The sequence below is a fragment of the Scatophagus argus genome, chromosome 6 (assembly GCF_020382885.2).
Source record: "Scatophagus argus isolate fScaArg1 chromosome 6, fScaArg1.pri, whole genome shotgun sequence".
Classification (NCBI taxonomy): domain Eukaryota; kingdom Metazoa; phylum Chordata; class Actinopteri; family Scatophagidae; genus Scatophagus; species Scatophagus argus.
The window spans coordinates 12,522,190-12,770,000 of NC_058498.1; the positions used below are offsets into that span (position 1 = coordinate 12,522,190).

At 41.9% G+C, this 247,811-nt stretch overlaps 14 protein-coding genes and 2 long non-coding RNA genes across 31 annotated transcripts in view; 8 read left to right on the forward strand and 8 right to left on the reverse strand.

Moving 5' to 3' along the window:
* The first annotated feature begins 606 nt into the window (after window positions 1-606).
* Window positions 607-7,366, forward strand: tmem47 (transmembrane protein 47). Its single transcript, XM_046391863.1, has 3 exons — window positions 607-1,066; window positions 5,294-5,434; window positions 5,706-7,366. Exons 1-3 carry the CDS (start codon window positions 841-843, stop codon window positions 5,882-5,884), a joined length of 546 nt encoding a protein of 181 aa, XP_046247819.1. The 5' UTR covers window positions 607-840; the 3' UTR covers window positions 5,885-7,366.
* Window positions 7,367-7,443: 77 nt separating this feature from the next.
* tab3 (TGF-beta activated kinase 1 (MAP3K7) binding protein 3) lies at window positions 7,444-14,062 on the reverse strand. Of its 2 annotated transcripts, none has more exons than XM_046391861.1 (7): window positions 13,857-14,062; window positions 12,972-13,141; window positions 11,469-12,729; window positions 11,051-11,211; window positions 9,790-9,883; window positions 8,773-8,856; window positions 7,444-8,330 (listed from the first exon to the last, which is right to left on the reverse strand). In XM_046391861.1, the coding sequence occupies exons 2-7, from the start codon at window positions 13,071-13,073 to the stop codon at window positions 8,185-8,187; spliced, it is 1,848 nt and encodes a 615-aa protein (XP_046247817.1). In that variant the 5' UTR covers window positions 13,074-13,141; window positions 13,857-14,062; the 3' UTR covers window positions 7,444-8,184. The 2 variants fall into 2 exon arrangements, with proteins under 2 accessions (XP_046247817.1, XP_046247818.1); XM_046391862.1 differs by having other exon boundaries at window positions 13,719-14,062.
* A 4,553-nt stretch (window positions 14,063-18,615) lies between these two features.
* On the forward strand, window positions 18,616-29,774 carry nexn (nexilin (F actin binding protein)). 3 transcript variants are annotated; one of them, XM_046392230.1, is made up of 15 exons: window positions 18,616-18,783; window positions 20,595-21,018; window positions 21,141-21,338; window positions 22,158-22,242; window positions 22,343-22,491; window positions 24,713-24,913; window positions 25,014-25,187; window positions 25,301-25,489; window positions 26,206-26,397; window positions 26,971-27,015; window positions 27,317-27,511; window positions 27,670-27,891; window positions 28,063-28,251; window positions 28,406-28,769; window positions 28,909-29,774. In XM_046392230.1, the coding sequence occupies exons 2-15, from the start codon at window positions 20,644-20,646 to the stop codon at window positions 28,920-28,922; spliced, it is 2,592 nt and encodes an 863-aa protein (XP_046248186.1). In that variant the 5' UTR covers window positions 18,616-18,783; window positions 20,595-20,643; the 3' UTR covers window positions 28,923-29,774. The 3 variants fall into 3 exon arrangements, with proteins under 3 accessions (XP_046248186.1, XP_046248185.1, XP_046248187.1); XM_046392229.1 differs by lacking the exon at window positions 28,909-29,774 and having other exon boundaries at window positions 28,406-28,789; XM_046392231.1 differs by lacking the exons at window positions 26,971-27,015; window positions 28,909-29,774 and having other exon boundaries at window positions 28,406-28,789.
* On the reverse strand, window positions 24,484-25,402 carry LOC124060868. Its single transcript, XR_006843643.1, has 2 exons — window positions 25,274-25,402; window positions 24,484-24,820 (listed from the first exon to the last, which is right to left on the reverse strand). It is a non-coding gene; the product is annotated as an uncharacterized LOC124060868 (long non-coding RNA).
* On the reverse strand, window positions 26,333-28,921 carry LOC124060867. Its single transcript, XR_006843642.1, has 3 exons — window positions 28,750-28,921; window positions 26,938-26,995; window positions 26,333-26,551 (listed from the first exon to the last, which is right to left on the reverse strand). It is a non-coding gene; the product is annotated as an uncharacterized LOC124060867 (long non-coding RNA).
* An 835-nt stretch (window positions 29,775-30,609) lies between the features above and the next one.
* On the forward strand, window positions 30,610-37,102 carry mindy4 (MINDY lysine 48 deubiquitinase 4). Its single transcript, XM_046392233.1, has 18 exons — window positions 30,610-30,990; window positions 31,258-31,377; window positions 31,456-31,670; window positions 31,758-32,031; window positions 32,151-32,404; window positions 32,517-32,575; window positions 32,653-32,765; window positions 32,864-32,980; window positions 33,087-33,178; window positions 33,341-33,442; window positions 33,739-33,802; window positions 34,268-34,333; window positions 34,421-34,488; window positions 34,587-34,650; window positions 34,826-34,987; window positions 36,243-36,423; window positions 36,675-36,753; window positions 36,949-37,102. Exons 1-18 carry the CDS (start codon window positions 30,931-30,933, stop codon window positions 36,995-36,997), a joined length of 2,139 nt encoding a protein of 712 aa, XP_046248189.1. The 5' UTR covers window positions 30,610-30,930; the 3' UTR covers window positions 36,998-37,102.
* A 4,006-nt stretch (window positions 37,103-41,108) lies between these two features.
* alkal1 (ALK and LTK ligand 1) lies at window positions 41,109-51,025 on the reverse strand. The gene is made up of 6 exons (XM_046392863.1): window positions 50,251-51,025; window positions 49,629-49,910; window positions 46,336-46,389; window positions 45,418-45,501; window positions 43,789-43,862; window positions 41,109-41,602 (listed from the first exon to the last, which is right to left on the reverse strand). Exons 2-5 carry the CDS (start codon window positions 49,897-49,899, stop codon window positions 43,798-43,800), a joined length of 474 nt encoding a protein of 157 aa, XP_046248819.1. The 5' UTR covers window positions 49,900-49,910; window positions 50,251-51,025; the 3' UTR covers window positions 41,109-41,602; window positions 43,789-43,797.
* A 615-nt stretch (window positions 51,026-51,640) lies between these two features.
* Window positions 51,641-58,510, forward strand: zgc:153738 (uncharacterized protein LOC558115 homolog). Of its 3 annotated transcripts, XM_046391400.1 has the most exons (20): window positions 51,641-51,669; window positions 52,150-52,477; window positions 52,622-52,741; window positions 52,949-53,131; window positions 53,209-53,280; window positions 53,599-53,804; window positions 53,903-53,987; window positions 54,082-54,192; window positions 54,392-54,467; window positions 54,625-54,731; window positions 54,930-55,016; window positions 55,105-55,166; window positions 55,297-55,379; window positions 55,670-55,777; window positions 55,863-55,931; window positions 56,007-56,062; window positions 56,401-56,487; window positions 56,591-56,768; window positions 56,859-57,097; window positions 57,249-58,510. In XM_046391400.1, the coding sequence occupies exons 1-20, from the start codon at window positions 51,659-51,661 to the stop codon at window positions 57,369-57,371; spliced, it is 2,391 nt and encodes a 796-aa protein (XP_046247356.1). In that variant the 5' UTR covers window positions 51,641-51,658; the 3' UTR covers window positions 57,372-58,510. The 3 variants fall into 3 exon arrangements, with proteins under 3 accessions (XP_046247356.1, XP_046247354.1, XP_046247355.1); XM_046391398.1 differs by having other exon boundaries at window positions 55,863-56,062; XM_046391399.1 differs by lacking the exon at window positions 51,641-51,669 and adding an exon at window positions 51,749-51,823 and having other exon boundaries at window positions 55,863-56,062.
* A 428-nt stretch (window positions 58,511-58,938) lies between these two features.
* Window positions 58,939-100,632, forward strand: obscna (obscurin, cytoskeletal calmodulin and titin-interacting RhoGEF a). The gene is made up of 83 exons (XM_046391951.1): window positions 58,939-59,704; window positions 60,185-60,331; window positions 60,673-60,791; window positions 60,891-61,157; window positions 61,846-62,007; window positions 62,198-62,302; window positions 62,415-62,681; window positions 62,880-63,149; window positions 63,446-63,712; window positions 63,864-64,127; window positions 64,240-64,506; window positions 64,652-64,921; window positions 65,066-65,332; window positions 65,520-65,786; window positions 66,415-66,687; window positions 66,778-67,041; window positions 67,221-67,487; window positions 67,732-67,998; window positions 68,105-68,374; window positions 68,857-69,123; window positions 69,272-69,547; window positions 69,902-70,168; window positions 70,287-70,313; window positions 70,980-71,246; window positions 71,829-72,095; window positions 72,200-72,466; window positions 72,647-72,913; window positions 73,009-73,275; window positions 73,506-73,772; window positions 74,003-74,272; window positions 74,463-74,759; window positions 74,836-75,093; window positions 75,231-75,497; window positions 75,752-76,018; window positions 76,236-76,502; window positions 76,734-77,000; window positions 77,266-77,532; window positions 77,702-77,968; window positions 78,189-78,455; window positions 78,646-78,912; window positions 79,190-79,456; window positions 79,717-79,983; window positions 80,118-82,379; window positions 82,488-82,560; window positions 82,808-82,902; window positions 83,017-83,129; window positions 83,285-83,485; window positions 83,667-83,749; window positions 84,013-84,186; window positions 84,278-84,437; window positions 84,575-84,676; window positions 84,933-85,097; window positions 87,409-87,567; window positions 87,697-87,874; window positions 88,161-88,274; window positions 88,462-88,629; window positions 89,092-89,194; window positions 89,278-89,407; window positions 89,513-89,731; window positions 91,301-91,467; window positions 91,632-91,765; window positions 91,843-91,955; window positions 92,232-92,400; window positions 92,604-92,691; window positions 92,782-92,982; window positions 93,091-93,151; window positions 93,247-93,324; window positions 93,407-93,579; window positions 93,784-93,810; window positions 93,927-94,079; window positions 94,298-94,343; window positions 94,439-94,516; window positions 94,612-96,346; window positions 96,509-96,637; window positions 96,741-96,863; window positions 97,243-97,410; window positions 97,678-97,783; window positions 98,003-98,242; window positions 98,927-99,150; window positions 99,264-99,278; window positions 99,554-99,650; window positions 99,845-99,994; window positions 100,149-100,632. Exons 3-83 carry the CDS (start codon window positions 60,752-60,754, stop codon window positions 100,327-100,329), a joined length of 19,143 nt encoding a protein of 6,380 aa, XP_046247907.1. The 5' UTR covers window positions 58,939-59,704; window positions 60,185-60,331; window positions 60,673-60,751; the 3' UTR covers window positions 100,330-100,632.
* An 871-nt stretch (window positions 100,633-101,503) lies between these two features.
* guk1b (guanylate kinase 1b) lies at window positions 101,504-105,173 on the reverse strand. The gene is made up of 8 exons (XM_046391401.1): window positions 105,062-105,173; window positions 104,757-104,798; window positions 104,325-104,450; window positions 102,964-103,060; window positions 102,157-102,295; window positions 101,870-101,954; window positions 101,704-101,789; window positions 101,504-101,536 (listed from the first exon to the last, which is right to left on the reverse strand). Exons 1-8 carry the CDS (start codon window positions 105,171-105,173, stop codon window positions 101,504-101,506), a joined length of 720 nt encoding a protein of 239 aa, XP_046247357.1.
* Window positions 105,174-107,296: 2,123 nt separating this feature from the next.
* rnf220b (ring finger protein 220b) lies at window positions 107,297-134,087 on the reverse strand. Of its 3 annotated transcripts, none has more exons than XM_046392896.1 (16): window positions 133,763-134,087; window positions 131,775-132,386; window positions 115,806-115,932; window positions 114,805-114,847; window positions 114,621-114,713; window positions 113,825-113,867; window positions 113,417-113,506; window positions 111,776-111,819; window positions 111,348-111,435; window positions 110,867-110,963; window positions 110,534-110,593; window positions 110,333-110,409; window positions 110,133-110,217; window positions 108,664-108,772; window positions 108,100-108,174; window positions 107,297-107,993 (listed from the first exon to the last, which is right to left on the reverse strand). In XM_046392896.1, exons 2-16 carry the CDS (start codon window positions 132,364-132,366, stop codon window positions 107,922-107,924), a joined length of 1,695 nt encoding a protein of 564 aa, XP_046248852.1. In that variant the 5' UTR covers window positions 132,367-132,386; window positions 133,763-134,087; the 3' UTR covers window positions 107,297-107,921. The 3 variants fall into 3 exon arrangements, with proteins under 3 accessions (XP_046248852.1, XP_046248851.1, XP_046248850.1); XM_046392895.1 differs by having other exon boundaries at window positions 110,333-110,415; XM_046392894.1 differs by having other exon boundaries at window positions 110,333-110,424.
* An 18,247-nt stretch (window positions 134,088-152,334) lies between these two features.
* On the reverse strand, window positions 152,335-158,035 carry dmap1 (DNA methyltransferase 1 associated protein 1). Its single transcript, XM_046392414.1, has 10 exons — window positions 157,682-158,035; window positions 157,354-157,445; window positions 156,941-157,136; window positions 156,613-156,771; window positions 156,275-156,442; window positions 155,860-156,045; window positions 155,491-155,562; window positions 154,728-154,800; window positions 153,984-154,336; window positions 152,335-153,142 (listed from the first exon to the last, which is right to left on the reverse strand). The coding sequence occupies exons 1-10, from the start codon at window positions 157,775-157,777 to the stop codon at window positions 153,083-153,085; spliced, it is 1,455 nt and encodes a 484-aa protein (XP_046248370.1). The 5' UTR covers window positions 157,778-158,035; the 3' UTR covers window positions 152,335-153,082.
* A 1,950-nt stretch (window positions 158,036-159,985) lies between these two features.
* hnrnpm (heterogeneous nuclear ribonucleoprotein M) lies at window positions 159,986-167,694 on the forward strand. Of its 7 annotated transcripts, none has more exons than XM_046391404.1 (16): window positions 159,986-160,286; window positions 161,160-161,341; window positions 162,985-163,037; window positions 163,747-163,754; window positions 163,959-164,052; window positions 164,140-164,379; window positions 164,645-164,798; window positions 164,912-164,961; window positions 165,073-165,130; window positions 165,409-165,516; window positions 165,606-165,674; window positions 166,029-166,097; window positions 166,199-166,300; window positions 166,430-167,013; window positions 167,111-167,162; window positions 167,265-167,693. In XM_046391404.1, exons 1-16 carry the CDS (start codon window positions 160,183-160,185, stop codon window positions 167,426-167,428), a joined length of 2,091 nt encoding a protein of 696 aa, XP_046247360.1. In that variant the 5' UTR covers window positions 159,986-160,182; the 3' UTR covers window positions 167,429-167,693. The 7 variants fall into 7 exon arrangements, with proteins under 7 accessions (XP_046247360.1, XP_046247361.1, XP_046247362.1 ...); XM_046391405.1 differs by having other exon boundaries at window positions 165,606-165,671; XM_046391406.1 differs by having other exon boundaries at window positions 165,606-165,662.
* Window positions 167,695-167,976: 282 nt separating this feature from the next.
* On the forward strand, window positions 167,977-176,285 carry timm44 (translocase of inner mitochondrial membrane 44 homolog (yeast)). The gene is made up of 13 exons (XM_046391411.1): window positions 167,977-168,122; window positions 168,601-168,705; window positions 169,283-169,486; window positions 169,579-169,659; window positions 169,796-169,945; window positions 170,366-170,502; window positions 171,019-171,104; window positions 172,275-172,367; window positions 172,612-172,736; window positions 172,984-173,034; window positions 173,210-173,299; window positions 174,536-174,646; window positions 175,438-176,285. Exons 1-13 carry the CDS (start codon window positions 167,994-167,996, stop codon window positions 175,555-175,557), a joined length of 1,482 nt encoding a protein of 493 aa, XP_046247367.1. The 5' UTR covers window positions 167,977-167,993; the 3' UTR covers window positions 175,558-176,285.
* A 20,788-nt stretch (window positions 176,286-197,073) lies between these two features.
* On the forward strand, window positions 197,074-210,902 carry LOC124061132 (cortexin-1-like). 2 transcript variants are annotated; one of them, XM_046392695.1, is made up of 3 exons: window positions 197,074-197,234; window positions 202,599-202,948; window positions 208,238-210,902. In XM_046392695.1, exon 3 carries the CDS (start codon window positions 209,367-209,369, stop codon window positions 209,745-209,747), a length of 381 nt encoding a protein of 126 aa, XP_046248651.1. In that variant the 5' UTR covers window positions 197,074-197,234; window positions 202,599-202,948; window positions 208,238-209,366; the 3' UTR covers window positions 209,748-210,902. The 2 variants fall into 2 exon arrangements, with proteins under 2 accessions (XP_046248651.1, XP_046248653.1); XM_046392697.1 differs by lacking the exon at window positions 202,599-202,948.
* A 73-nt stretch (window positions 210,903-210,975) lies between these two features.
* The window catches only part of fbn2b (fibrillin 2b), a 59,147-nt gene continuing 22,311 nt past the window's right edge, over window positions 210,976-247,811 (reverse strand). Inside the window, exons 6-64 of one of the 2 annotated variants that reach the window (XM_046391885.1) lie at window positions 245,615-245,812; window positions 242,533-242,658; window positions 238,523-238,648; window positions 234,489-234,641; window positions 233,270-233,500; window positions 232,968-233,111; window positions 232,609-232,728; window positions 232,037-232,162; window positions 231,824-231,946; window positions 230,891-231,166; window positions 230,749-230,802; window positions 230,535-230,660; window positions 229,998-230,123; window positions 229,638-229,757; window positions 228,621-228,758; window positions 228,155-228,205; window positions 227,843-227,968; window positions 227,502-227,729; window positions 226,971-227,096; window positions 226,730-226,858; window positions 226,439-226,564; window positions 226,059-226,184; window positions 225,790-225,912; window positions 225,482-225,607; window positions 225,109-225,234; window positions 224,680-224,802; window positions 224,395-224,517; window positions 224,172-224,297; window positions 223,928-224,050; window positions 223,498-223,620; window positions 222,761-222,922; window positions 222,555-222,623; window positions 222,322-222,447; window positions 222,066-222,191; window positions 221,745-221,894; window positions 221,562-221,633; window positions 221,347-221,472; window positions 220,537-220,662; window positions 220,029-220,154; window positions 219,759-219,875; window positions 219,282-219,410; window positions 219,038-219,157; window positions 218,752-218,877; window positions 218,414-218,566; window positions 218,260-218,325; window positions 218,034-218,159; window positions 217,558-217,677; window positions 217,341-217,463; window positions 217,037-217,168; window positions 216,804-216,929; window positions 216,481-216,687; window positions 216,116-216,241; window positions 215,847-215,969; window positions 215,458-215,574; window positions 215,218-215,346; window positions 214,943-215,062; window positions 214,347-214,578; window positions 214,098-214,251; window positions 210,976-213,946 (exon numbers count right to left, since the gene is read on the reverse strand). In XM_046391885.1, the coding sequence (XP_046247841.1) occupies window positions 213,569-213,946; window positions 214,098-214,251; window positions 214,347-214,578; window positions 214,943-215,062; window positions 215,218-215,346; window positions 215,458-215,574; window positions 215,847-215,969; window positions 216,116-216,241; window positions 216,481-216,687; window positions 216,804-216,929; window positions 217,037-217,168; window positions 217,341-217,463; window positions 217,558-217,677; window positions 218,034-218,159; window positions 218,260-218,325; window positions 218,414-218,566; window positions 218,752-218,877; window positions 219,038-219,157; window positions 219,282-219,410; window positions 219,759-219,875; window positions 220,029-220,154; window positions 220,537-220,662; window positions 221,347-221,472; window positions 221,562-221,633; window positions 221,745-221,894; window positions 222,066-222,191; window positions 222,322-222,447; window positions 222,555-222,623; window positions 222,761-222,922; window positions 223,498-223,620; window positions 223,928-224,050; window positions 224,172-224,297; window positions 224,395-224,517; window positions 224,680-224,802; window positions 225,109-225,234; window positions 225,482-225,607; window positions 225,790-225,912; window positions 226,059-226,184; window positions 226,439-226,564; window positions 226,730-226,858; window positions 226,971-227,096; window positions 227,502-227,729; window positions 227,843-227,968; window positions 228,155-228,205; window positions 228,621-228,758; window positions 229,638-229,757; window positions 229,998-230,123; window positions 230,535-230,660; window positions 230,749-230,802; window positions 230,891-231,166; window positions 231,824-231,946; window positions 232,037-232,162; window positions 232,609-232,728; window positions 232,968-233,111; window positions 233,270-233,500; window positions 234,489-234,641; window positions 238,523-238,648; window positions 242,533-242,658; window positions 245,615-245,812 (8,099 nt within the window). In that variant the 3' untranslated portion in view covers window positions 210,976-213,568. The remainder of the gene's footprint in view (window positions 213,947-214,097; window positions 214,252-214,346; window positions 214,579-214,942; window positions 215,063-215,217; window positions 215,347-215,457; window positions 215,575-215,846; window positions 215,970-216,115; window positions 216,242-216,480; window positions 216,688-216,803; window positions 216,930-217,036; window positions 217,169-217,340; window positions 217,464-217,557; window positions 217,678-218,033; window positions 218,160-218,259; window positions 218,326-218,413; window positions 218,567-218,751; window positions 218,878-219,037; window positions 219,158-219,281; window positions 219,411-219,758; window positions 219,876-220,028; window positions 220,155-220,536; window positions 220,663-221,346; window positions 221,473-221,561; window positions 221,634-221,744; window positions 221,895-222,065; window positions 222,192-222,321; window positions 222,448-222,554; window positions 222,624-222,760; window positions 222,923-223,497; window positions 223,621-223,927; window positions 224,051-224,171; window positions 224,298-224,394; window positions 224,518-224,679; window positions 224,803-225,108; window positions 225,235-225,481; window positions 225,608-225,789; window positions 225,913-226,058; window positions 226,185-226,438; window positions 226,565-226,729; window positions 226,859-226,970; window positions 227,097-227,501; window positions 227,730-227,842; window positions 227,969-228,154; window positions 228,206-228,620; window positions 228,759-229,637; window positions 229,758-229,997; window positions 230,124-230,534; window positions 230,661-230,748; window positions 230,803-230,890; window positions 231,167-231,823; window positions 231,947-232,036; window positions 232,163-232,608; window positions 232,729-232,967; window positions 233,112-233,269; window positions 233,501-234,488; window positions 234,642-238,522; window positions 238,649-242,532; window positions 242,659-245,614; window positions 245,813-247,811) is intronic. The other variant, XM_046391886.1, reaches the window with a different exon arrangement.

Sequence of the window (247,811 nt, forward strand, 5' to 3'; positions counted from 1 at the left end):
TCACTTCCATATTCATACATCTTTGGCCTTGTTGCTGACATTGCCAAGCCTGCAGATGAAAGAGAAAGGTTAAAGAGACTCAGTAGGATCATTTCCTGAGACAGAGCAGACGTTGTTGGCCTTTGCACTGCATCTCAGTGTCATTAATTAAAAATTCAGCTTGTCATTGGTGCCACAGCACTTGCACCTCTCCTCAGAGTCGATACTATCTGTCTCTTATCACTCTGTGAAGTTGTGGGTTGATGCCAAAAATCCGTATTTATGTCCTATAATATATAATATATATTTTTAAAAGGTAATTGTTGTGCTGTGAAATAAAAACTTCTTCTTACATAAACCCTACAAAGAAGTTGACTGCAAAACACTGATGTTATCCACTTCCACTGCAATGGCATCGTGCACATCTGTGAAGGAGCGTCATTGGACGACGCCAGCAGCCATCAGTGAACAGCCACATGTCTCACAGACTCATGTTTTACTTACTCTTTTTAATCTGGCGATACATACAGACAGGGAGAGGTGCTGTGTGAGTGTGGCCGAGCCTCGGCACTAGGACCCAGCAGGTGCAGCGCCATGTTATTTCAGTGATCTGCAGCACAGTCCCGTCCGCAGATCGCTGGGTGTACAGCAGCAGCGGCAGCGGCAGCAGCGTCCTCTCGGCTCAGGACGCGGAGTGAGCGGCGGCTCTCCATCCTGTCAACCCACAGCGCGGGCACGGAGCAGGAGGGGACAATCACAACTTAAACCTGACTCGTTTTGTGAGTTTTGAGAAGCCGCACCAGGAAAACACACATCTTCTTTTTGTAGTGTTTTTGTTTTAATGAGTGAGAGACTTCAGGCATGGCTTCATCCGTGAGCGGCACAGAGGAGGTCCGGGTGTCCGCGCTGACGCCCCTAAAGTTGGTGGGACTGGTGTGCGTCTTTCTCGCTCTGTGCCTGGACGCCGGGGCTCTGCTGAGCCCGGCGTGGGTCACGGCGGACGATCAGTACTACCTGTCCTTGTGGATGTCCTGCTGGAAGCCCGTCAGCTCCGTGGAGTGGTCCTGCACCAGCACGCTGTCCACCGGTGAGACAGACGCTCATGTGCCTTACACACTGTAGCTGATGTGGTGATGCGCCACCATGTTGTTTTGGAAGTTTTATACCAGTTGGGTGTTGTAGTTTAGGGATGTTTCACCCTTGAAATGACAGGATTTGTGGCGCAGACAGACAACCACACTTTTTTATTCAGATGAAAGTGGGATGCATAACGCTGAGGGGATAACAAAGGATCCCTGCAGACAGCGCGCTGCTGAACCAATCTGTTCTGTGGGTGAGAATTATTAAACACCACCCTGGAGAGTGCTAAATGTTAATTACTTTATAATTTGCTATTGCCTGGTTAATTTAAACTGCAGAACTTTTCTACATGAAATTAACGCGGTGAACAATTGGGCTGCACATCCAAGAGGGAAATAATCGACTGTAGAGAGGAAAAAAAGAGATTTATCCTTGAGCCTCAAAGCCAGATGAGCATGACACCTTCGGTCTTCTATCTAGATTAGTGAACTTTATTTCTGAAACTTTCGCCCAGTGCGCCACTGAATGATGTGGGAACTCTGCCTCGCCAGGAGCGGACCAGCTGGGGTTTCATTTGGCCTTTTGTTGCGCACTAAATGAGCCTTTGTGTGGGTTTCTTCACCGGCCAAGGAGCAAGGGCAACTCAGAGCAGAGAACTCCCCAGAGATCCAGATGCCTGGAGATTAGTAACCAGGGAAACAAGAGAAACACTCCAGAAACGCTGATTTTCTCTATTAAGAAACTTCTTTCTTGACATGGAGTCCCCATGAAGTATTTTTTTTACATTTTTATTTATTTATTTGGAAGCATTTCTTATTTCCATCATCAGTGATTAATGAAATCCTTGCTGTATAAAACCCTGCGTGTTGTAATTCAACAGCCCTGCACTTTGGGAAGCTTTTAGTGTGTGTGTGTGCATTTTTATTGAGACACTGACACATTTTTCGGCCACAGTTTGTGGTATTGTTACACTGGAGTATGAGGTGGATCAGATAAGAGAATCACCTCACAGTACTGACCAGTTCAGTACAAACACCACAGAGTAAAGCCTCAAAACTGACTAGGAAGCAAAAATCAAATTCAAGAATTTACTGCAGGACTTTTTATGGGGTCGTATTGTTTTTATGTAGGTGGTTCACTTTAGCTTCATGTACCTAACACTTTTGTGTTAATTTATGTCAGGGGGATTTTTATCAGCCTATGAATTGCTAAAAGTTTATTCTACTCTATTCTAAAATGTGGATAAATCTGATGTAGGTTTATCTCTGCACTCCTGACTTCATTGTGTGTGTGTGTGCTGTTGTATATTTATATATTTCACTTTCTGCTTCCTCTGACCTCCTCCAGTGTGCTGAGTGGTGAACTGTGTTTTTGTTAGTCCGACAAAATGTTTTCTTTCTGTCTGAGAGATGAGTAACTGTGGGTCACGCTGGCCCCGATCCTCCTCTGTCAGTGCAGACAAAGTGCACTTTGGTGCCATATAAAGACATGCAGTCTCCGTGTCAGCTCTCAGCACTCTGCAGCAGCATACCACAGTAAATGCACACAGCAAACTGCCCATTTCCTCAGGCTTCTGCTTGGCTGGACTTATTGATTTGAATCCCAGTAATCAGTCCCCCCCTTCCCTCCAGCCCCCCAATATTTCCTCAGTGTCATGCTCTGGGCATTAAATAAATCCTGTTAGTCTGAAACACCAGCTGGCCGCTCAGATGCTTTGAGCTTGTTCTGCAAGGCTGGCATGTGTGTGTGTGTGTGTCCAGGAAAGCACAATAATATGCAGTGTACATACATGCTAATAAAGTGATAATAAAGATACACAGACAGAAATGGTAGATTCTTCCTCTCTCATTCACACACACACACACAGTTTAACAGAGGATCAGAGGTCAAGTATAGGAGATGCAGACCTGACACAGCAGTAGGAATGTGGAACGGCCGTGAAAGAGCAGTGTGTTTGGATCTCAGGTTGGTGCAAGATGAAGGGACGAATGTGGAGCCAAAGTGTGAGCAAGTCCAGCTCAGTAAGAGACAAGGATGGCAAAGCTTATTAATAATGTAATAGCTTATTGATTCCATGTTTGGGTGGCTGTCGTCTCTTTTGCGGGGGGGTCAGCACAGTGTTGGATGCTGAGACCCTGTAAAGGTTCAGTGGCTTTCTCATAGACCCCGCAGTCTTGAGCCAAGCACCTCCGGCTGAAGATCCTCCTGCTTCTTAAACTTCTCCATCCTGCCGCCCTGAGAGAGTGAGACTGAGTGTGTGTGACAGCGAGAGACACTCGAGGCTCTTCTGTGACACAGATCTTGCACCATTGTCTCAGACAAAGAAACAAGAATTGGGGCCCTGGAGGATTTTTTTGATCTTCACTTCAGCAGCCCCTGTCGTGCACATGTGGGACCATAATTAATGCTCTGATTGGATCTTGTGTACTGTATCTCCTTTTCCATCTGTCATCATGCGGGGCTCAGATTAATAGTTTGGCACTTCCTGTTCATCAAAGCCTTTAAGCACTCCAGCTCTGGCTGTGTTTCTCTGAGTACAGGGTCTGTTCCAAATTTTAGATGACTCTCTGCATCCTGGTGTTTCATGGGTGCACTGATAAGGCTTTCAGCTGCATACTGGCTGAAGGCACCAAACTGACCTACAGAAGATATCTTACCAACGATGGGCTTTGACAACTACAGGTCAAGTTACTTGGGCCTTTTACTGAGGCAGCCAGCAAGGTGGCGACAGAGAAAGTCAAGGGGTCGGGTCTTTAAGGGGGGCTCATGTTGTTCAAACTGGAGGCCGGAGGGAGCTGGTGCTCTGCTTTTTGTGGGCTCTTTCCAACATCCTGTGGTGACAGGGCCCATTTTTAAACTCTAAATCCTGAACCATATTTGGTCAAAAGTAGTTGATGTTTGTTTATATTTGAGCTGCTTGGCCCCTGGAATAAAGTTTCCCTCCAACATGAGTGGGAACTGTATTTTAAGCAGCTTATGTTCTGTCACTTTCTCTCTGCTGGTGAATGTTATGATTTTTTTTCTCAATAGAGATGAAATATTCTTGGAGATGCTTAATCTTTTTTATTTCCTGGCTTCCATATTACATAATGCCATGCATGCTTAATTAAAAAAAACATATTCTAAACTAAAGTCTTTTGATGTGAACTTTTCCTCCCTCTGTAAAATTGAATCACTTATGCAGATCCTCCTTTATGCTTTGATGTTATTTATTTTTTTTCAGCCGGTGTGCTCTAAATTATTTCCTCCCATGTAATCAAATGCCTCAGCATAATATCCTCTGCCTGTTTACATATAGACCTCCTGTTTCCGCAAAGACACAGTAAAGCTAAATCCCTAAACAATAACATAATGTGTTTCAGTTCACGTCTCGTGACTAATTAAGTCTGTAAAAAATGTTTTTCTTAAACACATTCTTCTGCTGAAGTGATTTTTTTCCCCCCTCAAAACACACAAAAAAGTCTCCTAGAATGTTTTTCTCCTTTCTTGACAAACACAAAGGCTTCCCTTTTCATCTCCACTTTTCAGCAGGGACAGGGTTGTGTGATCGAGACGGTAGTTATTTCCAGTTGAGTGTTCTTGGAGTGAATCTAAATGAAATGCTGAGAATGCTGCTGAGCTAGCATTAGCCAAGAGGGAGAGTTACTCGTTATCACTTTGCCTTTCTGCTACATTAGGACTCATCACTGAAGAGCTGAAATTTGCAAGTATCCAGTGTGAGTGTGTGTGTGTGAGAGAGAGAGAGTTTGTTTGTTTCTTGTCAGCCAGAAACTGCTGCGCTAAGTTCGAGGGGTTATTCACCGCATGGCTCACATTCTTCTTCTTCTGCCACTGGCCACGGATCCCCCAGTGCTTCTTGTCAAAACATTACGAGCCATCGCTTCTCAGAATATGCATGAGGAGCCGTCTCAGCCTCCGGACCACAAATAGTTTGTGTTTACGCTGTGGTAATTCACCACAAACCTGAGTGGGAGGAATCATTTTTTTCTTGTGTGAGACGGGAATGTCAGTGTTACTGTGGCTCACCAGCATATGACCTGTGACCTGTTCTGCTGCCTCCATCTTCTTTACTCTGTCCCTCCTCCTCCGCCTGTGCACTCTCCAGCCTCCTGTCAGCAGCACAGACACGGCTCTCCAGAGTAACCCTGTTTTAGCTACCTATGCCACTCTCTATCTCAGTGTGATTTCATGCCCCCCCCTCCCCCTTCTGTTCCTGTGTGTGTGTTTGTCTCAGACTGGCAGATCGCCACGCTGGCCCTGCTGTTGGGTGGAGCGGCCCTCACCCTGCTCTCTTTCCTCATGGCGCTGATCTCCCTGTGCCTCAGCTCCAGGAGTCGTTGCTACAAACCCGTTGCTGTCATGTTGTTTTCTGCAGGTGAGCAGAGGCAGGCTGGTCCAAAAATACAGAAAAGTCACTGTTAAGCTTCCAAATAAATGTCAATAGTAGGTTGGTTGTCAGGAGAAAAATCCAAGGTGCTGAAATCTTATTTTCTTTCCTCCATTATTTGGACAACATTTTAGTGGCCACCACAGTGCCTTGCATCTCCCTCATTATTACAGTTCAGTTTTATTAAATCTTTGTAATTCTGTATGTATTCACCACATGTATTTTGAGTACTTTCTCTCCTTCCCATTTTCCTCTGCAGTGGTGCTTCAGATGTGCAGCTTGGTCCTGTTCCCCATCAAGTTCATAGAGACGGTCAGTCTGAGGGTGTACCACGAGTTTAACTGGGGCTACGGCCTGGCCTGGGGATCCACCATCTTCTCGTTTGGAGGAGCCATCCTTTATTGCCTCAACCCCAAGAACTATGAAGACTACTACTAAAATACACAAAGAAGATAAATTGAGACTCTCTGTGTTAACCAGTGTCCTTTCAGTATTAGGAACTTACTGTTTGTTACACAGTGCACAAACACAGATTAGAAAAATAGGAATTAACTATTTTTCTACTGTTAGTCCTGAAGCTAACAATGCTTCTTGTTAGTTTCAGGACTCGTAATGAGCTCTTCCATTTGTTAACTTATTATCTCAAAGACTACAGTATACTCACTGACTGAAGCCCTGCGCTGCGCTTTTTTGGCAAAAAATCCGGTTGTGAAAAAGAAATCCAAACCAGCCAGTTTAATTCAGAAAAGAAAGTCACCACTCAGATAAGTCTGCGTCTCCTTTAAGTGGAGCTCTAGTAGGTCTTAGATTTGGGCAGAAAATATGGAGGGAACAGATGGATTCACTGACCCCACACTGGGAAGAACTGGTGAACTAATTAACCAATCAGAGCAGAGAAGGCAAAGAATGATATACACTGAGGCCAGTCAGTGGAGTAACAGATCTTGGGAGAAAAATATCCAACTCAAGTGATATCCTGAGGATGACAAAGTGACGAGGACAGGGCACGCATAAGAAAATGTGACATTTCCCCAGAGACGCACTACATCTGGAACTTGACCTAGCGTTCTACCTCCAGTAGAGTTTAATAGCTTGGGGAAAGCATGTCATAGAGCTCCAAAGGACTGGCTTGATTTTCCTCTGACCTATTTGAGTCTATAAAAAGGCCCACAATAGTCATAATAAACAGCAGCTATGTAAGACAGTAAAAACATTCCACAGCCACCTTCTAAATGATATCATACTTGTGAGAGGAACATTTAGTGGGTTATGAATAGCACAGTCTGTCACAAGTAAACAGTCTGCAGACCTGAGGCTGCTATTGCAAACCTGCAACATAACCTAAGTTGTATCTTGCTTTTTGATAAAATTGTTGTATTATATTTAAGTATGTGCAGTAAGCATAATAAAGTAATATTCATTTTCAAGAAGACCAGTGGGAAGGAAGATGGCAAATGATCATGTCTGCTGAGTGTGTGTGCCTGCCCACATGCTCATACCACCCAGCATGTGCTCACACACCCCATGTGATGCTGCCTTATCTTCTCACCCTGTAGGAAATGGGAATGCTCTCAGTAGAGTGAAATACAGTGGTAGATTTTTCTGCTTCGGGTAGGAAGAGGCTGTAGCAGAAGCGTTTGGGAGAAAATAGTGAAATTAGTTTTTGCTCCTGTTTTAAGGTCCATGATAAAGTACTTATAGCAGATGCCAGAGTGCAACGTGCTGTGCATGAGTAGTGTTATGGTGACTCTGGGATCAATCAATAACAACATGAAAAGGGGCAGAAAACCTGCACTGATCTTCTCCTCTTACAACCTTAATAAAAGTGAGTGTGTGTGTGTGTACATGCCACCACGACAGATCGCTGCTTTGAGTCCCACTGGTATGATCGCTAACATAATAAAGATGTACTGGGGAAAACAAGAATGTTTGGTCCATTTGGAATAACAAATGAGCATTTGTGAATTATGACGAACTATGCAGACATGCCAGCTGTGTGTGGTCAAGTCACATAGAATCAGCTCCTTTATTAAGTACAGCAAGTTGAGGCATTTGCACAGGAAATCAACATTTGAACACATGATACAGGGTGGTATAATCTGCATAAAAGTACCAGGAATATACTCATATGCAAGTGTCTTTAGTGTTCTTTTTTTCAGTGAAATGGGCTCTAATACAGAGCCAGATACAGTGTACAGTCTACATTTCGCATTAGTCAGAACGTATATACCATTGCTTTCATGGTTCCACTGGCAGAGAGGAGTTTCAGGTCCTGGATTAAAGTGGAAGTGCCTCCATTTTGAGTTCAGGAATGGGCACAGTTTGTGTAAACAGGGCAGTCACTCATTCTGCGTGGAATGTTCTCTAGCTAAACCGTAGCTCCTCCTCCTCAATCCTCAGCTGCTATGACCTTCCCGAAGCCCCTGATCCACCCACTGCCATAGTCACAGTGTGTCACTCCCTCTTTTATACAACTGACGTGAGTCTCCAGCTGTCTTTATTATCGCCATCATCCACCAATGGGGAACAAGGGTCAAAGTGCACAGGAGTAGTAGACAGGAGCAGGACAAGTGGGCAGAAAAGGATAGTGGCTCTTCCTCAGCAGGTAAAGGGGGTTTAAATATTGATTGATACGGGAAGACCTCTAGATTCTGCAGATTTTGGAGGAATGGGGATTATACTATCCAAGGACTGGCAGGGGATGGGACAGGAGTGGACAATACAGTGCAGCTCTAAGCTCAGTTACAGCGCGGCATCTCGCACTGTTCACAGCGGTTGAGTGCAGGGTGGTTGAGGAAGGTGCAGCTTTCACAGCTCCAGTTGGCGCCTTCGAAGTCCTCGTCCCTCTGGGGCCCCGGCACTGGCTTGGAGCCCTGCTCCCCTTCTAACAAAAACAAGGAGAAGCACTGTATGAAAACAGCTGTTTGTTCATGAGATAAAAGGCATATCATAACAACAATTAAAGTGTCTTCAACTCAGAGATTGAATTAACCATGGGTGTCACTCAGCAGACCTGCATGAGGCGTCCATTCAACCATCAACCATTCAGTATAAATGCTGATGGACACAAGCATTCACCAAACAGCAAGGTTTCTCATTTAGTTTCCATGCCAACACATTTGTGGAGAACACAGACCAAAGTGAGTTAAGCTTTGGGTTTCAGAGGCCAAATAAAACTAAAACTATAATAGGAGTAATGATCTGAATGGTCTCGAAACTCAAATCTGTATCTTGGAAAAAATAATTAATGTACAATTTTTTTTTTCTTTTCTCTTCTTTACACAAACTTATGTCTCATGACTCTCATGACATTGGACAAATCTCACCTTTCTTCCCAGGTTTGGGTGGTACTACTGGACCAGGCTGAATGTTGTCATAAAAATTACTCATTGCTTTTGGGTCAAACTTCCCTGTGGAGTAAAGCAGAAAACATAAAAAGGTGTTTTTACAAGTGCCCATCCCAACCAGAAGTCCAATCTATCAAATCCTTTCAAGCCAAGCTCTTTGAGACTCTCGTCTTCAGACCAACAACAACAGCCTCCTGATTCACTGTGACACAGGACTCCAACAAAAACAGTGCAGGGAAAACAGACTAAACATTTTTTTGGAGCTATGTAATGTAAGATCACCTGGTAAGACCAGAGTTGCTATAAACCCTTTAGTGTTTTGGCATACAAAAAAAAGTAAATGAGATGGGACCAATACTCACACTGATCATACTGGTTTGCATTTAATCATCTCACTGGTGCCAAAACCAGCAACACACCAACCAACACAGCCCCTTGTGTTTTGTTAATGCTGAGCTTGATTTGTTCTGAGCAGCCACTCATGTAATAACTGATGCAATAAATAAGCCAATTCAAGCACTATTCCCTCATTTGCAGAAATGTGCCGGGAGACTGTGCTTTTCTTTTTCTGACATGTCCTCACTTGGACACAAGACACAATTTTTTATATTAAATGTAACATGAATAAGGAAGCGAACTCTTTCCTGAGTGTTTATATGGCTAATGGCTATTGATCAAATCACAACTGTCAACATGGGATTTTACGATCTGTTTGGAGTAGCTGATGCATAATTTTAATCAGCATTCAAAAGACATGTAGGTCCGTGTCTGACACGTCAACCACGGACCATCACAAGTCCATGTCAACCAGTCAGATTAGAAGGCTGCATCTGTACGCAGTGTGATGGAGCCTCATCCATTACTTTGGACCCAACTGTGTCTGCTTCTGGTCTTGGCTCTTTTAAGATCAATGCTTTCAAATTAGAGACACACTTCAAAGGTTTATGTGTAGGAATGTGTATTTATACATGTGTATCTGTGTGTGTGTATGTATACCTCTAGACTGCAATAGATCTATCTCCTTCAGGGTACAGTCGATATCAATCTGAAGCAGTCTGTTCTTACTCCGTAATCGGGTCATTTCTTCAGGCTGCAACCAGTGCAAACACACAACCCAGTTAAAAATAGACATCCAAACATCACCCACCACTTTTTTCAAACTTTTTGTTACAAGTAAGAAACTGTTTTAAACGTCATGTTGTATGATACATCGTTGTAATTTGTCTCTGCACTTCAGCTGTTACTGGACTACTAACTTAAGTTTGACTTGCTGAAAATTAATGCCATTCATTTTCTGCCTTTTAAACAGCACACATGACACATGTCATTTAGGGATGGAATGGTGTGAAAAAAAAAAAAAGAATTTTACAACTAGGTGTTGCGCATGATTTAGCCACTCCTAGGGGGAACATAAAGGGAGCACATGAATGATAGTGCAGCTGCACTACAATTCATCTGGATGGCCGTGACATATTGTGTTTTTGTTTGTCGCTACTACCATTCAACTTAACTTTTCTTCTTCGTGCATGTCCTTTGAATGGGGTAGTGGGTTGCCAGTTTACAGTGACGATGGGCTATACTATTATGCTTATCTCAATGTGATGGCCCATTGGCAGATGCAGTCATATGGTGATGCACACATTTACTGGGCAAATGGTTTGCATCACAAGCACATAACTAAGGCATCATCTTATCGACCTGTCACATCAGCAGAAATGTTCACCGAAGGCCAATATGATGTTTCATGTTTATCTGCCAATATGGGTGACATGCCCATATAATCATACATCACTAAGAACAAGAGTAGTACAGCAGCCCTGTGCACACAGCTCCCAACTACATCACAAGAAAACATAGGATTGTACCAGCCTGTGGCTGTGTGTTAATCGGCTATCCCAGGGCTCCAGCTAACAAGCCATATGCTGCTAGCACCACCTACATCTGACATAATGCCAGTTCAGCCTGTTCTCATAAGATCAAACCGGTTTAAGTTTATACACCAAATCAGACTGGCAAAACCAGAAACCTACCCAAGCCTAATGTCACAATGTAGCTGCTACAGTCTAATGAACCTACAAGATGATATGGGATGAAAATGAAAAGCCTTAAACATTATAAATCCAGAATTTGTAGAATAATAAATAATTTCGCAGGCTATGATTGCACATAAACATTTGTGAGCATGTGAAAAAGTATACAAACATTTGTGGTGAGTTAAAATTGTAAAGAGTAAACAATGTTTGTATTCTGTCCTTACTCTGGGTATAAGACTGGTGGAGTTGACTCGACGAAAGCGTCTCTGAAGGGCGTCATATTCCATATTGTTGACGTCAGTCTTCAGATGCTCTAGTTTTTGTTTCTCCAGCAACAGCTCCTTCAAAAGACGCTCCATCCTCGCCCGCTGATGGAGCAAGAGAGCTGGGCAGAACACATCAAACATGAAAAGCTTGAAATTCAACAATAAATATATAGGTTTATGTAAAATCTTGTTTTATTTTAGTGCTCTGCTACAATATACAGTCCCAGGACTGACATTAAGGTACATATCTGAAAACACTAAAAGTTCAATGTATTCTTGGTGACAGTTCCAAACACACATCCAATATCAACTCTAACTGGATATAGTCACAAATATGCAGTACAACAGAAAGAAAAACAAAACAAGAATCCCTTACCTTGTGTGTAGGCATAGTCATCAGAGCCTGAGCTTGAACGTCGGGGCATTTGCTGAAGCTGACTGGCAACATTCCCTGGTAGAGCCGAGATGGGCAGGATGGGTGCAGGGGCAGTGCTGTGCGCCCCTTGGTCTACAATGTTCAGAAGAGACTCCGCTTCGGCCACAGGAGGTGAACTAGGTGGCCTCTGGGCCTGGCCTCCTGGCGACACTTTGATTTTGAAGGTGTAGGCCGACTGGCCTGGTTGAGGAGAGGAGGCAGGGCGAGGCCTTGCAGGGCCCTGATGCTGCAGGTACATGCCTGGGTGGAAGGATGCCGGACCTGGAGTACCACTCATGGTGATGCCCCTTGAAGGGGAGCTGGGGGAGGGGCTGTTAGCCATGTAAAGCGCTCCTTGAGGATGGGGGGTATGCACAGGTGAGTTGCTGCGAGGTCGTGGACCCTCCATGGTAATCTCTATCTGGTTTTTGAGAGAGCTTTTTGTGTGATAGGGCCTATAAACTGCTGGCTGTTGCTGAGGTTGTTGCTGGTGATGGTAGGGCATGCTGGGAAGTGTTGGGGAGCTAATAGGGAGGAAGACATATTGCTGGTGCTGGGGTTGCGGCTGGGGCTGTGGCTGTGGTGGCTGTGCCTGATGCTGCGGGGAGCTGTAAGGCGAGCCATATGTGGGAGTACTGTAGGGGGAATGCTGAGGCTGATATACAGATGCACCTGAGGAGGACCAGGGTGCTGGCTGTGGGCTCTGGGAGGGTGAAGGTCGAATATACAGAGTGGTGTTAGTACTGTTAGGGTAGTGCCCAGGAGGGATTTGCAAAGCCTGTGGGACATTGGGTATACTTTGCGAAAGCGTGACTGTTATGGGGTTCATAGTGTAACGTGACACAGGGGGGTACGTGGGAGACATGCCCTGCATTGTGGGTGGAGGAGTGGGCGTGCTAGCCGATCGGCTCTGATCGTTCATAAAGAAAGGATTATAACCAGGGGAGGGGGCCACGGCAGCAGGGGCTGACAGTGGCTCAGGGTAGCTGGGCCGCTGAGGTTCAATATGACTGTCACTGGTGCTGTGCACTAGGGAGCGCCCTACTCCTGCTGCTCCTCCATTTGTCTTGTTTGCCTCAGAGCCAGGGTACCCCAGACTAATGTGCAGCATGTGGTTTCGGCTCAGTCGCCCCTCCTCTGGACTGTGATGGAAATCGCCATACAGGTATCTATTACTCTCCTGAGCCAGCAGGAGGCAGCAGAGATCCAGGTTATTGTTGTTCTGAGATGGCAAGAGAGAACAGTCTCAGTCATGCAGTCTGTGATGTTGAAATGTTCATCCTACTATTCATAATACATCTTAAGGGATAACACTAAGTAATCAGGGTAGTACAAACATGGGCAAGATATCCTACAATGAACCAACATTTTACTGTGAATATCACAGTGACTAAACTCCCAAGATTCACCAAGCAGCTTTTCTGAGCATATGCAGGAATAAGCGGTGCGTGTATATGTGTGTACCTGCAGAAGGCACTGTGATACTACCCCCTCTGGGATCTCCGGGAAACGCTGCTTGAGGTCCTGCAGGATGTGGTAGTCGAGCTGAGAGCCTCCCTGCGCCATGCTCAGCCAACATAGAGTCAACGAGCCCAGAGCTACAAACACTTGAACAACCAATGTCGTCTCATCCCCTGTAGATGCAGAGATAGACTTCAAAAACTGAAGATAAAACTCATGTGTCATGGAAATGCTCGCAACAATCCTATTAGCGCTGTTGCCAAATCGCTGTCACCCCCTCCCGTCACCCATGTATCAGCAGTAATTAAGTTACAGCGAACATATCAATTAAGTGGCCTTTGCAAGGCATGTCAATCTGAGGTTTAAAAAAACAGCACAAATTATCAACCGAGAGAGACGAAACTGCCAGAATGAAACACATGTACAAAACGGCAAGGCACCGGCGCTACTGGTATTCATACACAATAGCACGAGTGCTAGCAAAGGTGCCTGACAGTCTGTTGTTGTTTGTTTAGCCATACTGTTGCACCAAGCAACGACGACATACCGTTGCTAGCCAGAAGGCTAGCTATCAGCATCAGTTAGCCTCCGTGCATCACTGTAACAAACACACCGGTGTGCTGTGTGCCTACGACAGTAAACAACATTACCAGTCACATTTGCGATGTTAACCGTCACTAAATCAGCATCACAATCCCTTAAACAAGGCAACAGTTCAAGTAACATTAAATCAATTCGTCAACTGCTTACCAGCTAACTTTGCTAATGCTAACCATAGCTTGGTCCTGTTGGTTGGTCAGCTGTCACAAGCCTGGGTGTTGATGGATTAGCTAGCTAAACATGCTAAAGTCAGCGAGCGCTAGCCAATAATGGCGTTATAAAACTTACCATATGGTAAGAGTCTTGCTCATGTCTCAGACCATATTTGAGTCCCGAAGAGAGCTGTGATATTTCTGAAATGATACGCCGAGGTTTGTCAAATTCTTTGTTTTGGCAAAATAACTTGTAGTTTCACATTCCAACGTCAGGCCCCTGCCACTGAATTGCATACGAACAGGCTGTCTATCGCGATAATGTCAGATTTTCCCGGACCAGGAAGTTGTTCAAATTGGCAGGATCGACGCTCTCAATAGTGCGCATGTCTGTAAGCCGTGCCCCGCTGGTGATCATGTGGCAGAACTCCATTCATGCTTTTGTTCATTTCTACTCAATAGCCAGAAATTTCATCAAAAAATACACAGTGATTCAACATACTGAAGATCTTCTATTCTATCTAATCTATATACCATACCGATAAATATCTTTATGATTTAAGTAATAAATTATAGTTGTTTTTTTGCTTTTTTTAACTCAAAATTGAAATATTTGTCTGTACGATTGTATTCTACGTGTATGTAGGATGAGTGAGCTACAGGTTAATTTTACTTGTACAACTCTGTGTTGCAAATTTCCCCACTGTGGGACTTATCTTATCTTAAAATGACAGATACACCTTAATTCCTCGATTAATATCGGAACCAGCACACTACAAATCACATTAAACATCACAAATGAAAAACTGTTGTTCACTCCACACTTTCATCATTGCAATAATGTTTCTAATCTTTATTTATAGAGCACTCTCAAAACCCTGCTTACAAAGTTCTTGACAAAAGGCAGGAAATTAAGATCATCAAGTAATAAAATCGCTTGAATTGAATTTATTCGAATAGAATCAACTGACTTTTGTAAAATCATGATAAAGCTCTCCTATGTTTTAAGAAGAGATTAAGTCAGTTATTTTTTTACTAATTTACCACTGTTAGATACTAAGTGAACCAACAGTCTTCATTTTATCATGTACCGGTAAACTATTAACATTCATGTCATTGCTAGAGATCCCAAATAACATGAAAATATATTAGACACTACACATTGTGCACTGACATTGAGAATAAACAAGTTTCAAATGAGTTAAGAAAGCGCTAATTTGAACATTTTCAAGAAAAACCAAAAGGGCAGCATAAAAACACCATTAAACACAATAAACAAAATATTATTATTTGCTACTCCCTTCAAAACTGACTGGAATTCTGCAAAAGCAATCAGGTCTGAACCTTATTGTTTGCACACGATTCTCTGAGAAAGGAAATTAAGCATACATGTTAAGGCACTTAGATAGTGTTAAGTGTGCTAAAATGTTTGGATGAGGATGAACTCTTGGTGTCTTTACTCTAAAAGAAGGCTCATCCACCTCATGCTGTGTGTTTCTCTAGCAACATCATATGTCACATTTCACATGCTCGTATGAGTCTACAGACAGCATAAGCAACAGAAGAGCTCAGTCATCTGATCTAAAGTCATTTTGCATGACTTGATAACTGATTCTGGGGTGCTGACTTGAACTCATAATCCCAGTGTAAAACAAAACAGGTTTTGAATGATAGATGAAGCCAAGATGGTCTGCCTCTGTTTATCTTCTTATCGATTTCATTATTCAGTTTTCAGTCACGTTTGGGCTATGAACAGCCTTTGAAAACAATACAAAAGTAAAGTATATTGACTTAGGGCTACGGTGTAATAGATTTAGGCCGTTATCAAAGGGATTAATAGGACATGTAATTAAATACTGTAAGAGCAAAGTTAATATCTGTGTCAGAGGCATTTGTCTGTGTGTTTTCACTAGGGGGCAGTGAGAGCTGCATGAATTCAGCACCACAACTGCTCTGTGACAATAACAGGAAGAATCTTGAATGGTTTTCTCAAAGGAAAATGTTCGTTAATTGATTTCGCAGCTGAGGATGCAAAACACACGCAACCTCTTGCACGATTTCTGCCACAAGAACAGTAAAATTAAAGTGTGTATGTGATGACAGAGCATGTGAGCAACTTTTGATTGATGCACAATTATTGTATGTAGGAATCTTTGATAGTGCTGCAGATGGTGCTGTTATGGGACTGTGGTCAGTTATGGACAGCACCAATGCTCAGCAGTCACTGAGTGGTAGATCTGTCAACAAGCCAGTTATGTGACATTATGTCCCACCTTTGCTAATGACTGTTAGCTGATAGGGCTGACACTGGGTTTTGGAACTGCAACTAGGACAGGAAGGACAAAGTTAAGGTTTGTTTTAACCATTTCAGACCACATCCTACCTACAGACCTAATATTTTTTAATCACAGTATCATAATGTTTAAAATCATATTGATCAATTTTTGCAGTTTTCCCTATAATATTGATTTAAGTTATTTTTATTTTACTCTACCCTGCGTAATGGGCTCACTGTGACTTTACAGCCGCTTGATGAGTGTTGCCTGTTCTGTCTACAAAGGGCACCTGTTCTATGGCAGAGCTGCTTTTCCTCCATATAAGAGCTAAGCACTTTAGCAGTCACAGCTGACAAATTATGGTGTGTTTTTGACTGCCTGTGTAGGTCAGGAGAGAAACAACTGAAAAGCAAACCTCACAGAAAAGAATACTAATATATTTCAGTGTTAATTTGTTTGAAAGGAATGACTGTTATGACTCTTAAAAATACCTACACCTTGCATTTTGCTTGTTTTCATATATTTAACAGACGGTGTCATTTCAGCAGTACTAGTTTAACCTTAGTTAACCCCATATGACTGGGTAGCTGCAGGACAAAATATCATAGAGTGAGTTCATCAACTACAGATCTGCAGCAGAGCATTTGTGAGGTAAGACACTGTTGTTGGACCAAAAGGCCTGGCTCACAATCTCTGTTCCAGTTCATCCCAAAGGTGTTGGATGTATTGGTACGTATTATGAATTGAAATGGTGGCAGTAGAGGTGCGGGCAGCTGGCACTGGTGTGGTGTACATCCACCAGCACATGATACAGTTTGACCTGCTGAGCCATTCTACTGGAGCTTCAGCAGGGGGTGTGGACCGTACCACCACAAAAATATATACAGGGGTGCAAGGACTGAGCTGCAGCAGCTGAAGCTAAGGCCCAGTCTGACTCAGGTTAGCTGTCCTTGCAGTGTTGACAAGTTACCACAACTGTGGTGCTATTTAAAGAAGTCCCCTTGTTGTCCCTGATGCCCTGCGGGACTCAGAACAGAGAACAAATGGAGCCCCTTTGCCCTGAGAGTTCACAGAAGGGACCTTCAGCCAATTTATACCTTAATCTGGGCAGGAAGTGAATAAATGACATGGGTGAAAAGAGCTCCTCCAAAACAATGACATGTCTGCAAAGTGTTAATCGGTTGATCTTTTTCTTCCAGTGGTGCCCTGCATGGCTCTCAGATTTCACTTCTGAGTACAGTATTAGTTGGAGCTTTGGACCTCTTGTTGGGGGTTTCCCAAAGTTTCAACACTTGGAACTGAGCACAGTAATTGCTGAAATTATGTAACATTCACTGTTTATCCTGACATTCACCAATAACCTTTGAAAAAAGGGCTTTCACGTGATATTTTACAAGCGAATCCTTGCAAAAAATATAGTGTGCCAGATATGCTTTTCAGTCAAATGCAATGATTATTTATTCAGAGCTGGAAAATATCTGATGGCAAGATTAAAAATGGGCCTTCTGTGCCACCTCTCAAAAACATTCCTTGAATACTTGAATGGGGACTTTACTTGGTGGATTTTGTGCCCGGAGCCTGTTTGGTCAGTGAGTCAGCAGCTGTGCTTGGAGCCATTAGGGCAGACAAAATGTGTCTGCTGCATGGTTTCTATTTACATCCGCCAACAGAGAACCACTTTCTCATCTTAGATTTAAGGCTCACCCACTGGGAATTGTATCACAACTCTATGGTTTATGTTATACTGTATATTTTCTTAAATGTGTGACACACAGAAATGTATGGTTTCTAAGCAGATGTGAAAAACATTCTTGGCATGCTGAGATGAGTTTCAACAGTCATTGCATATCAGAATGACAGTAATGTCTAGGTTAGGCGGGAAAAAGAAAGGGCAAGCTAGTGATAAGTCGGGAATCCTGGCTCTAGTAGGCCAACGAGCAGATACTGATAATGTATGCATTTAGGCTGTCGGCCCCTCAAACAGACCTGACCAGAGGAGGGTCTAGTTTCTTTTGTACCAGACAATTCAGCTGTTCTTATTTTGGCTGTCCATCACTGGTGAAAATAAATGTGTAAGATAAGTGACCATGGATTATGTTATTATCATCATTAGTCAGGCACAATACAGCTGTACCAAGTACCAACAATACCAAGAATAAAAACAAAATGCATTAGATAGCCTATTTTAATGGCCCTGGCTTCCTCCCAAACTACCGCCCTTATTTACTTACACTTAAATAAATCCTCTAACGACTAAACAACAAACCCAGGAGTTTCACAGTAGGAAGTATTAGCTACAGCCATTAATCATAACTTAAATTTAACAACTGCACCATAATCGAGATATCAAAGTGACATCTCAGGTCATTTTAACCATCTGTGCAATAAATCCCGACAAATTAAAAGTTAAAAACTCAATAATAGGTCTTATTGATGATTTTTTAAAGACCATTACTAACAGTATTTGTGCAGCTGCGACTGCAAATGATCAGGATGAATCTGTGTGGGCGCATGCGTGTCTGCGTCCGCGCGCGCACGAGGTGACAGCTGAACCTGCGGCAGGCGCGTGCGGAATGCAGTAACCGGTAGAAAGTAACGGTACTTTTATGGAAACGACAACCAGCAGCCAGTCGAGTTGGTTCACCGAGTGGTCGCATCGTGGATTGTCCTGCTTGGCCTGCGTCTCACTTGTTCTGGTTAATATCGACCCTAAAGGAGTTCTTTTTTTAAAAGAAAAAAAAAAAACAACAACACACACAATCAGGAGGACGACAGCGCGCTAAAAAGGTAAACTCATATTTTAATAGATGATATGTGAGAGGAAGGTCTGTAAAACCATAAAATAGACAACATGCAACAAGGTCAAAGCCACGCGAGTTTAATCAAAAGTTAACTTAAACCGATCATACTTCTTAATTTTGGCATCAGGTGTCTTAAATTGTAATTATTAAAATTGTTTATTTTAACTGTGGTTATTTACAGCTACAGGTGCTTACAATTCCTGTTCACAAAAGCCTCTGTGATCAGATATACAGGACTGGAAACACATTATTTATGATAGGATGTAGTAAATTAATCTCTCTCACTATGCCTCAAACTCATTTTTTTCCTGACACAGGCTGTCATGATGTCTTGTGCCATGCTGAGTACTGAAATAGTAAACCCCATAATAAGTCGATTTTTTAGTTCAGTGTTGATTTACCAGATGGGAAATTATCATCTTAATCATTTTGCCCAGATTCAGCCAAAGGTTAGATCAGAACATTTACGAGAAAGGCAAGTGTTTTTTTGTTGCACTTTTTAATTTATTTATAAAACCTATTATAACAGAATCTGCAGTTTTATATTCTGAGTCAGAAAATTGTTTTGTTGCAGTTTCAAAATGGCAGGTGAGGATCTAAAGCAGTTGTAAGTTCAGCCTCTTGACATTCACCTCCACCCTATACAGTCTATGCTTGTTACTAAGATTGAGAATGAAAGATGAGGGGAATTAAAATGATCATAATCAAAAAGCAACCTTTCATGGTGAAAATTTGGCAAAACAGCAAGCAATATGCAATCAGAATTGTTTTCAGCAGCAGATGTACTGACCTACTTACTTTGGTCTTTTATTTTAACTCTACAAAAATAAATGTACACATTCTGTGTGTCTGCATGGATTGAAACATTATGTGGACTCTGAAATTGGAAAATACACCCGATTTATTTCCATCGCCAGTAAAATGTAAATTTTGTCTCAGTGAGTTGGATATTTTAATTCAACCACAAGCTGAAGCCCGGTGGTCACACAAGGTGGAGTAAGGATTGGTTATGAATCAAAAATCACTGTGGTATGGCTATACTTGGTGAAAACACCTTGGTATATAATTCTTCCTTTTCCATTGGATGCTGATCAACAGCATCTTGTGACACAATGATCTTCATACCTGAAAATGAAAGGTATTCGAGGACACTGATAAACAGCAGTTTTAGTGTTGGATGACTAACAGTCCAAACAGCTCTCATTCATCCAGTTGTCTAGCTCTTAGTCTGGCCATTTTGTCAAGGGTCTGTGGGGCGACATGTGGGTGCCAACTTGAGCTCTGTCCAACTGCCTATCACTCATCAGAAATAGCCATGATCACATGTCCTGGATCCACAAGTGAGCTATAAATAGAGGTCAGCAAGCTTCCTTCGCACTCTTTCTCAATATGCAGTGCAGTGGAACAGCTTTTTTTGCCCATAACTTTGTAGTCAAGAAGTGTTACAAATTAAATCATAAATTAATTGTGAAAAGTAGTACATCAATAGCCTTTCAAATGGCTGTAATATTTAAATACAAAAACCATTTTAAAAATCATAGAGTAAATCTAATTATACAAATTATCTGAACAAATAACATTTTAACAATTTAATAAATTGTGCAAAAAGAAGTGAAAGCACTAACAAACTCTTCTGACCACCAATGAATGAACACTCTGCAAGGGACATTGAGACTGTAATTTAAAAGAAATACACCTGATAATGTGAAGTGTGACGCAGAGCAGATTGGCATCAACCACTTGTGACTAATGCAACAAGACACTTAACCTTTGAACCATTCCCGCTTTGGTCGACAGGTAACATTTCAACAGAGCCTGTTTGTCAACTTGTCATTGTGCTACAAACATGACTGAGGTGGCGCAGGTTGCGGCCGTAGAGGCCCACGACATGGACGATGTGACAAATGAAGATGAGCACAGCATGAGTGATGCAGAAAACAAAGAAGATGATATAACACACAAGGAAGAAGATCTTGATAAAGACAACGCAGCTGAGGAGAAAAATAAGATGAGAGAAGATGAAAAGCCTTGCCACAAGAATGATGCGAAAAGTAATAAGACTGACGAGACACATATAAACGGTGTGGAAGACAAAGAGAGCAGCAAAGAGCAAAGATCAGAAGCTGTTAATGGAGTACCACAGGACACAGAGACAAACAAGGATGCACAATCTAACCCAAATGAAGACCAGAATATTTCTGATTTGGTACTCAAGAAAGAGGTGAGTCAGGAATTTAAGCTCATAAGTAGTGAGATTAGTTGAATATTGTCTTTCATAGAAACCATTAAGCTCTGCTGCACAAGGTATTTTAGCTTATCTTCCCTCCCACTGTCAAACCACAGAAACTCCTCCGGTCCAGAAAGCCGGTGTCCAGAAGCTACGTGCCAAAGCTGAACAAAGATAAGGGGGATGTGACGAGCAAGTTTGAGGCCATGCAGAAGGCCAGGGAGGAGCGCAGCAGGCAGAGGAACAACGAGGAGCAGCAGAAGAGGAAAGAGCAATTCATCAAGGAGAGAGAGTGGAATCGCAGGAAGCAGCAGGTCAAAGACAGATAACCCCACTAACCTCCGACTGTGACCTGCATGGCATGATGAGGCATGATGGGGTGACACGACTGCCAGTTTGAGTGAGAATTCACTATCTTCTATACACAACATGGTGTTTTACAAAATTAACATATTAATAATCATTCATTTAATTTGACGTTGAACTTTGGTTTGTACTTGATTTCAAAAGATGGAATATTTTTTAAGGATTGCAATTTTAACCCTATTAATGTGCACAACAAACACTGAAGGACTCAGCTCCACTAGACCTCAACACATTATGCAGCCAAGCACAGATTTGCAGGATAATGTATGTAAATTAGTGCTGAACAATTAGTAAATCAATCAAATACTCGATTGACAGAAAATTAAAGGGGGACTCCACTGATTTCACACTTCAAAATCTGTTTCTGGTTCCAGTTTCTCAGATGTGGTGATTTGCTGCTTTTCTCTGGTTCATAATGCTGCAAACTGCATACCTTTTGTTTCTGAACTGTTGATCAAACAAAACAAATGAAAACACAGTGATACGGTGTTACGTGAGTGGATTATCAGTGATACTCAGTGAGACAGAACGACATCCCCGTGTACAGCCGTCCCATAGCTGGCCAGGCTTGGACACCCACGCTCATCTCCTGTATGTGCAAGAGCACCACAGCCCAATCAGAGGTGCACCTGCAGGTCACATGATCCAGCTATTAGCAGGGATTAGGCCCTTGTTCTTGCTGGGACCAGCATGGCTCCTGAGTGGCAAAGGAGATGATCCCAGCTAAACCGTAACCTTACCACCACTCTCCATCTGATCCTCCACAGATAAAAGAACTACTAGCTTCCAGTGATGAGGAAGAAGACGTGAAGCCAGCAAAGGTAGAAAAATCCTACGTTCCCAAGATCACGGGTAAGACGCATAAAATGGCAGGAAAGATGCGTATTTAGTGAGAGATCTGCGAGGAGGAGGCTGAAGGCTTGTGCTGTGCTCTGTGAAATTTAAATCACAGGTAGTGTGAAAGGGAAGTTTGCTGAAATGGAAAAACAGAGACAAGAGGAAGAAAGGAAGAGGATGGAAGAAGAGAGGAAGAAGAGGGAAGCCCAGGACAACATGGAAAAAGCCAAGATAAAGAAGGAATTGGCTCAGAAAGCAGCAGAGGTAAGTAAAACATTTCACCTCTCACTGGGAAGTGGGACAGCATGTCTAGATGGTTCAGCGCTTCTCTGAAGAGAACGTGTATCTGTAATGATTCAGGTAATCCTCAGCTGCCACTTGGATGAGTTATTTTAAGTGGCATTTCAGATCCAAACAGTTGGCAGACGCTGGATAGAGGTCTGAAACCACCAGTAGCATTGTTGACGTGACCAGCATGTGAACTGATGGTGAATTGTTTGTCGCCTTCATTTCATCTTACTGTGTAAAACTTGTGGTAGTTTGGAAAATGATGTAATGTAAATGAAATGAATATTTCAAATCAGTGCAGTGCAGAAAGAAGGACTTGAATGGAATTTTGAGGCTTATTATACCTTCAGACAGTGCAATTCATCGGAATGATTACGTAAGTATTCTTGTGCCAGTAGATAATTACAGGCAATTACATGCTACTTCTTTGCCCTTGTTCTGCTCAGGTATAGTGAGAACACTTGTGAACAATGCTGTATATGTTCAACAGCGACATAAAGGGTTTTTATCAACATTGTGGGAGGTTAAACTTAGACATTAAGTAGCCTGGTTTTACAGATTTTATAAACAGTATTTTTCGCCAGAATTGTATTGCTGGTATGGGTTGAAGAAGGCTTTGAAAACCACACTTAGAGTATGTTATTAGTTCTCTTATAATGTCTTTAATAATATGGAGATACAGTTTTGGCACAGTTATTTAGTTCAGTTGGTTCTCTGGAAACTAGTAGCAATTACTGATTTTCAGAGTATTTTGCGCAAAAGAAATTCTTACTCTTTGCTGATAACACACAAAACATGTTTCAGGTAGAATTTTATCAGTATTGGAATAATGTGTCACAATTAAAATAATCCTGTTTAATTGTAAGGAAGTACTGACTTGATGACCTAGAAACAACTGGACTGCACTGCCAGGTGTAGACAGCATATGACTGGCCTCTGTTTCCCACACCTTCCAGCAACTAAATTAGCTCCAGACCTCCTTGCTGTGACTGAATTAGACTGCTATCTTAGACTGACACCCATACTCTGACCTACTGCAAATGGTGAGTGACATTAGGACAGTAGAGTTGCCCCCCTTGCCACCCACATGCTCTTATTCCCAGTCTGTGTGTGGGTATGCACTGAGACTGCTTTTCCCTCGACAGTACCATTGATTAGTGTGTCATGCTGTCTACAAGAGCTTAAGTCTGAGTATCTGAAAAAGTATTCAGATCCATTTTTTATGTCAAAGTAACCATATAATGTATATGGTTTTAAAGTATATAATGTAAATGTAGTATATAAAGTAGTATAATAAAGTACATACAGTAAGTATAAGTTTTATCAGAAAAATGTACTTTCCAAAGTAAAAGTTCACGTTCTGCAGTATAGTTTTTCTGACTTTTCCCCAAGTTTTGTGAAATATTGGATTCATCAACAAATCAAAATCAAACTGCTTCACCATGGGTTTGTAATGAACACAGGCAGCCAGAAAAATTCGTTGTCCTGGTTATTGTTTGTCACGGTTTATTTCCTCAGGAAAGAAACAAAAAGAACATTTAAAGAATTTCCCTTCAGGGATAAATAAAAGAATTCTGATTCTGATTCTGAAAGCAAATAAGTTGTCACTGTTCCTTCATGCCTCTCAAACTCTGGCAAAAAACCAAAGGCCCACCAAGTGCATCATGGTCCTGGCTTTTCATGTATGTAACTTAAGATGCTGCACTGTGTTAAACCAAAACAAAATAAAATACTAAATGCAAAAAACAAAATGTGCAAACCAGGAAAGTAATCAAACCAAACAAGATTAAATTGAGTAAAAAATGAGAATCAAACAATAACACTTAACACATAACAACTAACAAAAAATAAGTTGCTCCTATTTTTACTGTGAACAGTTAACTAAATGAATCCATATGAGGAGTTTAGAAGAGAAATCTCTTTCTGGTGGATTAGCTAACAACTCAAAAATATGTCAAGACATTGCTCTTTTGTACACTGTCACTAGGGAACTGCTGGTTTAATATTCAGTGATGCTCACCATTTTGTAAACTGATCTTATGCTTATTATGCACAATTTGAAATGAAGTGCTGTACAAGTACAAAGTAACATGTGCATTTTCATCGTGCATATAATTTAATGAATCTTTACTGTGTGACAATAGTTTTACCTTGTTGTAAAACCTTGAATAATCTTACGTTTTCAAACACATTTTAGGGAGAAGAAGACACAATCCTGGTACGGGTGGTTCCAGCAAAGTCATCACGACCTCCGGGCAAAATCATGATGAACTTTGAAGACATGGAAAAGAATCGCGAAGAGGAGCTGAGGAAGAAAGCAGAGGAAGAGAAAAAGAGACGATATGATGAAAACAGGCGCTCTTTCAGGGATGCCAAGCGACGCTCGGTTGTTCAACAGGTAGGAATATGAAGATGTGCATTTAACATCTTATTCTGGGCTTTTTGGAGCCACCTTAACAAACAAAGTAAACTGCATTCTCACACTCATTTGGATTTAGGATGAGGAAGAAAAACCTTCAGAGAAGGTGCAGGTGACTCCTGGAAAGCTGAAGCTGACATTTGAGGAGATGGAAAAGGAAAGGCAGGAGCAGAGAAAGAAGCAGGCTGAGGAAGAGGCCAAACGCCGCCTGCTTGAGGAGAAGAAAGCTTTTGAGGAGGCCAAGCTGGGAATGGTAAAAGGAACTTCAAAACATTCACAAACTTCAACACAAAATATTTATCTTAAGTTAACGCAGTACCTGTAATATATTTTACTTACTTCTTTCTCCTTGTGCTGTTGCATCAGGAAGAAGACGAAGAGGACGAGCAGCTGGCTCAGGAAGACAAGGAGGAGTTCCGACCTAGAAAACTGAGGTTGAGCTTTGAAGAGCTGGAAAGACAAAGGGTAGAAGAAGAGCGCAAAAAAGCAGAGGAGGAGGCCAAAAGACGAATGCTGGAGGAGAGAAGGGCTTTTGCTGAAGCCAGAAAGAGCATGGTCAGTATGCTTACCACAAACATATGCAAAACTCAACACAAGAAGTTGAATGAAAACTTAAATAGTAAGTAGCTCAGGTGACCAATGCCATCGTAACCAATATAATCTTGACTCTGATTATGTCCATGAATTAACAGACAGACATTTAGGGAAACATAATTATTTACTTTCTGGTGGAGAGTCAGGTGAGGATTCAGGTGACCTGTCTTTACTCCATGCATAAAAATATAGCATTCAGCCAGTTATCTTTGGAAACAGAGAGGAAACAGATAATCCTGCTAAATCCACCTACCAACACCTCAAAACCTCATTATCTATTGTGTCATTCAGTGGGCTTTCGAGGTACTTCAAGTGAATGTACTTGTAGTCCATTGTAGCCCTTTCTTGTCTTTGTGTTGAGCTAACTGCTTGCTGGCTGTAGCTTTATGTTTATAGGACAGATATGAGAATAGAATCTTCTCATTTAACTCTGCCAGAAAGCAAATAAGCGTATGTACCTAAAATACCACATTCCTTTTGCAAGTGAACTAACCACCTTTAAGATAAGATAATCCTTTATTAGTCCCATTACTGGGAAATTACAGAATTTGTCTTTAGCACAAACGTTGTCCAACAGGCAGCCTCAGGTGGAAAGGCTGTATGAAGATGCCAAAAAATGATAACATCATCAGCCACTACTTATCTATGAAAACTTACCTTGCTGTGTTCTTACTCAGCTTGTAGATGAGGATGATGAGGTGCTGATGGCCTTACTGAACCTGGAGGGCAGTAAGCCTGGGAAGATATGTGCCAGTTTTGAGGATCTGGAACGCCAGAGAAGAGAGGAAGAGCAGAAGAAGGCAGAGGAGGAAGCCAGGAAGAGACTGGAAGAGGAGAAGAGGCTCTTTGCTGAGGCCCGCAAGAGCATGGTAAGTTTCCATGCTACACTGATGAAAATTGTACACTGCATGTATTTTGCTAGTCATTAACCTGTCATAAAATGATAGCTATTAATGCTTAGGTTTTGACTTAACTTGCTGCTGCTGAGCTGCTCATCTTTACCTTGTCAAAGAACAGGGAAACCTGCATTATAACAAAATGATAAATGTCCAAACACACATAAGCAACTCATGCATACACTTCATTAATATTTTAACATTATCTAAGAATTTAGAACATCCATCCATCCATTTTCTATACCGCTTATCCGACAGGGCCGCGGGGGAGCTGGAGCCTATCCCAGCTAGAATTTAGAACATTTTATATTTGTAAAGAATTTATAAATCTAACAATAACAAAAAAAAAACATTAGTTATGACTAAAGCAATACTGTTTTACATCAAACTAACACCTAGTTTGATTGTTTTTCACTCTGACTGTCTAAATGTAATTCATAATTGGGTGCAGGGCGTATGAAGCTGATTATTTTTTGTCATCATATGTCACTCTGATGGGCTCAAATGGTATACCTGCATTGCTGTTGTCCAAATTATTTCTTTAAGAGCCCTGGACTGGATCAGGAAAGGTCTGCATATGGAGATGAAACAGTAAGATATTTTTCAGTCAATTTTAAATGCATATTTTTCACAAAAAATGGGAGGAAACAAAAGTCTATCACAAAGGCCTACAGATGATAATGGGTTTGTTATGCATGTTGTCTTGAAATGTGCAACAAAGTGCATGTTTTTTGCTAATTTTATGACATTATTCAGTGCTGGGCAAATACTTAGACTTTAACTGTTTGTTTGATTGTGAAGGTGGTATTGACTGTGATACAACATGGACATAATCCTTGATGCAGTCAGTTAGTTGACTCCTAAACTGAAATCTCTGCCTTTGTGTGTATAGGCACTAGATGAGGAAGAAGGGATGGTGAAGAGTGAGTCTCAGGAAGCACTGCACCCTAGAAAATTGGAGATCAACTTTGAAGAGCTACTGAAAGAGAAGGAGGAAGCTGAGAGGAGACGCAAGGCAGAGGAGCGAAAAAAGAAAATGGAGCAGGAGAAGCAAGAATTTGAACAACTCAGACAAGAGATGGGCGAGGTCAGTATGGAACAGATGCACATTTACATAGACCATGCCAAACACATACTGTATAACTTTCTCAGCCAACTATGTCTGGGAATACAGCACTGTTTCCAGCTTTTGAATTCCCGTAAGTTCACATATGGAAAATGTACCAAATAAACCTCTATCTTCAGGATGAAGTGAATGAAACCTCAGATGTTGTAAGCAAAGAGTATGAAGAACTGACCAAGCTCAAGAGGACCGGCTCCATCCAGGCCAAGAACCTCAAGTCCAAATTTGAGAGGATCAAGCAGCTGACTGAAGAGGAAATTCAGAAAAAGATTGAGATGGAAAGAGCACGTAGGAAGGCAGTTGATGATGAAATTAAAGAGCGAGAAGCTGAGAGGTTCCAAGAGGTAAGCGCATACACATGATAAACATGGACATGAGGAACATCAATGATTCAAGTTGCCCCCCCAAAAAATTTGCAAGTTTAATAAGTTAAAATTAGCAATTACCCAGTCTACTTTTTGATATCAATGGACAGTTATTTTTCAGTCACATACTATAACTGCCACATTTTCCAGGAGGATGAGGAAAGAGAAACAACTTCAGTGAGGGCTGAGGAGACACCATTCAGACAGAAGGTAGATATGCGTGCCCGATTTCAACAAATGGCCAAAGCCAGAGAAGATGAGGAGAAGAGGAGGATAGAGGAGCAGAAGCTGCAGAGAATGCAGTTTGAGCAGCAAGAGATTGATGCTGCCCTCCAAAAAGTAAATGTCATGTGTTTATATGTTTATAATCATATTTGCAAAATCATCCCTTATGCATGATGGCAAGAGTTTGGTTCAGGGTTGCTTTGACGCTGGTAACAGTTTTTTGATTCATTATTTTGTTTTGTTTTGTTTTTTTGTTATCTGTTTGCAGAAAAAAGAGGATGATGTTGAAGATGAGGGTAGCATTATCAATGGCTCTGCAGCCTACGAAGATGAGGAAGATCATGCCAGGTCAGGGGCGCCGTGGTTTAAAAAGCCCCTCAAAAATCAATCAGTGGTGGACTCAGAGCCAGTGCGGTTCACCGTTAAAATCAATGGGGAGCCCAAGCCAGAGGTGACCTGGTGGTTTGAGGGAGAGATGCTCCAGGACTGTGAGGACTATCAGTATATAGAGAGAGGAGAGACGTACTGCCTCTACCTGCCAGAGACCTTCCCAGAGGATGAAGGAGAGTACATGTGCAAGGCTGTGAACAGTAGAGGCACAGCAGCAAGTACCTGCATCCTCACAATAGAAAGTAAGACCACCCTGGTGTGATCATCATGCATGTCTGCATGACACCTTCTCTCTATGAAGTGGATCGCATGCTCCTCTTCCTTGTGAACTCAGGCTGAGTTGCAGATGTGGATAACCGCTCTTCTGTTTCTTTCTTGCAGCTTATGACTACTGATGCCCTTCCATGTTCTGGAAACTTTCCCTGTTGTCTCTCGTTCCTTTTGTAAAATTTCGTCCCTCATGGTATAGTCAAACAGCAGAGGGAAGGAAACAGCAGTATGCTTGGCATTCCTAAGGGAGGGATACACAACACGTGAAAAAATGCAAGATATTGTTTACGTATTGTTGAAATGTAAAGCTGCACTCTGTGTAGAGTAGCATGATACCTGTGCCAAAAATAGACACGATTCTTGTTTGTATTTGTTCAATACTAATTTTGCTGTAAGGCCCTTATGATAATAGTGATACCATCAAATTTCAAACGTCATGGTACTATCCTGTAAATATCACCCTTTATGGTCCATGCATGGCAAATATTACTCTTGAGACTTTGAGAAAAGTAAAAAGTAAGATGTCCTTGTCTGCTCATTCTAAAGAACAACATACAGACATATCAGTAAGACACGCTTTCTTGGGTATTCAGCAACTTTATCAGTATTAATCAGCTTGTCGTTTTCTGTACCCTTTGTCATATTAAATGGTATTGTAATACTTAGCTGGTAATATATTGAGGGTAACATTTTAGTTAGTCATCAAATTGAAATCCAGAGTAAATCCTAATTTACAATGAAATTCTTTAAATCCACATGAAGTCTTTATAAATTGCAGCATCTAATAAATGTTAATATGTTAATTTTCCATGTACCAACACCCCCTTTTTTGAGTTTAATTGTCTTGATACAGTTGTCATAAGTCAGTGGAGGACAGTAGGTAACTGTTTTATGGTTTGATAATGAAAAAATAGGTTAGCATTAATATTTGTCATATATTATAAATGAAAATGTTTTAATAAAATGAACACAAATAACAATTTGTCTGGTGTCTATTGTTGCATAGGAAGATTTGACTGCCACCCATGTATCCTTCATCATTGTATTGCCAAAAACCTGAATGTTGTTATTGTGGAACTACCTTAAACCTGCATTCTTTCTAATGGCCATCAGAGGGCGACTCAACTAGGTATCAAAAAGAAGTCAGATTGTATATAAACTTATGAGAAAATGATTCTTCTGTTCACCTGATTTATTACCTCAGTAAATAGTTTCCTAATGAGTTCATGGTCTCTATCATTAGTTTCAAGTATTTTCAAAACAATATGGTGTTCATTCTATAATTTATGGTTCCATAAAGAAAATAAAGCATGATATACTTCAGGAGATGAATATCATGTGATTAAAGCGACTACCACAACCTGTCCTTGGAATATCAGTCAGATTCAAACAAAACATCCTCTCCAGCTCCACCCTGTCATCCAAATATTTTCACTTCTGCTCAAAAAACCTAGATGATGATGATGTTGAAGGCTTCAAAATAGTAGTGGGTGGTGGCAAGGTGGGTTTACACTTAGCAAATACACAAAATTTGTGTAAAACCATAAGAAAAATCTATCAAATTTAAATAACCAGTCAAGTTAATATATTTGATTCACTCCCATGTGAGCCATAGAAAGTGTAGACTGGTTTCTAATTAAACAAAAATAATAATTTTTCGAGGTGAAATTCATTCACAATTCTTGTTAATCGTCTCGTGACGTTTTACATTTATGTTGTGACCCTTTTTAATAATCAGCCCGAGTCTTTTAACCTACTGCGCGTCTGTTGGGCAGGCATCAACATAAACTTTTTATTCAAAATAACAGGCCGCCATATTTGTGTCGCTCATTCACTCACTGTGTAGAGCAAACAGCATCTCCATGGAAACGCACGCTGCCGAATATCAAATGTGAAAGACGTGCAGTTTCAGTAATCTTTACCACTTAAGGACTATCTGCGCTCTTTGAAGAATCGACTGCCTGTTGTAGTAGTTTTAACTTATTGCACATTTGCGGCTTGTGCGGCGCAGCACATCCTAAAGCCTTGTTATGGTTCGCCAGACGGTTAGCTAAAGGCAGTCGTCAGACCTGCTCCTTGTTGATTATCTATGTTAACAAGAAGGCTAACAAAGCCAGAAACGTTTCCATCATCATGGCCGTTTCAGTAGAAGAGGTTTCCTCGTCACTTGTACGGGAATATCTGAGTCGAAAGGTAAGTTAGCTAGAACGCTTGGTGATGAACGGGCTTCTGAACAAACCGTTAAAGGAGGTAGCTAACTAGCGTTAGCATGTGGTTCAGCTAAGGTAAAGAATTACGTAACTTATTCAGGTGTTGCAATGAAAGCTGTCATTCGCCAGAGTTTGTGCCACTAATCGTTAAAAACATGTCCATGTTAAAATCTAACGCAGTGTCAGTATGGTTTCTAGTGACAGGCTGGTATAGGTCATAGAATACAGTACAAAACATGTTGTTGCGCAGGGACTCAAGAGGACGATTGCCTGTATGGATGAGGAACATCCACGCACAGAAACAAGCATAAACAACAGGTCACACTTGAGGCAGATACTCAACATCGAGGCCCTCTATAGAAAGAATAAGGTACGTTTTGTAGCTGGACTTTGGCTGCTGTGCACGTGGAAAAAAAACAGTCTGTAGCTGACTTTTCTGTCGTTGCAGGTTCAAAAGTCTCCCCTTAAAACATTACTGGAGATAATTGTAAAGCATCTCATCAAGGGACTTAAGAATGACAGCATCACTAGCGATGAACATGATTCTGTGCAGTCTGCTCCAACTGACAGCTCTGCTGCTAATTCTCCTGCAATAACACCAACCATGGTGAATGACACAGAGGATAGCACAGCAGCTTTTGTGAGCAAACACATCAAATTAAGGTATTTCGCAAGTGACGTTTTGCATGCTTTATTTTGTGCCTTTTGGGAAATTTGTTTCAACCTAAATGGGATGTATCTCTTTCACAGGTCTGGCATAGACGAAATCTGCTCTTCTCAGCCTACATATCCGTCATTAATATCTGAGACAAACAGAGTGTTCAGTCATAATCAAACAGGTTTCTGGGCTAATGACTCAGAAGATCAAAAAGGTCAGCCATTAGTGGCTTCCCTCCAGAAAGATGAGAGCTTCCTAAGAAGAGAATCAGAAAAAAAGACCTCCATCACTGAGAATACCCAAAAGAGCAGAACTAATCGAATTAGACGTGGCATGATGGCTGGACCAGTAGCTAGCACACTGCAGGTACTGTAGTAGGTTGTAGGTACTTCTGATGCACTTCTTAAAAACCTTCTTCCACCCATATTCATCTTATTGCTCATATTCATCATACTCTGTTCCATCACAAATGTTTTTCCTTTTAGGCATCAAACAAAAAAAGACAGAATCGAAGACTGGAAGTGCCTCTGCTCAGGAAAGAAGAAGAAGACGAAAACATGCAATTAAAGGATGGGGTTATAGTGCCTGACTTAACTCAGAAAAGCTTAGAAAGTGGCCTGACTGAAATCAGCTCATCTGCCTGTGTAGGAAGGCGACGTGTCTTGCGGAGTGCTCCAGAGAGAATGCAGAGGGAAAGTAGCTTTGAAAAAGTGGGACTGGACATACTAAAGACTAAAAAGTAAATAGCTATAAGTTCCTAATGGTAGCGTGCAGCTTTCACAGTTTTTTGCTGTTGAAACTATTTTCATGCTGACTTTTGTTCAGAAGTTTATGTACATTGTGTTTCTTAGAGTAAAGTCTCTGACCACGCGAAATGTGGCTGATCTGGATGTGTCTGAGATGGTTTTAGGTAAGTGCTGTGTAAATAGAAAAAGAGGCAACATTTTTTGAGTTGTCAAAGCTAATGGTGTGCTAATTAATTTCCAGATGACATTGATGACGATGATGACAATCTGCGGGAAGTTTCCCAAATGTCCTTCCAGAGAACCATAACAGAGCATAGCTATGCTGGCCACCCAATGGACCAACACACTGCCATGGTTGGTGGTTTATGCCAGTGATTCTTTAGAAATTCTGGGGATAATTTCTGTGGTTGCCTTTGATTTTCAGTTGGTTTTCTGTTTTTGTTTTTCTGCAGGAACTGAAAGCGGTTCTTCTTGGTTCCAGCCTAAATTGTTTCAGTGTTGAGTGGAGGAATCAGGGTTTCATATTCTCAGAAATGCATGACCTGAGATATGGAATTGTGCAGAAAAAGGTTGTCTTAATGGCGCCATTCTGCTAGAACTAATTAATTCAGACAACAAATATCCATATGATTTGTTAATTTGCAGGATTATGCACTCTCTGTATTTACTTTCTAGGGTGGTCCTTGTGGAGTTCTGGCATCCATCCAAGCCTTTATTTTAAAGAAGCTACTGTTTGAAAGCATCAGTATCAGTGACTCAGGCCTTCAGTATGTTATCATTCAATTTAGAGCTTTATAAAAATAATATTATTATTAACCACATCAAGGCATGCTTTGTAGCCACTGTTAAGTTTTGACCTTGGTATTGTATTAACTGTATTATTATCCCAAATAACAAAAAATTTCTCTCAAACGCAACATTGTTCTCAGGAGATTAAGACCTTCCAACATTACTAGAAGAAAATGTCTTGTTTTGGCTGCAGCTGAAATCCTGTGGAGGGCTGGCGAGGGAAAACAAGCCACAGTTGCAATGTAAGATCATACTTTCATCCTCTTAATCTTCTATGTCCAGACGTTTACCAATACACAAAACCTCATTACCAATATTTAACTAGGTCAAATGCATGTGGATTCGATGGTGAGGGGTGGCGTGTTTCTGTATGACAGTGTCACATAAGTCATACACACCACAGATGATTGGTCAGCATCTGCTCTCAACACCCATCAGACCGATTGATCTCAGAAATGAATAGTGGTTCCGATGTTTCAGGGACTGCATTAATTTAAACAGTTTGTGTGCTTGTTTTTACCTCTATCTTTTAACACAGAAATTCAGGGAGAAGTCATTTCACCCCAGCCAGAGCATACAGATCTGAAGGTGTGCTTGAAAAGGTACAGAGGTGCAGCTACATACACTCCTGCAGAAAACTGGGGAGTAAAGTTACACTCAAGTCAACCAGATGGAATTCAGTTGGATTTAGCTGCCTGTTGATGAGGGATTTCATATTGACAATTTCTTCAGTATTTTATAACTCTGAGGCAAACAGTCTTCAGTATTTTTTTAACGAACCTTTTTATTGGATTCAATTTTTAGAATATAACTATGTTTAAAATGTCATTGTAGGAGATCCATAGCCACAGTTGGAATTGGAAAAACAAATTTTTCTTTTTTTGCTCTAACATCGAATGAACTGAACAATGGTGTTCTAAAAAAGTTAAGCTGTTTCAGTACTATCAGTTTGCATCATGAACATTTACTTCAAACCTTCAAACTCATCAGTGCTGTTATACCTAATTTATGCCAAGGTTCCAGCTCCTGTACTCCAGCTGAAGTTTCAGAACCACTTTTTGTTTTAGGTTACATGTTTCACTGTGGATAACATTGAGGACCTGCAGCTCTTTCTGGAGCAGCATATCGAGCAGGTGAGAGACTCACATTAAACAGCTTCTGCCTGTTAAATGTACAAAAGATTGCCTGCTTTTTTGCCTTAATTTGTCTTTTGTCTGCAGTTTGAGACTGGCGAGTTGGGATGCATACTCCTGACCATATCTGCTATTCTCTCTCGATCTATTGAAAAGTATGTTGTCATTCGTCTTCTTGCTCTATTACTGACCAAGATGAGTAGTGTCAAAATCAGGTTTAGGGTGAGGGTTACTCTTTTTTTTCTTTCTTTAGAGTAAGAGAGGATATGGACATCCCTACCACCACACTCATCGGAGCCCATGGCTACTGCACACAGGTTTAGTACAAAACTTGAAATTTTTAAACTGTTTAAGAACTTGGCTTTGTGTTTGTCTATTATTTAGAGCTGCACACGATCATAAAGTTACAGGAATTGGTCTTAATTGCATCGGTTAAAAAAACATAACTTTCTCTACGTCCACTGAGTCACTAAGATTGTTTGTGTTCACCAGGAGCTGGTTAACCTGTTGCTCTGTGGAAGAGCGGTTCCAAATGTCTTTGACAATGACATGGAGTTGGACTCAGGCAATGGCAACATGACTCTCCTCAAAGGAATCAAAGGCCAATGTGATGTTGGTCTGCTGTCCTTGTTTGAACATTATAACATCTGTAAGGTGAGTGCTGACTCAAACGACACCGACAACAGACCTGGGGAGGGTGTACGCATGAGCTGGTTTGGAAAAAACTTAAAACCCCAGTCAGCTATAATGAGCACCACATGGTAGTCATCAACTTTCTGTTTTAACTCAGGCTCTCTGCTTTAGGCTCTGTACACATTCCCATAAAAGGTGGGTTTTGGTTTTATCAAATGAGACAAGATAAATAAGCAAGATTTATAGTTTCTAGATGCAAATATTGTCGATAATAAATACCAATATAATAATCAAATTTCTAATTGTTGTACTATTAACTATGATACCAGCCTTGTAAAATGGACTGGCCATCAAATCAGGACTTAGCATTAAAACACAGTGCAACGTGCTCTAGATTTAAAGTTAATATTACCTGAAATAAAAATTATTTTCTGCACCACTAAGTGAATGCTTGAAGGTTCTCGGGAAAAAAAACCAAAACAAAACACAACAAAATGCATACAGCGTGGGCTGTTGTGCTGTAATTACTCAGCTTTGTGTGGTTGCATTACTAATATATGAGAAGTTTGTGTATGCAGCGTGTCTTCTCACAAGAAATTTTGTATCACTCCATGGAGAATATTGTCAGGGGTAGAATTAGTGAAAGAATTCTCTAGTCATCTTGAACAGTAGTATTAATAACTTAAATTGATCAGGGAAAGTGAAATGTAACTAGCAGGTCAGTACTTACATCATGTGATGCCAAGGTTAGACTCTTCCTCCCAGGAAACGATGACTATTAAATTTTGCCCTGACATTTCTAATTACCGAGTCTTCAATTTTCATTCGATTGGAATGAAGTAAAAGGTCCAAGGACTGCAGTAAATCTTGCAGAGAGAAAACAGATGCTTGGTGGCGTCTACCAGAACCTGAAGTAAAAAGAAAGTAGTGCTATGAACAGGATGGTAGGTTGATAATATACTGAAGTTTTTCCCCTCCATTTTCATAGTGAAGTCTACAGATCTCTTGCAGGAAAGAAATGCAAATTCACTTTCACATTTTCAAGTTTTTCTGAACATCATTGTCATACATAGTAAATCCCAAGGTACAAAACAAAATATCCCTTTTATACCTTAGAAAACTGTGTGTGTAGTAGCTTAGTAACTGGGGTGTGTAATTGAACTATTACCATGACAGAGTTTTGATTTTAAACCTCCCACCCTGGTAACTGACAGTTAATGACAGAGCAAGGTTGTGTGTAACATTCGTTTCCTCTGTTGCACCCTTCCTATCTAAGGTAGGAGCTTACCTGAAGACTCCCCGTTACCCCATCTGGGTGGTGTGTAGTGAAAGCCACTTCAGCGTGCTTTTTGGCCTGCAGAGGGAGCTGTTGACCAATCAGGACACAAGTCTGGACTTTGACCTCTACTATTACGACGGACTGGCCAATCAGCAGGAGGAGATCCGTCTCACTGTCTGTATGTAGCATCATTAGTCCCATACATGCAGTTCACATGTCATCTCTTTTTTTTCATTTCCAGTTTTTTTATAATCCCCTCATGAATGACCAGTCAGGATGATGTTCATTAGGATGTGGTTCCAATGATTATGATGTGATCTTTTCTTTTTTTTTTTCTTTCTTTTTTAATCTGTATTTAGTGATTTTGCTTTGGTACTAATTGTACATGTCTCTAAACTGAAAATACTAAATAAGTGTTTGTATTTTTAGCTGTCAGGCAATTTGCCACGAGCTGTGAAGATGTCGACACTGACCTCATTCCTCCACTGGAACACTGTATCCGAACAAGGTAAGGATCTTGTGTCATTTCAGACACACAGGCTGTGATGCAGAATGTGTTGATGTTTACTGCCGATTATCAAAGAGTGTTCATATTTCTTGCACACATTAAAGACAGCTATATGCTGAACAGGATCAACAGGATCCTTTAGTGTGTACTTGGGTCAGCTGTAAATAAATATATACATATGTATTTTCTTGTTAGGTGGAAAGATGCAGCTGTCAATTGGAATGACACAGAGCCCATTCTCTGATGGATCACATTATTTTATGTTATGCAAATCATGACCAGTAACCATTAACTGACAATAAACACTTTATGTCAACAATATTTTTTTAAATAAATGTTGTTCATATTACATTACGCTTTCTTCTTATTTATCCATTCAGCAGTACCATTGTTTTCATGACATGATGGTCTCGCACAAAGACATGCCTGTCGTATCGACCAAAAAATAAAATGATATGACTGACAGAATGCAATAGTTTTTCTTTACAGTATTATATAGATATACTGACCACAGTGGCCTTATATGTGGCCTTATATTTTTAATATGTAATTTTCACACGTAGATGTAACACTATGATATCCATGATATCCCTACTTATTATAAATGAAACAAATATTTGATATTTTAATCAAGAAAGCCTGAAAAATGTCTAAAAGGTAAGGGAAATTAATTTAACATCATGTTTTGAAAGAGATTTTGATGTACTGTGTAAACTTGTATTACAGTTTGCTTTTGAATCAACAGACTGTCAAGCCCCCTGAGGTGTTGTGATTTGTGATTTTTAAGCCGTATAAATAAAACTACTTGACCTGACTTGAATCAAAATTGCCTTTTATTACATGTGCAGGGTTTAAAGCAGATATTCAGGTTTGTGTTAATGTGTTGTAAAGGTATTTGATTAAATAAATTATGTTTGTGCATGTGTGTTAAAGATAGTGAAGATTCTACTAAATTGCTTCTGATTGCCCATATGAATTTTCACTTTGGCAGACCTGTCATCTGGAACAGAAAGTAAGACCATACAGTACTTCACCTGTCTCAGTGCACTGATGGTTGTTTTATGATTGTTTTTTCATGAAGCTGACCAAATTGAAAATAAAAAATGCAAAACTGTTGTTATGTCACCTAAGAACAGTTTTACTTTTTGAAAAAAAGATTGCGAAGTTCTCTACAATAGAGCATCATCTGCAAAGGAATTTAACTTAGAGTCCTGTACAATTCACTGTCTTTATTTACCACTTTGAGGCATTGAATTTTAACCCATTTGATAAATGAACATTTATATAATTCTTACACATTTCTTTTTCCAAATAAAGAAAGCAAACACGAAGCTAATTTTGCATTAGCCCTCAACTATGTCACGTCAGGGTGAAAAAACAGATTCAGCTGAAAGATGCCTTGCAGTTAATCAGTGTTTCTAGTGTTAACCGTGGCAGGCGTCACAGTGTACGCAGTGTGGGGCATGCAGAGGGGGTGGCAGCGAGAGACCTGTGCCAACACCTCCAGCATATGAGATCAAAGACACTGCAGCTGGAGCACACACAGAGCTGCAGCAACTATGTACCCATCAAGCTGTCTTGTGCAACATGGACCACGGTCCATAGAGCATGTCAGAAGTGCGATTTGGAGGTCAAAACATATTCAAAACATATGACCAGTAAAGCATAATGGTACAATGAACGCCACTTTCTTTATTAAATATGTCAAAAGTAATCACATCCATGATATTTCTATTTTGGTGCAATAAAAACGCTGGAGAAGAGCTCACTGCGCTTATGACAATGCATTCATTTTTCAGCTGTCAAATTCATAATGGAGGCTGTATTATCTCAGTGTATGTTATTGGTGACTCTTGGGGATTTATGCATTCTACAAAAGACATAGGAAGAGCAACGTACTAATCATGAGACATGGAGTGAATCAATGAGCCCTCTAATTTTACAGCCATCAAGGCTACCACGATCACTATAAATAAGGTGGTTTGCTTGAATGAGGCCTTGGGGTCCAAGAAATTGGATTAAAGTGTTTACTTTTACCACAAAATTCTTCTGCGGATGGAGGGAGTTTGATATACGTCATAAGGAGCCATGTTTAGGTTATATGTTAGTCATAATCTTCCCTGAATAGTTGATACAGGAAACATTTTATCCATCAGACTAACATGTGTGTCTTTAGACGGGATGTCCATTTACTTGGTGAACTGGTATCAACCCAGAAGTAGGAGGCGCCTAAAGGGTCCAAAATCTGCTGCAAGTCTGGTGTACATCCTTGTACAGAATAAAGGATAAAAAGTTAACATTTTCTTGTGGTTAAAACATGGTGGGTTTTTTTTTTCTCTTGGCTGCTAAGCTTTGGTGATGCAGGGTGCAGTCTGACAGGAGGGAAATGGCTTAGCTTTGGTCTCTATTTACTATTTATCGCGCCAGCATTTCTCAGAGGGGGGATTTAGTGCTTGTGTGTAATTGTGTTAGGGCCCTCCCACGTGCTGTCCCTGGTGCATCTTCTGTCTCCTCTCCTAATCTGTGCTGTTTGTCTCCAGATAAGTGATATCCTCCACAGATTAGGATCCGGTGTCCCTGCCCTGCCCAACTGGAGGGAAAGGGATCCCCTGTGCGTCCCCATGAGGTGCAAGCTGTATTTTTAGCCACCTAATCCTTTTATAGCCCAGGCAGAAAACATCACCCCTTTCCATTAATTGTCCAAGGTAATCGTGATACCATATTCCAGAGAGGAAGTACTTTTTCAATTTTTGTTTTTGATGGAGCATAAATTTCTAAGCTCTTCTGTTCCTCAGAAAGCTGTGATTTGTGGAGGAGAGGCAATCGTCCGTTTTATGGCCCTTCTGAACAAGACCACCTTATATCAAGTTGCAAAAATGTTGCACACTCACACCGGAAGGATCTGTACATCCAAAGAAAATACCTGCTTTCAATTCACTTTCAGCTCATAACCCTTTGAACTGAGAACTTCTGTTGGATGATTTTTTTAATGATCTCTGAACAAGCCAAACTTGTTGAATAATGCATGATCCAAAGTAACAAATGGTCCTGCAGGGTCTGTAGAGACATGCTGGCGTGAGAACTGAGCTGTTGTAATCTTTGGCTTAGCATATGTTTTCTTCAGAAACATGTCTATCAGTATCCCTATGTGTGCATGGCTCGATATTTATTTCACTACCCCAATAAAAACCGCAGACAATCACTGTAACTATTCCCAAGACACATGTCTCAGTACAAGATGACACAACATGACAAGAAGAAGAATGTTGGATCCTGTTTGTTTTGCCAGGTCTTTATAGTATTACTGTAAGGGTGGGTAATTTAAACTAAGATCAGGAAGACTTGCCTTAAACGGCTGCTCTGGTGCCTGTACATGCAATTGGAAACTCCCTCTGCGGAGCTGACAGCTTTGCTTGTTTTCTCATACATAATGTTTGCTGTTTTCCACTTATGAAACCTAAAATGTAAAAACAAGCAGCTTTTGAGAGAAAATAGATACTTTTCTTGTCTTGGCACGAAGAAAAGTCAAAATGGACATTATGTTCAGCGTGCAGCAAATTTCAGCCAGTGTACTCAAATGTGTAATGAATGGGCTGAGCCTCCAGGTCTGCAGTACTGCACACTTCGTTCATTTGATTATGATCATCTGGAAAAAGTTTGCTTAAAACAGTTGTGCTTCCTAAAGTGAATTCATTAGCTGTACAAGAAACCCTTGCCAAAGCAATTTGCCAATGCATCAGATGCCCTAGGATTATGCACTTACATTCAAATATAGCCATGCAATTTAAACAATCTCCATTTAAAATGCTTTGCACGTGTGATTACTTAAAAGAGTTTTGCTGGTCTTTTCCACAGTATAGTTGGTTCTGTTGAGTTTGAATTGCTCAACATCCTGTTGAGTCCAAAAGTTCAAGATTTCTGACAGCTGTGATTGAGTGTGTGATACAAACTCAAGAATCTGCCAGAAATTTTGCAACAACTCCTGTTAGAAGAGGGAATTCAGTCATGGTAACACCTGCACTGCAGAGACAGGGAAGCAGGGACAGGATAGACTGCATCGACGAGATCCGGAGAAGTGATGAACACAAACGTTCGAGCCAAAAAACAGAAGAAAAAAAGAATTCCTACTGGATCAACCCTATAATCAAATCCAGGTTCGTTCATGCATTTTTACAGAACAATACAGGGGTGAATGCTGTGTCGCCATCAAAAGACCTCACACATTTTTTCAGTAATAAGTAGTCCACTCCCTTGTACTCTGCTTGCAGTCGCACCCATCACGCCGTATGCCTCGACAAGGCTGATCCAACTCTTGTCTCCTCATTTCCTTCATCTCAAATAACAGCAAGACATGCTGTGCTTCAATATTCTTTATTGTTCAATACTGCAGTGCATTATCACCACTGTTGTCATTCCATATGTACTCTGTGTCAGCAATCACTCAAGTGCCAAATAAAATGTAATGAAGACAATGACAAATCTTTCAGACCAATAGTGGAAGAGGAATTCATATGTATGGAGAAGAAGAATAAAAAAGAAAAGCTTCCTCTCTATCAGTTAGTTATCTTTTTCTAGTCAAAATAATTGTGAAATTATTATATACATATCCTTTCAATAAATAGGTGTATTTAACATTAAATTAATGTGTCCTTACAAATATATGGTACAGGCAGGTAAATAAAAAGCAAATCCACTCAAAAACAAACAACAATGTCCATCAGCATTTTCAGTAATGACAACAAGAACAATAACAATGGAAACACTACAAACACAACAATGTTATGACTGCTGTGGATTTGAAGGCACTTCCTTGGCAACACGTTGATCCCTCTTCCATTTTTTTTGGGACCTGAGATGAATTAAGAAAAAAATGAGTTACACATCTTTAGTTTCTACTCTAAAGCTGTATTTTAGAGAAAAAAATATCTTCTGTCCAGTATTGGCAAAGATACATCCTGACGTCTCTGACTTTCTGTCGGAGTTGCGTTGCCAGCTTCTAAAGAGGGTCATTACTGGCCTGCCATTACTCGATGTTATGTCTAAGCTCATTCAGAAAGGATCAGGATGACTAAATAATGAATCACTTAATATGCTGTCAAAAGTCCCTCAATTGTGATATACATTTGTCAGATTTCTCAGAACAGTGCAGACAGGATTATCTTATCTTATTATCTGATTCACTAGAGGAACTGAATACCTGAGGATGTGTCAGCCTCCTCAATTTTATCATCACCCGAAGTCCTATACCACAAAAAACTCAAATTAACTGAAATGGCCACTTGTGTAGATGAACTTTCATAGCAATCACTCACCAGCTAGACCTAATGACTAATTCGCTGAAAGCACATGCTTTTACCCAAGTTGGATTTAGGACTAGACAGCAGTGGACGCATCAGACCTGCTGTCATCAAAGATCACCTTAACAAAGGGATGACTATGACTTCATCTGTACTCCACTGACGATAGTCTTAGTCCTGCCTTCGTCTTGAGGCTGGCCATATTTGGTTTTAGTGTGTTTAAGGTTAACATAAGAAACATGTAGTATGCAAGTGTTGCTGGCAATAACAACTGATTCCTAAGAAATAAACCATGTGAATCAGAATCAGAATTCCTTTATTAATCCCCGAAGGGAAATTCTTAAATTGAATTAAGAGAATTACTTCTTACTTTTTGTGTGCCTGTGTGATCATGCCAGGAATTCCTTTTTTGCCTTGTCTTGCCATGCCATGCCAGTTTTTTTGCCACAGTAAGAGTGTGCTTTTTTTGAGTTGTTTTTTGAAAATAAAGACTATTGATTGGACCTCTGCCCCGCCTGCCTGCCCTTTTTACACTCTGCGTCGGGCTTCAGCCTTTTTCTGCGTCCACGACGCTCAATTTTGTGACACTTGCATTGATTTATAAAAATATGAAGGAATGCTGCACTTAAAAAATATATTTTTATTTCGGTTGAGTACAAAGAAACTATTGACCATAAAATTTACATTTTAATCTGTGACAATTAAAGTGAGAAGTAATCCCATCTCGAAAATGTTGGCGTAACACTCATGCACAAGTGACTGTTTTACCAAGAGCTGACAGCTCAATATACAATTAATCAAAAGACCAAAAGACAAAAAGATAAATAAATAAATAAATAAATAAATAAAAAGGCATCAACAATTTTTAGTAACTGACTAAAATGAACGCCTTTGAGTTTGGATTTGTCGACCTGATAAAACAGGACATTTGAGGTTCTGAGACCATATCGTGAAAAATTATCAGTTTTTTAGAAATGTTACTGACAAAATGATTAATTGTAAAAATAATCCACATTCAAAATATTTTTTTGTTGCAGCCTCTATAGTTACTGTAGTTACATTTGCAGATACAGTCACAGAGCTGTTGGTCATCCCAGACAAGCTTTTGTCCAGAGGACATTTTTAATTTCAATTTTTAACTGAGCATACCAAATATTGCACAAAACATGCCAAACAAACAATGAAGAAAGAAAGAAATACTAGCACTAAAAATTATTTCCACATTCTTTTAAATGTATTTTTGTTGTTCTTGCAGCACAGTGCAGGAGACACTGAGTGAGGAGTTTCAAAGTTTGACTGCTATAACACAAATGATCCCACTTGTGATTAAATGAATTTGTCTGCAGTTTCAGCCAATCAGGACCAGCTTTAAATGACTGTTAATTAACTAAAGAATAAATAACTTAGGGCCTTTTTTTCTGAGAGGAAAGCATTACATCTTCCAAACCAAAAAATATTTTTTTAAAGCATCCAAATGTTGAACAGATGTACTAAAGATATGTTTCTGATTATATGAGCATCAGTTTCATGTCAAGCATATTAGAATAAATCTGACCGTGGGCGACAAAGAAATTTCTCCATGTCATGCTGAGAGGAAATTATTTAAAAGCGTATGCATAAAATAAATATATATATATGTAAATTAAGTATTAATTAAGCATTTTGACTCTGATACGTTAGAGCATCAGAGCATTCATATATGGATAAAAAAAAGAGAAAAACCACTTAGGTCACTTACTTGCAGTATCTACGATTGCATGCAGAGTGGACTCATTGCTAATCGTGTTAGCAATCTTGCACATCTTTTGTAATCTGAAACAAAAAACACATTTTACATAACATTTTATTATCCGCATAAGCCTCACAATATCATTTGCCTCTAAATGACTAGATTCTACAACACTGCTACCAGACGAGAAAAACACTTTTTAACTTTCACATTGTGGAGTAAATTATAATACAAGTCCGGTGATTTTACTGATGCATATGTTCCAGTGTTTTCAAAATAGTTGTGTACTCCCAGTCTTTCAACCACAATCCACTGGTACTCAGTACATAATAGTGTCAATCAAAATGAGAGGGAAAATGGAAAAAAAACACAAGAGCCAGTACTGTTGTCAGAGGTGTTGCAAAAGCTTCTGCTTCTGAAGCTGCAATGTTCCTTTAACGGTGCAGTTCTTCAATTAACGTACGCATTCACTCATATTTCCTTCTAACATCATCGATAAGATCAGCATGAACTATAAAAATGTTGCGGTGAAAAAAAAAGAACTGTAAAATGTTGCGGTGAACAACACACAATAAAACAACAGCATCAATACACTGTGTCACCCCAGTCCAAAACATGAATCCTGACAGTGAACCAGCCGTATTTTTCCACTGTGTCTCACTATATGCCTTAAACTAAACTACCTACTGTAGATCACATGTATTCATCTGACTTGATGAAGGCAAAGAGCAGGAAGTTTAGCGAAACAGATATCCATCCACGTCAAGGGAGCACTGTCTGCAGTCATTCTCCAATGTCTGCTTGACGTCATTTCTTTAATTCCCACATGTAACCATCCCGGAGAGAAGGACGGATCTGTCAGTTTGAAAACTGTTTATAGCTCTGGATGCTTCTACATCAGCAGCTCCCAGGGTTCATGAGCTGATTGAAGAAAGGAAATAAACATGTGCTGCCACACAAATTAAAAAGGTTTATTTTCAAATCTTTTCAAAGCTTTGCTTTTTAATTTTGCAATACTGGATAGTTTTACATCATCATGATTCTGAAAACTGTTAATTAGAGAAGTCAAATCACAGAAATATCAAATAGTTTTATTTTAAAAATTGCAAAAATGGTTGGGAACTGCTGCTTAAACATAATTTTGTCATGTGCAAGTAATTTTTAAGTATTTCTCTATACCCGCAAGTATTCATCACTACATGAATCAAAGTAAAAATTTGGAAAAGATTAGTCTCAGTCAATCTGCTTCGCCAGCGGTGTGTGGGTGTGATTTGATCAGACTTGATTGACACTGGCACACCAGCTGTCATCGGATTTTGAGTCAAATATTGCTAAATCCCGACTGCTGCATGCCAATATGTGAGATCAACTTTTTCCCCAATTAAGCCCCACCCACTTCAATCCAGTATGAAGAGCTCAAAGGAGAAGAAGAAGAAGAATCTCCATCACAAACTCTCTCTTGTTCCAACTGTGGCAAAAGTTTTGTTCATGGTGAAACAAACCTCTCACAATAAGATGCTGATTCATAGAGTAGATTCTCAGGACCTTAAAAGCATAACACTTGTGATGCTATAGTGATGGCACAACGGATATTGAGCACATTATTAAAACAGCGACAGAGGAAAAAGGAATACATACATGCTGGTCTTGAGCAGTCCCTTGTGTTGTGATAAAGTCTATGAAAGTGCGTTCTGCACTCCGACGAGAACTTGACTGGTCCTGCTTAATGGAAAAGGTTTTGTCAGGCAAAATGAAAAAAAGATTTCGAGGGTTTCATTATTTCCTCTTTATCCAGTCAGCTGTCTAACCATGCCAAAGCTCATAGTGAATTTGTCAGTAATAAAAAGAAAACAAAAACAAAGCAAAACAAAAAATAGACAATTCACAAAGTGAAAGTGAACAATGCTCTGTCACAGACTTGGTTAAGAAGTCAGGGTTCAATTGGACTTCATGAATTGGGTCCTCAAACAAAATCACCTCTAAGGGTTTCTGTACCAACATTTAAACTTCCAGATTTTCACATCAATAATGAAGTCTACTCATTGGTCCTAAAACAAATAATCAGCTTAACCTTGAACTGCCTTAGCCTTAATTCTGTCAGCTTCAGACCATGTGCTATTTCTCTGCACCACTGCCCTACAGCTAAGCCAGGCAACCCTCTCCTGACCCACAGCAGCACCAGTGCCCACAAAGCCTTCTATGACTTAAGCACACACTGTACGCTGGCCTCGCAGGATGTATGTACAGTATTGCCATACAGCTAAGCTAGGAAACCTTCTCCTGACCCAGAGCAGTGCCAGTGGTCACAAAGCTTTTCATTACCTAAGCATACTGTATGTTGGTTTGAGGGAATAAATATAATTTTCTTTAATGGGGAAAAACAAAAAATTTCCAAAGATTGCATGTGCCAATAGGTCTCTGGGAAAAGTGTTAACTATGCTCTAAACGATGTTTGCCAGACAAAATAGTTTTGCAATATCTGGGGAAGACAACAGAAAAATGCGCTCAAGGCTGAAACTGTGCACTCATGACGTTGTCTTTGTGGTCTCGTCTTACCTGTGAAATGCTGAATGAATCTGTCTTTCATGTTTACATCTCTAGGAACAATTTCTGGAAAAAAAAACAGCTGTTAGTTTGTCAACCAACTGTCATTTTACAAATTCCACAGCAATCATGATGATTATGACTGTCACTGCATCTATCATCGTGATCAAGGAAATGTCTCATATCACCACTTTAAGGTTAAAAATATAATTCATTTCAACATGAGGCAGCATGATTATTATTCATGATTGATCAGTAAAATAATTTTTACTGCAGTCATTACATCTTATGATATATGAATAATGAATCATGTTCATTATAAACCTGTTCATCAGTAGTGCAACAAATGTAGTATTTCTGTGAATGTATACCTTTGTATTATTTTCTATGGAGATCTGGTGTCATTAGGGTTACTTCAGAAGGTCTGGTAAGGGATAAGGGTATCAGTCCCCCCCCGTTCAACTCAGTGTCCACGCAGGCAACACATCCAAGTGTCTGGCAACATACTGGCCACTAACAGGCTAAAGAGATTATTGTATTGGAACTCAGTGCTCATCACAATAAGTCCATGTTAGCAGTTACTGGGCTAACATTAAATTAGCCCCCAGACACAGGATCATGTAATGCTGTAACTGCAGGAGGAGGCTGAAAGATAACAATTTAGTCGCTGTGAACGCCAGCACAGAATGTAATTTAAAAAACATTTCAAGTCCAGATGTACAGCATCCTATCCACAGTGATTGAAAGGATAAACACAGCTACATATCTTAGTATCTTAGGGTTATGTGCAAGTAAGAGTGCCAACAATTGAGATAAAAATGCATAATGTTCTCTTGATCATTGTCTGTTCGACTGCAATGAATATTACTAATCTTAACAGAACACCAGTATCCTCTTACAAATACCTTGTTTCCTGGCTTGATCACAAACTACGCTTCAAACAAACGAAAAAAACCCAAAAAACATATAAATAAACTGACTAAGTCCTTAAAAGCAAAATTGGCATTCTTTTGTAGAAATAAGGAATATATATCACCCAGAATGACAGGAAGCAATTCGGTCAGTAAACTTTTTATCCTTCGTGGGCTATGATGATATTGTTTATATGGATTCTCCTGTCATCATTCTAAAACATCTCAAAGCAGATCTCCAGTCATTCTTACCTTAGGGTCATATCTGGGGATGGATTTAGAACACATTGTTTATGGTATGAGAAAGTTGGGTGGCTGTCATGGGCAGTAAGAGGAGAACAGCATTGCACTTCTATTCATTTACAAGCACTTCTTTGCAAACTGTCTTGTATCTTACCTGCTACTTTAAGTATAGATCAAGTTCACACGGCACTAGATCGCAAGAATGGTTGTTTAAAATCAACATATTAATAGTGAGAGGGGAAACTGGCTTTTAAATATTATCTTCCACAAATCTGGGACAATTTGCAGAAACATGCATCTTTCGCGCCATGTGAGACACTTTGGTCTGATTTGGAGCAGTGTGAATGTATGTGTTTATGTGGTTTGTTGCATTGTATGTACTGTATATACATTTATTGTATTATATATCTGTATGTTATACACGTATTTTATTCAGGGCCACCATGAAAAAGAGATCTTGAAATCAGTGGTCCCTATCTGTTTAAATTAAAGTCTGAAGGAATAAACCAAACAAACACCCAAATGTGAAGGGTGAAAATGGCAGCCTGGATGTGTATTGTACTTCCTGGACATTAATTCCATTCAATTCAATTCAATATGTTTATATAGCGCCAAGTCACAACAACGGTCATCTCATGACACTCGTGTTCCCTTGTGTCTGTCTTGACCAGAACTGCCATTCTGGTGACACTGTCAGGGCTTTGGAGTCACACACAGAGACTGCTACTGTATGGTGAACACATCAGTGTGATTATAGTTACTTCAGCTTCCTCCTCATTGTGTTCAAAACATCTATCTTTGCGTGACCATGGATCTTTGGTAGTGTCACATGCACCAGTTGCTAATATGCAGCTTTTAATATCCTCAAAAGATAAATTCCATCCAGCCAGTGGTCTGAGAAAGGTACTTTTCCAATTGCATAAGCTGGAGCCGGGACTTTGAGCTTTACAACGCCTGTGCAATGTCTCTAAAACATGATCTGATTGATAGTGATGGTAGGGAAGAACCTCAAATTGCAGATAAACAACACACTGTGTTCTCTCTGCACTTTCTAAACTCCCACTGCACATACCAATGAGGCACAGTCCTAGATTGTAACTTTGCCTGTTACAGCAATAAAAACAGTTACATGCCATAAAAGGACTATCTAGGTACAGTTTCTTGTTATAGTTTGACTGGGACAAACCCTCTGTCTTGGATCTCAGATTACTGATTATTAAATTATGTATCAAAGATTTACTTAATCCCAGTCTGTACATAATGCTTTATTTAAGACAATAAAGGTTGAAACAAGAATAGGAGGTCTCACTCTTCACAGACCTCAGCTAAAGCTCAACATATGTTCATTTCAGGAGAAATGAACTTGGATCAGTTTTTGTGAGAATAAGATTGACGGTCAAAGCAGTTACATATGGCCTGGACTGTACAATGTACATAAATGACGTAAGTCTTCATAGTCTCCTCTTACAGGCTCAGTGTTTCATAATCAGTCAAAATGAGCGTTTGCAGCTTTGATGCATTGCTGTAAATTGCATTAATGTGACACAACAGAGCCAGTCTTTTTCTCTCCACTATGCGTGATACATCTTATGGAGAAGATTGAGATTGGACACGCTCTCTGGCACGTCATAGTGTGTGTGCGTGTGGCGTGCTCATGTATAAGAATGCACAATGAATCACAGTGAATGAATCATTCAGGAGTTTGGCATAATGATGCTCCTCCTACATTATTACATAGTACCTCTCTGCGTTTATGTCCATTAATCAATCAATGAATTCCGATGTCCAAGATGTGGGGTAAAGGCATATCTATTAGAAATAAGTGACATAAGCCTTTTGTCCCACACAGATGAATCAAACCTATTTTACATGCATTATGCAACCACTTTACATTGAGTTGGACTTTTGACAACAGAGATATGGATGCTGTATCCTGCCATTTAAGCACACATGGGCAGGTAAACCTAATTCCATTTCCATATAAAATATTAAATATTAAATACTAAATTATCATGTATACACCAAGTTCCATTCAGTAACAAAGTAAATAAGACATACAGCACAGACCAGACCAATGACAGCTGTCTCTCACGGTAAAATGGGGATTATGCTTTCATCATCAGGAACTAAAAATAAATCTTATCAGCTTACCTATGAGTCTACTGTTATCCAGCCTAGGAACATAGAAAGGCTTTTCACGGGAAGAGAACTTCATGTCTTGGGCTGAAGTGGACAGCCCACTGCTACAGCGTCTGGAGACAGCTCTGTCCCGTTGCTGGCTTTCTCTGATAACCTGTAAGATTAGATCCAACAGGGTCCTTCTCTCTTTCTGCTTGACATCCTTGCTGTCCATACACTGGCCCGAGGTGATGAGCAGAAAGAAGATTGTCAACAGTATGTGCCATTTCCTCTCCACCTGCATGACTTAACTGTCTGAAACATGAGTAAATAAGTTTGTTACACGGGGGTTATGAGGTTGCTACTGAGTCATTCAACTGATTTTGTAATTTTAACAGCCATGAACATAGCTGTACACTTGGCATCAGTGTTTAACCCCCACACATGTATTAGCGCAGAGATCCTTCACATCAACAAACACACACATACATATATAGATATATAAAAATCCGTGTCGGAGGTAATATGCATATCCTCCAAAAGTGGAATTAATCACCAGAAATGTTCTGGTACAGTCTACTTTAGGCAGTAGTCACATTTCTTCTTGTTTAATACAAAAGTAAAACAAATTTAGTCAGTCCAACTTTAGACTTACTGGTTTAGGAGTAAAAGACGCTTATGTCCCAGAAAGTGGACGCAGTTGTCTTCAGCAAATTCTTCCAGGCGTTGTCTGTGGTCCCAATAGGAGAGAGAGAGAGAGAGAGAGAACAGCCAGCAGACTGTGCTCACCACCGTCTTTCTTGAAATAATGCGTCCCTATTTATACGAGGAGCCACGTTCTTGAAGGTAATACAATCGATTTCGAGTGGGTGGTAAAGCAATGTTGACATCTTGCAATTTCTTCCAGTGACATTCGGCTCACTTTGGCATGCGCCCTTCCTTTACGCACAAAAACATCACTTGTTGTAATTTTACATCACCAGTTGTAGTTTTACAGGACTATTTATCTACAAATAAAAATGACAACATCCAAACAGAGTAATTGTTCAACACCTATAAAACAGCTCTATTCATATATTCACACACAAATAAACGACAAAGACTGTGGTGCTGCAGCGCGCATGAAAGTAGTTTTCCAAATGGACCAACTTGTTGGATGTTGGATGCAGAGAAGAGAAGAATCTCTGGCCTGTAGCTTCTAGCTGACCTGTCAGCGTGTCGTTTTTTTTTTTTTTTTTTTTTTTGTTCATCGATGTCCAAGTCTTGTGACCGCCTAAGCGCTGCAGAGAATGCGCCTCCAAGAGCAGCCATCCGCCTGTTTTCCTCCCTTCCTGAACAGAATTCTATGGTTCTGACAGAGGTTATAAAAGTTTTTAAAAAATCGAGGGTCCATAAATCACTCAAAAGAACATTTGAACAGGAGTCCAAATAGTTAGTGGTGTACATTACATATTATTACATATAAATGTTGATACCCTTAGAGACAAACAGCAGTCCAAGCAGAATGTAGGCGAGTGTAATAATTCATTAGTGCATGAAGTCTGCTGATTGTTTCATATTTTCATCTGTCATTTATGTTGTAAATTTATTAGGCAACTAATATTCCATTATATTGCTGGCACAGGCAGCTATCCCGCATTTGCACTTTCCATAACACAGCAGAACAAAAAAGCGCGAGCGTGAATCCTTAGGAAGCACGTCACCTAGTGGTGTCTCACTTGTTGCACAAGCAGTTAAAGGAAGTTCAAAGTAGATGACCTGAAACACTTGCTCTTTGCGCTGAAGTTTTCATTATGATTATCATTATTGTTGTTGTTCAGATCAAGTAGCCAAGGTATAGTAGGTGGTGTAAAAGACAGTTTCAGTTTCTTCCACGATTTGCGTTGATGAAAAGGTGTCTTCGAGTTACTTCCGGAGGGACCGTTACTATGGAAACGGGCCAAGCGTCGATGTCAACTTGCGAAAGCTAAGCCATCTTTGATACGCTGTAGCTCACGTTAGTTCAGCGTTACAGTTTGAAACTTGTTTTGTTGTTTTTGTTTTATTTTTCTGGAGGCAGAGATATGTCGCAAAGGTAAACCTACCAGCAACTACTGCTTTTTGCCGTACATATAGCATTTGTCATCATCATCAACATTAGCTTGTCAATGTAACTTTAGCTAACTTTAGCTAGCTGGTTTCACGCAAACATCCCTAGCTGTGTTAAAGTGAACGTGTACGGTCATGCTGTGAGTAAAACGTAAAAATATAATAAAACTTGTATTACTGAGTCTCGTAACTAAAAGTATATTTGGAAGTTAGCATTGATCAATACGACAGAAAGCAATACATGTTAACAAAAAACAAGTTAACCAAAAGCCTAGCTTATGGTGAAAGGGTGGTAGCAAAAACTTTACTGCTACTGATTGAATCACTAGTTACAGACATGTTCCATTGAATATATGAGCCATTGCATGCATATACTATGACATATTTCCTCTTGACTATCACCCACCAAACATCAAGTAATTTTGACAGCCTGGTTCTCAGCTCATCAATTTTTGTATTGTGACAGGACATACAACCAGCTGTGGGCAGATGCCCAGTTAGAGTTGAGTCATCTTCTGACTGAGGAACTGTCTGCTGAGCCCCCACGCCCAGAGAAGGACAGGGTAGTATTTTTCCAGCGTCTGGCCGTGTTTTATGTCCGCTACATTCAAATCTTCAGACAGCTAGAGAAGGTGTATGACCAGGTGGTCCATCCTCAGAAGAGACGAGTTATTCGGTCGATCCTTGATGGTGTGATGGGGAGGGTGTTAGAGCTGAAAAATGAAATGGTGGAAAAGGAGTTTTCAGAGTACCACTATGTGGATGATGTCCTTCACGACTTGAAGCTGACACCTGTGAGTTTCATTTTTCAGAGCAAGTTTGAGGAAATTACCCGAACAAAATTACTTATACTTATTTACAATTGGCATTGGATTTATCAGGCATGACCCTTAAATACTGACAAAACTCAGCAGCTGTTTTCTTTGTTGTCATTTTAGGCAGACCTTGAGATACCTATCCCCCGTTATTTCATCGGTGAGTGCAGCAAAGAACTCCAAGACCGAAAGACGATGCTGACAAATATCCTGAAAATAGTGGAGGCTACTGAAAGCCCAGAGGCAAGTTGTAAATTAGCCATGTCTTACTTAAAGCTTGTATGTGCAGCTCATTCGTTGTTAACTTAAGATTTCATTTTTTTGCATGCAAAAAGAGTTTAACACATATGGCCTTCAACTTTGTTGCTTGCTGCTGTTATTTAATGAACAAATGACGAGCTGAAAAAATATTTCAGTTATTTTGCCTACTTCTTTTTGTGGTCCTCACAGCTTCTAATGGCCAAGCACATGAGTCAGGAGGAGGCCATTAAGATCATTCAAGTGGCAGAGAGGGCTCGCCAAGGACGCCTGAGGGCAAAGTTGAATGAAGAGAGCAGGAATATGAACAGGATATATAGGATCAAGGACCCTGGAGCAGCTAGCACTGAGTGCGCTGCTGTCTGCATTCAGAAGGTCATCATCTTATATGTCTCTTTCTTTGGCTTGTGTCATCTTTTATGCTGAAACATTTAGTTGAATATGATTTGCAGGTGTGGAGGGGCTACATACAGAGGAGAAGGACAAATATTGCTCGGGATGAGGAAATGATTTTTCTGGGAATGGTGAGCAAAATGAGCCATCAATGTTGCTAATTGTCCTAAATTATAAAAAGACATCCGCAACTTTTTACGAACCACAGGTACTTCTAATGAAACCAACCTAAAAGCTGGATGATATGCATACTTTAAGACCTTATGTCATCCTCTGCAGGAAATTTTTCTATTAAAAAGGAGCGGCTGCATCATGAAAGCTGTATCACAATATTTCTAATTAATATATCATGTTGTTAAAATGTTTTTCCCCTAAATTTTTCCTGTCCTGAAGGAGGGCAGTATTTTAACAACAGTATTTTAAAGTATGCTTGGTCATCCCCTTGTTAGGCCATGGATCCAAAATACATGGTGCCACGCCCTGCAGAAATCACTGCTCACGCCAATGAAGCTTGCATGAGGATTAAACAAAAGGAGCACGATGACGACTATCAAAAGTCTGTCGAGGCTGTCACAAAACAGCTGCGAGATGTGGAGGGTCATGACATGAGCAAGACCATGAAAGCCCAAATTCGACAGTGGTTCATTGAATGCCGGTAAGGTGACATAGAGGAGCTTGTCATGATTTTGAAAAAATTCAGTGAAAAAGAATAACATAGTTGTTTTCTTTTCTGTTTGTTGTTTTATTAAACAGTGATGCTACAGGGTCATTCCCAGACTACCCAGATGTGGAGGAAGGAGGCTCAGCCCTCATTTTTGCTGAAAAAGACCCTCAGCAGGTCAAATACACCCTGAGAAAAAAGTATGATTTACTGCATATTTTACAGTAGTTTACTGAAGAACAGTGGTGTTTGGTGTGTGCACATTTTTCAGTTACTGGAAGAAATTGCTGCAAAGGAAGAGGAGGATTCCAACAACAAACCAAAAGGGAAGGAAGAGAAGAAGGAAAGGGGAAAAAAGGACAAAGGAAAGGAAGATGAGGAAGTAATAGCTTACAGCTGTATTAAGTACATTTTTATTGATTTTAATATAATATTCATTGAATGCTGGTGATATAAGCCTATTTAAAATTGATAAGAATATGGAATAAATGAATTCACTTATTCAAACCAGACCTTGTTAGCAGTATCACAAAAAATGCTGCACATTCAGTGAACTAAGGTAACTTTATTCTGAACCACAGGAAGAGGAGGCAGGACTGAAGATGCTGCCTTCGGCTTTTCTGTCAGAGTTGGAATTGGGAAACAAAACCTTTGTAGGTAAGTTTCAATTGAAAAAGATAAACATATTCAGTGGATGCGCACCACTTGTAAGTTCACATTCAGTTCAATACCTGTGTGTGTGGTTTTAAGATGGGACAATAGTGTAATAGTTACTCATTTACATAGAGTTGAAATGAATGTTTATCACCCTCAGATTTTTGGCAAACCCGCAATGAGTCCAAAAACTTCAACCAGAGACACGAAGTGGACCTGATTAAGGAAGAAAAAAGGAAAGTCATTGAGGCTGAGATTCGAGTACAGGTGGTGTTGACTAGAGAATACAAACATTGTAAAACTTCTCTAACATAATATTCTCTAATGAACATGTTAGGAATTTAAAAACCAAACTAACAGAGCATTAGGCATCAGTGCCATAATTTTACCAGTTTAGTCTCTCAGTCTCAGTTGTTTAAAACACATCCTTTAATTGCACTCATTGATCTGTTCTGCTTGTATCAGGTAGATGAGCAGATGCGACAAGAGCTGGCTGAATGGAAGCTAGCTGTGGATAAAGACAAGGGTGGTAAAACCAAAGGAAATGTCAAGGTAACAAGTGAAAGGCAAATAACACATTGTATTTGTCTTAGAGGTTTGGTCTCAGTTGATTTGTCCTGATATTTATTTCACCCTGTAGAAAAAGAAAGCATCTAAAAGTGGGAAGAAGAAAAAAAAGGAGAAAGACTTGACATCTGATAGGTGAGGTCACAAAGAGGATGTAATTATGAAGCATAAGATTGCCAATACAAAATTTAGTTGTATTAAATCAATCAATTAGTAAATGCAAATTCTGGAAAAAACAGTTGCATAATGTATTCACATCTACTAGGACTCTTGAGTCTCTGTGTCAGGAGCTGGTGGAACAGGGCTTGTTGAAACAAGCAAATAATGTTAGACTGCAGGATTACTTGGGTAAGACTTTGTATGTTGTTTGTCTTAACTGGTGTGCCATCTTTCAGAACTCTTTCTGTATTTTTATTTTCATGTGTAGACACAGTACAGAACTCATAACTGAACATTTTGTGGTGGTCAAGGTAAACAGATACTTGTGGTGGTGTGCTGCCCCCTTCTGGTTAGTCATTGCTAAAACATTATAATCACAATATTCTCTTATCAACGAAGGCCCTTCTTTCAGTTTTTCCATTGATTCACTTTGAAGGTTATTAGCATTTGGTCTTATAGTTGATCCCTCCTGTTCCTAGGTGACTATAGCTACCTTGGGACCACACTAAGACAAAATGATATTGAGCCCATGCCATCATTGTTGGACGTACGACAGGTCTTATCTTTGTATGCAGTTTTACCACTAGGTATTAAATTTTTCAAATCATATTGAAAATAAATAGAACAAAAAATGTTATTTGTGGTATATAATGAGATGTATATTGTCTGCAGGCTCTCAGGTGGTACATGAGAAGGCTCCTCTGATAAAGTCCATCCTACTGGCAGGGCCAGCAGGTGTAGGTAAGAAGATGTTGGTCCACGCAATCTGCCAGGAGACAGGCGCCAGCCTATTTGATCTGTCTCCTCTGAACACAGCAGGAAAGTACCCAGGCAAGAGTGGTCTCGCCATGATGCTTCATATGGTGTTAAAGGTAACATACTAATATTCAATAGAAACCAGTGCTGTTGCCAATTAAGCATGTAACGACCTTATTTTCTTTGTTAGTAAAACTTAATCTCATTAGTAACTTGTGACTGAATACTCAAAGTAAAACACTATAGTACTGTTGGTCTCCCTCAGAGAGTTGGGGTATGCAGGGCAGCATGCTGTCATGTTGTACCTGCTTTTGGTAAAGTTTAGTATGTCATGGTAAACTTGAAATTTCATGGTGGAACATAAGAAATTTTAAGACCTTGGCTCTCACAGGTATTTACATTTAGCCTTTTGGAGAAAGGAAAAATGTCGTTCTTCAATTTAATCTTCGCACAGGTTGCCAGATTGCTGCAACCTTCATTAATATGGATTGGAGACACAGAAAAAATCTTCTACAAGAAAGTTCCCAGGGAAGAAAAAGAGGTATTCCTGAGCGAGATGAAAGCTGAAAAGCATCATTATGTTCTTTAAAAGTCTCTGTCATTGATTTACCAAGCAATTGAAACCATTTTGTTTGTGTACACAGTTAGATCCCAAACGCTTGAAGAAAGACTTGCTTAAGTCTCTCAAGCTGATCAGAGGGGAGGACCGTGTTCTGATAGTCGGAACAACTAAAGACCCACTAAGTGCTGATATCAAGTCACTGTGTAAAATGTACAGCAAAATCATTCTCATCCCAAGACCTGACTATGGCTCAAGATACAGTAAGAATAGATACAATGTTAGTTCTTGATATTATTTTAATGATATCTTTGATTTCGGGTATGAAAAATGTCTTTTGATTCTACCTTCAGAGATGTGGAAGCAACTGATCAACAAACAGGGAGGTGAGGTGACCAAGGACCTGGACCTCAGCTCTCTTGCAAAGATTTCTGATGGCTACACGCCGGGCCACATGGTCCAGGTGATCAAGAGCGTGGTCACCAAGCGTCGCATCTTACAACAGGCAAACAAACCACTGACTGCTGCTGAGTTTGTTCCTCCATTAGCCAAGATTGATCCTGTGTTTCAGGAAGAAGAAGAGGCCCTTAAAGTACAGTGTCATACTTTGTTTTTTCTTGCATTTTCACATTTGTAACTGCTTTGCTGCAAATTCATTTTAATAATATCATCATATTTGTTTAGTTTGTACTTATATTGATTTATATTGATTTTGTGCTTTTTTTTTCATTGCGTATCATCAGAACTGGTATGCGAAAACTCCCCTGGGAAAGAAGAGGATTAAAGCTGCCACAGGAAAGGAAGAAGAAGAAGCACCAGTTAAAGGAAAAGAGGCCAAGAATAAAGAGAAGAAAAGGAAAAAATAAGTTTAAAAAAGAAATAAATTATGTTTACAACAGTCCTTTTGTTTTGCTTTTGGGACTGTCAAGTACGTATTTTAGGATAAAATATTGTGTTAAAAGAAAATATAATACAATGTCATGATAAAAGATTTTTGGACCTGTTACTGGAACTTGCTTAAAGGTGACAGAAAGCCACAGCTCTCACACTTCTAATAGGACTTTGTACAGTCTGTAAGAGAGGGAGGGATCATATCACAATCTCAGCATTGTATTCAGTTTCCATGTTTGCCTAATATTTACTTTAAATCTTGAAATATGACTCAATATGCAGCCAACTAAACACCATTTTCTGTAAGAATATGATCTGAAACACATACAGTGGCCTGGCTCCAGTGGACAGACTCCTATTGCTATACTTATCAGACCCAAGGCCATGCTGTAATTGGACATGCCAAGACTCTTATTTACTTTTGTCAAGGTCATCTAACGTTGTTCTACTGTATGCCTGTGGCTTCCTGACTATGGCACAGTTATAAATTCTACATTTGTGAAAATTACACACTAAGATAACACCTTAACAAAACGATGTTTAACATGACTGGGCTGATGATCAGTTAACGACTGTAGATTAAATATATACATTGAACATCCCTGTATTTCTCTGTTATGACTGCTGTCAGGTGTAGAGAGTCTGGACCAGAAGAAATGTGACACACAGGAGGGGGCAGTGTTTCCAAACAAGGATCCAGAGGCTTAGGTGGACTGTTCAGCTGTTTTGTCGAGTTCTAAATTCACTCCACACATCCTCACATTGCCTTGGTTGCTTTGACATTATTCTATTTTTATCTTGTGTGCACCATCGATAGGATGCTGCACATGTGAAGGCCCACATTTCAGGGTTGTTGGCCATCTTCACTGTGGCAATGTATAACTTGGCCTTGTCCTGCTTTAATCTTCAAAGGATTTAACATGCCAAATTTAAATCAATTAATTACCGGCACTGTTGGAGATGCATATGCAAAAGCTCTTTAAGTGTACCTAAACTGGCTATCCTCTCCCATTGAAATGTCCAAGAAAGCTGTTAAATGCATTTGAGATCTGTAAAATGAGACTGCTTAGTATCTGCAGGCCATCATTCCCATCCCAGTGACGACAAGTTGTTTTTTTGCACAGAGATTATCCTGTCGAGTTTCACTGGACCTATGAGTGCTCAGTGGCACATGGAGCTGTCTATCAAACTGAGGTAGTCCTGGCTTTGTTCTGTTCTGTTCTGTTTCTGTCAGATTTGCGCCTTCTTGTAATGCAAACAAAAATACCTTATCCCAACATACCTTGATGTAAGATCAGCTAGGGGTGGGTGCATAGGTATTTTCAGGCTATATATACTTAATATTGCATGGCTACTATGGTACTTTTAATGCTTTCTTCCCAATGTTGTCCTATAGTACTGAGAGGCTAGCCATCGTGGATAGCAAAGCACTTTCACTGACTCTGATGTCAGGAAAAGACCTCACAAGGGAATTTTGATCAGATGTTATTTAAGAGAGGAAATGTGTGGCTTAGTAATTTTTTGTGAACTGCAGCAGTGCTAGAAACTGATCTCTCCAAACCGAGATTTAGCACACTGCTAGATATGGGTCAGCATTGTGAAGAGGATGTTATTAAATGTCAACCTTATAACACTACAGCATGTATGCAGAATGCTGTATTCTGTCTTGGACCAGTCAGTTTTGTGGAGGAGAGCTTGGATTTCCGTGAAAGCAACCTGGTGGTGAATTTGATCACATGTGAAACAGCACAGTCATGAGCAGCTACATGATGGTAACTTACACTGTAAGATGCTTTCAGGTAATTTGCTCTTAGCTTGTCTGTCACTCATCCACTTACACTAGAAAACCATTAAAAACATTAAGCCTAATGTGTACATTTTGATCGTTTTGTTATAGTTCTACTGATGCTGGACATGAGTTTCCTCACACCATTAAAGCCGAAGCTATCTTTGCCCTCATACTGACAGAAAGCTATTTTGGAAGGTAGTGTGTGGGGAGAGATATGTCAGCTGTTCAGCACTACACTCCATCAAAGCTAGGAAAAAAGAGAAAGCACTATAGGCTGTCTGCTTTGTGGACTGGGACACAGCTTGTAAACTTGGACATGTTTTCTTCTGGCTAATCTTTTGTTGTTAATCTGAAAAGCTTTGTGAGAAACAAGGCAAGACCCGGAGAGATCTCCTGCCATAGTGGATCTTTTATCCATCTCTTTTTTCAGGTGAAGGTGTTTTGCTTTTTGCCATCAGTGCAACAAGAGACTGTGCAAGGATTTTATACTTTCTATGAAACATTTGTCTTGTGCTGAAGGTGGGTGCATCCCTGCATATGATCTGATATGTTCTTATGTCATTTTGGTGGTTTTTCTAGTCATTATTTCTTGGCATACTTTGATAGAATTGATATCATCACTGGTTATGTGTGGTGTTAATGGAAAATATATTTTAATGGTTGTACATTTCTTTCTTACCTGTTTTGAGTTTGCTCAACTTATTCCAAGTGAGTTTTTAATTACAATTCTATTACATGACATCCCACATGCCATCTCATAGAGGATCCTACTGGCAAATTCAGTGTTGTTTACTGTGTTGTGTGTTGTGTATTGTGTATGTGATTTTAGCTGGTAGTTAATGAGATAGAACGACCCTCCTCTTGGTGTACCTCCTCAGACAACCTTGTGTCATGATAGTGGGAGCAGCCAGCCATGACAAGTATTTCATGAGCTCAAGTATCATATTAATCAGTTTAGTAATCAGCAGTTCTAATTTGGCCTTGTTTGTTTTTTTTAAGCTTCAGTTCAGTGCTTGCAGCCTCAAAGAGATGACATTACGGCTGAGTCTATATTGGTGGTGCTGAGCTCACGCAAGTGAGGTGACAGAGATTATCCTGCTCTTCATGACTGAGGAAGACTCGTATGCCGTCGCAGGGATCAATCATGTGAGAGTGATACCATGTGTATCCACTTTGACCGTGCAGCCATTGTGGAATTGATGGCTTATGTCAATGTTAACCTGAGAGGAATTTGTCTGACGTGTGAAATCTATTTTTTTTTCCAAAACTAAAACACAGTGCATACAGTTCAGCAGGTTATTTACAAAACAATATGTCTGTAAATGAAAGTAGCTGAATGCCAGTATGTGTGAATGAGATGTGAATGAGCTGATAGAAGCTGGTGGTTTCATAGCTGAGCATCCTTGTAATAATGATTAAACAAATTATTAGTTATCTGAGCTGGACCATTACCCAATATATATGTTTTTTTTTTTATCACATTGTAGTTGTAGCCCTACTGTGATAACTCTGGTATAAAGTTATCAAACAATATTCTCCAGTCACACTGAGACAAGAACAGGAGACATGGGAGACAATATACCTGGAGGAATAGTAGCTGCTGCAAGTAAGTTCTCATACAACGTTGTAAACTTTAGAGTAGTTTATGCAATGAGATTCTGAATCACTAATTCTCTCTGTGTGTATGTGTGTGTTTGTGTGCCAGAGAACCGTTTGCAGGTGGTTAAGGGCTTGGAAGATGTGGAGGTGTCTGAGTGCGAGAGCTGCTCCTTTGAGGTGATTCTCAACCTGGCCTATATTGAGGGTGTGTGGACCAGAGATGGGATGCAGCTCAAGTCGAAGCCTAACTGTCGTATCAGTACGCATGTGAAAAAACACTCTCTGATATTGAAAAGGGTGACTCTGGGGGACGCAGGCCTGTTCTGTTTTCAGGCAAATGGCATTCAGACCTCAAGCAGACTCAGTGTTAAAGGTAAGGTAGTACAATAGACAGTGCTTCTTCCATGGCCACACTATTTAATTGTGTCCATGTGACCAAGACGTGTAAGGTCAACTCCAGGTCAATGCCAAGACCTGACCAAGGTCTCATGGGCCCTGGAGGATGAATTGTAATAGTTTTGATTCATTGATCATTCATCTAACAACACATTATCTAATACATTGATTTAGGAACCTGGACCCTGACCTCAGCCTCACCTCCCCTTAATATTAACTAGCAAACTAATACTTAACATGAAGATGGTAAACATACCTCCTAAACATAAACATATTAGTGCTATGATTGTATGTTAGCTTGTTGAGGTTAGTATTTTGTTTCACAGAGCTAACATGGCTGTAGACTCGTCATGTTTTCACACTTCTGAACAGCTACATCAGAGCTTTATCACATGGCTTTATGAATGAGCAAACTGCACTTAAACTCATCAGTCTTGGGATGATGCAGGGCAGAGTGGTTAGAATCAGAAGAATTAGAATCAGACTTTATGGTCTTTGCACAAAAAGATTACATTGAAAAAAAGAAAGTCAAAAAAATGATTATGAGGCTGTTGCAGATCAATTGTAAGAAGCAGATTCATAAAGTTCTAATTGGTTGCTTGAATTCAGTTGTGCTTTAACACAACATGTGCTTTAACAGTTATTGTTTTATTATCTTCTGCCAGCCAGAGACATCCAAATAGTGAAGGAGCTGGAGGATGTTGACACCATGGAGCGTCAAATCGTGAACTTCCTGTGTGAGGTCAATCAGGTGGATGTGGACGGCCGGTGGTACAGAGATGACTGCCGAATTCGACCAGGGGACAACATCAAGATAAGACACCAGGGTAAGAGACCCACATGGGTTTTTAAGGAAACTTAAAGCCTAAGGAATATACTCTCCAGTCAGGAAGATTTGTTTGAGTGGCCATTTTGGTTGTACTGGGCAGTTCCTGGGTATGAATGTACAAAAGAAAAAAAAAATATATAATGGAAAACTTGGTAAATACAGTGTATTTTGCTTTGATCTGATTGCAGGTAGAACTCACACCCTGTTCTTCAAGTCAGTCAGGCCAGAGCATGCTGGAGAGATCAGATTCACTGCAGAGCGGGTCTCATCCTATGCAACTCTCACAGTAAAAGGTGAGGCACCAGACTGTTTATGTCACTATTTAACAGATTTATGGAGAAATGATGTCTAACCCCATCTGGTTGGTCCCACTTAAGGCTGACAGTCTGTTTCTCCCTCTTTCAGAGCTCCCAGTCCAAATAGCACGTCCTCTGAGGGTCAAGATAGCCATGTATCACCACAGGGGTCTTCTGGAGTGCCAAGTGTCACGACCTAATGCTCAGGTCAGGTGGTACAAGAACAGGAAGGAGCTTCTACCAAGCAAGAAGTACCAACTAATCAGCCAAGATATCTACAGGCAGTTGATCATCGATGATGTCTGCTCGTCAGATGAAGACACCTACACCTGTGATGCAGAAGATGACAAAACCTCTTGTCAGCTTCTAGTGGAGGGTGAGATGCCTGCATGCTCTCACAATAATTGCATCAATCACAACAATGAGTTTATGGCCCACAGTATGTTTTGCGTTCTTCCAGCCACCAATATATATTATGATTAATGCTTATTTGCACACGTGTTTCTAATATGCACACTATAAAATTAAGAAGATGTGTCAGTAGTGTTAACGTGTATTGTGGCTGTACACTCAGAGCAAGCTATCAGCATAGTGCGGGGAATGAGCTCAGTAGAGGTGATGGAACCAGAGCCAGCGCTGTTCCAAGTGGAGACCAGCCTGAAATCAGGGAGACCCCCCCGATGGACCCTGAATGGTGAGGTGCTGGAGCACAGCGCGACAGTGAACATCGACAGGAAAGGAACCCTCCACAGTCTCTGTCTCACCTCCACAGAAAGCTCCATGTCGGGCCCTGTGGTCTTTGTGGCTGGCAAGAGTCGTTCTACTGCTCAGCTTACTGTCAATGGTGAGTTGTCTAAACCTCATCAGAGTGGACTGTGGATAAAGCAGAGTTATCTTAATCTTAATCTATCAAAAGGATTAAATTCCCCACTGAAATTAAATATCAATGTAGAATGTAGAAGGTGAAGTAGCAGTCGTAAAATAAGTACTGTTGTCATTGTGCACTGTCACAATGTAAATGTCAGTAAGAACCCCACTCACTGTAGTTTGGACAGCATTTCTGATTGATTCTGTGTTAAGTGCGTGGATTTTTAAACACTGTGTGTCACATTAAGCAGCTTTACATCTTTCCACTTCTAGAGCGACCCCTTCAGGTTTCCCACCACTTGGAGGATATTGAGGCGAAGGAAAACAGCTCTGTGACTTTGAGCTGTGGGTTTACTCCCTCTCCCAGGGTTGTGCGGTGGTTTAAAGGCCGTACGGCGCTGAAGATCTCTAACAAGCACAGCATGAAGAGGGAAGGAAAATGGGCAGCGCTTACCATTCATGGCTTGGTAGGGATGGATGCAGGACAGTACCGCTGCTTGGCAGGGGGTTCACAGAGCACAGCACATGTTAAGGTAGAAGGTAGGCTAAACATGGACTAGGAAAACTAAGGTGTGAGGAGAAGTTATAATACTTTATGTATATTCATTATTATATTCATCTTTATGACACTACCTTTTAATGCTACTTAAGTTGATGATCTGGCATAATTAATTTTCCCCTTTTGTTCTAGTTCGAACACTGAAGTTAGTTAAACACCTTGAAGCAGTGGAAATTGAGGAGGATGGCATTGCTACATTCTCATGTGAGCTCAACTATGTGGTCGCCAATGTGGAGTGGCTCTTGAACAATGTTCGCCTCTATTCCAACGCCATCAACAGGATCCAACACATGGGCACTATGCACAGCCTCGTCATCAAGAAGCTGCGACCACAGGAAAGCAGAGTCACCTTCAAAGCAGGTCTTCTGTCTGAGACAACCACCTTAAAGGTCAAAGGTCAGCTGGGAAGTTAATTGATTTATTTGAGTAGGAATTCTGCTGATACCTACATTTCTATTTGTTCATTTATGATAAATTTGCACATCATGAATGATGGTCTTTACTTCAGAGCGCCCAGCAGTGTTCCTTAGGTCTCTGGAGGATGCAGTAGGAGAAGAGCAAGGGGAAGTCTGCCTGCAATGTGAAATTTCCAAAGAGACAGTGACTCCTGTTTGGAGAAAGGATGGTATGGTCCTGACCATGGATGATAAATATGAGTTTCTCCAGTTTGGGAAGTCCATGGCATTGGTCATCCATTCCCTGAGCAAGGACGACGCTGGACTGTACACCTGTGACCTGGGTACCAGCCAGACCAAGGCTAAAGTTACTGTACATGGTGTGTAGTAGGAAAAAAGGTTCTTGGTTATTTTGGAAGAATGGTACACCTTGACAATCAAGTGTTCTGCTCATTAAGCTGACTTCCTTTTGACATTAGAAACATTTTTAAGATGAGTCTGGTTTATTATTCTATTTACGTGCAGACTTACACATCACTATTATTCAGCGTCTGAAGACAACATCTGTCCTGGAAGGTGAAAGCTGCACTTTTGATTGTCACCTCTCTCATGATTTTGATGATGAGCCTTCTTGGACCATCAATGGCCAGGTAGTGGTCTCTAATAGCCGTATCCAGGTTATCAAAAATGGCCGGAAGTATAAGATGACCATTAGAGATGCTATGCTGACTGACGCTGGAGACGTGATCTTCACAATTAAAGACCTAAGCTGTAGGACCATGCTCTTTGTTAAAGGTGAATACCTCTCAGATAAAATTAAAATGTATCAATGTTTGTGCATGTGAGACTCATGTCTGTATTTTATTTTAGAAGATGCCTTTTGGGTGACGCATTTATGCAAAAGTTGAAATATGAGTGAATGCATTTCCCCTCTTTTAGAGAAGCCAGTGCACATCTTCAGGGACCTGTTGAATGTGAAGGTGGTGCCGGGTGAGGATGCAGAGCTGAGCTGTGAAATCACCAAACCAGATGTTACCATTCGTTGGCTGAAAAATGGACATTTGATCAGGCAGAGCCCTAAATATGAGATGAGTGTAGAGAAGAACCTGGCAAAATTGGTGATCAAGAATACCACCATCAGAGACTCCGGAGATTACTGCTGTGAAGCCGAAGGTGTTGCCTCACGTGCCAAGCTGGAGATCAGAGGTAGGTGAGCACTTTCAAAATAAACATTAGATGTTGACTATTTACAACACATTATATTGTTCTTCATTGTGGTGTTGTGTCAATCTATGCTGATCTCCAGCATTACCAGTACATCCTGTTTTGCAATGTGGATCAGCAATTACAATACTACATGTGTCTAATGTCTAGACTTCATTATTCCTTTCAGAACTCCAGCACACATTTGCGAAGGAGTTAAGGGACACGCGAGGAGAGGAAAAGGGTAAAGTGACTCTAGAGTGTGAGACCAGGCGGCCTGCCAAGTGGGTGACCTGGTTGAAGGGCATGGTGGAGCTGAGATCCGGTAGGAAGTATGTCATCAGGCAGAAGGGTGTGGTGCTGTCCCTCACCATCAACTGTCTGGAGAAATCGGACACAGATATTTATATATGTGACGTCGGAACCATGCAGAGCCGGGCACAGCTGACTGTGCAGGGTGAGACCATAATGAAGGGAACACTGGACATTGAATTAGTGTGGTTCGGTTTTACATTATATTCAACTGGCATTGGGCTAAAGATGCTGTATGTGGGCCACATCAGGATAGATCTTTATCTCAACTGTAAAATCAGTTGTGGTAGAAATACTGGGACATGTTATTCCCTTTAACTGAATGATAAATGTTAAGACAGGACAGAGCTGAACTTTTAAGAATTAGACATATGATTAAAGTTACTGTAACTCTCATTTAGGATGCTGCAGCTAAGCTTCATTTTATTTTAATTATCTATTTTGACTGATGCTTCGGACATAATCATGTTAAATAAGGCTTCTCACTGTCCACCAAAGTCTTAATTTAAAGGGCCTCAATTATTCAACTGATATGCAATATATACCAGCACAATAGAAATATATTATGAAATAGATACATCATGTGAACAAATTAATATATCCTTACTGTGGATATGAATGCAAAGCTAAATCCTTTGACAAAAGAGCCCAGCTCATTATTGAGCATCGTATTCAGTAGAAAATAAAGCATTGTTTCTTAAGGCTTCTAGTACCTGCTGCCAATGATGTTAATGATAATTTTGACTTCTCCATCTTTCCCATGTTTCTCTCAGGCCAGAAGGTTTTGATCCTGGATGAATTAGAGGATGTTGAGTGTCTAGAGGGTGACACAGTCACATTCCAGTGTCGAATCTGTCCCAGTGACTACGTTGGGGTCAAGTGGTACCTGGATGAGACTCTGCTGTACACCAATGAGCTCAATGAGATCCAGATGTTGTCCGGAGGATACCACACCCTCACATTTAGGCAGCTTGCCCGCAAGGACACTGGCACTATCTCTTTTGCGGCAGGGGACAAAAGATCGTACGCCTCATTGTTGGTTAGGGGTGAGTCTTTTATCTGTCACAGAGTTCTGTTGTGCGATTTTAATCATATTTCATCTGGTCTGATTTGGCTTCCTCTGCCCATGTTAATAGAGAGGCGTCCCACAATCATTAAAGCACTGGAAGACTGTGAGGCTATTGAAGGAGGTGGTTTAGTTTTGTCTTGTGTGACCTCCAAGCCATGCCACATCCTGTGGTACAAAGATGGCTGCCAGATGTGGAGCTCCTCAAGATATTTTACCGTTCGTTCCGACTGTGAGGCGCGGCTAACAATTCGGGAGGTCTGCCGGAGCGATGCTGGAGTGTATGAGTGCAGTGCTGGATCTGTTATAACTAGGGCTGTTGTAACTGTCAAAGGTATGATAACGTTATTTTTTAACTGTTACACGACTGCTATTTCTTCCTATTGTCCATTCCATCATTAAATGCCAGGGGGAAGTTATTAATTATAGGAGATAATAAATATAAAATCTGTAACAACATTAACTTTTCTTCTTATTGCTGACAAATGTTTTCTGTTTTACTGTCTTTTTTAGCTATCCCAGCAGAGTTCACCCAACCTTTAAAGACTGTGGAGGTCAAAGAGGGGGAGACCGTGACCCTGACCTGTGAATACTCTCTCCCAGGGGTCCCGTTTCACTGGAGAAAAGGTTTTGAGATTATCAGGCCTGGAGACAAGCATGTGATAAAACAGAGGAAGACAATAATTTCCTTGACCATCAAAGCCCTGAAGCCTGATGACTCAGGAGAATATAGCTGTCAGTGCAGAGATCACCGCACTACAGCAAGCCTCAAAGTACATGGTATGTCATTAGCTTTTCCTTGCATTCGTGTGCATTTTACCATATCTAATTATACCAAAAATCTAGTGTTTTTGAGTCATTTTCTCCTTTTCTTCTTATTCTATGGCAAGTTGCTGACTAGCTGGCATATTATCAGTGTATTTATGTCCATGTAACCAATCTTTTCACCATTACTGTACACAGCTTCACCACTTTCACTTTGCTCCCAGCTTATTTTTTCTAAAAGTCTTACCTCATTTTCCAGCTATCCCCATTACATTCATACAGCAGTTAAAGAACATGCAGGCAGAAGAGGGAAGCAATGTCATATTGCGCTGTGAGCTGTCTAAACCTGGGGTTATAGCAGAATGGAGAAAGGGATATGAGCTGCTGAAGAATGGGGTTAAGTATCAGATAAAGAGAAGGGAGACCACCTTGGAGCTCCTGATATGGAAGCCTGTGCCTGAAGACAGTGGAGTCTACAGCTGTGTCTGTGCTGATCAGGTGACATCTGCCACAGTCAAAATCACTGGTAGGATACGATTTAACGATAGGATGGATTTTAGCAATAGGTTTTACGCCCAATATCAATAATTCATCATCATTAATAATTATTTATCTCACACACAACCCCTCAGCTCTCCCAGTCACCTTCAAGCAGAAGTTGAGGAACGTGCTGGTTGAGGAGGGTAACATTGCGGCTTTCCGCTGTGAGCTGTCGAAGGCTGGTCACAGTGTGGAGTGGAGGAAGGGAGGAAACGAACTCATCACGCATGGAGAGAAATATCACATGCGGCAGAGAGACACGCTGATTGAACTGAGGATCTCTGATGTAACACCTGAGGACAGCAATATCTACACGTGCATCTGTGGAAACATAGAAACCACTGCAACACTCACTGTTAATGGTAGTATTTCATTTATTTTGCTATTTATATTGTAGGAAGTCACATTAATAAGTGAATCAAGTGACAACATCAGTTAATGAAGTAACGTGTCTTGTACACTAACAAGATGGTTACTCACAAAAAGTACGTGACATTGAATAAAACAAAAAAGTAATACAAAATACTGAATTGTATTACCGTACATAGCCTCTACATAAAATACACACCTCATCCTCACCGACTGCAGACAAAATGAAAAGAAATATGTAGAATTTAAAAAATAAAGTTTCCTCAACATCTTTTGATAGGCAGCAAACAGAATAATAATAAAAAAATGTAATTCTGCTTGTACAGAGCTGAGCATTTAACAATTGAAAATATGGTGGTAGCTACTGTAACTCTCAATCATTTAGCAAGATGCTAAACTTTAGAAGATTGGCTTCTTGTTGTTTATTCAATTTATGATTTCTTTCTTGTGACCTAAATTTATCCTTGCCTTTTAGTACTTCCCATCTCTTTCAAACAAAAGCTGAAGAACCTCCAAGTGGAGGAGGGACACAACATCACGCTGTATTGTGAGGTATCTAAACCGGGTGTCCCAGTGGAGTGGAGGCTTGGAGGAGATCTGTTGGAGAACGGAGAGAAATACCAGATTAAGCAGAGGGACTCAGGCCTGGAGTTGATCATCAGAGACGCTGATCCAGAGGACAGCGGGGTCTACACCTGTGTGTGTAGAGAGCAGAAGACAAAGGCCACTGTTAAAGTTATCTGTATGTTCAATGTGTTAGATGTGTGTAGTGGAACTCTCTTCTTTGTTTATTTATTCTTTATTTGTATTGAGCTAATTGTAAAGCACTGCCTTATTGTTCTTGCCAGTGTCCTGCTTTACACATACAGTATCTGTGTTTGATTCAACAGCTGTTCCTGCCACATTTAAAGTGAGCCTGAAGAGCCAGGAGGCTTTAGAAGGGAACAGTGTTACTCTACGCTGTGAACTTTCAAAGAAGGGAGTCCCAGTGCAGTGGCAGAGAAATGGCCAGGTGTTGTCTGAAGAGATATTTCGAGGAAAGTATCAGATGAAGCAAGAGGGAAAAACGGCTCAGGTGACCATTCTCAACGTCCAGCCAGAGGACGCAGGGAAGTACAGCTGCATCACAGGAGATGAGAAAACCACAGCTGAAGTCAAAGTGAAATGTAGGTTTAAAGCTTGCAAAAACAGAGAAACCACATTTTTCTATGCCCATTTAGCTTTGCAGTATAGTTGCTATACTGATTAAATGGCTATAACCTTGTCATTTTGATGAAGATGTCTGAAAAGCTGTTACTATATGTGATGTATGTGTGATGTCCTTGGATGGCCCATAACTCAACTGTCTGATGACTATTGATGACTATTACCAAAGTGTGTGTTTTTTTACAGCTTTGAGGAAAGTAGGAGCAGAAAAATTTAAGTGTACATGTACCACATTAGAAGAGGAAAGGTAGACATGGCAGGTTGCAAATCAAAGCAACTGCTGAATACAGGATTTTCTAATTTCTCCACAACAGCACTTCCTGTGACATTCAAACGAGAGATCCAGGGCCTGGTGGTGAAGGAAGGGGACTGTGGAGTGTTCTGCTGCGAGCTCTCCAGACCTGGAGCTCCAGTGGACTGGAGGAAAGGCAGGGTGATTTTGAAACCTGGAGAGAAATATGAGATGAAGCAAGAGGGACGTCTCACTAAACTCATCATCAACAACATAGATGAGAGCGATGCTGGAAAATATACTTGCAAGACTAAAGACAGCCAATCAACTGCTGAGCTCACTGTCCGAGGTAGGAGAAGCTTAAGCAAAAATGCCCCCACATGCAGTATGTTGGATTTTTTATTTTGTTAAGCACATTTTTTCCTGTTTTTTTTTTCTTTTTCGAATTGTCCTTATGTATTCAACAGAATCACCTGAGCGCAGACGTCAAAGAGGTCAGCTCTCACATAGTAAAATAAAAAACAAAATAGACCCAGTGGATATTAGCACTGTGTGAACTCCATTATGTCATTTCACTTAAACTTAGTAGAGAGATTATTGTTTCATCTTGTTATGCAGTACTCTCATATGGAAGAGATGCAATTAGATACACCCCAGTGATTTAACTAAACTCTAGCTTTATTATCAGTTCTAGTGTTTTTCTTTCAAGTGATATCACATATTTAATAGTTTGTTCTAGAAAAGGTGCGTGTTAAAGGATAGAAAATTTAACACATTGCCTACAATGGATTATCAATTATATAATCCATTCCACTGTTCAGTTTAAACTGAATGGTTAGCTAGTAAAAAGCATTATGAGCATGGTGAGCATACCTGCCATGTCGCTTACATCACTGTCACAATTTCCACCTAACATTTATTATGTTCCTTGTCATATTGAAGACAAGGATGTTTATTCAGTGAACACAGAGTTCCTTGCATGATCATGTAAGGGTTAACATGGTCCTCATTAGCTCATTTGTTTGTGTGTGTGTTAGTGAGATGGTGTGTGTTATGTGTATGAATGGATGAATAAACTGCAAATTGTAAGCCGTTGTTGATAAAATCTTTATATAAATGCAGTCATTTACCATTCATGTAAGATTGTCCCTGATTAACAGGTTTACCACCAAGTTTTAAGCTGCCACTAGTCAACCAGGAGGTGACAGAGGGCAACTGTGTGGTTCTTCGCTGTGAGCTCGACAAACCTGCCCCCTCAGTGGAGTGGAGGAGAGGAGAAGAGTTGCTGAAAAATGGAGACAAATACCAGATGAGGAAGAAGGACCTGCAGGTGGAGATGAGGATTGCGGACCTCAGCCTGAGTGACACTGGAGATTATACCTGTATATGTGGAGAACAGATGACAAAAGCTACAGTCATCGTGAATGGTGAATTGTGTATTTACTACAGTAAATTCCATTCTTTCACCTTAGTACTTTTGAGTGTAAGGAGTAAAACAACAGAGACCCAAATCCTAAACTGACAGTTACCATTATAGTATACAGTGTGAAGTTAGTGTAAGTTTCAGTGGACTTCTGGGTCCCAGCACAGGGGCTTCGCTTGGCTTGTCTGAGGGGAAAAGTGAGGAAAAAAAGAGAGCACTAAAGGGCGCTTGATCAAGTTTTCTCTACTGCATAGGATACTTCACGACAGTCCTCCACTTGAAGGCCACCCAAGATGCCCTTTTCTATGTTCTGAATTTCTGTAGATGATGATTCTGATTTCACTGCTACAGTCAGAGGTCCCGTTGTGTTTATTTAAAAAACACAAATAAACAACAGCAATGACAAAAAACAAATCTGGTGCTGCTGTAGTAATACCAGAACTCAAACCTAATGTTGTTGTACAGACTTTGATGATCTGTGGTTGATGTGAAATTGACTAATCAGTCACGCAGCAAAACAGACATTCCTCCACATGAAGATGTTTTTATTTCATTTTGTTGTTCCTCCTCCTGTGGTCTGCTTTAGAACGGCCCATCAAATTTCTTCAAGAACTGAAAAATATTCAGGTGCAGGAGGGCAATGGAGTGACACTCTGCTGTGAGCTCTCCAAACCCGGCACTCCAGTGCAGTGGAAGAAGGGAGCCAATGTACTGACTAATGGGGAGAAATACCAGATGAAGCAGAGCGGCTCTACCCCGGAGCTTCTCATCAGAAAAAGCCAGCCTGAGGACAGTGGCACATACAGCTGTATTTGTGATGACATAAAAACTACCGCCACTGTCATCATCACAGGTGAGAGCCATTACACATTATGTAAATACATACACATAGACATTAGATAATTTGGACATCTCATACAGTATTTTGTGTAACCGCTCTGGTTAATCACTCCTCAGCGATCCCAGTAACTTTCAAGCAAAAGTTGAAGAAGCAGGAAGCTGTGGAGGAGGACTGTGTGACTCTGCGCTGTGAGCTCTCTAAAGCAGGAGTGCCAGTGGAGTGGAGGAAAGATGCTCAACTACTGAAAGAGGGAGAAAAATATCAGATGAAACATGAAGGCAGGGTGGCTGAGATGCTGATCAGAAATTTAACTCTCACAGATGCTGGGGAGTACAGCTGTTTTGTTGGCACTGTTGTGACTTCAGCTGACATCAAAGTAAGAGGTAAGACTCACTTCAGAAATGCTATCCAGCTGGGGATGATGTAACTTCTTAACCACAGTGAGACAGAGCAGGTACTTTCTGCAAAGTAAACCTGATCAGTGTAATAGATCTAACAAGATAAAAACGAGAGTGAACTATTTCCAGTCTCAGATTTTTGTAAATTTGTTGTTTATTTCTCAGCAATACCAGTAATGTTTAAACAAGAGGTGGCGAATTTGGAGGTGAAGGAAGGGGACAGTGGGGTTTTCTGCTGTGAGCTCTCTAAACCTGGAGCTCCAGTCGACTGGAGGAAAGGCAGAGTCATCTTAAAACCTGGATACAAATATGAGATGAAACAGGAAGGATGTGTCACTAAACTGATCATCAACAACGTAGAGGAGGGCGATGCTGGGAAATATACCTGCAAGACTAACGACAGTCAGTCGACTGCTGAGCTTATCGTCAAAGGTAAGACAGAGACAATGCAAACTTATTAGAGAATATCTAAGTCTTCTCTTTTTTTATGAGAATAACAACTCATAGGTTGCTTTCTTTCCTTCCAGCTCCTCCCATCACATTCAAGACAAAGTTAAGGAACCAGCAGGTGCAGGAGGAGAACACTGTGACGTTGAGCTGTGAGCTGTCAAAGCCCAGCCTTGCTGTGGAGTGGAGGAAAGGACAAGAACTTCTGAAGAATAATTTCAAGTACCAGATTAAAAATCGAAACAGTGTCATGGAGCTGACTATCAAAAACACACAAATGGAGGACAGTGGACTTTACAGCTGTATCTACGGTGATGTCAAGACCACAGCCAACATCACCATTACACGTAAGGGAAGCTTTTAATGAAAGCATGTATGTGTATTTTTGCATTCTTAGACTTTTCAGAAATGAAGAAAAACTGATTTTTATGTGTTTTAAATTTGTGTATTTGAATTTAAAGGGCAAATAAAAGTCTTGGTTGTACTTAGTTCATATTCTTTTTTTTGTTATTTAATGACTTGTGCCTTCTAAGTGTGTTCAATTGACCTGTTTATCTACTCTCACATTTTTCCACAGCTATCCCCCTCTCCTTTAAAATGGGTCTAAAGAATCAGGAGGCCCCTGAAGGAGGCAACGTGTCCCTTCGCTGTGAACTGTCCAGGTCTGGGGTACCTGTGCAGTGGTTTAAGGCAGAGGACCAGCTCTATCATGGGGGACGATATCAGATGACACTGAGAGGGAAGATAGCTGAGATGCACATCAAAAACGTTCAGCCCGAAGATGTCGGGGAGTACAGCTGCATCTTAGGGGACCAGAAGACAACGGCTGAAGTGAACGTGAGAGGTATTTAACGTGCTGCCATTTTGTGTTTCTTACACCAAGCAACAATTAACACATGAATTCTCTTGAAATATGGACATCAACATGATATGCGGCTCTCACTGCAACATATATCAAATGTGCCCCTTGCAATATGGCATATGGCTCTGCACACTTTCTTTCTCTTTTTAATGCTGCGGCTGCTGAACTGCTCATTTTCTGAAACATGGCATCTCATTTCCTTCTTCAAACAGCGGCAGCATCTGTGTTCTTTGAGAAGGAACTGGAGAGCCAAGCTGTGATGGAAGGGAAATCTGTGCTGCTGTCTTGTGAAGTTTCCAGTGCCAATGTCCCTGTCACTTGGAAGAAGGACAACACTGTGGTGGAAGAAGGAGGGCGATACATTTTAAAGAAGAAGGGCCCCACTCACACTTTGGAGATCAAGAAACTTAATCTGCAAGATGGTGGAGAGTACTGCTGTATCACCAGAGGCAAGAAGACCACTGCCAAGCTGATTGTTAGGGGTAGGTGGATTATACAGAAGAATATTACTGATATTTTACTGTATATTTTTTCCATTTTTTATGTAATATATTTGGTTAATTCATTACAGTACCAGAAATAATGCATGAATAAAACCACATCATTCTCGCCTTATTTGTTGTAAAATACATCTCATTCCATCTCCATCTCTAAAAATCCAGCTGTATATAGCTTCCTCTTCCTCCACAGAGCGTGTGCGGATTGTTACAGAGCTGCAAGACATAATGGTGACAGCAGGTGAAGATGCAGAGTTTGTGTGTGAGTTGAGCCATGCAGATGTGAGTGAAGGGGTCTGGTGGCTTGGATCCAGCCCTCTGCAGAAGAACGAGATGAACCAGATGACATGCCAGGGTCGCCAGCACCGACTGATCCTCACCATGACAACGCCTGACGAGACGGGCACCGTGGCGTTTGTAGTTGGGGAGGAGAGGACCTCTGCTCGTCTGCTAGTTGTTCCTAAGCCCAGAGGTGAGCAGCAATATAAGAGACAGGGTGTGTGTTTCAAGGAATCATTAACTAACCCTAACTCTTATCCAAATTTTAGTTTTATTTGAGGACAAGCCTAAAGACATTGTAATCATGGAGGGAGAGACAGCCACTTTGTCCTGCAGGACTTCTGATTTTACCTCACTGGTTATCTGGAGGCGTAACCACATCCCACTCCAAAATGGTGATAAATATGAGATACGCAAAGAGGGAAAAGTCAACCTATTGCTCATCCATGATGTGGATCCCCTGGACACTGGTATATACTCCTGTGATACAGGAGATGTGCAGAGCAGTGCCAAACTTACCGTGACAGGTAAAATCCAAAGTTGCTTTTAGATAGTGGTCTACTATGACACATCTACTAGATTTCTTTGAACAGTGATGAGATTTGTCAAATTATACAGTGAAATTATTTCAACCAATGTCTCAATTGGTTTTCTTACTCTTCAGAGCTCCCTCCATTCTTCCAAGAAGAATTGCAGAGTGTGGAGGTTGAGGAGGGAGGTTCAGCCTCCCTATACTGTGAGCTGTCTAAACTGGGAGTGCCAATTCAGTGGAAGAAGAACAGACTGCCTCTGAGAGCCAGCAGAAAGCATGAGATAAGGCAGGATGGCTGCTTCCTCCAGCTTCTCATCAAGGATCTCAAACCTGAGGACAGTGGCAGCTACTCATGCCAAGCAGGAAATGCAGAGACCACTGCAACTGTGACAGTGAAAGGTGCGTATTTGGCAGTGACCAAATGCAACTTAATCAATACATTTTGTTATCGGAACTGAATGTAATCTAGCCCACATCTAATCAAGTATAGTGACTTTCACGTAATTCCCTGACATTGTGTGAACCTTCAAACACTGCATGTACTGTTATGCTAAACTAATATAACAAAATACTGTTTGGTCTTTCTGACATCTCACGTTTTTCTTTCTATGATAAAGTTATACAATTTTATCCTTTACAACTCCTTTTCTCAGAGCTCCCACCATTCTTCAAGAAAGAATTGAGAAGTGTGGAGGCTCAGGAGGGAAGTGCAACCTCTCTCTACTGTGAGTTGTCTAAACCTGGAGTATCAGTGCAATGGAAGAAGAACCAGCTGCTGCTGAGCGCCAGCAGGAAATATGAAATGAAACAAGATGGCTGCCTCCTCCAGCTCCACATCAGAGAGCTCAAACCTGATGATAGTGGAAGCTACTCATGTCAAGCAGGAAGTGCAGAGACCACTGCAGTTGTGACAGTGAAAGGTGTGTGTATCTTAAATGATTTTTTGTGATAATCTAAACTTCATAAAAATCTACATGATATGGGGCAAACATCATTCATCATTCACATAAGTAGGCTACAAAAACAATAGTAGAATTTCTTATACTCATTAGTCTTACTTGTTAATGTTTGAAATGTTTCTTCTGTTACAATAAAAACATTTACTTCATTAATCTCTGACCCTCCCATTTTTCCCAGAGCTCCCTCCATTTTTCAAAGAGGATTTGCAGAACATGACGGCTGAAGAGGGAGGTACAGCCTCCCTGTGCTGTGAGCTGTCTAAGCCAGGAATGTCAGTGCAATGGAAGAAGAATAAACTGCCACTGAGAGCCAGCAGGAAGTACGAGATGATGCAAGATGGCTGCCTCCTCCAGCTCCACATCAGGGAGCTCAAACCTGATGATAGTGGAAGCTACTCATGTCAAGCAGGAAGTGCAGAGACCACTGCAGTTGTGACAGTGAAGGGTATGTATGTTTGGAAGTGAATAATTCAGTGTTTGCTTCATTGGAAAATAGTTTCAGGACAGTGCTTTCCTGTACTACTCTGATCTATCTGGTGGGCATTGCATTATGTTCTTACACTACTGTGTATGCTACACCCACTCATTTTCTGAAAAACCTGTCCAGGTGAGGTTGCAAGCACTGTTATCATTACATTATAGATGTACAATTCTTTTTTTCCCTCCGTTTTCCCAGAACTCCCTCCATTCTTCAAGAAAGACTTGGTTAGTGTGGAGGCTGAGGAGGGAGGTACAGTCTCCTTGTGCTGTGAGCTGTCTAAGCCTGGAGTGTCAGTGCAGTGGAAGAGGAACAGGCTGCCACTGAGAGCTAACAGGAAGTATGAAATGAAACAAGATGGCTGCCTCCTCCTGCTTCACATCAAGGATCTCAAATGTGAGGACAGTGGAGGCTACACTTGTCAAGCAGGAAGTGCAGAAACCACTGCAACTGTGTCAGTGAAAGGTGTGTATATTTGGAAGTGAATAATTCAGTGTTTGCTCTGTGTGCATTTGATCACACAGTAAAATTCAATGTACCTTCTAGAGATTGAAGTTTCTTGAATGTAATAAGTTTGTGTTATTGTAATTTCACAATTTAAATTTTAAGTTGGTTAAGTTTTGATAATGTCTGTCTTACCAAATACATTTCCTGCTGTTTATTAGGCCTCAAGTATTCTCCCATTCCCCCATGTATATGTATGTTTTTTAATCCATACAAATTTTTGCAGAGCTCACTCCATTCTTCAACAAAGAATTACGAAGTGTGGAGGTTGAGGAGGGAGCTACAGCCTCCCTGTGCTGTGAGCTGTCTAAGCCTGGAGTGTCAGCGCAATGGAAGAAGAACAAGCTACCACTGAGAGCCAGCAAGAAGTATGAGATGAAACAAGATGGTTGCCTCCTCCAGCTCAGCATTAAAGAGCTCAAACCTGAGGACAGTGGAAGCTATGCGTGTCAAGTGGGAAGTGCAGAGACCACTGCAACTGTGACAGTGAAAGGTGTGTGCATTTGGATATTTTTTTTTTTTTTTTTTTTTTTTTTGCGATCGTATGGGACCAACCCCACTTATCTTTCACATCAGTAGCTATCAAAACTGCTTGCTTGTTTCTTCTGGTACACCTGAAAAACATTTACTTCATTAATCTCTGACCCTCCCATTTTTCCCAGAGCTCCCTCTTTTTTTCATAGAGGATTTGCAGAACATGACGGCTGAAGAGGGAGGTACAGCCTCCCTGTGCTGTGAGCTGTCTAAGCCAGGAATGTCAGTGCAATGGAGAAAGAATAAACTGCCACTGAGAGCCAGCAGGAAGTACAAGATGATACAGGATGGCTGTCTGCTCCAGCTCCACATTAAAGATCTCAAACCTGAGGACAATGGAAGCTACACATGTCAAGCAGGAAGTGCAGAGACCACTGCAACTGTGTTGATAAAAGGTTTGTGCATTTGAGAAAATCTGCAAAATAAATTTTACAGTGTCAGCAAGCTTTACATCATGGAAACCAATTTCAAATAATTTTTAATAATTACTTGTTATCATCTGAACTTGCTGAAACTCAGTATTTCCTATCTTTAACTTCATGCTTTTTTAAATATTATTTCTGTGATACTAAAATATCTCACTTTTATACTCCATGAAAATTTTATATTCCATAGAGCTCCCACCATTTTTCAAGGAAGAATTGCAGAATGTGAAGATGGAGGAAGGAGGCACAGTCTCCCTGTGCTGTGAACTGTCCACATCTGACATACCAGTGCAATGGAAGAAGAACAATTTACCACTAAGAGCCATCAGGAAATATGAGATGAAGCAAGATGGTTGCCTCCTCCAGCTCCTCATTAAGGAGCTCAAACCAGAAGACAGCGGAAGCTACTCATGTCAAGCAGGATGTGCAGAAACCACTGCAACTGTAACAGTGACAGGTCTATATGTTTGCAGAATTATAACTTTATTAGAAGATTTTAGTACTAGAACTACACAAATTTTATTCGGTGCTTATCTGTACTACTCTGGTCTATCTGATAGGCCCATGCACTACTGTAGGAGGTAAACCTATGCAGTTTGCAAGCACTGTTCCCATTACATTACACTTTTTTTTGCCTAATTTCCCAGAGCTCCCTCCATTCTTCAAGAAGGACTTGGAAAATGTGGAGGCTGAGGAGGGAGGTACAGCCTCTCTGCACTGTGAGCTGTCTAAGCCTGGAGTGTCAGTACAGTGGAAGAAGAACAAACTTCCTCTAAGAGGCAGCAGGAAGTATGAAATGAAGCAGGATGATAGCCTCCTCCAGCTCCTCATCAAGGATCTCAAACTTGAAGACAGTGGAAGCTACTCATGTCATGCAGGAAATGCCAAGACCACTGCAACTGTGACAGTGACAGGTGTATATGTTTGGCAATTTGCATCACAGTGAAAGAATCAGTGTTAGAAATGCAGGCAAACAATTACACAGTGATATTCAAAGTACTCTCCAATGATTGTCTGAAACTTCTCAACTTCTGCTTCTTATTCTGGTGCTGATGTAGCAAACCCACCTACCTTACGAGATAGTTGAAAAGTCTTAACAATCTGTGGATTTAAATAACAGTTTTGTCCTCTTCTGATGAGGTTTTAAACATTTTCCATTACATGTTTTCCCAATCTGCACCCATTTCCCAGAGGTCCCACCATTCTTCAAGGAAAGCTTAAAAAGTGTGGAGATTGAAGAGGGAGGTACAGCCTCTCTGCACTGTGAGCTGTCCAAGCCTGGATTGTCAGTGCAATGGAGTAAGAACGGGCTGCCACTAAGAACCAGCAAAAAATACGAGATAAAGCAAGATGGCTGCTTCCTTCAGCTTCACATCAAGGATCTTAAATCTGAAGATAGTGGAAGCTATACATGTAAAGCAGGAAGTACAGAGACCATTGCAACTGTGACAGTAAAAGGTCTGTGTACATGGATGTTGTGTCTGTGTATGGAAAATTTTGCTGTCTCATCTCTCACATCCTCAAGTGATAGTAATGTTGTAATATGTGATTGATTGTGAACTCTGAAATTGAATTAGCTTCTAACTCCATCTCTCAAGCATTTTCAGTATTTAAGATCCATCAAACCATGAATACAAAATATATTTAAAAATCTTTTTGATGTAGTGCCTCATCTTGCACTATCTCAATGTTTTGGTTTGTTTTGTCCCACTGCCTAGAGCTCACTTCATTTTTCAGCAAAGAATTACAAAGTGTGGAAATTGAGGAAGGAGCTACAGCCTCCCTGTACTGTGAGCTGTCTAAGCCTCAAGTGTCAGTACAATGGAAGAAGAACAAGATGCCACTGAGAGCCAACAGAAAGTATGAAATGAAGCAGGATGGCTGCTTCTACCAGCTCCACATCAAGGATCTCAAACCTGAAGACAGTGGAAGCTACACATGCCATGCAGGAAATGCTGAGACCACGGCAACTGTGACAGTAAAAGGTTTGTGCAGCTTGATGCTTACCTAATGGTAAAGTAATAACATGAGATGACTAATTTTATTTTTCTCTCCAACCTCTACCATTCTTTAATCAATTCAACAAATTCAACAAAATATTTTTCATTCACTTGTATAGCAATACAACCAACTGCACCGGAGGTAGAGTCACCCACATTACTGCCGCGGACAAAGAGCACTGTTTCCAAACCAACTGCTACTCCAGAGAATGAGAGGCCTGTTCCTCCAGAGCCGAAAAAGAGAGCTAATAGGAAAGCATCTATTACAAATTTAGAAAAACATGTGGATTCAGTGATTGACAGCCAACAGTCTATGCCAAGGGAGACTGACGACCAAAACAGCTTCAAACCTGGAAGGTCTGTGGAGAAAGACTTTAATGTTATACAGAATGTAACACAGCTGGAGAGACACAAGGAGAAAGACAGGGAGGTGTCCAAGAAAGTTGATAAGACAATTAAACTACTTGAGAAGGAAGATAGGTTTGACAGGGAGGTGGAAGCGCCACCTAGGCCATTGGAAACAGAGAAAGAAGTTTTCATGGAGACTAAACAAACAGCAAAGAAGTTGGAGACATTAGTCAAAGTTGACCATAATGTATGTCAGTCAGACGGGTTTCTGGGAGACACTGAGCAAAAGAGACAGCCAGTAATATGTCTGGAAAAAGAAAATGAAATTGAACAAAGGTCAAAACAGCCTGAAAAACCTTCAGATAAAACAAGTATGGTTGAAAGGACAAACATTCCAGAAACAATCCTCTGGAAGAACGGAGAGGATGAAAAACATGATAAGCCACTAAAAACGTTTGTGAAAGAAACAATGAAGGTACAAGAAGAGAAGTCTACTGTAAGGAAGGCTGAAGTAGACAAAACAGAAGAGGAAATTTTTAGACCACCAGTAAGGTCTAAAGGAAAAATAACAGTGGGAAAGGAACCCCTAAAATATGTTACAAAGGAAACTGAGGAGATCATTGTCCAGTCAGCAAAGCCTCCCGTCAGTGATTCTGTAGAAGACCATCAACAGAAAGGCCGTGTGGAACAACATGTGTCCTCAGAGGCAGAGAGAGAGAAAAAGCCACTGAAACTAGCAGTGGGTAACCAGTCTGGCAAAAAAACAGAAAAGACTTTAGAAAAAGAGGCTGAATTCACCCCTCCAAAACCACCTGTGAGGATAAAAAGCAAAGCAAGGGGAGGAATGGAAAAACAATATTCAAGGGACACAGAGACAGAAGATGATCAACAGATAAGAAGAGATGAAGTGAAAACAACAAATGATAAGCCAATGCAACAGTCAATAGGGTCTTTGAAGGAAAATGTTCAAGAGAAAGCAAGAATTGAGAGGGAACAATCAGTGACAACAGATGCTGAGATAATTGAAAAAATTAAGGAACCTGTGAAAGCTGCGGAGAAGGACACAAACACCAAACAGCCGATCAGACAACCAGTAAAACCCATAAGAAATCAACCTGAAGTAGACCAGGAAACAAAACTGGCAGTCGAGCCAATGAGAAGAGAAGAAGACAGACAAACAGTAAAGATGATGGAAGACATTCCTCTCCTCTACATTTCTGAAGATGAGACTTTCTTAGAGGCTTTGACTGAGATACCAGCTATCTGCAGCCCTGTCCAGTTCCCTGGTTCTTTTGTTGGCGGTTCAAACCAACCCTCTACAGTACCTCCAACTCATGTACCCGAGAGGGAACTGCCACCAAAAAATACCAAACTAGAGAGTGATATCAGCGTTGAGGATGAACCACAATTGCAAGAAGCTGCAGTCAAGATCCAGGCTGCCTTTAAAGGCTACAAAACCCGCAAAGACATGCGACCTGTCTTTAAAGAGATGTTTAAGAACCAGAGTGCAGATCTTCATGGTACAGTCACTCTAGTGTGCATTGTAGAAGGGAAACCCAGCACAGTACGCTGGCTGAAAAATGGCCAACAAATCACTAGTGACTGTCGATGCTGTATTGAGACTAAGGAAAATGGGGTTTGCATGCTGGTGATCAAAAACCTTACCACTAATGACAGTGGAATCTATACATGTGAGGTTTTGAATAAGTTTGGTGGGACCTCCTACAATGGAAACATAACAGTAGTACAGCCTCAGAAGCCTGCTCCGATAGCCCAGAAGCCTGTACACCCACCCCTTGCAGCCATAACTCCTCTGCAACTTGCCCCAGCAAAGCCTGAGGTCCAGACCAAAACAGAGACTCAGAATCCACCTCAGACTCAAACCCAGATTCCCACTTCAGCTGCAGATGCTGCGAGCTATGTAGAAAGTGTGAGTGTCTCTCTGTGGGAGGCCTACAATCTGACGGAGCAGCAGGATGCTCAGACGAGCCCACAAGAAAGGAGAGGTTCGTCACTCATTGCTGCCAGTTCCAGTGAGTAACATGCCTATTTTCTAAATTTTCTAACTCTAATCACAAGGAAACTGATTTTCCTGGTCAAATATTTACAGTATAGTACATATGAGTTTCTGTTTTCAACAGTGTCAAGTCCCTCTGATTATGATACAGCTCCAGATATGTTGGAACCAGTTGAGATTTGCCCAGCTGTACCAAGGTACGGAGAAGATTTTTGTCTTGTTGTTTGAATTTTAATCGCTATTATCTTATATTCTGCTTAGTCAAGCGAGCATGAACTGATGAAGCCTCTTGGATGAGAGGTGAAACGTCTTCAAAGACAAATAACTAAGTCCAGTTGCATTCGATTGAATTTCCTTGAGATAACCATGACCTGGATGAATGAGAATATTCACAGGCTTATATTCTGCTCATAAAGATACCCAAGAATACTGTTACTGTTACAGGGAAGTGACAAAAGCAGTGGATCAAGTGCCTCCAAAAGACGATAAAGAACAGATAACTCCTCCACAACCTCCTAAGAAACTACTGAAGGTCAAAGGTCAGGAGTAATCATTTTATTTAATCACTGCTTTTGATTATTTGTCACTTCCTCATGAGGTCTTATGAGTTTCCTATCAGGTATGTTATAGCTATCTTCCTCTCTAATGTGTAGGGGCTCATGAAGGAAGACTGAGGACACCATCTCCTAAACACCACCGTACTCACACACCCTTAACTAGTACTGTCTCTGGATCCGAGTCAGAAGGGGAGGAGTATAGACAAGAGGTGCATATTTGTGCTGCATTTATGGGCCTATCTTGTGCTCTGTTGTAAATGTTAATGTTATAAATGTGATTTCATTTAGTAACAGTCTGACAAAGTAAATATTGCCTATTTCGTGACAGAAGCCTTAACTTATGTTTGTTTTTTCTTCACCTCAGACATTTGAAATATATGTGGCTCGGGCTGACTGCAGTCCAAACAGCGGAAATAAGGACAGTTTTGTTCTGAAGGAGAGCCAGTTTGTAGAGGTCCTGGATTCTGTTCACCCTGACAGGTGGCTGGTGAGGACCAAACCCACCAAAACCAATCCTGCTCGACAGGGATGGGTGTGTCCAGCCTACCTGGAGAAGAAGAGGAAGGTAGGATGTATAAATCCAGATGTCAACTGCAATACAGAGTACATGTGTTGTAATCTGAACCATTCAACCATCTTATACTGTAAGTTTGATGATGTTAATGTTTAATTGAGATATTAATTTCAGCAAGTAATAAGAAATTCAAAGACTTTTTAAAATAAATTCAGGATGGTTTTTTCAACAGGAGACTTTCCCGCAGTTGAGAACACCTCCAGAGGATCTTGATGGTATTGGGTCGACAGGAGAAGAATACAGGAGAGCTCTGAGGTCTGTGATTATGAAATTATACACTGACAGGTTGAATAAACAGGGAGAAATGTCACAGGCCACTATTATTTAGTTTTTTGATAAGTATGTTTAAAGTAGAATTGTATGTTTATTATTACTTATGCTATTTGATTGTTTCTTGCATTTATTTATTGTAGCATCTAACATGATTTTTGTGAAGATGGAAAATTTATTTGTTCTAATCACAAAAGTGCAAACTGCCACATCACTTCCAATTTTCATTAAATCCCTTTTACCTTAAGCCAACTGATCCAAGGTCTGATTGATGGAGAGGAGGAGTTTGTAAAGGAGATGAAGACGTTCACCTCTCACCAACTAAATTATCTGGAGTCTAGCCGCAATGTACCCATTAACATCCTCAATCAGAAAGAGATCATTTTCAGGAACATCAGAGAGATTGTGCTTCTGCATGAGAGGTAACATTCTCACACATACATGCATTGTTCTGGTCATCTGAATGTGTTAATACAACATGCAAATAAACAATAAAATAATATGTTTTCTCAGGGCCTTCCTTCCCGGTCTGAGGAAATGTGCCACAGATGATGACGTAGCCATGCACCTGATCAAGCACGCTGAGGACTTTGAGAAGTATCTTCATTACATGATGGGACAAGCACAAGCGGAGGCCTGTGCCACAGACAAGACTATCCAACAGTTTTTCAAAGTACTCACAAAATCTGTTTGCATTTAAATACTGACCTTCCTTTAGTATGAATGTTGTGGAAACTAATGTGCTGAATAGCAATATTATTACACTGATTCAATGTGTTTTATTTTTTCATGTTGTTTGTTGCACCTCAGGAGTTAACACAATCTGGGAAGTCTGAGGCTGCTGCCATGGATATCCTCACCTTCCTCCAGCGACCGGTGGAGAGGATTCAGACCTACCAGGCTTTATTGAAGGTCATAACATACATTTATAGTTTTACAAATACATGTATGAAACCTCAGTCATTAATGGCAGTGTGATAGTAGCAATAAGATGGTGTATATTTGCTTGTTTGTTTTTTCAGATTACACAGGAATATTGTAGAGAAATTGGAATATTTGAGTATTGGATATTTATTTTGATAAGCATTTCAGCTGCTGTTGTTCATTGAAAATATGTCAGTTGAAAGCATGTATAAATAAATGTTGTAAATAAAACTTTTATTGGCAGGAATTAATCAAGAACAAAGCCAAAAGTGGCCAGAGCTGCTGTCTTTTAGAAGATGCCTTTTCCATAGTGTCCTGTCTACCCTGGAGGTCTGACAATCTGCACCAGGTGTCTCTCATCGAGAACTACCCAGCTCCTCTGACTGCCCTGGGTGAACCTACACGACAGGTAGTTACAAATCACTGACCTGTTCTTATATCCAGGCAAAGTTCTGGGTTCAACATCAAAACCATATACGCTTTGATCAGTTTATGTAACTAGTGGAAATACTGTGAACAAAAGTTAATAGACTTGAGTCTTTTTACTGAGTGTGAAATTTCATTTGACAGTTTTAGTCAGTTTTAATTTGGCCTAATCTGCCAGAAAAATAAAATGTTTAGTCTTTTTGAAAGTGTGGCACGTGCGCTTTTCTATTACCAAGTGTCATGCCTGGTGTTTTTGGTTATACTTTGTTTTTGATTTTTGAGTCCATGTGTCATGTTCCATGTGTGTCTTGTGTTTCCATGTATTATGTTCAAGGTTTTTGTCATGGCCGCTTTTATTTTGAAAAGCGTCACTTCCCCTGTGTGTCCTGTTTTCTTGTAACTTTGCTTTTGGTTTCCCTGATTGCTTTCTCCCTCCTGATGTGTGTCACCTGTGTCTCGTTATCATGTCTATTTAGTCCTTGTCTTCCCAGTCACCTTGGTCAGAGCGTCTGCGTTTTTCCCCATGTTATGCCAGGAGATTTAGCCACAGGTTGTTGTAGTTCTTCTGCCACGGTAAGAATGTGTTTTTTGAGTTGGTTTTTTGTTATTATTAATTAAAGACTATTGCTTGGACCTCTGCCTGCCTGCCCCTTTCTGACTCTGCATCGCGGTTCAGTATTTCTCTGCGTCAGCGACACCGACTCATTCTGACAGAACGCTCTGACCAACAATGAACCCCGTAGAGTCTCCTAATGCGGGCACCGGACTGGCGACCCGGTCTCCCGATTTGGTCGAACTCTGGGAGGAGCAGATGCGCCGCTTCAGGCCCCGGGGAGGCGTGCTTCCAGCAACAGGCTCCCCACTGCCGGTGCAGAATCCGCGGATCGAGCCGCCAACCGCCGTGGAGATCAGCGATCCTGTCCCTGCTCCGCGGACCAAGCTACCTACCGACGCGGAGATCAGCGCCCTATTCCAGACCCTGATGGAGCGGCTGTCTGCCGTCTCCGCTCTCCTCGCTTCAGCTGATGGACCGCAGCCCACTGTTCTAGGTCTGGGTCTGCCAGCACCCCAAGCCTTGCCAGGTCTTTATGGCGCAGCAGACGGACCGCAGCTCACCGTCTCCGGGCTGGGTCTGCCTGCCTTCACGCCCCGTCTCACCAGGTCTCCTCGTCAGGTCGCCATGTCTCGCCAAGTCTCCACGTCTTGTCAGGTCGCCAGATCTCCACGTCTCGTCAGGTCTCCACGTCTCGTCAGGTCTTCACGTCTCGTCGGGTCATCAGGTCATCAGGTCTCCATGCCTCGTCAGGTCGCCACAGAGGCGGCTCTTGGATCGGCCGTTGGCCCTGGCCCAGCATTCAGGCAGACCGCCTGAGGTCTCACGTTGTGTCCTGGCCCAGCATTTGGGCAGACCCCCTGACGCGTCAAGTCCCACTTGGGTGTTGAACTGGGGTCGCCCGCCTGAGGTTTCAGACCGGGCCTATGCCTTGCACCCGGGCTGAATCACTGACTTTGTTTTTCTTGGTTTATTGCTCTTTGGTTGTTACCTCCTTCCTGGTCCCCCTCCACCCGCCCAGCCTGGTTATGTACTGGCTTTTCTGTTAAGGGACATCTGGGATCTGTCCCTGTGGGGTGGTGTGTGGGGTGGTGGTGGTGTTGGTGGTGTTGTTCTGTCATTGTCATGGTGTTTTTGGTTATGCTTTGTTTTTGATTTTTTGAGTCCATGTGTCATGTTCCATGTGTGTCTTGTGTTTCCATGTATTATGTTCAAGGTTTTTGTCATGTCCGCTTTTATTTTGAAAAGCGTCACTTCCCCTGTGTGTCCTGTTTTCTTGTAACTTTGCTTTTGGTTTCCCTGATTGCTTTCTCCCTCCTGATGTGTGTCACCTGTGTCTCGTTATCATGTCTATTTAGTCCTTGTCTTCCCAGTCACCTTGGTCAGCGTCTGCGTTTTTCCCCATGTTATGCCAGGAGATTTAGCCACAGTATTTTGTAGTTCTCCTGCCACGGTAAGAATGTGCTTTTTGAGTTGTTTTTTTTTTTTGTTATTAATTAAAGACTATTGCTTGGACCTCCGCCTGCCTGTTTCTGACTCTGCATCGGGGTTCAGTATTTCTCTGCGTCAGGGACGCCGACCCATTCTGAGACCAAGTTGCAGTTAAACTAATAACTTTGTTCCACAGTGTTGCCTAAATAGGAAAAATATCCCAATTACTTGAAGGTTTTTCAGCCTTACATTCTGATCAACACTTTTGTTTGTTGTATAATATCCTCCTCACTTATTGTCTTCCTTTCAGGGACTCTTCACAGTGTGGGAGGAAACTCCAGAAATTAAGACGACCTCTAGGGGGCATCAGAGACAAGTGTTTCTCTTTAAGGAATGTATTGTACTGTGTAAACTGAAAAGAGACACCAGTGTGAGCAGTGACACCTACACCTTCAAGAACAAAATGAAGGTAAGAGCTATTCTCCTGCAATCTCACTTATTCTACTGAATAAATACAAAAAATTAAACTGTTAAATGTCACATGTGTTGACCCCATCTTCCCACTCATTCCTTTTTCTTACTTTTGCAATCTGTCTAGCTGAATGATGTGGAAATAAAGGAGACTGTGGGTGGAGATGAAAAGTCTTGGGGTTTGTGGCATGAGCACAGGGGCTCATTGCGGAGGTACACCCTGCAGGGCCGCTCCTCCCTGGTTAAAGTCTCCTGGCTCAAGGACCTGAAGGATCTACAGCAATGCTCCAGCCTGCCCACTAACAGTAAGTGTTTCTGTGGGAAAGTAAGTCCTTTTTTTAACAATGAAACAAATGTTCGCCTATCTACTTTCAGTCAGTTTGTTCTTTTCTTAAAACTGCAGTGGTAGCTAAAAGATTCGATGAACGTCTGATATTCTGAAAGTCCTAGCTGTTGTGTCAGGTGGACTAAAGGTTTAGCCTTGTGGTTTTCTCCCAGGTGTTGAGGGTCAAATCTTTTTTTTGTGGAATTAATATAGCTGATACTTTCATTAAATGCTTGAGTGATTTCTGTCTTTGTGTCTATCAACAGGCCCACCAGTGTTTGAGTCACTCTTGTCTGACTGCACAACAAAGATAGGACAGACAATCAAACTGACCTGTAAAGTCACAGGATCACCAAAACCAGTGGTCAGCTGGCTCAAAGGTCAGAAATATCTTCTTGAAATGTTTGTATACCATACTTATTGACACATGTTACAAGGTATTACCAAAAGCAGCATTACCCACTGTATTCTTCACTTTAATTTATTTCTAGAGCAAGGCCATAATTTTCTTTAATTTTATTGTGTGGTTTGGTAAATCGGAAAGTAAATCTGATATCCACCTCTTAGATGGCCTTCCACTGGAGGATGACCCACGTCACATCATCACAGCAGACCGGTCAGGCACCTGCAGTCTCATCCTGGACAGCCTCACTGCTCAGGACTCGGGGCAGTATGCTTGCTATGCTAGCAGCTTCATGGGCAGTGCTGGTACTCTGGCTAAGATTGTGGTGCAGGGTGAGTCTATGGATGCATTTAAACCTCCTCAGTGTTGTGTAGCCATTTCTCATGTCTGTGTTTCTGGGTGAATGTTGCTCATACATTCACTGTCGCAAAGGAACACAGGACAGCTATGATACTACTACTTCAGCATTTTAGTTCTGACTCCAGATATTCACACTCTAATACCACTAGGGCTCTTACTGCCAGTATGGCCATAATTATTCCTAGTGTTATAGTGGTACTACTATTTTGACCATCACTACCACAATAACAGTTAAAACCTTAAAACTACTACAGTGCTAGTTACTAACTAGATATTACCTGCTTTCACATTTACCACTGAGACTGCTTTAATATACAGTATTACTGCTAATATTACTTATCTACTAATTACTGTTAGTGTAACTGATACAGTTGGTCTATTTCTAATTATAGGGGAGCAGATAGCATATTTAATGTTTTTCTGCTGCTCTCCAGCTCCACCCAGATTTGTGTGTCGGCTGGAGAGTGCTTGTCTGATAGAAGGTGAAGATATACAGTTTACCTGCTCCACACTTACTACTCCTTTGCCACGAATCAGGTATGGCAACGCAGAGAAAAAGTAACTGTGGTAGTTGCTATTTCATTGCGTGCGTCACACACATCTATCTTTGGGTTTGGCAGATGGCTGAAAAATGGCAGAGAGTTGACTGACCAGAAAAAGTACTCCATCCTGAATGATGCTCGGAGTGGGATCTTGTGTCTGACAGTCCTCAGTGCAACACAAGCAGATATTGGACAGTATGAGTGTGAGGTATAAAACCCACATCCGTAAAGTGTTCAGTATAACAAGATGGTATAATTTGTATCTGTCACCTTCCTATTAGATGCTGTACATCAAGTGTTTTGTTTTGTTTAGCTTTGGAATGAGTTTGGCTGCATCAAGTGCAAAGCAGGGCTGTGCCCCGCTTACGTGCCACGAACTGACATCGAGAACGACCAACCACAGGACTTGCCTCCTAAAGGTAGGACAGCCAGAGCCACTGAAGGTAAATATCCTCCACACGGGATAGAAATTCACCACGGGGTTTTCATGGGGACGCTCCACGCTTTGACAGTTCAGCTGTGTTTGACAAGGGATTGAAGCACATGCCATTGTCAGGTTTCACTTCAGTTCACCTCACGTTTTGATCCCGTCACCCATGTTGCATCATGTCATATGAAATCTCTTCACAACAAACTGCAACAGACTACATCAATATCCACTTTCAACTACTACCATTCCTTCCTTTTATCTAGGTGATGCCATTTTGAGATTTTACTCACAATTTCCTTTTTCCCATTTCACACACACTCATGTCATACGTAGTTCCACCTTCCATATCAGTTGTCACTAGATCCCCAGGGAATATGGCATGAAGTGCATTTGTGTGTAACAGAAATATTCCCATCTGAACACTACATCAAATGTGGACTCACAAGTGCAACATTTGTTGATATGCATGAGTTAACTACACCTATACATGTTTTGTTTTTACATTTATCATTACTCTATCATTAATATTAGTTAATTTGATTTGCGTCACTTGAAAGACAGCATGTGATGACTTATGCGCACCTCATAAATGCGTGTTGTCTGTGAATGCAAGTATCATACCTCTCCCAGACCACTACAGTTTCCTTGCCCTAATACATGCACAGAACCAACTGTAACCTTTGCTCTTTGGTTTTTAATGTTTCACTGCTCACTCATCTGTTCATCTGACTAGTGATGAATTGCAAACACTTTGACCTCTGTGTGTAACTAACATCCTGAGAGTTATTCAATCATGTGACAGTAACTATTTCTAACAAACTTCCGTTGCCATAATCCAGCAGGATCTAGTGGCTTCCATTCAACATAGACACCAAACTGCACTTCTCAAAATATCTCACTCATGGAAATCCATTGAAACATTGATTGTATGGAATGTTTTGTGTTTTTCATTGTGTTTCCAGTTTCAACAGACTAGATCATTTTCATCCATTAGGATCCATAAATCGACAGCTTGAGGTGCCATCACATAACAGCAGTAAATTAAATGCAGATATAGCAAGAATTGCTATTTTTCTATTGTACTATATTGTTATTTTCCAATGACACTAGTGTCTGTTAATTCCCCACTGTTATTCTCTTCACAGAGGATCAGCAATGTCGGCAATAAATGTATGATAGAATAGAACAGCATTTAGCCAAATAATAGAATTGTTAGATGGCTATCAATAAAATATATATACTTATATATTTCTGACACTGGTTCACCATGTTTGTCTTGCCATTGTCCATAACCTACATGTTTTTCCATCTTCCCTCTACTAGTTTTGAAGCAGGAGGTTTCTCACATGGACTGTTCCATGTAAGTCATCATTGTCATGATAACAAATAACCATGCTACATCCCCCTTTTTCCTCTTGCCAACGCATGACCAGCTAACTCTTCACTCCAACGAACAAAAGATGGTCATGTGCTGAGCAGGTGCCCAGGTTACTCCCATGCAAGAGTGGGCATGCGCCCATATCCTGTTGATATGTTGGTTTATTGGGGTTAAACCCTCAAGTACTGAGGTAAGAAATGCATTATTACTGCACTTGGTACGTAAGGTAATGTACTTTTCCTTTTTATAGCCAAGGCAACATGATAATTCCTTAAAATCTAGTTAAAAAATAATTATATTTCAAGTGTCTGACTCATACATTCCTGCTGATTGACATTGTGGTTTTCATAGATGCAGACTCAGAGGGCTGGTCCACTGTGTTTGTTAAGAAATGGTTACAGACTGATTTCAGCCCCACCTCGATTGCTAAGATGCTCTTCCCTCCTGGACAACCTGAACAGTAAGTTTAGTTTTACTCACAACTGCTGATGAAAGAGTAAAAATCAAATCATTGAATCCATGAAATACTTGTATGAACGGATTAAAATGTTAATTCCCTGGACTAATCAGTTGTATTTAATAATTACTTTTTTTTATTATTATTATTATTATCTTTGTCTCCAGAGCTGCATGTGGTACTGAAGAGGGGGTTCCTGACTCAACATCTGTGGGCCAGGTGCTACAGCAGCCTCTGTATTACCAAGAGGATGAAGAGGAAGAGATCTACATCTTGGAGTCAATGCAGGAAATTACAGATGGTATTTTTGTCTCTTAAACACAATATTGTGACTTCTACCATTCTTTGCGTGATTTTTCACTGATATGATCTGTTCAGCTCCTCCCTCCATCCAGGTACCCACTGAGGACCTCTGTGTGGAGCCGGGCCAACCAGCTACATTTACTGCCATTATCACAGGAAGACCCACTGCCAAAATACAGTGGTACAAGGTGGGAGCACTGTCGATCATCAGTGCCTGCTTGAAAGGCTGGGTTGTAACATTATGAATAAAATGATACCAAATATAAGCTACTTTTTGTATAAACTATTTTTATTTATGTACATTTAACCAGGGAAACTAAATAGTATCCAGTCAAACTGCCTTCTCTGAGAATGAATAAACCATAAAACCTTTCTAGTATTAAACACAAGACAAAAGTCTGAGTAGTTTTGTAGAAATGGCAGTAGTTCCTATTAAAACAGAATTCTTTCTTCTGTGATTGGAGGATGGAGAGGAGCTTGAAGCCAATGACAATGTGGCGATGGTACAGCATGGCGCCCGCTGCTCAGTGACGATAGTGTGTCCTGAGGGTGAGGATAGTGGCATATACACCTGCTTCGCTTACAATGACTCTGGCCATGCCTCATGCCAGGCTCAGCTGACAGTGGAAGAAGGTGAGGCAGCAGCAATGCTGTTACGCATCATTATTTTAGGTCTATAGATATTGATTAATTGGATATAAATACAAATTCTAATGGTCACTGTAGCTTAGGTGTGAAGCATGTTGTAAAATTATGTTGTTGTAAGGGATAAATTCTGATTGATGTCAGTCCAAGTGATGCAGCTGTTTTATTCATGGGTTTTGTTTGCCCTGCAGGCCCTCTGGAGCGTCAGGAGAGAGAGGTGGAGCTGGGGAAGAGAAGGAAGTTATTCTCGGTGTATGATGTCCATGAGGAGATTGGAAGGTGAACCTGTACATTACACTGATGTACTTTAACCCAACCATAAGCCCTGTTAAGATCTTATATGATCAACATTATCTATCTGAATTTTAGGGGAACCTTTGGGGTGGTGAAGCGTGTAATCCACAGAAGGACAGGTGAAGTGTTTGCTGCCAAGTTTCTGCCTCTGCGGAGCAGCACACGGACCAGAGCCTTCCAGGAGAGGGACTTGCTATCCCGTTTGGCTCATCCCAGAGTGGCCTGTCTGCTGGACTTCTTTTGCACCAGACGCACTCTGGTGCTGATCACAGAAATGTATCCTCACCATTAAATGTAACAAAGATTTTGTTCATTTTTTCTCTAAGTGAGTTTAGTTTGATGTATTTGTTGTATTCAGTTGGAGGTCTTTAACACCATTTCTAGGTGCTGTTCTCATGGACTTCTAGACCATTTATTACTGAAAGGATCGGTCTCAGAGAGAGAGGTTCAAGCATATATTTATTAGCAATTTTATTATCGATTTATTTTCCTGCAAATATTATTTATAGCTCTTGACTACTATTCTAAATTTTCTTTCAGATCTGCTCATACGTCCAGCAAATTCTTGAAGGAGTCGGGCACATTCACAGCATGAACATTTTGCATCTGGACATTAAAGTGAGATCGCCAGCACAGTCAATACCATGTTACTGTCATTATTTTTCATGTATAATTACATTTTTATTCAAACTCCCTTCAGCCTGATAACATCCTGATGGTGTATCCGCCCAGAGATGAAATCAAGATCTGTGACTTTGGCTTTTGCCAAGAAATAGACACATCCAGACACCAATACAGTATGATTGGTACACCAGAGTTTGTTGCCCCTGAGATTGTTCACCTCGAGCCAGTCACCGTCGCCTCTGATATTTGGTGAGTTTCACTGCAGAGACTTGCAGCAGATATTATGCACCTGTACCTTTTGTGTATTCTTGCTGCCTGTGATTCTGTAGACCTGCCCATAAAAGGAGATTTAAAAAAAAAAAAAAGCTCAAACTGATTTGCAGCAAATCATATACAATTGCAAGTTATACATCAACAAAACATTACACTAATATCTCTTATTCCATCTGTCAGGTCTGTAGGTGTTATAGCCTATATATGGTATGTATCACTGTGCTTTTGATAATATTCTCAAAATTCTAATATGTAGTATATCAAAAAGTTGTTGGCTGTCTTCTTCATTTCTGTTGACTATTTACATCACTTTATTGTGACAGTTTAGTGTGCCGATGCCCTTTTGTGGGTGAGACAGACCGTGCTACACTGCTGAGGGTCGGGGAGGGGACCCTGAACTGGGATGCCCCTGATATCACGTGCAGGAGCCCAGAGGCCCAGAGCTTTCTCCACATGCTCCTTCAGCCAGATCCAGAGTAAGAAACCTGTTCTGTTATTGCTTACAGTGACACAGCAATCCGGCCACACACAAAGTTGCAAAGTCATCTAATACATTTTCTAAACTCAGTCCATCCCATTTTATGTGAAATTAATTACAATTCAGTTTCTAATGCCACAAATCAGCCTGAACTCAACAATGCAAAACAAAATAATAAAATAAACATGTCTGACCTGTCACAATTTTTCTACCTAGGAAGCGCCCATCTGCCTTTGAGTGCTTGAGCCATGAATGGTTCCAGGTAGGAGAAAATACATCACTATAGGTGTAATAACTGTATTCACAAACTCTAACTTGAGCGCACATCTAATCACATAAATATTTGTCACTGTTCAGGACGAACAAGCAGGAGAAGACACTGACGAAATCAACACAAGAAAATTGAAAGTCTTCATGTCAAAAAGAAAATGGCAGGTGAGTTCCATGATGATCTTAATTAACACGAGACATAAATTTCCTTCAAAGAAAACATTTGTCATCACCAGTATATTTCCTATCCATCCTTTCAGCGTTCTTTGACTTGTATTGGGTCAGTTCTCACGTTGAGGCCCATCCCTGAGCTGCTGGACGCTCCTCTCAGACAAACTGCGGTGACGGTGCCTCGCGAGCCCCAGGAACACAGCAGCACGTCTCTGAGCAGTGGCTCCTCGTCTGAGTATGATGAAGCTGACTCTTGGGACTTTTTCCAGCAATGCAGCCAGACTGAGGAGGAGGAAGAAACAGAGGAGGACTATGATCCTTTAATGGAGAGAGCGCAGATCCCTGAGCCTTTTGCCAAACTCCACCTTTATGCAGAGGAGGACGAGGAAGTAACGTTTGGGGAGGAAGAGGATGGGGAGATAGGAAGGAGGAGTGTGCTGGAGAGGAGTATGAGCAGGCAGTCAGTTGAGTCATCAGATGTGTCCTGCCAGCAGACACCTCAGAGGGAACGTAGATTCAGCAAGGATAGTAGTCCATCTCTCTACCTATCTGATGGCGATGAGGGTTCTGGCAGCGACGGAGGTCGTATCCCACGTGGCAGTGTTATCCGAAGCACTTTCTACAGCACTTCCCATCAGCTTTCACCAATGTCTGCCAGACACATGACATTACGGGACAAGTTCCAGGCCAAAAAGCAGGAGAGAGGTCGCAAACCGCTCCGCAGAAGTCTTTCAGGTCGTCTCAATGAGCCGCTTATTGAATATGTGGAGGATGAGACGGAAACAAATCGTGGCCAGAGAAAAGCATCTATCCAGCCTACAATCCAGAAGTCCTGTTCCTTTGACAGTGGTGTCAGTCTCGCCCATACCAACGTACCCCCTCACAGGAGGAGCAGGTCTCTTGATGAATACTCTCGTCGATCTCCCACCTCACCTAAACGCACAAAGTCAGGTGAAGAAGAAGGCTCTCAAAGTCTGAAGGAAGATTTCACAGATGACGAAGGGAGAAACTTGTTGGCCATCCCAAGCCCTCAGCGACCCATGAGAAGAAGAGGCTCTGTTGCTCCATTACTAGAGACTCGCATGCTAGGTGAATCATCTCTACCCTTAAGGCTACATGCTGGAGTCAGAATGGGTCCTGGGCTGGATCAGGAGCAGACACAGGGTGACACCTTTGTGGGTTCCCAGGGGTCTCTTGCTGAGTCATCTATTTTGGAGCATGGTGGCTCTGAATCTTCAAGCAGGCTTGGTTCATTTGAGGAGCTGAATCAAGTTCATCTTAGAGAAAGATACAGGTCGGGAGAGAGTGAAGGCTATGACGATCAGGGAGAGCCTCTGATTTCACCATCCCCATGCTCATTCCAAGAAGTTAAACCTAGAAGCTCGTTTCCCCAGGCACCACCACGTAACCGCACCCGCTCCAACCCCAATTTGTCTACAAACAGCAGAGGTCAGCTGGGAACCCCCCTGACAGTGAGCCCCAGTCCCAGCCTCTCTTCTCTTCAGGCTCCACAGAGGCCCCCCAGGGCCAGAGACAAAAAGGAGGGCTATGGCCTCCAGAGACATGCATCCGCTCCAGCCCTTGAAGCCCGGCCGCCTGCAGGAAAATCACCCAAGCTGGGACTGCTGAAGATCTTCCGCAGGCAATCCTGGACTGGCCATTCATACTCTCACCTGGAAGACATAGAATTAGGACCCACTCTCGGAGAGATCATGAAGCCCGACACTCCCACCATGTCTCTGAGGAAGAAAATGAGAGCTTCAGCATCCAGCCTGACCAAACTGTTTTCCAGGTCTTCTAGTAAGGAGGATGTGAGCAAAGGAGGTGAGCTACTGCAAATTTTATTTTATCATTGAACAGAAAATTATGTCAAGTAGTATTCACATTAAGAAATAAGCTAAAATAGGCTTCTCAGTGATATTATATTGTACAATCTGTACTGTACATTTTTTTTTTTTTTCATTTGTTGTTTTTCTTTTATGACAGGTCCAATAGTAAAAGGAACGTCTCCTATCTCTCCTGAAATGGAGTATAGCACAGGTCTTGAGAGTCCAAAAAAGAGGACCTCCAAACTCTTGCCTTCTTTTAAAATACCTGCATTCAAAAGGACAAAAGGTTGTGAATAACCTACATGTATGATGTATTTCTATTCCTGAAGCACTGCTATCATCATCTGTAAGCCTGGTTGTTCATGTTTGTTGTACTCCATCAATTTCAGATCTGCCTGTACGTCCCCACAAGGCTGAAGTGCTCCAGTTAGATGGAGGTGGAGTCCTGCTGGTTTGGCGACCAGTCCAGTCTAGTGACCCTGTTACCTACTGTGTGCAGTACTGCACAGAGGGTGGGTTCACAAAGATGATACAGCAGCACTGAAATTAAATTGGTGGCTTGTGTTTAAAATAAATCAAATTAGCTTTTTGTGTTTTGACAGTACCTAATACTGAAATATAAAAATAATAATCTTCTTTGCATACACAGTGTAATTGTTTCACGGTGAAACTGAATGAATGGTCCTTTAAAATTAAAATGCATCTTGCCAATTGGTACTGCTACTTTGTGCCAAGCCTTAAGTCACAGCTGTATTCTCTCTGTTACTTTGAAATTGACCTCAACAATCATTTTATTTCTGATACAAAGCACCAGTTTTCACTGCCACTTGAATCTTCTACAAGAGCATTAAAAGCTTTCAGAGTAAAACTCACTGACGTGTTCCTCCTCAGGTGGGGATTGGACAGTCCTGTCACAGGAGGTGATGGATAGCTGCTATGTGGTGAGGGATTTACCCAGAGGAGCGTCTTATGTGTTCAGGGTGGGCTGCATCACCAAGACAGGAGCAGGACCTTTCAGTGATGCTTCAGCACCTGTTGTCATGGCTACTCATCCTGAGGGTGAGAACAATATTGTCGAACTAGATGTTCCATGTTTGCTGTTGTACATGTATGATTTCATTCATTTATTTTCTACATTTTTTTTTTTTTTTTTTTTTAATCTGAGATCAGGATTCATAAATGTAATTCACCTCATTACTGTGATGTTTTGATGTGTCTGATTTACAGAAATGGCATATTCTGTGATGTGCACAACATATGCACTGTACAAACAGTTATTACATGGTGGATTGCAGTATTTTTATATGTATTTATCCTGTTGTACAGAGACTCACATTCCTCTCATCCAGACCGAGTCACTGGGGTCAAAAGTCATGGGGTCAGAACAACAGCCATCACAGAAAAACTACAATTTCCTCTCTGAGATCAACAGGTGGGAGTTTTAAGTAGAAGGTGCAATTTTCAACCAAAACGAACTTCTCTTCTTTCATAATGACTAAAATAATAATGTAAAAGGGTTTTTTTTTTTTGTTTTTTTTTTATTCATTGTAGTCAGGTTTCTCAGATCTGATATTTCTTAACTGGACCTGATGTTTTGTGCTCAGTGTTTTTCTTTTTTTTTCTGTACCTCCTCATCTTTCGTTTGCCTCAGGGGTCGTTTCAGCGTTGTAACCCTGTGCAGGGATGCTGAGACCAGCCAAGTGTTTGCCGCCAAGATCACCCCTTACCAGGCAGAGCAGAGACAGCTGGTGCTGAGGGAATACCAGCTGCTGAAGAGGCTTCATCACCCCCACCTGGTGCAGCTGCACACTGCCTACATCACCTCCTGCTATGTGGTGTTAGTGGAGGAGCTCTGTCCTGGCAAGGAGCTGCTCTACAATCTGGCAGCGAGGTACCAGACCGCTGTTTGACCGCAGACTGTTTATGAGTAGATTTATACACAGAGACAATATCAAGTATCCATTTCGGTCAAAATTTAGTGATATTTCAATAAAAGTTTATTTTATTCTCAAAATCCTCAGTTTCATGCATGTGCCATCTTTTTTGCCATGCTACCAGTCAGTGTGAGTAAATAGATCTGTCAAACATTTTGTTTTAGAGCAAGCTAGCTAAGATTGTACATATTTGATGATGGTGATGATTTTCCCGTTACTAAGATAAATCCCAATTCTCTGGTCCTATGCCAAAATCTTGTCAAAATATTCAGTTGTACTCAAGTGTTTCATCAATGGACTTTACAGTGAAAAGACATCATATCACTTCCCTTTGTCCACTTCTTAGTCTGTGCTGTCGGATACACCCAGGCATAACTGGTCACTCTGTAATTTCATAATAAGATGGTCTAGTTCATCTAAGAAGGCAGGGGGAAAAATAAACTAAAAATAGATTTCCAACTGTAATGCTGCTCTAAATAGCCCCAGTTGGCCAATTTGACTAATTGTCTCTCCAGCTGGTGTTATGGAGAATGATTTAATGTCCTCATGGACTATTTCAATGTAATTTACTTTTTGAATGGTTTTGAGATAATCGGTGCAAACTAAGATAAAGCAACAAACCTGTGTTTGTGCCCTCTCAGAGATGTGTATGCAGAGACTCACGTTGCAGGGCTGCTGGTTCAGATTCTGAGTGCAGTCGACTACCTTCACAGCCGTCGAGTCATCCACCTGGACCTGAAGTCTGACAACATGCTGGTGGATGATTGCAACCACCTGAAGATAGTTGACTTAGGCTCAGCCCAGTCGTTCACGCCTGGTCAGCCTCTCAACATCGAGCACATTCAGGGCCTGTCCGAGAGCAAAGGTACCGATGTATTTCTTGTCTGATTTCAAAAGGCAAACTAAAAGATTTTGATGCTTGTATTGTTGTAGACTCTTCTAATGCACTAAACCTCTGACTGTCATGGCCTTCAACAGACTGCCGCAGCAAAGGTACACATTCTTTAAGGGAGGATGGATTGATGGACGGAAATAATTCAGCCTAACTTCATCCGCTTCAGCTGACCTTAGCTACCATAGCCTAACAAGCCCAAGTTCATTTTCCTCATTATTTTTTTGAATCCATTTCTTTCTGATTTGAGTCATTTTTTCTTTTTTCTTTTTTTTTTTTTTTTTTTTTAAATTCAGAAAATTAAGCATGGGAGTGATGGTACCAGTAACAACACCACTCTTTAAGAACCATGTCCTGTGTTTGTCTGTTTTGTCAGTTTATATTGTCCTCCCTAAAGCTCCGGAAATCCTGGAAGGTCAAGGTGTCGGGCCTGAAACTGACATTTGGGCTATTGGAGTTCTGTTGTTCATCATGTAAGTGTAGAAGTGCATGTGGAATAGTTGATTAGAGTTTTGTGTTTATTTGGATGATATTCCTTTTTCACTATTGAAGTTTTAATTATGTAGGCTGATTAGTTGAGTCCTTGTGTAATGAAACGTTTTCTGTAGATCTGTGATGCTCTTTGTATTTTTGTGTGATGGATACCCTTTTCCCTTTTCATCACTAGGCTGAGTGCAGACAGCCCCTTTCATGCAGAGCTCAGCTGGGAACAAGACAGAAACATCAAGAAGGGGAAGATCCAGTTTGGACGCTGTTACCCTGGTCTGTCAGAGGGAGCCTTAAACTTCATGAAGAGCAGCCTGAATAACAAATCCTGGTGAGCGTCTCCCTTAGGACAGTCTTAATACACAGGACAGACATGCTTGCATTCAAATTATCATTCTTATGTCAACTAAACCACAGATGACTTGTTTGAATAGTGGTATTTGTGAATTGGGAGCATAAATGCATATGTTCTGACATGAATATAGGGGGAGACCCTCAGCAGCGGAGTGTCTCCAGAATCCTTGGCTGCGTGCCCATCGTGCTCCACACAGAGGTCAACACTCCAAGGTCTGTTTCTCCACAGACAAGCTCAAAGATTACCTGAAGCAGAAGGAGGAGAAACGAGATCAGGTTCGCACCAAGCTTCAGGGCCCCTTCTTCCAGTAAGGCGACGATGTAGGGGTTTCTTTCATTGACTTCGCAGCCTTCTATTAAGCACATTTTCACATCAGCTGAATGTTGTTGTTTGACTTTGAAAATGTGATCCGTCTTAAGGAGTTTTTAAAATGTTTCAAAGCGTATTCATTCATCAGCATGTATGTGTTAGTGTGCTGCATTTCTGGCCTTTGTTATATGTGTAAATATATCAGGGATAAGGTCTAGTCTAAGCAATGAGTGCATGAGTTGTAAAATTTTGATTTTGTGACACAGGAAACTGTTGCTTTGATTCTCAGTATCAGACAGATGCACATTTGGCCTTTTAAGTGAAAATGTTTCCATTCACTGTTGTTCTTCATACAGAGACCTGATATTTTTCCAACACATTTTATTCAGAAATTTGCACATTTTGCCTTAAAATTACAATGTACAAATGGGAAATCAATTAAATTTCTAGATTTAATGGGATGCTTCTGTTATTGGAAGTTTCATGATCCTTAAACGTTTATGTGTTGGTGAATGCAAGATTAATTAAAGGACACTGAAATGGTCAGTCGTTGTCCTCACACTTTATTCATGGTCATTTGTATACAAATACAGTCATATATGCAAATATTTTAAATACATGCAGCAATTTTATCTCTGATGCACAGATTTCCTTAATGCAACATTTAAATGACATGCAGCATGTGAGTGAGTAAATAACATTGGTCATAAATATAAGTCAGCATACACTTAAGTATGAGTGGATTTATTTCTATTAAATTCAGCAAAGCAAATAAATCAAAGTGTGACTATTTCCTGAACAATTTCTGAGTGTTTTGCGGTATGTGTACTCGGTACTGCCTGATGGTACTGATGTGTACTCGACCAGGCCAGTGCCAAACCGACCAAATGTAGCACATTATTTGGCAGTTGTACTTGTTTTTCCCTTATATGGCAGACATGTATTGGTTAGCATTTTCATACTTGGATATGAACCATTGATTTTTACTAAATCTAACACAAACCCCTGTTCTTAGTCAAGAACAAAAATCTTTCACTTTCAATTGAAATCCCTCTTTTCCACATGAGCATCATCGAGCAGGAAACCTCTGACCATTTAACGCAGAAGGTAAGAGAGAAACTTTGGTGTGTTGGTTCTTGTGTCCAGCAGCAGAAAGACTGGGTTCCTCTTGCCCTCTTATGATTTGGCTTCCTGAACCTTTTGGATTTCCTGTGTGAAGAGAGATGAAGGATGTCTTTTTTTTTTTCTTTTTTTTTTGTACATTTAACTAATGATCTTGTCCAGAGTGTTCGAAATACAAAAGTGTCTATGCAACAGCTGCCAGACAACAGTAGCAAAGTCTTTGTTAAATAGAGCAGTGAAATGTTTTTACTCACTTCGTTAAGGATAGCTTTAAGCTCCTCATAGGCCTTCTCTAAGTCATCATTGATGATGACTATATCAAACACTCCGGGCTCCTTACCTAGACAGGAGAGTTGAATGAGCCGTGGTGCTTGTCTTTAATTCAGCATAATTTTCAAGGAGAACTGCAGAAAAACTTACTGAGCTCCATATCGATGCGAGCTGCCTCCAGACGTTTCTGTAAGCTCTCCTCTGTTTCAGTCTGCCTGTCCCTCAGACGTTTTTCCTCAGAAGGAAAGTGAAACATGACTTTATTATTCAGCAAGAGCAACAAAACAACAGTCCTGTCTGTAAATTTCACGTTGACATATGACATTAAGAATGTCGTAAATTAGTGCAGTTGTCATTCTTTGACTGCCTTCTTCACAGAGGCAAGAACTGCAATATATTACATTAATGAGTTAGCTGGATTTTTTTATTTATCTTACCAGGATATCCATGGAGGGAGGCTGGATGGAGATGTAGATGGGGTTAAGGTCAGTCTCTTTAATCCTCTTCACCCCCTGGATGTCCACATCTAAGATGCAGATTAGGTTCTGGGCCTGCACGTCTTCTACGGCAGCTTTACTAGAGAATTGAGGCATTGTTCCATAATAAATTATATAAAACTTCTTAAGAAACCAGGAATACAGAACATGGGCAGGTTTCACAACCAGCCAGCCAGCAAACAACCAACATCCAGCCAGGTATTGTGAGTGTAATCATGTCATTTTGTGCTTCTCACATGTAGTGACTAAGGTAAGAGGATCATTGCATTGACCCAAGCTGCTCAGAGTCAGTACTGCAGTGAGTGTGTGTTATCTTGAGAATAAGAGGAAGAGATTTAACTTGACACGCGAGACGCTGAGCCGAAGTGTTGCTCTTTTTGACGTAATGGGGTTAAAGCTCCATCTGTGACCAGACTATTATATATCCTCTAGATCCCTAGGACAGCCTGAGGGTTTTCTGTTATATAAGACAACAGCTTTTACCAGCCAGTATCAGAATGATACGGTTTCTTGTATTTTAAAAGCACCAAACCTATACGGCAGAAGTTATTTTTGACAGGTGACCAGCTTGGCACATATAAGATTATTGAAATGGAGGGGTGGAACAATTACATGTTGTATTACATGTGCACAAAATGAGAGAAAATGTCAGCAATTGTGCACCTAAATCAGATGTTTTCTCAGGTTGTTCTTGATCATGTGGTGAAAACATAATGCGCCATTCATGTAGAGATGCAAACATTTTACCTTGTGCCGTACATGTTGCCGGAAAATTCTGCATTTTCGATGAATTCTCCGTTGTCAATCCACTCCTGCATGGTCTCCCTCGTTGTGAAGTGGTAGTCTGCAAGATGCAACATTTATAATGAATCTAGCTCTGCCATGGAGAACCTACACATCGAAAGGAAATAATAAGACGGGTGTTTACAAATCAAATGAACACTCATTACAGCTTAGTGAAAGCTGAACTCCGTTTCATCATGAAAACAGTGAATATCACAGTGCACACAACAGCAAAACTAAAGAAAATCCAGACACAGAAGCTAATCTTATCCTCTGAGCTAAATATGAGATTGTGTGTTGAAATTGCAAAAAAATAAAAACAAAAAACAAAACAAGTATGCAGTCATTCTCTAAGGGGAAAAGCATGCAACGATGCGATTTTTTTTCTTCTTTTTTGTCAAATGTTTTCTAAAGATGCCGTTAGTAAAACTGTTCCAGAGCACATTGTAAGTTCCATACCAGATCTTTAGGCCTGTAACTTCAAAACATCAAAACCTCTGGGCATCTAAATCAAACACGTTGGTACTTCCTACCACTAATGGGCACCGGGACAGCACACAGTCATTAGCATGACAACATGATGGAGGTTTCTCTGACTGAAGTAACGATCTGAAGGGAAAAGCTGGATAGAATAGGAAGCTGCTGTGCTGTAAACACAACGTTAACAAATAAGCCTGAAAACATGAAAAAAGGAAGAATTACTGCTAGACAGCTCAGGAATATTTCTATGCAAGATCAAAACTTCATTTTAGGCTACAGTGAGACAAATCCACAATTATGTCACTCAGATGTCTGGATATATTTCAGATTAATAAAAACATATTCAGTGTCCAGTATTGCCAGTACAGATAAAAACATGAACAGTATCTGGGCCTGACTATCTGCAGTGTTTTCCTGAACTGTAATGCAGTCAGTGGTCACCACAGGATTGTTTGGAAAGCTCAGATGGATCCTGTATGATAGCTAGATATTCTTTTTTAAAAAAAAATCTTTCTCCTGTGATGCTACTGGTTGGTTCATCTATGCTCTATCAGCCACAGTGGGAAATGGGAAACACTTTTTTTGGACAGGAAGGCTCACAGGGCTGGAAAATGGGAATCACTACCAAGGCATAACAGGGGGCTATTTTCAAAAGCTTTTTACTCCAAAGTGTGGACTGTCTGATCCTGATTCCTTAACTTTTGTTTTTCTCTCTCTTTTTTTTTCTTTTTTTTTTTTGTCACATTACTAATTCCAACGAATCCAATGACAGCGTGCCAGGATGATGAAAGTAACCCCCATCCCTCTGCCTTAAAAGCTGTGATCAGGAATCACACTGAGGTCACCTTTATCTGTGGTTTCTGATTCGTTTGGACACGAAAATGAAGTTGACATTTCTAAGTCTTCAGAGGATAAGACGTCTGCTACGGGCAGTAAAGTAGCCCCCAGAAGCATGGGGAGCTTGTTCAGCCCTAAGGAGAAAGCAAAAAAGGCACAGAAAGAAGTTTATGCCTTTTATATCAAGGGAGCTGTACAGCGGGACAAAACCATTGGTGCAGTTCACTTGGGAGTAAGAAGTGTTGTGGGCGTCATTTTAGACTGGGTGGGAGGGGAGGCTGGGAATCGTGGTATAAAAACCAAAAGCAAAAGAGTATAAAATACATTTTATCATAGTTCTATAGATTCAAATCCAAGTTCAGGGCCACTGCATGGTGAACCAGAGTGTGATGCTGCAAAAAACATCAAGTAACAGAGTCTGCTTTGAGCCAGAACTGTACCTTTGCCATCTTCCTCTCCTGGTCGAGGGTTTCTTGTTGTGTCTGTGAAGAGACAATTTCATCATTAAACCCAGAAATAAGGAAATTAATCATTAGTAATGTTGCTTTTGATAGATAAACTCTAACCTGCTGTAAAAAAAAAAAAAAATCAGATTCAGCATAATAAGATTTACTCCTATAGCACGGAATCCATTGACCAGTGCAGAATTAGACCAGTAAGACACTTTGACTCGTGTCCCACTTCCTGCTCAGACAGGAGGAAGTTTTTCATTGGAAGCCAATAACCAGTTGACACACAAACATACGTGACACACTGAATCCAAAGACGCCCTCGTGTTCCTTCATCAGCCTTTTCAGCAGAGTGCTCTTCCCTGCTCCGGAGGGGCCGCTCAGCACCACGGGCCTCGGTCCTGACATTGTTCTGAGACAGACGGGGAAAGAAGTTCAGGTTTGTGCCAAAAACAGATTAAGATCTCACCTTTTGTGCCAGTGAAAAACTAGCATTGAATAGGATATACAGACCGTCTTGGTGTGAATTGTTTTGTCCTGAAGATGATTTGGAATTAATGATTTTTGACCCCACATCAAGTATTATAAAGCTCACTTTGACTTATGCATTACTGCAGTGCTCTCCAACTATCCTATTAACTGTTATGATGTGATGTAAGGCTAATCCTTTGAGCTTCTCCTACACACTGCACTGTCAGACAGATACATCCCAACATGCAAGCAGAGGGTTAGAAGAAGACCTTTGCTTTTATATTGTTTTAGTTTTAATCTCCAGTATTAATTAAGTGACGCTTAGGAATTTCTTCTTCCTATTTCCTTAATTAAAATTTTGAAACATGTCCATGTCCTAATTGCTGACTCGTTAGACACCCGGAGGCCCTGAGGTTAATGTTAAGAACGCCTGCTAATGAAGTCAAGGCAGGTCAGTCAGCAGGATTAATTGGATCTGGGCCAGGTGGCACAAAGGGTCCAGGACAGGTGACCCAATTACCTGCTGTGCTGAGAGACGATGTATCCGGGACACTTTTGAATCAATTCATTTAGAAGATAATGACTTAATAATACCATCACAAAACACCCAACCTCTCCCTTCAGCATTTTGGTATTAGAAAATATTCACTGGCTTTACCTGCAGTTTAAATCGAAAAGATCCCAAAGTATTAACTTTTCTCCTTTTCTCAAACTTGTGAAGCTTTTGAGACTCACAAATACAGTTATTATCAGGTTACAATATGCTGTATGAATGTGTATTATGACAGTATATCATGCTGTACTTTTAGCTGTACATTGCAATGCAGTTAAATTGCACCATTCCTTTAGTTTGAGGCTTGCGCTGAACTCACATTAATCACATTAGCAAGGTTACGTTTACTGTGCGTTGTTTTCATGATTTAGGATTAAGCAGATAAATTTGGCTTTTAAGGAATTATAAAGAAATAAAAAACTTTACCTTCTCTCAAGCTGCCTGTACTGTCTGTGTCGAAGAGATGTTCAGCAGCAGATGATTCTTCGGTCAGCCTTCTTAATGAAGTGTTTACAATGAGTGTGTCTCTGTGTGTGTTTGTGTCGGTCAGATTGATGAAGCAGCTCACTGTCAGTCTGAATTACCACCACCTCCCTTCAGCTCAATGACCAATCACACTTGCGCATGCTGGCTTGTTTTTATCCACACAAGTCACAAGACTGTGAGGGCAAAGCAGATTTGTAACAAATGATCATTTCACTGTTCCCTGATTCCCTGTTCACTGTCCACTACAGTGGACTGAAACAGAAGCTTTGAAAGGATTGGGGATTTTGACTTTCAAAGTAAAAGTCAAGTTAAGGTTAAAGAGGTAGACATACTGTAATAATTACTGATATTTCCTTACAGGATCGTTAAAATCGAACAAAACTTGTTTGTGAATGAAGAAGGAAGACACATATTTATCTTCATCCTGGATAGTTTCACACTGAGTGTTGTTACTTTTCAGAAAAGCCTTGTTCACACCCAGCAAAGTTACATATTGTCATATCTGGAAGCTGGTGACTACAATCGGAGTCTGTAACGCAGCTCTGCTAGAGCAGCTGCAGGTCAAAGTGCTGGAAATGATGGAAGCACATGTTCTGGCCTTTCACTTTTCCCAACTATAATGGAGTTACAATTTGAAAATTGAAAGGAATTCATACATAAAATTCAAAACTGTTGTCAGACCCTAAATTACATCCTGCCGTTAACTGTAAGGAAGTGAAGATTTTTGTGGTGTTTCCCTTCCTTGTTTGGTTGAAACTTGCGGAGGTCTGAGTGGTCTTCTGGCTTCTAAAAGCTCAGAATAGCAGGGTCCCTTGACTCTAGATGAGCTGCAATGGGCTCTGCCTGGCTAATCCTGCTGCGACCCACTTCTTCAAGGGCTTACACACCAGTGATCATAACACAACAGGCCCAAACAACACAAGATGCTTGCTGGCTATTCACGCATCTAAATTCAACATGTGAATGTTCGCGTTATCTCCAGCAGTTAAAATATATAGTGATGCAGCAATTTTTTGGACACGTTGGACGTTTTATTGTATTAACATTGGTAAAATTAGATTTAATGAGCCTATACAAAGAAACACGTCAGTGACGAAGACAAAATGAGCCTGAATATGTTGAGATTACTGCAAATGTTTCCACCCTACAGGAGCTACACAAATAATAAATGATCTAAGCAAAGACAAAGTCTGTACAGTAAATAAAGTGTGGTTGTTCTGCTTGTCAACATCATATATACACACCAATCCAAACATACACAAAACTATGTACATGTGCTTTGCATGTGATTTAGCTGTTTTTTCCTCATAAAACAGAAAAAAGAGGATTACAAAACGATGAATATTATCCCAAAGCATCTTTTTTTTAAATCTGTATTTCAGTGCCTGAGCTCTCAGTCGGTGTTTCGATGTTTCTTCTGATCTGGTTGGCGTCGATGCGGCAGGAACGTGGATACTGTACAGGGCTGTGGAGGGAGGTCACACTTTCTGTTCTGTTCAGGGATTAGTGGCTGTTAGGAGTACAGTGACGAACAGGTAGGACCAGAAAGGTATGAGGAAGAGGAGGATCGGAGTCTATGACAGGCCAGCTGCGCACAAGTCCACCCCTGATTGGAGGCCCCTCCCCTCGTTTTGTGTGTGGTTACATCACAGGAAGACTCGCCTCAGGTCTCCAGGTGAGGTGATGGTGTTGCACTGAGGACACAACTTCTTTGCTCCCTAATAAGAAAAACCAAAACATAAAAGATAAAATGAGACATATAACATTTTCTGGTCATTTAGCTCCCTTTGATGTTTATGTGAGTCAACAAATCTGATGGCTTACAAGAGTTCGAAGCCAACACTCCTCACAGTGAACATGCCAGCACTGGATGGAGGTGAGAGGGGTCGTGTATGTGTCCTGCAGAGAGAAAACACCAGGTGATGAGGACTCCTCACTGTAGTACTAAAAGCAGCCACTAGATGTCCATATGCAACTACAATTAGAGCACTGAAAGATGCTCCCAGTTAAATCAACTTTTCTATTATTATTGTTATTTCCAGGCTTTTGGTGCCTTTAGTTGCATTGGACATGCATTGGATGGAGGACGGGAGGGCTGACATGCAGGAAAAGGCTGCAGCTGAGAACTCTGTTTTTATTGAATACACTTTTATTGAAACAATTTAAAGTAATAGAGTAGTAAAGTAAAACAATTTTCAGTGTCAGAACAAGGTTTCAAGACCAAGATTTGTTTTATATACCGAGCTATGACATATGTTTAAAATTTCATGCCCACTAAGTGTGCTGTCACACCATTTTTTAAATGATTTCCCTGCAGGAATGTTAGAAGTTTCTGTTGTCTCTATTTTGTGTTGTCTGCTCCGACCATTTAATTTGCCTCCGACTCACCATGCAGATGAGGCATTTAAATCTGTCTCCTTTAGACAACTGTTTCTCCAAATCCCGTATCCGAGCTTTAAGTGCATCCAGAGTTGTCAGTGTGGAGTCCTCTGAGAGCCTGCACACATGCATGCGCGCGCACACACACACACACACACACACACAGATAAAATGGACGGTACCAGGAGGGGAGATGGGAGGAGATGGGACAGTTAGTGAGACACTGGAGAGTCATTTATAAATCGAAGACAGATTAAATTATTCGCTCGCCAACATGGACACTGAGCATGAAATTTATCAGCAATCACACCGCCTGCATTCGCTGTCTCATTTATCATAGGCTGAGGACGGAGGGGGCGGTGAGGTGAGGCGTCGGGGTCCTCACAGAGATAGACATACCCTCAGACACCCTACAATTTACAGGATAGACTATATGTGCAAACATACTGTACAGCGAGGCAGACGGGCTACATCGCATTAAGTGTGATGAAATGTGTGTACATGCGTGCGTTGCCTGCTGTGACCTTGATTGATGATCTCATTACATTGATTTAGTATCATGTATCACGCTGGTGGGAGCAGGTGATGCGACACAGAGAGTCGGGCAACCAAAGTATACTTTACCGTAAGGTATTGTTACTCTTCCTCCACTCTGATTGGCTGATGACTGACAAATGGGATTCACTACACCCAACCTACCTAACTTTTGAATGATTTCTGAGTTGGTCTCAGTTCGGGGGCCGAAACCATTTTAAGTTTAAACAAAAAAGAAAATTTCTATATCCTAAAAATGACCATCTTGAGCAGTAAGTGATGATGAAGCTGCCACAGACCATCCATCCCTTCGTTTTCTATGCCACTTAACCATCAGCGTCACCTATCCCAGCTGACTATGGGCGAGAGGCAGGATACACTCTGCTCGCCAGTCAGCGCCAGGGCTGACACACAAAGACAGACAATCTCACACACACTCACACCTAGGGGCAATATAGAGTAGCCAATTAACCTAACGTGCATGTTTTTGGGATTGTGGGAGGAAGCTGGAGTACCTGGAGAAAACCCACGCAGACACAGGAAGAACATGCAAACTCCACACAGAAGGGTCCAGACCAGGATTTGAACCTGAAACCCTCTCGCTGTGAGGCGACAGGGTTAACTATAGCACCACCGCGCCGCCCTGCCACAGACTAATTTCATTCTGACAATAGAAGTTAAGTACACAGGACAAGAAAATAGTCTCTTGTTGTATTATAATATTACATTTATTTGTTGTTTCTTCAAATGAGGAGTCAAAAAATCTAAACCAAACTCTTGTACCTGTTGAAAAGTTTGTAAAAATGACAACCAGAAGTTCATTATATCACTTACATTTAGATCTTTTGAGGTTATTAGCAGTGACGATATCTTTAGCACTGAGAAATGTCACTCAAATGTGCATTATAAGTATTATAACCCTGAAGCATATTATACAAACTTACGTTTCAATCTCAGTGTTTTTGCAGGTTCTGGGGAGACCAGACATGCTGCCGTCCACTTTGTCTCCACTGCTGGTAGATGGACTCCCTGAGTAAACAAGCACACGAATAAAACACATAAAAAGTTAAATAAAGGTCTTGTTCTTATACAATTCTCCTTTTCTTTTCAATCAGTCAGTTCATTCAAAATTTGCTGAACTCACCGTTGTTTGACCATTTGGAAAATTCTAGGTTTACTCTGGAGTCCAGTAACGTGCTGCTGCTGCTGCTGCTGCTGCTGCTGCCGCTGGTGCTGCTGAAGTAAGGCAGGACAAAATAGACATTTAAAAGCCAAAAAATATCAGCTATGACAAATGATAGGGAACAGGCTAATAATTTTCACATCTTTCAGGTGGGACGCTTACTTCACTGTTGTCTCCTTGGAGCTTTCTCCTGAGCAGGGGATGACATCTGTCTCAGTGTATCTGAGGACAAAGGTCAGGAAACAACAACACAAAGCTAACGACATGTAAGACTTTCAAACCTGCAAACTGCTGAGGAACACTACATACTGTGACAGTTTGTCTAAAGGTAAAGGAGAAAACTGAATAAAGTGTTTACACTGAATCCACTGATTAGTCACAATGTGTCCAGGTGAAGGTTTTTCTTGTTGCTTTTTTTCCAGTTTCAAACTCAAACATACGCTATACAGCAAAAGTCAGCGCTGCTGCTGCTGCTGCGATTGCTGCAAAGGATACTGTGCTCTGCCGTACTCCAGCGTATCATCTCCATCCACATCCAGGTCTGCGTCGCTGTCTCGACACTCCTTAGAAGTGGTGCTCACCAGGACTGCACCTGACGAGACATTTTCACAGCACACGTTTTGTTGGTGTTCTCGTGGGTGTGTGAAGCTGCTTGTGAAAAGAAGCAGAAAAGTTTTTATTTCTGAGGTCACAATAAGGTGGATTTTAGCTGCACAAAAATGTGACGCTGCCCGTCTCTCTATCGCTCTGCTTGCGTCTGTCCGTCAGAGTGTAACAAGTTTGCAGGTCAGAGCTTCCCATTCGGGTGAAGGAAGCTGTTAAGTGAAAGCTAACCTTCGAGGCATCCTGCTCCACTGTAATCTGGACTGAAAAGTTCAGTGGTTTTCCAACTGTCACTCAGTCACATTATTCACCCTCCACTGAACAAGACACACACACACACACACACACACACACACGGGTACCTTGTTCTTACCTTTAAAACCTCCGACTACAGACGTCATGTGTATCCTTCTCCTCTCATTCCACTCATCCTCCAATGGCACCAGGTCAACTGAGCCCTCCTACAACACACACATGCACACACATAACATACACAATGTGTCTCGGTGAAAAAGTCCGTATGTCTCCCATAGCCTCAGGCTACGTATCTGCTGCTTCGTTTTCATAGCTGTGAACCGACGCCGCCGGTGTTTTCACATGGATACACAGCGAGCTGACAGTGATCCTGATGCTACGTGAACAAACGCAGTCAAGGGGGGGTCGGGGGGGTTTGCACCACAGACATTCTCCCAACCTGAGGTCTGCCCGCTATATATTCATCTCCGGTTACAATAAAAATGTCGAGAAATCAAACACTTTTAAAGGTCTTTTTAAAAAAAGAAACTAAAGAAAAAAACATACCTGTCCCTCTTCTGGTTTCCTCCTCTTCAGCTTCCCGATCCTGACTGGAAACGGGCAGAAGACACAGACAGATGAAATGGCGATACGGATCATCGCAGGCAATTGCTTTAGTTGTATGTCTTTATAGCTTTTTTTGTGAGCTCATGTCTTACTCAGTAACTCTCAAACTTTATACAAACTTTATTACTGACTGCAGATTTGAATGAATAGATGAATAAATTAACTGTTGCACAAATATTTTACAAGTGATAAAATTCCTCCAGCAAAAATAAAAAACATGAAGGAAGTTAGAAACAGGCAGCAGTTTGTGATGGAAGTCCCAAAGTATTTGAGCGAAGTAAAACTGCAACCAGACCACACCTACTGAAAACAAAGAGGAAGTACAAGGACAAGCCTAAACAAGGACAGCTTTGGGATTACTGAGTCTCGTCTATGAAATATATAACATTCAAAAATAACATTAAAAAACAACATTTTCTTTTGTTGTTTGAGCTCCCTTACATGCACATTAACCATCACAAGAACTTGCATTGTTTTTCGGCAGTGAATGCCAAACATTCCTCCCATCTCCATCCTGTCATCGCAACCCTCCTCCTCCTCCGCCCAGCTCTCCTCTCCGATATAAAAGTTAACATGGCAGAACACCAACTGCACCTCCTCTCCCACTGTGACCTGACCAACTGCAGATTGCATGAGGGGACATTAAGTTTTAGGGCCCTCTAATTCCCACTGGATGACAGTGGCCCCTGAGGGAGGGGGGGGAAGTGAAGGGTGGTGAACACACAGAGAGCTGGTGGCCGTGACCCGATCGCCACCATCCCAGCGAACATAATGAGGGTTAAAGAGATGGTCATAGATGAGGAAGAGCTCATCAGACAGAGAGGAGGAGAGAGAGAGAGAGGTTGATTAATCAACAGAGGAGTCCCTTCCTCCTCCCTTCTTCTTTTTCCCTCCCTGACATGTATTTAGAAGCTCATTATGCTGTCCTGTTATAAGGCCCAATAAAGGCTAACAGACCTCGACAGCACCGGCAGTTTGAAGAGTCAGCTAAGAGCTGGGGAATCTCAGTGGTAATAATAACAGTAGTAAGATGTCAGTGGCAGCTTAAAGGATGCTCTGCGGGTCTGCATGTCTGTATCAGCGCAGAAACACTAACATATCACCTTTGAAAGGCTTCGAATGGTTACTGTTTTATCACTGTTTCTTTTATTGCGTTATCAACTGGTGCTGCTTTTTAATAAAGGATTTTTAAACTGTACGTAATGACTTTACTAATCATTTCTAAATCACAAACCATTTAGTTTGCTTCATAGATCAGTTTTAATGAGAACAAGTCGTGAAAATCCTCGTGTTCACCCCACCCTTTCAAATGTTCTTCAGATCGTCACTTGATAGTTTATGGTAACAGCCCTTTGTTAATGACATACTGAGAGGAAAAACACCAGCACAAAGGCATGAAACATTGTCCTATTTCATGAAAAGTTGACATTTTGGAGATACCCGGTTTGATAAAACTATAGCTCTGACTTAAAAGCCCTAGATCTGTTCACATCTGTTCTTTAAATTGAGAGACTGGAAGTAAAACTCAGCAGCTGCTCATTACAGTTGATGGTGAAGAAAGAGCTTCTTGGTGTGTCTTACCAGCTTGTGTGCAGTCTAGGTGGGCTCCTGCGCTGTGGGGGCGTAATGGGGCAGATTTGACGTAGCACCTGCACCAGCAGAGGTCATCGACTGTTAACATATCAAGAGGTCACAGTTGAAAGGTTAATAGCTCCTCTGCTCGTGTGGGCGCTAGGCCGGTGGAGAAGTGGTGGGAAAAAGGGTGATATCTGAACGACTGGTGATGGAGAGGGCTCGAAACACACAACTGGTCGCATCAGTGGGAACAATGGAAACTACTCTGACTCGTTACTTTCTTTTTAACACATTCAAAGCCATTTAAAACTGCAGGCCTGACAGGGTTTTCTGTACTAAGCTTTCTCTCAATGACAAACTGAGTCAGCAGTAATGAAACACAACAGTTAGTCCACTTGGCATGCATCCACCTACCGTTTAGTCTGGTGTGTCTGTTGGCCCTCACACGAAGAAACGTCTGCAACAAACACAAAGAGACATCGGGATGTTTCATAGTTTAAACTTTAGCTTTCATTCGCATTTCAAATGGACCAAATGAGCAGCAGCACGGTGGTGAGCTGGGTGTCCTCATTTCTAACATTTAGTGAGGAGCTTTATTAGAGAGCCATCTTTTTATCAGTATCTACTTAATTTGAAATGTTTGTACTAATATTGGCAGTCTGTTTCTTCATATTGTCTACTGAAGTCTACTGCAAGGTGTTGCTCAGGTCGTGAAGTCCTTTGCGACAAACCTGTGCTTTTTGAGCTATGGAAATAAATTGACTTGACTTGACTCCTGATGAACTTATTACTTTTAAGTGAGTGCTGAGCACAGCATTTGATCAACCCCACATCATAAAACCTATGAGTCACTGGCACCACACCAGGAAAAAAACAAAGTTTTTATGATGTTGCTAACTACTAGTCTGGTGGTGTTTTATTGCACTGGTCAGAAGAAGTGACACACACACAAAACTACCTGAAACAGAATCACTTCACCAACTACCTGCAGAATAAACCTGACAGATAACATAACTAACTGTATATTTTTAGTTTACACGACTTTAAACCTTTCATTTTAATCAGCCCTTACAGTTTAACAAAATGCACTCCTTAAAGTTTTGGAAACATGGCGTGCATTCATCCATCACTGCTTACAATGCGCATAAATGTACAATCGCGTCACTCTCTACATCTTCGTATGTTATTTTACCCTATTATTCACCCTCACCTGGTATCGGTCAGAGTGGGTGTCCTCAGACGGTCGAGGGGGCGAGGTGGGAGAACCTCCTTCACGCTTGATGTGCAGAGACAGCGAGAGAGACTGGAGAAAGAACGGAGAGATGAAGAGCATCAGAGGCGCGATGAAAGCCGCTAAGCTCTCTTGAAACTCGTCAGTGATATCAACTGTTTACCTTCGGCGTCCTTATGAGGTGCTCATGCTGCACCGGAGTGGCACTGCAGAGAAAAGAGGGAAATTATATGCAAGCTCGCAAGGCAAACAAGCTTGGATAGCCAACACAGGCACAAATCAACTACAGCGTGTTCCTATAAAATACACAAACACAATATTGTCTTTTAAATGTCATCTCATAAATAACCTCTGCTTTTATCTTGTCTGACTTTGTATACAAGTTTGTGCATAACCTAGTTTTACACTTTATGTCTGTCACACTACTATCACACACACACACACACACACACACACACACACACACACACAGTGTCCCTGTGGGCCAAGTTCAATTTGAAACCATTACTGTCCACGGAGCGGTCGTTAAGCAGATTTGGAGTGTAATGTCTTTATTGGAGGAATCATTCTTCTGGTCTAAGCAGAATGTAATGTGTGTATGTGTGTGTGTGTGGATATGTGTGTGTATATGTGTGTGCATGCGTGTTTGTGTGTGTATGTGCACCTCTGGTCCTCTTGTGTATGTTTTAGACTGTGAGTGTGTGTAGGGTGTGTGCAGGGCCCAAAGCAGCCATTATCAGGACATTATCCACCCGCTGTATGATTTGTGGCCTCGAGGTTGGAGGCTGTAATATGAAATATGTAGGGAACAATGAGGCAGCTTGTAAACACTGCACGCAGGTGACAGAGAAGACGGGAGATACCACCTGGGGAAACTGCAGAGGGGGAGGAGGGAGGCCTCTAGCTACAGAATCTGTCAACATTAATTATCACCTGAAAACTGAACAGAAAAGAAACCCTGGACTGCAAAACAGGAAGAAAATGACAAATGGACAAATGGAGAAAGTGAAAAGAAAAGAAACCGGTTAGAAGGAGACTGTGAAGATGTGATTCTCGACAATAAAGCCACTCGATGGCATAACATAAATAAAGGCAGTGGAAGAAGATTTACTGATTTATAATGTGTGTGGAGTGAGATCAGACAGTTTGATCAGCTCGTGATACCTGATTTGTAGCTGAGCGAGTTTGGACAACTCCTGCTCCATGTGGTCTTGCAGCTCTCCTGGTCGCAGAACAGCCTGGCAGACTGGACAAACTGGGGCCTGAGTGTCATACAGACCCTTCACTTTACCTGGATAAGAGGAGAGAATTAAAAGAGATGTTTTTTCATGCTAGGAAACGATTGTTTGTGCCACAGAGCATTTAACAGTTTACCATGGACAGATAATGTGGTGAGTTTTCTTTTCATTCAGTACTCAAGATTTAAATGAATTGAAACCTCTTTTGTAAGTCAGGCAGGGACTTTGTTTCTTCTGTTTTTATAATCTGTAGTTTGTCTTAACTGAATAATTTCTGAGAAATGCCCATCTATGTCTAATCTACCCACTCACTTAACTGCACAGTGAAGAGAAGTTCTCACTCAGTAGAGAAGTGAGAGAGAGAGAGAGAGAGAGAGAGAGAGAGAGAGAGAAAGTATGACATACAACAAAAATTTCAAGCTGGAATCAAGCTGGGGATGTTGGGATTACACGGTCAGTATCTTAAGCTCCTGGACACCTGCTCTTAACTCACAGGATTGTTGTAGTTGAAATCAGCCTTCACTGTGTGTGTGATTATGTGTGAGTTCAGCAGACCCATATGCACTATTGACAGTAAGATAAGGTTACACACACACGTAAACACAGCGACTCACTACTGAGGCCTTCCGCTGTCAGTGTGTTGACATCATAGGCTGTCAATAGGAACATTACCCAGGAGGGCCACTCGGCCCATTGGGCCTCACTGATGGATTACTGCCATAAGCAGCCAGCTGGGAGCTGGAGCAGCTCTACTATATCAAGATTTTACCTAGTAGATGAGGTGATTTACTCCTGAAAGCCATCAATCAAGTGGTGAGAGCTAGTAGGCAAGATGCACCTAATTTCCCATCTCGGCACAGTCAAGGGAAAACAAATGACAGTGGTGACAAACACAATTTAACACTTTTAAATATAGAGCAATGCAAATGCATTAGTATTTTTGAGAGTCTTGACCCCTAAATGTAGAGTACAGTGGACTAAACTTCATTGAAGACCATATTATCCTAATACTTTTCTCCAGCTCCACTCCAAATGACCAGCTGCATGACGAGCTCTGATGTCCATGTCTGTCTCCTGACATCAGTGGAGCTATGAGCCCCCATAATGAGGAACCAAATAGGACAAAATGGGCTCTAAATAAAACATGGGGTGGAAAATAGAAAGAGGAGTCGGGTGTCCTTGAGAGAGTGACAGTTCTCCTGGTTTCACCCCCCCCCCTCCAACACACACACACACACACACACATACACACACACCCCACCTCGCCTTTTTTGCATCCCCTCGCGGAAGCCTAAATGACTTTTCCCGACACGCATCGAACGTTCCCGGGCTTTCTGCGCTCTGCCGCCCGGAACATGCAGGCATCAGTAAACAATGAAATCTCTGGGCTGAAATTGAATTTATAACCACATTACCTGCACAGATAACGTCTCTGAATGGCGCCGCGATAAGAGCAATGGGATTTGATTTTCAGGTGTTTTATTGGTCCACTTTTTGGATAAGCCCCCCTCCTTTTACTACAGCCTCTCCCCCACCCATTCACCTCTGCTCCACACAAACATCTGATTTAATAGTGTGGGAGTGGGCATGCTTGGATGTATAGATGGATGAGTGTGTGTGTGTGTGTGTGTGTGTGTACATGGTTTTGCTGAGGCCTGACTCGATGCTTGTGCTGCCCTCTCATAAGTGACAGTTGTTGGTTCATGACTACCTTTTTTACACGTTTCCATCCCCCGCTGCTCTGCACTCCCGCCCATATAAACCCTGTCAGTATCAGTCAGCCTCAGCCCCTCTTCAGCCTGGGGGGTCTCAGACACACAACAGGGGGCTGTAAAATCTGCCTGTGGGGCTTGTTAACTGTTCCCTCACTACGGCAACTGGCTTGGATGGATTGGTCCTCTCTCACCAGGCCGTGCTGAGTTTGACTGGCTCACCTCCTAATGGATTCACTGTCTCTGTGTCTCTGATTGTTTCCTTTTTCTGTCTTTGTGTCTCGCCAGTTCAGGACCTCTTTTCCTAGATGTCTAGCTTTTGTCCAGCTGCCATTTGCTCTCTTCACTCACTGATCCCGTATGGGAGGAAGTTTCTTCGGCTATATTTAAGTCTTTTTTCAATTGAACAAATTGTGTGAATCAGAGGGGCATAATTTCACTTTTATCCTTATTTTGTGGTCACTTCAAAATTGAATTAACTATTTTCATAATCACCTTAGAATGGAGCATTTATGTACCACAGGAAAATAAAAAAAATGGATTGTCAAGGAAAATAAATGAATTTAAATAGCATGCTTTCAGGAAGGAATCACACAGTTGAGCACACACAAACATGCCTGAATGCAGTCTAAGTCTTATCTCCCTGTGGATTTGAAAAGAACACACACCTGGGGGCGAATAACCCATCAAAATGCTACGATATGTCTCCACCCCATCCCTGCTATCAAGAGCATCATGAGATAGTACAGTTTATGTTCTGAAACAAAACAAGATATCACCGTCCTCCTCATCCCCTTATATGATTGATGGTCAAATCCAGTTTCTGTTGTTCTGCATCACCACGCAGACTGTGACTGCCCTGCATTCAGTGTTCACCACCGAAACAGAGAGATCAGAATCCCGCTGACAAATCCTCAAAGCACCGAGTCCCCTTGAGGGCCCTGGTAATGGCCGACGCCAGCGCCCATATGACGGCTGCCAGTTCTGCTGATGCAGACAGAGCGAAGATGCCTAACGTGACCTTTAGTGAATGCCACATCACATCAGGCCTGGATGTCACCCGCTGACATTATGCTGGGGCATGAAAAGGCTGTTCTGCAGGGGAGACATGGTGACGAACGTCCCCTCGGTGACAAACCTGTGGACGTGGTATAATTCTGATTGACATGAGGAGGACTGGACAGCTTTGAATGGCAGGCGATGTACAAGCAAGCATCCAAGGGGAGGAGGACATGGAGCTTATTTTGCGTCAGCTTGGTCTGTTTTTCTCTGTGTTCAGTGGCGATAAAGTGCTGAGACAACTCACTCCAACTGGCATCATTATCCCAATCATCAAACAATTCTCTAAGCACATCAGAAATCCCTCTATAAAGTCATAACAAGCACAGACTCTATATAACCAGTAAGCATGTAGAGATTGGCGGGGGGAGTAAAGTTAACGCTTGGCGGCTAACACTGCAATGGTGGGTTGTGTAGGCAGGTCCTTGGCACACTTTCAGAGGAGTTAGAGGGCTATAAAAGCCATTGGCTCCTGCCACACCTGTACTCCACCCTGTCCCGCGGCCTGCTTCCTATTTAAAAGCATCACATGCAGGATATTAGTCAGGGTTTTTTGCCGTCTGTGAGGTAGAACTAACCTCTGAAGCGGAGGGGGGAGAGGGGAAAGTATGCAGGCCGCCGTTTGTTTTTTATTGGGGAAATAATGGCCTATTGAGAGGTTGGGTATTTAATGAGCAACATAATAGGCCCTGTACTAACACATCTGCTATGAGCCTAGTCATTTCCTCAGCTTTCAAAGGCTGCAGCTCCAGCCTTTGAAACAGCAAGTCCACTTGCCTTTGACTTAGTACTTCTAGATATCTGCTTTTTATTAATTGCAGAATTGCTACACCGGCAATACATAAAAGACAAATATGCTGCTAGGTTTCATGTTCAATCCTAACCACATTCAATGGCCAATGAAGGTACACTTCCTCTCCTGGCATGACCTCAAATCTCTCGCTGTCCAATCTAATTCCAGCATCCTTCAAAAATATCCCTCCTACTCTGCAATCAATTGTGTTTAATGTATTAAAGACACTCACCACAACCACCGCAACCTTTGGCCCTTGCACAAATCAATGCCTCGTTAGACCACTAATGATCATTCATTGACTAATAAGATCTGTATCAACCTCTTGTAGAACATTGATTGGCCTTTGGCCTCTGTAGTGCTCTGTGCATTACATGGACAACGGGAGACAGCAGCTGTAAGTCCTGGGGAGTCAGATGATGAAAAAGCTCCTGGTGGGAATGGACAAGAATCCTAAATCCCAAATAGACTCATTCTGAAGCACCTCAGGCCAAAGCCCTTTTCTTCTGCCCTACAGATCAATGGACATAACCTCTCTGACCACAGGTCAATCAGCGCACAAACCCCCAATTTCTCTCCCTCTCATTCCTTCTCTCTCTCATCTTCTCCATTAGTCACTACAATTGTTCCATCAGGTGCGGGCGTGGCTCAGCATGTATGTGTCCAATCATCTTGTTGATGGAGAGTGGACTGGATAGCTGTGTGACTGTGTCCCTGTGACCATATTTCCCTTCTCAGGACCTGAGGGCAAAGATCGAACCCTGCCTCCGCTTCGCTCCAACCAATCAATCTGGCCCTCATTGAGATGCATGGCTCAATGATCTTTGGTAGTGACTTACAGATTGTAGAGGGAGTGGAAGTCAGGGGGAAAGTTAGGACTGTCCTTGGATATCTGCCGTAGTATGAGGCTACTTATAAACCTCCTCAAGGGGAAGTATCTGCAGATCTATCTGAGTGTTGTTCTGAAATAGCTGCCATTTGCTTGTGGCAGCACAGCGTAAAAATGTCCATTTTGTTGCAGGTTTGGAGTCTATGTTTCAGTAGTTCTACTAGTAAAATTGCTGTCAAGGTGCATCATGATCACAGATGAAAAATGAAATGAGGGAGAGGAAAAAAAGCAGAAGGAGGTCAAACATTGAGACTGTTCGGGTCCTATTTGAACGTTTTTGGATCAGGTGTATTTAACCTCTGCTGTTTTTGGATTCCTTCTGACAGTCCTTTTTGAGTCTTTGGGATCAGGTCTTTTTTTAATAAATTGTTTTTGTTTTTTCAGGCTTATATGCAGGCATATAGATAAGCAGTCTCACCATTGCTGTATGCCCTGCCCCCCATTTTTTGGCATTTGTCTGAATTACTGATAAAGGCAATAAATGTCCCCACTTCCAGGGTGAATGATTGAATGAATGATGAACACCAGCATTTAGGATCCTCCAAAAGTTGAAACATAACCAAGCTCTCACTGTGGGCAGCAAATGCCAAATCCAGACTCTGACATCCGTTTGCTGACTGCTGTCACAGTGGATCAAGATACTGCCAACAACGGACAGCGATAGGGCTGTTCACCGGTAGCCTGTCAGTCATTCTGATGCACTCAACCTGCATTTACCAAAAAGACTGAAATATGTAGAGATCCAACTATGCCACACTTTATCACACTGTCAGGACCTGAACCTCTCAACACACTTCAAACGATCGACATATTCAATTTAAATTTGACATGAGGAGGGACAAAGTTTTTACTTCTCATTTCATTACCACACCTGTGTATGTAAACCTTTTTTCAAAAGAAATTAGCTGTCTAGCTGAAAAATTCAAGGGTGTTTCTCCTAAAAACTGACTACTGTTTGTTGCCGCAAAACTTTTATAAAGTTTCATTGAGTCCCTACACCTGGAAGTAAGTAATTCATACAGATATGTAAACCTGCTGTGAGGTATTTATATTTTGTGTACTTGTTTTATTACTGCAACACATTTTCTTTCCTTTTGCATGTGCACGTAAGCTAATTTCTGTCACGACCATCTCAACCACAATTGCTGTGAGTGTGTATGAGCGAGAGAGAGAGAGAGAGAGAGAGAGAGAGAGAGAGACTGAGAGACATCAAGAGGCTAATAAACAGAACGCAATCCCGAGGATAATTAGATTGACTCCAAAAATACAGATCGTCATTACCCGGACCACTGATTAATACCCATTAATACTCTCTCTCTGTGTCTCTCTATCTGCCTCTCTCCCTCTTATTATTCCATCGTCTCCTCATCACTTTGCTCTCATTTTCTTTTCCCCTTTCGCTCTTTCTCTCAATTAGTGGTTAATAAGGAGAAAATGAGACGATCGCTCTGTTGCCTGCATCAAGTGCTCAACTATTCTAAACAGTCTTGGACAAACAGTGTTTCCCTGTGGTCGGAAGTCACTGAAGAGTTTAATTATAGCAGCAATCACCAGTGGTACTATAACAGTGACAACAACTACAAAGTTCTTACTGTATTATTGATCAGTTGGAAACATTCTCTTCCGGCAGTGTCCGCTTACTCTTGAATACTGATGCACTGCTTCAGTTTTGCACTTTTAGTTTTTGGTATTTTGTGTGTTTCTCCATCAGTTTGTGATTTTCTACATTTCCTCAAATGCCTTTCAAATAAAACCCCCCAGAGATCAAACCTGAAATTGCTCTATCAAATGTGGCGCCAACTCTGGTACATTCAGGGTTGCTGGCACAAGCATTAAGGCTTTGTGTCATGCTCCTAAACTCTGTAAACAAACAACATGATGCATTCTGGGTAATTTTAAAACAGCAAGGCTCAGTAAGAGACTCGGGTGCACAAGGCACATTCTGAAAACTCAGATGAAGCTCTCAGGTGGTGGTGAGAAACAAAAAAAGATACTAACAATGAAGAGAACAAAAGAGAGAGAGAAACATGTCCCCCTGTTTTTGCGTGATTAGAATACTTAAAGGTACATTTTCTTTTTCAGCCGGTAATGTGGGACAGCTGACACACACGCAAGCACACACGCACTGCTGAGGAAAATGCACCCACCTACCTTCCCCCCCATACACCTGTCCCACATACACTTTGTGCAGTGCAGGTGAGCATCGGAAACCTGCGCTCTGCAGGGAGATTGAACAACATCTGAAGTGTTGATTTTTTCCTATGCAATATGCTGGGTTTGTGATCAAAAAAGCCCCGCATTAGGCCTCGATGGCAGTGTGAGCAGAACTCCAGTCGGAACTTGTCGAAGTTTTCGGACACCATCACACAGAGTCCTTCCCTGCAGCCTCATCAGTGGGCACCATTACAGATAAGCCATCTGTCCCTCCCGCCTGTCCTCCAGATAACATCTGATACTGTCAGAAACTGTGTTGACAGCTGCTGGTACGAGAGGACCACAAGCACCTGGTGCTCTGTGATACACCTGTGTTTGGGTTAGTCACACTTCCTAAAGGATGCTATTGTGTCTGCCTGGATGAGCAAACAATTATGGCAGATGACGATAGTTTTATCTTCAAATAGTGGAAAGATACAGTTGATTGAGCAGCTTATCTTCAGTAACCCTCACACAAAGCTTGAGAGGAATCAGGGGCATGTAAAGCACTGAGATCAGAGGCTTACCTGATTTCAAAGGGTGAAAAAGTCTTTTAGCAAAACTTTTTAAAAATATCCAGTAAAGCACTTATGTAAATGTAAATTAGATTCATTATTTTAAACAGATGTTTTCTTTTACCAGGAGAAGTCTCAGACTTGCAGCATGAGGAGAAGATAACACTGCATACAATTCAGACATAAGTACTGACTGGCTGTTGCAAGTTTGTTGCCTACATTGCGAAATCTATTATGTGGATTAAGAATTACACTACAAACAAAAGTGAGCATAAATAATGCTTTTACAGTTGCTGATTTTTTTTCTTTTGAGGATAAAGGGCACAGCGTCCCTGCATGCTGTGCGTGGTATCCCAGCACCACAGTGATGAGGCTGAAGGCTTGTTCTGGGAAAGATATATGGAGCTTCAACACAACCACTGAGTGGACACACAACCCTTCACATCAGACTAGAAATCACTGTTTCTGCTGATAGTTTTATTGTGTGAGTGTGTCTGTGTGTGTGTGCAAGTGTAGGCGGATTTGCGCATTTGTCAAAGTGTGAAATAATACACACATTGTACGGGTTTGTGTGCGAGAAAGCAGGAGGGTAGAAATGTGTGTCTGTGCTCATGTATGCATCATTTATACACGCAGACACACTGGTGTGTAGCCCTGGTGAGCGCAGCGCAGTGTGAGCCCCCGTCGATACGCCCCTCCGATCTCCCCTGTCAGCAAACACAGGAGAACAAAGAGGCCTGTGGCAGTGCCAGCGGGTATAGATCTTCTCCCCTGTGTTCTCGCTCAGCGGGGTCACACAGGAGCCGCTCACGGTTCAATCTCCTCTACTTGACTGATCAGGAGCTTTGAGCTGCTGTTAATGAGACTGGACCTTCTCCAGTGTGCAGGACCCTGAACAGCCCACCCAGTAAAACTATGCAGAGCTCAGGAGCCCACTCAACACACAAGCTGCCATGACTCAAGATCAAACTAATTTAAACCAATTTTTGGCTTCGGACAATATTGATGAAGACCCTTATAGTCAAAGGTTCATTATCAGTAGAAAGACTGTCAGAACAGAGACACCAATTTTTCCAGGGCGAATTAAAGTAAGTAATATTTTAGTGAATATAAGTATGAATTTTATCTGAATTTTGCTTTTTATGTTTACTGGGCAGAATGGAAATGTCTCATATTCGTCAGCAGAGTTATGTTAGAATTATATTATATTTTAAAACCCATATTATGAAAAATAAAGCATAATCATATACATAATTATTTTATACATACTCATATAAATGAGTATGTATAAAAATAAAATAAAATCTTATTCTGATTTCAACTTCAACATGACACCCAGTGCAGCATTTTCATCCAATCAGAGCCATTAACCAAAACTATCAGCATTGAGATTGGTATTTAAAAATAAGGAAAACTAATTAATTTTGCATATAAAACTTATAAATAATCAAACTTGTCACTCTGATCTTAAAAACAATGGACTGAAATCGATGCCACCATAAGTCAATTAATACACTCGTCTCCAGGGGGAAAAAAAAAAGTCAAATTCTTTTGAAAGTCTCAAAACAGGTAAAACTCCACTGGAAACTTGTTTCATGATCCCACCGCACACATTTTAAACTCTGAACTGGATTGTTGCGTTGGACGCTCCACAGTGTTGTTTGATGTAAAGTATGCACTGTATGTCTTTTCTTATGTGAAACTCGACCACAGTAACATAACCACTTGATGTGCTATAATGGTATAATTTGCATTGAAACAATCCACAGCATGTATCCCATAGTCATTCAGTGATTGATTTGTAATTGCACTAATAGGGTGACGGCTGAGACAATAGGATGTGTAAGGCAGAGTCTGCGCTCTTACTCAGCCACACAGACTCACAACGGGCCTGCTGAGCGCTGCATGTGTGGTCTGTGGGGACAATTAGCACAATCTCCATACTAATGGAAGCCTGTAATGGACACTGCTGAGCCTGCGAGCTACTGTGTGTGCATATGCATGTGTGTGTGTGTGTGTGTGTGAGGGAATGTTTGCATACGCGCATATCCTTCAGTGTGAGTGCCTTCCTGTGTGTAGCTGAGCGTCTGCCTGCTCTCTGGTGTGTGTGTGTCTGTGTTGAGTGCACACTGAGTCCTTGTGTTTTTGTATTTATGTGTGTGTGTGTGTCTGTCTCACCAGTGTGTTTTTGTGTGAGTAGCCGGTAGCCTGTATTTTACTGAGGTAAACCCTCTTCCACCTCCTTCGCTCAAGGCTCTAACCCTGATCCACGGCCACTCATTAGCTCCATAATAAAGAGTTGAGACGACACGTAAAAGGTTATATACTGCAGGACTGCTGTTTTCCTATCAATTATAAGGCCTGTGATTTATGGCCCAGACCCAGTGTTATTCTCTGAGGAGAATTGGGGGAGTGTTTACACCCTTACACAGCGGGGGTGAGGGGTCAATCCTGGCAAACTTTGACCTTTGAGGCAGAGGTGCACCAGCATTGATGGGAGTTTGTGAACAGCTAAGCAGCGCTGGAAGTGAGTAAATCGATCAGTGGGTTTGTTGAGGATGCATAATTTCCTTTGCTTGAAAATGCTAAATTTCTCTCTCAGGCTGTGTCCAATATCACTCCTCTTTTACTGTTTTATTTGAGAGTCCAAATTCTGAGTTTGACACTTATGTGTCCTTGGCCTGTCTGCTACTTGCTAACAAGCCCACAAAGTGACAATTACTGCCACAGTCTAAATTTATGAGTTGGTTATTTAAAGAGTACACTGTGAGCAAATGAGTAAGTGGTACAATCAGAGTCAAACATTTTCCTTCTGTTTTTTTTTTTTTACCCATAAAATACCCAAAGATTCACAAAAATATTTGCTCATCTACATACATCTACTGCTGCCAGTCGTTCATGAAGCCACTGAATGATGTTCGGATGTCATGCATTTGTGAGGTAAAGTAAAGGTGGCTTCTGTCAAGCTCCTTCACTGACTCACAACAAGCACAAGTATAGCGCTATTACAAACACACACACACAAACACACGCTCTCCGTATATGACACATATACAGTACATGTGTAGGTTCCTGGCTGCCATCCAGGGTGCTGGATTGGTGTGGTCTTGCTGTCTGTCTGTGCTGCTCCTCAGCAGCATGTGTTTAACCCCAGCATTTGGCCTTCCTGCCCTCTCTATCTGCCTGACTGATTTGTTAGGCTCCAGGGACAGGACAGAAGATGTGTGTGTGTGTGTGTGTGTGTGTGTGTGCACCACTTCTTACGAACATGCAATGCAATCTACAGAAATACCCCCTCCACCTCTACACTGAGCCTTTCCTGTACACACACACGCACACAAACCAGGTCTTTGATGTGAGATCAGAGGCAACCGTGATGCAAGTCGATCAGGTGCGCAGAGAGAGAGAGAAGTAGAAAGAGGGAAAACAGGGAGAGGGGATAAAGGAAAGATGGCCTCTGTTAAAACAAGGCTGTTGTTTTAACGACCCCTGAGCCCTGCACTCATTATGACCCTCCGTCTGCCTCTCTCTCTCTCTCAGTTTGTCTCTCTCTCTTTCTTTCTCTCAGCATCCTCCCTCTCTTTACACAGCAGCAGCACTGTCGATGTGGGCCCATCTCAACAGCCGATGGAGGCAGATGCAGCGACTACAAGATGTCTTATGACTCATGTTTCGGCAGAACATTCTGTTGACCGTCTAACAGGTGCTGACGGTCACCGCAAAAAGACCCCCCCCCCCCCCACACACACACACAAACACAGATTTCCCCATGCTACTGTAAAGGCATACTGCCAGACTCATAGAAATCCTGTCTGTCTCCGACAAGCCGTGTGGTCCCACAGCCTGATGCTCTGAAACTTCTGTAACACACACAGACACACACACACTGCGTTCACAAACAGACAATAAAATGTAAATCTAAACACATGAGGAAAATACTTTCACGCTCCCTTCAGCTCTTATAAGATGAAGGGAAGGAGGTAAAAAGCTGCGAAGATTTTCCCCTCCTGCCAAGATGAAAGCCTCTTTTACTTGGGAGAACATTAGGAGAACAAACTACCATCACAACAGGAGGGGGAACAGTCAACCGCGGCGTGCTCTCACATCAAACACAACCGCCATTAATATTGTAATGCTTCCTCCCTGAGCGTTTGAAATCAAGACAACCAGTGTGGTCAGCAAGCGAGCTGGTTGCAGATGTCACTCATCTGGGACAAGGTAGCTTCAAAAACAGACTGTGGTTGTCATCAGGGACAAAGACTTTTGTTTCTTGACTTTCACTGTTCTTTTTTTCACGAGTTTATCAAATGGTTTATTAATGCTTATTGGTCCTAAACTTGATTAAAGACACACTCACATCATGAACGAATTTAAATGTTTTTTTTTCTTTGTGTTAGTCACTTTGGATGCTTGTTCATCTCGTCTCGTTCCCTCTTTGCTTCTACCTGCCAGCATTCCCATTTGTGTTGTTCATGTTTGCACCTTATTTCTATTACATTATTTCAGTTTTCTTACTAAAGTTAGTACGTGACAGATGACACCAACACAAAATCACAACAACAGAGAAAGAAAAATAGTCCTGAGCATACGTTGAGTGCAACTGTTGATGCGTGGAGTGCACATACAAGTCCGCTTGATAAGGAGCATTCACCTGGGAATAATAGCGGGTAGCAGATACTATATGTGTATGCATGAGCATCGAGTGGCTGTTATTGATCTCCTGTGGGCTGCCAGTGGGATGTAAACACTGTGTCTTTCAACAGGAAGCTCCACTCAATACGAGCAGCCGTCAATGACAGCTACACACAAAACACGGCGCACAGACACCCCCTGTCATCAAATCAGCACACACAGCTAGAGTATATAACCTGGTGTGTGTGTGTGTGTGTTTGTGTATGTGTATCTTTGTGTGAGAGGGAGAGAAATGTCAGTACACAAACTTATATACATAAATAAGTGTATGAAAAATTCTCACAAACATGCACAATATTCGGCTTCACGAATAAGCAGTTAGATGATCTTAAAAAAAGATGAAAGATGAAAACAACACTGTTGTCCTTAATTTCTGAAAGCTTGACAGTTTGGAAATATGTGGCTTTCACCTGTCAGCTATAATCTATTTAAATGTAAGTCACATCCATCGAAGCACACATACGTCCACCTCCCGCTGCAAAGCATGTAAGCTGTGTCTGGAACAAGCTCAAAACCGTCAAACTTCACGGCAGAGATAATCCACGTGCCAAATCTAAGATGAATCTATGTAATATTGATTCTGTTCAGGCACCGCACTAGTCCACTAACAACCTATGAATAACTAACTGGAGGACACTCAAACTCTGAGCGCATCTGGTGGAAAATCCTCAGTGAGTGTTACCCTTACGTGTTTCCCCTCTATTAACTTCCTGCAGGATTTCTTTACAGTGAGGTGAATATTTGTCGAGTCTCTCAGTGCCTGCTCATCCCAGTAGGAAAGTCGTCGAAGCTCCGTGTCTGATTTAAAAGCCCGATGTACAGGTTTTGTCGCACTGAATAGTTTTATCCATGTTAAATAGCTGTAGTCAGAGTCAACACTTGATGACAAGGTGGTCTGTTAGCGCTTTTGTGTTTTACTTTATCACAGAGGACACACACAAATAAATAATATTCATATTTTACAGCTGAGGAGAATCATGTTATGAAAAGCAATATTTTGAAATGTAATGGACAATAATTTGGCACTAACAACAGCTGACAAAAGCAAACTGATTTGCTTCATATAAAGTAGGAGTGCAATTTATGGGTCTGAATCTCAAATTTGCAACTCATGCAAGCTGCAACGTGAGAAAATGTCCTATTTGTTTCACTAATTAAAACGAATAGTATATTTGTAGTGACTCAAGTTGCATGCAAGAGACGCGCAAGCTTTATTGCAATTTATGAGAGACAGAAATTTGTGAAGCGGGAAGCGACAATCCTTCGCGTTCTACGAGTAGGCAGTGTCGCTCTTGTGAAACAGGCTCCTGGTCATTTGTTTGAAAAGAGAAAGAGTCAAGACAAGCTGTGCTAAACAGGTGAACTCACTGCTTTACTGCCAGTCTGACAACAGTTGAGTGTCTTTGTCCACACTGCACAGGAGTTTGGCATATCACAACACAGGGGCTCTCAAACATCTGGCTCCAGTTATCACAACTCTCACTTAGCTTTGCCACTACAGTAAGATACACACCAGACACACACACACACACACAGACCACTCCGTCAGCATCTGGCCATGGTGTGTTTTGCCACTCCACTCCTCTGGTTTCCCACCTTGTGTTTCTGGTGAAGGACCATTTTAGTTCCAGTCCAGGCCTGGAGCGGAAAGCATCTCCCTGAGGAAAATAAGCATGACTCGCTCCAGTGAAGACATCTGCCCTTTGAAAGCGAGCATGGCTGTTTGAACAGCTGTCAGAGCACACCGTGCGTCTCAGACCCTCCCTGATAAGAACCAGAGGCAAGAATCGACAGAGGAAAGACTCAAAGTGGACAGAAGGAGACGTGCACTGGCAATAATATACGAGGAAGACAGGAAGAGGTGTCCTGTGTGCATGTTGGGTAGAGCAGCTACGAGAGGAACTACACCTCCTGGTCACCTGTGTTCAAACTGGGAGACCATGTGGCACGTCCTCAAAAAGTCAAACGAAATCCGAGACATTTTGCTTTGTTCAGAAAAAAAGCATCGAGTCAACATTTCACTTCCAGATTCAAAAAATACTTCAATAAAGTATGTATATTTAGTTAAATTACAGTTTCTGAATATTTATACCTCAATACTTTATTTGATCTAGCAGTGGGGACCCACAGTGCAGTGACCAATACTCTCAGTAGACCAAAGAACTTATACAGACATGGGGAGGACAAGCAAACCCAACATGGATCATTTCAATAATGATAATAATAATAATAAAAAAACCTTGAAAAGTTCAAAAGTAGGTCTTTATGGTTTACTTTGTACTTCACTGAGTGCTGTCATAGCCATCGCTGCAGCAGCATGCGAGCAGAAGACGCACTCTCACAACTCAAGGAGATTTCAAGCTTAACACTTAAGACTTTTGGTCCTGAAGTGACTGTCTGTTACTCAGTGAAGAGGAACAAGTGTATGTCAGACTTAGAAAAGTGCTGGGAGCTCAATTGCATTAAAGCTCTTAGTTTGCCTGAGCTCCAATCTAATTGGATAAAGCTGGAAAAGCAGCTTCCAATGTGCACAAATCCATTTTTTTGCCAAACTCATTTTTTGGAGGAGAGATGCTCCCCGTGTTCTATTCCACCCTGTCTTTTGTCCTTGTCAACATTCCCCAAATGAGATTCCCAAAATCAGGAGGTGAGGGGAGCACGCATGCTCGAGTGCACAGAGCAAACATTGTCAGACAGACACACCTCTCACACCAGCATGCTGGCTGGCATCTCTTTCCTTCCCCGTCCTTATTAAAATTCCATATTGAGATTCCTTCCTGCCACTCCGCCTCCCTGGCCCTGTCACTCAGCCACCAACCAGCGACAAAAATCAGCAAGTTTCAACAAAGACACACATATATGCATAGAGACACACACGGCACACAATCCAAACTTTTCTTAAGACAACTCGTCCCTGCTCCCACCCTTTATGTGTGGGATGAAAGTTTCCTTTAGGTGATATGTATGAGAGCGAGTATCAGCGTCTCCCCCTCCTGCCTTCGCCCATCTCCATCTCTGCCCCCCCCCCCCCCAACTTTCTCATTGTCATTATTTTCGATGGTGTCCCCCTCTGATCCGCCAAGCCTTTGGGTGCTCTCTCTCCTCTCTCTGTCTTTCTCTGGGCCCTTTCATCTGTCAGGCGCTCCCCTTGGCGACTGCCACTGAGGGGGTTTGATTTCCCATCATGCCTAGCATTGCCTCCATGAGTCCCTTCTCCCTCTCTCCCCAACCCCCTCTCCCTCTGAGGCAAGTGTTGTGCCCCCGCATCGTTGGGCAATTATCCCCGGGAGTAATGAGGAGCGTCTCTCCCTCCGCAGCACACTGACTGACACCTCTCCCACTCATTTGTCAACAAATCAGACGGCTGGTGTGGGCGGCCATATTGAGCTGAGGGTTGTCGTTGGGAAGCTCTGGCTGAGGCGCATCGCCGCATCTCCCTCGCTCTCTCTCTCCCTCTCTCCTTTTCTCCATCCTCCTCCATCCCTTCCTCTCTATCTCTGCCACCTCGTTATCTCTGACAGGGTGTCATTCGTTCCAACTCTCACTCCTCCCGTGTCAACCCGCCGCACGCTCCGATGTATTTGTGTTCCTCTGCCACCAAGAAAAGTCTGACTTCCAATAGACCTAATGGTCATATGTGGCTAATGATCACTAAGCTGAACAACTGACACTATTCAATTTATTTGTGTCATAGTCAGTAGCAGCCAGTCGCTGTAAACACTTTGTACAACGAGACGACAAAGACTAGAGTGCAGAAGGGAAAATATTTTCACATACGTCTTCACTCACAAAGGCTCCTTTCAATTTGTCACCATTAGTCGATGCAGCTGTACAGGATATGTTAATCTTATGTGCCCTGTCATGTCATGGTGAGCAAGGTCTTTGATGTGCCAGTTAAACTCTGTAGATTTCACTGTGACTTTTAAAGATGTGAGATGAGTGATTGTGTGTGAGCCTCAGATGTGAACAGGGAGAGCAGAGTGTGTTTACACAATGAAACAAGCATCAGATGTGTGCTTCTGTCAGCCTGTTGTGTACTCACTGTGCTCTTTGCGCTCCTCTGGGCTCGATGAAGCCTCTCCATCAGACAGCAGGCCGGACATGGAGAACAGCTTCCTCCCAGAGTCTTCCCCAGCTTTGAGGGAACCTCCCGGGGAGCCGAAGTCAAACTCCTTCCCCTCCACCTCAGGGAAGCAGCTTTTCAGCCTCTTGGCAGGGGTGAAAGCCGACTGATACACCCCAGACTCCCTGTCCTCTTGCGGGGAGGAGAAGGGTCGGAAGGCGCCTACCCCGCTGTGGTTGAGCATGCTCAGGGTGGAGCAGTCCAGGTTTGGTGGGGTGAACTGGGGGTGCAGATGGAGCAGGGAGGCTGGGAAGTCTCTAGAGGGAAAGGTGCCTGACATGGGGCCCTGGCGCTGATACATGGAGGTGAAGGTGTAAGAGGCTGAGGGGAAGGGAAGCTGGAGGTCTTTCTCCACGGAGGCTGGGACACCGAAGGGCCTCGGAGCCTGGCAGGGGACGGAGGCATCTCGGCCGGCCTCGGCAGTGGACGCAAGGACCATCAGGGCGGGGGAGGCCAGTGGAGCTGGCAGGTAGGAGGGGCTGTCCATCTTGAAGGGGCGGTGGAGGTCCATTCACCTCCCTGTTAGTGGTCCTGATGAGAGGAGAAGGAGGACAAACGGAGTCAGAGGAGAGAGTTGAGCTGGAGCATGAAGGCTGAGCCACAACGGGACATGAAAAGAAATTACACATTGTTTCACAAAAGACGCTCTTTTTCAGGCTCCTTTTCCTTTCAAGAGTGGCTTACAAAAAGTATTTATTTTCTTTGTACCATTACTGGATTTAATTATTCATTTGAGCTGTATTGTAAAAAAAAAGGAAATAATAATAATAAGAAGAAGTTTGATTTAGGCTGGGGGAAAAATGATTTTGTTTGAAGTTTTCAGGGAATTTCTTTATGATCCAAATACCAAAAATATTCATGTCTTCATTTTGTGAAACACACCAAGTTGCAACTCTAGAGGCATTTTTACAATTACACTTCTGGACTAATTTCAATAGAAAAGGGTTGGAGGGGGCCTACTGTTCCTGTAAATAATTACGACGGAATAAATTGCCAATAAAACACACACGTAGCCGAAGCCTGCAAAAGATAAATTTAATAGTGGTGTATAAGCAATTAGATGTGGGAAAATCCTCACGATGTTCGGGGAAAAAAGATGCAGTCTTCTTTTCTTCTTCTCCGTAATGAATTAAACGACAGTAAATCAATAAATTGTAAATCCTGCTCATTGGATCCGATAAAACAAAATCTATGATGGGTCTTTTTAGACAGAATAAACATCCCGGTATTGAAGTTTCACAACTTTTCTGTCCTAAAATGTGAAATAAAAATCTACACAAATGCATCAACTGATTAACTAAGTTTATTTTTTTGCAGTTTCTTTAAAATAATAAGAAAAAGATTGAGCAATAATATATTTGAGCTGGAAAAACGACTTCGTCTAGTTAGCTGTATCGCCCTGTTTCTTAAAGTGAAATTTTAATAAATAGAAAAAGTACTTGGAAAAGGCCGAAATAAGAAAGTAAAGTTTGGGCCCACGTTTTAACCTTTTTTGAGAAACTTCTTTTTTTTTCTTTTCTTTTTTCCCCCAGTTTAGGACCCAAAACATCGATTCTTTGAATTAACCAGAATGGGAACTAAAATTTAAACATTTAATTCAAAAGAAATGTCCTTTTATCGCAATTAAGATACAGTTCAGCGGTGCCACGACCTTTCATCTATTCTAAAATCAAAAATGTCAGAAAGTGACCCGGTAATACCGCAAGATTTAAACGTTTCTCAATCTTTTACATGATTTAAAAAGCGAGATCGTTTATTTTTCCTGCAAGAGCGCACAAGTTCCGTCAACCACAACACAAAGCCTCACAGCCGACCGAACACATGGCAATCAAATAACCAATTAAGCCAATTAAAACGGATGAAGCTGTAATGACTTGTGTTATCGCTCAGCATCAGCCGGTACTTACCTTGTACTCGAAGCGAGAATCAGTCGTCCGTCTGCCAACTCTCTCACTCTCCTTTCTCTTTCAACTTCTAATTTCTAAGGACGCGGCACTTTCTCCTGGCCGCGCAGGGGGAAAAAAAGAAGAGAAAGAAAAAAAAAGGTGCAGCTGCGGGCAGCGCCGGCTTTTCCAGTCCTCCTCCAGATGTTGCGAGTGTTAAAGAGCGAGTTAGCGCCGGGCTGGGTGTAGTTTAGGAGATGTAGTCGCCGCGTTTCTGGGGAAGGATCGGGGCTTCAGTGACTGGACTGGCTGCGGGTCGGTCTCTGTTGGTCTTCTCCTTCTTGCGCTCCGTGTGACACCCCCCCCCCCACCACCACCACACACACACACACACACACACACACACACACCCCTCGTCCCCCCAGCTCCCCCTCTTTCCCTGCCCTCTTTTTCTGTAGCCCCCCCCTTTCCATGCTCTCTCTCTCCCCCCTGAGATGGACACATTCAATTTCTTGCCCTCGCTGGATGTATTCGAGTGAAATCGAGTCAAAAGAAAAGAATTGTACTTCTAGTTTTCAGGAAAGAAAAAACAAAGAACAAAAAACAACAAAACAACTTTGTGTTAAAGAGATGCCAGACCTTATAACTCTGATAGAGAGAAAAAGAAAAAAAAACTCAACACATCTGGATTCTTGATGAAAACCTGTATCACCTAAATTTGGATGATCACACTCATCAAACATATCTGTTAGAAAATCCGTACTTTAGGTTTACACAAGTTAACTCCAGCCGTCACTTTTACTGTGTGTGCGTGTGTGTGAGTGAGTGTGTTGGTGTCACTGCTTTGATACTGTGAATGGCAGGTGATGGAGTTATCCTCTCTTCCGTGGCTCACTGAGCCTGTACAGTCTCCAGCTGGTGTGATTGGCACTTGGGAACATTCCCTTTTGATGAGACACAATGCAAACCAATGGTATTATTTGTCACAGATAATCTGCTTTCAACTCCGACACATTACACGAAGCGTAATATCTACATTATTCATATCTGATTTCAAGCACATTGTCAGAAAGCACAGCGCAGAGAACCACAAATCAGCCCAAATCACTCTTAATTTGTTTTTATCGGTATTGGTATTGCTTAAAGACTTTTTGAAATAATGTAATTGAAATAATTCCTTATTCCCCCGAGCCAATCCAGAGGCTTTACACCGCTAATCTAATGTGACACGCAATTTCCGTCTCTCAGACGATTGCTTCCCCTCAGGTCCCTGTCTTTAATGAACAGCCATTTGGCTGTGAGCCTGTGTGTGTACATGTGTGTGTGTGTGTGTGTGTGTGTGTGCATGTGTGTGTGTGTGTGTAATCAGAGAGCAAGAAAGAGTCCTGAGATAGGAAATGAGTGAACTGGGAATATTACAGCCAAGAAGAAGACACTAGGAGGAGGTTTGTGGGGATACGTAGCTGGAAATCAGTGGGTTCACCGTGTTAACTCAGCCTGAAAACACACTGGATAATTGGGATATAAAAATAAACAGTGACTCTCTTGTCTACATTACCTAAGACTGAAGAGAACCACGACTTAGCCTGGAAAGTTCATCCACCCTGCTCATCTATAACGTGATGGGTGAGATGGAGCTTCCTCTCACACCTAAAGACAGCCGCTTGGTGAGGAGGTGGAGGGCCAGACAGCAGATGCAGACCTTTAAATGGACACATAAACCAGAGTCCAGACTGACTCTAACAGTCTTGCCCTTGGACCAATATGGGAGCATGAAACACATGTCTTCCCTGTGACAAGGCAAGGTCATTACTCCACTTAGAGAGCAACCTCTCCCTCGTACATTGTTTTCGGGTTAGACAACCACATGCCACCACACACACTGTCAAACAGACAAACTCGTAGTCCAGGGTTATACAAGACTGAGCTATTATGGGACTGGATTCACAAATCACATCTGCTCAGGGCAAGGATGTGCTTTGTTTCATTACAAATGAATAATCAAAGGTAATCCAGGAAACTGGAATTCTATTCCTTTACTGGGAAATGCCAAAAATATCCTGATTTGCCAGCTGATCAGTGAGCACACTCACCACAAGTGGCTCCATTGACATTATGATTATTATTTCTATCCTGTTCCCCCAATTTGCCCACATGTGCTCGTGGCTGTGGGTGGTGTATGGTTGATGATGGGTGTGTGTCCTGCAGGCCCAGTGAAGTGTTAATGATGTCCTCGCTGCCTCAGCCAGGTTATGGCACAGGGGCCGTTAGCTGCCCTGGGTAAACTGCATGGCTCCCAGAATAAATTGCCACCCGGAGCCACGCAGACTGGTCAGCCAGCCAATTACAGGCCTGCCCACTCAGCTGAGGATGATGGGATACGATGTTAATTGTATGTCTTCATTTTCTGGCAGGAGGTGAGTCGCTTGGCTGTCTTCTTGACTGCCATACGCACACGCATGAACACAAGGAGCACAACATCTTAATGCATGAGGTTGACGCTTTGATCTGGTCCCGTTATGCTTTTGCTCTGTTTATCGGCGCTTTCCCGTTTCCCAATTTGTTTCTCGACACTGCATAGACTTTTGAATCATTTTAAAACAATTTTAATAATAGCTAAGTTTTACAGCTTAGTTTCTGTGGTCTTCAGTGTAATTCCCAACAAATGAGAGATGAGTTGAAGCAAATTAAATCAACGTGATTAGAGTTCTCCACTTCTTTTATTACGATGCCAGGGGTCATCAGTGGAGTCTTTTAACTTTCACAATGCGTAATTGGAGTGGTGAACACTAAATAGTCATGTCTTTGTCTTTTTTTTCACTTTCCTCCTTTCATTTCCAGGTCTTGTTTTTGGACCGTGGAGAAAACTAAGTTACTGCTGTAATCATTTCCACAAACCAATTATTGATAATTACTTTTTTGCTCTGAGACTCACAATCTCCAATTGCAGCAGATTGCATTCAAAATTTATACGGTTTACTCTAATCAAAAACAAAAGAGGCCTGAAAATAAAGGGGAATAAAAGAAACATTTTTTTTTTACCTGCTGAAAAGACTCAAGAAAGATGTGCCAGATTCAACATTTCAGCAGTTGTAAGAATACAGAGCACAGGACAACAGAGTGCCCCAGCAGGATCCTCGCAGTGGCAGCAGCAGTGGTGGAGATGAAGAGTGCTCAGTTCTCTGGAGTCAGTTGGGTAGGAGTTGTGCGGCGGAGTGCTACACTCCTCAGTATATCAACACAGAGGCTGTCTGGTAGCAGTGCTATGGAGAGAGGTTAGCTACTATATTAACATAGGGAGAGACAGCGCCAGAGCAGAGCAGCCTGCCAAAGACTGAGCAGTGGAAGTGAGACAGAGAGAGAGGCCATCGACCAGACAGCTACAAGATGGAGTGGAAGGGAACGTGTGAGAGATGAGCTGTCGAACATGCGACAATGTGTGTGCAGTGTGTGTGTGTGTGTGTGTGAGAGAGAGAGAGAGAGAGAGAGAGAGAGAGAGGGAGACAGCTCCCCAAAGCAGTGTGAATGTGAGGAGGAATACAGAGAGGTGCATTATGGTCGCAATCATTGATCGCTTCCTCCCAAAGGGGCTGGTGACTGCCCCCACCATACACACACACACACACACACACACACACACACACACACACACACACATCAGTATCCCGAATGTTTACACATTCGCAGCACACCCGTGTCAGCGGGCCGATACTGTTCGCATGTACTCAAGTTTGTCTCCGCACTGCCAAAGTTAAATTTGCTGAACTGAATACAGTTTTATCAAGAGAACACTGTGGGTTTAAGTGGATGTAAAAGAGGCAAAATATTCAATAGGGATAGAGGGTAAGCAATGCATGCTGTGTGACTTCAGGGGACATACTGTCCAATTACAGTAACTAAAGCTCGTGTTTTTTTTTTTACTGTCAACAATTCCCATGAAAACACCCGAAGCAGTCAGTCCTGCCGTGTCTGTGACACTCAGCTACAAGTCTATTTGTTCATGCAGAAGATCTTTGAAGGCTGGTTATGAATGTAAAGTTTGAAAACTTAAAAAAGTAATTAATTCCCTAAAAGACCCACTGAACTGGTCGCAATAAAACAGTATTTTTTTCTGTGGGATTCTTGGTGATGCATAACCGTTCAATGAAATGGAAAAAGGGAGGAGTAAATGCCTATATGTAAATGAGGATGACATTTGAATGCAGGCTCCACAGTCATTTACCAAAAAAGTGACAATGAGAAAACGATGCAGCAATGGGACAGGAAGTTTAGTCTTTGTCTGCTGTAGATAAATGTCTCCAGTGGGGAACGTCTCTTTTACACGATGCTTGCCTCAAATATTACAGGTGCAAACAAAAAAATTAAATGTTGAAGAAAGTGACTGGTCCCTTATTTACACAATGTTTGCTAACTCGCAAGCAACTTCCTAGCCTGAAAGCGGTGAAATGTTAGATAAATTTTAGGTGAATTTTCACAAGTTGACAGTCACAAGATGGATATTACATGATACATACATGAAATGGTTGGGTTTAAGCACCAAAGCTACATGGTCACAGTTAGGGAAAGACCGTGTGGCGTAGTGAAGTGCAGCCTGAGAGACTGCAGTGAGATTCTTCTTGAAATGTTACCTGATTTGTTCTCTTCAGCTGTGTCTTCACTGTAACACAAACAGGAGCAAATACTGCATTTGTTGAGGACTATTTTCAGCTGCGGATTAAGGCGCGTTTGGTGTGCATGTGAATACACACAGTGACAAAACAGCATATATGGGGCTGGCTCAAAATTATCTGCACTGTGGCTTATTTGTGAAGGTCTATGACACAGAGGAATAAACTGTCAGGTTTTGACAGGTTGGTACATGAGGTGACAGTAAAAAATACATATATAGAATATCACCAACTTTTTCCTTTTAGACAAATATGCATTTAAGGCTACTGTGTCTTTTCAGGACAGATACAGGGGTCTTGCGTAGCCACGAGGCAAAGTGTAAAGTGCAGTGACAGCCCGTGTCGTCAACCTACCACCACTGCTTCAGTCTACACACATATACACTCATAAACACAATGCTGCACAACGCAAAACATCACACCCTTTCCCCTCCCCTCGCTCTACGCCCTCACCCATCCAGCCAGCCGGGGCCCCCGTCCTTTCTCACCGCCACAAGGCTGACACTAATGTGACACTCTGGAAAATAATTACCAACAAACGCACTGCTGACTGCAAACAGCTCGCTCCCCTCAGTGGACTGTCACTAGTCATTAGTCTGAATCCTGGGAGAGGACAGGATCACAGAGGGGAGGGGGGAGGGTGGCGTTCGGAGGTGTGGATGATGATGAAGGCCGTACCTTTTGTGGGAAAAGGAAATAAAGAGGAGGAAGGGGGGTCTGACAGGTGAGATGGATATAATCTGCTTTCCAGTTGTAAAACATGTAAAACAGTGTTGTGAGCTTGCGTGTCTGGTTGAGTTGCAGCCAATTCCTTTGGCCAGTCTCTTCATCATTGGCCCCCTCTGGTGGTTTGCATTATATTAACTGGTACAGCAGTAACATCTGGCCCACTTAGTCCAGGAGAGCGCTAACACAGCCAGTATATTCGTTCCTCGTGTGGGCAGTGCCCCTCTGATTTCCATCTGAAGCAGTGTGGGTTTGAGGGATTTAAAGGAGAAGTGGGGCCTAAAGTCAAATTCAACATTTTGGGATGAGAGAGCAGAAAAATTCTATTTTCAAAGTAAGTAAAGAAGTAAAATGAAGAAAGGGCGTTCAGGCTGAAAACTGTTCAAAGTGGCAGCAATTCCAACACAATTATCCAAATGCCACAGGGTACATCAATTCTTTGAACGCCAACCCCCCCTCCTGAACACAGTTATTTGAGTTGCCTTGGGGGGCAGCCGTGCCAGTGAGAGATTAAAATTTTTTAGAGCTTCCACAATGGCCAATATTAAAATGTCTCAATACATCTGCCTGGCTAGTTTGATTGGTAACTTAACCCCTGACTCCTGAGCAGGAAAAAGGCCCTTTCTTTCTCTGAGCTATTGTCAGCGGACAGGAGTCTAATTCTTGTATGATTCAGGCTAATGAGCTGGTAATAGGTCCTGTGTGTGTGTGTGTGGATGAGGAGGATATTACAGTTGTAGTGGAAGGAGGAGGAGGAGGAGGAGGATGGAGTGCAGGGGCGGAGTGGGGGTGGAAGGTTCTCATTGTTCAATAATCAGAGGGTACAAGGTTTAATCTGTGAGCAAGAAACTGTTTCCTCTCTTTAAAATACAGCAGGGGTTTTCATTGATAGTCAGTTTCCATGTAAACAGGCAGACTTGGCTGAAATAAGCGTTCTTGCTTCTTGTTTTCAAGTCAAGACGGTAACAGAGAACAAGAGACAGGGAGTTAGAGAGAAATTGAAAGTGTGTCTGCCTGTGTGTCACCCAGCCAATGGCTTTATCCAGCCTTATCCTGAACCATGAAACCATAGTGCATGACACCCTTCTATGCTCTGCACAGATATGGCTATTCACTGTTAGCACAGAGATTTGACAAGCCAGACTGCTCTCACTCAACAGCCTGGGTCAAATGGATGACTGTCACAATCTTTTTTATCTTTCTGTCTCTCTTCCTCTCTATTCCACTCTGTGCACCCTCCTTTTACTCCCCACTTTGCCGCCAATCTCCCAACTTTGCCTGTTCAAATTGACAAATTCAACCAGCTACAAAAGAATAAATGGAAGCGAGGGAGGAGGCCTCTGAAGGGGATAATCTTTGCAGAGGGAAAGATCTGGTTGACTGGGAGACGGGCAGGTGAACACATTCAGTGTAAACATTCACATGTAAATGTTTCTCAAAACCATAAAAAATGTGTGACAGTTGAAACATTTGGAAATTCATTTAATAAAAATCTTGTTTTTTGTTTTTTAGAACATGTCAGTTAGAAAAAAAGTCTCATAATGTTTATAGGCACATTTGTCCTCTGACCAGAGGACAGTGGTGTGCTGGTATTTGTGTTTAGTCAAATGCAAATGCTGCAAATGCATGTCTGTATTTTCTGTTACTTTGTGTTCTTAGTAAAAGTCGAGCAAAAGATGCAAATAGTGTGGGATCATGGGACTTCATCTTTGAATGACTACTGCCTGACGTGACTCAGGCAGAAATATCTGTGGGAGATTTTAAAGAGAAGCAAATCTTTATGATTTGCACCAGTTTGAAAATTAAAAGCACAAAAAAAGTTTCCTTGGACGAGCAGTGATAGATCGATAACGGATGAATGGAGACATGCAGATATATAGGTCGATAATGGATGGATGGATCAAAACATCAAAGGTATCCTGTTGCATTTTCCACCACCAGTGGTTCTATGCAGTGTTTTTAGCAATGCTTTCATGAGTGGGTCCTTGCTTTGTTTGTATAGACTTTAGTTCAGACATATGAGTTAGCATTTGTATCCTGCCTTCAATGTTTCGCTGGTCTGCAGTTGGTGGCAGTAATGCACAAGAAGTGTAGCAATGTACTATCAGAGGCAGAGAAAAGGGAGAACAGTGTGAAGTAGTTGTGGTGAACATGGATGTAAACAACACATGATTTGAAACATTTCAAAAAATCGACACTGGAAATGTTTTACAGGCATGGAGTGCTTTCAGCATGTTGGTTAGACCTCAAGAGTTCACAATGAGTTTTGGTTTTTTTAAATTTAAACACAACATTTGTTCATATGAAAGAAAATGCCACTGGGCAGTTTTAAGTAAAGGTAGCAGAGTAGACTGATGTAAAACAATCACAAGAGTCCATTCAAAATCCTGTAAAAGTACAGAAGTATTAGCCACAAGACGTACATTAGTGCAGTGAGTAACAATACAGATTCAGAAAAACTGCCCTGTATATTATCACACGTGTCATCATTAGCAGTAGTTTTTCTGATGCAAGAATGGGTAAATGGCATTTTATTATTGAAACTGGTTGCAGTGGAGCTAATTTGAAACCCTTAATAAAACTAGTTGTCTTGTAAACACTCTATAGCACTCAAATAAAAATATGCATTAATTTATTTATTCACTCACTCTAAATTGTATTTCTCCCACAGCATCATTCAACTACCCACCCAGTAAACATCGTACTATGTTTCCCTTGTCTCTGCTGTGGAGTGTCACCTTTGTGTATGTCTATCTACCTCTAAGTCCCATGAGACCCTTTCATGCAGCCTGTAGTTTTGTGTGTGTCAAAATCCTAATCACCACACATTCCCTAGCCCCTCCACACACACACACACACACACACACACACACACGGTCTATTGGTGTTCAGTCAGGTAAAGGTCTCTCAGTCGTGCTCTGTGAGTGGCCTCTGCTCAAACAGATCAATAGACGCTGGCACGTCCCTCCACCAACCAAGAGAAAACAATTAAAAGCCATCGATCCTGTGCCAGGCTCCTCCATGAATATGCATATGTCCTTGACCTTCCCTTGGAGAGGAGAAGAGAGAGACAGACAGACAGACTGACAGACGGGTGTAGGAGCGCTCTCTATTTGTCCCCTTTAGTTGAAATGTTAACAGGCTTGTGACTGTGTTTTGTGTCGCTCTGCATCGCTCTTTCCTCTGTGAATGTGCTCACATCAAATCTTCAACATGCCTCCCGAGCTTACATGAGGCAAATCGTCGCATTAAAGCCTGTGAAACCAGTTGCTCTTTTATAAGCCCATTTTAGGCTCAGATTGCTCTTTTCCGAGCTGTGTCTGCAACAGAGATCAAGTGGCCCCAAAACAACTGTCCCCTGCAGCGCTCCCGCTGCCCGCCTCTTGTCTAATTACAGATGTGTGACATGCACATGGGGACGTCTCCATGTTAGCACATCACTGTGCCTGTCCTGACACATCCTGTAGTCACAACAGCAGGGGCTGCAGGGGACAGTCCTGCCCTGTCCCCCGTCACTGGGGATTAGCATTAGCATGCTAACAGGACCCCTGGGGGAGCACTGTGCTAAGGGTCAGGCTGACAACTGTCAACAGTCTGCTTTAATTAGCTGAGCCTGGTCATCAAGGAGCTATGCTAGGGCTGCCTCTATGTTCAAAGTCCCGTTTATGAAGAACATATTCTGCACAGCAACAAAAGCATCACAGTGGCTTTCAACTGATGGCAGCTGAAAGGATTCAAGTCTGACATGTGTTGCAGCTGTGTATAAAAATATGAGTGTTACCCCTGTATCTTCTCTAATCCATCTTTCATTATCAATCCACATTCCCCCTGACCCAGCCTCCTTTTGCTTTAATATTGTACACCAGCAGCCAACTGTGTGAGTGTTGATATGTCACACTGTCTGGCTGCTAACCTGACAGAATCAAGATGGCGTTGTCATAGGCCTGGGGAAGAGGTGAGAAGCGGAGTGTGGTGAGAGGTGGAGTGTATCGTCAGTCAGACAGTGCATTATCCAGCTGTTCTGTGGCTGTCTACCTTTTTCTGTGGCGGGGTAATAGGAGTGTCACACACTAGCAAGACAGTTGGAGTGTCACTATTCAGCTGAGAGTCCACATCCATATACACTGCCTGCTAACTGACTGCCAACGCTGCCGAGGCTGTCCTGTCTGCCCCACAATGACTGTCAGTGGCAACCTGGGGGCTGGCTGGCGTGACTGTCAGCGACTGGTCACAAGGCATTTACCTGCTGACAGAATTGCAATTAGTCCAGGGAATGTTGTTACTGGGAGAAAGAAAAAGAGAGACAGAGAGGAGCTGGGGGGGACTAGGGGGATGGGAATAGGAAGAGAGGCAGGGAAAGGGTGGATAGATAGAGAGTGAGAGGTGGGTAGATAAAGAGGAGAAGGTGTGTTTTGGGGTGATGGGGGCAGGTGAGATGAGCTGCAGAGACAGCAGCAATGGAGGTGAATAGATAGAGGAAGGTAAAAAGACAATTGTGAGGACCGGACAGGATTGATCTCCGAAACATCCCTCAGTTTGTGTGTGTGTGTGTGTGTGTGTGTGTGTGTGTGTGCATTGTATCAAGTATATCACGAGTATGTCTGCCAGTGGCCCGGGTCAACACACATTTATTTAGTGACAGAATCCCAGTGAATCATGCACACATAGACACCTGCAATGGCCTCCTGGAACAACTGGCCTGAGTGTGTGAAAGGAAAGCTGGAAAAAGGACTGCTTGTCTTTTGATATGTGACTGGTTTTCAGCACCATTGCTGTTTCCCGTCTATCTGTTGCTTGATTTTCAATGCATTAACGTCCCAGCCCAAAGATTTGCAGTGAAAGAATCAGTGGCAGCCAGACCTCTGAAGTCACACAGCTACATAACACACTGCAACCTTGCACAAAGCCAGTGCAACTCTGCCTTCGCTCAAAGTCTGGAACTCATCATCATCCACTAATGACCTCTCTCCCTTTGTCTGCAAGCTAGTAACACTCCTCTCTCGCCTTTCACTCCCCATCTCTCTCCATCCCACACACTCTTTGTGTGTGTGTTCTCTGCCTGATAAGAGAGTGGCAGGGGCACCTCCTTGGCCCCTAAGGGAGAGACAGAGCGTGACCGAAACTGTAGTCCCAAACCAAACACAAGTGGAAATTGGTCTATGGGCCAGGATCAATAGTGAATTAGCCAGTACGCTGGTTCTTTGGAGGGCTGCTCAGCTCTGATCTGATGATCCATAGTAAGAGGCTGCGAGAGAAGACTTGAGACGAGCACAGAGGCAAAGAGGACTTTGGGGTTGTAACGGCGATATCCAGTAGTGACCTACTAAGACTGAAGAGTCTCCTCAAGAAACTTTGCATGTAGAGCCCTCCAACTGTCCTCCCAGGAGCAGCAATAATAATGGTTCATGGAAATACCTGGTAACGATGTATATCTACATTGCTGTGATAAAGACCTCTAATAGCCATAGCTATTATAGCTAGCTGAATATTATGCATTGGAGGAAAAGGAAGAGCGTGAGGAGAGTCCATATAGGGATGAAGTTGTCACACTGTTGTCACATCACGAAATGGAAAAACATAATAATGGTCAGGTCTGACAATAAACGGTAATTTTGTGATTTAGTATTACTTCCCCTAGAAGTTGGGGCACTTTTGAGAGACACAGAACAACACAGAGACCAAAAGAACAATCAAAATCAATGCAGCACAAGGTGAGATATAACAGCCTCTTGTGTCTTTCACAGTGGAAATGTTGGCATTAAAACAGAAAAATCATAAGGAGATCTTTGAACTGCAGCATTTTGTTTCTGGAAAATTGTCTTCAGTTGTCTGTGGATGTGTTGTGCCGACATGCTCTTTGTGGTGCAGGTGTGAGTGCTCCACTAAACTAACCCTACTGTTCATCACTGCCTGCCCTGATCCCAAAGGTGTGTGTGTGTGTGTGTCTGGTGATTAATGAGCGGCAAGGCCTGATGGATTGTCCTGATCACAGAAGGGACAACATGTTGAGGAGACACACAGACTAAGTGGGGACAAAGGCTGCTGTCCAAAACGTGGGCACTTGCACATGCACACACACACACGCAAACATGTGCATACACGCATGTGAGCACATATTTACAGACATGTAAGCACAGAATACACACATTCACACATTGTCGCTGCAGCTACACACACACACACAAACACAGTGAACCTCTATCAGTCCATTACATCAGGAAGAGTCATCTCACGCACATCTTTCCATCTGCTGCCTTGTACACACACACACACACACACACACACACACTATTCAACCTCCTGCACCTGGTCCAGCTGACAGGGTGGAGAAGTTTCCAGAGGTGAATATGTGACCTGAGTGGGCAGACACCATCATCACCTCATCTCTCTCTTGAAGTTGGTGATGTGATCATGAGATGAGCAGTATCTTTGCAGCTGCAAGTGAACACACACACACACACACACACAATCAAGGTGGCCTCTTCCCTCAAGCCTTAGCAGGGAACAGATGTAGCAATCCACCTCGTGTTGCCGCAGTGTCACGGGTGTTCCTTTGCCCAGCGAAGTGGGTTATTGTGATCTGAATCCACTTTGCGACGCTTACCGTTTGGCTGAGTTCTTAAGGTGATTTACATCAATAGAGTAGGGCTTTCTTGGGTCCAGTGAATCACATTTGGAATATCCCATTTTGCAACACAAACACATGCAAGGGTGTGGACGCATGCACGCACATATAGATTCTCCCCAAAGCAGTCTGATAAGGTTGTCTTATCAGAAAAGAAAGGGGGGGGGGGGCGTAGGTAGCTGTGTGATAATGGCTTTCACCAAATCCCTCCTCTGTCACAGATTAAAATGCCTGCTTGGAGAGCATTAGCAATCTTTCTTTTCATCTGTCTCCTCTTTTTTTCCCCCCTGTCGGCGAGTGCCATTGGATTTCTGGGCCAATCTATTGTCACAGGGCTGCCACACATACAAGGAGAAGTCAACCTCAATCTGATAGGCCATTGTCTTATTCTCCCCATCGCTGATTCCTGCTCATGGTATTGATCGCAAAGCTGTCCTTCTCACATCTCATCACATCGCTCTGAGGGAGGGAGTGTGTTTGTATGTATGTGTGTGTGTGTGTGTTTGCGCCTGTGTCAGTCAGTCTGATGGAAGATGTGGTCAGTGTCCCATTGGAAAAGTCTCCGCAGTGGGAGAAAATGCCCAAATTAGAACTCTTTTCTGTAATTATCCAGACCTATTGGTGGCTGGATCACATACTGGAACTATGTAGAATTGAACCCAGCGGACTCACACCTAATCCGGTCACTCCAGGCATCGAGAGATCGCAGAAGTGCAGGGAGGAAGCCACACGAAACCCACTGTGACGCTGCTCAGTCACTCTCCCAGTAACACCCCCCCCACACACACACACACACCAACACCAACACCTTCGCCTCCTCCTTCCGCTCTCTCTTGCGCCTCCTCCACCATGCCTCGCAGGCCCGTCTGTCACCCCTCTATAATTATGAGGAGTGAGAGTAATGTGTTGCAGTATGAATAGGATTGTCGGCCTGATTGTGATGTATAGGCTTTCATTACCATGTCCAGGCCTGTGCCCTTCGCCATGTAGGAAATCCTATTTAGGCCCTAATTTGGGAGCCTCCCCGACCGTCCCGCCTGATAGCAATCACACACAGTAATTGTGTGCTGGGGCAACTGACAAGAGTGGAGGCTCAGACATGGAGAGAGGGAAAGAGGGAGCGATAGGAGGAGGAGGGGGGAGGAGATCCTGACAATGATATATCTGCATATTTTGGTACATTATTCAAGTCATCCTCTGCACAATATGTATGTTTTTGTGTATATCCACTTATTTTAAGGTGGTTTGATAGCTTGAGAATAATTCAATGGCCTTTGCAGTAAGACTGGAGACATCCACCTATAGGATTTGATGTCATTTTATAATAGACAATTGGAGGGCTTCCCCCTTTCCCCTCTCTCATTCTACGTCAACAGTGCTACATAGCTAATTGGGAGGAGAGATCACGCTAACTCGATAATTATGATTTATGAGACAATCTCCAGTGGGTATCGCGCATTCTCCTCTGATCTGACGACAACATGCAACCAGCCCTCTAGCAATCAATATTTGTACATTTTCCATGTCTAAGTTGTTAACTTTTTTAATATTTCATTAGTTCTCTACACCAACATTTATGCAGATTTGACTCCACTTATAGGCTTGTAGATAATGAATGTCTAATTGACTCATTTAAATACTGTTTGCCTGCAGGAGGGCCTTTGCATTAAATGTTTGATTGCCCTCATATTAACTGTCATTAATCCCCTCTGCTCTTAATAAGGACTTTATGAGGCTTTCTTAAAACTTCTCATCTACCTCACTATTCCCTTTGCATAATTAAGTAGAATATTCAAAAATATGGAAATGAAGAAGCTTTCAGGATTTGACTAATGGTCTCTGTGCCACAGAATTCTAATTATAGACAAACCTTTGCATTTTCTGTTCTGCATTGGGTCATGGTCCATTAGCTTGGGTCAATGTGGGTCGATACAGTTAACTCTTCTGTTTAATGGTCAACTTGAGCCCGGTTTTCACAGAACCAAAGTTACCTGTTGTGTTTGCGAACACAAGAGGTGTGGCACATTCAGGCACTGCAACATCCTTTAAAGGAAGATGTACGGAACAGAGCGAACTTTTGACAGCCATTACAAAGTGTCACTGTGCCAGAGTGGGTGAGAGACACAAACTTGTCTGTGTTTATAGCTTAACTGATCCTCTTATGCCTGCTACTCCTCCAGTCTCTCTGCTCTGCCCTAATCTCTCCGGGGGTCTTACTGGCCCAGGATGACAAATGGGAAGGAGAGGCCAGTCAAGCGTGGGCTCCATGGAGAGGCTCAGGCCGGGGGTCTCACTAAGCCCTCTCAGCTCCACCCTGGATCATCTCTGACATGGCCTGCACTAACCCTGAGGATGGAGAGGCCACACAGATCACACAGACACCTTGGTATGTAAACAGGGCCATATATGGTGCCACACATATAAGTAAACAAACAGAGAAATTTGGGAAGAGATAAACCTTTGATCAGTACCCTGCAGCAGATTGATTTGTCTCATAGACACCACCATCTCGAACACACATACACCTGCAACTCCACTTCTCAGCTCCTCCAGCAATCCAGGGCAGGTGTATGAATGTCAGCGCAGAACTGGTGTCACCAGATAAAATCCAGCCTGCTCTATTTTAGAGTCCAGCTCAGTAAGAGCACGTACTAAATGACTGCAATGTAATGAGTGGCTGTGTGGCTGTACTCAAAGCTGTGACTCTGACAGCACATGAGAATGTAATGCGCTGAAGCTTCCTTCTCTTCCCCCCTTCTCTCTTTCGCTCCATGCTCCTCTGCGCCCCACTGCCTCTCAGCCTCGGGATCAGCTGCAGGCGCTAATGAAACGTCAGTCAGGTAATTGAGGCTCTGGTGGTGGCGGGCCAGCCAGGCAAGCAGTCAGGCTGTGTGGGTGATGACACCGGGACACCAGCAGAAACAGGATCTCAGCAACCTCCTATGAAAGCATCACAGGAACTGCTCCAGGACCCAGCGGGGTGGAAAGCATTGCATTTATGCTGACATTTCCCCTATGTGTTCCTGTTTGTGTTAGGGAGAACTTTGAGCGACTAGTTCTGAGGTATGCACTGGTAAGTTGAGTCGTTAACTCAACCAGTGATTGTCAACCGGCTTGGTGAGGGCTGCTTTTAGTGAGGAGGATGTTCTGCCAGAAGCACTAGTGATGGAGTCAGAGGTTAAAATCTTTTGTTATTGCACCCCAGAGTGATGTTACCATCCCTGCCACCTGCTGACCTGCTGAGCACCCCCAGTGAGTTATGGGTAATGTTTAATTCCCCTGCTGTGACAGCTGTGGATCCGCATGGTAATTGGATTTTTTTTTCTTTGTTAGAACTGTGCTTGTGCAAGTGAAGAAGGGGACATTGGCTGCACTGGTTTGGTGAGGAAACTCTGTCGCATGCTGTTTAGAGGCCTCTCTATCTCTCACTGACAAATCAAGTCAAACTGGTTTGTTTCTGAGGGCTGATGGTGGAGTGGAGCTGATCTGTCCAACCTGATTTTGTTTATAGTCAGCAGGCAATCACAGCTTTGACTTGAGCAGATCACACTCTGCTCACCCCTGTGTGCTCCCTTTTCTTCATCATGCTAGCTAAGGTAGACAATAAAATAAAACTGCATATACTGCATCAGGATACACACACACACACACGTTCAGGACAAAACCAATTTCAGTGAACTCATAAACACTCAGGACATGCATATGTGTGCTGTTTATTATGGAATTTTAAGGTTCACCTGATTTACAAACATTTCCTTACACATCTGGCATCACTAAAGCTGTACTAATACAGATTACTGAATTAACAATGTAAAATACATGTATATATAGCAACAATTCCAGATTTACTTATAAAAATCACTTCTTTACAATGTCTCCCTCAGAATCATTCACAAATATACATTTGTAAATATGGGTAAATGTGAGGCCTAATTTCTCTTGAGGATAAAATCTTTCACTTGATTCAGATTTTTCACACTCAAGCATATACATTTGAATGTATTCAAGAAAATCACTTCTCCAAGAATGACTTCTTCTATTTCACCACCATCCTTCTTCTCATGGCAGGACACCTTGAATGACAACAGCACCTGACCAAAGATGTTCCTGAGAGCAGTGCGGTGCTGGGGAATAGGAAGTATAGATTTAGTCCCACTCTCTCTGCTCTACTCCACTCTCTTTTGCCTCCCCAGGGCTTTAATGTGGAGAGTGGACAGTGGGGTTAATGCCTAGCTGTAAGCACTGCTTAGTGCCACTGATTGGGTCTGTGCTGTAGCAGGCCTTCCCCCACCAGCAAAGAATCCAGTGGAAATGACTTCCACTGTCCAGCCCTATGGGCGATGCTGATTTTCCAACCTCTGGTTTCAACTCCCCTCCTCTTTGTTGCAGCTTGTTGTCCCAGAGGGCGCAGGTGAATTTGATGTGGAGCAATGATTAAAAGTTTTCTCCCTCAAGGTGACCTAAATAGTGGAGGAGGTGAAAGTCAAAGAGAGACATGGAGATGAGAGAGGGTCATGTAGGTGAAAGCCTGTTTTGGACATTTGTTATGGCTCATACAGTGAGTGCTCCATCCTGAGCTTAGGGAGGAAAGCATCAAGACTGTATCCTCACACTTCTATTGCACCATTCCTGCCTCTTTGCCTTGTAGTAATCAGTGATTGCATGTGACATGATGAGTATAAAGCACTGTGCCACAGCATGGAGGCATCGACAATGTAATCATTGTCACATCAGCGATTAACTCAAGGCGTGATGTATTTGAACAGGGTTCTATCACATATGCTATTACCTGCATCTTCCTGCCTTATGTCCCTCAGTACACATCTTTTCTCTTAACTGTGTGTTCAATCACCACCACCAGCATCGCCTGCTGGTGCGGCCGAGCGACCACTCGACAGTGACGTATGCCAGCGATTAGCCTGGATACAGTTCAATTATGATAAACAGTCAGCACACCTCTTAGGCTGCGATTAAAGCTTCAGACCAGCCTTGATAAAGAGATCCCATCTCAATGCCATCACAACCACATTATAAGACACTCCGCCGTGGTGTTCTGCCTCATGCTTTTCACATCAGTGTTGCAGAACGTACACGGAAGCCTGGATGGAGCTCATGGCAGATGGAGCAAGATGGGGAGCTGCTGGGGGTCTTTATCATTCACACATGGCTGGTGATGCATCCCTGCCCACCTATTTTCAATTTAGACTAGTATTTATTAATAACCTCCACTTTCTTGAAGCCTATCTTACAAGATACCTGCCATATAACTTAAGACGGGTTTAGATATTAAGAGATAGGGAGGGAGGGAGAGAGGGAGAAGGCCCAGTTTTGATAAATGGATGAGCAGTGATGAAAAGGAGATATCAGAGGAGCATGAAAGGAGAGAGAGAGGGAAAGAGAGCAGAGCATTAATTCAACACCCGGCTGGTAGAGAGAGAGAGAGAGAGAGAGAATGAGAGACAGAGAAGAAGGAGGGAGAGAGAGGGGAGGAGGAAGCAAAAGAAAGATAGCCTTTCGGCTGTGTTCTGTCAAGGGAGAAATTACACATTTACGGAGGTTTTTTCAAGCAACGACGGGCTCCATAGATCAAACCACTGGATTTATGAGCCAATTTTCAACATGAAATATAGACACTGAGAATCCATTTTACCCATGTTTACTTGCCTTCTCTCACTCTTTTTCTCTCTCTCAATCAAACGGCCCATGGTGTGTGCATGTGTGGATGGTTTTACTCCTGTAACCTCAGCAGTGCTTATTAGAGCCTTAAATGAAGGTGTTTTGATTGTAGGGATGAAGCAGCATTCAATGAAGTGTTTTCACCTAAGCAAAATAAGGTTTCTGAAGTTGGATAAGATCAGGACTTTAACAGATGGTTTAATAACATTTTTTTTAAAAAAAGCAAAAAGATTTGCTATTGTCTTGCTTTTCAGAAATTTCTTTTGTAGAAATCAGTCAAACCAGCAAAATCACACTTAAATTTAGGAGATCGTTGAGAAGTCCAAACCTTCTTGTGGAACCCAAAAACCAGTTTCAGTGACCACTGAATGGTTTTCCATTATAGACCGTGAAATGTAATGTGAAGCATGAAAAGATGGCAGACAGTAATTTGAAGTTTGTATACGGAAACACAGTAGTTCAAATACTTTTCAGCTAATATTTTGTAAAACAGAAATATATATGTATGTGTATAAATCCATACAGTGTGCACAGATCACAGTAGTCTCTTCTTCTGTGCAAAGGCTTAGAAAATTTGCATAGAAATTAATGTCTAAGTAGGCTAAACGACATAATTGACACGCAATTAGCAATATTATGGAGAGGGGACCTAATGAAGTTTCAGTGGCTGTGCCAACCTAAGAATGATCACTGCTTAATTACCATATTAATGAAGTCATTAGTTGTCACTTAACTTAGATGACAGGTAAGGTAAGAATGTCAAGATCCTACAATTTTCCAAGCAAATGTGTATTCCACACTAATTACCTCCAAGTTAAGATCTCAGCTGAGGAAGATCAACACGTGTGTGTAATGTGAAAGGGACCATCACGGCATAAACACATAAAACACGCAGCAAGAAAAAAAAAACAACTCAAAAACAATGAGGTTTATTCAATCATAGACTAAAGCATCATCAAGGTCACCTGAGGACAAACAACAAAAATTAGTCCCACTTGTCCAACATAAAGCATGGGAAGCAGATGGAAGCACCCTCTATTGAGAGAGAGAGAGAGACACACACAAACACACAAAAAAACACACACACACACACGCACACTCAAGAGGGAGAAGACCAAGAAGAAGCTGCAGCGGGTACTACGGACTAACACAAAAACACATTTCCAGTAAACACTATGGCATGATTAGTCTACAAAAAAACCTCAGGTGGATCAAATGAGCATTGCGGATCGAGGTCTTCCCCTTCTTTCATTCCAATTCATTTCAATTACCCCGCCATTCCCACCTTCTTCCTGGCGTCCCGATTAGCTCAGCCTGGCAATTTACAGTTGATCTTGCCTCATCTAAGGCTCAGCAGGTGGAGGCAGGGAGTCGAGCAGTAATGGAATGAAATGTCACTCAGTCATTGCCTTTGTCACAAAGATGCTGGGAGGTGATTGGGAGGGGTTGGAGAGGTCTTGTTGGTAGGTGAAAAGTTGTGTGTGTGTGTGCGTGTGTAGTCACAGTGCCTCTATGTAAATGGAAAGCAATATGGTGTCCCGCTCATGTGTCCCTCTTGTCCAACCATTGTGAGTGTCTCCACCGTGAACAGAGTAACTCATACGAGCACCCTTGTCCTCCACTGTGTCCCAGCTGGTGCTGTCGCCCTCATCAAGGCTTCTTCACCTTTTTCACTGAAGAAGAGCTGGATGCCGACTCTCTCCGTTTGCGCTGCAATGTGATTCACAAAACAATCACATCATTTTCTGGAAGGGATTTCCTTCTGTCTCTTCATTCCTCACAGTGATGAACTCTCACGATACTAGCAGTTCACAATCAACAGCCATTTCTAGAACATGTTTGCATTAACAGTGAACACAGTTAAAACAACAGTGGTGAGGGCAGGCAGCAGATCTGCTGGACAGGGTTACCTCTGAGTTTTTTGGGTTATGGTACTGGTTCACTAATTACCAGGGTGCATTACCATGGTAACATATGCAGGACATACAGGGCATACATAGACCGTGAGAGGTGAACTCCTGTGTACCAGGGTCCCTTTCTGTCTTCCTCATTTCATTTTTTTATTTAATCACTTTATTGTGTTTTTATATACCAATATCATCCTACAACAGAGAATTAGTGAATAACTACAGTGTTGTACTTGTTTTACTTATATTATATGAAAGTACCACTTTGAATTACATATTTTATTTATTTTCTTATTTGCTCTCAAGCCCATTTGACACTGCTGTGGCTGCTGCTGAAAGAATAAGTCACATTCCAGAGGCCTGAAAAACACCTTCAGGTAATCACAAGGAGTAGACAAGGACCACATCCTTCACTGGGTTCCCACTGACTTAACAAATGATGAGTGAATGACAGGAAGACAAAATCTGCTATTGGCTACTTGCTTTTTTTACTTGCAACTTACAGACTAATTGTCTCAAGGACTTGAGACTTGCTACTAAGACTTGAGACTTGATTTTGTCTGAAAAAAACATTAAAACAGTTCTAAGAGGTACCTTCACGCAACATTTTGGTGATGGTTTTGGTAAAAACTGTACAGACTTACTGAGTTTGGTGTAAGTGGTGCTCCTACAACATCAATGATCTGCTCCTTGGCCTCCACCTTGATGTCATCTGCACAAGGCCAGGTCAGAGTTTCACCTCCTGGGGTGGAGGCTGTCAAGCTGTTGGCAGCACTGAGTTCCCCACTCTGTGTTGTGGCAACTAGTCCGGCTCCTGTAATTCCACCAGATCCGCCTCCACTGCCGGCCTTCAGTAGGGCCTCGTAGCGATGACGCAGCATCTGTTGCTCATATTCACAATTGCTGTGGGCCTGCTTCAGCTCGTACAACAGCACCAGGTCACTACGCAGCTCATTAAACATCTGAACAATCTCCTCCGTGGGCATTGGGTTAAGATCTGGACCCCCAAATAGACACAAAGACAGGGGTGAACGAAAATGAGATTGATGCATTTTGATTAGAACACCAAACAACTTATGTACAAATTTAAGTCATGGTAAGCAGAAGATGATGGAGTAACCAAATCATTTATTTGTCCACAACTGTTCAGTACACTGCTTTTGATTCGGTATGCATTTATACACATTTCAAAAATGTCAAAATATTCCTTTAAGTGTACAGTGTTCAAGACAAAGAAAGTCACTTTTTTTCACTGTTGAACTGAAAACACCAGAGACTAGTCAATGACGAATATATGATCCTTACATTTACAGCTCTGTTGCATGGGAGAGTTCAACATGCAAAAAGGCTGAAATGTTAGTGGACTGCTAATGTTTATTCACACTTACCCACTCCTTGCTCCATCAGGATCTGCTCAATGGCCTTGATCTTCTTCTGGCCTACCGAGCTTGGCAGTTTCATCTGAATCACACACAAACGCACAGACAAAAACGCACACCAACACACACAAAGAAGTGATTTAAGGAGCCGGAAATATTAGGATAAACAGCTCCACCTCAGGGCTTTTAATTCGTATGAAATGCACTTCAGTGAGCCAGATCAAAATGTCTTTATCCACTGAACTCTGTCTGACTGATTAGCCAGAGCGGTACTCCACTCCTTTAGCTGTGCTAATGCATTTTCCATAGAGAGCGGCAGCTCCTCATCAGTCTTGAAGATGAATAAGAGTCCCCTTGCTTGGTCTTACAGATATTAGCCAGTCACTAACAGAATTAATCATCTCACTGCTAATGAGAGATAGCTGGGCTCATGTCAGACATAGTAGCTTCTCACATACATCAACTGCAGGGTCAAGCTTCGCTGGAATTGTTCTGATATTAATAGTGGTTCGAACAGAACTTAAAAAAATTAAAATCAAGTTCAGTAAATTGAAATCTACTGTTTTTACATCAATTCTCAACGAATGTCAGCACAATACAGAGAAAAACAAGTTCTCAAAACAGAACTATGGGATTTTTTCTGACTATGTTCAGTTTGTTCTTTTTTTTTCAAATTGGTGTGTTTTTGTTTTTTTTTTTTTTGCTGTTGGTATTTTTTTCCCCAGAATACCCTTTTTGTAGCATCAATACCAAGATGTAGCCATATACTCACCCTCTGACTGCGTAATGTAACTCCCGCTGATTTGAAGTCAGGAAATTTAATGCCTGCTGTCTCTGGAACAGCCTGAGGAACAAGAAAAAGCCGATGAGAGACCAGACATTAAACCTCACTGAATGTAGGACCTGACATGTACAAATATGTAATTTATATTATGAAATAAATCAGGTCTTTACAGTGAGTCTCAAACTGAAACACAGGAGCCCCTTTGGGTCCTTGGAAACATAGTTGCTCTGCTGAATTGAGAACATTCAACAAGCACCATCATAAGGCTGACAGATGTGTCATCTCCGTCAAAAAATTATTTAAAGAGTGGTTAGCTCATACTTTACTTCATTTCTTTGGTATGCGTGGATATCATACCGGTTTTTCTGTTTCTCTTTTTTGCGGGAGCTTCTTCTTGGAAACCCTCTTTTCAGCTCTCCTTAATTCAGTAGTTGTGTCAGCTGCTTTAATGAGTTTCTGTAGATCCTGGGCCTTCTTCTCACGTTCTTTCTTCCTTGTCTCAATCTTCCTTAGCTCTTGAATAAGATATTCCTCTTCTGCCACCTGCAGGCAAAACAAGAGAAGTGCAAATCTTAATATCTAAAAAAGCTGGTAAACATCTTATAAGCACTGGCTATATTTTTTATTTTTCGTTTTATTATTTTTTTTATAAAAGGCAACTGCATTAGTAACTGCAGTTATAATGGGTTAACGCTCAGTATGATGCTTCCTGCCTTGGCATGGCAATATGAAATCTTAGCAGAAGTCCAAATCAAATAATAAAATCACTTACTTGTTCAGGTGTGCGACTGAAGAGCTTCTCCAGTTGCTCTTTACGGCGCCTTTCATGGCCTGCATCAAAGATGTAGATCTTGGGGTCTGTCCCTGAAGCTGCGCGGACTTTGGTAAGCTTACCACAAATACTATAATATCGTTCTTTCAGGTCCTCAACAGATCGTTTCTGAATAGCATAAATGGGAAAAAAAATTACAAATACCACAAAATTACCAAAATCACAAAAATCAAATATTTATCACATATGTAACTTTGACTGACACCATTAGGACTATTTGGTATATATCCTCAGGGAAAGGGAACATGAGAGGAGTAGATGAATGACTGAGTGAATACCCTGTATTGCTGGTGGTCATAACGGTCATGGACAACTATGAAGCGCAAGTCAAAGCGCTTGCAAAGGTCAAACAGGTGATCTGTCTCTGCTTTAGTCCAGCCATCATCATGGAGATGCACCTGATACTCCTGCTCTGAGTACACTGGTACCTGCACCGTCTATAAAGGCAGACAGGAGATCAGAGAGGATACAGTGAATCAGGGTAAATAACTATAACAAATGTATTTGTCTGAAAAGGAGAAGATGACGTGTGTGGGATGTGTAACTGTAAAAATCCGTCTTTTGTGTTCGTATTGTGACTAAAGAGGCGTGTGTTGTGATCCCCACCTTGTTGAAGCGGGCAAAAGGGTAGTCCTTGCCCTCTTCTGCCACACGTCTCCAGTGGTGGAATATAGCCCCATCTCTGCGTGCTGGATTGGTGAAGGGCATCCACTTCCAGGGACGCACCTTTTTACAGCCCAGCTTGGCTTTGACTGTCCTGTAGCCCTGAGTTGTATCACTGGGCAGCAAAGGGGGTGCATCTCTGTGGATTACCAGGAAAAAAAATAAACCTTTGTTACAGAAAGGGTGCAAAATATGTGGACAATCTGCTTATCTGTTTTGTAATTTAACAAGCTCCTCCTCTCAGTGAGAATTCAACATGAAACCTTCCACTCAGCCATTATCACACACACCTTAAATGAAAATCTCAAGAGTAATTCAATACACTGATTTAAGATCAACTCAAACCAGGTGCATACTTTTTATCTGAATAGAGCAGAGCATAGACCTCTCGGTGCATTCCCTCGGGTCTCTTGAAGGTCAGCGTTTCTGTTGTCTTCTTGGCTTTTTTCTGACAAATGTGATGGAGAAAGTTGTTATTTACGTTACAGCCAGCTTTTGTCAATACTCTCAGACACAAAATAGCAACAGAATCTTCTCAGGTTTTTGCTGTGGGAAGGGAGTGGTTTTGCGTTTCTGAGTCCCATAGCCGGTGTAAACCATTGAATACTGGGACAAAGGCAAAACTAAATAACCTGTAGATACGGGAACGGGCATCATTATGAGTATGTTTTGATTATCTCTCACCTTGTCTGAGTTAATAAGATCCTTCTTGCTGATTGGACCGTCATTTTCTCCTCCAGCCAACTCCAGAATATCCCTGACATCAGCACCGGTAGCCATGGCTTTCTAGGTTTATAGCTAAAGCTTCTCACAATCTGTTAAACGTGAATACTGTATCCACTCACGGGCGCACATTCATGCGGTACTGTCTAACGACTGTGCTATTAGCTAAAAGCGAAAACTAACATTACTATTTCTAAGCTAAATGTTAATTTATACAGAGTCGTAAAAAGCCAGCAAACGATATTATAAAATTTGTTTTGGTAATATTACCATGGACGTTTCTAATATAGGGGAAGCCTTAGACAGAGTTAATAAGAAGAATTTGAAGCTATTGTTAAGGCTAGATGAGCAACTAGTCAGCTAAACCGACACCACTTCCGTCCGTGCTGATGTCGTTGGGACTATAATAATCTCTTTATTAATTGACTGCTGCCCTCATGAGGTCCGGCGGTGCACTGCAGATTCTTGTAATTGATTGCAAATAAATCAAACAGCTTAACGTGACACATATACTGACGACCCTAGCAGCATTGATAAATAAAATTATATCCATAACCTTTGAAAGCTAAATCACAAATTTAATTACTAACAGCTTTTTTATTGGAGAAAAAAACATATAATTACAAGAGTTCTCAAAAACCAAGTCACACCTTTTGTATAGTATAGTATACAATACTATAACATAGCATAGTATAATATAGTATATAATTACATAATATAAAAGAGCTTGTTTCTAGCCACCTCTTTAGCCTCTGGTCTAGATGATCTTAACCACACACACACACACACACACACACACACATGTATACCTTTGTCTCTCCAGGTAAATAACTCTTCCTTTTCTGAATCATTTAACTGACAGCTGGCAGAGAAGAGTAAGTGACAACACTGCTTGAGTGGTCTGCATCAGTAACACAAAACATTGCCTCTTGTGCACAGGGGTCTGGAAATTACTGACCAATGTGACAAGGAGGCAGCCGTGGCCTAGGTTGAAGAAGTGGCTTGTGATCGGAAGGTTGCCGGTTCGATTTCCCCACCGGAAGGGCAGGAAAAGTTTTGTGTGTGGTTTAGAGATTAATGAAAAAAAATGCCCCCCACCCCCCACCACTAGCCGACTGATATGAAGGCACTTAACCCCCAATTTGCTTCCGGGGCGCTTGATAGTTGCAGCCCACTGCTCCTGTGCATTTCACTGCATGTTGCATGTATGTGTGTGTTTCAATCAGTGATGGGTTAAGTGCAGAGAAATAATTTTCCAGCTTGGGATTAATAAAGTAAATACAATTTTAAAAAATTAAAGAGGCTCATCACTAAAAGTTTAGAATCCAAAATCATTCCCAGTTTTGATAGACATGATTTCAAAGGTATAGCTACATTTAGGGTAAATCCTAAATGTGTAAGCAGAATGAATCCTTACCAGGTCATCAAACACAGAAATACATAAAAAAGTATTTCGCTTCAAATTATTTGCTTATACGATGTATCAAAAAATAATATGAAATACTTGTATGAATTAAAAGTGTTTAATTAAAATACTTTACAAGCAACCTGTGCAAAAGAGACAAAACATTACTGTTACAACAGAGTATGACAAAGTAAAACAGCAGAACAGTGATTAAAGCCGAAGACTGTGATTAAGCTGGTTGGGCATTGCTCTAGAGTTTCAACCTGTGCATACAAATGTGTATTGCATTTTATTAAATAATATACTTTTAGCATTTTCAGATATTATCAGGAAAATTCTAAATGATAAAATATTCAAAAGTAATTAAAAACGTAGTTTACATACATTAAACTGCCCATCTCTGATCATACAATAAAGGAATAAATGAATTTTGATTCTGATTCTGACAACGTCACAAAAGGCAGGGCATCAAAATTAAAACTTACTAACTTACCGGTCTGGTCTTGTGAACCAAGTCCGTATAAGTTGGACTCATGACGAAAAGATGTTTTTTAAAAAGATATCAAGAGTATATATTTGTGCTTCCTTTGCACCAGCACAAATCATACTCACAATTGTCGAATAATTGGGGTTGTTGTTTTTCATATTACTTATGGATTATTTACCCAAACCAGAATAGGGTTGTCAAGTTTTACTTTTAAATTGTTACAGATTTGTGCTAGATTTTTATGCTTCAGTATGTTTTTTGTCATCACTTCGGGATCTGTTATTCTGAAAATCCTCTTTGTACCTTGATGAGCTTTATTTTTTAAAGTAAACACCGGATGTAGACATCTCTCCTTAGTTTTAAAATTCCCAACATCCTTTGTTCCTGGTCACAACCTGGTCGCCGCCATTTTCGTCAGCTAGTGTCGCAGAAGTGGTCGACGTTGTCATTACGCTAGCAGTTATTTGTTCCTTGAAGGTAACTTTTGAAGGTGCTTGACTCGTTGATAACAACGACGATAGTTTGCGTTAACAAAGTTTAATTTATCAAGATACTTAACTGCGCATAAAGATGTCCAACGAGCAGGCCGAAAATACTGCCGAGAAAGTAGGCCAGCAGCAGCAGCCGCTGCCGCCACCCGCGCAGCAGCAACAACAGCAGCAGCAGCAGCAAGGGTGAGTCCATTCATCAAAGTTCCTTTGTTGGTGCTCACTAGCTACCTATAGCTAGATTTATGGTTAGCCGTCACGATTCCGATTAACGGCAATAATTTGACTAGTCTTTAATGAAGAATTTTCTGCAATTGCAGTCTGATGGCATAGTTGTATAATGGCGCGTGTGAATTTGAATGCCGTTTATCAATGGTGGCGTGTGTTTGGGACCCGTCTAATTGCAGTGAGAATGCAGCCATTTTACGTAACTGTTGCTAACTTGTTAGCACTGTACTTGATAATGCTAACGTTTGTAATTTATTAAAGTGCAATTACTGTTAACTTACTGTTTGCTTATAAACATTGCAGAACTTAGAATTGTTAGCTTAATAATATAATACGGGCCTTCAAAGTCCAAAGAGCGGCCTTGCCATGCGGCAGTCCTCTTGATGCTAAACCATTGTAGAATATCATTAAGATCCAAGCAATTGTAGCCCTATCTAATCTGATTTAGTAGTAACTGTAGTTTTGTTCATTTACAAACGAACTAGTTAGAAGTTAGTTTAGATGTTTTACATTAACAGTTTTGAGAAAATCTTACGCTCAGTAACGGTAGTGGAGCGGTGGCCTCGTTTTGGCCTTTCTAAAGGGGTAATGACCAGATATAAGTAAAGGCATATCTTGCGCCTTTTTCTTTTCCAATTCGGGTTAGTTGGCTAGAACGTGTTTAAACGGGTTTGCCTGCAGTAATTTTGCACGTATTTGTTATTGGGTTCTAATCTCTTCATTTTATCTTTGGACTTTCACGTGAAATGGTGTTAACAAACATGTATGAAGTATTTTTGTTTGTTTTTTGAAACTCACTGCTATTGTGTACTTACTGATTGCTTCATACAGAGAGGTGAATGGGAAAGCCAAGCATGAGCCCAATTCAAGCAGGAAGGAGAGGCCTCAGAAGAGAGGTGGAGGCGGGCGCTACGAACCCTATGGAAACGTGAACAAAAGATACCGTGTTTTTGTCAGCAACATCCCATATGATGTGAAATGGCAAGCCCTCAAAGACCTGATGAAAGAAAAAGGTAAGGTGTTTGGATACGGGACCGATTCAGTCATCTTTGGACAAAAAGTTGCAGCTTCCAGGGTTGTTTTGTTTGACCACGCAGCTTTGAAAAGTTTCTGGAAATTTGTGCAGGAACTTAAGTTGTACAAAGTTGTTTGAGATCTCGAGACGGGAGTTATGGGAGTTATTTGGAGCAAAGGTTTTGGACGAGGTCCATATTATTTGTCTGTCAACTACGGGGTTGCAGCAGATTAGCACAAGTGCTGTGAATCTGGGTGTTTGAACATTTATTTACCATTACTAAAACCTTTTGTGGTTTTTGTGAAGTGGAGGCTGTATGTGTGTAAAGCCGGTCCACTAATGTGAGAATCCAATGGCTTGGGATCATGAGTGGTACAATGAGATGCTTTCCCTCAAGAAATGTATGAAAAAACATACAGCACACTGCGTAATGTTGCCCAGAAGAGAGGAACAAGTTGCTCGTAGTTGCAACTTGTAATTAATGGTAAAACCAAAGCGCTCATGATTTATCAAGAAGTCAATATTTTGGAGACATGTCAAACGAAATAATTCTTGCAGCATTGCATTGCAGCAACTTTGAATTTCAGGAGAGGTTTGACTAAAGTTCTCCTTAAATGTAAAATATGGATTAAAATGTGTTGTTACTCATGTGAAAGTTTTACTTATGGGGTATTGGAAAGTGATTAGAAATGTGATAAGTAATGCACTAAATTGGCATTTACTTGAAGTTATAGCATGTGTTAAAGGTACAGTCCTTTTTTTAAAAGGATGGTATTCGTTTTATGACAACTGACTATGGAGTTAAATTGCACTTTCTTTTTTAGGTGTGACCTTGACAAGCACATGTTTTCTCAGCAGATCTCCATGTTGTGTCAAACACAGCTATGCGTTGGGGATTTCTTTGGGGTACAGGTCTACAAAATGAAGCAACTTCTTCTGCACCGTCCTTGTATCTAGAGGTTTGACTGATGTCCATTTCGTTGAACAGACATATGATCTGGAACGAAGGCGTGGCTGTGGTCGACGCTGAATCAAAATTCTGATATTGTGCATTTCAGGATCAGGTCCACTTCAAGAACATGTTTGCAGTTAGATGTTTCTCTCCTCTAAGAGCTTGCATTATTAAGTTTATGGTTAGTTTTCTAGCTGTAGGTTTCCTCTTAGGCATGGCTGATGGACGAATGTATTGATGCATTAGCCTGAGGTTTAAAATGGCGACATTTGACAAAGTATGTACAGGTTTGGCAATGAAACGGGCTGAGGCATTGAACAGGTTTTGCCTGCTTGAAATTATTTGGTCACATTTCAAGGTAGAAGGTGGTGTTCACGGCATTATATCCAAATAGGAAGGCTGATGGCCATTTCAACAGTTGTTGTCCTCAGTCTATTGCTTTTGGTGCTTCGGGAGAAATACAACAAGGACGGGCCAAGAAGTATTTGTTTTTTTTTTAAAGACCTAAGCTTGCTTTTTGTAGACCTGTACCATATTGTGCTGCTGCTGAGGTGCTGGGAGAAGGCTCAGGACTGACAGTGTGAGCTCACTGTCACCGGCCGCCCTATTTGTGTTTCTGCTCTAAACCCCAATTGTTCTCTCGGCTTCTCTCCCCTTGGTGTGTGTCGTCTCTGGAATCTGATTTGTAGTGGGTGAGGTAACGTACGTGGAACACTTAATGGACGCAGAAGGCAAATCGAGGGTAAGTGCAAATACATACAAATAAAAATATGAATAATCCTAGACAAACCTGTGTTTGTCAGCTTTGGTTTCTTTATTTTCATTGTTGGGAATTGTTCAGATTCAGGAACCCGGTGGAGTGTGTGAGATGGTGACATGCCGGAGGCGTGTTTTATTTGGTGTCATCTGTGGCACTGACTTGAGGTCATCCAGAGGGTTGATGCTCTTACAATAGGACTTCAGCTTTCATTGTAGCCAGTCATGTGGGATTGCAGTAGCTGACAGTGCCCCTTTGGTTGCTGGATTTGCTCCTGATGAACTAAAGGGCTCTAGTTATCTGCAAGAGGTTGTTACAGGGTTATTAGATGGTTGTTAAATGTAACTCATTCCGTAGAACTGCTTTACCTCCAATATCTTAGTAGTGGGGAATCCTATCTCACTGTGGATTTTCTGCCTTTTGGATGTTGGAAAAATATTCTAATATTCACCAGACTTGCCTGTATGGTGTTAGTGACTGGGGGAAAATGTGAGGTCTTAAGATTGTAATCTTATTTGGACAGTTGTGGCCAAGGCTGTAGGCTTCTCTGATGAACTTTTTATTGTGCATGGAGTTTTCTATTTTGGCTTACATTTCTGTCAATTAAGAGACTTATTACAACCACTGCTTTTGCTAATTTGAATTATTCTTCACTTCTTGGTGCGGCCTGTTCTGATGTCTCCAATCAACGAAGGGTTGTGCGTAAGTAGTCTCAGCCATTTATTTCCAGTTATTTTTATCAGTGCATCGTTTTTGACAAAATGTAAATGTTACTGCCCTGTTTAATTAACTTAGAGGAGACACACCAGTTTATGTTAAAGATAAATTTTTGGAGAGGTTAGTTATTGAAAACCTAGGAGTGTGTTTTAGTGATTGCTCTCACAAGATACTCGATATTTCTGTCAGTGTTGTTGAGTTTAGGACTGAGGAGTTAATGAAGAAGGCTGTGGAGAAGGTCAACAAGCACAACTTTAATGGACGGCCCCTAAAAGTGAAAGAGGTAAACCACAGCAAGAAACCCAGAGACACGGAGAAGGAATGTTCAGTTGCTTGTTTTTCTGAGTCATATTTTCATGGCTTTTGTTAGGACCCTGATGGTGTGATTGCTCAGAGAGAAATCAACAAGTCTCAAGGTGGAGGCCCTCAAGGGGGCCATGGCGGAATGGGGGCAATGGGTGGAATGGGTGGAATGGATCGAATGGGCCCTGGACCAAATGGCCCCATGGTCAACATTCCTCCAAGTCTGATGAACAACCCCAACATCCCCAATGAAATCATCCATGGTCTCCAGGCTGGCAGGATCGGCAGCACCGTCTTTGTGGCTAATGTAAGGCTTCCAGAGTTTTCATATTGTTTGTATCATATTTCAGGAAAATAGTCCCAAATGTATCGAATTAAGTGGTATGGTGAGAGAAGCAGCAAATAAATTTAAGAAACTGTAACTGGTCGGCATTTTACGTGATAAAATGACTTGTCCCATTTCCCATTAGTGCATAACTGTTAAACAAATGTTAAAAGTTGTAAACTACAGTTTGATACAAAGATTGTTTGTACCAAGAAACCATATCTGAAATTGTACCTTGTGCTTACAGCTTGACTACAAAGTGGGGTGGAAGAAGCTAAAAGAGGTGTTCAGCATGGCTGGCATGGTGGTGAGAGCTGACATTCTAGAGGACAAGGATGGGAAAAGCCGAGGCATGGGCACTGTAACATTTGATATGCCGCTTGAGGCAGTCCAAGCTGTCTGTATCCTTTCATAAAATGTTGGCTGATTTGAATTACCTTGTTGGTGTATGCATAGTATCTTAAATCCTGGAAATCCAAATATATCTGGTACGTGTTCCTTAACGATTTCACAGCTATGTTCAATGGACAGCTTTTATTCAACAGAGTCATGCACGTCAAACTGGTATGTTGCTTAAAACCTCGTTGCACATAGGATCACATTCACACAATTGGAGAACGTAGTCCAAATGATTTTACCTGTGTGTGTGTTTGTGTCTCTCCCCTCCCCCCTCAGGATGAGAAGTCCATGCCCAAAGATTTTGGACCTGCTGACAGAGCCCCTGCTCTTCCTCGTAAGCATACACTTTCCTTCATTCATTGTGGTAACAACAACAAAATTGACAAATCTGTGCATTCACATATACATTGAGTGATTTAGGACACAGCCACAAGTGAACTTATTAGGTCACTTCCATGGCCTAAAGTCACTGTAACCTCACAAAACACATTTTTTGTTATAAATCAAGAATTCATATGCTATTTATGACATGTCTAATAGGATATATAATTTGGTTTCTATATACACTGTCAATACAATGTCTTAATCCTGTTGTCATTTTTTCCTGCCCAGGTGGTCTGAGTGGTGTTGGTTTGGGCTTGGGACCCGGTGGCCAGCCCATTGATGCTACTCAACTTAACAGAGGAGGTGGAGGAGGAATGGGAAACATGGGCCCTGGAGGTAATTAGCTCTTGTGTTGTTTTTGTAACATACTTGAATGGAAGACTCCAGTGAAATCAGTGGCTTATCGCCTCTCTTCTCACTTGTAGGAATGGATGGAATGGGCTTTGGCAACATGGGAGGTCGTATGGGAGGAGGAGGAGGAGGAGGAGGAGGAGGTACGTTCTGACGATTTTCAAGTGACTGCAGTCCTGTACTTACTTGTATTTACTGTTAAAGCATCACTTCCTCTGACTGTATCACTTAAACTTTCTGACAATTCTGTTCAAGTCCTGAACTAATGTTACAGGTAAATGTTTACAAGAACCATTGAGCTCCATTGCCAAACTGCATAACTTCAAGAAAATGTGGCATTTAATGAATTGAATTTATGAAATGAATTTAATTTGTATAAATCATTTTTATAAATTAAGCTGTCGGACTCCATCTTAAAGGAATCAAATTTTCATATCCAGCCCATTCATCTGCTTTTGTATGTGCCCCCTGTAATTAATACTTGTCCTCTTTTCTAGGAATGGACAACTTTGGAGGAATGAACAACATGGATCGTTTTGGATCTTCAGGGATGGGCAGAATGAATGGTAAGGGGATGCTTTGTGACAGGTTAGCACTCCAAAGCAGACGTGGAACACTTTCACGTTTTGCTGGATATTTCTAATGGTTTCATCTCTTGCATTGTCAGAGATGGACCGTGGGATTGGTGGTGCTTTTGACAGGGAGTTTGGGCGAAATGAAATGGGAATGTCTCGCAATAATTTTGGAGACTCCTTTGAAAGAGGAATGGGTTAGTATTTTCAGGATTTTGTTTGATATTCCTCTGAAAACTACTCTGAAGAGCCTCGTCACATGTAATGCTGACTTCAGTCTGCACAATTGATAACCTGTCTGTTCTTTTGTCTGCTTGCTTTTACAGGAAACTCACTGGGTATGGACCGCATGAGTTCTGGAATGGACCGTCTGGGAACCAGCATGGATCGCATGACAGGGATGGACCGGATGGGCATGGACCGGATGGATCGCACGTCTGACCTGGACAGAATGGGTTCTGGGTTCGACCGGATGGGCTCAGGGATGGACCGGCTGGGGCCCAGTATGGACAGGCTTGGACCTGGCCTGGACCGTATGAGCTCCAGCATGGACCGCCTTGGCCCAGGTGGATTTGACCGCTTAGGCCCATCTGGTATGGATCGCATGGGTTCCGGAATGGACTTCGGCTCCCCAATGGGTATGGATCGCATGGGCAACACTGGGCTTGATAGAATGACCAGCAGCTTCGACCGCATCGGTTCCACTGGCGGACTTGACCGCTTCCCCTCTGGTGGCATTGACCGCATGAGCTCTGGCATGGATCGGATGGGGTCTGGAGGTGTTGGTGGTCAGTTTGATCGCTCTGCTGACTTGGATCGTGGATTTGGTGGCAATTCCTTTGGAGGAGCCGGAGGTCCTGGAACTGGGGGAGGCAATGTCAGGAAAGGATGCCAGATCTTTGTTAGAAATGTAAGTGTTGGTTTATCACCAGAGCATTAAAGTCTTTTGATCAGTAACGTCTCACATATGATTTGTAATTTAATTTTTAATGGATTTTCTTTTTCAGCTGCCATTTGACTTTACCTGGAAGATGCTGAAGGATACCTTCAGTACATGTGGTATGAGTGGCCCTAGTTATATTGTTTGTAAAAATATAATCCAATTTATTATGCTATTTTACATTAAACTTACTTATAAAATTGGTTCTTTTCCCTCTGCAGGCGTGGTTCAGTATGCTGACATTAAAATGGAGAACGGGAAGTCTAAGGGCTGTGGTGTGGTTCGCTTCGACAACCCCGAAACTGCTGAGCGTGTCTGCAGGACCATGAATGGCTATCGGCTGAATGGAAGAGAAATTGATGTTAGGATTGATAGAAATGCATAAATTATTTGTCTGCTTTACATCTGACATTTCATTTAGTTTCAAATGTCCATACACTATGTATCATCTGAATTGCCCATAAGCATATTCATAATCTTCATTAATTTGGTTTGTTAGATATTTGTAACAGTGCAAATGTTATTTTAGTTAGTAATTTGTAATAGTGTTGTTTTAGGTTTTTGTTTTAGCCTAAATTTTACTTTTTTCTTTTCTTTTTTTTCTTTTTTTTTCTTTTTTCTTTTTTCTTTTTTTTTTTTAAGAGACCAAATTTTAATTTGTCTGTCATGCTTCACCTATCATTGCTTTTGTTTCTATAAGGTGTTTTGATAAATAAACCTGAATATTTGAAATGGTTTGTTATAGTGTTTGTTTTTTATATTAATGCATACCTTCATATAATGAATTTGCTGGAGGACAGTCTTTAAATCACAAGAGCACAAACAAAAGACTGCCAAGTGTCAAGTCTTGAAATTTGATGACAGTTGTTTACGGTAGGGATAATTTAAGTGTAATATTACACACCGAGTCATGAAAATTAAATGATAGCAAAGCATAAACGGTGAAGTAAATGGCTTTGAGTCTACCTCCTGAGTTCTCAAGATCCCACACACCTCTTGCGGATATAGAAGGTCACCACCGGAAGAAGGTCATAAAAGTTACATTCAAGATGGCGACCCCCTTGTGCCAGTGTTATCAGGTGAGCGCTTGAGATCTTTTGTGTTAAGCCTCAGTATTTCAACACCACGAAATAATTAGGGCAAAATGAAATTATATCATTGAACTAATAGTTTAACTAGTTACTGTCTGTGTCACGAGTTTTTGAAGCAGACTACTTGCGCGGCGTTAGCTAGCTAAGTTAGCTCTGATTATTCAGATGTCCAGCCGGTGTTTGAACTGTGAAAGGCAGGACAAAATCATGTCGAACTGGCTGAATAACTGCATGTTGTGACGTTCTACTACGTATGTATTTTAATGAACAGAGTGTCGGCCTTTATCGAAACAACAGTGATATACAATTTTCATGTTTTACGCCGCGTTTCAGTTAACGTATCGAGGACTCGTGCAGTAACATACGTTAAGTCATTCATCATTTATCGTTCATCGTTTGATTGTGAGTATCTGCATGGTTATCGAGCAGTGGACTAAAGTTTGATGTTGACTTTTTATGTCTGTAGATATGTGTAAGAAGAGGCTTGGTGGCATTCCCTTCCTCTTACCTGCTTCTTCACAACAGACCCAATGTCCACAGGATACGTGGGTTCCTCGCATGCTCTTCACAGGTACGAACATAAGCTGCGTTAGTGCCATACCTCTATCTGGATAATTTGTACATTACAGACTGTGTCCCCCACTGCTTTTCTTTAGGAAAAGTCTAGTGCTAACAGGTGTTATATTCAACAGACAGATTTTTGTGACTTACTGTTTTTTGATGTGTGCTCTTAACCTTTATTACGGTCTGATTTATTGCAGGACTCTCTAAGTTGTAGCCAGGTCTATCTTCATGACTCGGCAACTGTACATTTAAATTTAAGGCAAGCGTAATAACTTGCAAAAAAAAAGAGGCAGCACATTAGTATGAGAGACACACAACCTAGACTTTATTCCATGACATGCCATTTAAATTTGCTGGTACATAAACTCTTACATTAAAGTCTACTATGTTGCATATCTGTCATTCTAAAGTGCTCCTGCTTTACGTTATCATACTGTTTCCCATGCCTAAATTTTATTGGATGTCTTAGATCGTAGGACACTGAGTGCATAAGTAACACTATGACCATGAAGTTTAATTGAACTACTCCAGACTTGCTTTGAGTAAATTAATCATATGCTTCTTTTCTTTTTCCTACAAACAAGGTGCCTCACTCCCGTCCTCTGCAGGTAAGGTATTTGTCAGGAGAGAGAGGCAGTGGCAGAAAAGGTTTCCTGGGTGAGTTTATTGACAACTTGAAGCAGGAGTTAAATAAGAACAAAGAAATGAAAGAAAACATAAAGAAGTTCCGAGAAGAGGCCAAAAAACTGGAGGAGTCAGACGCATTGAAACAAGCCAGAAGGAAATATGTTAGTATTTGGTCACATATACACTGCACTTTTATCCATGTTAATATGAAAAACTACTGTTAGATCTAAACACATACCCGTCTTTTTTCCAGAAAACTATAGAGTCTGAAACAGCGAAGACCTCTGAGGTTCTCAGGAAGAAGTTGGAAAACATCTCTGAAACAGTTAAAGAGGTAAATGTGATAGTTATCTCAATCCGATTCTGCCTTTTGTTTGATGGTCACATAATACATATGCTATTCAAGTTGATCCAGCGACCCTTACAAGTTGTGTTTGTGTCTGTCTGGGTGTCTGTATGTGCGTGGGAAGGGGATAGAGGAGGTCAGTCGTACAGAAATTGGAAAGAAAATCAAGGAGGGAATGGAGGAAGCAGCCAAAACAGCTAAGACTTCAGCTGAGAACGTCTCTAAGAGTGGAGAGATGTTGGGGAAGACCGGTGCATTCAAAGCAATATCACAGGTATGGAGTCACTGTGGCGCAGGTGCATTTTCTTGTTGACCAAAAGTTAAATTGCATTTGTTGGTTTTTGTTTCTCTTAAATAAAGTGAGGATAATCTTAAGCCCCGTTAGTAAGGGTGAACTGAGGGTGTCTAAGGGTGTCTCATTATAGTATTGGAGGTGAGTTATTGTTGCAACACAATAGCACACAAACAGTCAACTGAAAATAAGTAGATTTCAATTTATCTTTTCATGGCTTTAAAAACACGCCATACTGGCACCTGTTATTCAAAGATATTTTACTTCATCACCAACACACAGTGCACTACTCACTGTGGTGGTCTTTACAAGAACTAATTTGTCATAATCCATTTAAGGAAACGGTTTAAGCTTAAGGACAAATTAAGGGAAACAGTAATATACCTGTTCATCTGTTTTCAGGGCATGGAGAGTGTGAAGAAAGAGATTGGTGACCTGGGTTATACTGGGCCTTATCGACCTCCTGCCAGACTCAGGAAGAGGAGTGAGTTCTCTTCCAAGGGGGCAGGGGATGATAACAAGGTCTTCGAAGCCAACGAGTACGTGAGTGCCCTCTGCTTTGCCCTGATACTGAGAGGGGAACGCCTCTTAAGTTCAGAGATGGCTAGTACAATTGATATGGCCTCTGACAGTCTAATCATTAATGTTAAAAATTCAGAAAGTGAAACCAAGCTTTAAAACTGTAAGATCTTAGAATTTCATTTTGTTATGTGTCTATCCAGCTTTAACTGAGATACTATTAGGGAAACATAAAGGTTTGCAGAGACAAGCAAACTGTTGTCTGATGTTTTTTGTTTGTTTGTTTGTTTTCTCAGTTGAGTGAGTGGTCATATGTTGTTGTGGAATAGGAGTAACATGTCTCAAAACTGAACCCTGACAGTATGCCAATATTTCCATTTCATTTTGTTTGTTGTTCCTGCTCTAAATACTGCACTAAATACTCCTTGCTGGATTAATATGGTTAAATGTTACAGTTAGCATGAGTGCAATAAGTCAACAGGGACACCCGTCTCTCTCAGCCCTCTGTTTGAAGACTCACTCTGTGTGTTCATCAGGGAAGCTATGGGTGTGGTGCTACACAAAGACTCAAAATGGTACCAGCAGTGGAAGGACTTCAAAGACAACAATGTGGTCTTCAACAGTAAGGACAACCTGATCTCTTTTTCCTTCTGTATTTCTCTGTGGCCCTGGCTGTTAAGTTGTTGTGAAGAGTAGTGATAAAGTGAAACAACACCGCAGTTTAGTTAAGCAGTGTACAAGAATTTAGAGGATACCACGTCAATGAGATACTGCCATTGATCCCTGCTGAGGAAAAATCTAATCTGTAGCAAAATTGTCCAAGTGGTAAAACTTGTGTAAGATACATTTGTGCCTGGGCCTGGATGTTTGCAAAACATTTCTAACCTTCAGGTTTATGAGGCTCCACTAATAAGAAAATCTTGAAAGTTCCAGTTAACACACGATGCTGCAATGAGATTAGGTGAAGAGTGTGAAAAATGGGACTTATAAATTAACATCATTGTGCTGATATTATGCACATTAAGGACAAGGTTGATGATTAATAATGTTTGGACAGGTAAAATAAATTACCTGGATTACAGTTAGGACATTGTGCAAACTCAACAGATTTGCTGCTGTGTTGATTTCCATAGTTAATGTTGCAGCATCAACACTTTTTACTCTACCCTGAATACTAGGCACGGGCTGTGAACCAGCACATTCGTTTTCAGCCCTAGGCTAAATCTATGGCAGACGACTTTTTTGGCTGATTTAAGTCAGCAAAATAATAGCTCCATTGGAACTGGTAACAAGGCACTACATTCACTGATTCCCTACGCCTGCACAATGTCTCACACAGCATCAAACAACCCACCTGCAGCACTCACATGGTGTATGTTCTGTTTTAAAGCTTGTTGTTTTATGCAGTTTTTAGATTTAGAACGCAGAATGGCATGAGGCTTGGACACTTTGCTGCCTTTTGTACTCCAATACATCAGATATTGCTCTTTGCAGGCGTGAAGGTGTCCAAGGTGGAACATTTTGCACATTTGCCCCAACTCTGCTAAACGCATGAACATGTTGTGTGTGGTTCTGTGTGAATGTGCTGAGGAGATGCGAGTGTGTTTTTATTCATCAGATGTATTCAGTCAACCAGAAGTGATGCACACCAGCCTATTTAGTCCTGGCTTTGTCTAACCAGCAGACTCTGTGGGATTTCACATTTTTCACAGTAGAAAACCTTGAATATCTGACAGAATTGTTTTTCTTTCCCCCCAACTCCATGTGTGTTTTGTTTGTTTGTTTATTGCAGGGTTCTTTGAGATGAAGATGAAGTATGATGAGAGTGACAACGCCTTCATCAGAGCATCTCGTGCTGTCACCGACAAGATGACTGACCTCATAGGTGAGAGATCTCTGATTTGACGGTCTGCATTAATCACGCTGAGAGGTCTAATCAAGCTATAACAGAGAAGACACAAAGGTTATATATACTTCAGGGTATCTACAGGTGCCTGTAAACTCTGAAAGGTTGACATTTTGACACTATATATAGACAAATCTAGTCAAGACAAAGAAATTTAGATTTTTTTTTTTTTTATTGTGTGTTCGTCTTGATGTATATGCGTTTCCTGATCATGTGTGTCTAGGTGGGCTGTTTTCTAAGACAGAGATGTCTGAAGTGCTGACTGAGATTTTGAAGGTGGACCCATCCTTTGACAAAGATTCTTTCCTCAAGCAGTGTGAACGAGATATCATCCCCAATATACTGGAGGTATGTGGAACTGCAAACAACTCTGGCACCGGTGTCAGGGTAAAGGTTTTTTTTTATTTTATGTATATGTAACATTGATTTACAGCAGATTAGCATAAGAGATAAATTATCCTGAAAGTGCAATTTTTTTTAAGTCCAAGTACAAAACACATGTTAATCTCTGCGAGTAGGCCTTGGTTTGCTCTTTCAGACGTAACCAGGAAGTCTTTTTTTTTTTTAAGCTGGTGTTTGCTCTGTCTCCACGCAGGCCATGATCAGGGGGGAGCTGGAAGTATTGAAGGACTGGTGTTATGAAGCGGTATGACCTGCCACACACAGAGACTGAAACACACCATACTATAGGTGTCTTTCTTGATATGTGAAGACAGAAGTTAGCCTGTCCACAGAACACACTTGTGACACTGGCATTGCCTTTGGGTGGGCAGCTCTTCATGAAATGTTTGTTAATGTTGTGTTATCTTCTTTTTCTCCAGACATACAGCCAGCTGGCACACCCAATCCAGCAAGCCAAGGCCATGGGACTTCAGTTCCATTCTAAGATCCTGGACATTGACAACATTGATGTGAGTTACTCCAGACTATAGTACAAAAGATTAATCAAAGATTAGTCAAAGGTTTTCTAACTCCCAGTAATTCAGTAACTCTGAATTAAAGAAGGTGTTTTGATGCACATTCAAACAAACATGTAAGCTCATGCAGACAGTCGGTGTCACTGGTTGGAATATTTTTTACAAAGCAAAGTCAACAGCACTGACAGGCAGTTTGGAGGCTAGTGGTTTTGCTGTGATTCAAAGAGCTAGAGGTCAGTGTATAGGGAGATGTGGAAGTACCAAGTTGGCAAATATGTGAAATCAAAGCATAGAATAGAATAGAATAGAATAGAATAGAATAGAATAGAATGCATGTTATTGTCATGGCACAGCTGTACCACAAAATTTAAATGCAACTCTTTTTCTTGGTACAAAAAATAAAGCAAAAAGATAAACAGATGGAGACAAGAAGATATACAGAAATAAATGAGTGATAATATTATAAATAGAAAAGATATGCACAGTATAAGTAGACACTGCACAGTCAGCGTGTTACATGATTACAGCAGAATAAAAACCAGAGAGAGTTCAGTTCTTTTGTGGCTCAGGGTAGAAAATATTCAGGAGTCTGGATGTGCAGGTCTTATTAGACCTACAGCATCTCCCTGAAGGAAGCAGATTGAACAGATGGTTACCTGAGTGGGATGAGACCTTGATTATGTTTGTGGCTCACCACAGACATCAGTCTTTGTATATGTTAGTGAGAGAGGTTAGCTGTGTTTATGATGCCCTGTGCTGAAGCAGAGGACTCGCCTCACACTCTCGCAGGGCTCCAATGCTGAGCCTCAGGGTAGAGGAGTGATGGTCCCCAGCCTAAGTGAGGCGATCTGTTAAAATGCCCTTAATCCACCTGCATGTGTGCTTGACTGACACCCAGGTCACGGAGTTTGGACACCATTCTACTGAGGATAATGGTGTTAAATGCACAGCTAAAGTCCACAGTCAGGCAAATGTTGTTGTTTTTTTTTCAGACTTCTCAAATTATCAAAGTGTCACTGTTTTTTGTTCATTTTCAGCTTCTTTGTATTTTGTGTTTGACTGACGCCCTTTTCAGACTATCTTTAAATATGTGCAGCTTAACTGTGTTTTTTTTTTTTGCTTGTGTTTTTTCAATGACTCTTGAGCCATGATAACCTTTAAGGCTTGAATACTATATATAACTCAGACTTGTTGGTTCATGAAAGTATATGTGTGTATCTTCTTCTCCAGATGGCCATGGGGAAGATGATGGAACAGGGTCCAGTGCTGATTATCACCTTCCAGGCTCAGTTGGTCATGGTGATCCGAAACACCAAAGGAGAGGTGGTGGAGGGAGACCCTGTAAGTTACACACACACACACAAAGAAAAACACCACCACAAAAAGAGTCTTTAATTTACTACAATCTGCATTTTAAAACTCAAAACACGTAAATTATGTAGGGTCCTACTGTCATCATCATTAATCTTAGCTTTTTTTAAATGAGGCACCAAGAGAATGTTATGAGACAATGAAGTTCTTTTTTACTATTTATTCAGGGCTTTTGTTTCTTTAGATCCAGAACCCATACCTAAGGTTTATTGGTCATAAATCAGCTGTGTTGTCCGCTCAGGGCTCCTCAGGGACACCTGCAATTGCTAAGTAGGTCAAGGCCTCCACTCAGTACCATGCAGTTGGCTTCTGCCCAGTGTTCAGATTAAAAGACTACCGCCAGAGGATTAATGGTGGATGTACTGTTCTCCCAGGATCCAAATGTCTGGACATCAAATGGCAGCCTCTGCCCAGACTCTGCCCTTAAGGAGTTCTGTAGTCCTTAAGAACTACAGTATTTTGTGTCTCCTACACCCAGCTTCTCACTGTTCCACCTCAGAGACAGTTTGGGCATTTGGGTATTAACTGGGCTACAGCTAACTGAACATAATGTGAGCAATAAGTCTGGGTAGCTGCTGGAATCATTGTCACATTCTCAGACAGACAAATACATAAAACCCAACACGGCCTTCCGTCAGGTTCACATAATCACAAAATAGATGTTTATGTTTGGCTTGAGGCCATCTGTCGTAATGTTTTACAGTAATTAAGAAGAATTGAGCAGCTAAGAGTAAGCGTATTCATCTCTCTCCTCTTTATAGGAAAAAGTGCTCAGGATGATGTACGTGTGGGCTCTGTGTCGAGACCAGGAGGAACTCAACCCATATGCTGCCTGGAGACTACTTGACATCTCTGCTTCTAGCACTGAACAGATCCTCTAAGACTGTTTGATATGCACATAACACTCTTCAGCCTGGGAGAGAACATCCAGTTCCTGAAGAGGTCCACTGGAGCTGGCTAGGAAGAAGAAGGACTGGAGGAAGGCACGTTGAGATGATGGGACTGGCAAGTGGGACATGGGCTCACTTCACAACACAATCATTGTGGAGCAGTGTTGCTAAACGCTAGGTGCTTCACGTTGTTTTTTTACTTCACTGGCTTTGGATCCAGTCACTGCAATCTCTGTTTTTTTCCCGTGAAGTCCTGACAATTGTTTCAAACCATTCCCCTGGCTCACACTAGGGGGCAGTAGATCACCAACAACTCTCATCCATTGTAGTGTCTGCAGTGCCTTAAAGGCTGTCCATGTACTGTATGTTGACATTTAAGGGATAAATTAAGTTTTTTAAACACGGTACAGCTCTCATGAATTGGGGAAAAGATGTGGAAGTCAAGGGAGGTGATTTGTAATCCAAGTCCTTGACCATCAATTCGATGTTGGTATCTCAACAATCTGCGACCTCTCTGCCGCCTTCCTCTGTCCCATGAGGCCCTCATGCTCACTCTCTTCCTCTCTGAGGTGTAGACATCCTGGTGGTTGGTGGTTTTGTGGCCAATCAGAGGGCTCCTAGATCTTAATTGTATGATAATCATCCAGTGTAATTGTTAAACCTGTGAGAAAGTATATATTTATTATGAAAAATAAAGATGACCCCTGTTTTTCACCCTAGCAAAAGTTTTTGAAAATAAATTCTTATCAAATAATCTTAACCTTCTAGCCTGCAAATGGTTAAGCTTCTCTTGTGATCTGGAGGATATTATTTTTCAAAATTAAATCCTCAAGTGGGATTTCAGTATTTGCAATAATGTTTCCTTTGGGGAAAAATACTGCTTCTGAGTGATTTTTTTTTTTTTAAACAGTTGCATTTCCAGCACTCATTTGCTTTGACACTAGCTGGTTTTGCAAACCAGATTGTAGTGAACGTGATGATTTCTTGCTTTTGGGGGAGGGGGCCAATAAGAACACAAAAATCATCCCTTACCCCGATCAAATTCTGATTTAAATACGGTTTATTTTTACATCAGGTCAGCTGTCAGTCTTGATATTAACGCTACTTGCCATCATACTTTTATTTTTGCATCTTTTAGATGACATATCCTATGACCTCCTGTGTTGTCTGGGACTATAGGACTATAAGTCACTGCCACGTGTTCAGTGTGCCATATCGTAGTCCTACGCATCAGAGCCATGAGGCCTACAAGCAGTGATCCAAAACTCTTTTCTTGGACTCATTAAATGATATAGATTGCAGTCTAAAAGCCTCTGGATTTTACCAGTAATCTCAGGTTACTGAGGATAGAGGTCAGCTCTGCACATTGTCTGCATGTCTTCTACTGGTTGTGTGGGCAAATGCAATTCATTGACACGTCTTTAGTGCAATTTACTCCACTGACAAGCCCTTTGGATTCATATTGAGGTTGATACAAATGTAGATGACAAACAAAGATGCTTCACATCAATCCTTTATCTCTTGTCATCTATAGCTGGGATTTTCTTCTCTGCATTCTGCCCGTTTCCACTCTGTAAGATGTCGCCACCTCAATTAAAACATCTGAGTTGCTATCCTCCTGTTTTTGGGCACTTATTTTGGTCTGTTTTTTGCATTCCTCCCCTGTCAAACACAGGGATGAATCCACCCTGGAGAGTCTGTGTGCCTCATTCAGGACATGTGCTTCACTTACAATGCGTCTGAGGTGCTTTTGGGTACAAGGTGCAGATGAGAGGGTGTGATCACACCACAGTAGCTGTTCATCATCTGTGGCAGCAGTCAGACAGCTGAGTACAGATGGTGGGATGCAGAGGAACATGCTTCATTGCATTAATTCGGCCTGGCCTGTTCTCACACAGCAGGATTGATTACACCAGCCTTGAGTTTGAAGGTTTCGGTGGTTTTAGAAAGAAGCTTGCATGTTATGTATGCCTGCAGCTGCATGTGTACTGGACTGTACTGGGTGTCTGTCTGTACATGTAGACCAGCAGCTCCAGTGGTCTAGGGCTGTCCTGGATGATGGATCCTCTCTGTTGTTGAGCTGTGCTGAGGTTGCAGCTCCCCACCATAGTGCTCATCACTCAGGATGCCCCCCCTCCCCAACGACTCTCACTCTGTCTCTCTCTCTCACACCCACACACACAGTTCTCAATACAAGTATTCATAGGACCCACAATAGAAAATTCACTTCTGGGGACTGTGGTCAGATGGATCCTATCGTCTACTTATAGGATCCACCTTGGACATCTACTGGCAAAGACAAGATCTGACTTATGGGAGTTTGTATCACAGCTTCTTTTTTTTTTTTTTTTAAACACTGGCTTGCTTAATTCACATACTTCCCCAGAGTGATATCAGCTTGCAGAGTCTTTGAAATTGCTGGCTGAAGTTAATCCATCACATTAAATATTTAGTCACATTTTGTTGTAGTTAAAGCTACTCTTCCCTGTTGGTTGTTTGAAAAGCGTTTCTTATTGGTCAGTTCAAACTTTCACATCCAAGACATATGAGGCTGCATGCTGCATTGCACACGGATATGTCAGAAAATGAAACCTGGATTCTGTAAAAAGTTAATTTGGTACTTTCTTGCTTGAAAAAGGTCGCTCCTTTATGCTCAAGTAGATGCTGGTTTAGCTGAGACAAATGGATGTCTTAACAAGAAAACTGATGTGATATGGAAAATGTTTGTTAGTAATGAAGTACGTATTAATGAAATCAAAGATGCAAATTAAACAACTGTGGTCCTTTAAATTACCACTCTCCAAAATAATCACCAGCTTTAAACATAACCTTAAAAACTGGTTCTGAATCCTGAAGCTATCTCCAGAAATAATCTCTAATCACATAAATCTTCTTTCTTTGGAGGTTTACCTCAGCTCACACATGATATAGACGTGTACATATGGGTGAATAACTGTTTTGTGAAGTGAACTCACCAAGGTCACTGTCTGAAGAGCAAAGAAGGGAGCAGGGGGCTACTGTCACATGTGTATGTCTTTGTCCCGACACACTCACAGAAGTGACACTAGGTCAAGTCCCAAGGAAGTGGGGCAGAAGTGTCACATAGATTTTCTCACTTGACGTGTGAGTGCTGACATCCCGTCGTGGCCTGGGATCCAGGTTGGCAGCTGCAGCAGCAAGACTAACAAGCTGAGTGACAACAGCTGAAGAAGAAATAACTTCACGTTATAAAACGTCATCAACGTGGAAGGAATTTGAAAGAAGTTAGCGTTTAAAGCATTCAGCAGTGAAAGAAACTGAACAGCATAAGGACAAATATCACTGAATTTCTGATGCCATTAAAATAACTGACTGCGGTTTTCAGTTCCTCACCACTTGTGATTACGTTTACTATTCATCTTCATATGACAAATGGAAATTTTTCAACACGTCAAGTCTCTCACGCCTGTCAGTCGTCCTTTTATTTAACAGCAGCCCCATTTCCATTCTTCCCTGCCTTCCTTGTCTGATGCCCCATTAACTATGCTGTCCTTGAGGTCCCCTGGCACTGAGACTCCTTAGGGATGATTTAACCAGCATTGTCCTTTTCTCTAGTCGTCCTTGTATCTGATTATCTATTTTAATAGATTTGTTTTTGAGGCAAAACTATGCTTGTTAATCGCATCCTTCCCAATATCTGGTTTTATTAATATTAGAAGCAGTATGGTGGAAACAACACTCATCCCAATCCTCTGAGCGGCAAAGAAACAACAGTTTTATGCCTCAGATGTTCTCAAACAGGCTTAATGCAACATGACATTGTTCTTACTTGATCTGAGGTTGAGCACTGGCTGCTACAACAACAACACCCTGATGTGCCCGATGCACAGTAACTCTTTTGGAAACAGCTGAAATGAAGGTCACCAAAGTGTGTGTGCGTGTGCGGGTGCATGCAGGAGTACCCACTCTGACCCAGATTCTCCAGTGCAGTGGGGTACTGTGCCAACATGTCAGTTCATGGGTACACAGGACAGGGTGCACACACACTCACATTCACACAGTTGGACAGAGTGTGTGTCAGAGAAGGGCCAATAGGGTGTCCCTTTAAGAGAGGGATTATGCAGGACACGTGTGTGTGTGTGTGTGCACGCTCATGCCGTCAAGGTGTACTGGAGCACTGCCTGGACAGAGGACGGGTAGGATCCTTTTTCCACTTGTATAGAGACTGGAAATGAGGGTCTGTGGGGTTAACTATTGTTAAAAACAAACAAAAACATTCTGTCTTCTGTGGATGTTGTCTTTGTGTTTTTTTTGTTCATCTGTGTGTGTGTGTGTCTGTCTCCAACCCAGGTCCAACATCACAGTGTCCAGACAACCTGCTAACCCCCACAGGATTTCAGCGCTGCTGTATTCTTGTCTGGGCTTGTAACATTTTGACAGCCACATTTTCATTCCTTTCTCACTGGCTGCTGCTACCTACCAGAGTCCACGTCTCTCTTGTTACAGAGAAAAAAGATCCTAAATGATTTATGAATTGTTAAATGCATATGGACTATTTAAAGAATCATGCTACAGATGACTGCTTTACCCAAAGTACAAAACCCACATTTTGTCATTTGGTTCTCGACTTCATGATCCCTTTTAAAAGAGGCAAAGTACATTCAGTGACCCCCCATCATCAGTCATGGAGCCTGAGCAGTTCAGTGTGATTTTTCTTTAAGGATTGGTTGTTTTAATTAAGAATTTTTAGAGCCCTGAATATGTGATAGTGCACTGTAGTATTTTTCTTTAACAGACATTGCTTTTTTTTCATTATTGATTTGTGCTTTCTCCTTTACCTCCATGGGGTGCAGGCTGAAATCAAATAAAGCAAATAAAACCATCTGCAGTGCTAGATACTAACACAGAAAATATTTTTGGGCGAACCAACCAAAATAATCTTTTCTATAACGACTGAACTCAACACTGCAATTTCTTTGTTTTTCTCAAGGATAATATGACAAAACTGGAGGAGTAACTTGTATATCTTAGACTGAGAACGGTTCAATAATAGATTTTGAGGCTTTTGTTTGGGGATATTGCCTCACATTAAAATTACATCTTTCTTTTAAAGGTTATCCTCTTCATCTTTTCATAAAGCTCCCCTTGTTATTGCAGCTCTAACAGTGTTCAGGATCTAATATTGAGGAGCTTTTTTGTTTTCCTATGAAAGTCAGCGGTCAATATCCTTATCTCATTTTCATATATCGCTCCAGTCCCATAAGATAAGACGGTTATATCAAGCAGAGATGGAGAGCCATCTTTGGACATGTGTTATGAAAAAAATCACTTTGCCTTTAATAAAAATTGGAGGAAGAGAAAGAGAAAGACAGAAAGGAAGATGAGGTAGAAGGACTGACAGGCAGACAGTACTTGTTTAGCATTGTAAATGAGTGGTGTGTGCCAGTTCAGCAGTAATAGGCAGTAAGACTGCCCTAACTGGCCCTCTGTCTCACCCCATCATGCACGTCCAGAGAACAGTGGGACGTGGCAGACGTGCTGGAACTCCGAGGCCAAGACATTAAAGCGGAAAATTGTGACGATGCCTTTTACAGTATGGCTGTGCCAGGCACAGCTCTGTGCATCTGCATGCATTGCTTATGATAAATACTCATTCCAGCCGGATCACAATCAGCCTCGTCAAAGACAGGTTACCCTAGGTCATGGTGATGCAACACTATAGCACATATACATATGCGTGTGCATAATACAATGCAAATGCATGCAGATGCATCACCTGCATCTTAGATAAGTTACCGTACAAAGAATCTTTCTTTAACAGCAGTCCCCTCCCTAATACCTAGATTGTTTTTCTCATCATTTGTTATTCTCCCCATCTGGTATATCTCCTGCATTAGCCCGTTTTCATCTATTTCAATTCCATTATCACTTCTCTCTCCCTCCCCCCTCACCTTCGTTTTCTAAATCTAATCCCCTGTCCACCTAAGACACCATCAGCAAGCCCATCCTAATTGCAGGGAGCAGATTCTTTATAAGAATGGTGATTCTGCTGAGAGGAGAAAAACAATGGAAGCAAATGCTGTTTCTATTGATCAACCAGCGTCTCTGCCGTCCCTCTAGCCGACTGTGTTTACTGTTCCTGCTCAGAGGCCTGAGATGTCATAAGATTTAGTGGCCTGGGTGCCCATATTATCCCTTGCTGGAAGAATTTTCCATGGACGAGCAGAGGAAAGCGTAGCTGTAAATATAGGCTCCTCTCCTAACCAGCCACACATTTTCTGAATTGTCTGGGGGAGCGTCAAACCTGGCCATTAACTTCTGGCCCACACAGTGCAGACAGTACAGAGGGCAGTATATCATAGGATTCAAACTAAAGTGTGTGGTGTCAATGAACAGATCAACAAGAAGAGAAGGGAAGAGAAGAGAAGAGGGATGTTTGGCCAGAGTTCACAAGGAACACAGCAAAATGACTCATTTTCAGCATACCTTGACTCATGTACTGTACGTTTTCCTTTAATGAGCCCTCTTGGCAGACGCTGTGACAGATCGCCTCACCTCCAGTGACAGCTCATCTTAAGGAGTAGACCAGAATGGGATTGAGGTCAAAGAACAGCTGGAGTGGGCTTCGGGTACTGCCCTGCTAGTCTGCTGGTCCTTGCTGCACTCCACAGCATACCTATCAATAACTCTAATGATGATGGAGGACTGGTTAGATTAACTTTCTACACTGTTACCATGTCCAATCAGTCAGGGAGGCCAGTGGGCTGGGGAAACAAATAGGGGTGCATACGCATAGAGGAAATTACAGTTTGCTAATCATTAAAAAGGAGGATCTTCTGGCTGTCCTCAGAGAAATCAGAGGTTATCCCAGGACACGGAGCTTCGATCCATAGAAATGAAGGTACAAGTTATAGGTAGCATCGATGTATGACTTCCTTCCTTCACTCTGCCTGTGTGTGCACACACTGTGACTTGTTTGCTATTCTCTCTCCATCAGCGTGACAGCTAGATGAGGTTGTGAATAAAGAGTTCCGTCATCTCATCAATAGTTATCAAGGTCAAGGTCAGAGAGACAGACAGGTAAGGCGATTTATCACTGGAGGCAGAAGGTAGAACATGAAAGAGGGAAATTGGGGACAGGTGAGGGCAAAAACCAGCTGAAGAACATAAGCAATCAAACAACACGACTGATCCAAGGACAAAAATGCAGAAACAGCTGACCTAGCACACTGGGGAATGTTATAACAACTCAACATGTCTGTCTTGCAAAAATGATCAGCAATACTTAAATAGCACAGGTCTTCTCTTTAAGGATTAGTGATGTTAGATGAGAAGAGAATTTGTGACTTGGATGACCTGCGATAAGTAATGGTTCACGCTGCTAATTAGCCCAAAGATCTGTTCTTTCTCATATGGCTTTCCTTATTACATACCTGTTTCTGATTAACTTTAATCACTAACTTTGATTGAAGATTTATAATTAGCCTGAATAACTTTGCAACATACAGTAAGTCACATTAATACACTTGTCTGTTCCTCAGCGTCCTGTGTTTCTTTGCAATCCCCTGTCAAATTACACAAGTGTCAGGCTGACATAGTTAATCCACCACACGGTTCTCATGAGAATTTTCCACAGGCTAATCGTGCTTCAAAGAATAATTGGAGTCATTTAAAAGCAATGTGCGAATGGTATTTGATGAGTTCATTTTCCCCATAGACTCACATTTCCCAGTGATCCTCCATGCCCTACTATTGCCAGTGGCAAGGACTCCGTGGAGTCTGATTGCACGTGAACGTTTATACTATGAGATTGGGGCCCTTTCGCTGTGTGTGTCACAACCATTTAAATTTTATATCTTTAGGCACCAGTTGGTAATATTGAGATTAAGTTCAGTGAAACATGTTGTGTATTTAAAATCTAAAATCAAATTTTCTCTAAACATAGGTAGCTTGCTATGTTGAATTTGAGAAAGATTCATCATGGTACTAGCTCTGTGAGGCTGCGGTTGGACACAGTGGTACTTTGGGCTATATAAATGCTAATGTTGGATTGACAACATTCTTACAGTGACAATGTTAACATGCTGATGTTAACAGGTGGAATGTTTTCCATGTTTACCAATCTTAGCTTGGTGTGTCAGCATCGAAATATTTGCTAAATAGCAGCATAGCCAGCACAAGCTGAGGCTGATGGAAAGTCATTAATTTGTCAGGAAATTGGTCCTAAGTCAAAGCACTGGACAAATAAAAATTTTGGCATAATAATGGTATTAATGAAAAATCAAAGCTAATACAATTCATGTCTGACATGAATGTCGGAACCAAATTTCATAGCAATTCACGCAATAGTTCTCTCAAAACTACTAATGTGAGCCTAATGTGGCTAAAGGATAAATAAAAATGACCACCAAAGTGATTCATCCTCTGGGGACCATAAATGCCTTTGCTAAATTCCTTACCAGGGTATACATTTGTTGAGATATTTCTGTCTGGACCAAAGCGGCCAGCCAACATTGCCATCTCCGGAACTGTATTGCTATTGTGACTAATAATTGTTAGCTGAGCCCTGTAAGGGATTATAATCATTTTATTTGTTGCATGTTCTTCTCTCTTCCTCAATTCTTCTTCTTCCTCTTCTCCCTTCTTTATCTTGTTTGGTCCCACTCTCCCAGACTCTCCCACACACCCATGCATCATTTTTCTTTCTCTTGGCATCCATCTACTCATCGATCCATCCTTACAAAGGCCAAGCAGGTGACTAGAAAGATGTTTACGAAGGAGCAGCTCACGGCTCCATAAAAGGTGTGACACAGAGTCAGGGTTGTTGGGCCTGGGGTGACAGATTGTACCAGGCCTGCTTGGTGGAATAAATAGAGGCATTAGCAGCTCTACAGCTGGTCTATGCTACTGCTGAGGCTTACTGGCCTATGAAATGTGCAGCATGGCAGTGTCCTGGGCCACAGTGTGATGAATGACTTATAATCCTCTGTAAAGCATATTAAAGTCAGATTGCATGATGAATAGCAGGCAAAAGACAGCACGAGGACAGGAAGGTGGAAGGGGGAGGATTAAGGAAGTGGGGAAGAGGACTTTTAATAAAATATGTAAAAGAAGGAAATTAAATCCAAGACAAAAATACGAAAACTTGCCCCCCTCTTTTTTTGTACCTTATATTTCTAGTGACTGATGAAGAGAGCAGAAGCAATTTTGAATTTTTAATGAGTCCCCTTTAGGCCTCAGCACAGTGTCTGGGCTTCGTATGCTTCTTTGACTTAGCAGAATGGCTCTTGTGCACTTGCTTCACTTCACACAGCTCAGGTGTGCTCCCAAAGGCAATATTCAGATTTTACCCGTGACCCATAAATCTCTGAATGTCTGCCTCTCATTTGTAGCTTTCCTCGGGTAACCATGCACCATTTGCTCCTCTGATAAAATTAAACGCATATAAACTTTAGGTGTCTGTTCTAAATCTACAGGAATTTGAATCCAGTGTAGCACTTATGCAATAAATGTTACCTTTGTAAAAAAAAAAGGTTCAGTTACAAGTAGTTTGTTAGAGAAATTTCTGACATGTTGGCAAATACTTATTTGCTTTCTTCCCTGTACTGAGATGAGAAGATTGATGTTTAGTGTACATGTTTAAAGATGAGGCTACTGTCTGCAGCCAGTTAGCTTAGATTAGCATTAGGTTAATTTTAGTTTGCTTACACCTTTAATTTTGTATTAGTGGAAAAAGTGGGATTCATGCTGTGCTTTTGTCCACCGCTTGCTGTAAATCACTCGACGACGGCACAATGTAATGAAATATCACAGAGTGCCGGCCAGCACTTTTCAACGCTGAGTATGTGCTGTGTGAGTAGTAGAGGTCCCTCCTGACATGAATCACAACAGGTAATGAGTCACACACACAGATGCAGGTACTCGAAAAGTTCATTGAGAAGTTCTTTCCAACTCCAAGTACCTCAAAACCAAATGAAAAAAAAAGAAATGTTAAAAGTTAAAAATAATTTGTAAAATAGGGTTATTAATTTATTAATGATAGGAAAGAACCACGAATGAATGAATTTGGCAATTCCATAATTAGCACAGGACATAAATGTGTTAACAAATGATTTTGTCATTATTCTTTTCCTCCACTTCACCATTGCTTCACTTTTGAAAATGTTCGAAATTACATGGAAATTTCCATTTTCATTAGTAAGCTGCCATCACAAGCTGAGTCCTGTAATTGGTTTTTCATTGTGCTGATGTGATTTCAGTGTGATGAGTGGACATATTTCATGCAGGCTGGATACAGAGTGGCCCTGACAGTGATGCTGAAGTGGACCTGCACATTTAAATTAGTCGAGCTCTCTGTAGCCATGGAATACTGCACTCCAGTGTCAGCATTCACCGACAGATTGACAGAAGGGGTCAATGAGTCAATCACTCAACTCAAAAACCTGATATCTTCATTGATATAGGAGTATCTACCTTCAGTATTTTGCAGGATCTCACAGATGAGAAGAGATTGATTCCGGGCCTTGTCTATTTAATCACAGGTAGAGGGGTGGTATTGACTTATTGGCTTTGAAGTGGAGAAGTGAAGTGTTTAACGGGCCACATCGACTTCGGCACACTGAGTGAGTCCCCATGAGAAAATACACTGTATTTAATGTTGAAAAGAGTCACAAGTGTGTGTGGCTGTGTGTGTGTGTGTGTGCTTGTGTGATTTTATGTAAGCATATCTTGTAAATGACAAATTTGAAAGTGATGCATTGCAGCAGCATGGCTGGTTGCGTTTCTGGCAATGCTTATCCCTCATTCGTTATTAATATATTTATTATTTGTTTCATTAATTTATAGAAATGATCAATCACTTTAAATGTAGCCAGAATTAATCCTCTGGCGATGCTAATCATGTGGAGAAAATTTGAAACGGTGCATCATCAGTCAACTGGCTCCATCAGACTCTGTTATCTGAACCAAGTGTCCTCTCCTTTTAATTTAATTCAGCCCTCCTCCTCCTCTCAGTCTCTCCCCTCTCTCTCACTTGTTCTCTGAGAAGGAAAATTACACCGTGAGTTGCAGTACAAAATGCTTTTGGCAGCTTGGTCTGACAAACTACTCCAATCACTGTCTATTTCTTCGGCTTGATCAGACCTTTATGGCTTTACATTTAATTTCCAAAGCTGATATCAAACAGTCATCAATCATTTTGCTTTAAGTTTTCGAGTAATAATTATCCCCAGGTTTAGAATCACATCAAGGAGTTAAAAAGTCTGTCAACAGCACCTTGTTTTCTCACTCCACAATGGGCCTGTTTACTACTCCTGCATAATTTAAGCTTTTATGAATAAGCAAGACCATACCACACCACACTCTCCCTGAGGACAGAAAATACATCTGTGGGAATGCTCGAAGGTCAGAGGTTGAGCTAATGTCTCATTAAAATCTCATTTGCCCATCATGCCATCATGGGTGAGTGAGGAGTGATGGACAGCCTTGAGGTATTGATCTCCAGTTGTTACATTTAAAGGGAACCTCCTACATCAAAGTCTGTTCACAGTTCTTTAGGAGAACTACTGCATATGTGAAGCCTTTTACGGCTGCCAAAAATGTGCCTCAAGTGATGTCAGTTGAGTCAGCATCAGTCTGGGCTTAAGACTAAAAAAAGCTATGTTAGAAAGAAGTGAGCATCTAACATACCTCACAAAACACACATTCTGTTACATTACATTACGGAAATGTTGAGTCGTTCTGTCACACCTCTTTTAAAAACTGTACGATCATAATGTCATGTTTGCATCTGAGTTGTTTAGGTATTCTTAGCCACAAGATTGCCCTGTAGTGATGCATACATACACGCACTCACTCACTCACAGTCGCTCAGCAAGACCTTGGAACTACCTGGTCAGACACTTCAGAGTAATTAAACAAAAATAGCATATCAAATGGACCGTGAAGTGGGAACAGCAAGGAGGAGCAGGTTGGGGACTCGTAGGTGAAGTGTGGGTGAAGTGTGTGTGTGTGTTTGGTTGTGTTTGTTGGGGTGTGTGTCAGGGACTGGGAGGGTGTGTGGTCTTGCCCAGTGATGCCACTGGGGACCAGCTTGAGTGAAGTTGTTGAACTCTATGATGAATGTTGCTCCATAAGTGGGACTGACGGGGAACGATTAAACCCTTTTCACCGATCACCTCCCCTGCAGCCTGTGGGAAACCATCTGGGAAACGTGGTCTCTGCTCTCATCAGCTCCGACAGTGGAGGACACACAAAGACACACACACACAGACACACGTATTCAGTCATTTTTCTTGATCGTTGTTGGTTTAAACATCAGACTATCAAACTTTTACAAATATCAGTGAACCAAATGACAGCACAGGAAGTGGAATCATTCTTAAATTTTGCTGTCTAGAAAAATGTTTTGGTTCCATGATGATAGCTACATGTAATTAGACATCTAATCCTTTGCTAGTAGAGAATGCGCCTAAAGCCTCTTTGCTCAGTTACACTGACATTTCTGCATTTAGTTCATGTTCATTCAGCAGCTCATTGTGGATGAGCTTGAAGAGGGTAAATATCTTCAGTACCACACATGGCTGCCGATGCACCCACAGTTTTTCTTTTCGAGGACCAAACTTGTGTCCTTTTGTTTCAGAAAGGTGTCCCTACACTCAGTTTAACAAGGTTCCTCTATACTATTTAATCAGACAAACCCCTACAGTAAAGTGCACACACACACACACACCACAGGGGAACTGACATGGCTCTGAAGGTCACCAGCTACAATGCAGCTCTAATTCCCAGAGGTTTACATGACTTTCAGACACCCTGTTCACTTTTCCACTTTTATTTTCAAAACACCAGCCACTGTTTTTTCTGCAAATTATTGTGATACTCCATGTGCTTGTGTTCAACATGGGAGGGATTGCTGCCATGAGGGACAACTGGCTTCAGCTGGGAGACAATTTTCATGCTTGGCATAAACTCTCCTTCAAACATAGTTTGCCATCACAGCTGCACAGTTTTCTCAGTGTACAAATGTGTTCAAATATGGTGTAATGCCAAGTTGAGTGCCTACTGTAAATATAAACTTATTATGGTATTGTGTAAGGGCTGTTTTGGCAAGATGGTGCAATAGTATACTTGATGTCATGACTGAACTATGTACCAGACAGGGACAAGACGAACTGGCACAGGACAAAGGGAGATGAGAACTATATATACACACAAGGTAAGGGCACAGGTGGAAACAATCAGAGTGGAGACAAGTAATGCCAAATGAGGGAAAACAAGCAACGGGAAAAAGCAAAACTAACACCAACAGACACAGACAAAGTGACGAAATTAAACAGGAAATCTCAAGACAACACAGACACAAGAAAAACTGATTAAATACACTTAACGTTGTTTCTTGGACATGACACATATCTACATCGGTACAGCAAATCATAAGAAAGAGAAAAAAACGGTAATGCAATTTTTTTTTTCTTTTTTTCTTTTTTTTTTTTTGCTTGTTTTATTTTGGTTTTTATTTGATTTTTTTTTTGTTTTGGTTGTTTTTGGGGTAGGGAAGAAACCAAAGCACTTGGAGTAAACCCTACTGGCTGACCAGTGAGCACACATGTACTCCTCACAGCAAAGAGGTCAAGGCTGGGAATGAACCCTCACCTTTTTGCTGCGAGGCCACAGCGGTTAGCACTGAGGCACTCGTGCTGCCAGGTGACCTGAAGTCCTGCTTCACATCCAGGTTGAACAGTTTGTGCTGGAAGCATAAAATGAGACCTCAAGGTCTTAATAGACCCTTTACACAGCAGACATCCTGGCATAGCAGGAGCTTGCCATGTCTGCTTTGAAATGGGTCTGTCCCACCCACCCTAAGACTGCCAGTGACTACTACTTGCAGCCACTTTAGGGGCAGCGGGTGAAGGGCTTGACCATGGTCTTGAAAACACATCTAAAGAACCTTCTAACAAAGCTCTTCTTTTTGGATGACCTCAGATGTGTTGCCAGACTGTCAAAGATTTCTTGGTAAAGATGTTCATCCTTCAACAGCAGCTTCATTCGGATTGCCTCTGTGTCACCGATCCTCCTCCTCAAGTCCTTCTTCACTGCCGTGGCAATCTTTTGGATGTGGTGGCCACTTGTCTTGACAGTAATGTCGCAAGCTGTGACCTCTGTCAAGAGCATCTTCTTCAGTGTCGCGGTGATGTTCTTAATTTCACCTACAGACACATGAATCAGCTGATCTTTCAGAATCTCGCTAACCACCCCCGCCACAATAAGAAGGCACAGTCTTTCCCACTCTTGGCCAGGAAGTGCTGTGGCCACACCTGTACCTTCATCAGCCTCACCACTGACAGCTGGCTCACCAGTGGCAGAACCTGATGCTCCGTCACCAACAGCTGGCTCACCCGTGGCAGAAACTGATGCTTCGTCACCACTAGAAGAAACTCCTGGTCTTTTCTCTTCTACAGAAGGTATAATATTCTCTTGCTGAAGTGACATGGGCTCAGACTGAATATCTTTGTTGCTATCTGGGCACATCACCTGTAGCGTCAGCATAACAGGTCGCTGAACTGTGGCAGAAGCTGATGTTTTGTCACCAGCAGATGGGTCATCATTGGCAGAAACTGGTCCTGCATTAAATGCAGGTGCCGTGTCATGCTCCATTTCCAGAATGCCCTCTATGAGTGCTGTAAGATTTTCCAGCTGCATCCTTATCCTCTTCAAAGTAATGTTCACGGGATTCCTACTTGTCTCATTCTGCTGGACCATGTTGCTGACCCAGTTCCACAGCAACTTTATGAAAATGCCCACTTCTGTGCGGATCTCTGTCATAGGTTGTGGCTCGTGTCCTCTTGGTTGTAGATAGTTGTACAGCATTGCAATCATCTGATTACTGTTTTGTTGTTGCCACTTGGAAATGTCACTGCTATCTCTGTCTTTTCTTAACTCCTCATCTTCCAGCGCTGGGATCATGTTCTGCACCAGCTCTTCCCCCACGTCAAATAGCTGCTGCAGTGACTCCTTTTTTTCAGCTGAGCAGCAGTTAAGTTTCGTCCTCAGTTTTGCCACGAGTCTAATGATTGACTCCTTGGCAAATCTAAGAGCGAAAAGGACCTTTATTTTATTTGCCACGTTTTTCCAGAATGATTTCTTGGCCTCTGGTTCAATCTCCCTCTCTGACTGAAGTTGGTCTATAAGATCATTTGAAATCTCAGACGCTACTTTGTCTGTATCCTCAGCACTGCTGCACACAGATTGATAGTATTCACAGTCTGAAATGTCTTCTTGACTAACGCCACTCAGTTCGCTCGCCTGTTCGTCCAGGATGCTCTTGATGGCTTTGGTGGTTGAAGTGATCAAACTTTCCCTAGAAGAAACTCCTGGTCTTTTCTCTTCTACAGGAGGTGTTATATTTTCTTGCTGAAGTGACATGGGCTCAGACTGAATAGCTTTTTTGCTCTCTGTGCACCTCACCTGTAGCGTCACCAGAACAAGTGACTCACCAGTGGCAGAAGCTGATGTTTTGTCACCACCAGCTAGCTCATCAGTGGAAGAAGCTGGTCCTGCATTAAATGCAGATGTCGTGTCATGCTCCATTCCCAGGGTGTCCTCTACGTCTGCTGAAAAATTTGCCACCTGTATCCTTATCCTCCTCAAAGTAATGTTCACGGGATTCCTCCTTGTCTCATTCTGCTGGATCATGTTGCTGACCCAGTTCCGCATCAACTTTAGGAAAAGGCCCGTTTCTAGGTGGATCTCTGCCATAGAATGTGCCCTGCGTCCTCTTGGTTGTAGATATTTGTACAGTCTTGCAACCAGCTGAGTATTGATTTGTTGTTGCCACTTGGAAATGTCACTGCTATCTCTGTCTTTTCTTAACTCCTCATCTTCCAGCGCTGGGATCATGTTCTGCACCAGCTCTTCCCCCACGTCAAATAACTGCTGCAGTGACTCCTTTTTTTCAGCTGAGCAGCAGTTAAGTTTCGTCCTCAGTTTTGCCACGAGTCCAATGATTGACTCCTTGACAAATCTAAGAGCGAAAAAGGTCTTTATCTTATTTGCCACATTTTCCCAGAATGATTTCTTGGCCTCTGGTTCAATCTCTGACTGAAGTTGGTCTATAAGATCATTTGAAATCTCAGACGCTACTTTGTCTGTATCCTCAGCACTGCTGCACACAAAGTAATAGTATTCACAGTCTGAAATGTCCTCTTGACTAACGACACTCAGTTCGCTCGCCTGTTCGTCCAGGATGATCTTGATGGCTTCGGTGATTGAAGCGATCAAACTTTCCCTAGAAAAAACTCCTGGTCTTTTCTCTTCTACGGAAGTTATAACATCCTCTGTCTGAAGTGACGCGGACTCAGACTGAATATCTTTGTTGATACCTGTGCACCTTGCCTTTGAGGCAAATTTTTTAATGATCCTCAGCACGTGTTTAACGATCATCTGCAGTCTGCTGCTGGAGGACAGCTCGTTTCCGTCACTGCTACCTTCGCTGCTGCCTTCGCTGCTGCTGGACAACTGGGAGTTAACCTGTGCCGCAACTTCCTCCGCCAGCAGCTGTGTCACTTCATCCAAGCTCTGGCAACGGATTTCCTCTGGGACACCCATCACCTCACTCAAAGTCTGTGAAATAGTGTCACCCAGCGACTCGAGGACTTGCTCCTCAGTTATGTTGATGCTTTTCTGTGATCCATCAAAGCCTTTGGGTGATTTAGGAGGACTTTCTGTCAGTTCACTCACATCTGTGAGGATTCGTTTTACTGCCTTAAAAATGTTTGTGGATATGTTGTTAATTACAGCCACGCACATATCCGTCATGATATTTTTGATTTTCTTGTCAATAGACCCTGATACCAGTTTAACCCACTGTGCTGCCATTAGCTGATCCAGGAACACCTGGACGAGCGAACAAAGAGTCTCCTTAGTGGTCACTGGGAGGGACAAATCCTTCTTCTCTTCTTTGTTTGATGAAGGCATATTATCTGCTGTTTGTGATTGTTGTGTTGTTCTCCTGGGAAAACGCTCTCGAGTGTCTTGTGAAAACTCAGAACTGAAGTGAACTGACGGCTTAGCTATTTATAAACATGCAGATCAAAATGTGTTGGCTTTCATCTGTTAATGAAATGGCACCATAAACCAGATCAAAGCAGATTTTTTTTTTTTTTTTTTTTGGCTCTGCTAAGCCCCGCCCCCAAACAGCTGTGTTCATTGTCGCTTAGCAACAACAAACATGGAACATGGCTGACCGAGCAAATGATTTAAAAATATACACACAAACAACACTAATAATGATAGGGAATACAAACAACTTAATATAAAATAAAAGTTTTTTTGAGTTTTAAAATCAATAATAGGGAAATATAATTTCAAAAAAAATTAGCATTTCATTTCTTCGAGCTCAGAATATTTAATCCATTATTTAATCATTCTTTAAGGATTTAACTGTCCATTTTATTTTTCACAGACAGTTTATGAAGTTTCTGTTGATAAAATCCTACAGAACTACATATTGCTTCAGTTTTATCAGTTTCGAGAATGCAGTTTCACTTGCACTTCTGTGTCCAGAGGTGCAGTACAGGGACATTTATTTATCCTTGTGTAGTAGCCTAGCTGTGTACCCTGTGTTGCATTATGTGATATACCAGGCTTAAACCTTCACTCTTTGGCTCCAGCCAGTCATTTATTCTGGTAGCAGCAGTCTCATATTGGGTCACTCACTGTTATCCTCATGGGAATAGAGTCCAGAAATTAGTAAAGAAAGTTACACCAAAGAGATTTTTTTTTGTGTGTGTGAAATTACACTTACTCTAACACAAGCCATGATAACATGGTGAGCTCAACAAATCAACTCTAAAACAAACCAGTATCATCACAGAAGCATTTGATAGTCCCTGCAGAAGCTCTTTGAACAATATGTCTCGCTTTAGAGCATCAGTGCCGCTGGATACAAAGGCCCTAATCTCTGGCCATCAGGGCACCTCAAATGTGACTGCTTTTAAGGAGATGAAAAGAAAGACTTCTCCATTGAATTCTACATTTCCTCAGTGTAGAGAAGGCTTCAAAACAGCATTTAAAAGTTACCACTTCATCGACATCAGCCACCATGCATGTTCCAAACATATTTGTTTGAATGGATTTAGTATCACTGTATTAATCATAAAATAATTGATTCTTTTCATAGGAAAAATTATGTTGGAATTGTCAGTGTCAGGTGTTTGGTTGTGTTTGCAAATGCAGTATTAAGTGGCAGAAGCTTTTCTAGATAAACAAGTTAAAGTTTTTCATTTGATGTTAAGCATTTCTGAATTAAAAGTAACCTCCACACCATGGAGGAGACAAGTCAGATAATGAGGTCATATGGGGGAAACAGAGAAAGACGAGGAGAAGAGCTGTGAGTGACTGTAATATGAAAAGTGTAATATGAGTCTGATTAGTAGGGGATGAGAGACAAAGGATAAAGGGAGGGGACTTGAACAGTGAGATTTGATTTCTTCACTTAACTGAAATACCAGCTTCTCTCTGTATGACTTTTGACTGTCAGTGTAAGTTAGGTTAACTTCAGAGGACAAGCGTGTCCCGGTGACCATGCAGCGCTGCGGCCTAATGGTGGTTGAAAGTGTTAACAGGTGTCGGTGTTGTGGTTTGTCAGGGTCGGTCATATGAAACGACAGCGACAGCAGAGCTACAGCTTCTCTGGTATTTCTCCAACAGCATGACAGAAATCACTTTATTTGGTAACATTAACAGCGTATTAGACAAAGTTTTACATCACAAATCAACATTTTATACAGCACAGAGTTGAGGGAGCTAAACCTTCAACCTTGTGAAGAAACCCCAAACAGCTGCAAAAACAGCAGACAGATTACTTTTTAAGTCCATTTGAGAAATTACAGTATATGTTCCAAAGACAGAAAAAAAGGTTTATTTGCTTAATCATGACCGCAAACAACATGTTGGGCAAAGTACATGGCTTCTGGTTGGTGTTGTATTGGCTCAAAAGGTTAATGAGTTGCATGTTTGCTTGGAGGAGAGGAGACAATGTTGCTCTTTACGGAAGAGGAGATGCTGTACGCCCGAGGGGCCACAATAATGACACCCCTCAGATCTCATTATCAGGCTTATTGATTGGTCATGGCCACCTGCCCCTGTGCCCACACACACACACACACACACACACACACAAAGAGAGCCAGACACACAATCACAGACACAAACCAGAAAAGATACATTTTTCATCTGTATACAGGAGCATTGCGCATGCAGAAACACATATCCATTTCAGGTTAACAAATTGGGAGGTTTTAGTCAACACACCAGATATGGACTCTCCATCCACAGCCTCCCACACACACACACACATACACACACATGTGAACAAACACACTCAGGAAAGTGACACACTCCACATCATGTACTTGTGCACACCCACGCAGCCACTCCACATGGGATAAATGCACACGCACACACCTACTTATTTTAAAATACATGGACATTTTCAGCCTCTAATGTGAAGCTGCCATTTTGTTCCAAGAGAAAATTGTTTTAATTAAAATTAGCACAGTAATAATAAAGTATGTCCAGCTGTGTTGTCAAAGGTTCGAACACTCACCATCAGTACACCACACACTCTCACCATCATGAGACGAACTAGTGGGGAATATCTGACCTTGTTGAGTAACATGTCGATCCTGCAGTGTTGGCAGAAATCTGTCTGTTTATAGAGAGGAAATATGATAGAATGATACAAAAACTCAAACTTCATTTTGGGTTTGTTCGCTTCAGTCGCTTCCAAATGGGCATGTTATGCATGAACCACAGATAGAAGCCACAGTGGTTTAACTGCTTGAAGAAGAGTATTGAATATGTTCTTAATTTTTGGTAAAAACAAAAAATAGTTCCAGGAAGCAGGTTGGCAAAATTCCCTCGTCAGTTACATAACTACTGTTGAAGAGAGTCTCTGCAAACCAAAAGAACTAAAGCAATAAATCTAACAAAGGCCTCTCCACACATATGACCCATCTGCCACTGTTTTCACGCTCCTGTTTCCCACCTGCCCGACACTCAAGACCTGGACCACTCTAACGAGTACACAGGTGAAGTGACTGGCGCCGGTAGCACCTGGCAGTGGGATGGCAGCAGGTGGCACAGATTGCACAGATGTCATTGGTTCCAACACATGGATGCCACATGGACTGGAAGAGCACATTAAGAAATGGAGGATGGGAGGAATGAGGTGTGTAGCTTGGAAAAAATGAAGTGAGGAGAGGAATGAAGACATGGAGTGGACAAATATGGTAGCAGAACTGATAAGAGAAGCACTTTCATGTTCTTGTTGTTGTTTTCAACTTTTGCTAATTCACAGGTTCAAAATGCAGATGTGAGTACATGTTGGAGGAATCCTGAGTTCTGATGGATCTGTATTGGCTGCACTGTGTTTAACCACTAGACCGGGAACCAGTAGAGACCTGTCTGGAACTCATCTGGATCCAAGCTGATTTCACATGCTTTTGTCATTTGTGTGTGTGTGTGAGCAACAACACAGCTAAAGAACTTTTGCTGTTTTTGCATTAGGCCTTAATGAAAGAGTCTGAGCAAAGTTGGTCCTTTAATGGAGGAACTCTGAAGGAGGCAGCAGAGGAGGGAGTGATCAAAGAATCTGCTGTCAAAAACAAAATGGCTAAGAAGAGAAAGGCATGAAGTCACATCTAGTGTGAGATACACTCCAGCGTTGAGCAATTCTTCCTTACAAGCTCTGTGTAACACATACAAAAAGGTTGGTTATTATTTATAATCAACAGATTTTGCAGAAATTTTACAAGCATATCATAGGAATGCAACATGTGGAGTGTGCGGTCAATTGTTTAAACAAAGACACAAGACCTTAAGTGTGCTGCCCATGTCATTCTTCTATGTAGTGCTATTAGAACTAACTTGAACAACGTATCAGCTAAAAAACAAATACATACAATACATAGTTTTTCAGCATTCCAATTATAACAAACTGTCATGTCTGTCCTTTGTAATGCATGATGTTTATTGCATGCATGCTTCTCTCTCTCTCTCTCTCTCTTACTATCAGCAGAATAGTTCTCCCTTGTGAGCCGGGTCCTGCTCAAGGTTTCTTCCTGTTAAAAGGGAGTTTTTCCTTGCCACTGTTTGCTTGCTCGCAGGTTCAGGCTCTGGGTTAGGGTTAGTAAAGCACCCAGAGACAATTTTTGATTGTAAAAGGTGATATATAATTAAAATTGAATTGAATTCTTAAGCAAAATAATGCAATAGGCTCATATAATTGTCAATTAATGGCACTCGTGCTAAATGTGCGTCTGGGAAGAACAAAAGGCAGGTCATCTATAGGCAATTTGTTTAATATCCTGCAAAATTTACCCGTGAGGGTTTTGTTTTTCATCAGGACATATTCCACTAAATTCAGCTGTTTTGATGACAACTTGCAGTTGTGTTATGTATTATTTATTTATGTAGTATTGTGTTGAGGGCACCTTTGTGATTGGCTAGGCGCCCTGTGGGAGGCCGGAGTGGGTGGGGAGCTTTAAGAGCGTCTGCCTGCTTGCAGTCCCCCATCAAAGCGACGCTCAGCAGCAGCAGCAGCAGGAGGAGGAGGAGGAGGAGGAGAAACGAGCGCATCACAAAGTTTGATCAGCTGCAGCGGACACACGAAGCGGACACCTTACCGGGTTTGTGCAATATTTTGGATAATTTTTTACAATGCCTGTGTTTTGTAAAAAAAAAAAAAAAATAGAAGAATAAAGGAAAGAAGAAAAAAAGAAAAAAATCAGCACAATAAAAACAAGATAAATCAACATACGGATACGGATTTACAGGAGATTTCCATGCGAAATGCTGGAGAGAATGACTTGCATGTATTATATAGCGCTGTTAAAGATACCGTATCGTAAGTTTACAGCTTCGTCGCCGGTGTTGTTCGTGTCAAACTTTCTTGTCTTCTCGCTACTGACGCAGTAACGTTGCTCTCTTGGCAGTCGAGTCTATAGTGTCAGTTTAACTTTAATGCTAAACAACACCAGCTGACCACAGGAGTCCTGCTGCCAAAGAGCAGAAGCAGCAGCAGCAGTGGATGCCTGTTTATTGGTTAGGATATAATCAGGAGCGATTGAGATGTGGGGACTTGGCAAACTCGAGTCCATAAAAATGGCATAACACCTTTATTTATTCATGTGTGTATGTCTGTATGTATTTTCACCAGGATATGGAAAAAGAGGCATTTATTTTCCTTATGCACATGTTGTAGCCTATCTATAATGATGATTACTTGTCTTGATTTAAGGAGGTAATATCAGAAATAGACGTGACTGCTGGGAGTCCTTTTATCAAACCTGCTTACTTTGATTTATCTGAAACCACGAAACCACCGGGTTACTACATCATGGACCAATGTGCCATGAAATTACTATGACAATGCTTGTGTGGCAAGACAGAACTCCTTCTCCCCTTTTAGCCCAGAGCAAGGCACCTTCAGGAAGATAGGGTGTATGAACCCCCCCCCACACACACACACAGGTCAGTACAGCACAGATGCATACATCCTAAACAGCTAGCAGCAGTATGCAAGTGAATTTAATTTAGAGACTGTCACTCAGAGTAAAAATCAAATTTTCCCACATAACCTATTTTGAATTTGCTCTTTCAGGTTTGCAATTGATGTTGATAGGAAAAACTCTATAAGGACTATGTTATCAGTGCATTACATTCCATCTCTGATCGACTCCTGTCAGTTATTGTAATTTGATCCGGTTCCTGGCCATGGAGGTGTGGGCTTTCACCCATCCGCCACCTTATCATTTACCCACTGGGACTCTGAAATCTGTGCCAGGCGTTGGATGCAGCCTTCCTGGCTTCTTCCATCTGCATAGTCTCACATTACAGTGACAACTGCTGAATAATTGATCGCATCATGTTAAGAGTAATGAGTAATCTGAGTTTTTGGTATCTGGAATCTGATGGAGGTCGTTGAGCAGTGGACAGAGGTCCTATGCTGTTCTTAGACCCAGTTTGAGTTTTCAGATTAAAATGTAAAGGATATCCCAAGTGATGCAGCTTAAATGGAAGAGAACATGAATGCTCACCCAGGTATGTACAGTATGCTGTTGAAGGCTAAATTTCAATAGGGCTAAGTAATTGTACACTGTGTTCTCATTTTTATTAAAACAACACTGCAAAAGACAGACTTCAATAGGGTGTTTGATAAAGGTTGTCTGCTGAAATGTTGGTGTCTTACTGTAATTCCCCATAAAAATCAGTGGCCACTCATCACAAGTGTGTGGTCTGCATTGTTAACCCACAAAACTTTATTCTTAAGTCCCAAAGTTCCCAAACATACCAAATTTGTCAATATGAATTTTGGTGAAAGGAGATGACACAAAGTGAGACATTAGATGATTCCCAGTTAGGGGAATGGCCTTCAGTTGGAATGTAAGCATCTACATCTTGAGAGAGGAGCTGAAACATCTTTTATATGTGATACTGTCACACAGAAGTAAAACAAAAGAGGTAAACCGTGTGGTAAAGGGGTTAAAAACATGAAAATGAGTGCGCTCACTCTGTGGTTACTTTACTTCATTGACCACTCTCAGTTTACCACTTGTGATATATACACAACATGCCACAGTAACGTTGATCGGCAGGAAGTTGTCAGTGTCATCATGTAATGACCTGTAATGAGAGGAGAGATGGAAAAGAAAGAGAAAACCCGAGTGGGTTTACCCACAAAGCCCTCCTAACACTGCTGTCAGGATATACAGTATTACACAGAGCACATTAGTGAATCAGGTTCTCCACCACACAGCTGTCTCACGGTGTCACTGCCAATCTCTGTTATTAGTTTTGATATCTTATATCATTTATTTGCTTACTGCTCTACTGCATTGTTCAGGCCTCATTTGAAAGCAGTTTGATAGCAGAGGTAAAGTCACTAAAGTGTCTTTGCTGTATCATTCTGAGAGCCATAATTTAAATTTCATGCCGCACTGTTCTGAAATGACTTTTTCCACACTGAAACATAAAGCAATGAAATCACCTGCACATTTTGTGGCACTTCACTGTATTGCTCCTGAAATAATAGGAATGTCATACTGAGCGTGATTCAATTTGGCTGTATGTAATGCGGCAACATAGCACCTACAGGGTCATAAACATCCTATTTGCCGTCTCTGTAAAGAGCCACCTCAAGCTCACTGGCGGTAAGGTGGAGCTGCTTTTGTGAAAAATGATTAGTGTCCAGCACAGAGGGGGGCGTAACAGAGTCAACTGGGGTCTTCAACCTTGGCAAGTGAGAGTGACGCAATCCCTCAAGATGTAGTGGGTTTGATTTCCATAAAATATTCATCAACCCCATAATCTATGGTCATCTGATAATTGACACAAGGCAGAGGATTTATTGTCCCTGCTCCATCTCAACTCAGAGCCCCCTGGACCCCAGGCCAGCTAGTTTATTAACACAACTGGAAACACTAGAAGAGAGCCAACTCTCTTATTGGTAAGAAATCTGCTGATGGACCGTGAACTAATGTGTTCAGATAAGCTCTTCTTTCTTCTGCTCTAGATGTGTTTGGCCTTTCCTTTTTTGGTCAGCAAGGCTTTAAAATCCCTCCACTCCTCCTCTCCCTCTCTCGCTCTGTCTCTTCCTCCCCACCTTGAGCTCAGTAATCAAATCAGCTGAACAGACTACCTTCACTTCAGCAAGGTGATATGTCCATGTCTTTGTGATGACTTTTCTTCTGTGTTTAATCCGTGCTTAACAGTCCAACTGGTGGCTTCAATTGTCAGTGGGGATCAGAGCACTGAGCAGCACCATGCTGAGCAAAGTTATTCCAGCTTCACTGTTTGAATCAGCACTTTGTCAATGTTGAGTATTAAAGCTTCTATTTTTGTTAAAAGGTGGACCAGATTGGCCGGACATTGCACCCTGATATTGTGCCTTCACATTCATGGGTGTGGGCCATCTGTGCTTTTGCATCGCTGACTGAAAAGTATTGTTTTACATCCTAGCTGGGTTGCTCTGACGTCTCGGGTCATTTCCTTTTGCCGTCTACAACAAAGTTTTTTGCCGTTTTTTTTCTTCTTTTTCTTAATGCTGACTCCAAACCCTGCCACCTTGGTCTTGAGCAAGTGTTGTGTGGGCAGGGCATGTAATATATATGGCCTTCATCGTGGCTGGCACAGGCTCTGCTCTGTCCCTGTGGACTTGACAGAATGGCTGCCTGATGGAAGAAAAGTGCTGTCCTCTGACTTTAAGAGTGCTGACATCTCCATATTGCCCCAGACTCACACCCCTCCCACCGCCATCCTCCCAGAATCTCTTTTTTCTCCTGCTTTTATCTCCATATGTATCAGATTGATGCCATCTGACCCTCTGCGCTCCCTGGGTAGCCGCAGACCTCTGCTCTTGTCTGAATGCAGACGTGAATCATAGGGATTACCATTCTGTTCTTCACCTTTCTCTCGCTCGGTCGCCGCCTCCCGCCTGCCTTCTCTTACCTCATCTTTCATGTGACGTCCTCTCACCTCACCGCCAGGTCTTTCCCAGTGGTGTGTTGCACTGTTAGCATCAGGGGGTCTTTCCAAGCAGAATTATAGGGTTAGATTGGCCATGTCAGCTGATCTCATGCTCACTTACACTCTCATTCTGTCCTGTTGCTTTTTTCTGAATTAATCATTTAGATAAAACCTCACCTTCACTTTCCAACTCAGTAATCAGTAATCATCACCACCCGCCCACCCATTGTGGACTTGCTGCCACTTGCGGACCTCATCGTTTTGTGAATATTTCATACCTGTGATTTATGAATTAAATGTAGGATGTAGGATGGATATGATTGGGCTGACATTTATTCACCATGACTAGTGGGACAGAGGGGATTTTTGGAGAAAGAAGAAGTGTGTGGGCATGGGGTGATGGTGCAGGTGAGAAAGATAGTTTCTTTTGCTGCCTGTCAGCATGCCAGCATGAGTGAGTTAAATGGCTGGAAGCGACAAATATGTTTCAGGACTCTGCTGCCTTTGAGTCATCGCCTGAGGTGGAAAAACAAAAAAAAAAAAATCCATTTAGAGCTTACAGAGTTACAATTGGATGAAATAAAATTCATAAATATATTTATGACTATATGACTATGACTATAGCATTTAGTCTTTTTTTTATTATGTTTTTATTACCCTTATTATTTTTTCTGTGACATGCCCACTTTATTAAACAGGGTGCAGCAAAACCACTGAATGTTTCAGATAGATTTCAAATAAAGCTCTTCTGAGCTTGCAAAACGATGCCCAGGAATAATTTCAAACCTGAGGTTGTTATGTCTCTTTTTACGAGGTGAATCAGATTAGTTTTTGGTTAGTCGCGTTGTGTGATATGTTGTCAAATTAATGAAGATGTTGAAGATGTTTATTTGCCTGTGTTTTGTGTATTTGCATGTGTGTTCTTAAGCTGCAGTGCTTTACGCGCTCTCGTCTACCATATGTTCCTCATTTTTGTCAGACACATCAGAGAATGTAGTTCAGGACATTTAGAGTAGATTCACACTTTATCACAGATTATCATTGCCAAATATAAAGCTAAGTAGGCTGTATATAAAGTGCAAAGCTGTGTATGTGTACACTTGTGCTGCACGTAAACCATCTGATGTGTGTATATAAAGCAACTTATTACATTACTGTACAGTATTTATTCCAACACTCATTGCATTATTTGTATGATTGTTGTAGTTTGAGTGTACAGACACACACACACACACACACACATATATATACAGTGTGTGTTTTTCATTGTTGTTCTGAAGCATCAGTGAAATTAAATGGCAAAATTCATCATCAGGGTTCATCAGAGAAACAAAACACAAAACATAGATGAGGGCACAGCACTTTATGAATCAGATGACTGCTCCAATCAGGACATTCCTTCATACGCACAGACGACCAGTGACAGGATGTGTGATGGGTGTTCTGTTTGGCAGCTAATTAGTTTTCAGTGTCCATATAGTTTATTATCCTGCTTCTCACCCCGTATTCTCTATAAATTGATATAGCCCTGATCTGCAGCAGGACTTCCAGCATCCAGTGCTGTTCCCCCTCAGAGATACAGAATTGACTCCCTCAGAGCTTTCCCCTGGTGGCAGTGAGACACACTGATGCTTCAGGCTGTCAGCGAGAGTGACACAAACAACCAAGAGAGAAGACGGGCCAGGATTGAGACTAAATAGAAAGAAGGCCCTTCCTCCTCCTCCTCCTCCTCCTCCTCCTCGTCCTCCTCCCCCCCAATGTCTGATCCTGCTTGTTGTTTTGGGAGAAACGTGCAGTCCACTGTGCAGCAGACGACCCTATCAGAGGAGACTTTCTGCTTAGCAGCTGTATCTAAATCAGGCCTCATTGTGTTTAGGTAAAACAGAAAGCTCGTCCTGTTCAAAATGAATGGTGATATAGAATCTTGAATATTTTGAATATTGACTCAGAGGTCACCTTGAAAACCCTAAATATGCTGATAGAGAAAATAGACTGCGTGTTCATCTGCACTGGTGATAAAATGATAGATTGTAGGCAGCTTGGAAGATGGAATTGCTTAGCTGCATTGAGAATCACAAAGGAATTGTCCCCTTCCCCTCCCCTTCAACATCTGTGTACAACTCCATTTGTCTTTCTCTCTATATCTCCATCCCTTGTTCATTCCACCTGGCTCACAAATATAAGTTTTTCTGTGAAGTGATGTGAACAGTTTTCTGCAATTGTGGACCACTCTTTCCTTTACAAACACCCGGCACTAAGATCCATACTTCAAACTGATGAGGAGTGAGCGGTGGGAAAGCACACTCGTTTACGACATTGGACAGGTTCTCGAGGAATACATCAATATGAAGTGTATTACCCTCTAAGTTGTGTCGCTGTTCCTTTTTTTTGTTTTAAAAGGTCAGCAGTCTTGTGTGCTTTCCACTTGCACAGCTCTGCACTTCTCATTTGCATGTACAGTCAGTAAAAGAACAGGGCGCGCTCTCCCTCAGTGTGTCTTTATATCGGCCTCTCATACACAATTACACACCTTTTTTGTACATAAGGAAATGTGTGCGGAGAGCCCGATGCCTGGTGTTTGAACAGCAGAATATTTAATTACTCAACTTTATCACCATTAGTGTTGCAACTGAGTGTCTGCCAGCCTAATTATGACTCGGGCTATCTGAGTCGCTGGCTGAGCTGCAAGCCAAGTGTAAAGAAAAATGACTCCACAGACACTTTGTCTCTCTCAGGTGCTAAAAATAAAAATACAGAGAAGACAGTCATGTTTCGGTCTGGGAATTTGACTGTGTATGTGCACAAACGTGTGTGAATCTCTTCCTTTAGAAGATTTTTTTTAAAGAAATGGTTAAGATACATGTGTTAGAAGTTGGTATTTGGAGATTGTTGTTGCACACACCTCAAGGTCACCTGGTCCCCGTCGTCCTCATTAGCCACAGACACACCTCCCAGAGGTGACGAATGAGCTCAAATGCCCACGAATCACAGCAAAAAGAAAATCAAATATGTCAATAAGTTTAAAAGATGGATGGTATTGATATGCAGTATACAATATCTTCACTGTGGCCCTCCTCCATTTGGCAGCATGTGTGTGTGTGTGTGTGTGTGTGTCCAGTTTATGTGTTCCTCTGAATGATGTATGTTTGCTCTGCAAACCGTTACTGAAGGAGGATACCCACCTGAGTTTGTGGATCCCATGCAGCTCCCCTTTGCCTTTTCTTCAGGTCCAATTTATCTTTATAAGCATCAAATTGGAAAGGGTTAATTCAATTCCCAGCAAGCTGTGGCCGGGACTGGGGACATTTACCGTCTCTCCCTCTTTCTTGCTCTCTGTGCTTCTCCCTTTCTCGTTGTTTCTAAAGTCTAATTACTTTTAGAGAGTGCCTTTACTCAGACTATAAATAATGACAAATCAAGGCTGTCTCTGTGAGCCTCTTGGAGGCTGGCTTGGTTGGTTCTCTGTGTGCTTTCTGGGGGAGGACAGAGGTGCTCTGTGGTTTTCCTCTTGAAAAGAACACAATTTTCCTTGTTTTGATGTGAAATTTGTGCGACTCTGGGTATTTGTGTGGGTGCAGGAAAGATGAGAGACAGAACAGACACCAACAAGAGCCAGCAAATAAATGTGGTAAGGTCACTTGGGGGAATAAAAAAACAGTGTGATATTTATTGTGAAAATGTCCCCAAAACTGTTGTGCATTTATAATTTCCCACACAATCATAACTCAAGACAACTATATATATATATATATATATATATATATATATATATATATATATATATATAGAGAGAGAGAGAGAGAGAGAGAGAGAGAGAGATTATAATTACATTAGTTAGATCAGTACAGGAAACTTTCTAAAGAATTTCAAGTTCTGTGAGCCTAAATACATAGACTTTACTTTGATTCAAAAGTCATCATTCAGGCCTTTGCATCTCAGTATCATTTACATTTACAGCTGTACAGCAAATGAACTTCATTGTAAAGTAAACGTGTGTGTGTGTGTGTGTGTGTGTGTGTGTGTGTGTGTGTGTGTGAGAGAGAGAGAGAGAGAGAGAGAGACAACGGGAAGCAGGCAGAAGAGGGGAAAGGTGACACCCTGGTCACCTGAGAGTTAACTGAATTATTTTCAGCTCCCTTCATTTCATTTACTCTGATGAGTTCTAAGGATCTGTGAGGAACAGATGAAAGTGGTGCCGTGTGCGCCTGTGTGTGTGTGTTTGTGTGTGTACAGTATGTTAAAATGTATGTCTGCATTTTTTTTCGGTGTCTACATTTGCAGTTTTTGTGTGTGTGTGTGTGTGTGTGTGTGTGTGCATGAGCGAGAGAGGTGTCTGTTTAAGGGCTTTTTGATGAGGACTGATGAGTGTCCGCTTCCCTTCATCTCATGGGTCTCACCAGTGCTTCAAGGAAGTGTCCTGGAGGAGAAATGGAGTGGTGAGAACTAATGTGAGTTGAGCGAGACAAGGCTGATGGACGAGTGTGTGTGTGTGTGTGTGGCTGATGGACGGTGATGGTGGGAGGGAGACTTAACGAGGAGGAAAATAAGCTGAGCAATCTCTGTCTGTCCTCCCCTCTACCTCCCAGTGACTTATTCACACACACACACACACACACACACACACACACACCTTGGAACCCCATGGCTGACCTATCTGACCACTGATCCTATAAAGGCTTTTTGCACTACAGTATCTTTGCCATTTTAGGTTTCTTTCTATCAGCTGTTCTGTATACAATATGTTTTACACTCATCATGACTCCAGCTAAGTGCTTAAATAAATCAACATGCATATTCGTAGAAGTAATGATATAGCTTTTATTGTATGATATGATAAATTTCACGATAGAGAACAGATGCTTTCCCCGTCTCTCTTATCATTAGATTCATTCCCTCTCTCCTCCTCAGTCTATTTATCATCCTCTCTCTCTCTCTCTCAGTGACGAGTTAGTGAGAGATAATGGAGAAACGAATAATTACAGGGTGGATAGGATCAGATGAGGTGGTGATGCTTGTGCCTTTTAGTTTGTACCTTCCACATTTAAAATGGAAATTAACCCTGTGGACAAGTTTCGTCTGCAGTGTTCTTTTTTTTTTTTTTTTTTTTGTATCAAGTACTGTATATTTGGTCACATTGTTAGACTTTTTCACATATTTTTTTGATCAGCTCGTATAACTTCTGTTCATTTTAAAGTCCCTGTACACACGTATGGTTCTGCTGGTATTGACTGACTTTTCCACTGATCGGTTTTACAAACGTCTGGCTAATCTAACACCATGAAAGCTTAGCAGTTGGCAGAACATTCTTAATGCCACTGGCAACTTTACAAGGAACAGCCTGAAAGAACAGTGTTAGAGTAACAGCATTATCCCTAATAGCCTTAAGAAAATGAAACAAGTTGTCATCGTATGGTTTCAGAACTTTCAATATAAAAGTTTGACAATAGTTGGAAAGCATTTCTGACCTGAGCTGCTGATGTGTGACAGTGTCCATCGTAATAACGTCCTTGAGAACAAGGAGTTCTGCAGCAGGCTGAGACACACACACACACACACACACACACACACACCACAAGCCTGTTTGTACACACACAGAGGTGCACATTCATTCACAGTGTGAATGCCACCTCCCAGGTGTGTAATCTTGCTGGCAGCCTGGTGCACCAACTGTCCTGGAGACACTGGCTGATGAAGTAGCAGATAGAAAACCTTTGAACTGAAAGTGACAGAGAGAGAAAGAGAGAGACAGGCAGACAGACAGACAGAGAGACAGACAGACAGACAGAGGAAAAGGCATTTTGCCATAGTCATGCAGAGGAAAGTCAGTCCAGCAAACCTCTCATCACTCCTCTGTACTACTGCCCGTTCACCACAGGACCGTCTGCTCCTTTCATCCATCTTTACCTCCTTTATCAATCTCATTAATTTGTTTTTCATCTTCCCCTGTCCTCTGTCCATCCTACATTTCTATTTTTATCTGGATACACTGAGTCACTTATGTGTCTTTCTTTTTATCTCTCATTGCACTGCGATGCTGCCTCCATAGGGACAATAAGTAAATCACTTGAAATTTATCTTAAATTTAAGTGGAATTTCAAATATAATTGCTGTGCGTCTGTCCATTTCTGCCTATCAGTGAATGGTGTAATATACAGGACTTCCTGTCTGTGAACACACCACTGACTTGGGGAGGTGTGGAGTTGGCTGCTGCCCAGCGATCGAGAGAGAGAGAGAGAGAGAGAGCAGTGGTGGTGGTCAAGGGAGCTAGACAGTGAATGAAGAGTGAATCAGAAAAATAAAATGTTATTTTCTGGATGGTGTTTTCAAAGGCTGATGCCCAGAAATGTTCCAACCTCTGAATTACATTGTTGTATCTTGTTTTTAGGGAAATACAGCATACCTTTAATATAGCTTTAATATAATTTAAGATTTAAAAACTCTTTAATGTCTATTATTTGTGTCTCTTTCTGTGTAAAACTGTCTCCCTGTGCGTCCTCTTCACTTTCTTGTCTTTGTCTATTGTAAGCAGCCCCCCCCCCAACGCTCTCTCAGTATCACGTTTGTCTGAGCAAATAGCCCAGTCACCACTCTATTCGGGCGGGTGAGCAGGTAAAAATGGTATGCATATCACGTTTCCACAACGATTTGAAAACTGGTCCACCACAGGAGATGTGATTTTAGATTATTAATGAGGTTCCACAACACTTTGTCTTTCCTTCCATCATGTGAGCGAATGAATGAAGGGGGTCAACAAGTGAACAAATGGCCCGTTGTAACACTGCACTGACAAATGAGGGTGATGTAATGTGTTATCAGTGTTTATAATCATGCATTCATTATTGCTAATGTGGCCATAATGACACCATAATTAGCCTGCTAATTGAGTGTCATTACAGGGTATGCTGTTGCTGTGTTCTGCCCTCAGATGCCTAATGTCATTGTCATTGTTACCCATTGAGCTAAGGGTGGTAATAATCACATTGTAAGATGAAATGATTAAGGAACAACTTAATTTGCACCTTATGGTCCACATTATGGTTAATCTTAATGGAAAAGTTGGACAAGGTTTTATTGTGCAGATTAAAAGACCTCAGTAGAGCTTTATTAGTGACATTTTTGGACAATAATCTCAGTGTTTTTCTAACCAGATGCCTTGTTCTTTCAGGGGGTGAGTTCAAAGGAGCTGCAGTTGCGCGCTGGTTGCTTGGCTGAACCAGGAACATCCGATGACACCACGTCTGGTAACCATCCCGTGTCTGCTGAAGACTGTTGGAACAGCCCCATAAAAAGAATCTGCATTCACTAGACCGGATCAGGCCACTTTATATTTATAGCAATTTAACAAACACAAATTCACCTTCTCAGAACCTTCAGACTCATTTTCTACCTCTTGTTGTTGCTCTGCTTGTCAAGAGAGGCAGGTTTTGAAGAGACCACCCCAACTTATTTGAGCGCTTGACAGCTCTGACCCAATTATCACGCTCCTGTAAGCAAAAGGGAATACTTTGCATTTAGCAGGCGCCATCGGCCCTGTTTTATATTCAAGGCCATTGATCCACTGACCTCCTGCTCCAATTAGCCACACGCGTGTACACACACAGACACACACCTGGTGTTGCTGGCCTCTGCAGATGCTTCAGATGGTCTTGTGTGTTTGTAACACCTGGGTCTGGCTCACACACTTAAACAGCTATATCCATTTGGGTGTCAGAAGTCCATCTGCACACTATTAACTCCCATCGAGAACACTGACCTTGACTGCGATCAGACGCATGTCTGTGGGTTTGCATGAGCAGGAGGCCGTGTAACATCCTGTCTGCTCTGATTGAGAGCGAGAATGAGAGCTGATGTGGCAGAGTGGCCCTGATAAATACTCTAAAAACATTACCGCCTGAGGGACGGCCACTCAAATAAGAAAGCCATAGAGCTTCATTACACTGTTTAGTCAGTTCCTCAAAATGTGTGACACTAAAAAAATAGTCCATATTAATTGAAAAGTGTGTGTGTATGTGTCTGTCACGTTGTCAGAGCAGATTAGGACTAGGCCTTTCTGGGTCATGTCTCTTTGATGGGGCTATATTTGACTAAATAACCTGTCCAGCAGAGGAATGATCTGAATGCACACATCGTGGACAAGTACGTGACTCTCTCTGGCCTACAGACTGCTCTGTGGTCTTTTTACTTGTTAACTGTCTGTTAACTTTTCTTGGGGCCACATACTTTTCAACTAACAGCAAGAGTTTCTAACATAAAACCAAAACAGTTTGGCCTGTCCTGCTGCATCACAACACCTCATGAGCACCTTCCCTTCCTTCTCTGCACTTCCTCCCAGTACACCAACCATCCAGTCAGTGTGTAAGCCCTGCCTTCGGGCCCCGTGGAGGATGAACGATGTGCCCACACTTGACTACGAGTTGCTGCTGTCACCGGCCAGCTCCTCGCTCCCTGGCAGCCATGGCGGTGGCAGCAGCAGCCCCCCTCTGGCCTTGGTTGGCGTGGACAATGAGCAGCGCACCGCCTTGGCCTTCGTAGGCCTCCTCATGCTCTTCCTGGTCTTCCTGCTGGTCAGGTGTTTCAGGATTCTGCTTGACCCCTACAGCCGCATGCCTGCATCATCCTGGACTGACCACAAGGAGGGGCTAGAGAGGGGCCAGTTTGATTATGCACTGGTGTAGGGTGTGTGTCTAAAGATTGGATAGAAATGGAGATATTTCATTGCACATAGACACAGTGTTTAAGAGCATTGACTAATTTAGACGTGGAAATGGAGTATACCAATGAATAATGTGAATGCACTCTGAGGGGAGGTTTATCTAATGTTGGAGTATCCTTGGTGTATGTCACTGTATTGCTGCCTGTGTAGTGGTGTAAATATGAGCCTGCAGATTGCCATGTGATCACAACAAGTTCAACAACAAGCAGGCAGACATGTGGAATCCCTGTGAGACAAACACTCACTCAGACCCAAATGCTGGACCACGAATGACAGAAATAATGAGCTGCACAGCTGCCTTAACCTGACCTACCGTACTAGTCAAACATACTACCACATAAAATCACCTTAGGGCTAGGTTTTCCAAACTCCAGAGCTTCTCAGTATTAAGACACAATATGATTTTCTGGAAAGACCACATGCACTCACCACATAGTGTGTAGTTAAGTGAAGGAGGTCACACTCAAGCAGATGCCCCTTTAATGAACCAGTGTCTGTTGTAATGCATCCAGGTGTTAAGTGCTGACCAAGGAGCACAAATCTCCACATTTGCGTTGATCCTCGAGCAGCACTGCGGTTTCAGATGCTTTTTAAGGCAGGTAGTTTGTGTCTCCATAAAATCTTGTCTGTGTATGTTTTGTGTGTCGATAACAAAGAAGCCATATTGAAACTATATAATCTCTTATTACTGCAAGTAGAGTTTATGTTCACTGGTTGTGCGCTTTGCTTTAGTCAGCCTTCCGAGTGTGGTGATGAAGCAAACAGCAACCTTTAGGCAAAAGAAAGCTTTATTTTTCTATTCCTGACTCAAGTTTGGGAGTCTCCTTTTTGCTATCTTTCTGTCCTCTTCCTCTTATTGTATCAATCTTTAGACTGTGGATTTTTGGGGTAGTCATGCAGCCACGTCTTAGAAGGCAAAGCAGGTAGCTTTGTTTTTTTGTGTGTTTTTAATTACATATTTTTCTGACTATCTGCTTTGTTTTTGATACAATGGGTTGATTCAGTGAAAATAAAAAGGGATTTTCTTTTTTTTCAGTCCACCGATAGCTGGACTGCTTGGAAAGTCCACATTGTTCAATGTTGGAAATTAAATAAATTGATTACTATTTATCTGTCACCATGTGTTACTTTTGTTAGCACACACATTTGCACACACGCATAAGAGAAAATAAAATCTAAGGACACAAGACTTAAAAATACAACCCACAATACTTTATTGCCATTAATGTCACTGGACAAAAGTGTACAATATTATGTTAATCACTCTAATTTTACAGACTACCATTTGGCGTCATAAATCTTTGGTTTTTGTCTTTGCATAAAGATGATGATGATGATTCAGGATATCACAAGATGTTCCATGAGGGCTGGTTGATTTATTGATCCTCAAGTTAGATGTGGCGTGACTGTATGATTGTCATTTCAGCTTTCAGCTGGACAACAAATGTCAGGCTTATGGTGAACATTCGAACAATTGAAACAGGCTCCTTAACTTCTAACTTAAAAAGCACATATTTCAGTGCAAGCAGATGATGATGATGATGATGACAGTATTGTTTCAAGTTTGACTCTGAAGCTGAGATACAGTAAGCACACGCAACATTCTGCCTTTTTTTTTAAAACATAGTGACAAATTAAAGAAAAAAATACAAACTGAAAATAAAGATACAAAGATTCCCAGGTTAGACAAATGGTTATGTATTATAAACATGAACTGTTAAGAAAAAAAGATTATCATTCAGCACCATAGATCCTAGCTGGAGATGGTCAAGTTTGCATTGATCCTTATGGCATAGTACAAACAGTGTAAGCTTGTAGATGATGGGAATGTTAATTATCTTCAAGTCTGATTATTTTGATTTCTTTTCCCTAATGGCTGATTTGACTGGGGACAGTGGCTTCAAACAATACAGTCAGAGATCGGCAAGTGCATTGCTGCATTTGCTTTTTTGGGGAGGGGTTTGCTTCTTTTTGACAATACAAAGTCAACAGCACTACAGGCCTTCGGACTTGGGTTTACTGTTTTGGCAGCCTTGACATAAAAAAAAAAAACAAAACAAAACAAAAAAACATCTACATTTCACTTAAAAATATACAATTTAATTTTCAAGAAGCAAGTTTGATAATGGTTTTTCAGCATTGAGACAATACAAAATACAGACATACACATCAACAATAAATCCTAGCAAAAAGAAAAAAAGTCACTTCTGCAATCCAGATTCAAGACTGCACTTCCTTTGTACAGCGAAAGAGATGGTATTATCTAGCACCTTTTTCCTCTTTGAGAGAAAAAAATCATGAGAAATGAAAGATGACCTGACAGATATTTTTTTTTTTGTGAGGTTTCGTGTTCACCTGTGCGTGCCCTTACACTGTAAAGCACTACTTTTAGTTACAGCTTTGGTAATATTAACATGTCATGTACCTTTAAGACTGTTACTGTACTCACCTGTGTGTCTCTTTGTGCTGTAAATGAGGCTCAGACCTCAGACATCAAGCTCACGGTCAAGTCAAAGAAGTCAGGTAAAGTCAGCTTATGGCCAAGTTCAGCCTCCCGGCACCGGCTGTCAGCTGCGGCTCTATTCTCCTAAAGCAAGCATGTTTAGGAGTAAAAAGGCAGAAGCAGGAAAAACTACAAGCCTTTGACTGCTGACAAGGGAGACAGACTTTGGACTTAATAAAAAAGCTGGCTCTCAGGTTCAGAATCAGTGCACCTGAAGTCTCCCTACAAGGATAAATACAAACATGACCTGATCTATCTTCTTTTAAGTCTACGAGCTACTAACTGGTGTATTCCCTGCTCATGATGGATGCCGAGCGACACTAGCACCCTCTTTTGTTTTAAAGTCGGCATCACAGCATGGTGTCCATACTCGGTGAGAGGTACTGAGGTAACTAAACATGACAGCACACACACGCAAACACGCTAATCCCTGCTTGCCGCTGCCTGCAGACAGGACAAAAGTCAGTCACATCAAAGCAGAACACAGCTTGCTATTTTCTCATCTGAAAACTGGTTGGCATCCAGCTATAAAACAGACTGCGATGGATTTAAGAACCTGAAATGCTGTGTAATTGCTGCAGTCCTTCGTGTTAACGTTATTCAAACAGCACAAATACATTAAATGACACACTACAATACTGAGAGGGGCAGCCGCGATAAACCTTGTTCCCCAGTGTTGTGATTTTTTTTTTAACCAAGATCACAGAGAGGTGAGAAAGCCCTTGGACCACGATGATGGCACCCAACCCTATATATTTAGCTTTTTTATCACTTCTTCGTAACACTAAACAAAAACATATCACTTAAGATCCTGCACTGTGACTTAAATACTGACATAAATGTTGGGTAAAGACAGTTTTGGCCACTCTCAGCACTTCATTTCTAATAAGAAAACTCTTTTTTGCTTGTTTAAAAAAGTGCTTCATGGACTTGTGAGCCATCTGTCTGCTGGTTTGTCTTTATTAAGGGGCTATGGTCCAAGCACTCGGGCACCTCTCTGCCATCCCCTCCACTGGTTCTCTCAGTGGAGAATGAGTGCTGGGTCGGGTACAAATGGGGGGCACAAGAGGAAACATGAACTTACATAATAACATAAACAGTAACAAAGTGGTAGAGTTGGGCTGATTGACTCAGTCTTTCATAGCCCTTGATGACCCCCTGCTGGTGGTGATGGTCCTGCGGGGGGAGCTGGAGGGGAGGAGTTGTTAGACAAAAGGGCAGGTTAAAACTCAAAGGCTTTAGGAATCAGTCCCAGACAGGATTGAGAGCCCATTCTGAGCTCAGTGCAGGTGGATGTTGAGCTTGATGCGCAGGGCATCTCCTATTTCCCCTTGTAGGTAGTCACTCTCGTGCTGCTCCTCCAGCTGGTGTAGTCTGCGGGGTCCGAACAGCCGCAGGCTGGCGATCTCTAGCCGATAGGATCCTGGTGGAGGCGGCCTCTTGCCAAGCCGGAGCACACTCTTTCCATCGCGACGTTCCAGCAGGCGGAAGTGTTCTTTGGCGTTGCCATGTGTGATGGCATAGCGTACGTGGTTCTCCAGGGGCTGCAGGGCAGGCAGTAGCTCCAGCAGAGGCTCCTTGTTGAGCAGTGAGGACAGAGAGAGGTTCATGGGGATGGAGTCCTGGGTGTCCACGCTGGCCATACTCACTGCTGAATCCTGTAGTGAGGATGAGGACACAACAGATTTATTTTCTGACATCCAAGCAGACTGAATTTTAATTTTTTAGAAAACCAAAAATGACCAAGTCCTGTCCCCGAGCCTGACAAGTACTGATGAGCACCGAGAAGCAGTTTGTCACCACATGTACCTGGTTGATCTCATTTTCATCAGCATTGCGTTTGTGTCTTCCGTTCTTTCCTCCTCCGTTGATCTTACACTCATAGCAGGCCTCAGGAGACAGACTGTCATCCTCATCACCCTCCACAAACTGGCCTGGGAAACCTGAGCCTGTTATGCAGTGACTGGATGGAAAGAAGAAGAGGATTTAGAAAGAAATGTCTACAGACAGTTTTCACTTGGGAAATACCAGCTGCTGAAATCTTCTGTATTTGCTCACCCCTGTCCAGCTCTGTAGAAACCTCCAGGACAGCCACACAGGTAGCCTCCATCAGTGTTGGAGCAGCCGTAGATACAGGGGTTGCTGCCTGAACTACATTCATTCACATCTTGGCAGCCGCCAGCGCCCTGCTCATAGTCAAAACCAGAAGGACACACACACTTGAAGCTGCCCAGTGTGTTGTAGCAGGAGGCAGAGCCACACACTGATCCTGCCTGACACTCGTTTTCATCTGCAGAGAAAAGAGAAGGCGAGTGTGTTAGATGAGAGATGAGACAGTATGATGATGATGTTGATGGCCAATATCACCATAAGTCAATTATTTTAATAGTCATTTGCATTAAAATTTTAAAGAGAAACATGTTTTCAAATTCTTTTTCTTTTTCCTGTTATATTTTGTTATGGACAGAACTTCTTTTTACAAGTGCAACGACCTGTATGACTACTCATCAATCAAGAAAATAAATAGTAAAATTTTATGTTAAATTACTATAAATCAACATATTGTTTCAGTCTTGTAATAATCCTCTGGACATGACTTTATCTCTATACTACTGTGTGCTGTTAACTGATGTTTATCGCTGTCATAGACTCACCCACGCACTGGTTCCACTGGTAGTGCTGGACGTAGCCCTGTGGACAGCCACAGCGGTAACCTCCCAGCATGTTCTGACAGCCGTGCTGGCAGCGGTGGTTATTGCTGCACTCATCCACATCTGAGGAAAATAACAACTTAGCAATGGCACTTCGAGCACGTTAATCACAAATGTCTCAGCAGAACTCTTTCCACGTTTTTTGGGCATGAAAACACAAGAGACTTGTGTCTCTGAACTGCACATAACTAAATGTAAAAGTTACTGTGTCTGCTCACCTTCACACTCTATGCCTGTGCTGTCCAGAGAGAAGCCTTTAGAGCATTCACAGTTGAAGCTGCCAGGCGTGTTGACACAAGAGGCCCGGGAACCACACGCACTGCTCTGAGCAGCACACTCATTGTTGTCTGCGAAGAGAAACAGGCAATTTAGACTTTATTTGAATTAAATATGCACTTTTTGGTTCTTAATTTTTTTCAGTGCAAGGTAATGCAGATTGTCTCCTACTATGCACTCACCAATACAGGCAGTTTGGTGCTGTGTGAAGCCAGGGGGGCACTTGCAGGTGAAGCCACCAATGGTGTTGACGCACAGAAACTGGCAATTGTGCTGCTTAGTCGAACATTCATCCAGATCTTAGAGTGAAACAAGAGAGCGCATAACAGCAATCAAAACCAAATTACAAAGAAGCCTTCAAAGGCTTAAAGCTTGTTTATCAGAATAATCTGAGAGCAATATTTCATTTGTAACACAGAATAATAAGAAGAAACTGAACCCAGAACTGTTAGGCAACAATATTACGGATATGGTTAAAAAAAAAAATAATAATAAAAAAATTAAATAGCCTCTTGCAGTTTTTTTTCATGAAACTATGGAATAACCCACAAACAAACGGGAGTCCACCTACCTTTGCAAGTCTTTCCATCTGGCTGTAGGCTGTACCCTCTGGGGCAGGAGCACAGGTAGCTCCCCTCAGTGTTTTTACACAGGAAGTTACAGGGCTTCGGAGACAGAGCACACTCATCCATATCTGGAAGATGCAGACAGGAAAAATTAGGAATGCGTGCAGGGATTCTGCGGAAAATGTTTTCCGACCGATACCAGTGTTATAAATAAAATGCTGAAATAATGCAACGATATTTGATGTCTATAAAACAGGACAGAGATCAGCCATACCAACACAGGAGGTTGCAGTGAAGTCAGTTTTGTAGCCCACGTTACAGTGACAGCGGAAGGATCCGATGGTGTTGATGCACTGACCGTTACGACACAGATCTGGCAAAACCTGGCACTCATTGATGTCTGGAAGTACAAAGACATTTTAGAAAGGGATTAGACAAAGAGCTCCCCCACCTTAATAAAATCCTTTATGACATTGTGGGCTTAACTGCACCTCAACTTGTTTCCTTTCCAAATTAAAATTAAAATTCTCCTTATTTAGCTACTGTAATTAAATTAAATTAAATTAAAAGAAGAGAAATAAATACGCAGAGGTTGCTAGAGTTAATAATTTCACTCTGTGTTATTACTGAGCTACTCACCTCTTCCGTCTGTGGTGTAGCCAGGTCCGAGTGGGCACATCTTCTTGTACTGTACGGTGCCAGGCAGTGGGCAGAGCTCACACTGTGACCCCCAGCCTCGGCCTGTGTTACAGCAGCACTCAGACTTGGTCACGCTGGTCCTGCCGGTGGACGACTGCTGGCACATCGTCTGCAGAACCTCAGTGTAACAGTAGCCCTTTCGGTTGTCTGAAAGAAAAGATGATCGATAGGAGCAGGTTAGAGATGGAATAAAAAAAAGATGGAATTTTGTTTGTCAAAGCAGCATGCAATTCATGAGTTAGGTTTAAAACAACTGATCTTACCAATACATTCAGTTCCAGTGGAGCTTGGCTCGAAACCGTCATTGCACTCGCAGCGGTAGCTTCCCACTGTGTTGACACAGCGCCCGTTCTTACATATGCCAGGCTTGGCGCGACACTCATTCAGGTCTGCCAGTGTACAGAGCAAAGGATGAGAGGATGAAGAGAGTGAAGAGGCAGATACATCCAGTAACAGCTGCAGATACTGGGAGAAGGCTACAACATTTTTTACTCACCCATACATCCTTCTCCATCTGGTCTGCGCTGCATACCAGGAGGGCAGATACACATGAAAGTGCCAATCAGGTTCTTACAGGTCATACCCTTGGAGTCACAGTCATCCAGACCTTCCGAGCATTCGTCCTGGTCTGGTGGAGGACAATGAGAGACGGCAAATAGGTAAAACTACAACAGCCAGCTAAAATGAAAACTGCTGAGTTCTGTTTCAGTGGTGTCAAATAATCACAAGAAAAAGGAAGCAAACAGGACAGGAGATGACAGTAACACTTTCCAAACAGGAAATCTGTTGTGGCCGCTCACCTCTGCACATGCGTTGGTCATCTCGCAGCACATAGCCAGCAGGACACATACACTCATAGGAGCCAAAGGTGTTAACACACCGGAAGGCACACAGCAGAGGATTCTGGGTGCACTCGTTGATGTCTGGAATCAAGAAGAAAAACTTGCTAGTTAAAATACTTTTAGAGTATTTCAAATGAAGAGTTCATGTGGAAGTGTGTGTGTATGTATGCCTGACCTTCACAGGTCATCATTGGTCCAGGTTCAAAGCCTTCCTGGCATGAACACTCAAAGCCTCCCACCACATTGTTACAGGTTCCATTTCCACATGGGTTTCCTATGGAGCACTCGTCAGTGTCTGGAAAAGAGCAGGGATACAGGAAAATTAAAACCAATAAAACATTTATTTGGTACCTGAGATTTTAAAGGTGCTCATTAGCAGCCTAAGTGTGTAGGCAAAAACAGATCTGGTTGAAATGCACTCCGGTGCTGCTAGTGCCAGGAAAATAACCTGACCTGCGTGATAAGACTGATTGACATGGTAATAAAGATCCCAGAAGTCATAGTTAAAAAGTAATCCTGCAGCTGATTTTTCTTTGTCTGTTGATGAATACTCAAAATACTCAGTTTTTCTTCTGTAATTCCAAGGCTCAGTTGGTTATAGTGATTAATTAAAAATATCAAAATTAATATCATTTTGAGAAAGCATCTCACCAACACAGTTGACTCCAGTGTAATCCAGGTTGTATCCGAAGGGACATTCACAGCGGAAGGAACCGTCTGTGTTGATGCAGATACCATTCTGACAGATGCCTGGGTTATCCAGGCACTCATTCATATCTAGAGAAAACAAGGAGGAAATTAACACACATTTTTCAAACTTAACTTAACTTAACTTGCAAGACCTCCACAACTGGTCACTGAATTCAAAAAGACTCACCTTCACGAGCGTCTCCTGGTCCAGGTAGGGCTCCATGTCCATAGGGACACAGAGTGTCAAAAGCAGCTGGAGAAACACCAAAAAAAAAGGTCAGCTTTATTACAAATGTCTTTCACGTACACGTGTGTGTCTCAATTGTGTCCGTGTCACATACCCTCGGTCTCTCGTGGGCACAGCTCACAGGGAAGTCCCCAGCCCTCGCCAGGCATCTTGCTGCAGCAGCACTTGGCCTTGGTGGTGTTTAAAGCTTTGGGGACGGAGCATTTTCCCGCCTCGAATTTGGTGAAACAGAAACTCTCTCTAGTATCTGCCATGAGGAAGAAAAGATTGACTATGTTTTGTTTTACTGCAGAAGGACAGTAAAGGACACGCAAAGACAAACTCCCCCATTTCAGTAAAAGACACAGAAGATGTCAGATTATCACACTCACTCCAGATTATCAACATTGTCAGCTGCCTACTGGCCTACTGTTAACTAACAGTCTCTCTCACCATAGCAGCGCCGCTTGTTGTCAGAGAGTACGAAGCCCGGCTGGCAGGTGCACTGGAAGCTTCCAGGTGTGTTGGTGCAGGTGCCAAACTGGCAGATGTTGGGCTCCACCTCACACTCATTGATGTCTGGGAAGGAGGCATAAAAGTGGGCAGGGAGGTGAGAGGATAGGCGATGTATTTCTGAGTGTGTGTGTTTGTAAGAGCAGATCGCCCTTGCTGGTTTGAATCTATGTGGAACATTTAGTCTGTAGTTACGTGTGTCTTTCCCTGTGTGTGTGTGTCTTACCTATACACTGGTCATTTTGGACCTCATAGCCTGGAGGGCAGATACATCTGAAAGATCCATCCAGATTCTGACAAGTTCCTGGAGAGCAGGTGCCAGGCAGACTTACACACTCATTGATATCTGTGGAAAACGAGACAACATACAAAACAGAGAATGTGATTATGTCTGTTTAGGCCAGACAAACTGTACTGCACGAAATAAAAACATGCTCTTAATGTTTTTATATACTTAGCCATTGACTTACCGACACAGTTCTTCCCATCTGGAGTATTCTCATAACCTTCGTGGCAGAGGCACTGGAAGGAACCGAGTCCATTGATACACTGTCCGTTCCTGCACACTTGGCCCTGGAGGGCGCTACACTCGTCTATGTCTGCAAAGTAAACATTGAGAGAATTAGGAGCCTTTTGAAGAATTTCATATTTTTCCAGGAATCAAACACAGCTTTCTTTGTTACAGTGTTAGACTTCAAGACAAAAATATAAATAGCGCTTCACTTCTTTTCCCTCTAATGCCAGAGAAAAGTCAAAACACAGTCAAAGTTTATGTCTGCATTTTATTTCATGCCTGACCAAATGTAATACTGCTACAGAAAAGGGAAACATTTTTCATTGGAAATATAGGTGCAGTATAGTATTTAACATTACGACATCTAAACCTGTGTCATCACTTCGACCTTTGAAACCGCTGTTTGTAGTGCTCAACATTAAATGTCCCTCACCCATGCAGTCATTGTTGTGTGTGAGCTCGAAGCCGGGGAAGCAGAGGCAATTGTAGGATCCCACCGTGTTTTTACAAGTACCGTTACCACATGGCTGTCTGTCACACTCATCGATGTCTAAAGCACACACGGAAAGAACAACATTTAGAAACAGTCAAAATATTTAAATATAAAAGTGTTAGCATTACGTGGCTGCTACTGATTACTCTGCAGGATTACATGCAACGCAATGTTGTTTGTATTAGTCGAGGTTCAGATTGTGCGTCTCACCCATGCACATGGTCAGGTCAGCAGTAGCCTTGAAGCCATTGTGACAGAGACAGCGATAGCTTCCCTGTGTATCAATACACTCTCCATGGCTGCACACGTTAGGAATCTCCTGGCATTCATTGCGGTCTGAAAGAGCAAGAGAATCAAATTTATGGTAGAATTAAATTTCAATTTATGTTGTTTCATTTCGTTTCGTTTCTATTTTCCGTTTTGTGAATATTTGGAAAAGTGCATTATGTGTAAGGAAGTTGTTTATTACAGAAAGAAAAAACAAATCAATCCAGGAATAATTTAGTGCTGTGTTTAGTCAAATGCTGGTGCCAATTAACAAGCCTAAGCAGAATTTGCACTTTCCCATGAATGCAACTTAAAATAACTTTCCCTCAACATTAGGTGTCTATGTTTTACATTTTCCTCACATCATCAGAACCATCAGTCTGTCTATCCACCTCCCTGGTGTTTTAATATGGGAAACCCCAATCAGGCCTGTCAGACAGGCTGGACTTACCCAAACAGGCCCCGCTGGGTGACAGTTTGAAGCCTGGCGAGCACTCGCAGCGGTAGCTGCCTGGAATATTGACACAGTTGGCGTTGCGTTGGCACAGGTTGTCCCCACTGTTACACTCATCAATATCTACCCAGGAGGAAAAAAGAGAGAAACAGTGGACATCAATCATGGGTTCCATAACTGTCTGGTCAGAACAGGCAGTCTGCTTGTGGACAGCAGGACAGAAAATACAATGACTCCATTTTGGCTCCAGTACAGCTCAGTCGCTGGCAGATAGTCACTGGCAGGTTCTGGGTGATTGAAGGCCCAGGCAGATGCTCCCATTCAGAGCCACTATACTTGTCTGTACAAGGGCATAATTCATGTGGTAAAGACAGCATTAACTTCTCAGAGTGGACTGCTTGTAAAAGTGTCTCTGGGCCACTGACATAGTGTAACTGTACTGGTTTGTGTGTGTGTGCATGTAGCTGCAGGGGTATGCTGATGTGATTTAGTACAGAAGTGTTTGTGCCAGCAGTAAGTATATACACTGTACTGTGTATATACACAGTACACATAAGCAGGCGATAATTCAGCAGCGGGGTTGAACGGGGAGATACAGTGTCGGGAGGTAAATGTATATGTATTTTATTTTTGTGTGTGTGTGTAGAGTGAGAGAGAGATGGGGGGAAAAAATTGCAAAAGTGCAAGAAATCTATGTAACACCAGCAGGAGCACATTGTTATTACTGTTATCGTGTTGTAAAAGATACAAACGAACAAAAAGGAAGAGTGAGACAGACGAAAACGCAATGTGAAGCCTGACTTTTACCTTCACAAATGAGCAGTATGTTGTTGTAGCTGAAACCCATCGGACATTCACAGCGGAAGCTCCCAATCTGGTTGATACACACTCCGCTGGCACAGATACCAGGGATCTCCCTGCACTCATCGATATCTGCAAAAAAAACCCACAGCACAGACTGAGACAATGCAAACTGAACCCTGAACCATTTTTCTGCTGTACTTCACCAGTTTTTTCCTTACCAATTGGCTTGCCAGTGTGGATGTCAATGATGAATCCAGGAGCCTGGTTACCACACAGCAGCTGGTACTCAGCTGAAGCAGACAGGACAGGAGAAACTCAGTGACAGCTATAAAAACCTACTCACACAGCAATGTTTTCACAGTCGCTCTTGAGTATGTTTCAGGGTATTTATCGACACTCACAGGTAGCAGGAGTAGGACAGGCCTCACACGGCTTGTTCCAGGCTTTTCCCACGTTGTAGGCGCAGCAGCACATCTTCTTGGTCATGTTGAAGGAAAGCTCGTTCTCACATGTGTCGTTGAAGTTACGGTAACACACGCTTTTCCTCATGTCTGTAGTACGAGGAAGGACACAGCGCTTCTGGTCATTTCAAAAGCCGACAGCTTAAAAACTTAAAAATGTTTGCCTTTTCAAACTGTGCTTTACTGTTGAAGTTTACATTTTAAAAGATATGATGAGAGAAAAGGTTTTCTTGGCAATCCTAGTCCTTGGCACTCACTCACCCATACAGTTGTTTCCTCCATTGACTTGCATGTATTCAGGGGGGCACACACAGGTGTAGTTGCCCAGAGTGTTGTAGCAGGTACCGGGTCCACAGATCCCAATGTGGGCTGTGCACTCGTCGATATCTGTACGAAAAGATATGACGAAACATGATTAGAAACATAAGAAGGTTGTTTATTTTCTTACAGGTGATCTATATCTGTATATGTAACTGGATGGCTGAACATATTCAGTCGTTTCTCTTTCAGTTCTTACCCTCACAAATGCGACTCTCCTCATTGAGATAGTAGCCTGCTGGACACTCACACTGGAAACTACCAAAGGTGTTCACACAGTTTCCACCCTGGCAGAGGCCTGGCAGCTCCTGACACTCATCAATATCTGGACAATAACTGACACTGTTAGATCCATGTATGCCGCCAATGTATTGATTTGATGTTTGATCTAATTTTTTGAAAATCTCAAACATGGACAGCTGGACGGTTTACCTTCCAGGATAACAGTAATGGGGTTGGGTCTGAATCCCTCCCCTCCTGGGCAGAGAGTCTTATATTCCGCTACAGACAGGACAGCAAGTTAGTGTGATGTTCCATTTCAAAGTAGAAAAAACAGTCAATAGATAATAACTTAAGTTTACACGGATGTGCATTTTGCAGTAAATGCTGTAATTAATTAAAGGTCATGTAGAGCATACTGGAGTTGGAGAGAGGGCACAGTTCACAGGGGTTTCCCCAGGCTCCTCCCAGGGAGCAGCAGCAGGAAGCTCGGGTCACGCCCACTCCGATCTCCGCACTGCAGGAGATTCCTCCATCACCACGGGTATGGTAATCCAGGAAGCAGTTACCAACACGGGTATCTAAGGAAGACACATATTCGCTCATGAATGTATGCAACGGTTGGATGTGCAACTCAGTGAATGAAATGGTGTACTTAGGCCCTGATTTGTCAACGGTCAACACTGGCTTCATTTTAGAAGCATCCAACATCTTTTCACCAAAAAATTCTCAATTAATGCATGGATTTGATTATGCACATCTGAGAAGGAATTTTGCTTCAGGAGGCCACTGCTGCAAACTACTGCACCACTGGCCCGACTTTAAACACATATAAGAAGAAATATGCATTTTATCTTGATTTCATAATTGCACGGTTGAAATGTTTGTTAAAAACCAATTTGTCTCATGGTGACATTTGAAGTAAATAACCTCCAAAAGCTCAGTGCTTGATTTTTGCGTGTCTTTGTGCATTTTGTGTATTTATTAATCAACTTTTTATTTTGTTTATGTTTTTTGTATGTGTCTTGATACATAGTGTTTCATAAAGGGTCATCTAATGGAGGACACCACTGTCATTAAAACCTGCTAATTTTTAAAAGGGTTCATCATACTTCGGCTTTGCCATGGATTTAAACCTGTTTAAAGTGTGACTCACCCACGCAGCCCACTCCAGTGGGGTTGAGCTCAAAGTCAGCTGGGCAGTTACACAGATAGCTCCCTGGAGTGTTCACACACAGCCCGTTGATGCAGTTCACAGGGTCGGCACACTCATTGATGTCTGCGGTACACAGAGACGCACACAAGCTCAGCAACACACAGCAGATAACAGACACCCCTCTGACATTTATGAATATAAACTAAACCTTGTTTGTCACAAATTGAGGGTGATTTGTGGGTAAGTTGTACAAATACGATGAAAAAAACAGATACATCTTTGCATATCTTGAATATCTTTAGTATGTATGAATTTTAAATGGTAATATGATGCATGAATGAAGGCTGTTACTGTAGAGGAAAGTCAGCCAAGATTTCTGAAGCTGCTCCATGTCTGAACACTTTTAGAGTCACAGCTTACACACACTCACCAGTGCAATTTCCTCCACTGCGGTCCAGTTCGTAACCGTCGTCACACACACACCGGAACATCCCTGGAAGGTTCTGGCACGTTCCAAACACGCAGATGTTTTGGAAATTACACTCATCGATGTCTGTGGAAAAGACGACAGAAGCAGAAAGAGAGAGAGAGAGACAACATGTTAGCTATACTACCCGAATGAAAACCGACCAGGAAAAAGGAGAGAATAAAATGTGACAGAATGAGTGCAGCACCTTGGCAGGCCTTGCTGTCTTCTGTAGGAGTGAAGCCCATCTCACACTCGCAGCGGTATCCACCTGGAGCATTCAGACACTGGCCGTTCTCACACAAGTTCACGTTGTCTGCACACTCATCCATGTCTGAAACAGAGCAGAGCAGTGCTTTGTAAACATACTGTGCATGAAGCTCACTGTACTACCATTCAATTAGGATTTAGTTAGAAAGTTTCAGTCTTACCAGAGCAAGAAAATCCGTCTCCATTGAAGCCCTCCTTGCATGTGCACCTGTAGGATCCTGGTGTGTTGATGCAGTCCGCATTGGGGTTGCAGTTGTGGTCCTCTGCAGAGCACTCATCCTGATCTGCAGGAGCAAAGAGGAAAAGTAGGAAGGAAAGTAAGGAAAAGTTTTTTTTTTTAAAAAAAGAAAAAGATGATGGCAGATCTCAATCCAAAAAAACCACTATCAAATACTATCCAGTTTCCAAAACCATATGCAGGTGACATATTCCAAAGATGTTCTCACCAACACACTTGATGCCGTCTCCCACCCAGCCGTCTCGACAGCGACATTTAAAGCTTCCAGGCACGTTAATGCAGGCAGCGTGCATGTCGCAGTTATGAGCCCCGATCTCACACTCATCAACATCTGGAAAGACACAGAGCTCATTTAGCCAATAAAGAGGCAGTAACGCATATTTGTGATCTGGTAATTTCCTACTGAACATTAATATATATATATATATAAAGAACACTGAAGCATTAAAACATTAAAGTGAAATATTCCTTTAATGATGATATGGAAAGAGATGAGAGTGTAGTTTTTAATTCTATAAGTAGTGAGTCGTGAATTAATTATCATTTTGGAACTACTTTATGCATGGGTGAACTGTTTCCACAGCCAGTCTCAGGCCTCTCAGCGACAACTCAGCCCTTGATGTGTGTGCGTGTATACCTGTGCAGCCTGTGGACCCCTTCTTGACAAAGTATCCCAGCTGACAGTGGCAGATGAAGGAACCTTTGGTGTTCTCGCAGTCACCGTGGAGACAGATGTTTGGGTTCAAGTCACACTCGTTCACATCTGGCCAGACAAAGATGGATGGACACAGATGATATGTGAATGTTCTCTCCTTGAGAGATTAAAGTGACAAAAAATGAGACTGACAGAAAAAGTCCCACAGATGAGGTCAGAGAGGCTGAATGACTAAATGAATGTGGCAGAAACAAACAAAAAAAAAAACAAGGAAAGCAAAGAGATTTAAAGTTATTCATGTGTAAAATAAGACAAACTGCAGCATGCGTTTTCAAAGTGTTGCTTTTCATCTCACCAATACACGTTCTCATGTCCATAGAAGCCATGAAGCCATCGTAACACAGACAGCGGTATTCCCCAGGAATGTTGGTACACTGGCCTCCATCACAGATGTCTGGAGTCTCCTCACACTCATCAATATCTGATAGGAACAACAGAAATACATTCAAAGGTGTGATATGTGGCAAAACCACAAGTCACTTTTTATTCTCATGGCAAACTCTCTGGAAACTATCGCAATGAGTTTCCTTAGGGTTTTAGTTTATGGAAAAAAAATTGAAAGTTGAAATACAGATATACTGTCCACATCCTGTGTTTTATCACCTGCGCAGGTCCTGAGGTCAGGCATGAGGGCGTAACCCTCACTACAGCTGCACTCATAGCTGCCCTCTGAGTTGGTACAGTGGGTTTCGCAGCCTCCGTTCATAATGGTACATTCATCAATATCTGCAAAATAAGGTCAGAATTACAGTAAGGCATCTAGTTTTGATCTGATTAGAATTACACAGGTAACATGTGTGTGGTGATGAATTTCATTTCCTATTTATCTAACATTATTGTAGATTGTTTTGGACTGAGTTTGTCCCACTCACCAACACAGCCCTGTCGGTCTGGTGTGGCCTGGTAGCCGGTGTCACAGGAGCACTGGTAGGTTCCCGGCATGTTGACACATTGTCCATTCTTGCAAAGATTGTCACTCAGCTGACACTCATTCACATCTGACAGGAAAAACAAGCAACTCCAGAAAATTAGGCATTACACAAAACGTGGTCCGTTGTAGCTCAAGGTGAAAAACAATAATGAATACAACACTGGTGTACAGAAAACAGGTTTTACTGTGAGAAGCTAGTCTTTCAGGACTTGACTGAGGTTTTAAGGGCACTAGCTTTTGTGATGAATATGATGACACCATGTGATTGTGCGTGCGTGAGTGTATATGTCTGTGAGTGTGTGTGTGCGATGTATGATTCACCTTCACAGGCAGATCCATCAGTGCTGAGCGAGTATCCAGTGGGACATTCACACTCATAACTCCCTTCTGTGTTCACGCAGATTCCTCCACGACACAACAGGGGGTTTCTCTCACACTCGTCAATGTCTGTCAGCAGGAGGGAGGGAGGGAGGGATGAAGAGGGAAGAGAGGAGGAAGAGGAGGAAAAGAACAAGAAAGAACATGGGTGTAATGGAAGGATCAGGTCTGGCAAATCGGACTGATTTCACATTGTGTTTGTGAGTGTATCATGTGAATTTGTTTCCAGCATACCCATGCAGTTCTTCATCATCATGAAGCCACTCTCGTAACCCTCGAAACATTCACACTCAAAGCTGCCCGGTGTGTTGACGCAGGTACCGTGGCCGCACAAGTCCGGGGAGATGCGGCACTCATCGATGTCTGAAAAATAAAGACGTTTAAAAAGGAACAATCACTTACTGCTTAGTAACTGTGACAGAAATGTTTCATTTAAATTAAACACATTTGGGCTCCCTCTGCCCGTCTCTCATACCTGTGCAGTTTCTCTCTTCTGCCGTCAGAGCAAAGCCACTGTTGCAGCGGCACTTGAAACTGCCGATGGTGTTCCTGCAAGTTCCGTGAGTACAAAGACCCTGGAACACCTTACACTCATTTACATCTGGGATAAAAAAACATATCAAATTAAAATTACAAATTGCAAATGAATATGGTGTGCCAAAAAGCTTATTTCTTTATTCTTTTGTTGTTGTTGTTGTTGTTATAATAGATGCTCTTCTCTCCCACACACAAAGAAATAAACACATGTATCATATGTAAAAGATTTCCCCTGAAACGCTTTGTTATTACATTCATTTACTTGACAGTAACTGTCATGTATCATGGCAAATTCTGTATGTGAACGTTCCCATTTCTGTCATTGTTGTATTTATAAAGTCACTGCTGTTTTTGCTCCAATAAAAAAAATAGATAAAGGAATAATAGATAAATATTTTACATAAGTATGACCATTACAGATTAGACAACGCAGGGTTATACCACTCATGGTGACACAACATCTGGGTACCTTTGTAGAAGGGCCTTCCAGTCAGAATATCTCCTCTGTTGGCAAAGCCGTGCCCTCTGGGACAGATGGCTCTGTATTCAGGTGAGCCCACTTTGGGACACTCCTCACAGTCGACACCCCAGGCAGCACCCACTGAACAGCAGCACATGTCCAAACGGTATCTCCCCGGCACTGGCTCGCCACACTCATCCTCATGCCACTTCAAGTAGCACTGCTCACTACGCATATCTACAAACGCAAGTTATAAAGTCAAGTTCTGGCCTAACAGTGCAGTGGCATGATAGCCACTGGAAACAACAGTCTCACCGGATGTGATTTCTCTGTTCATACAGTCCTCTTACCCACACATGTGCGTCCAGTGGTGTCCAAGGTGAGACCCTCGGCACACTCGCAGCGGAACGAGCCCTGGGTGTTCACACACCGGCCATTCGTGCACACGCCAGGGAACACCTCACACTCATTAATGTCTACAGGGACGGGGACATTTTAAGAACCACCACAACAAGGTCAATCAACCATGCATGCATTTTTTTTTTCAAAAGAAATCTACAGGGAGAACATCAAGCTTCATCACAAGGACAAAAACACAGAATGATATAATGTCCGCCTGTGTTGGATGACAAAGGCACCTCAGGTTGCTCAGTTGTTCTTACCTTCACAGACAAGGCCCTTCATACGAGCAAAACCCCGAGGGCAGGCAGTGTCTACGGAGACAGGAGAAGATTAAGAGATGTAATTAGGTAATTCTAAGCATGAGCACTGAATGCAGAGATAGTAAGCGTACATTGTTTTGCTGTAATGTCAATGAAGTATTTGATCAAAATTTGATATTGGTCCAACCAAAAAACATGTAAAACCATTTCAATCATTCTTTTCTTCTTTGGATCATGTATTAATAATGTATGAATAATGCAAAGTGAGTAATTTTTCTGAATTTCGCCTCACATTAAGTCAGTGACTTTTTTTAATAATATAGTATCAGAGTGTTGAATTTGGTTGCTACATGCTGGTTTAAATGTAGTTTCAGAGGCTATTCTACTTGAGCACAGAAGACTATTGAAAAAATACTTAAACTTTAAACACTAACACAAAAAAAATTTACAGTGTGTGTGAACAGACCGATCTCGCAGGGTTCGCAGGGGCTTCCCCAGGCGGCTCCCAGCGTCGAGCAGCACTCAGACTTCAGTGTGGCTCCGTTGATGTTGACTTCGCAGCGGTTGTCTTGTATCGTCAGCCAGCAAGTACTCTTCATGCTGTCTGCAGAGCAGAAGTAAGAGAAGCAGAGAACAGTTGATTATAGAGCCTCAGCATGGTTTTCTTGTAAACACAGGTAACATTCATGGTTTCTTACGAATTCTTCAGGCCTAAAAATAAAAATGTCACCTTTGGCTTTACTGCCATAAAACCTGTGTCTTTGGCTACACAGTGAGTTGAGTAAAGCCCTTGCATAGTTACATTTAATCCTATGCTACTGCAATCCTAACGAACTGAAAGAGTTTGAAGTCATAACAATGACACCTTTTCTCCAAAACTACAAGGCTGCCCTAACACAAAACCACATTTTACTTTCCCTTTGTTCCACCGCTGAGTGATGGGCTCTGAAACATAACCTAACCAAAGGAATCTGTGGACCTCTAACAGAGCCAGCTCATGCAATATGTATGAGTATTTATTTAATGACTCATTCTCCCTTCTAGTTACAATAACATCTGTATTCTGTATTAACAAATGGCTTTCTCAGAACAATTTCCCAAAAGCAACAAACAAGTGGAATATTTAACCTCAGCTGAGAGCCTTACATACCACATGTCATTTTGAATCTGCAGCAGACCTTTATGAAGTAAAGCAATCTCCATGTGCGCCAGGGCCAAGCATGCAAGTATTTATCTAATAAATAATCTGCATGTGCCATTTTCCCTAACATCTGAACATGACAATGTATCTGGATGGATTTGTTTACAGAAGAGGAGACTACACCTGAATTAGAATGACCGGAAAAAAAACAACTCTTGCACTTACGATATCCCACTGACACTCATGTCTCAGTGTGTAATCATTATCTCATGCAAGCTGTTTCTGGGATCCTGCGGTGCTGCTCTAATTTGCATCAGGCATTTGGAAGAGTGGATCCCTTACCCACGCAGATGGTGTTGGTGGAGTCCAGCTTGCTGCCGTGTGCACACTCGCAGTTGAAGGACCCGGCCACGTTGCGACATGCTCCGTTGATGCATGGGCTGGAGAGGCATTCGTTGATATCTGAAACATGTGCAAACACACACCTGAGGTCACGGCCAAAAGGGTGATTCGAATGGATCATCATCACCATTTGGGAGAACATAATTTGTGTGATTTCTTTTCACGAGCCACATGTTTAATGGAAACTAAATGGAAAACGTGTGGTAATAATGTCACTTGTTGTCAAATGACAACACACATGTGGATGTGAGGCAGCACAAACATACGAGTGTGTGTGTGTGTGAGAGAAAGAAAGCTCACCTTCACAGGTCTCAGAGTCAGGTTTAAACACAAATCCCTTAGGGCAGGAGCAGGTGTAGGAGCCAGGAGTGTTTCTGCACAAACCGTTGTCACAAAGCAGACGGTTCACCAGACACTCGTTGATGTCTGCAGGGAGGCGAGAGCAGACAGCGGTTAGAAAACGAAAAAAATAATCATTTAAGGTTTATAATTCATTTTAAGGGGCTATCATGCAAACCAGCTTTATTCTTTTAAGTGCAACTTTGAAAAAAAGAAACAATACACTAACTCACTTAAGAAAAGCTGAATAAAAAGGCAATGAAACACATATCTCCTTAGCAACTCATCATTGCTGCTACAGTCTTACTTAGTCTGGTGTAACCTGTAGCTTATGGTGGCAAAGTTGTTGTGTTCTTGTTGCTACACTTTGTCCTTTGTCCTGTAATGCTCATATTTAGCCACAGTGGCTGCTATACTACAGACCAGTGCAGGGTTTCACTTTAGGACAGATACATAATTAGCATTTTTAAAACATGAAATCAATCCGCACTGACTCACCAACACAGTTTTTGCCACTGGTGTCAGACTCGTAACCGATGTTACATATGCAGCGGTAGCTTCCTCTTAGGTTCTCACATATGCCGTTCTGACAAATGTCTGGGTCCAGGGCACACTCGTTGATGTCTAGGAGAGGACAGGTGTTATAGAGGTAAATATGAGTGCTTCTAAACAGGACTGCTGAAACATTCACATTCATGAACAACACTCTCACCTCTGCCATCAGCTGTAATACCAATGCCACTGCTGCACACAGCCTGGAACTCAGCTGAAAGATAAGTAAAAAACATACATTAGATGATACTCTTGTGTCCTTTCTCGGAAATAAACAGTATGATGCAAATCAAAGTTTTTACCTGAGTTTCTGGAGGGGCATGGCTGGCATGGTTCTCCAAAGCCGTGTTCAGGATTGGCACAGCAGCACTCAGACTTGGTCACTGCGCCGGGGAACGGCCGCGAGCATGTGCCCATCTTTATGGCGCCGTAGCAGGTGGTCCTCATGTGAGTGTCCACACACACTCTGCCATCTACATCGATGGCCAGGCCTGGAGGGCACTCACAGCGGAAGGAGCCCTCGGAGTTGATGCAGCGGCCGTTCATACAAATGCCAGGCGTCTGACACTCATCGATGTCTGATTAAGAGAGGGCACATGGAAGCTTCAGTTTAGGAGTTGAGGCAGATGGTGTGTACAGATGTTTAACATACAGTAGGTACAGGAAATGGTCTATAAAAATAAAGTAAGTGCTTTCATAGGATTACATTTTCACTGAGCAACATGTCAAAATTAAGGGAAAGAATAACAGTATAAAATTAGTTCCCTAGATTTAGTCCATCTGTCCATTTTCTTTTTTTTAATGCTCTTTATAACGTGTAAACACAAGACATAGAATTATGAAAGGACACCACATAAATCACAAAGAGCTTGACAAAGAGATGGGTCATGTGGAGTTAACATCTACATCAGTGATACATGTTGTATCTGGGATGTGCACCTGTGCTGTCTGTGTTATGGTGTGACTGCAATGGAATGGCTGCTACTCTTGAAGCTTCCAGACAACATCTCTCAACAGGGACTCATAAATTCATCTTTTTGTCTATTTCTGGACTGTTTGTCCAGATAGCACCTTTGGGATGTCTCAGGCAAAAAAAAAAAACTTCTTCTAAAATTAACGTGGACACAAAAATCTGCAGGACTTCTAAGAACACCAAATCTGTCAGGACTGTTTTGAAGCAGTCTGTTTGGCCAAAGACTAGAGGTCTCTGATTATACTTTATAAATCACTCATACCGTTGCAGTAGCGTCCATTAGGTGCTAAAGCGAAGCCTGGCTTGCAGATGCACTTAAAGCTGCCATCCTCATTGATGCACATGCCATTGAGACACATGTTGGTGGTGGCACACTCATCGTGATCTAGATGGAGATATAAGGAGAATTCAGGTCGTGTTTATAAAGGTGAGACGTTCAAAGGTAGTTCAGCCTCTTCCTGTGCTGGCTCCTTACCAATGCAGTTCTTTCCATCGGGGGTGACTTCGAAGCCAGCATTACAGATACACTGAAAGCTTCCCTCCGTGTTGACACAGCGGCCGTTGCGACACATCACTCCATTCACAATGCACTCATCAATGTCTGAAAAGAGGGAGAGGAGGAGGATGGATGTGACTGAGTTTGTTTTCTGACCATCAGTCATAATAAAATGGGCTCCAAAGCTTTCAGGAAACATGTTTAAAATACACCACTGATACATGCTCTATGTAGACGGAAACCTGTGGGGAACCATCCAGCCATTTTCTATACCACTACGGGCGAGAGGCGGGGTACACCCTGGACTGGTCACCAGTCAATCACAGGGCCAACACACAAAGACAAACAACCACACACTCCCACACTCACACCTAGGGGCAATTTAGAGTAGCCAATTAAGCCGGAGTACCGGAGTACGCAGGCACAGGGAGAACATGCAAACTCCACATAGAAGGGCCCAGACCGGGATTCGAACCTGGAACCTTCTTGCTATGAGGCGACAGTGCTAACCACCTGTGGGGAAGCTGTTACAGTAATATAGTTTGACATACCAATACAGGCTTGTTTAGTAGGAGTTCCCCGGTAGCCCTCGTGACACTTGCAGTGGTACGATCCAGGTGTGTTCACACAGTCTCCATTGATGCATGGATTACTCACACACTCATCCACATCTAGGGTGAAAAAAATAAAAGAAACAAAAAAACATGAAATATTCCGACTGCTGGAAGGAATAGATTCAAAAACACGATTCGCATTTTGGCAGATTTCTTTTGCAAACATCAACCTACACTTGAAGTTCCTTATATCGGCAGAAGATGGCAGTGCAGTGCACGTAATTGACTGTCATACCATCACTGTGTCTCCTACACTGCACATATACTTACACAGTGTGTGCAATCGTGTTTCTTACCGATACACTCCCCACGAACGTCCTGCTTGTAGCCCATGTTGCACTCACAGCGGTAACTCGTGTGTGTGGGAATGCAGCGTCCATTCAGACACAGGTTGGTGAAATGTTTGCACACGTCAATGGTTTCGTTGACAGAAACTGTGCCTGAGAACACACAGCAGACACGTTGCCAAAAAACACAGCAGACAAACCCAAACCCAACACGCAAACAGAACTTGTCTGCATCATTTTCCAGCTCTAACAATGAGCCCTTGAGTACAGAGACATTTAACAGACTTATTCAGATCCACAGAGCAACTCACCTATATGCTTCGGGTTCTGAGCTCCTCCTCCATTGCCCCCACCGTTCCCTCCAAAGCTCCCTCCTCCGTTGCCACCGATGCCTCCATTACCGTTACCATTAGGTATGCTGGGGAATTTGTATCCATAGTTAAATCCGTTGCCATTGTTGTTGGGGAAGTGTCCGTTCGGGTAGCTGTGAGGGAGGCCATGTACTTGGGGAACACCCACAATACACAGACGCCTGAACTCGTCTGCAAGAGAAACAGAGGGGAACAAGTCCATGGATGCATTATGCTGTCCAGATGAAACTGAGGAAGAACATTTTTCGACTCGAGATTTTGCGTTTAAACAGCTTATGTGAATCATTATGGTAATTCAGACTCAAGTATTTTGGATCGCCCTGAGCACTCAGACTCTACAGTGTACACTTGAAATGCTGTTTCCTGGAATTGCAGAATCCGAGAACGCAATTGCACTTTGCAATAAATTTTGATGTTCTTATGTCAAAGTTTATTATTAAATTGACCATATAAGTGTTTGGGTTTTACTGGTTTCAGATGTGCTTTGTCTACAGCAAAGTCTTACCAAGTAACACGAGAAAATAATCTGCTCTGCTTTGGAATGTAGTACAATAGGTACAGTGCATTATCAATTTAATGTTTTAGTCACTGTACACATGCATGTATGAATATGTTTACATGTGTACGTCTATGTATACATGCACAGCAGTGTATGCTTGTGTGTGTGTGTGCCAGATCTTATCTTGGCAGCGCTACTGAAAGACGATCAGTAACAGAACAGCTATGGATCACAGAGTCTCACGCAGAGGAAGACTGAGGAGATGATGGGTCATTATTTTCACACAAATCTTTTCCATCTTTCTCTGTATGGTTTGGGCTCATGACATCATGGAGTTCTCTATGCCAACCCCAGTCATGTCGAGTTTAATATTACTGTGTTAAACTCATTTGGCTTGTGAAAAATTTACACTGCCATGGCTTTATTTACTGCCTGCACTCCTGCCAAGTCATAGACAATCTATTGTGGTGACTGCCAGTTTCATGTCAGCAGAGGAAGAAGCTGATGGATTTTCTCTCTTCATTTCAAGCTCACATCCATCACATTGTTTGGGATCAGATAGCACGGATGTTGTTAGGATCACATGTAGTCGTAAACAACTGAAATGTCTGATTTGCATGTACTCTATAATATGCCTATCTTGTTTGCTTGCGTACTCACCAGATCCCCTGACTGGGCACATCTCAGGGATCTGTCCCAAAGCCCAGCAACGTCCTGTGTCGCAGCAACACTGCATCTTGGTGTACTGACCATTCAGCTCTGCAGCACAGCGGCCGTTAGCCAGAGCAGAGAAACAGGTGCCCACGCGCTGGTCTGAAGGAAGAAGTCATGGATTAACAGGGTTAAATGAGTGCTCAGAAATTTAGAGGTCATAATAACTGAAGAGAAATAAAAAACATGGGCGTTCAATCATTCAAGATGTAAACTTGTCAACTGTCAGCTGTATTGACATGCAAAGGCACATATTGATATGCAGGGCTGGAAAAGACCACAGGACATTTTCTCATGACCTTGATGATGTTGGTCATGTTGTAGGATAAAGTACCACATACACAGCGTAATTTGATTTAAAATCAAATGAAAATTACAAACAGTGGTGCACATAGATCCATTGCATCAAATAAAACATCTGATAGGTAATGTACGATAATGTAACTTCAAAATGAATCATTTAGACATCTTGCTAGATCTTTACCAAATTAACACTTAATGGACCACAATAAAAGAAGCAGAAATTTCTTTTGCAGACCTCCACTGACTTAAACGTTTCATCCTTCTATAGGGTGCGTCATTTGCCTGTGATATCACTGTCAGCTGTAGCTACAGGTGCAACAGAGGACACCAAACAGCTACCATCAGAGTGTTGTGGCTGTACATCTTTCAACCAGAGAGGGCAGTGAAACACCACCTTTCAGCCTGCTGTTTTTATGCTTTATATTCAGGACGTCAGGTAACAACTTAAGTACTTTCTCCACCACTGACACTGCATTATGCGTGGGAAAAGGTGACAGGTAATCAAAAAGAACGGTGCTCTGAGTCAAAGGGGCCCTGGCTGTACTGGCCTTTCCATAGTGGCTGGGGAGGAAGCTTCTTTATGGGCTGGCAGTGGGAAAGGTTGCCTGGGGTCTCGACTAACTGCAGGAATCTGAAGGGCCTCCAAACAGGGGTCTTATTTGTTACAGTTTTCCAGGTCAGAGTCAATGGGGCAGGAGAGGGGGCTGTGGGGGGTTCAAAGAGTGTGTGTTAAAAGTAAATGGAAAAGAAGACAGGGATTTTTCTGGGTGTTCAAGTTAAATACCAAGAGAAGGAAGAAAGGCAGAATGGGGGCGAGAGGATGCATGTGGATTGTTTTAGAAAGTGAAGGGAGAATTTTAAGCCCATCTACAGTGAAAGAAAAAGTGGGAGAAAAACGAAAGGCAGAATGGAGGGTCGGAGGGGGGGACGACACAAGTCGATTAACTCACTAATGAGCCAGCAGTCTGGAATTAATCAGTTCCATGTGGAGCAATTCCTGCCAATTACATAGAACATGAGGGGCTGCACTGTGTCTGGGAGCACATACAGTGCAGTACACACACACACATACACACATTTACATGCAATTCCACGTACATTCATGTACATATCCACAGGCACTCAGACAAAACAAACCTAAATACACACTCACACACTTGCCTGTGTAAATGTACGTAAATGCACACAAATGCTAACTAAAACACCTCAGTGGAATGACCGAGTTGGAGGCCGGGTTGTGGAGGGGAGGGGGGGGTTGCTGATGAGGAGGATGATGATGATTTAAATTGGATCCAGATGGTGGTTTGCTAACTCGTGTTGCTACACTACACGAGCATATGCTTTCATTTGTTGAGGTGTTTTTACAGACTGACTGACTGGACACGTTTTCTCTCTTTCTTTCTTTTTTTTTCCAAGCTTCCACCGTGTGACAGGGTATTAGACTGTGATTACTGTCAGGCTCACCCGACAGCTCCCACTGGTCTGCTTCTCTATGGGACAGCACATCCCACAAAAAACAGGCCAACACACCTAAAACCACACGGGATAACCTTCAGAGCAGAACTGCACATCCTGCTTCTAAAACACGAAGTCAAGAAAAATCAGCCCTACAAAAACAATTTACTCTTTTTTGGGAATAGGAAATTTAATCAAAGTGTATCTGTCATGTAAATAAGAAGCAAGCAAAGTTTATATCTGTCTTTCCACATTCAGGTTTGTGTCTAAAGTGGATCATTGGCTTGGAATGTCCAAAAGATGAACTGGACCCAGTCAAGTCTGGGTTTGTTTGGGTTCACTTATCTCTGCTTCTGTCTCCTCCCGATCTACTCTTGTCCATTTTGGAAGTGGGACAAAGACGGAGGAAGGATATATGAGGGTTGTGTCTGGCACCTGTTTTATTTGCTTTCTCTTTTTTGTCTTTCCTTTCAGCAGGCTGCAGAAGAGCAACTGGAAACCATAACTGAAGTAAGCAAGGTGCAGGATCCAGATGTCAGAGGACGGGAAGAAAAGAAAAAGGTCCAAAAGGAAGCGGTCAGATAGATAAGGAAGATGAGAGTGCATAAATGCTTCAGTTTAGGAGATAAACAGTTAAAGAAGCAAAAAAATATATAAATCAACAGGCCGAGAGGATGGAGCGAGATAAAAGAGGAGATCCAAATGGAGATGGAAATGTGCACAGTTCCAGAGCAAACAGACAGACTTTCTGAATCACTGAACTGTTAGCTGAGAGAATGAGCTTTGGTGTCATCCAGTGAGACAGAGAGAAATATGGAGGGAGCATACCACTTCAGGGCAAAAAAAGAAAGATATGACAGTGGAAAGAAAGAAAAAAAGAAAAATATGGACACGCATGAAGGCACACAGATGGAGAACTTTTAGGTTTGGGTGACTGGACCACTGTGTCAGTGTGTGATCCACACACAGGGCACACCAGGCTGTACTTATAATCACCCTGATTATCTTTCACTCCTCCCTCCTTCACCTGTTTGTTTCGGAAAACACAACCAACTGTCTATCATTTCTTCCTCTTCTTTTATCTCCTCTCCTTCCATATGTTGACTCTTGTCCTTCCCATTAACACTTCTTCTTACACTCTGTCATTTCTCCACTGTGGACACACTCGTGCATTCTGGGAACAGTTTTTTTTATGGTTCAGGCAGGGCACCTGAGCTCCAGTCAAACTTAAAGATGCTCAATCCGTCTTTCAAATGAACGCTTGGGAACAGAAAAATAAGCCCAAGCACGAATGATAGCGTACTCCCACAATCACATAGCGGTTTCAATATTCACCTACTTTTGGCCTTATGGAGTGTATTTGTTCCACTGTGCTGAGGTTAGTGGTTCTATCTTTCTTTTCCCTTTGTCTTCTCTTAAACAACTCCATATGCCTGTTACACTGAAGCTAAACAATCCACTCTGTGTCACAAACTACCTGTGAGATCGGCCCCCACCCTGTTTACGTATGTGCACGTGTGGGTACATGTGAGACTGTCCTTTGATTCGGTTCTTCTTGGTATTTTCAACCCATTTCCTCTCTTTTTTTTTTCCTAAAGTAAAAACAGAGAAGCTCCTTATTTTCCACAGATGATGGAGGATGGAATCGCATGAAAACTAGAAAACAACTTAAATGGTGAGGATAAAATTCACAATGAAAGATGGAAATGGGAGGAAACATGTATTTTCAATTACAGCAAGACAGAGGTTTTAGTTTGCTACAGGAGCTTTTCTAGGAGGACTTTGGCTGGACCTGCGATGCTGACAGGGTTAAGCCGCCAGACCCTGAGCTGTCTGTTTTTGGGCTAAATCTTGAAATAATATCGTAACACCTGGCTGTGTTTCTCTGTGGCAGCTACGAGGGGTGAGGTTTGCAGGAATAGATTAACACCTGGTAGTGTTTCATGGGACATGTCAGTGAAGTATGCAGTGTATCTGTGTCAGCGTGTGTGTGTGAATGAGTCAGAGGGGCACTAACATTAGAGGAGATTAATGCTGTCAAGACCAAATTGTGTGTGCAAGTGTGTTTGCACATGGTGACTACAGGTCTGCAGGCCAGCTTGGCTCACCAGAACTCCAGTCACAGGAAGCATGACAGAGAGAGGGAATTTACCAGCCAGATGTGAACCTTTTGGCTAGCCGGGGCGGGGGATTGGAAATGCATTGTCTATATGTGTAAGACTCACCCACACATCTGGAGCCATCTGTGCTGGAGATGTAGCCTCGTGGACAGGTGCACACATAGCTACCAGCAGTGTTGGTGCATTCTCCTCCATCACACACACCAGGGATGGTGCTGCATTCATCGATATCTGAAACACAAACATGCAGTTAACATCACCATGGGACACAGATGTTGAGTATGCCTCGCTCCAAGCCCGAAATTTTTCAATGTTCAAAATATCTTTGTTTGGAAAGACGCAGTAGCACACTGCAGTAAAAGTTTATTGCTCTGGAGTAACAGTTTGTCCCTGAGGAAAAATTAAGCTGGAGCTCAGTGAGAGAGGCACAGCAGCAGCACTAACCAGTGTTTGATTCGTCATACTCTTCTTTACTTGATAAGATGTTTTGTTTTAATATAATTTCGCCGATTTTACAATGTATTTTATTTAAATTTTTGGTGCTCTATTTGTAATGCTTGTTTCATTTTTGCTCCTCCACATAAGGTATCAAAAAAATGCATCATTTTGATATCAGTATAGACACTCAAGCATCTTATCACGTCGGAAACCACAGCTAAACGATACTCGGTCCTATCAAGTTGTGTAAGAGAAACAGAGAAAAATGATCAGAAGCCCAGTCTGTGGACAGAAATCAAAAAAATCAATCAGTTGATCAGAAATCAACTTTTCACGTCACAGAAAATGCAGTATTATAAGGCAAAAACAAACGCATGCATATTGCTCTGCATTTTGCTTGATCATTTGTGCAAATGTGGTACCTGCAATTGCTTCCAATCTTCAAATGGCAACTGTATGGAAATTAATGACCATAATAAGAGAACCAATGAATAAAATGGGCTTATTTGCATGGTTTGACACAAAAATGTATACGCTGTGTGAGAGTACGTGGACACATTGCTTGGCATGGCCCACCTTGGTGAGGTGTGCTTTATGGTGGTATTAAGTTGTATTATTCAGTGAGAGGGGGCCTCTTTGCTCCATGACGGGGGGGACCCAAAGTGAAGTTCCAGAAGGTATTGGGTTTTTATGATGTGTCACGCTTATTTATACGCATACGTAATTACTGCACTACTGCGGGGCATAATTACAGCACGGTGTGTGCAGTAGCGTATGTGTTTGTGTGCGCCCTGCATGTTCAGGTGGAAAAGTGAAGAGTGTGTTCGTGTTTGTCTCTCTAAGATTTAAGAGCGTGTAACTGTAACTGCGTGTTTTTTACTGTGAGCGTGTATCTGCATCGCAGCGTCATGTGTGTAGTAGCCCCAACCCTGGGAAGCTAAAAGGCCGGTGTTCCCCTGCTGACTCCTGTCTGACAGCAGTGGCAGAAGGCCTAGGTGAGGCTGTAAAAACCCAGCAAAATAAACCTTATGTCAGCAACAGCAAGAGCATGCCAGACATTACGCTCCGCACAGATGTTGTACTGTAAGACTGACTGAATGACTGTGTGTGTGTGTGTGTGGAGAGAAATGTGTGTCACTTGGATAAATGTCCATACCTGAGGCATCAAATCTGTCATGTGGGACTTAAAACTCATCAAAACTGTGAAAAACTTTTGATGAAGAGTGTGTGTAATTTAGCCAGTTTCCACTATCTAATCTAAACTTGATGTGTGAAACTCTGTTAATCTGTGTGTGTGTGTGTGTGGTGAGTGTATGAGAATCTGTGAGTGTCACAGCAACAGGGAGGTCCTTAAGCATAATGAGAAAGTCTCCCAGATGTCGTAAGTGTTTCTTTGTTCAGCACTAACAGCTGGTTTTCAGCCAAAAGACTGTATTTATGGAAGGAAAATGGAAGGAGAAGCAGGAAAAGCAGAAAGAGGAGGAGGAGGAGGAAGAGAAGGAGGGGGGAAAGAAAAGGGAGAGACTATTAGGCACAGTCTGAACTAAAAGTATGCCATAAAACCAGGTGCCTTGTTGTGCCTAAAACGATCGGTAAGCCAAGACATCTTAACTGCAGTTCATCTTAACGGCTCCAAAGCTTCACTAATTTTGCTATGAAAGGTCTCCAGTGAGGCTGTTGGTGCATTGACTCGAAGGGCATTTCAATAAAAAAAACAAACAAAAAAAGAAAACCTTCCCCAAAGGACCTGGTCTGATTGTTTGTGAGATTTCACTAAACATGGGTTTCCTGCTTGATCCAAGACTTTAGACACACGTCACAACTGTTCTTTTCTTTTTACAAGCTTTACAAACACTGAACTCTTTGTTGTCTCGCTCTGCGTGGGCCAAATGACAAAAATGAATGATGAATCCATCCACAGCAGATCAAAATTTCAAGCCATATGTGGTTTCTTGTTTGACAGTGCCATCTATGTGGACAGACAAGACAACAAACAGCAGCAGCTGCACAAGCAGTGAAGCTAAAAGCCTACTCGGAGTCACTCGTGTTGTCCTGTTTAATGCTGACAAGATCAATCTGCTCACATGTTAACTCATCAAACTCAAACTTCAAACCTTTGCTCTAAAATGTCAAACAGATTTCAGACAAAATGACAATGTTGAGTTTCATCATTGCTTATGGGAAACTATAAAAGACAAGTTTCCATTAAGAATAAATGTGCTAATTTAAAGGAAGTGAGGAAGATGAGTATAATCATTAGTTGCAGCTCTAGTTCTGTTCTGTTATTCTATCTGTTTTAGTTGCCAAAATATAACTAACACAATATAAAGAAATGAAGTGTGTGTATGTCAATGCACAAATGATTCCAGGGCATCTCTAAGGACCAGCTGTTGTGTTTCTCCCTCTCTACCTTCATCTCATCCGTCACAACATAATCATCAGTGGCTATTTTTATTAGTAGCAATTAATGTTGACTGGGGAGGGAGTAAAAGGGTTACAGGACTTTCAAAATCCTGAGCTCCTGCTGTGTTTCCACCTTGTCTTGAGTTTGTCCTTGAGTCTGTGTGAAGTATGACTGTTCAGTCCTCTCTGCGCTGTTTGGTACCAGCTGAAATGTAACATCCACACCCAAATCTCTCAGAGCGGAGAGCTCAGCGTTTCCCTGGAAGCGCTCGTTCTCTCCTTACTGTAACTTCTGAGCTGCTGGTGGCGCTCACCCAAAACCACGACTGAAAGTGGAATTCTGATGAATTTAGTGAAGTCATCCTCCCTGTTTCCTCATTCAGTCACTGCTACACAGCTCTTAGATATAAGCTATTAAAGGGAGAATTCAGATAAAAATTCATGCACCCGTGCACTATGATTGAAGTTGAGCTTCTTGCTCAGTAGAATAGATGTCATCTCGCTGGAACAGTTTAGTTTAAGAGTTTTCTGTAATCCTCCCTAAAGACTAAGAGCACATCGGCTTCGGTCCAAGAGACACAACTAACTGCCTTGCTAACTATCAGACTGTTTAGCCGGAGAATTGTTTAAATTCCACCCAATCAACACATTGTAATGTGAATCCACTCAGCGTGTGTGTCTCAGTGTGAATGTGTGTGTGTGTGAGTATGTGTGCGCACTTATGTCCAGACTTATTTAACATGTCGTCATTTTTTAAATGCACCTTAGAGATTTGTCATCTGATCGCAGCAAACCCACAGTTGTCATAAAGCCTCACCATTAACTCAACATAAAACTTTATTTAAGTTCTGCTTCATTTCTTTTGCATTGGCAATAAGTTTTGCTTGCTTGTTCTGTCAGTTAATACATTTCTTCTTTAAAAATTGCTTGCAATTATAAATATGATATATGATAAAATGTGTTTGTTTGGGTTTTTTTGTATTTTTCTGAAAATCTGGAAATAAAACATTTAACGTGGAGGGAAAATAAATGAAAAAGTGCTTGAAACTTAGCTCACACTGAGCTGCTTTATCTAACATTAATCTTTATCTAACCCGTCACTCATCAAAAATGGCAGCATATCAAAGATGTCCGCTAGTCCTCATGGTTTGTTTATTCATCAGAGTTACACCTTTCTTTCATACGGTGACCGTAATACCTTTGGCCTTCTTTCTGAAACGTTTCTGTCTTGATTGCTGAACATTTCTTTGTGTCTCTTTGTGTCCACTGCTCACCTTCACATTTGTGGGTGGTTTCACTCTGACGGTGGCCCGCAGGACATTTACACTCATAGGATCCCACCGTGTTGATGCAGTTACCTCCGGCACAGAGACCTGGCACTGCCTGGCACTCATCCACATCTGACAGAAGGAAGGAAAGACACAGAAACTGGTGAGAAGAGGCAGATAAGAGCAAAGGATCTGGATTGGTTTAGGGGAGACAGACATCAAAACTACAAAAACGCACCAAGACAAACTTGAGGCAGTGTGGGTTCTATAAAATTCAGTTTGAACAGTTTGGTTCCTAGTATGTTTTAGATGATGTTTCTGGCACAGTTTAAGTCACTAAAACACTCTTCTTTGTTCTTCTGTTCAGCTTCTTTGCAAAAGAAGTGAAGTAAAAAATGAGTGGTAACTTGAAGCTGGCAGTGATGCCTATGACCACGTCCAGCAAGACCCGCTCATGCACTTATGTGAACAGGAAATGAGTTTTTAAATGTACGTTTTCCCAGCATTCAATGTGAGTCATTTTTACCAGTATTGAGGATCTGTCAGTGGGCGGGTTCCTGTAAGAAACTGTGCATACCCTGCAACTCACACACACACACACACACACACACAGACTGGGTTTATGTTCACCTAAGCGTCAATCACTAAGCAGGGTCCACACATTCTGAATGGGCAGCTCTTCTTTTCTTACGAAGGCTGGAACACACACACACACACTCACATATAAACAGCCTGTTTCTCATATTCTGCATACATACAGTCTCTGCTATTTTGTAAGAAAGGCAGAAAGTAATGTCTAGCATGGAGGATTTCTCTACGCCAAAGGCTGAGAGAGAAAAAAAGAAAGAAAGCAGCCGACATCCTGATGCGGAGCCTGGAGTTCAATCCTTACATTTGGATTCACGGTCAGGTGCACTTTGTGCCGCTGCCAGCAAGACATTGCTCTAGGCTCTCTGGTGATTAGATGTCTTTGGTGTGTGTATGTGAGGAAAAAAAGAGTTAGAGAGAGTGTGGAAAAGACCGAGCCAAAGATTCAGAGAGAGGGGGGGAAGCACAGACAGTCAGTGAAAAAAAGCAGTAAGAGAGGCGGTATGTGAGTCACAGAGAGATGAGTGGTCGTCTCGCACCGGCATACCTCTAACACATGAGCAGCCTGACAGCCACATCCAAAAGAAAGGAAGTTGTGGAGTTAAATACAAAACTAAATACACACTGATTCATGGTGGTTGAAAAAGTACCTTTTTCAGCCACCCTGGATCAGCAACTCATAAACATACACAGACAGTACATATAGCTGGATGCAATGCACTGTTACCATGTCTAATGGAAGACAGTGTTATATATCTACCATGTCTATCTGTCAGGCATATGTACATCAGTAATTGTTAGCACATACAGTACATTTTCCAAGCACTAGCTATTGTGCCTAGCTGCTTACTTTATGGCCTTATATGTGTCATATTTATCAACACAATACATAACTGGTATGAATGAATTTTGTGTGTGAAAATGTAAAATGAAACTCAATTTTTAAAGTTTGATCAAGTACTTTGAGAGTTGAAGAGCTCGTATGCAGTAAACTTAAGTGTCATTTTGTCCGTCTAAATTGATTTACATGGTTGTTCCAACATATAAATATATAAGGCCCAAAATAAGCATCCGGGAGCAGTTAATGAAAAGGTTAACGTGAATTTGGACAGGTCTTCACCTTCGCAATAACTAAAGCCATGAAAATGACTGCCTTACACAGTTATATGGTAATATAAGGACCCAAAATGATCTGCATAAACACAACTGGGCCACTCCACCCAATGCTGCACAAGTGGGCTTGATGTAGTGTAACTAGCAAATATGGACTGGCTGCAGACAAGAACAAATAACAGTGTGTCTGGATATGCATTACCGCCAGTTTTGTGCCAGATAGCTCAAGATACTAGCCTGATCAACAGACTGAATGCCATTTTGGCGTGCTTCATATTTGAATCAGTAGACAAATGACAGATGTGTAATTAAATGGTACATGCACATCATGTCAAAGTTTCTATTTTAAATTGTTATTGCTATGGTCCTCAGTCCCAAACTCCCTTTCATAAATTCATGAACTTAACGCCCTTAGTGCTGAAGCTGTTGAAGTGCGGACATGTGCAATGAGTGTCAGCACAAAAACACTTCAGAAGTCTCCATCTGCCATGACTACAGCTAGACATCAAACATCACAATCTGCTCCGGGTGGTGCTGGGCGTGTCCATGTGAGAGGAGCTGGATTTAGGCAACAAAGAACCTGACTGGACTCATATTACAAAAGGCCTGACCTCCACATGTGTCATATATTGATGCTGTCTTAATGCTTAGTCTGGTCAGGGCCATAGGTTATTAGAGTGGCATGCAGAGAGAGGCCGCTCTGTTCTGAGGGGGTTCTGCGACACCAGCAGCAGGAATGCTGATGAAATAGGGTCAGTCTTAGTTCATATTTCCTTGTATCTTACTTTTTTGGACCTTTTCTGGATTTAGCCAGAGCTGCTTCATTCCAGTGTATCTGCTAAAGAATGCTTAAATGTTATTTTTGTGAGTGAACACTCAGTATAAAATTAATCGTTTCAGTATCCTTGATTGGCACATAAATATTCTGCTATTATACTGTCATGATTCAGTGAGGAATGCACTGTGTGCGCAATAAGTGGTTTGAGCAACGTGAGGATGAGCTCACATTTTGACTTGTGGCAGCGAGGATCTTCTAATATTCACATACAAACTGACATATCAATAAATAGCACCTAAAGCTGTTTACAGTTCTCACAGACTACGTGAGGCTATGTAGATGCATATACATAACTTCTGGTAAGACCTAAATAGGAAAATACAATCCAGCATCTAGCCTACTGTGTACATGTAAACATCCTTGGTGTTGTTAACACTGGCTCAAGGATGTTGTGAGCAGGAACTGCAGCTGAGACGATGATGGATAAAGTTAGGGCCGCAGTGTTTATCGTGGTGATCGTGTGTGGCGAACGTATGTGAGTCCTCCTCTTTCATCACTGTTATAAAGACGTCATAAAGGAGCCATTTTTTCTATGTACATCAGTCCCACCTTGGCAGGCTCCAGTGCGGATGTTGGGGATGAAGCCTCGCCTGCAGGGGTGTGGCTGGGCAGGGCACTGCTCACAGGGGTGGCCCCACGCGCGACCAATGGTGGCGCAGCAGAGGGTTTTGGTGCACACAATTCCACTGAGCTGGCCCTGACACATCTGGTTGTTCACCTGGGTGAAACATGGCCCAGTCCTGTAGTCTGTGGAGGGAAAGAACCAAAAACCCTTAGTCAGTGATCGATTTAACATTTTTCTAACTAAACTACAAAACAGTGATCGATTTACTCAAATGGTGCACAATTAAATTAAATACATAAATAAATAATTTCAGGACATATCTCCTGTAATATCCACCAAACTAAGTCAATGATCTTTTCCTTACATTTTTTCACTATAACAACAAGGAATGGATGTGGAAACAAGCTGGCATAACAGAAGATGATTTCACAGACATGACTCATTGAAGCTGTAAACAAGTGTGATTGGTTCAAATGTTTAGTCTTTGGATCAACAATAAGCTTACAAACAAGAGTATTTACAAGCAGTAGGACTTAAAAAGAACATTCTGAAAGTTGGTAGCAACATCAGTTCTGGACACGTGAGTTCAGGAATTTTCCTATTAAACGCCGCTTCTGTTTCTTCCAGCAGCAGTCTAGCAATGGGACTGGAATGGCTGCTATGTATTTAGTCTCCGATAATAAGTTAGCCCATTGGACTGACATACTGAAACACATTCCTGTACTATAACTAGGAGTCAGACGTGGGCTGAACAGTGGTGGTTTCTGTTTCCATTGATATAGCAGGAAAACCAGTTAATGGCAGAGTGGTTGTCAATAACAACCAACCCATGACAAGCATTCACACTGAAAATGAATGTGACATTTTAACACATCTGTACGTCATCTTTGGCACAATACATCTTTGTGCAGCTTTGCAAAAACACGTACGCCGTCACAGAACATCTGTTACCAACAACGCAAAAGTAACGCAAACGTCTCACGGAACTCAGACCATTGTGTTAAAACTGCACATCCTTTCTTATGTGAAAGGGTGGAAACAACAGTGAAGGTGCATATAAGCAAATCTAGACAGCCATTCAAACATGTTACCAGAAAACATATTATGAGAACCAAACGTCTTCAGAGATCACTTTGCTTCTTGCTGTTTGCTAGTGAAACCATAGCATAAACTCACAATAACACAATGACTTCATGCTGAAACTATTTTAGCAGTACAATGTTCATCTTTTCAATCACATACCGCCTAATGATGGCTTCCCTTGCAGGAGAAACCCTTATTAAGTTCTCTGCAGTGGCGCCAAACTTAATATAGCCTTCATTAAAAAAGCTGATTGTTATATTGTCACAGTGCAGATGAAAGAGAAACTTCATGGCTGGCTAGCCAAGGCTTTGACAGGGAGATGTGGAGAGAGAGAGGGCGGCTTGCTCGGCTCTGAAGGACAGAGCGAGATGGAGAGACAGGAATCAGCCCTGGTGTCTGGTGAGAGTCCCTCTTTAGACTTATTGGTTCCTTGTGCTACATAAAAGGGGATCGCAGAGAATGGGGCAAAGAGTAGAAGACGCAGAAAGAGAAAAGAAAAAGAAAGAATAAAGTAGGTCAAAGGGAGCATGCAGAGTGCAGGTTGGGGCTCACGCCAGCTTCCCCTCTCATCCATCTGTCTTCATTTCTCTTTTCCCACTTCCAGGTCTTCCTGTATGTCTGTCTCCCACTCTGTCTGTCTGCTATTCGATTGTCCATCTTCATGTGGCATGGCTGGTACAATGGACTGGTGACCAAAACACCACATGCATTTACTCATATTCTACATACACACCTGTACACAAATGCACACAAAAGCAAAATACTTGTGTGAGCACTTAAAGAAGCAGGTCAGTACATGAGCGATTGACTAAAAGTAAACCAAAGAGCCAGTGTTCATGGCACTGAAGGGATGCGGCTGATTGATGTGGTTTCTTGTTTGGATTTGGGACTAGTTGATTAACAAATTAAACAAAAGGGAGTTTAAACTGAGAGCATAAAAAGGAGAAAAATAGGAGGGAAAACCAAAGGACAAATAATCAACATTGCTTCCAACCAGAAGTGTCCTCTCTCAGCAGAGACTGGACTCTCTCACACCAGACAGTTGTGGACAGCATCCAAGTTCAACAGTGTATGCATGTGTGCTAAAATATATATGTA

Excerpts from the sequence above, each read along its gene's own strand:
- tmem47 (XM_046391863.1), top strand. The coding sequence starts at position 841 with ATGGCTTCATCCGTGAGCGGCACAGAGGAGGTCCGGGTGTCCGCGCTG. Across the intron at positions 1,067-5,293 it reads CACCAGCACGCTGTCCACCG|ACTGGCAGATCGCCACGCTG; the intron begins GTGAGACAGACG and ends TGTTTGTCTCAG. Across the intron at positions 5,435-5,705 it reads TGTCATGTTGTTTTCTGCAG|TGGTGCTTCAGATGTGCAGC; the intron begins GTGAGCAGAGGC and ends TTTCCTCTGCAG.
- tab3 (XM_046391861.1), bottom strand. The coding sequence starts at position 13,073 with ATGGCGCAGGGAGGCTCTCAGCTCGACTACCACATCCTGCAGGACCTC. Across the intron at positions 12,730-12,971 it reads TATCACAGTGCCTTCTGCAG|AACAACAATAACCTGGATCT; the intron begins GTACACACATAT and ends TTGCCATCTCAG. Across the intron at positions 9,884-11,050 it reads CCACCAGTCTTATACCCAGA|CCTGAAGAAATGACCCGATT; the intron begins GTAAGGACAGAA and ends CACTGGTTGCAG.
- nexn (XM_046392229.1), top strand. The coding sequence starts at position 20,644 with ATGACTGAGGTGGCGCAGGTTGCGGCCGTAGAGGCCCACGACATGGAC. Across the intron at positions 21,339-22,157 it reads GGAATCGCAGGAAGCAGCAG|ATAAAAGAACTACTAGCTTC; the intron begins GTCAAAGACAGA and ends GATCCTCCACAG. Across the intron at positions 24,914-25,013 it reads GACGCTCGGTTGTTCAACAG|GATGAGGAAGAAAAACCTTC; the intron begins GTAGGAATATGA and ends ATTTGGATTTAG.
- mindy4 (XM_046392233.1), top strand. The coding sequence starts at position 30,931 with ATGGCCGTTTCAGTAGAAGAGGTTTCCTCGTCACTTGTACGGGAATAT. Across the intron at positions 32,032-32,150 it reads CAGTAGCTAGCACACTGCAG|GCATCAAACAAAAAAAGACA; the intron begins GTACTGTAGTAG and ends TTTTCCTTTTAG. Across the intron at positions 32,576-32,652 it reads TGTGTCTGAGATGGTTTTAG|ATGACATTGATGACGATGAT; the intron begins GTAAGTGCTGTG and ends ATTAATTTCCAG.
- alkal1 (XM_046392863.1), bottom strand. The coding sequence starts at position 49,899 with ATGCAGGTGGAGAGGAAATGGCACATACTGTTGACAATCTTCTTTCTG. Across the intron at positions 46,390-49,628 it reads GGATAACAGTAGACTCATAG|AAATTGTTCCTAGAGATGTA; the intron begins GTAAGCTGATAA and ends TTTTTTTTCCAG. Across the intron at positions 43,863-45,417 it reads GGACTGCTCAAGACCAGCAT|ATTACAAAAGATGTGCAAGA; the intron begins GTATGTATTCCT and ends TTTTTGTTTCAG.
- zgc:153738 (XM_046391398.1), top strand. Across the intron at positions 55,380-55,669 it reads TAGACTGCAGGATTACTTGG|GTGACTATAGCTACCTTGGG; the intron begins GTAAGACTTTGT and ends TCCTGTTCCTAG. Across the intron at positions 56,769-56,858 it reads TGACTATGGCTCAAGATACA|AGATGTGGAAGCAACTGATC; the intron begins GTAAGAATAGAT and ends TTCTACCTTCAG.
- obscna (XM_046391951.1), top strand. The coding sequence starts at position 60,752 with ATGGGAGACAATATACCTGGAGGAATAGTAGCTGCTGCAA. Across the intron at positions 69,548-69,901 it reads AGCTGAAGTCAAAGTGAAAT|CACTTCCTGTGACATTCAAA; the intron begins GTAGGTTTAAAG and ends TCTCCACAACAG. Across the intron at positions 96,864-97,242 it reads TGTGCAGTACTGCACAGAGG|GTGGGGATTGGACAGTCCTG; the intron begins GTGGGTTCACAA and ends GTTCCTCCTCAG.
- guk1b (XM_046391401.1), bottom strand. The coding sequence starts at position 105,173 with ATGTCAGGACCGAGGCCCGTGGTGCTGAGCGGCCCCTCCGGAGCAGGG. Across the intron at positions 104,451-104,756 it reads AGGAGAGGAAGATGGCAAAG|GGCTGAACAAGCTCCCCATG; the intron begins GTACAGTTCTGG and ends CTTTCTCCTTAG. Across the intron at positions 101,955-102,156 it reads CTCCCTCCATGGATATCCTG|GAAAAACGTCTGAGGGACAG; the intron begins GTAAGATAAATA and ends TTTCCTTCTGAG.
- rnf220b (XM_046392894.1), bottom strand. The coding sequence starts at position 132,366 with ATGGACCTCCACCGCCCCTTCAAGATGGACAGCCCCTCCTACCTGCCA. Across the intron at positions 113,868-114,620 it reads CCCACTCTGACCGATACCAG|ACGTTTCTTCGTGTGAGGGC; the intron begins GTGAGGGTGAAT and ends TGTTTGTTGCAG. Across the intron at positions 111,820-113,416 it reads CCTAGACTGCACACAAGCTG|TCAGGATCGGGAAGCTGAAG; the intron begins GTAAGACACACC and ends GCCCGTTTCCAG.
- dmap1 (XM_046392414.1), bottom strand. The coding sequence starts at position 157,777 with ATGGCTACCGGTGCTGATGTCAGGGATATTCTGGAGTTGGCTGGAGGA. Across the intron at positions 156,443-156,612 it reads ATGACCACCAGCAATACAGG|AAACGATCTGTTGAGGACCT; the intron begins GTATTCACTCAG and ends TATGCTATTCAG. Across the intron at positions 154,801-155,490 it reads TTACATTACGCAGTCAGAGG|ATGAAACTGCCAAGCTCGGT; the intron begins GTGAGTATATGG and ends TGTGTGATTCAG.
- hnrnpm (XM_046391404.1), top strand. The coding sequence starts at position 160,183 with ATGTCCAACGAGCAGGCCGAAAATACTGCCGAGAAAGTAGGCCAGCAG. Across the intron at positions 166,301-166,429 it reads CTCCTTTGAAAGAGGAATGG|GAAACTCACTGGGTATGGAC; the intron begins GTTAGTATTTTC and ends TTGCTTTTACAG. Across the intron at positions 167,014-167,110 it reads GCCAGATCTTTGTTAGAAAT|CTGCCATTTGACTTTACCTG; the intron begins GTAAGTGTTGGT and ends TTTCTTTTTCAG.
- timm44 (XM_046391411.1), top strand. The coding sequence starts at position 167,994 with ATGGCTTTGAGTCTACCTCCTGAGTTCTCAAGATCCCACACACCTCTT. Across the intron at positions 168,123-168,600 it reads CCTTGTGCCAGTGTTATCAG|ATATGTGTAAGAAGAGGCTT; the intron begins GTGAGCGCTTGA and ends TTATGTCTGTAG. Across the intron at positions 169,946-170,365 it reads CATTCAAAGCAATATCACAG|GGCATGGAGAGTGTGAAGAA; the intron begins GTATGGAGTCAC and ends ATCTGTTTTCAG.
- LOC124061132 (XM_046392695.1), top strand. The coding sequence starts at position 209,367 with ATGAGCACCTTCCCTTCCTTCTCTGCACTTCCTCCCAGTACACCAACC.